This window comes from Mustela erminea, chromosome 5 (genome assembly GCF_009829155.1).
Source record: "Mustela erminea isolate mMusErm1 chromosome 5, mMusErm1.Pri, whole genome shotgun sequence".
Taxonomy (NCBI): domain Eukaryota; kingdom Metazoa; phylum Chordata; class Mammalia; order Carnivora; family Mustelidae; genus Mustela; species Mustela erminea.
This window is the reverse complement of record NC_045618.1, coordinates 1,284,810-1,492,711: the sequence shown is the minus strand read 5'-3', so window position 1 is coordinate 1,492,711 and position 207,902 is coordinate 1,284,810. Positions and strand designations below refer to the sequence as shown.

At 54.5% G+C, this 207,902-nt stretch overlaps 4 protein-coding genes across 22 annotated transcripts; 2 read left to right on the top strand and 2 right to left on the bottom strand.

Annotated features, from left to right (window-relative positions):
- The first annotated feature begins 1,435 nt into the window (after nucleotides 1-1,435).
- Nucleotides 1,436-43,805, top strand: CTXND1 (cortexin domain containing 1). 2 transcript variants are annotated; one of them, XM_032341920.1, is made up of 4 exons: nucleotides 1,436-1,635; nucleotides 37,438-37,585; nucleotides 38,703-38,945; nucleotides 43,676-43,805. In XM_032341920.1, the coding sequence occupies exon 3, from the start codon at nucleotides 38,765-38,767 to the stop codon at nucleotides 38,942-38,944; it is 180 nt and encodes a 59-aa protein (XP_032197811.1). In that variant the 5' UTR covers nucleotides 1,436-1,635; nucleotides 37,438-37,585; nucleotides 38,703-38,764; the 3' UTR covers nucleotide 38,945; nucleotides 43,676-43,805. The 2 variants fall into 2 exon arrangements, with proteins under 2 accessions (XP_032197811.1, XP_032197810.1); XM_032341919.1 differs by lacking the exon at nucleotides 43,676-43,805 and having other exon boundaries at nucleotides 38,703-42,053.
- Nucleotides 43,806-49,903: 6,098 nt separating this feature from the next.
- FAH (fumarylacetoacetate hydrolase) lies at nucleotides 49,904-73,539 on the bottom strand. 2 transcript variants are annotated; one of them, XM_032341917.1, is made up of 14 exons: nucleotides 73,348-73,538; nucleotides 69,093-69,203; nucleotides 68,346-68,467; nucleotides 67,860-67,909; nucleotides 65,501-65,591; nucleotides 63,580-63,677; nucleotides 63,417-63,469; nucleotides 61,321-61,420; nucleotides 60,524-60,654; nucleotides 59,233-59,308; nucleotides 57,868-57,914; nucleotides 55,992-56,093; nucleotides 55,164-55,281; nucleotides 49,904-50,112 (listed from the first exon to the last, which is right to left on the bottom strand). In XM_032341917.1, exons 1-14 carry the CDS (start codon nucleotides 73,426-73,428, stop codon nucleotides 50,033-50,035), a joined length of 1,260 nt encoding a protein of 419 aa, XP_032197808.1. In that variant the 5' UTR covers nucleotides 73,429-73,538; the 3' UTR covers nucleotides 49,904-50,032. The 2 variants fall into 2 exon arrangements, with proteins under 2 accessions (XP_032197808.1, XP_032197809.1); XM_032341918.1 differs by lacking the exon at nucleotides 49,904-50,112 and adding an exon at nucleotides 54,747-55,072 and having other exon boundaries at nucleotides 55,153-55,281; nucleotides 73,348-73,539.
- An 11,567-nt stretch (nucleotides 73,540-85,106) lies between these two features.
- ZFAND6 (zinc finger AN1-type containing 6) lies at nucleotides 85,107-144,039 on the bottom strand. Of its 17 annotated transcripts, none has more exons than XM_032341909.1 (7): nucleotides 143,887-144,039; nucleotides 116,455-116,615; nucleotides 99,548-99,718; nucleotides 98,265-98,373; nucleotides 97,314-97,414; nucleotides 88,082-88,195; nucleotides 85,107-86,023 (listed from the first exon to the last, which is right to left on the bottom strand). In XM_032341909.1, exons 3-7 carry the CDS (start codon nucleotides 99,699-99,701, stop codon nucleotides 85,875-85,877), a joined length of 627 nt encoding a protein of 208 aa, XP_032197800.1. In that variant the 5' UTR covers nucleotides 99,702-99,718; nucleotides 116,455-116,615; nucleotides 143,887-144,039; the 3' UTR covers nucleotides 85,107-85,874. The 17 variants fall into 17 exon arrangements, 6 of the variants coding, with proteins under 6 accessions (XP_032197800.1, XP_032197799.1, XP_032197801.1 ...); XM_032341908.1 differs by lacking the exon at nucleotides 143,887-144,039 and adding an exon at nucleotides 134,274-134,366; XM_032341910.1 differs by lacking the exon at nucleotides 116,455-116,615.
- A 41,660-nt stretch (nucleotides 144,040-185,699) lies between these two features.
- BCL2A1 (BCL2 related protein A1) lies at nucleotides 185,700-193,871 on the top strand. The gene is made up of 2 exons (XM_032341916.1): nucleotides 185,700-186,373; nucleotides 193,647-193,871. Exons 1-2 carry the CDS (start codon nucleotides 185,957-185,959, stop codon nucleotides 193,752-193,754), a joined length of 525 nt encoding a protein of 174 aa, XP_032197807.1. The 5' UTR covers nucleotides 185,700-185,956; the 3' UTR covers nucleotides 193,755-193,871.
- Nucleotides 193,872-207,902: the final 14,031 nt, after the last annotated feature.

The window sequence follows — 207,902 nt, the reverse complement described above, 5'->3', positions numbered from 1 at the left end:
TCTTCCCCCTTCTGCGCTGAACTCTTGTTGGGCCGGGAACAGGCTGTTTTCAATACCGCTGCTTTGTGAGAAGGCCGTGTGGGGGACAGAGGGCTGGCACAGATGCCGACTCTGGAGGCAGGATGCCCGCCTCAGGTCCCTGGCCCTCTACCGCTGGCTGCCTGACGTCCCCTGTGACTTTTACCCTCGGGGCCTGCACTTCCTTACCTGAAAGTGGGAGCAAGACGCGGACGGCCTCACAGGGTTTCCGGGCACCTCTGGCGGGCGTGCCTGTGCTCATGCTGGAGCAGTAAGACCGAGGGGCTCTGTGTTATTTATGTATTTATCTTTCCATGCCTGCGTGTTCTCCCATCATCTTATCCAGCCGGGCCGGTTTCCCTCCTACTCTTAGCCGCGTCCCCCTGACTGTGGTCTACACGTCACCAGAGACCTAGAATCATCACCGCAAGTCGGAAAGAAAACCCCACCTGGCATCTGAAGGAGGTTGGGCCGAATGCATCAGGACCATGTGATAGGATGATGACGTTCACTTCTTCTGGGCCAAGAGTAAGGACTGTGCCCTGGTAGACTCAAGTCTCCTCTAGTCCCCCAGTCAGGAGCAGGTGCTTTGTCTTACAGACTAGACCGTATTCCCTCATCGGCCTGCGTCCCAGAGACAGGGGGATTCTCCAGCTCCTCTCCCCACCGGCTGGCGAGACCCGGAGCGCACTGCTCCTGTGACACGTTCCCCTGACAGCGGGCCAGTTCCTTGGAAAGGCTACTGTTTCCATCTGCATTTTGGATTTTCCAGATGAACCATCCCATGCATTGCAAATACCGATCCCTTTCCCTGCTTTCCAATTTTTAAAAAGGCAAAAAAAAAAGGGGGGGGGGTTGGCTTTGCAAAGGCAGGATCTGAGATTTTCACACCGTTTTTCTTCCCTTGTCTGATCGCATTGACCGGACTTCTCAAACCGGCCCGGTCTCGCTTCCAACTTCGATGAAAACGTTCGTCTTGCTCTTAAGCATAATGCAGGGGGAGGCTGCGAGAGGCCCCCGCGTCCCCGCCCAGCGAACACCCAAGGCAGCGCGTTGGAGGAGCCCTGAGATCGCCCGGCTCCGCGCACCTGCCAGGGACCCGCCGCCCGCTCCCACCTCGGGCCCCCTCCCCGCGCCCTCGCCTGGACGCCCCCCACCCCGGCGGGAGCCCGCCGCCCCCCCCCCGCGCCCCCCGACCTCCCGCCGCCTGCCACCCCCTCGCCTCGACGCCCCCTCCCCGGCGGGAGCCCTCTGCCACCCCCGCGCGCCCCCGTCTGCGCCCCCCGCCCCCGCCGGCCGCCCGCTCCCCCGCCCCCTCCCCGCGCGCCGGCGCCCCGCCCCCACCTCCCCCGGCGCCCCCCGCGGGCCAAGTTTCGCCCTGCGTTTCCGCTTGAACGGCATCCAGCTGCCTCGCCTTTAAAATGCCGGGGCGGCCGCGACTCCGCTCTCAGCCCCTGTCGGCGGCCGGGCCGGGCTCGCCGGCTCCTCCCGGGCGCTGACTCAGCCGCAGCCGCCCGCCGCCCCCGGAGCCTGGCCTGGACTGCGCCCCGCGCCCCCGCCCCGCAGCGGGCGCCCCGCCGGCCCGGGACCCGCGAGCGCACGGGACGGCCTCGCCAGGTAAGGAGCGCGGGGCTCCCCGGAACCCGCCGCAGCGGCGTCCGCGCCGCCGGCCGGGCCGTCCCCGCCGGGCCCCGAAGCCAGCCCGCCGGCCGCGAGCGCGGGTCCGCCCGCCGGGGTCCAGCCGCCGCCGCCGGAGCTGCCCGGGACCCCTCGCGCGGCCTCTGCGCCCGGGGCGCGCCGCGGTCGGCGGGCAGGGCGGCCCCGGGGCGCGGAGGCGGTGGAGCCGCGGCCGGCGAGGAGGCTGCGGGCTCGGGGCTCCTGAGTCGGGAGCTCGCACGGAGCCGGGGCGCGCCCCCCACCCCCGGACCGAGCCGCCCCTTCCTCCGCATCCGGGCCTCGGCCCTCCGTTCCGGGGTGGGGAGCCGGAGGGGGTGTGCGCGGAGCTGGATCGAAGTTACAGACGCCTTCGCGCCAAGTTCTGTGTCCCTGCTCGGGGCTGACAGCCACAGCAAACAGACATTTCTCAGTGCGGCTGCTGAAGGTCACAACTGATGTAACTTCGGGGAAAAGTTCTGTTGGTGGCAGCTTTTCTGAAATGCCAGGTCTCAGTCGGATTTTGTCCCGATCTACAGCGAAAAGCCTGAGGCAATCTCTCAGATCTGTCCCGGGATCCGTGTGCCGAATGCCTCCGGGAGGTGTTTTGGGGAATGTAATATGGAACCGAATTCTGTAAGAGACTCTCTGTTGCCCACTGGGAAAGTTCTGGAAGGGAAAGACTGTCAGGAAGGACCAAAGGGACGCACCTTCTCCCTAGATTCTCAGTCCGGTCATGGTGTGGCTTTGGACCCAGAGATAAGCCCCCCATGCAGGCCTGGCTGGGAACGGCTCTGCTCCCGCCCAGGTCTGCATCAGCGCCTTCCTTGTGTGGGTCTCCCTGAGTCTCCCCGGAGCCCAGGAGAGGACCCGAGTATCCGGCTTGGCCGAGCCATGCCGTCGTACTCGTCATGTCACATCTGCGTCCAGGGTCCGGTACTACACCTAGGGGCTGGGGGGCTCAAGTCCCCTGCGAATCCTTCTGCCTCCTGAAGGCTCCCTCGAGAGGAACAGTACAAACCTGACGGGTGGCCCTTGCCAGCCTGCAGAAAGACATCGTAAAGCCACACATCCGAGCCTGTAAAATGTGACTTACAAACTGGATTCGGGGCCAGGTTCCATGCTGGGGCGACTCCGCAGAAGACCCACTTTGAGGACCCACTAGGAGGGAGGTTGTGCGAGCAAACGCTTATCTCTGGGAACCTGCTCTGAAACCCGTAGCTTCACATTTGTCCCAGAGAGAAATGGAGGGCCAGCTGTTCATTTCTGAAGCGTAATCTTTGCATGAATGTGCTCTTGTCCTGAACAATTAATTCCCAGTCATTTTTTTCTGGCCGTATTTATTATTTATGAACAATACGCAGGCAACGAATGCATGAGGTATAATGGGTCTCTGAAGTCAGATGAATTTGGAAGATTGTAGAGGACTTCTGCCCGTTACATATTTAAAGTATAAATTTACATTGAGCAAGGTCATGGTGAAATAGAAGCCTTTTTTTTCAATAGGAAGAACCTTAATTAGCCTGGAAAAAAAAAAAGTAACTTGTCTGGATGTTCAGTGACTGCTTGTAAGTTGTGATGTAGAGAAAGGCTCATCTTTCCTGTTTGTTTCCTTCTTGGGCTAATGAGCGAGGCAGCCATTCCGAGTACACTGACTTGATAGTTAATCTTTCTCCAACAAATATTTACACAACCAGATTGCACTATCATGGCACAGACTGAAAGGCTGTCGTCCTACAGTGGTTTGTGCACGGTATCTTTGAAATTCAACAGTGCTGCCATGATTGGAGTAGAAAATAAAGTGATAGCAAGGAAAGTGTCCTTAAATTCTCCTGTCTGGCCACGCTAGAAAGAACAGTGTTTATAAAATTGACAAGGTTCCAAGACTCTGAGGCTAATACTTCCAGTAAGTTCCGGATTGAAGGAAGACCGTAATGGCTCTGAATGTTGGTGTCGAAGGCTCTGGAACGGGTCCATGTCAATGAATTGTTTAGATCACTGAGGTCCACGTGGGAACGTTAGAAGTGACGCTTTCAACTATTTTAATGGTTTGGGGAGAAAATATTCCTCAAGTGCATCCCATGTTCCTACAGTCAGAGAGCTGGCTCACGGGCATTCAGACATTTCCTGATGACTCCGGGTGGGCCCTGGCTCTGGGCTTCGTTCTCCAGGGTCTGCAGGGAAGAAGGATTCTTGAGCTCAGCACTTGCTCCCGGCTCTGCCTTGGTCAGATGACCGTGACAAGTTGCTCTAAAGCCCAGGAGGTCCGGTTTTGCAAGCGCTCGCCGTGGGCTGAGGGCTGTCGGGATGCTGCTGAGTTCCCGGGGCCGCAGTTCTTACCCTTGCTTTCCTGGGAGCAGAGAAGCAACTTCTCTGGGTAAGAAGTCGCCCAAGGTTGGCTCAGGGTAGGGGAGCTGGTATTCCTGACGGAGCTCCTGGGATTGTGAAGTCTGGGTCCTTCTCGCCTGTGCTGCCCCTGTCCTGGGGGAGGACATCCGTGACCCAGAGTCCGCACTCAACACCACCGAGTGTGTTCGCCCGGAGCCGTGATTACCAGTTGCGCTTGGGAGGGGGATGTGTGCAGAGGCTGCAGGCAGGGTCCCTCTCTAATCGGCTCTATCATGGCTGGCTGGTGCACGGGAGCTTCTAATTCCTTCTGAGACTCAGACTTCCCGTTTGTAAACTGAGAACCCATTTGCCTTCTTGGCGGCGCTGCGGTGGGAACCATGGCTGAGGACATAGCACATAGCAGGTGTTTGATAAAGGAAGTCCCGTGAGCCGTCCCTTCCGCAGTCGGCTGCGTCTTCGCCGTGCACATCAGAGCTCAGGGCAGGGTTCTCTGCGTGCTCTTGAACACGTGCCCCGATGGCTGGACATTTCTGGACGGATCCTTGCTGTGCCCCCAAGATCAAGGATGTTTCAAGCCCTTCCAGGCAGAGCCCCCTCGGGGAACTTATTTCAAGGGAAACCTGGAAGGACACTGTCCTTGAGGGGAGGAGATGAGGTTGGGATTCCTAATCCCAGCATCCGCAGCCTGCCGCTCACCCCCGGGGCCACACGCTTCCTCGGGGCCCCCGTGGCACAGAGGGGCTAGCACACCAACGAGCTCCCCGGAGGGCACCGGCCGCGCAGCCTCACCCCTGCAGTCCGGTCCTGGCCAGACGCCGCCCAGAACAGCTCTTGCCTCTCACTTACGGTCCAGTCTGAAAACAGTACATGTGCCTCCCTGGCCCTCTCCTCGGGGCCCACACCGTCACCTTGACCTTCAAGTGTTCACCATCCCGAAGGCAAGGAGAGGTGCAGCCGGAGGGAGGAAGCACCCGGTGCGTTCCTACTCAGACTAGAGCTCCTTCTGCTTCCCTGCTGAAAACCACTAAAGACCCCTAAAGGAGTGTGCCCCGGGGCCTCAGTAGAAGGTCTCAAGGCACACATTTCATGTTTGGTTCATAGGGCTACACTCTATTTTTATGTTCAACGTTTAAAAAAATTACTTATTTTTTAATTAAAAATTTGTTTTGTTCTACTCCATAATTTGTCTTGGCTTAATATAAAGCAAGGCAGCCCAGGGACGCCTGGGTGGCTCAGCGGGTTTAACATCCAACTCTTGATTTTGGCCCAGGTCGGGATCTCAGGGTTGTGAGAGGGAGCCCGGCGTCTGGGTCTGTGTTGGGTGTGGAGCTCGCTTAAGATTCTCTCTCCCTCTGCCCCTCCCCAACCAGTGAAGGAAGAGGGGGAGGAAAGAGAGAGGAAGCAGGGAGGGAAGCCCAGTAGCCCTCTGAGAGGCCGTGCCCTTGGCCCCTGGGCCACACTGCTGTCCCCTCAGTGGAGGCGTGCCCCAGGCAGGAAGGCCAAGCCCTTGGCCATCTGTCTTTCTTCTAAAAGATCCGCCTCCTTGTCCCTTGGCCCCATGGAGCTCATGGACCCCAAAATGGCATTTCGTCCGTGTCCTTGGGATGGTGTGATGGCAGAGGTCCCCGAACTCCCCTGGAGACTGCGACAGGCTCAGAAAGACAGGAAGTTGTGCCTCTACCCCACGATCCAGGCCCGGGGCAGTGGGGACTGAACCGTGTTCTTTCCACGGGCATAAATCGTGTCTTGCTCGGGTAGCCACAGTGAGCTGACCAGAGGTCGCGGTCATGGTGACATCTGTTTGCTGTCCAGCGGTTGGCACCGTTGGCCGGGAAGTGGCCTGGGGACTGTTCGGCCTTTAAACCGTGCCCAGCGCGCTCTGGCTCCCCTGACTTCTCGTTGGCGCGGGTAGGGCTCCCTGTGTTCTAGAAGACGGCAGATTGATGGTACCCATCTGTCACGCCTCCTTCCCTTGCCCGGAACAGCCTCTGCTCATCAATCATGAGGTTCTTTCCCACGGAGCCGGGATGGGGCTTCAGGGTCTTTCGCAACAATTGTCTGGAGTCGGCTTGTGACCTGGCTTTGAGCTGGGACTGGGGACCATGGGATGACGAGGGGACAGGTGCCGGCCTCTCACCTTTCCCCTCGGCCCCTCCGATAGCCGTTGACGACGGTGCAGCTCTGACAACCGGGACACCGTATCAGCTTCCGGGTCCGCCCTAGCCCCGCACCCCAGGCTGGGGGGCTGACACACAGGGACGGACCTGGTGACGGCGCTGGCAGCTACACGCCCAGGATGGAGGGGTGGGCAGGGCCGGTTTCTTCTGAGCCCCCTCCTCGGTCTCTCTCTCCCATTCTCACGCGTCCCTCCTCGGTGCCCATCTGTGCCTGCCTCTCTTCTCATAGGGACCCCATATCGGCCGTATGGGGTTGGGGCTCGCCCGTCTGACTTCATGTTACCCTAATCACTTCTTTAAAAGACCCTTCTCCCGGGGGCGCCTCGGGGGCTCTGTCCGTGAAGCGTCTGACTCTTGATCTCGGCTCAGGTCTCCGTCTCAGGGTCGTGAGTTCAAGCCGTGCGTCGGGCTCTAGGCTGGACTTGGAGCCGACTTAAAAAAAAACAATCAAGAACAGCAAACGACCAGGGCCATTTGGAGAGTGTGTTCTCCAGCACAGCCGCGCTCTGAGGTATGGGGTGGGGTCGAGCACCCCAGTACAGGGGGCGGGGGGACACCGTTAAGTCCGTGACAACAGCAGATGGAGAAGAACTTGAGCCTGGCCTGCTGGTTGCTGAGAGGGTGTGGTCCAGGCTGACACAGCAGTGAAGCCCCATGCCTGGGGACAGCCTGGGGACAGCTTGGGGACAGCCATAGTACCAAGTCCCTGGAAGGGACATCTATCAGTGGTTTGGCTCAGTAGTGTGGCCGTGCGGCTTCCAAGACGACCGTCCTCTCCTCCTGGAACAGTCCGTTCCCCATCCTATGAACGGATGCTTGAGAGACGCCCTTCCAGCAGTGGGCTGGACAGACGGACATCTGGACTCAACCCCCAGCGTGTGACCCGGGTCTCAGGGCGGTCACAGCGAGGGTCCCCCTTCCCTGCACCGCGGGTCAAAGGCTGCTGCATTCCTTCTTGGTGTCCACAGAAGAATAGAGAACCGTGGCCACTTTTGGTGGACTGAGCTTTGAAAATCCTGCCTCTTCCCAGAGCCACATCTGCGGCGGAGCAGGGCCATTGCTGTCCGTGAGTGGGCACGCGCAGGGACAGCTGACTCTCCTAAAATTGTCTTTGTGCTCGACAACGTGTCTGATTCGGAGAACGCTCCTCAGATGCTGGGAGTCTGCGTCCGTGTGGGGAGAGTGGATTTGCACAGTCTCGGGGCCAGACCGCCGCCCAGAACGGACTTCCTCCTCCTGCCGCTCGACCCCCCACCCCCAGGACCACCCCCTTCGGAGCAGGTGTCCCCCCTCTGTGACTATGAGGAGAGAGCCTCTCGCTGCTCTGAACACAAAGGCGCCCCTCTTGGAGGAGTCTCAGAAGCAGAGGTGGTGGGAGATGAGGTCTTCCCGCATGTGGCATGGGGCCGGGTGGTCAAGGATGACAGTGACCCAGGAATCAGTACCTCAGCTGGTTGGAGTCACAGGTTACGGAAGCCTGGAGATAGCCTGCCAGGGGGCCACGAGGGCCTCTGCCTCTGGATCTTGACTACGCCGCTCACAGCCATGGGACCCCCGAGAACCACCCCCCGATGCTCCGAGCCCCGTGTTCTCCCAGGCGATGGACGTCCGAGTGCTAACCCCCTAAACCGGGGGGAGAGCTCACGGAGAATAGAGCCCGACCGGACGAGACACCCTGAACTCGAGAGGCCGAGGCTGGGGAATGGCCAGCCCTGCCTGGAGAGAGGAGGCAGCCGGCGCACTTGCCGGGTTTAAAGAACACCTTCCTGGAGGGCCCCGCCAGCAGGACCCTGTCCCTCCGCGGCTCAGAAGGACGCACGTTAACCCCCCGCTCCCTCCCCCACGGGCCTCCTGGGACACGAGTAGCTCATCAGTTTGCCATGAGAGTCACGACGCAGCGGCCAGAGCCTCGCCGGTCTGTCTGCGCCGGCCCTGCGGCATCACAGGAGGACACACTGCGACCCTGGGGACGGAGAGAAACCCGCTTCTGCGTGTGCTGCGATGGCATCTTTTAATGCTTCTTGCTTCCCCACCAGAAGCCCAGGATTGCTCCATTTTCCGCCAGTGCAGCGCAAGGTCCTCTCCATCGGCCTTTGATCTGTCGTGCGGTATTTTTGTCCCCTTTATTGAGAGTGGACTTTGGAATTAGAGACAGGTTGCTCCTTTGGAGGACAAAGATTTTAAGAGCTTAATAGCCAAGGGCTTTGGATTCAGGGCAAGAAGCGCCGGCCATCTATTTTTAAAGTGTCCTCCTCCCAGCAAAATATTTTTCTAATGATTCAAGTTATAGATGGACTTTGTAGAAGTTTCAGGAAATTCTGAAAAATGTTGCAGAAGGAAATGTCTCCTACCTACGACCCCAGGCACGCAACAAACCTTTCCATGCTCCCCGCAGGTTCTCCCCGCGCTGGACCATTTCTGGGGCGGCTGCCCAGCTGCTCGTCCTCCTCAGCGGACTCCGTGGGGATGAGACCTGGTGAATCATGGTCGCAGGAACACAGGAGGCTCGGGGGCGGCCGGAGGCAGGGAGGGTGCCCAGGGCTTGGGACAGCGGGCAGGGCTGACGTGATGGGGCCAGCAGGTGGCATTTCAGGTAGAGCAGGTGGCAGAAGGGAATCAGGAAGAAGTCGAGGAGCCTCGGGGTGGTTTTAAACACGCCTGTGGTTTCCTCACCCTCACCCCGCCACATGTGCCATCCCTGGAGCCCCCGCCTGAGCCCGGCTGGAAGCTGCGGCCACCTCAGTGAGTGAAACGGGGCTGGAAGCGACGCTTCTGCCTTGCACATCCCAGGCTGGTCTCTCTCTGGGGACCCTTTGTGCTGCCCTGGAGTCTCCGTGCCCCGGGACAAAGCCCCACCGAGGCTCCCCACTGAGCCGTCACCCTCCAGATTCAGAAGCAGCGAGAGTGGTTTTCGAATAAATCACGAGAGCCTGCCCAGGAGCAGGGTGTGTTTCCATCTGGAGGGGAACATGAGACCCCACAGGCAGCGGGAGGCAGGCTGGGATCAGAGCCTAGAAGGGCCTTGATGACCAGGGCCCGACCCGCAGGTGCTCGACCAGGCTCCTCCCGAAGAAGCGATAGACTCACTCGCAGTGGCTGAAGATAGACTATCTTGTGGCCGGACGGAGACCTGGCTCCAAACCCAGGTTCCATTCTTTGATGTTGAAAATCAATATCCAAGAGACGAGGGAGAAAGCTTTCTATATTCAGGGAACTGGCCACCTGGGAAGACGGGGGACTGACGTCTCAAAGACCAACCTCCTGCCCAGGCAGAGCCGGCAGGTTTCAAAGGGGAAAGTGTGGGAAGAGGGAGGGGGGCTGCGAGCAGGGGAAGCAGGTGCCGGGGCCGTTAGTCGGGTGCCGACCTGACCCTGCACGGGCCTGACCCTGCACGGACTTGCTGGCATCTGGGCTGCTGTTTGGGAAAGTCTGGGCGCTCCCGTGCAGGCCAGTGTCTACAATCTCCAGGAGAGCAGGTGAACCTGCCGCAGACCAAGGCACTTAGTCGGGGAGCAAGGAGTGTCCGAGCTTGCGGCCGTCTGCCTTCAGCCTGTTGCAGTGCCGTCAGCATCTCCGCGCTCTGCACGAGACTCCGGGCGGCCAGGGCCCTCCTCACCGCCCCTGCTCTACCCCTGGGGAAACAGAGCCACAGGTTAAGCCAACCACCCAGGCTGCCGGCGAGTCAACGGGATTGGGGCTGGGATTCCGAGCCCCGCTCTCGGCCCTGAGCCTCTCTCCCTGTCCACGGAGGCCGCTAGAATTCACCTGGCGTTGTGGGTCTGCAGGTGTAGGGCCTGATCATGTGAGGACCCAGGCCTCAGGGCTCCCAGACCAGCAGCAGCAGAGCAGGGCCGGGCTTGTTCACCCCAGTTCCCAGCCACCAGCCGCAGAGGCCGCTCTCGAGGCTCCCGGGGCCCGGCCTCATTGCCGTGCTGACCTGTAGCCATCCGGGCGGTGAGGCCAGGGAGCAGGGCAGGTGCGGTCGGCCCAGCCTCCTTCCTGAGGAGGGGGCGGTGGTGGAGGCAAATCCAAGGATTGGCAGGTGGGGGCATGGGTCATGTGACCGCAGATCGATGGGGCCAAGGCTCTTGACCTCCCCGTGTAGCCCGGGGACACGGGCTGGGACGGCACAATCAGTTGTGAGCACAGGCAGGCAGGTGACAGGGTGCGTGGGGAGGAACCAGGGGAACGACCTCCACGACCATCGGGGGTGGGGCACTGGCCGCCGACCCCGCGGCACCCGCCAAGCAGAGAGGGCGGCACTGGGCTCCCGGCTCTCACTGCCTCGCGGGAGCCGAAATGCCCAGTTGCACCTAACGGCTGCCAGGGGCCAAGCTTGAAAAATTAAAACAAAATCAAACTGGAAGTCAGTCTGTCAGCCAAAGGGAACATACCTGCCCAAGGCTGCCGGAGGACCCCGCGTCGTGAGCTCCGGAGGAGACGCTGCCGCGGCATCACCATGTGGTGGCCTGGGAGGCCTGCTGGGAACACAGTCTGCCCCAGGGTTCTGGGGAGGACGAGCCAGAGGGGACCCCCTTGCCGGCCCCAGATTGCAGGGACCTGAGACCGTCCTCCGCTCTGACTTCTCCCCCAGGCTCACAGGAGCCCCCCGCGGGCCCCGAGAGTTCCTTCAGGCTTCGCAGGAGCCCCGGGTGCCCCCACATCCAAGCCCGAAGACAAGGAGTGCAGGATGTCTCGGGACCTGGAGCCACTTTGGGGCCCCTGCCTGCCTCCTGCTTCTCCGCAGAGGGGACAGGCCCTCTTCAGAGTGACCACGATGCGGTCAGAGCGCTCTGTCTGCTGGGGGTGGAGGGGCTGGGCTGGTGCCGAGGACGGCATCTGGCCCAGGGGTTGGGGTGCCCGTGGGGTCTCCCCCTGTGCAGGTCTGTTCAGCGCTCCCGCCCGCCCCAGGACGGAAGTCTGTCCTCACTGTGCACGTCCACGAACACCCACGTCCACAAACACCCACGTCCACAGGCAGAGACGCGGAGGCAACGGGGGCGGGTCCCTGCCTTCAAGGGGGGAAGAGGAGGGGGACGTGGGCTCCCAGCGGCTGAAGCCGTTCCGTGTTTGAGCACAGCACACGCTTGGCACCGAGGGTGACAACCCAATAGGGGGTCTTCAGATCCGAGGGGGTGACGTCTGAGCTTGACCCGAAGGGTTTCCTAAGAGGAGTGGGCTCTCCCGGCAGAGGGTCTGCGTGAACAAAGGCCTGGAAGTGGGAAAAACCCCCGTAATGTCTTTGAGAAACAGGGAGAGACGGGAGCATAACGCATAACGCAGGAAGGGGAGGGGAGGAGAGGGGCAGGAGGGCAGGAGAAGGGGGGGGAGAAGGAGGGGAGAGGCGGGAGGGAGGGAGCAGAGGTTGACCCGTCTGCCTGGGGAGCCCAGGGCCTTGGGGAGTCTCCTCTGAAGACAGGAATGTGTTTCCGGCTAACCCCGCCCCCACCACCCCAAATCCACTCCAGGCCCTGGGGAGGGGGTGGGCAGGGGGCTACACGGGGGAGGCTTTCTCCGAAGCCCTCCCTGTGGACTGCTCCTGCCCGGGGCACTGGGGAGTGGGTGGGGAGCCCCCTGGCCCAGGCGCCGGGCTGCCCAGCGAGGACTGGTCCGCGCCCACCTGCCTTCCTCACCTCGGTTGCTGTTTCTGAAGCAGGGGTGTGTGACTTCCGTCCCAAGGCCTCGGCGAGGACGCGGCGAGCGCACGCTGGGGGGCACCATGCCAGGTTAAAGGTCCTGGGCCTGGCAGCTGACGTTTGCCGTGTTTGGGGACTTCTCCCTCCGGGGGTCTCGTCTCCCCAGCAGGACGCCCTCGGGGCCTGGCACCCAGCAGGACAGAAAGGCAAAGGAAGCTGGCTCTCCCGGGACCTCTCATGTCTCATGTCCCGGGAGGTCCCAGTGCCTTGATTTCTGATCCCCACGCCGCCTGCTTCGGAGCAGACGAGTCCCTCCTCAACGGCCGCTTGTGCTTCTGTTCCTCGTGCGCTTTTTGTTCCGCTCAAACGTGACATTTGCCGCTGATTTGTGCATCTTGTACAAAGTGTCTCCAATAAGCAGAAGCATTTTAAAGAGCTCCATTCAACGCATCGGGGAACAAATCGGCGTCTAAAATCCCGTCCCCTTAACAGATGTCTGGGACTTCCAGAAGGGAGTCTTCGCGGGGGAACCTTGACGGCGCACAGCCATCCGGAGTGGATCTCGTCACCGGGGGAGTCTCGCATCAGGACGGGCGGCGGGTGTTGGCGGGGAGTGTGACCCTCAGCGGACGGGCGGCTCTGTCCCACCGCAGAGGCTCGCAGGTCAGCTTATGATGGGGTCCAAGCCGCGTCCCCACCTGGGTCTTCCGACGGAATAGGCACAGAGCGAGGAAGGTCTAGAGATGGAGAAACTAGTCCCCTCGGGGAGTGAAGGACAGGGCCAGACCCAAGCTTTGGGGCCCAGAGTGGGAAGCCTCCTTAACAAAGTGATACAAAATCATGAAAACAAAACGTGTCTTGTGAGGTCCGCCTGGTCCCCGTAACTGTCCGTGTAGCACGTCGGACCGTCAGGACACCAGTCAGACGCGCACCGAGGATGGGGCTGGGCGTCTTCTGGCCGACGGGGCAGGGAGGTGGGGGGAGGGGCTGAAAGAGGAGCCTGCCTTTCACTAGCGAACCGAGGGCCTGATCGTGAGCCTCCAAGCGTATGAGGGCAATAAAGCGTATTCTTTTTTTTTTTTTAGATTTTTTTTTTTTTAAGATTTTACTTATTTGAGAGGGAGCTGGACGTGGGACTCGATCCCAGGACCCCAGGATCGTGACCCAAGCTGAAGGCAGACGCTTCACCGACTGGGCCCCCCAGGCGCCCCTGGTAGAATGAATTCTGAAGATCGGGAACCAACAAGCCCGACAGACTTAGGTCTGAATCTTTCCTACGACCTGGCAGCCGGTGAAGCCCTCACTGCGGTCCGCGCCGAGACTAGTAGACGGTTGTGCGCTAACCACCTGGGATTCGGACAAAACTGGACACTAGAGATCTGTGCGTAGCCTCTCCGTGCAGAAGCCGCTGTGGACCGCGGAACCACCCCCTGAATCCAATCTAGATGTACTCCCGACTGAACTTTGTCTTGGCCTGGTCCTGGCTGGTGCCGGCCTCCAAGGCCTCCCACCCAGACGGGGAGTGAGCCCAGAGGAGAGGAGGTGTCCCAGAGGAGCGGCTGGGCTTCGTGATTGCTGCCCATGCGGCTAACGTCTGCAAAGCGTGCGCTCTCGGAGCGCTCGCCTCTTACGGTCGTGGGAAGAACCCACTCGAATGAGGGGCCCTGAAACTCGAGCCCCTTTCGCTTTGTGGTAAATACACCTCTGAGGTGGGACCCAGAAGGTCTGGGAAGGCTTCCTGGAGGAAGTGGCAGGTGAGCCAGGCCTAAGAGACTTTGGTCGACGAGGGTGGGCCCTTTGAGTACAGTAGACGAAGGCCAGGGTGAGTCAGGAGCAGTGGGGAGTAGCGGCTGGGCTGTAGGGGCTCACAGAGCGGGGGCGGCCGGGAGGCCAGGGTGGGCCAGGTCAAGGCGGTGATGAATGACAGGCTGAAGGGCTGGGGACTAACATGGTCGTTTGGGATGGTTAGTCTGGCCGTGGGCCCCGGACAAAGAGGGGGACAGCCGGAGACATGGGGGCCTGGGTGCAGAGTGCTCAGGCCTGCGGAGAATCCAGAAGGACTGAGCTCCATGGGGGAGGGTGGTCGGAGAGACAGGCTCCAGGGCTGGGATGCAGGAGAGGCACATGGACGGTCAGGGACAGCTCTGAGGCTGTGTGCTCTCCCTGGTTCATGGCTCAGATCCTGAACGGGCGTCACTTGAAGGAGAAGGCCCGATGAGAGCAAATACGTGGAGGGCAGGCTGGGAGGCAGCTGAGCTGCGTCTCGGAGCCCCGTCCCTGGGAGCAGCACACGTGTCCCACGGAGCGCCGGCCGGGACGGACTCGGGGCTCCACGGGCCTGCGCTCCCGCAGCCGACACCCCGCTCTGCCGACACCACGGGCGCGAGGAGACGTGCCCGAGTTCCGGGGCACCGCACGGCACGCACTGCCGGCTCTCGGATGATTGTCACCTCTCATGATTTCCGTTTGTTTCAACTATTTGCAAATGCTGAAACCACGCTTGTCTCGTGGGCCCCACGAGAAAAGGCAGTAGGCGGTGGTCAGCCGGCATTCCCGCACCTGTGGGAGCCCAGTGGGCACATCCCAGAAGGGCCAGGACGGAGGGGGCTTCCCACGCAGCTGGACCCCAACCCTGTTCCGTACGACACTTTCCGGAACCGTCGCGCTGAGAGTGTGAATCTCCAGGACTCGGGACGGTTCCCAGCTGCTCGTCTGAGTGTCCCCCTGCCCCCGATGCGTATGTTGAAATCCTAACCCCCAGGGGAGGGTGTGAGGCGGTGAGGTCCCTGCATGGGGTCAGTGCCCTGATAGCACCCCGCAGAGCTCCCTCGTGGCTTCCGACACATGAGGACGCAAGTGGTCTGCACCCCGGAACAGGGCCCTCGCTGGCACCCTGACCTCGGGTCCTCACCGCCACCCCATGGGGCCCCATTCTGCAGACAAGCAAGCTGAGGTTGGGAAGGTTGAGCCGTTGGCTGCAGGCCATCAGCGTGGAGGGGGCTGGCTGTGTGGGGCAGTGCTGGGGGCTGGGGAGGGTCTGAGCTGCAGAGCTCCGCGGTAGTGACCCTGCGGGGCCAGGAGCGGCCTCCCCGGACATCCCGGTGCAGATCCCAGTGCAAGACTGGTCCTCGGCCGTGAGGTCTGGCTAAACTGGGAAACTGTCTCTTGGCTACTCCCGCAGCCCTCCCAGGGGACGCTGCTGGGACGCCGAGCCCACCGGCACGATTCCGGAGCCCTGCACACAGGCTCTACAGGGCCAGCGGGGCAGAGGTGGGGTGGGGGGAGGGAGGAAGGTTTGCGGCGCTCTAGATGAACCAGCACAGGGCCCCTTCCCCTGCCTCGCTGCCTCGCTGTGGCCCTCTGGAGAAGAGCAGGTGCAGAGCAGGTGCGGGGCAAGGGGAAGACTGTGGTCGCCCAGCACAGAGAGGTCGTTAGACCGTCTCAGCCGCACACAGCGCCGGAGGGGCAGAGCTTTACCCCGGCTCTGGGGCTGCCCCTGGGCCTGCTGCTCTCAGCACCTCCCTGCTCCCGCCTCGTTGGAGAGGACCCCAGTCAAGAAGCAGGTTCGAGTTCAGACCGACCCCGGGTGACCGTACACCGTGGGACTTCCGGGGGCTGGGAGACCATCCGTGCAGGGTTGTGACCAGGGGGACATTTTGACAGGTGGTTCACCGGGACCCCTTCTAAGGAGCACGGCCGAAGGGCGGGGCCGCAGCTTTCTTCCCAGAGGCACAGCAGGAGGCCGTCTCCGCGCCTCCTCTCCTGCCCCAGTTCTCACGCACCCGACCCTCATCCGGCCTCTAACTCAGCACATGGCTTCGTTTACAAAAACGTCCGGTGATTTCTCATCCCTGATCTCAGAGGAGCAGCCTCCCGCCTGTCAAGTCTCCAGAATGTGACCCTCCCCTCCGGAGGTCTGCCGAGGCACTGGGGTGACAAAGCCGGGGGTTCCTTGTCGTCTGTGTTCGGCACGGTGCCCTGCCCACAAGGACCGAGCCCTCCAGGACAGTCTGCTCCTTCCGCGGCCGAGGACACCAGGCTCAAGGTCACTCAGCGTCTCTACGGCAGGCCGGCTCCTGCTCGCAGGGACACCCTTTTCCTCTGTCTCTGGGAATGAAGGAGGTAGCATGAAACCCTGCAGTGGGGACCCCATTCCCGAGCACTTGCAGAACCCACAGCCGGCCCTGTGGGTCCCTGACCAGCGTCTTCGCTTCTGCAGCCCAGTCCCGCAGCTTGGAGCAGCACAGCCTCTGCGGCTGCCTGCCTTGGAGGGACCATTAATTTCAGGGAGACTCATCGGTCTCGAGGACAGCCAAGCCCGTCCCTTGCAGCTCCCCCCTGCTGCTGTGAGTTACTGTGGGGGAAGCAAGCACGTGGGGCTCCCCCGAGCCCCGTGTACCTGCAGATGCAGCTCCCAGCCCTCTGATCTCCCTTTGGGTGGAGGCCAGTGTCCCCAGGGGACTCGTCATTTGTGGGGTGGCCCCCTGTCAGAGGACACCAAGTCCTACTGTGTCATTGGCGGTGTTCTGGGGAAGCCGGCACCGAGAGCCAGGTGGAGGTTTGTGGGCCGAAGACAGGAGCATCTCGTCCTTCTGCGGACAGCTTGGGGGACCGAGCCCTGGGGAGGGAAGCCATCAAAACAGAAAGAAATGCAATAGCCAGTTCTTCCACTGCCCGCTTACTCGGTGCCCGATGCTGGGCGTCTACTACGGGCCTCCGTCTTTGTTCTTTCTCAGATCCGGGAGGTGTGTGGGGACGGGACTACCCCGTGTTAAAGATACGGAGGCTGAAGTTCTGTCGCTCATTTGGTGTCGCATGGCGGAACACGGTGGGAGCCTGGACACTGTGTCTCAGGACGTGAACTCCAACACGTCCAGCTCTCCAGCCCTCCGGACGAGCCGAGCTTTCTGATTTCACCGGGGCGGGCGCTGGGCAGCACGCGTGCCTGTGTCGTGGAAGGAGCTTCCTGCTGAGGCTTCTGGGTTGTATTTGGGGGAGCGAGGGGGCGCAGGAAGCGGGCGCGGGTCCAGGGAATCCTGTGCTGGAGGCAGCTGCGAGGGCTTTCACAGCCTGGGAAGGGCGGCTGGGAAGAGTTGCCCACATGCCCTCCCCAGACTGCATTCCGTTGTTTGAAGAGGGTTGATTCTTTCCATGTAAAAACTCTGCTAGAGGCTCCTTGCCCCTGGTTTAGCAAAATGTGGAAGGTCAGTCATTACATTGGGGCACGAATGGAACTGGCATCAAATTAGAAACATTAGCTCCGTTTCCTAGAAATGTCTCTGGCCACCTGTCTGGAGGACAAGCAAAGGAGAGCGTGGGACCCCTCCTAGATCTAGGGAGGGGGCGGGACCCAGGAGCCAGGCCCCGCCCCTCCTGCTCCCATAGCCCCGCCCACGAGCCCCATCTTTCCCGCCACCATCGCAGCTCCCAGCCGGGGCACCTGGCTGCTGACCGACTGTGCATCTGAGCCTTTGATGTCACGGTCAGATTTCACCATTCCTCCAGCCTGGCCGTTCCCACGCCCACCCCGCCCCCGTCCCTCCAGACAGAGGAACCCGCGCTCCCCAGCACCGCAGCGAGTCCCATGCCCAGGTCCCACTGCGGTCCCAAAACTCCACAGCATCCCATGCCTGACTGACTGGGAAGCCACGTAGCTCGGTAACCATGGCAACCACAGGGTCCCTGCTTCCCCGGTGCCATGAATGGAAACCCTTTTCCAAAATTCAGATTGCACACAGGTATCCGCAGCTGCCGCTCTCCTCGTGCACAGAACTTTCTCTTGTAAGGTGGGGAATACTTTTACAAAGCGAATGGACCTTTCTCGTTCCTGTTCCTGGGTGTGTGACCTTCACCTCATTCATCCTAAGCACCGATCTGCCCGGCAGGAGATTAGAATGCTACAGGAAGCAGGCGGCAAGAAAGGCCATACTACTATTCAGGTCCTGACAATCAAAAATATGATTATGCAGCAGAATAATAGCCTTGCAACTCAGGCTATTTTCTTGAGAAGAGATTTTCCAAATTCTCTTCTTTCCTTTTTTATTCAGCATATCACAAACCGACTTGGAGGTGTTGGCACATGAATCTCTCCCACGGAGCTTTGCCCCTGTCCTTACTGAGATACTAGCTGCATTCAGCAAGGTAGCACTGGCCCAGGGGAAGGAAAAACAAGGCAGGATGAAAACGGCAGAGGGTGGTGAGAAAGAGAAAAGGCAGTGAGATGCGTGTCTTCCCGTTTTTCTTCTAGCTGAGGCCTGAAGGAGCAAAGTGCTTCAGACCCATTGAAGGGACAGTGCGGTCTGGGGTCCTTGCCCCTTAGGGATGAGAGAGCTTTGCTGGAGACTGTGTGGCAGACCTGGGGCAGTAGGGCTCAGACAATCACACAGTGATAACCGGTAACTAAGCAAACACTGAAAACTACCCGCGGGTCACAGACGAAATCACAATGTAACTGAGAGACTGCATTGAACTGCGGGTTGCAGCTAACACAGTGCTAAAGGGAGGGGGTAGCTCTCAGCACATCGGTGAGGAAAGAAGGCGGGTCCAGCATCAGCCATGTGTGCTGCCAACAGAACCAACCAGAAAAAGAAAGGCAAGTTAAACCCAAAGAAAACCAAAGGGAAAGAAGAGTCAAAGTGAGGGTAGAAATCAATTCAATCGAAAGTAAACACACAACCAAGCTGAGAGTTAGATTTTTGCAAGTATCGATGAAACCTGTGAACTAGTGAAGAAAAGGAAAGAACAGGAATGCAGATCGCCAACATCAGCAATTAGAAGACCGCATCACTCCAGATTCTTGGACATTAAAAACGGTCGGGGAGCAGCACCCCCAACTTGATGGGGCCAGTCGGACCGTTTAGATGGAACGCACACATTTCTTTAAAAGCTCCGCTCCCCAGAAGCCATGGCCTCTGAGATCCAGGGAGGGGAGGCTCTGCCCTCTGAGGCTCCTGGCTTTCTCTGTAGCCCATGAGCCAGGCCTGTGGCGGGGACACAAGGGCGCAGGTGCTGCAGCCAGGAGAGCAGGTGAGAAGCCGTGTCAGTCACAGAACCAAAAGCAAACCCCGAGGCACACGGTCCCCAGCCTGTGCCAAGGAGCGCCACGGGGTGCACAGAACAGCAGACCAGTGACCTTGCCCTGGAGACCAGGGCACGGGGGCCTCCGGCGCACCCGCGGGCGTCTTCCCCAGGACCCGGGGCACACCACCCATGTACACAATGTGTTTTCCCTCGGATTGCCTCATGGTGCTGTGATAAATCACTGGGTCAGATAAATTCCAAACCATATGTAACATTCAGAAAAAGATGACTTAAACCACAGGTAAAATAAAGACCCTGCGTTTTCTCTGCACGTCAGCGTCCCCGTGGGAATGATTGTCCAGTTTGTTGTCTGGTTCCCAAGGGGACAACAGAAGTGTCCAAGTATGATTTTCAGAAAGTTGGAATCTCAACTCTCATGAAAACATGTGGAAGAACAGTGAGTTCTTTAATCCATTAACGACGGGACCATCGCCGTGGAAATCCAGCTCTAAGAGAGTTGGAAAAGGGAATCACTTTTCAAGAAAGCCCTTGAGAGAGACGGCTCATTGACATGGGAACTTCTCGGTGTTCTACAGCGCAACGAAACTGTCACCTTGGGGGCGGCCTTTGCTGCCGCACAAAGTTCCCTGCCCTGCCGTCGGGAAGGAATAATCTGCATTATTACCGGTTTCCTGCCAAGGCCTCTCAGAAGGAGAATGGAGAAGGGTTGTATTTTGGAAGCTTATTTGAGCCTCAGCGGAATGGTCTTGCCTTGAGATACAAATGCAAGAGAAACTATAAAGTCTGTATAGGTATCACTCGTGTTTTTGTGCCCCTAACCTTCTCCCCCGATCGGCCGAAAGCACACGACAACGAGACTGCAAACAGAATGGCCTGTTCAGCTTCTGACTTTGTTCGCCAAGTCGATACACAATCCCCGGGGAGCAGAGGACGCCCTCACACCCTCTGATTTCCATTAGACTGTCGAGGTCACACAGTTCTTCCGTCCTATGGACAGGAAGGTCCTGCAGCCCCGTGTGCAGCCAGGGGCCAGGGCTGGAGGCCCCAGGACGGAAAGGGACTGTGAGAGAGAGCAGGGCTTCGCAGAATAGCCGGCTGGTTTCCTGTCTACATTTCTAATCTGTCCCGGACCCAGCCGTGGTCTTGTGCATGATCCGTGCTCAGCACGGACCGCGTGACTCAACCGTCTGCGTGCCGTTCTGAGGAGAGTCTGTTATCACCTTTGGATGTCACTGCAATGTCACGTCGCTATGAACGTTTCCTAGCACGGCCTCTGAACGCCCGTGCTTCTCCCGGCGTGAACCGGAAATTTCAAGGGCAGGCGTGGAGCACGCGTGCAGAGGAAGCAGCAAACCGGATGGTCCCTCTCGCCCAGGAGACTTTGGGAAGGAGAAAGGGGACAAGGAGGCTGAGCGTGTCCGGGGACGGGCTCTCAGGTCCCAGCCTGTCCTCACCTCAGCCTAGGGGCTCTCAGAGTGCACGGCTACACATCAGGGGCTCGGGAACACTGACCCAGGAGCTCACTGCTGGGGGTGACCTGAGGGAAGAGGCAGGACCCCACCGTGAGCCCACCTGTGGCCGGCACATGCAGGACAAGTGGCGTAGAGGGGGCAGGACGACAGGCTCCCGCTTCCCGCCGCCTATGCACCCAGACATCCCACGTGTCCCCGGACATGAACGGGACAGGGACGGAGGTCTAGCATTGGGAGAGAGGGGTTCCGCGGACAGACTCCTGGAAACAGGCAGAGGGCCGGCAGTCATCCTTTGGGGAACAGAAGCCGGGGAGGATCCTGAGGACCGTCGTGGCCGACCGCCAGGGACGTCTGCCAGGGGAGGCGGGAGCAGGCGCGCCTTCACCTCCGGGATCCAGGAACCGGCCACCGGCATCATCCCTGGGGGCTGGGAAGTGGGACACGAACGCTGAACCTCGAAGCAGACGTTTTAAAGTCGAAGGACGCTGTGGATTTACTTCCATCCGTCAGATCGGTGTCCAAAAAAGACATTTTTTTCTTGAAAACTTTTTTCTTTCATTCCTTCATTTATTCAGCTGTAATTAATGTAGTCGAATTAGTGTGAAGCACGTGCTGCAATGATTTAGCAATTCTATACCTAACAGCGTGTTAAATGACATCATTCAGTTTACTTTTCTCGGTAATTACGCCTAGATTTCCCATGAAAGCCTCAAGCGACCTCGAAGTCAGTGCCCCTCCCAGAGCAGTCCCCTTTTTTGGAAAAATACATTCTGTAACGGGAATGACATCAACGTACCAAAGTGTCGGTAAACCCAGGCAGAATAAAAATTTTAATGCTGATCGATTTAGAAGATAAGTGTGAAACAGCGGAAAGTGGGGGCCATGGTACAGGTAACCAGTGCGGGGCCCCTCCTGCTCCCGGGGCGGGAGCCTCTGCGGGACACTGCATCTGCCCCAAGAAGCAGAAGCACGTTTCCTCTACACGTCCAGGTTACCGTGTTTGTTTTGTTTTTGTAACATTAAGGAAGAAGCTGAAATTTAAAAGTCAGGGGAAACGTGTAGGAAAAGATGTACTGCACAAAACAGAGGTAAACTTTTTGAAGATTTTACTTATTTCTTTTTGAGAGAGAGAGAGACAGAGAGAGCGCACACAACAGAGGGAAAGGCCGGCAGAGGGAGAAGCAGGCTCCCTGCTGAGCAGAGAGCCCGACGTGGGGCTCGATCCCAGGACCCTGAGATTGTGACCTGAGCCGAAGGCAGAGGCTTAACCCCCTGAGCCCCCTGAGCACCCAACAACCATATTCTAACCTTCTTTTTGCTTTCACTGGAGGTGTTCACTTGTTTCCCGCTAAAACATTCTTCTATCCTACCCCAAACACACTCATAAGACCTTGAGAGCATTGGTCATTGGAGAACCAACAAAGGGAGTTCAAGGTCTCTACCCTGAGCCCCGCACGGAGCTTCTGCTAATGCAGGACGTCTCCCCGAATCCTGCTGGAGTGGCTACAGTTGGGGACTTGTTTCCCATCTTACCCTGTTGGGGGGGGAGGGGGAGGGTTAATCTGCATCAGTCTCCGCCCCGACCATCCCTGCCCTGTGAGCCCCCTCCCGCCCCGGCACCAAGTGGACTCTGCTCCTACAGCAGCTGGCTCAGGGGCCAAACCAGGGCAGCGGTGGAAGGACCCATCAGCCACCAACCCAGACGCACCAGCTCCTCCATCCTCCGTCCCAATACCACGAGCAGTTAGAAGACATGGTCTTTAAATTAAAAAAAAAGAAAAAGAAAAGAAAAGGCAGTGAGGGAACAGGAGGAAGAATGAAACGTTAGTGGGTGTCCTCAGGAAGCCTGATTTATGAAGCAAAAGTACCACTTCACAATGGAAGAGCAAGCTACTCTGACCTGAGGACAGTATGAGAAGCGGGGAACATCTTTGAAATTCAAAGGACGCTAGACAAACCAGAAGGGTTAACAGGGGCCGTGAGGAACGGGGTCAACCCGGCTGGAAACCAGATCACCAATGGAAAAGACCCCCAGAGCAGCCTTCGGGGTCACTAGTGTGGAGCAAGGGATCACCTGCTGGACTGCCGGAGGCACGGAGGACAGAGCCCCGAAGTCAGTATCCGCATAATAAAACCATGAAGGTAGAGCCAAGAGGATGTGGAAAGGAAAAAAGTAGGAAAAAATTTCTCAGAGCTGAAGAAAGGCTTGAACTTGAACTTGAGAGAGTAAATCTTAAAGGTCCTCATCACGAGAAAAAAAATCTGCAGCTCTGTCTGGTGACAGATGCTCGCTCGACAAGTTGTGGTGACCGTTTTGCTATAGACAGACACCGGATCTCTGTTATACACTCAGTAAAAATGTTTTCTTACTTTAAAAAAAAGTGCCCAACTCATGGAAAAGAATATGGAAAAAAAGACACACTCGTTAATAATCTTTTTGTAGAACCTTTCAAATGTTAGGAACAAAGGTTAAATCCTATAAAACTTCCGGACCAGAAATTAGCATATTTGTTGCCAACAATGGAAAGAAAAATTAGATGTCTCACTTCTTTGTTTTTTTAAATAGGCTCCATGCCCGGTGTGGAGCTCATCATGGGGCTTGAACTCACCACCCTGACCCCAAGACCTGAGCTGAGATCAAGGGTTGGGCACATAACTGAGCCACCAAGGCGCCCCGAGGTGCCTCATTTCTAACATTAAGTGCTACAATGTCAGACTGTAATCAAGCAGTGTCTTTAAAGTTCTGAGAAAGGACCCCCTTAAGCCTAGAAATCTGCATTCAGCCAAACAACAGTCTGGGAAAGGCAAAAGACAGTTATCTGAGACATTCAGGAAACTTCAGTCAGTGCTCAGAGGAAATAAAGCCTCAGAGAACTAGAGCTCTGCTGCGTGCGCGGTCGGGACACGCAATGCTGTGAAGACGCCGATGGTCTCCCGTGGACCCCGATGAGCCCGGTCTGGGGCGAAATCCCGGCGGGTGTATTTCTGTGCAAATCGATGAGCTGATTCCAACATTTACGCACGCAGGAACAGAACCAGGAAAATCCAAGACAATCTTGAGAACACGTTAGGAGAACGGACCCCAGCAGATTTCAAGACTCACGCTACAGTTGGAACGGAGAAAAAGGTGTTGGTAAAAAGAAAAGACGAGGGTTTTTCTTAGACAACAGGCCAGAGGAGCGCCGGTACGGGCTGTCCTGGCCATCGACTGCTGTGTAATGGACCACCCCGATCTTGGCTTAAAATAGTAAACGTTTATTTTGTTCACGCAGATGGGGGTTACATCGGCGCAACCAACAGCTAGTCAGGGGCTCTCAGTGGCCAAAGGCAGGTGGTGGCTCGGGCTGGGGTCCACGGGAAGCCGTCCTCACCCACAGGTGGGGCGCCGGAGCTGGGGAGGACGTGCTGACAAGGCAGGATCTCTGGGGTCTCCTGCGCCCTCCCCAGGGCTCCATCTCCCTGAAACCTGAAAGAGGCTGTGTTTTCTGGCCACAATGCAATGAAACTAAAAATTAATACATTTTTAAAAATAAATAAAAATTTCTAACTATCTAATCATTTTCGAGAAATCACATTTCCAGACAACCTTTAAATCAAAATAAAAACCAGAGACTACGTAAAAATCAATAGCAGTGAGGAAAACGATCTATAAAATCCACGAACCATAACACATTTTTCCATGCATGCAGCAAAAAATCGTATTCAAAAAATCCAGAGCTTTAAAAATTATCGTTATATTTCACAAGAAAGATTGGAAATGAATGTATCAAACTGTCGTCTTGTGAAGCTAAAAAAAGATCAACAAAAACTAAAAAAAGAGAACAAGGTAAGATAAAGGTGAAATCAGACCTAGAAATCCCATCATTTTTATGATGAAAGATTAGATATATTCCCTTTGAAATAAGGAACAAGAGGAGGGCGCCCACTGTCCCCCCCATAGTTGGCCATTTTGCTCAGGATAAATTCAACAGGAAGAGGAAAAGCAGTCGTGTGCAAAGAAAGACACTGTTCCTGGCAGACGCTGATTTTCTTTCTTTCTTTCTTTCTTTTTAAAGACTTTATTTATTATTTTAGAAAGAGAGAGCGCGGGAGGAGGACCAGAGAGAGAGCGACAAGAGGGCTCTGAGCTGAGCACAGAGCCTGAGGCGGGGCTCGATCCCACGACCCTGAGATCAGGACCTGAGCTGTAATCAAGAGTCGGGCGCTTCACCGACTGAGCCTCCCCGGCGCCCTGACTGATTTTCTAAATAGAAGTCAAACGCATTGGGACGCCTGGGTGGCTCAGTTGGTTGGACAACCGCCTTCGGCTCAGGTCATGATCCCGGAGTCCCGGGATCGAGTCCCGCATCGGGCTCCCAGCTCCACGGGGAGTCTGCATCTCTCTCTGACCTTCTCCTCACTCATGCTCTCTCTCACCGCCTCTCTCAAATAAATAAAAATAAAATCTTAAAAAAAAAAAAGAAGTCAAACGCATTATTAACAGAGCTCGGGAAGTCGGTGGGGTTTAAAATTCATATATAAAAAGTCTCTGCCGTTCATTTATGCAGAAGACGGGCAAACAGAAAATGCAAACAGGAACGCTATCGCAAACCACAGAGAACCAGGACTAGACAGACAGACAGACAGACAGACAGCAGCCACAGGAAGGGAAGAGTGATGAGAGCACTGAAATGTAAAACCCTAAACGAGAATAAGTAAGATTCTTTGAGCAAATTAATAGACAAACCTCAAACTGGGCGGAAATTTTCTGAAGCACGAGACCAGGGAAGCGATGATTCTTAGAACAGGATGAAGTCCAAACAACAAACATGGATGAGACCCAAGACCCACAGGAAATAGAGCCCAGTGCCGGGTACGGACACCTGTTCCTACAGTAAGAATACAAGAACGGGGCACGGGCCTTCGTTAAAATTTGTAATTGACTCTGTTTTGTTTATTTTTGAAAAAAGGTAAGGAACATGGCAAAATGTCAATATTGGTTAAAGCTGGGCAGTACAGACATTCACTCTAGTCTCTCTCTCATTCTCGGAGGGGGACCTGTTTCACAGAAAATAGCGACAGGGAGAAATGCCACAGATGGTAATGACTTAAAAAGGTAAAATAGTGCGTGAGGAGGGTAATGCATTGGGAAGCAGGAGGAATCACACAGTTGATCTGCAGCGTCAGTGATTGTTAAATACCAGCAAGGTGGAGACATTGTGGAAGTGCTAACCAAGAGAAAACACAGCTAAGTAATGCATACAATAAGAAGCTAGCATGGGGGCGCCTGGGTGGCTCAGTGGGTTATGCCGCTGCCTTCGGCTCAGGTCATGATCTCAGGGTCCTGGGATTGAGCCCCACATCAGGCTCTCTGCTCAGCGGGGAGCCTGCTTCCTCCTCTCTCTGCCTGTCTCTGCCTACTTGTGATCTTTCTGTCAAATAAATAAATAAATAAAATATTTTTTTAAAAAGAAAGAAATTAGCAAATAATTGCAACTAAGAATGACACACAAAATAATAAGAGAATATCGTATACACTTTTGTGTCACTGGAGTTCAGAATATACATAATAGGAACAATTTCTAAAAAAAATAATAAATTTCCCAAATTGCTGTAAGAAGAGGTAGAAAATCTGAAAACACTCTCATTGAACAGTGTTGCTCATCTCCCGTTTCCCCCCAAAATGACCCCGGTCACGGGCTGAGTTCAAAACCCTTCTAAAAGGAGCGCCTGGTTGTCTCAGTGGGTTAAGCCTCTGCCTTTGGCTCGGGTCATGATCTCAGGGTCCTGGGATCGAGTCCCGCGTCGGGCTCTCTGCTCAGTGGGGAGCCTGCTTCCTCCTCTCTCTCTGCTGCTCCCCTGCCTGTGCTCTTTCTCTCTTGCGAATAAATAAATAATAAAAAACTTAAGGACTAGATAATTCGTCTTCCTTGAGCCACTAAAGAGCACAGAATCACAAAGAAATCCCCCCAATGTGTGCTTAGACGTCAGCACAACCTTGATGCAAAAGAATGTAACAGGACGGCACACGCGAAGGCGTCAGCGGGTCCCATCTCACTCCGTAATGGTTGTAATCGCCCCAGATGAAACGTTCACATTCAGATCCAGCCGTGCGTTAAAAGGGAAGTCGGCGAGTAGGATTTGTCCCAGGAAATGGATCTGGAGCAACAGGAAGGTGTCGGTTGGGAGACGGAGGAGGAGACACAGCTTCGCCGTGGGAAATCCGGAAATCCACGAGCATCCTGGGATTCGTAAAAATGACTCATTTTGTCACGTGTTTACTGTGTGTCGGGCCCCGTGTTAGCAGCCGCGTGTGCTTTCTCCAATCCCGACAACGACGTTTCGAGCCCCGTATCCTCATGCCCCCTTCTCCGTAGGAGGTACTAACGCTGAGAGGCGGTAAGCCCTTTGTCCCGGCGACGGAGAAGACGCCCACAGCTTGGTTACGATTCTTCACCAGAAACCGGCAGCCAACGTCGTCGTCGTCAGACGAGGCTTCCAACCCACTGCCCGCGTGGATCTCCACCAGACCCCATCCTTGGCAGTCTGGTCTCATTTCCTGCGCTTTCCCCAGCTCCCCGAGGAGCTGTGCTACATGCAGCACAGCTTATCACTGGCACAGCCAAAACACAAGATGAGCTTTCTCCCCCGTGTCCTGGCATCGGAGCCCAGCTTCTGCCCCTGGAAGCAGCTCAAGGACACCAGAGAGCCCAGTCAGAGGTAGCATGAGGACATCAAGGCCCTCGCTGCCTCCACAGGTCGAGGGCTCGCATCCCCTATGAGGACCCTGGATCCCACTTGCCTCCCCGAGCTTCAGGCTTCCTAATTCTGAATACAGGCTCCGGACTGAGGGACCTCTGAAACCCTCACTTCTGATTCCTTATGAAGACGGAAGATCCAAGCCCAGGCTCCAGTGAGGGAGGGGTCTGCCGTCAGCCCCCCACCCCGCCGGACGACACGTGCGAGCTGGCCAGAAAGGGAATGTGAGTGTGTCCATCGTGGCTGGGACCAAACGAAGTGCGTTCTTCGGAAAAGACCTCTCCTCCCTGGCTCTCAGAACTGCGGGCTTAGGTCCGTTCACCCTTCAGACACAGGAAATCGATCTGTGTAGCTTGCAAAGGGGACGTGCACTAATTTGGAGGAAATACTATGAAAAGAAAGTGTCCCTTTTTGCCACACGCCTAACATACGCCAAGACAGCAGACATATGCTCCGTGCGGTTGGCTGGAGCCCCAGCCCGGGGGAAGCGGGGTACAGCCTTCGGTTTCCCAATGATACAGACATTTACAAATGTCGTGTGGGTTCTGTCGCAGGGTAGTCGAAAGGGGGGAAGTCAGCGTTTCTTCCTGGGACACGCACTGCTGATGAGCAAACCCGGGGAGATGCCTGGGAGAAGCTGGTGTCCTGGCCAGGAGCCCGGGAGCCTCCGGAAGGGAAACGGATGGGGACTCTACCCCCCCTCCCCGTAAGATGCAATTAAACCTGCTTCAGTAGATCCCGGTTTCCCTAAATGATGCCCAGAGGAAGGAAGGAGGAATGAAGCCCCTGAAATAAAATCCTCATGGGGACAAGGGCATTAGGCTTGGGGGCAAGACCCTGCCCGGAGTTGGGTTCTCTTGAGAGAGGAGTGACTCCAAACCCTGACGTTCAGGGAGCCCAGGTCAGTCCCGGTCCGGTCATCCCGGAGGCCGGCTCCTGCCCCGGGGCATGGCCCACCTGTGGGGGTGTCTAGGAACTCCTGGCAGAGCGCTGGGGAATGCGGGAAAGTCCCCTGAATGACACGGAGGGGAACAGTCACCACGGACACTGGAGTAGACGCGCTGTGTCCACCGGCTGCCCTCTTGGTCATAAATAAGCACCTTGGGGACTTCGGAATCACAAGAAACACACGCCAAGGAGAGGGTCCCGGAGCTGGAGCCGGGAAGTATCCACAGGACACGTGTCGTCTGGTGGCCCCTGCCTACGTGGCGAGGACGGATGCGTGCCAGGGAAGGAGGAGCATGATGGTGCCCGCCAGGCTGCCCCCGGCTCTCCAGCCAGGAGCAGGTCCTCCCATCCAGGGGACCTCCAGGGCTCGCCGTGACGGTCGTGCTGGACCCTGCTCGGCTGCCGGACACCAGACCAGCTCACGCCAAGTCGACGCTCTCCACAAGCCTTCCCGGACGCCGTGTTCGGGCTTCCGGTCACACTCTGGGTCCGATGTGACCGTTCACATTCGAGAAAACATAGCATTGAATTTTGTATGTACTTTCTTAGCTTTGGGTTTTTAAAATGTATCGGCGGAATCTCACAGAGCCCCGCCTGGACTCGTCAATCGATTTCCTTCCTCCCCGTGGCCGCGTCCCTGTCCTTGTTCCTAAAGATGGTGCCCGTCCTTTTCTCTCTCTTCCTGGAATGAACCCACCAGGCGTTTGTCCAAGCTCAGACTATTCCAGAGAACCTTTGTTCATGACTTATTTTTAACTCTGCTGGTTTTCCGTTCTTGGGTATTATCCATTTTTGCCCTTAATTTTACTGATCGCATCTTCTGGATTTTCTCGCTGCTGCGAGTGTCTCCGTGGGTTCCGCGTCGCTGTATTTCGTTGTGTTCAGTTGTGAAAAGTACGCATTTGCCCCGGAGGACGGGGGACAGCTGCCGCGCACCTCACCCCAGAACTCTGGATAGGCGGCATTCTCATTAGAATGATTTTCTAAATGTGCCGTAACTGCAGCTTAATTTTTTAATGAACTCGATTATTTATTTTTCATGCGTTTTTTTTTTTAAATCAAGTGGCTTGTGGTTGGTTTGTTTGCTTAATTTGCTGTGGTCAGAGAATACAGCCTATAAAATTTCCACCTTTAAGGGGCGCCTGGGTGGCTCAGTGGGTTAAGCCGCTGCCTTCGGCTCAGGTCATGATCTCAGGATCCTGGGATTGAGTCCCGCATCGGGCTCTCTGCTCAGCAGGGAGCCTGCTTCCCTCTCTCTCTCTCTGCCTGCCTCTCTGTCTACTTGTGATTTCTCTCTGTCAAATTAATAAATAAAATCTTTAAAAAAAAATTTCCACCTTTAAAAACACGCAGACAGTTTTCCTTGTAAATTTATATTAAGTCAGTTTTCGTCCATGCCCCGTGAACGTGTGAAAATAATGTGTATTCCCTGAAGGCAGGGAAAAGGTCCACTCGGCTTCTCAATCGCACCCTCCAGATATTCCGTGTCGTTCTCCCGGTGCCGGCTTTCAGTGATCAGACACACACCCGTTCCTTCCCGTCAACAGTAAAGTAATGTTTACCGACGTTGCCCAAACAATGTAAAAAATACATCGTGTTCTGATTTCCTTCCACCGCTACCCTACTCCTTTTCATTGAACTACCGTGGAATTCTGGCTACACGTTGTATTTTTAAAGCCTTTGTGTTTTCATAACTTCTATTTCAGATTTCAGCGTTTGCGTTGTTTTGTATTTGTCCTGATTGTGCTGTAGACGATCGCCTTATTGGTCTTCTCCTCCGCCTGTCTCCCTCCCCGCAATTCCTCACTCTGATCATTTCACGGTGGCCGCGATGACTTTCCAAGCAATCGTATTTTGCTTGAAGGGCTTGTGGTTGACCTGCATTCCTCTCGGAGTTTCTGTACTTGAGGGATAAAGAAGTTTCCCTTCAATATTTCCGGGAAGCCTAGAAATGTGGGGGCATCCGAGTGGCACGGGATGTGGACAGGCCCGGACTCCTCCTCCTCCCAGGGGTCTGGGGTGTCGTGGGCTGGTGTGGCGGGGTGGGGGACTCACGGCGGAAGGCACAGACCGGGCCACCGAGGGGCGGCTACCGGAGTCTTTTGTCACCTGTGGGGATAAGCGGTGAGACCCCAGGCCCGGCTGGGGCAGGGAGTAAGGGGCACAGGAAGCCGAGGGGCCTCACCCCGGCCCAGCACACGTCAGGTGGCCCGCGTTTGCACACGGGAGCCACGGGCAGAGCACGTGACGGGGAACACGGTGGTGGATCAGCCGAGGGGACTCCATAAGCAACCTCAGTCCGGGCAGCCTCAGGTCCACACCTGGGGAGATCAGAGAAGAGGCAGGCTCTGAGCCGGCCAGGCATCGGCGAAGGCCTCCGAGTGTGCTGTGTCCAAGGGAAGGATGGGGCCCGGGGAGAATGGCTCTTTCAGGGGCCCCGAGGACACCCCCAAGGACCCACGTTCGTGGCTGCATCTCACAGGCCCGGACGCCGGGCTGCATGGGACAGGGTTGTCAGGCTGCTCCCGCCAGCAAACGGCACACCCAGGGTCGGAACCCACATCCACAATCTCCGGAGTCCGGGCTTCCTCCTGACGCTGCCGTGCCTTCCAGTACGGAGGACGTTGTGGACGCTCCCTCCTCTTGTTGGAGCTCGTTCCTCCAGCACCCCTCCTGGCACCGTCCAGTGGGTGCCCTGCCTTCCGGAAGTGAAGGTGCTTGTTCGAGGTGTTTCCTCCCGGAGAGGGATTTTACGAGGACCAGAAGTTCACCAAGGTCACCTCCAAGAACAGATCTTCTCGCGTAAGGACAGGAAGCAGCCTTGCCCGGTGCCCCTCGCCGTGCCTCCTGGGGTCTCCACCGACGCTGCTGCTCCGACCTCAGGCTGCTGGTGCGCGGCGGTCCGCAGGCTGGGGGGAGCCGGGCTCCGGAGCACCAGGGCCCCGGCCTCAGCCTCACCAGCGGAGCACCTCCCCGTGTCTTTGCACCGTGTCCCCGCCCCCGTCCCCGGCTCTGCCGCCTTGTCCCCCTGTGTCAGCGCCCCATTCTGGCTGTTGGATCCCTTTTAAGGAAACTTCTTTTCCTGCCGGTCTGCCACTGAGTCACTCCCCGTCTGCCGGCCAGACGGCGTGTTCTTGGCTTGCCCTTGGTCGGTTTGTCTCCGTTTCTCCGATCCTGGGGAAAGAAAGCAAACAGCCTGATGCCTTTCAGAGATGGGACGTGAGCGTCCACACTGGCTTCTCCTTGCCCGTGTACCCGGCGGCCGCAGACCGAGGTGGTTTGGAACCCAGAGGCGTGGGCTCCTCCGGTTCTGGAGGTCGGAAGCGGGGAGCAGCACGGTGTTGGCGAGGCCCTTTCTTCTGGCGACTGCAGGAGAGAGCTTGCTCTGGCCTCCGGGCCTCCCACGGTCCCCTTCCTCCCCCACCGAGCCGTGCCCCCCCCCCCCCGCCGCCTGGCGCTCACAACACAGCCGCTGCGGTTCCACGTGGCCCTCAGCCTGAAAACCCAGGCGCGCGGCCCCATCGCAAGATCCGTAACTCCGTCACCTTGAGAAGCTCCTTTTGCTCTGCACGATACCATCCTCAGGTTCCAAAGCTTCCCTGTGGGTTTCTTGTGTGTGTGTGTGTGTGTGTGTGTGTGTGTGTGTGTGTGTTATGCTGGTAAATATATCCTAGATATCTTCATTCTCCCCCAGCCCCCTCTCTGGCCTCCAAAGTTCCTGTCTCTCCTCTACCCCATCAGCCCAGAGGCCCAAGTCCCATCTGAGTTGTCTAAACTAGGCACTGCTGACCTCTACATGTGCTCCATCCTGGGCAAAGTCCCTCTCCGCCTGTGGGGACCTGGAAAAAGATGTTACCTGCTCGAAAAATACAGCGGAGGGACAGGCATAGCGTAACAGTTACGCACTTTCCCCTTCAAAGGAGGAAACCATGAAAGAAAGGGGGCGTGGGTCCCAAGCAATTCCAAAACTCCACCGGGAAACCTCCCTCAGTTTCCAGGCCTGGGGCCGGTCTGTGGCTCAAGGCTCCGCCCGCTGCGTCCACCTCCACCCACTGCCCAGGCTGAGGCTGTTTCCTGAGAGTCGGCCTCTGTGTTCCTGAAGGACGGGGACATGTTCACGGCGACTGTCCCCACCAGCCTGTTTCCTGCGTGCGGAGACTCGGCAGCGGCGAGCCCCTCTCTTGGTGGACGTGTCGCCTCCCTTGTTACCCGGACGGTGCTGCTCCCCGGCCGCTCTGCTCCGGGAGGGTCTCCAGAGCTCAGAGACACGTCCACATCGCAGGACATCGCGTCCTGGCTGCGACAGCCCGTGAATGCCTTCCCCTCCCTGCCTCTCCCCGGCCCTGGAAGGCGTCGCAGTCTCGGTCACCTCTGCTCGCTGGCCAGCTGCTAATTGCGCCAACGAAGAGTGAGGCCACCGAGAGGGGTCCCACAGGACAGTGTGGCGGGCGTGAGGCCGAGACACGGCCCACCGTTTTGGTCCCGAGCAAACGCCCTCTGGGGCAAGCATCGGGCAGGTTCACAACGGCTGTGCTGCTATTTATAGCTGCGGCCGACAAGGGTGCGGGACCCGCTCTGGCCTTTGTCCTGTGAGTGACTTTACCGTGTCCACACAGCCCGTTGTTCAGCCCCATGGTAACAAGCGGCACGCTTTCTCGGTCACCTCGTCTTCTTACTCGCGGTGTCTGGAGGGCCACGACCAAGCTCTGGTCCTCGTCTCGACATTCACTGTGCGCCTATGAGGGACGGGCCAGCCCTAGCCCCAGAGTGGCCCTGCGCCACTCTGAAGGGTCAGACTCGGACCCTTCTCCCGGGGAACTCGCACGTTGCCGCGGACTGACCTGTGTCCCCGCCGACTTCATCGGTTGAAGTACCGAGAGCCGGGGTGATCGTATTCAGAGAGAGGGCTGTTAGGAGGTCAGATGAGGTCATAGGATCAGGGTCTTACTCTGCTGAGACTGGTGACCTTATACGAAGAAGAGGAGGACGTGATGTCTCCCTCCTGGTGTGCTCGCACGCTGAGGCAAGGTCACGGTGAGAAGGGGACCGTGTGCACACCAGGAAGAGACCCTGTGCTGGGTGTTAACCCGGGACTTCTAGCCTCCAGAACTACGGGAGGCGGGCGGACATCCTGATGCCTCAGCCACCCCTCGCAGCCTGGGACACACTTAGGGACAGAAAAAAAGAAACCCGTCAGCTCGGAAAGCGGGGACCTGAGCACTGCCCCCAGCCCTGGGGTAGGACACACACCGACACCCACGTCCTGCATCTGTGCGCCCTTCTGGCCGGTTCTCCCCAAAGTCCCCCCTGAGGTACTGGTTCCCAGGCCCTGTGTGTGGACTGTGGCTTTGGGAGGGACTTCTCTCTGCTGGGATCGGATCCACTACCCCTCAGCCCTACAACTGTGCTCCGGGGAGTGTGCCAGGCTCCCTGAGGGTTGTTCACCACCCAGCATCCCTGACTCGGAGGCAAGGTCGCCTCCAGCCTCCCCAGGAAGTGGCCGGTGGGGCCCCCAGCTTGGCCACTGCGGCAGGAGAGCTCCGAGATGCAAGATGCCCGCCCCCCACCGAGCAGGCCTCCGGGAAGCCCCGCCCCTCCCCAGGGACGGCAGCTAAGGTCTGTGTCGCAGTGTCTCCTGGGTGTCGTGTCCTTGCTCTGCAGCAGAGCTGGACGGCCCCGTGCCTGCCCGCTAATTAAGGTTAATGAGACTCTCCATCTGGAGGGCGGAAAGGCGAATCTGTTTTGAGTCCACATCCTTGGCATCCTTCCCGGCCGGAAGGATCCAGAAAACACGGACGGTCTTCTTCTGGGGCCCGTTCCAAGGTTATAGAGCCCAATCCTGGCCCCAGACCAGACAGGGGGAGTCAGGCGGCAATTTTGCTGAGGTCTGACCTCTACCGGCTCTGCAGGAATCCGTAATAACTTAGGGCAGACCCTGCGCCTGGGATTTCTGAGTCTGTGCCCGTGAGGCCAGACTGAGTCCCGCTGTGACAGTCTGGCACATTCGTCCTTCCCCGACAGCCACCGACAACCAGGACACACCAGCGCCACGAGGCCCGTGTGGCCCAGGCTCCGCTCTGCCGTTGCTCTGAGATCCGCAGCAAACGCCTTCTCCCTCCTCCCAGTCTCTGTCTGCGAGGCGCAGCAGGTGTTTCCAAAGTATGGCTCCCGGGACCCTCGGATCCGCACGGACGCCAGAGCGGAAGCTACGCGCCACGCTCGGAATCACCTGCAGGAGCGGGTCTCGACCTAGCAGGGCGCAGGGCGCTAACCCCTCACCCCAACACGTGCGTGTGTATGTACGGATATTTCAAAGTTCTTTTTATTTTATTTTATTTTAAAATGTGTTTATTTTGGAGAGTACCGTGAGCAGGAGGAGAGCAGGAGACAAGCTCTCAAGCAGACCGTGCTGAGCAGGGAGCCCGACTCACGGCTCCATCCCGGGACCCTGAGAAACCGCTCTGAGCCGAAACCACGGCTCAGATGCTTAACTGACTGAGCCCCCCAGGCGCCCCAGAGCTGGAACTTTTTTAAAGGATCCAGTGGAAATTATACACCTGGGAAGTGTGATTTAAGTGGAAATTGGAATCGACAGATTAGCAGCTAATTGCACAGAGCGGGCGCGGAGATTACTGGGCGGCAGCCGCTTCCGAGGAAAGCACTCAGACCACAGCATGGAAAGGAAAAAAAATACAGAAATAAAGATTCACAGACGAATCAACTCAACCAGAAGGTCTGCGTGCGTTTGGAGAGCCAGAAAGGGCAAAGAGAGAGAATGGGACGGGCACATGCTTGAAGAGGGGAAGAGCCCAACGTCTGCAAAAACTCACGGGACGGGAAGCGAGACTCAAGGAGGAAAACGCAGAGAACCGCACCCCACGGCCAGGCTCGTCTGCGGGAGAAGCAAAGATGAAGAGGAAGTCTGCAGGGCGGTCGGAGAAAAAGGCGCATTTCCTTCAAAGAAGCCAACAGGTGAGGCCTCAGGGAATATGACTCCCACGAGCCCTCCTTCCCAAAAGTCGTGCTGGAGAACCCGTGAGCTCGCAGGAAAACCCCAGCGGCTGGACCAGTGGGGACTGAATGGGTCCAACGGGAAAACCGAGGCTAAATAACAACAGACAGAGGCCATGGGCTCTCACCGCGGGAAAATGACGGAACCGGCGGAAAGGTGAAGACTCGGGGGAAAGGCAGAAATTAGAGTGAGCTCCCTCGATTCTTCGTCTGCGCTGACGATTCGAATTACAGAAACAGAAATGCATCTAAAAGAACGAACAAACCCTCAGAGAGCTCATTCTAGTGACTCAAACTTGGTGGAGGAGGAGAGAGACCTAGGAGAAGGAATCAGGGAAAACGAAACAATGACAAACGGAAGAAAATAAAAATCAGGTGAACAAGTACAATTAACAGACTGATCTCAACCCTCTGCCTCCAAGGCCAGAAAGGAGACCCCAAAGCCAAGAGAAAAATAGATAAAAGATGTAAACTGACTTTTTTCCTTCACAAAAAGGAAACACAAAAGAATCCTGAGATGTTTAACTTCCTTCGTGAACAGAAATAAAACAGGAACGTGCTCCCAAGAGTTACACAGGCACACGCTCTTGCCGGGTCCCAGCAGTGGCCCTTGAGATCCGAGCGTCGCGTCGTCGGTGAGTTTTACTTTTCAGAAAGCTTTAAGCAGGTATCGAATCCTAACTACTGACGTGTACCCCGAGATGTCTTCAGTGACGCGTGCTAACCCCTGCCTCCTTCTCCGACCGGCGTCCGAGACACGAGGACGGAGAGACCAACCCGATGAAGTGAAATAAACACAGCAGAGTGTCAACAGTGGTAGAGCCGGGGGCCGGGGGGCTCTATGTCCGTTCACTCTGTAGTTTTCTCAGATTTAGGAAAAAATATCTCTGGATCACCTTTCCCCCCCAAATTGGCAAAAGCGGAAAAACTTGTGTTTTCAAGGTGGCAGGACCGTAGGAGACGCTGACGTAGGCACAGACTTGGGGAGAGAGGAGTTCCGGTTGGGATTCAAATGGCCGTCCCTCAGGGAGGGCGGTTGTGCCCGACAGAATGCAGGTTGCGGTGTCGTCGGACGTGTGCGGAGCGACACGAATGCCACCGCTGCCTGATAAACAACAGAGGAGAAATCGCCCAGACGTCTACCCAACACAAGAACGGCAAAGTGTGCTCTAACACACCCAAGCAAGAGACGTGACACGGGTGCGAACAAGAAACAGGCAGCCCTCGTCGTGTCGAGGCGCAGTCCTCTCCAAGGTCAGGTATGTGAAAAGTAAGACGGGGACAGTTTCTGTGACAGACTCACAGTTGTGCAAATAACAGACAAAGATCTCCGTGCGCACGGAGCAGACCTTCAGATCGGAAGGCGCTTGGACCCGGGGCCGTCTCCTCCCAGAGGAGCGGGGCTGGAGGAAGCTTCCACTGTTTCTCCTCGTGGTTTTTGAATTTTGAACTGTGCACAAGCATTATTTGTACAAAAATGTTCAATTTAGGCCTTGGGGCACCTGGGTGGCTCAGTCAGTTAAGCCTCTGCCTTCGGCTCAGGTCATGATCTCGGGGTCCTGGGATCGAGTCCCACATCGGGCTCTTTGCTCAGCAGGGAGCCTGCTTCCCCCTCTCTTTCTGCCCTGCCCCCTGCTCCTGTCCTGTCTCTCAAAGAGATAAAATCTTAAAAAAAAATTGTCTTCAGAAAACTAAAAATAGAATAACATGGACCCAGCCATTGGGCGTTAGGATTGAAGCAGCTCTCACAGACGTATCTACACACTCACAGTCTCGGTGGCACCGTCTGCAACAGCCAAGGGGTGGAGACCACCCTCGTGTCCAGCTGAGGACGGACAGAGAGACCAGACGTGGCACACATGTGCCCGAGAACACTACTCAGCCCGAACGGGAAGAGCTCCCGACACCGGCAACAACCTGGACGGACCCGGGGGACACCGCGCCCGGCGAAGTAAGCCGGTCACCGAGACACAGATACTGCAGGAGTCCACTCGCATGAGGTCCCCAGAGGAGTCCGGTTCATAGAAGCGGGAAGGAGGTAGTGGGCCAGGGCCCGGCTGTTGAATGGGGACCGAGTTTCAGTTTTGCAGGACCAAGAGCTCGGGGGCGGACGCTGGGGACGGCTGCCCGGCAGTGTGGGTGTCCTTAGGGCGGCTGACGCGGGCAGCAATGAGGAAGGCGGCCAAGTTCCTGTCACGCGTCTTTACAAACATAAAATAAGACGCTATGGTTTGTAAAGGAAGGAAGGAAAGAATAAAGCGTCCGGGCCCTACCGCCATGCCTGGGGAGGCGCCCGGTCGAGGCTGGGGCGCGCGGTCGAGGCTGGGGCGCGCGGTCGAGGCTGGGGCTGCGCGTCTTGGGAAGTAACCGCCTCGGGCCGTCGTCTTGTTTCAGCGGCCGCCTGCACAGGTGCCTGCGCTCTGACTGGGAGGCTCTTAGCGACGGTGACATCCGGCCTCTCGCCTGCCCTCCGGGAGCAGCCTGACCCAGAGTGGGAGCCGCCCGGTGGCCCTTATGACGTGCTGACCACTCCCAGCGGCAGGTCAGTGCCCCCTGGGGAGGGGCGGGAGAGATCAGAGCGAGGGGACGGCGCGGTCACCGGTGGTCACGGATATGCCAGGACCGGCTCACCCAAGGCTTGCCGCGGTGTCCTCCTGAGGGCCCAGGCGGGGTGGGGGGCACAGAGCCCACCGGCCTCCCACCCGCGGAGGGAGAGGCCTGCGGAGCTGGTGACGCCTCACTCCCGTCTGGGCCTCGGTCGTCCCATTGATAAGATGGGCCCATGGCTAACCGGGGACTGGCCCCGGATGCGAAGGGACAAATACAGCTCCAGTGCTGGGAAGGTCCGGGGGGACGGTGAGGACGGTCACGGGCGCGGGGAGGGCGGCAGCGGCCCTCGTCCTGGTGCAGGCGGCTTCCCGCCCCGCGCAGAGCCCTTCCCCACCTGCCGGCCAGGGGCCACGCGGGCCACACTGCTGCCGCCTCCCCACCCCCGCGGACTGGCACCTGCATGCTGTCACCGCCCTCTGCGGGGAGGCCCAGGGGGTCCGTGGGGTCACCACACGGTCTTACACTCGGGACTGCGGGGCAAGGCCTTGCTGGGTGGAGATGGGGTCCCTGCGGCTGCCCAAACCCATCTTCCCCTCACACCTGTGCTTTCCAAACCCTGTGCCGGGGGCTTAGCAGACGCCCCCGGGGAGGCCCCGAGGTCCCCGTGGTGGGGAGGGGATACAGACCGTCCTCCCCCAACCGCAGTGTCCCCACAGCCCGTCCCTCCCCGCCGCTCCCGTCCGGCTTCTGCCGTCTCCCGGATCTACTCCTGACGGAATCTGGTTAGCGCTCTGCCATCACCCGGGGGGCGGCTTGGCGGAGCTGAAAGCATCCTGAGACCGTCCTTCCTGAGGCTCTGGGGCAGGTGGAGGCCAAGTGCCGGAGCTCCATCCCTAGGAGGCCTCCGCCAGCACCCAGCCCCGCCCCCGCTGGCACCCCTCCCTCACCTTCCCCCCTTCCTGTCCCCCTGAGGCACTGGCTGGGGGTCCCATGCGGCTCAGGGCAGGGTCCCTCAGGAGGGGCTGGGCCCCACGCTGTCCCCCAGGGGCCTGTGTCCACACCGCAGGCGGGGGTGTGGCCCTGCCTCCCCACGGCCTGGCTCTCTGCAGGGGTGGAAAATGGTACCAGTCAACCCGGAGCCGGAGGAGCCTGCCGCCGCCGCCGCCCTGACATGGAGGAGCCCACGCCCGAGCCCGTCCACGTGGATGTGGACAAGGGGCTGACCCTGGCCTGCTTCGTCTTCCTCTGCCTCTTCCTCGTGGTGATGATCATTCGCTGTGCCAAGGTCATCATGGACCCCTACAGCGCCATCCCCACGTCCACCTGGGAGGAGCAACACCTAGACGACTGAGGTGGGGTGGGGCGGGGCGGGGCAGGGCCTCCGTGTCCCCCAGCCACCGGCCAGCCAGCCCGCGGAGCCGAGGATGTTCCCCCCACTCCCGGCATCACAGTCAGGGGCCGCGGGGGCTCCGCCGTGGGCTGGCCTGGAGATGAGAGCCCTGGGCCCGGAGTCAGGAGGCCGGTCTGCGCTGGGCAGTCCCCGTGGGATGATGGGGGGGGTCCCCTTCCCCGGCTCCTGTGTACCTTCGGGGACTGGGCCCAGGGCAGAACCCCTCCGTCACACGACAGTGCTCTCGCGCGGAGGACGCGGTCTGCCCTTAAAATGCAAAGCAGCACAAGCAGGGCCCGCAGCTCCCGGCACCGACGGCACGGACGTCCCCGAGCCCGCAGCAGGGGGTGTCGACGGTGGACGGAAGGGGCCGCACCCAAGCCTCGCACAAGGCCCAGACCTGCTTCCCAGCTGCGTTTTTTAAACTAAGACACAGAGGGGGTCTGTCTTCCCCATCATCAATGAAATGTGCATTTTGGGGATTGGGGAACATACAGAAAAGGAAGGAGAGGGAGAAAAAGGCACAACCCCACCCCCCGGAAGCCCCGTCCGTTTTGATCCATCTCCCCTTATGCGTCTCCTTTTAAAGGTCACCTTTGTCCCATACGCGCGACGTGGCACCACTTGGTCGTAGGGCCCAGACGCTCTCTGGTCCCGTCACGTCCCGTCACCTCAGTGGGCAGGGAGGCTCTATCGGTGCCGCCCTTGGCCGCAGGCTTCGGTGGGGTCGGTGACGTCCCCGCACACGACTTTCTTCCACGTGGTACCGTCTCGGACGCGCGCACGCTGCGGGGGGAGCCCTGGACCAGGGGCCCTGGGTCTTGTCCTCAGTCACCCAAAGTCGGTGTGACCATGAGCGAGTCCCACCCCCTGTGCCGGCCTCTGTCCCCTCACGTCACCAGGGGTGGGGGTGGGGGAGGAGAAGCCTGGCCCTCTTGGTTTTGTGCGAGGCTCCTGCGGCTGAAGGACAGGAGGGCTGGTGGGGGCCAGGGACAGGTTGCTGATAGTGACTGTTCTCAGGGCCTCCCCCTCCCCCATCACCTCTGTCTGTGGTCTCGAGCAAGAACGCAGGCCCCCAGCGCAGGTCCCACGTCCCAGCTCCCCTGCATGCCGCTGTGCCGCCCCAAATAACTCACTCAGCCTCTCTGAGCCCCAGCTCCCTCCTCCATAGCGCGAGGGAACCACGTCTACCTCACAAGGTTGTTAGGTTGTTGTGAGGACGGAAGAAAGGAGACATCGGTGTCCTTCCTTGACTCCACCCCGCTGGGAGAAGTCAGGGGTCTGAGCCCCTCCCCCTCCCAGCAGAGCCTGGAACCCCAGGACGTTCCTCAACCTCCCAGGACCCCTTCCCGGGCCAGCTCTCCCAGCCAGGACCCCTGGTCAGAGGGACGCTCACAGCAACCTCTCCTAGCACCTGACCTCAAGGGATAGGGTGCCTGTCCCTTTACACCACTGTCATCTGTTGAACCACACAGCGTACCCCTCGCTCCGAGGCATGGCCTGCCCTCCCCATCAGGAGAGACCTGCACCTGTGAAGAAGGGCCACGCTCCCTTCCTGCCCTGCGTCCCAGCCCTGGGTCCCACCCCAACCCGGGCACCGGGACAACAGGTTTCCAAAGCACTATCACCACTCAGTGACCCTACACGTGAGCAAGGCCACAGCTGTTTAGGCACATTCCAGGCCCTGTGGGTCCAGCGGTCCCCCCCACCGCACACACAAGCACACACCCACTCTGTGGGGGCACAAAGGGGCGGCTGGTAAGGGCAGCGGACCGCGATGCACTGGACTCTGGAGGAAGGACGGATCTAGAGCAACGACCCTGGGCATCGCCTCAGGCCCAGCAGCAGCCTTGGCTCTGCAGCCTACCTCAGAGACCCCCAGCACTGCTGTGAAAACCCAGCGGTGTGGGTTACCGTGGGAATCAGCAGTAGCTCGAGGTCCGTTAGTGACAGATCCCAAGAACGGGAGGGGAGACCTCTCCCGGAGATACTCTGGGGTCCTCTGGAGGGAAGGACGTGCCCCAGGGTCACATCGGCAGTGGTGAGGAGTTCGCTGCAAATCCAGGATCCTGGGCCCCATCCCGACCTCCAGGGTCCCGGTCTCGGGGGACGGCGCCCGGGGAAGCTGCCGGGGAGAGCCACCAAGCGGCGGGTGAGTGTCCTGGCGTTTGAGAACCACGGCTCTGGGGGTCCCGGGGGTCCCACTTCATTCTTTTCCACACTTAGATTTGCTGATATTTCTCTGGACTTTTTTCTTTTTTTTTTTTTTCTTTTTGGTGGCAAGGGGAAATAACATTTCAGAAAAGATGCAAAATAAAAACAATCACCCCCCACCCGAGCCTCTAGCGGAACAGGGATTTCCACTGTGTACGCACGCGCTCCCTTCTAATCCTTGTCCAAATGCAAGATATATTTTTTATAAACGTCATGGGTCACATCACTGAGAGCCACAGTCCCTCCTGGCATCATGTCGTGCGCGTTTGTGCCACTCCTGGCTGTTGGGCATCTGAGTGGCCACGGGACGTGCCGTCTGGCGTGTGCGTTCTCCACACCCCCGTGACGACGCGAGGCTTTTGTCTTCCCCCTTACACGTGCACCACGAGACCAAAGAAGGGTGGAGACAGATGGGACGGACGCTGGGTGTGGGCTCAGACAGTGGGGAGAGACTCTTGCACCCCAGCCCGTCGGCCTGAGACACACGTAGCCTCTGATCGCATGAAAGGGCGTGGAGAGCTTCTGTGGCAGCTCTCGGGGGCTCGGGATGGAGGGGTGGGCTTCTGTTCAGTTCCTGGCGGGCCAGGTGTGGTGCGGGGCTGTGGATGCAGGGAGAAACTGTCCAGCAAAAGAAATGAACAGAATTTTTGAAGCCTGGAAGCCGGCAGAGAAGAAGTGGAAGGATTCAGCGAGAACAGTCTGCGAGGTTGGCCACAGTCCAAGCCTCCAGGGAAAAGACAACCAGAAAGTCCCCGCTGCAGAGAAAGGACGGAGGACATTCCAGACGGTGGTGTCCGGTGGCTGCTCCGGGCTGCCGTCCGCACTGTGCTTGGCTCAGCCCCCTGGCTCCCTCCAGACCCTCTAGCACCAGGCTGTGGGAGGGAATACGGACTGGAAAGGGACAGGTGGGCAGCCCACGCAGGCCGGCAGTCGAGGGCGGCCCCCGAGAACGCCCCCCAGACAGGCCGATGGGAGAAACAGGACACGCGCCTCACCAGCCTGGAGTATCAATTCCCACCGTCTCTTATTGTTTCCAACTAGTTGTTCAAATGTCGACCAAGGTTTTGTCGAACTGAAAAGGCCCACGTCTCCCTCGCCCACGACACCGTCCCCGAACTCCAGGGGCCAGCTCCCGAGGATGCTTCCAAACACCAGCCGGAGAGAACGCCATGGCCGCTGCGTCCACGGCTGGGGTTCCGCGTCCCACGGTCTCCTGTTGAAGAGCGGGCCGGCCACCCGGGAAGGCAGACGAGATGCACGGACTCTGCATGGGCTTCTCCGGCCCTGTCTGCTGAGAGGCGCCCTCCCCGGGTCCCCACCAGCATTTCCAGCCATTTGTCCAAGCACAGGTTGTCTGCGTCCAATGGGGCCGACGGCCCCCACTACCCCGGGCCTGCCCCCAGATCCTCGTGTCCTCGATGGCCCCCAGCCAAGGCTCTCCCTCCCTCCTGTGGAGCTTCTCTTCAGGACCTGAGTCGGTCAGCCTCCTAGCAGAACAGGGACGGCTCGCCCAAAGCGTTCCATGCTTTGAGGGCGTCCCCAAAGGGTACTAAGGGGCCAGGCAGGCCCAAGGGAAACAACACAACTTGGACAAGTGGCCCACGGTGGGAGACGGCGGCCTCTCAGGACCCAGCAGGACGGCAGCAGTGGAAGAGGACTAACCCACGGGGGCTGCGGCCCCAGGGAGAGGATGGAACTCCTGCCCAGACCTCAGCCCAGCAGGGACCACGTTGGGTCCCCCATCGGCTGAAACAACAGATCCCCGTAGTCGGGGGAACCGGGGCAGAGCGGTTCAGCTGTCAGCATTCTGGAGCAAACCAGACGTAACCAGGACAAGCGGCCCCGTCAGCACTCAGTACGTGTCCGTGAACTTCGGTTGGATGCGAACAAGTGTATACGCGCCCCGCACAGGGCAGACATCAAGGTCTGTCACTCAGCACGTGTCTGGTGGAGGGGGACCCTGCCGGTGCAGTCCCGCTCCCAGCTGGGCTGAGCCACCTCCAGGTCAGTAAATGAACAATTCCTACACGGCACGGCCGCCAGCACCCTCCCTTCCGTGGCCGGCCACCAGCCCAGCTCGATGACCACCACGTCGTTCCTCTGCACCCACGCCACATCCCCACCACCCGCCAGCGTTCCCGTGGCTGCTGGAGTACTCTCCCCCGGCGGAATGTCCTGTTCTTGGTGTTCTGTCTTCACTGGGCTGCCGGTTTCTACCACCCACAAAGAACACGAAGAGTGTTTCAAGGCTTCCCCTGCTCGGAGAGAACAGGAGCCCTGGGACAGTGTCTCAGGAGGGGTAAAATCGGCATCACTGGGGCGTGTGGGATGAGTCACAAGGGGCTCCCCAGGGAACCTCTGGGTTCCAGAACAAGTCCCCCTGCTCCCCGCCCCCACTGCAAAGCATCACCCCACTTCCCACTGGCCCTTGGAACAGATCAGTCTGACCGTGCAGTCATCCGCTCCTCTGCCCCCCAGCTCAGGAAGAGGACGACGCAGGGACCACACGGAGAGCCCCCGCGGCACGCCGGTCACAAACGCGCTCTTCGGCAGAAGGTCATGTTGCTGAGACGCACGAGATGAATGAAACCCTGCACGTGCTGCGGACGCGGGTCGCCCGCCTCCCTCCGTGACAGAAGGGGTCCCGGGGACATCAGCCCACCCCCAAGCAGCTGGCCGGTTCCCACAGCCCGCTCCTGGGGAATGGGGTCCCACCGGGGCCGAACGTGAGCCTCGCTCATCGGCAGGTTGCAGATCTAGAAATGACGGCAACAGAGGAGGCTTAGTGGGGGACAGCCCCGCTGCCGAGCCCCTAAACGGCCCCATCCGTCCACTGTGGCCGCTGTGTTCCCGCCACGGAGCAAGCACCAGGTGGGTGAGGGGAGGGCCGACCTCCGCGGCTGATTGCCGAGAGCCTTGTGCAGCGTGGGTGTCTTCTGATGGGCACTTCATTGGCACATGAGTCTCTGCTCAAGACCCGTCCAAAGACGTGCTTCCACATGCGTCTCCCAGGACGGCCCTGAAGCCTCTCTTCCAGAACCTTCCACAGCTGGGCTCCCGGGTTCTCCTGCCGGGGTGGTTAGAAGGTTGCACCGTACCCCTCGGCCGCAGACCCTCCCTGCAGCACGTGGCCCCTCCCGGCCCGCGGGACCCCATCATCACGTGGCGCTGACCTCTGGGAACCTCATCCCTCACCACTGTCCGCGTCCCGAGCGAGAGCTGTCCCGGCAGCCACCCCCTCACTCACGCTTTCCTAATGTCTTTGCCATGGCGTCGGCCTCAGGTTCCCCCGGAGAGGCTGGTTTTGGGGGTGACTGACCCAGGCAGTCGCGCGGAATGGCCTCACTCCAGCGTCCCACCTCCCTGAGCCGCAGACCCCTCACTCGGCGCCGCTCCCGGGAAAGTGCGGATGTCCTCCCAGACGGTCCTTCGTGCACGCAGAGGATACCCGAGGGGGGCTTCGTTTAGGGACCGTTTCCAGAAGCGTAGGCAGGCTTAAGAGAGCCAGCAAGGGACAGAGAATAACCCAGGTTCGATGCCGACCAGAAGCCACCACCAGCCCTTGCTTGGGGGTGGGGCGGGGGGCCCGCAGGAGCTGTGAGCCACAGCTAGAGGGACCCAGCGGGACGCGCCTCCCCAGACAGCCCGGAAGGGAGGGGTGAGGAGACGAGGAGGCCCAGCTTCTCTCCCTTCCGCATCCCACGCTCCGCCTGAGCCTCCGCTGCGCGGTCTCAGCCAGCAGCCCGAGGCCGTGGGCCTGGGCGCCGTCATCCCCAGAGGTCAGCCCCTCGCCCGGGGGGCACAGCAGGGCAGGGAAGGATTGAGAAGAGATCTGGGGAGGTGAACGGAGCGTCACCGGCGGCGGCGGGCCTTGGAGTTCTTCCCTGACAACAGATGTGAGGCTTGGCCCAGCAGGGCACGGTGTTCTCACTGAACATTCGGGAAGGAGGAGGCAGCAGCCGCCCTCACTGCCCCCTGGGCTTCTCGTGCAGTTTCGTCCTCTCCCTGTCTGTCTCGCTCTCCAGCCGGCTGCCCCAAAGCCAGGGCACCCTGGCTGAGTGCTGCTCTACTGCTTTCTCCGAGAGAAAGGGCTCTCCTTGCGTGACACACGTAGTCCAGAGGGACCACGGGACCAGGAACCCTGCAGCCCAACCACGCAGGGAATTGGCTGGTCACTACCCCCCCCATCATCCCGCCCGATATGAGAAGCCAGCCCCAGCACGCAGCAGTTACCCGAGAAGGGGGCTCCCTCAGCAGGGCTGTGGGGACATCCCGGGACCGGTCGAGCTCTTCTCGGATCTGAGAGACGAGCCTGGCGTGGCGCTCACAGCCACGAAGCAGGGGGCTTGGTGAGACAGAGCCGCCCACACTTAGGAGTGGCTCCCGGGAGACAGGGCTTGGCACACAAACTAGTGGTCAAGGGTAAAGTTCTAACCCCCGTACCATCATCTGCTGGCCAGGGATTAGGGCCGCCTCGAGGCTCCACGTTCCGGAGCCTGTCTCAGCCCCCCACTCAGGTATGCAGAAAGTCAAGTGTCTTCGTTGCACAAAAAATATCAGAAACCACGTGGGGCTCAGAGGGGGAGGCAGGGCAGCCGTGCTGCCCTCGATCCTGGGTAAGGGCACCCTTCCTCGGGGCGCATGCTTCAGGGGACCCAGCATGCGACAGACAGACACACACACATTCACGTAAGGGTCACAGAGTCCCCTCTGTCCCTCGAGGGTCTGCCTGCACACCACGTGCCCCTCCCTTGAGTGACACTGGCCGGGCCCCAGGCACAGCCTCTCCCCATGCCTGCACGCCGTCCAAAGAAACTGGCCTGAGTGCCGCGCAGCTCTGCGGCGGGTCGCGGCCACCGTGGGAGGGGGGCCTGTCCCCAGGTGCAGGGAGGGGGGGCAGTGGTGGAGAGAAATTGAGCAAAGGCGAGACGGTGGTCGGCTGCGTCAACACTCCCAGCACGAACACGGCTGCGTCAGGCCCACACCAGGGCCCTTCCCAGATGCGCCCACCATCGTTTCCTGCTCTCTGTCCAACTCGTGCTTCCAAGACACAGAGTAGCCTTGTAGTCAGGACAGTAGCAGGGGCGATCAGGACACATTTTGCAACACTAACGGGTTCGGACTCATTTGTATACGTCGAGCCTCGTCTCGGCACACGAAGAGTGTTACTAAGTATTCCCTGTGGCCACTAGACAAACACCGAATGCTAGGCTAGCAAATCGTGTTATTTTTACAGAAAGTATGTAAAACATTAAATGAAGTTTTTTAAAAATAAATTTAAACATTTCAGCCTGATTTAGATAACTTTGATATGCGATGTTAATGTTCTTCTATTATAATTTGTACCTTGCCTTTAACTCTAAGGGAGATTTTGAATCTTATCAAAGAAAAATGACTAAAAAGTGCATATAAAATAAATTTAATTTTGCAACTTTGAACACTAGTTTCGTGAGACTGCTCACATTTTGCACATTTTGAGTATAATTCACTTTACTTCCTCGTCATGTCATCTCTCAGTAAAACCCGAGTTATGTCAAAAGCTTGGTTATGACAAAATAATTAGCTGTTCTAATGAAATTAAGGCAAGAACGATACGTTTTAAATTTTAAAATTTTATTCAAAACTATTTTTAGAACTCACGAATTTGTAGGTCTCTCATGCTCTTTCCAAACTGTCCCCCAGCTCTGCTCATGCGCAGTGACAGGACTGCTCCGCTGCCAGGAGGCCGGCCGGACGGTCCGAGGGCCGCAAGGGGGGGTCAGGGTGGCCCAGAGGCGGGGATCAAGAGGACCCCCGCTGTGACGGACACAGGGGAGGTGGGCCAGTGCTGGGTCGCTATGCTCTACACCCGAAACTGACAGAACCCTGTGTGTAGCCTTCAGTTACACAAAGAAAACCAAGCAAACTGCTGTGGTTGATGTCACGCCAGTTTTCAATCCCACAAACACCACAGACGGTTTTGCAACTACTTCTGTGTCGTTATGAAAACATGCCACATCGAGGCAGGAGCACAGGAGGACTTCTATTTCACACCTCTTAAATACGGAGGCAGAAGTGGGTCTCCGGGTGTCACCTGGTTGGGGCAGATGTGGGAATCAGACGTAGCCCGCCTCTGTGATCTCCCAGAGGCTCATCCGTTCATTAAGCAGACAGATGCTGAGCTGGGCAGGCCCTGTGCGAGCTCGTGGGGAAGCTTCCCCGAGTGGCAGCTCACTGCCCTTGGGAGCTCAGCCTCTGCAGAAGGCAGGCATGGCTCGAATGATCAGAATACACCAGTCAGCGACACGAGACGCTCCATCCCGATCCTGCTGCAGGGACGGACCCTCTGCTCCAGCTGCTGGCTCAGTCTCGGAGTAATCCTGGCCCCAGTCTTGGTCTCTGAGAGCACGAGAAACCAAACCCAACAAACGGAACAGCAGACTCTGCCAGGAAGCCCTGCCTGCTGCCACCTCCCTCAGGTCAGCGGCCCCTCTGAGCCCTTCCTGCCTCTCCCCCAGGCCTGGGGGTCCTGCCGAGGGGACAGGAAAAGGCAGATACAGGAGATAGAGTCGTGCTTTGGAAGGCAACCCTGTCTCGGTCATTTTTCCCAACGGTGTTAAAAAGACATGCTTCCAAACTAAAGAAAGAAAAACATAACCACTTTTGAGATCCATTTTGTGTCCAGAATCTTTGAGATAAAACCAATAAGGTACCTGAAATCCTAAAGCTCCCTTGTCCCCCAAAATTCGGTCTTGGCCCGAGGCTAGCCTCATCCTTGGACCAGCCCCTAGATCTGCCAACCCCATCCACCGGTTCAAAAAGCCTTTAGTTCATGCCAGACCTTTGTTAAAGAAAGAATATTTGGCCATCTGAGCGATACAGGATTGCCACTGAAATCAGCCAAGATTGGAGACTCTGGCCCAGGGCTCGGCTCTGTCAGAGTCAGCTGCGCGAGCAGGTCCAAGCCTACGGACTCCCAGCCTGCGGGCTCTAGAGACGCCAGTCCCCACCCCACCCCCACCCCCCAGTATCCATTCTTCTCTTCTTTAGCCACGGAGCTTAGTTTTAACTGAAGAAACAATGCATTCAGCTCAAAGATTGCTTCCCCAGACTTCCTTGCAATGAGGTGTGGTCTCGTGACTAAGTCCTTGCCCAAGAAATAGGATGAGAAGTGTGGTGTGGAACTCATCGCAGAGAGAGGGAGGCTGCTTAAACTGACATAACTCAGCCAGAAGGGGATGTTCTATCCGCCCCCCACCCCCACCCTCCGCCTCTTGATTTCCTTCCTCTGCCAGCCTGGAATGTGGGCACAGTGGGTGGAGCTCCAGCAGCCTCTGGTACCACGAGGCAGCCTTGAGGATGAAAATCACATGCTGAGGACAGGCATTGTGGGCTCTCCAGGACACTGTGTTGCCATAAAATCCAGACTTCCCGGCCCTGAATGCTTTCAAGGGAGAAACACCAGCCCTTCGATGTTCCTAGAAGCGACACACACACTCCATCCTCTGGACTTTGCTTGACGAGCTCCTCGGCCTGGAGCATTCTCTCTGCAGATAGCCATCCAGCTGGCTCCCTCCCTCCCTCTGGCTGCCTGGCAGGAAAGCCCTGAGAACCTGAGACTTAAGCCTCCCCTGACCACCTGCTTATGACAACACCCACACCCCCCAGTGTCCCAGAGACTCACTGCTGCTACCTCACACGGTCTGTCTTCCTTGTCCCTCTGCTTACGGTCTGTCTCTCTCCTACTGGAAAGGCCCCCTACAAGGCTGACGGTGGGTGGTTCTGTGCTCTGCTGCATCTCTTGTGCCTAGAAGAGTGCTTGACACAGAGGGGGCTCCCGACAAAGATTTCAGGAACGAACGGATGGCATGATCTGACGGACAGCCTCTGAACGCTCAGCCCCACTCCCAGGCTCTGCCGTGAGGTCCGTCATCTCAAGAAAAGTCATCTTGGACCAGGAACCCAGCTGGGTCTGGGGCTGCCTTTCTGCCATGGGTAGGGCTCACTCTCCCGATTCTCGTGGGCTTACAAGGGAAGCAAAGTGAACCACCAGCCCCTTTTCTGGTCTGAGTTCGGGCGTGTGTGTCCACAACCTGGGGGCTCTGCCCAAGGCTTATAATGTGCTGAGACAGCCACAGAGCCCGTGGACCAAGTCCTTACCTCACGTACCCTCATGAGTGAGCCCCCAAGGAATACTGGGTTTATGGGGTGCTGTGACGACTTTAGGTGTCGACCTGGCTGGGCCATGTTTGGTCCAACATTGGTCTAGATGTTGCTACGGAGGCGTTTTCCAGGTGAGATTAGCATTTGAGTGAGTGGACTTTTGAGTAAAACTCTCCATAATGTGGGTGGGCCTCATCTAATCAGTTGAAGGCCTCGTGAGAAAAAGGCCCGATCTCCCCAGAGCAGCAGGGAATTCTGCTCCACACCACCTTCAAAGTCTTCACTAGGTCTCCAGCCTCCTGGCCCGCCCTGCAAATTGTGGACTTGTCAGCCTCCACAATCACACGAGCCACATCTCTGTACACCTAGGTATCTTCCTGTTTGTTTCTCCGAGGACCCTAACTAGGGCAGGCGCCACTCTCTTCCGCGCCCCAGGGGACGTGTGATGGGAAGGACAAGGATGCGCATCACTCAAGAATGAGGAAACAGAATAGTGTCTCTCAGGAGCCCCCTGGAGCAGATGAAGGGCACGAGTGATGCTCACACACCACGACGGCACAGGCACAGAGTGGGAAGGCCGAGCACACGGGCTTTATTCACCCCTGCGTGAAGCACCAGGCCCACAGCCCCACGGACGGCCGCAGACGCCCAGACAGGGTGGAGAGCTCCTCACGTCCAGCAACGCAGAGACGGTCACGCGGGCGAGAGGGCGGGCAGCACTTTCCCGGCACACTGGCCAAAGCCGATGCGGTACCCGTTCCCCTGGCAGTGTCCTGGGATGGAGAAAGACAGGGTTAGCCACGAGGCTGCCAGGCTCGGGGGGAGCACAGCCCGAGCCCAGTCCGCTGGGCCCAACGCAGGAATGACAAACACATATATTCAACGTTAGAACAGCCGTCCCCAGAAGCCGAGCAGAGCCACAGGGAGACTGAGAGGCAAGCCAGGCACGCCTGCCATCAGGGCACAGCACAGGCTCCGCAGGTTTCCTGTGGGGCCACCCCTCCCCCAAGGGGGCTTGGGTTCAAAGCCCAGGTCTGCGAATGCACCAGAGGCCACACTGTCTGAGTCCCACAGACGCCTGAGGTTCAACCGACGTGGGCTTCAGCCTCCGATCCCACTTCTACAGGAGGAGGGAAAGGCTGTAGGAGGAGGCATCTGGAGAGCGGGGATGCCTGGCTAGATGGGAGTGAGAGGGCGCGGTGTGTGCGGTTCCGAGAGGCCAGCGTGCAGGAGCCGGGATCATCTGAGCTGGGATTTGAAGGGCCAGTAAGAGCTCACCACCGCGGGGACAGTGCTGCGCGGCACGGAGCCCCAGGCCGAGGGCGCGTGTGTTGCCGCGTGAGCCCCAGAGAGGCTGACTACAGGGAGCCCTGACGAGCCGTGTTAAGGACTCTGAGCCTGATTCTGAGGCCACTGCAGCTCACGGAGGAGTTTCCAGCAAGACATGACAGTACAGCTGTGTTTTAAAGAGACCCCGGGGGCAGCCCCAGAGAGAAGGCGGATGGAAACGCCCAGACTTAGGACGGTCAGGCCTCGGCCCAGGCCACTCAGCCTGCATCGCCTCCCCCCAGGCCCTGGGCCTCCTGGAGGCCAGAGCAGGTGAGGGGGTGGCGCCAGGGGCTCCCGCAGGGGCTGGCCATGACCTTGAGTCACACCAACCCACCGCCAGACACCCCCACCTGCTGGAGAGAGGCTCCGAGTCTGGGGCTGTGCCTTCTGGTGCCTCCTGGATACGAGGAGACAAGGGTCCAGCACCCGTGAGAAAACATAAACATCAAAGCGACCAAGTCAGAACGGCAGCCTCCTCCGAGGGCCTTCCTCCTGGCGAGCCGCAGGGACTGACGCCCCTCCTCCTTCCTGACTCGGTCCGTCACACGGCCCCTGCCCTGGTCCCACGAGGGCACCACCCACCTCCTGGACACAGACCATGACTCCATCATCTCCCTTCCCCACCAGCCGTCCCCGTGGGCAAGGCCGGCCACACCCTCCCACCCCACACTGCACAGCAGGTGGCCGAGATGGGTTCCCCCCGACAGGGCTGCTGACGGCGTGGGCCGGGTGGCCCCACTAGCGAGGCTGGCTGTGCATGCCGGGACGCTCAGCGGCATCTCAGACTCCTGCTCACGACAACCAAAGTTATCTGCGGACCTGCGGGATGTCCTGAGGGCAGAGCTGTCCTGGCTGAGCCCACGGGGCCAGAGGACAAAAGGAGCCACACCCAGCCGGGGAGGTACCCCAGAGCATCCGCAAGCCCCCAGGATGCTGCTCCCGGGTCTAGAGAGGAGAAGCTGGGACAGGTGTGTCCATGCAGGGGTAGAGGGACCCGAGAGGTCAGAGCCAGCTCCCCTGCCTCTCCCCTGCCACCACCAACTCTGAGAGCGAAGGTGAAAGCATTACCCCCCCCTTCTCTGGAAGGGCTAAACCTCCCCAGCCCTCCCTGGACACTGAGCTGCGGCCCACTCCCCTCCGCTCCATCCCACCAATGGGGGTACAAATCCATGGTGCAGCCCAGTCCCCCAGCTTCCCAGAAGGCCGCTCCTGCCGGCACACACTGTCCCCGACAGCAGAGCCCAGGGGGTGTGGGACCAGCCTCAGGGAGCAGCGCCGGGCCTGAAACCAGGGGTTTCTCTGCCACCGGAGCGTCAGGAGGGCCCAACCGCATCACGGCACAGAACCAAACCATAGGAAACAACCTCAGAAAGCAGATGGGGGAGGGTTGCGACCTTTGCGGAGGGCGACAGTGGTGGGCTTTGTGTCCCAAGGCCATTGGCTGCATTCTGGGACGGCCACCTGCACACCGTGTGGCTCTGGTCCAAGTCCTTGACCGCCCGTGACCTCCAAGGGCTTCTCTGTAAACCAGAATAACGGCACCGCGGGAGCCCCGGTGGCGATGCGTGTGGGGAACACGCGGCTCCTGGCCCGCGGCCCCCGCCCCGTAAACCACCGCGCTGCTGTGTTCCTCGTGCAGCTCTGCGTCTGACGTCAAGATTGCCCCCAAGAGCGTCGGGCTCAGGATGGGGCTGATTCCACACGTCACGTTCTCCTTCTCTATGTCCCTGGGGAAACGGTCCAAGGTAATAGATACCAGGGAAGAGTCTGTATCAACACCGGAAGAAAGGAGATCCTGCAGGGGATGGGGCTCTGGGGGCCAGGGGACACGGGGGGGAACAACAGCGGGGCATGGTCCATGGACGGGGGAGGCCTCCTCGCCCAAAAGTGGGCCACGGAGGGAGCACGAGGATGGACACCGTCTGCGGGGCTCACGGGGGTTGGGGGAGCCGCGGAGCAAGAGTGGAGAGCAAACAGACGCACAGCCTGAGCTGCAGGGCTGCAAGGGAGTGGTGTGGCTGCACCGATGGGGGCTGAGACCCTCCCACAGCCACATGGGCCCCTGGCTGGTGCCGCTGCCTGATGGCTGGTGGGGGCCCCGGGGCAGGGACAGGGAGCTGAAGCTGCCATCCCCTCCTCTCCCATTCCAACTCCCTCCCCACCCAGAACTCCAGAAAACACTTCGGGCTTGGTGTCTAGACACTAAGGGAGGGCCAAGGGCCTGCAATGGGTCCAGAAGCATCAAAGAAACCCTGGAGATAAGACTGGCCGCAGACAGGACCGTGGCCACAGAGAGGTCCACGGCCACGGAGAGGACCGGTGCTGCACCCCAGCTTCCCGCCAGCAAGCAACCCGCCGGCTGTCAACCTGAGCTCTTTGCTCTATAACCCGGGGCAAGGAGTCCTGGGCCGGGGGCTCCCGTGAGTGTAAGACGGAGTCCAGGCGGCGTGCACTTACAACAGGGTTGTAGGTGTAGCAGGTTCTCAGCAAACCTCCGCGGAGCTGGAGTCCGGCTGTGACGGGGCCATGGGGAACGGTGAGGCCCGAGCTCTGCCTGCACCTTCTCTACCAGCTCCGCATCGCTTACTCAAGCGAAAGCGCACGACTCCCGCTGTGCGTCCGCACACAGTCAGCCTGCAGAGACCCGCGGGCCCGCCGCCAGCCCTGGCAGCACCGTGGAATCGGCTGACCCACGACCCCAAAGAACTCGGGTGCTCAGCTCTGGAGCCCGGACCGCCCCTCACACCGCACTTTCTGCAGGCGTGAGTAAGTTAGGGTCCTGGATGCGGGGATGACCCCAGCGGGCCCTAAAGGCCATCGCGAGCGCGTCACTGAGACGGGAGCCGCGGAAGAATCCGGGTGAGGACGGATGGAGAGGGTGGAGGGATGTGGCCGCGGGGGGGCACCGGGAGCCACCAGCAGGCGGCTGAGGCCGGAGCGGGTCCTCCCCGAGAGCCACTAGAAGGAGGGTGCCCTGCCAACACTTGGGTTGCAGACTTCTGCCCCCTGGAACTGGGAGAGAGTGAATTTCTGGTGTTTTAAGCCAGCAGGTGTGTGGCCATCTGTGACAGCAGCCGAGGAAGGAATCCAGGCTGCTACTCCAGCCGGGACACACACGCACACAATTAACCAGAATCCGGTGTCCTAAGGGCACGACCGGGGCTGAGCGAGATGGGAGCCCACGGGCACACAGGTGTCCGATGGGGCTCCCCCAAGGGCAGGGCAGCATCAGAGGGGCGGCAGGTGCACACTGGAAGCAAGAGGCCCCAGGGAGCCAGGAGGCGGCCCGGAGCAGACGGGGGACGGGAGCGCAGACCTGAGGCCGGTGTCCAGCGGCAGGACAGACGCAGCGGCCGGACACACGCCGGCAGTCCCAGCACGGAGGGGTGGCTTGGGGCGGGCAGCTGCACAGAGGGGGCGTGAGGCTTTGAAAGGCCGCTCAGCACCCTGTACCCACAGAATGGGGTCAAGAGGCAGCCCACAGAAGAGACAGTGGCCTGAGGACGGGGCCAAGGAAGTAGGGCGACAATGTGGCACTTGGCGTGTGAGCACCGGCACTGGGCGTGCCCACGGACCCGCACGCGAGCGTTCTCAAACACGGGTCTGGAGAGACGCGCGATGCTGAGAAGGAAAACAAGGGCTTCGGAGTGAGTCAGGGTCCCGACGAGAACTGCCCGCATGGGGACCTCCGTCCCAGCACCTACTGGCAGCGAGGCCCCCGGCAAGCGATTTAACCCTGCCAGGGGCTCCCGAAGACCAGACCCTGCATCTGCCTTACTCATGACTGGACCCCAGAACGGGCCTCACAGCAGGTGTGTGAGAACGAAGGAACAGGGGTGCCTGGGGGCTCAGTCATTCAACATCTGCCTTCGGCCCAGGTCATGATCTCCGGGTCCTGGGATCAGTCCCGCACGGGGCCCTCTGCTCAGTGGGGAGCCTGCTTCTCCCTCTGACCTTCTCCCTCTCATGATCTCTGTCTCCAACAGACACATGAAATCTTATAAAATGTCCCTAAATAAAGACGAGGCAGCAGACTCCAGGAGGGTCAAGGACCTGGTGAGGGTCACACTGCCAGTGGGACCTGGGGTGCACTCGGGACAGAGGGCACTGCTGGCCATCGCGGGGCCTTCCCCTCGAGTGCTAACATCTGGCGGGCAGAGCGGCCTGGCTCAGCCGGGTCACAGGACACGGGGTCCCGGCACTGGAAAGCCCAGAACCCCGCGGGGGCCTGCCACTGCTCCCCAGTTCTGCTCAGGAGGAAGGGAGGCAGAGTGGGACTCCCGGGGTCTTTCCGGTCCCGGGATCTGAGGTTTAAAGTCCCCAGTGCCCCGGGGCTGGGGGCAAGGTCACGAGAAGCAGACGTGGCCTGGGAAAGCCAGAGCGGGGATGAGATCAGACGGAGGGTTTCTGGGCCCGCCTGGAGCGCAGTGCGGCCGAAACAGGGCCCGCAGGCCAGGGGGAGACGCACAGAACTGTGAGGCCGGGCCGTCCTCACCTGTTATGATGACTTCGTCGCCGTCCAGTAGAAACTTCCTGGTGTGTCCGTCCCCCAGGTCAATGGCCTTTGTTCCCCTCCACGACAGCTCCAGCAGGGACCCGAAGCTCTCCGGCTCCTTCGTCGCAGCAAGGGGAGGGAAGCTTCACATGTACTTACATCTTGGTGAGCGTGTTGGGGGCAGAGCGGACGCCTGGCAAAGCCGAGGAGCCCCGGGCAGGGACAGGGTGCTGTGCCCCTCAAAGACCCTGCCTCGGTGGGACCTCTGCCCCGTGCCCTGCTGGCATTGTTCGGAACTCGGGCAGCACTAGAACAGGGTGCCCAGGCCTCTGCCCACCCCAGGGGCTGCAGTGAGTGAACCCAGATGCTGCCATGCCCGACGCCCTCCCACTGGGAAGAGATTTCCCATCGCCCCGCGGGCTGCGGTCAGGACCCGGCAGGAAGCGACAGGCATAGGCACCATCCCCTAAGGTTCTATGACTCTTCCACGGGCTCATGGTGGCACGGGGGGCCCGGGGCAATCAAAGAGGGGCCATCTCATCCTGGGAAGGTGCACATGAGCCGGTGACGGCCAGACGCCACGGCCACTCCCTGACTCCCCCCATGTGTCACTCTGTCCCCCAAGCAGAGGAGACAATGTCTCTAGGTCTGCACCTGGCAAGGAAACCCCTCATGCACCGCACCCCAGATGAAGCTGTAGAAGGAGGAGTTGTAAGATGCGGCCCCGGGGTTTGGGGGAAGCTCCTTCCGCAGGACATGCTCAGGGCCTCAGGTCTGTGTGCAGAGTGGGCTGTCTATGCAGGCAGCGCCCAAGGCTCAGAGACTCACCGGCCCGCTGATGGTTCCAGAAGCCAGCAGGTCCCCAGGGCGCAGGTTGCAGCCGTTGACGGTGTGGTGGGTCAGCTGCTGGAGCATTGTCCAATACATGTGCTGTGGGCAGGGACACAGGGACAGGGAAGTGGGCAGGGACACGGGGACAGGGAGGTGGCTCAACCCAGTCTCCTGGTTGGCAGTTGCACAGTCACCCATGACAGACGGCCTCCCCTGGGCTCTCTCCCGGTGCCCCAACCAGCTCACCCCGGTCATTCACCACAACCACGAGCTGTCCTCCCGGGGTCCCCCCTCCCCTCGATCCTGGCTGTGCTCTGGCCTCAGCTCCCCTGCTCCCTCAGGCATCCCCAGCCAGCCTTCTCCAAGAAGGCCGACCTTCTCCCTGCTCAGATACTCAGTCTACAACCTGCCCATCTGCCTGCTGCCCTGTGAATACCCTGGGGTCCCGAGCTGGTGTGCTTTTGAACCTCAACAAGCAGAGGCTTCTCTGCCTACCCCCGCCCCCATACTCCGTGTCTACCCTGTCTCCCTGGCTCTGAAGCTCAGAGCCAGCAGGATGTCAGCCGGGCCTGGGAACGAAGGAACAAGAAGGGGGCTCCGCCTGGGGAAGGGGGCCGAGGACACGGGGCCATCCAGATGCTCAGAGGCAGTGCCCGCCCACGCCTCTCCGCGCCCACAGCCGCTGAGATCTGCCGCTCCTGGAACCACACGTCCAGATGCAGGAGAACTTGGAATGGGCTCTTGCCCCCTGATGTCTGAGCTGCCTAAGGAGCCCAGAACAAGGCCCCGTTAGAAGGGAGACTACAGGAGGCAGGACTCTGTTGCTCGGAGAATGCTCACGTGTTCGGAAAACACATGAAAAGGTGCCCAGCTGTGTGACTCCCTAGCGAGACGCAAACGCCTCGCTCAGGGCTTGGAGCAGCTCGAGGGCCAAGGTGCAGGGCAGCCCCACCGGGCAGGACGAGCAGCGAACGGCCGCCGGGAGAGGACAGGCTACGGGGGGTGTGCAGGCTGCCTCAAGCTCCTGGGGACCACGTCTGAGTATAGACACCTATGGGCTGTGCGAGCCAGCGGCGGCGCTCCTGGACACACCCCACCGGAAAGTGCCCGCGCACCCATTTCTGTACTGGATTGTTCCCAGGGAGTCTGTCCTCGCCCCAGAGGAAAACAACACATGCGTCCACCAAGCATGGAGCGGAGAACCGGTGCTGGGCTGTCTCCGGAGACAGAAAGTCCGGTGGACCTACAATAACGGACCACAGCAGACGGCAGCGCCACGAGGACCAGCCGCCCGGCCCAACCGCACGGCCACAACTCGGGAGCAAGGGAAGCCGGAGGGGAGAGAGCGCACGCTGTACCCTCCGATTCCATAAAACTGAACAGCAGACTGAGTTCACGGTCCCCTTGCGGGGGGAGGGGTGAGATGACATGACTGGAGGTGGCGGGGGGGCCGTGGAGGGCCTGCAAATCTCCCGTTCCCCAGCCCGGCTGCTGGCCATGCAGGGATGCTGACTCTGAATGTCTAGGTTTTCCTGCGTGTGTGTTCCGCTTCGATGAGAAGCTCGGTTAAAGCAGGTGGAAGTCGCTCGGATCAATCCGTTCCCCGCCAGGACAGAAGAAGCCCATGGACCCTTACATGAACATCGATCACTCCCCCAAGGAAATCACCAGTCATGTCCACATGGTCTATATCTGGAGGGGTCTCCATGGCCTCGTGGTCTCTTTGGAAAGGAATAGGGCCACAGAAGCTCCAGCCCCATGCACTGAGCCATCACCGTATCCCAGCATGGAAGCAAGCCTCCGGTTCCTTCCCGGAAGGATGACCCCACCTCCCACCCTTCCAAGAAGCGGTCAGCCCGGCTTCAAAGCTCACCTTAAAATTGGACTTGCACACCGTGGCTGCCCGGCTCATTCCTTCTCCTGTTGGAAACACAAGCAGTGTCAACAAGGGGACGTGACTCCTTGGATCAGGGAGGGGGACCACTTATAAGGTAAGCGGTTCTGTGGCCCGTGAAACAGGCAGCTCACAGCACATCGGAGCGGGGACCTGCCCGGAGGCGAGCGCCGGGACACTGTGTGCAGGTCGGAGCCTGTCTGCCTCTCCCCAAGACGGGCAGCGCCAGGCTCACGATGTACGTCAGCAGGATTTATGAACCAGGCCGGGACCCCAGGCCATTAGCCGTGCTCACACCTAGAAAACCCTTTACTCCCTCAGAAACCTTGGCCCTGGCTTCCCCTTTGACACTGCACAGAACAGGTGTGCTCTTTGGCCGAGGTCAGGTCAGGGTCCCCATGCCTACCCTGGGCCAAACCTGTCACCCAGATCCCAGCTGGGGCCGTGAGAACACCACATTCAGGATTGTGGCAGGGACGGCGTCTTGGAAGCCATCCCTGAGCTCGGTCCTCTCCCTCTAGATCTTTCTCTGTCTCTGGACACCACGCCTCCTTGATAATCATCCCGTCCCCCACTGGGCATTCCCCTGGATGTTTCTAGGCAGACAGATGAGCCTAAGACAGAAATGGGCCCCAGAGAGGGTCGGTGGGTCGGAAGAGACCAGCCTAGATCCAAGGACACCAGGTTTTCCTCTCAGCCTGGCCAGTAGCCCCCGAAGTGACCTGGGGTGAATCCCTTGTCCTCTCTGAGCCTCATCTTGCCGCAGCGTAACATGAAAGGACAGATGGCACCCTGGGGCGGACAGACTCAGCCATGACCCGCAGAGGCAGAGCCCCAGAGCAGGGGCGGGGCGGGGCGGGCCCGAGCCACGGCCTGCAGAGCCCCACACCTGCCACTAATGTTCTACGAAGAGCCTCCAGGGCACGCAGGCCCCACCTGCGAGGCTTTGGGAGCCGACCCAGGGTGGGGTGTGGGGGACCGCTGTGGGGCCCCAGAGAGCAGGGCCAGGCTTTCCAACAGGCCCGGGATGGAGCGTGGGGCGTGCACGGAGGCTGGGCGGGTCCTGGCTGGCGGGCGGCAAGGGGACTCAGGCAGAGGCTGGAGGACCCGGACTCCGTGCCGTCTGGCAGCGACAGGCCGCTGATGCCCTGTGGGCCCCTGTGGTGTCCTCTGAGCACGGGGTATCCCATCCCTCTCCTCCCTTTGCAGGACACCCCGCAGCAGGTGCTGCCCTCTCCCTGCCCCGTCCCCGCCCCCCAGGGGCTCAGGAGCGATTGGGCAATGGCACACGGCCACCTGAGCCCACCTCGGCCTTGGACACACCACCCGACTCCATGGCAGTACCTTTCAGGGCGACGGAGAGGCTGATGTCGAACGTGTAGGGCCGGTCGTGGCGCAGATACGGGAGGGGCTTGGGGTCCTATGAGGGCCAAGCACAGTACAGGGGCTGCTGACAGATGGTGCCGGCCTGGGGGGCCCCCAGAGTGTACAAGCACCTGCTCCCCCAGCACGGGGCCCCCCAGTCCCCCAGGTAGGAGACCCCTACACAGCAGGGACCAGGGTGGTCTCACAGTCCAGGCTCAAGAAAGAAGCCTGGGGAAGACCACCCACAGCTCAAGGGCACAGGGGTCAGACCAGAACTGTCCCCAGAAAGCCAGGGAGCAGGCCCTGTGGAGGCAGCCCCACGGCCAGGCCACGGAGTCCACACGGCCGCCCACCCACCGCAGTGTCCCCGGACTCGCAACGCACGAGTAATGTGGGGTGACTGTAACAGTTACGGGTTTCTTTTTATGATTAACTTGCTGGCTAGTGACACAGGCAGGGATATAAAGCAAAAACAAACAAAAAACCCTTCCTTTTCTAAATACATTGAGTTTGAAACCGGGACCTGCTTTAAAAGAAAACTTCGAATAAGTAACAGGCCCCATGGAGACGGTGTTGGGCAGGGCCGGCTCCCAGGAAGGTGGACAGGAGAGGGGCAGGAGGGATGCAGCGGGGGCCGCGGGGGGGCTGCTTCACGAGGAATCAGCTCGCAGGGGGACTCCAAGCTCTGAACACAACAGATGTGAGTGCGGGAGGGCAGTGCGGGTGCCGGCGCCCCAGGAGGGAGTTGCGGGGGCAGCAGAGGGCTGAGAGCATCCGGGCCTCGGGGAGACATGGGAGGCAGGGGACAGAGCGCGGGGAGGGGCGGGGGGCTGCCAAGTGTCCAGGAGGGAAAGGTCACAAGGCGGGAGGCCTGGAAAGTGGGGTTGAGACCAGGACCCAGGCTGGCTCCAGGCTGCACTCTACAAGTTGGGCTCCAGGGGGCGCCACCGCACAGAGAGGAATTTGGCGAAGTCGTGCAAGGTGGCGGCATGGGCAGGACCCCTTCTCTCCCTGCCCGCTGGCCTCCGAGGACTCCGAAGGGTGCCGAATTCTGTGTTTTCCCTCAAGAGCTGTGCGGGGAGTGGGGAAAGCCCAGGCAGGATGTTTGGTGCCAGGCCTGCCTGGGGTCACAGCAAGGGGTCCCCCAGCACGTGGGTCCACGGGGGGCTCCGAGCTTGGCTGCAGATGCCCACAGTGTGGACGGCTGGTGGGCAAGCAGCCGGCGAGGCAGAGGCCCCGCGGGGCAGCTTCCCGCAGAGCCCACACCTACCTGCTCCGGGTTGGGCACGACGAACGGCATGAGGGCCTCCATGGGCACCACCCACGGGGAGATGGTGGTTCCAAAACTCTTCCCGAGGAACGGCCCAAGAGGGACATACTCCCACTTCTGAATGTCCCGAGCTGCAGAAGAAGGGCCGAGCAGGGCCCCAAGGCTCTGTCCTCCCTCTACCGAGGAGCACCGGACAGAGCCCGACCCCAGCCAGGCTGCCCAGGACCATGGGGACCACGGGCAACAGCGTTCAGGGCCAAGGACAGAGGTCCTTTGAGGTCACTGTGCCGGATTACAGCAAAGAGAAGGAGCAGGCAGGCATCCCCCCAGGAAGGAGCTGGAAGCTCATCCTTCCCCGGGGGTGAGGGGGTGGGAGGGAGGCGGGGACTCAGACACTCGGCACAGGGGTCAGGAGCCGCTGCGACAATGAGCTGCTTTAGTCTGAAATCTCTGCCCAGCGACTAACTATAGTTAGTCTGAGCCCCAACCCATCCCTGTGAACGGGGGCACACAGGGCTGCAGCACCCGGTGGGGCCTGGGCACAGAGGTGCTCAAAAATGTCAGTTTTGTCTCCAGGTAGCTTCCAGGAACACCAGAGATCAGAGCAGGGCGGTAACTGGCCCGGGACCCAGAGCAGAGATGTCTGCGTGACCCCCGAGCCACGCTCCCAACCTCTGGCCAGCACCAGACCCCGAAACCATCCACGGCTGCTGAGACACGGCCAGTACCCAGACTTCAGCCAGAGCAGGGCACGCACAGGGAGCCTGGCCTCAGGACGCGCCCTCCCCAGTAATTACCACTCCAGTCGTTCATAAGGACCATTCCAAAAATGTGCTCATGGGCCCTGGAAATGGGGATCGGCTCTCCAAAGTTGTTCCCAGGGCCTACAAAGAAAGCCTGACGCGGGGGAGAAGTTGATCAGTGGGGGCACTGGCCTGGAGGGCGGAGTCAGGCGTCTCCAAGCCGGGCCAGGGACCAGGACTGCCCCCGGGGACCCAGGTAGGCTATGAATCCGTTGCATTTCTAAGTCACGAATGTGCCTGAGCGGACAGTGGGTCACCCTGGGAGAGTGGGGACCACCCACGGCCTCCTGACCGCCCTGGACCCTGTGACTTCCCCGCTCCCCCACCCCTAGCAAGCCCCAGGCCGCTGTGCCCCTTCCCCTGCAGGTCTGCACCCACCCCCCCACGCTGCAGTTCAGCTATGACGTGAAACGACATGCATTTCTGCATCACAGCTACGCCGGGCTTATGGGGGACAGAAATCCCGGGGTGTATAATCGTGTCACAAAATATCAGAAGCCGGCCTCCATAACGCAGCCAGGAGGGCCAGAGAGGGCATCCCCCACGGCCCCCACCCCGCCACCCTCCCCCTCTGCAGAGGCGTCCCCAACACAGTGCTGGGAAACCAGCAGAAGCCCGAGACATCATCACAGGGAGAAACGGGGAAAACAGTGGTCAGACCCACACAGAACTGGCTGTGACACTGGCAAGACCTGTCAGTTTGATTTGTTCTGTGACAGTGTTTCAACACAGCAAATCTTTCAATCGAGATTTAAAAATTTAAAAAACCAGGGGCACCAATTTCTGCAGAATCTTAGCACCACCGAGAGTGGGTCGTCCGTGCTCCCCACCCTGCACCGTCTCCGCACATCGCTGGGCCTGGTGTCCACCGCCAACAGGACCAACACAGGCGGGGCGGCGGCCTGCAGGCCCCCTCAGACCCACCCTGTTCCCCCCGGCCTCTCTGGCGCCACCAGGCTGGCCCACTCCTCTCGGGGTCCGCAGGGCACCCTTGCCGCAGGAAGCAGGGGGCTGGCTGGGAAGGCCTTGCTATAGGGAAGTGCCCACGCATTCCTGCCTCTGGGTGGAACCCGTGGAGAATCACAGGGCAGGACCGGAGGGACAGGGATCCAGCTTGCCTCCAGCCAGCCCTGGCTTCCCACAGCCCCACCCGGCGGCCCCACAACCCCTCCTCCTCCACCTGCTGTCTCGGACACTCACAGGTCCCCAGGACGCCACCTGAAACCACAGGTGCCGACAGTGGGAAGGTGGGAATTCCTTGCCGCCCACCTGCCCGCGCGTGCCCCCGCGGGGCTGCGCTCCTGCCCTCTCGCTGCCCACAGAGCTGCGCCAGAGTCTTCCCGCCTGGTCCAGCTCCTCCCCTGTCACTGTCTTCTTCCCCGCTCCGTGGGGACTTCCCAGAGTTCAGCGCCCCTGGTAGAGTGCCCAGCCCTGCAGTGTGGGGGGTGCTCGGGGACGCATGCCAGCATCCGGGGGCGGAGACGACGGTAGGTGCCGCCATGCGGGACGCGATCCCCGGGGAGAGCGTGAGGAGGGTGCTCAGAGGCTCTCCGTGTCATTTCTTACAACTGAGTGTCATTCTGCAAGTGTCTCAAACAAAAAGCTTAATTTAGAACCTGCAGGCCTGAAACAGCCACAGTCCTGACATTACGTGGGCCCGAGCTCCGCAGCCGGGTGGGTGGGGCCGGGGGGAGCTGGGTGGGGCAACCCCGTCGCACAGAGTCCGTCCATACAGAACACACACAGGCGGGACGAGCGGGGGCAGACGCCTGGCTCCTGCGGAAATACAGGGCCTGCCTCGGCCAATCACTCTCTAACCCTGCTCCCCGCGTGTCTCTGTCAAAGGGCACCTTGTCCATCGTCCGCTGGTGACTCAGGAACAGAACGCCAGAGCACTGCCCAGCGCTCCGATTCCCTCACTCGGGGCGTATCCGCCCGAGAGCCTTGCGACTCTGTGGGGACTGCGGGGGACGTGGCCGGTCACCCCTTCGCAAGTTCACGAACACGGAGGCAGGGGAAGGAGCCCGAGCGGCCCTCCCGCGGAGCGCGGCTGCGGTGGGACACCCACACGGAGGCGGAGGCCGGCTTACCATCTCCAGCTCCAAGTCCAAGAGCCTGCAGGCGCCGTAGACGGGCGGCTTAGCTGGAAGGGCGGCAGGAGAGAGAGGCTGTGGTGGGGGCCGGGCCCATGGAACCGGCCACGTGGGCACACGGAGCGGACACCAGTGAGGCCCGGGCGCTGGGGCCACTTACAGTCGTCGGGGCTCATCTGGCCCATGGGCCTGCGGATCGGGGTGCCGGACACGACGACGGAGGAGGCGCGGCCGTGGTAGCCAACGGGAATGTGCAGCCTGACGGGGGTGGGGGGGGAGGCCGACCGTTACACGCCACAGAAGAGATTTCGACAGTTTCCAGAGTCAGAAACAAAAAGGAGTGCACACACATACACGTGGTTCCAAAGCCCAAAGGCCGCCCCAAGCATCCATCCACGGGCCAAGGGGTAAGCACAGTGTGGTCTACACACGCCGTGCACAGGGACCACCGTGAGCACAAACGCTGGAGGAGGGGCTGGCCCCCGCCCTGACTCAGGGGAGCCGCAGCAACACCGTGCTGCCGGCTCGGAAAGGCTGGCACGAGTCTGCTTCAGAGCCATTGCGGACAGCGGTGCACCCAGAGCCGGGGAGGGGCCGGCGAGCTAGTGCTTCACGGGGACTCAGCTGTCCCAGATGAGAAAGTTCTGGAGGTCAGCTGCAGCCTCCCAGAGCTGGAGAAGCAAGGGCACAGACTGTCCCCTGAGGGCTCTGAAGGGAGCACAGCCTGGCTAGAACCTCGGCCCCAGGCCGGCCCCCAGAGCCCCAAGGGCTCCACGTCTGTCGTCAGAAGCCACCGGTTTAGCGCAGTCGTACGGCTGTCCAGGAAGCAGAACCAGGACCACAGGACAGAACCATGCGGACAGGGACATTCCAGGTGGGCTGCACGTCTAAACCTGTGCCATATAAGGCTCCAGGAGGTACACAGAGCAAAGCAGACTATCTCTCAAGTCCTTGGACTGGATAAAGCCTCAGGACCCCAGGAAAGCGAATGTCATTTAAAAAGATGACGGACATGTTCAAGTTTACGAGAGTGTAAAGCTTCTGTGCGGGGAAAGACAGCCAAGTAAGAGGACGCCACGCCGGGAGGAAGGATTTACCCTGCTCCACAGCGAAGGGTCCGTGTCTATGACCTGCAGAACGTTCCTCCAGACTAATGAGAGAGCAGGGACCGCACCGAGAAGCGGGCAGGGAGAAGGCCAGAACGTGTGGGAGAGTATGGGAAACCGGCAAGAGTCTGGCCCCTGGGGGAAGGGAGTCAGAGGGTGGGCGCACCCACACCCCGCGTGGTAAAGGACACGTGCAGAGAGTGAGAAGGGCATAGCCGTGGGCCGCCTCACCTCCGACACGGGAGAGAGGCGCGTTCGCTCCCACCTGCGGGAGGACACGGCCCGGCTGCCCCCCTCGGCCGGGAGCCTGTACCCCAGAGCCTGGTCTGGCCCGGACTCGCCTGCCCTGCTCTGCGGCCTTGGCCTCGCCGCTGCACATCTCTGGGTCATTAACCTGCTGTCTCTGTCCCTCGTCCTCCCTCATCTCGATTCCGAGGGACGTCCCCTACCACCCCAGGGGACAACACAGCATCTGGCTCCCTGTTCCCAGTGGGGCGTGGCCTTGACCTGGGAGTCAGGAGCCGCCCCTGGCCCCGTCTGTCCTTGGGCAAGCGCACCCTCCTCAGCCTGCTTTTGCCCCACGAAACGGGGCTAACGGTGGTCCCAGCCTCGGAGACACCAGCAGCCCCCGTGCGGATCCCAGAAATGAACTCGGCTCACGCTGTGGGCTGACCACACTTTGGCAAAGAGCACGGGTGCGCCTGAGGCACGGAGAAAGCTAGGGTGCGAGGCGTGCCCACAGAGCCGTAATCCACGGCTTACGAAGGAAGGAGCCTAGAAGGGCCACACATGCTCGGGGACGGACCTCCGGCCCCTGTTCTCTGGATGAAGGGGCCTGGAGGACAGAGGGGCGGTCCCTCTGAGGAGGGACGTGGTGGGTCCCCCACCCCACCCTGGTTTCTTGACCCTGGGAAAACGGGCTGCTGGAAGGGGAAAGGCCGGCTGTGCGCTGGTGCGCCCCGGGCCCCGACACACCAGTTAGGCATCAGCGCGTTCTCCTTGCCGCGGAACATGATCCCCACGTTGGTGGCATGCTGCCGGGACGAGTAGAAGTCCGTGTAGTCACCTGCAGGGGAGACACGAGAGGTCCCCAGGGTGGCCGGCTGCCCGGCACAGGGAGGGTCGGTCTCAGAGACGGGACCACCAGGCGTCTGGGCCACACCGGGCCCCGGGAGCACACCCCAGCCGCGCAGTCCAAAGCCCGGCTCCAGGTGCCGCACAAATGGGCCTCACTCACGGTTTGTTCTGAACCACGAGGAGCAAGGAGCCAAGACTGAAAGAGACCACGGACACCCTCCCCCTCCCGGGGCTTCCCGCCTCACCGCTGCCGGCCCAGGGCTCTGCTCCCCGCGCCTCTGCTTGAGCTGCACCTGCTCCCTGCTTGTCTGGGCCCAAACCCTAGCAACACTGTGAGGACCTTTCCCCCACTCCTTCTGGCAGGACTGATCCAGGAGGGAGAGGAGGAGGAGGGGGAGGAGGGACGGGTGGAGGAGGGGAGGGAGGAAGGAGGTGGGGGGGGACAAGGAAAGGAGGAAGAGGGGGAGGGGGAGGAGGAGGACACAGGTTCTATGGCCCGGAGGCGGAGAAGGGGGCGCACTGCCTTCACCGTCCGACCCCAGAGGTAACGGCCGAGGGATTCTTGGGAAGAAGAAATCCGTAACCAAAACCAAGAAAGGTCACACCCAGGCCCCACCCTACAGGGCACGAAATGACCAAATAAAGTGCGTTATCATGGTGGGCGTCCGGCTGGCTCGGGGAGGGTACGCGTATGACTCTTGATCTCAGGGCTGTGAGTTGGGGGGTAGAGATTACTTAAAAATAGAATCTTTGGTAAATAAATACATAGATAAGTGCTTATCCCGATCCCGGTCACAGCCCTAAAGGGACGTGCTCCCCTGCCCCTGCGGGGGTCACCGCGGCCCTCGGCAGACATTCCAACAGTAATCCTTCAAAACGCTGTGAGACGGCGTCTTCTGAGCCATGACAAGGGACGGCCGCATGTCCCTGCGCCCACTCGGGAGGAACTCAGGGCTGCGTACTCCGCCGTGAGACCCCACCAGGGCCCTGGCAGGAGCCCAGCACACAGCGGTCCCGAGGGGGTCCTCGCAGAGCTCCCACTGCCTGTCTGTCTTCAGTAGCTGGTGTAAGTCCACATCCTGATCGCAGGCGGGGGGCTGGCAAAGGTGGCGGACAGGAAGACGCCCCACCCTCCCGGGACAGGCACGCGATTCCAGAGGCCCTGCCAGAGTCGTGTGCACGATGCCGATGAACGGTTCACTCCAACGTCACCCAGTTGGTAACTTGTGTGTTACATGTATTCTACCCCAATTCAAACCCATTTCTATAAGACCGCCTTAACGAAAAGCTCGTTTCTCCTTAACAAAAAGTAAAGGCTCCAGGAGACACAGGGAAGGAGTTCGGGTGATGCTGGGATGGACAGAAAGGCTCATGCGCAGCGTGAGGCCGTCTTCGTGAAGCCTCCAGGAGAGGTGGCACTAGAGAGACGGCAGGCGCCTGGCGTGGGCGCAGGGCCGAGGGGCTGGTGTCTCAGGAGCCGGCGGGGGCCGGGCTGCAGCCGTCCTGCAGGCCCCATCCTCACTGGGGGCGGGGACTTGCCCCCACAGGAGCTGCCCAAAGGAGCAACACAGGCGGCAGGAGGAGGAGAGCCCTTGGAAGGTAGTGGCGGCTGCGGAGTCAGGCGAGGCGGGCGGCTTGACCCGTGCACTGTGCTCTGCCCCTTCAGCTGCTTTAACCCACACACCCTAGGAGGGGGTAAGGCCTGACGCACGGACCCGTCCTTCGAAGGACATTCCCCACCAGGAAGGCCCCCTGGACGCTGTGCGAGGACGCAGGCTGCAGAGACAAACGGGGCAGGCACAGCACAAGGCCTGCCGCAGCCTCGCAGTCCTGGGTTCCCGAAGCCCGGAACAGGGGCACCAGCACCCAGAGTGTGCAGGGCCTCTCTCTGCTTCAGCTAAGGGAGTCTGCACAAGGGCAACTCGCCGACTGAAACCTCCACCAGACACCCTGCCGGGGGCTCCGACGGGGGTTCTCCAGGACCCTCTTTCCTCAAACCCCCGACTCAGACTCACAGATGAGCTGAGAGCATGTCCTGTGGCTTCGAGGACAGAGCGATTTGCTGTCAAGGGAGCCAGTGCTAACTGCAAATTCCGGCAGCCGGCAACCCCCCACGAGGGCTCTGGCTTTCAGACTAGCCTGGGTCCATGAAGGGCAAGGGGTAGAGCCCTGGACCCCGCCCCATTCCCACCCCCGCCAGGCAGCCCTCCAGCCATCCTGGTCCCCTGAGCGGCTCCGGTGCAGGGACCCTACGTACCTATGGCAGCCGGCAGGTGCATCACAGCTGAAGCCTGGGCAGTGAACGCCCTGTAACACAGAATCGGGGCCTTCAAGGTCAAGCACAAAAGGGGAGGGGGGGGGTCCCTGCTCTAGCCGTCCACCGCAGGCTCGGACCGAACCAGCCCGGGAATCCTGCTCTTGGTCTCTGGCCAGCACCCCAGGCTGGCCAGGGTCCGAGCAGGCTGCAGCAGGCCTCCTGGGGAGGGCCTGGGCCTGTGAGAGCCACGATGCCTCCTCTCTAGAAAACAAGCCAAATTACTCCTTCTCTGAGAGCCACGCATGGACGCGGAAGGTGCTGATGCAGGAGTGGGTCAGACCCAGCCAGGACCCTCCAGTCCAGGCACGTGAGGCCTCCCAGTGGGCCCAGAGCCCCACGGCCAGCATGCAGCGGTGGCTCACAATGGCCGTGACCGCACGGTCCCCTCCTCCCCACCTGCCCACGTCACATCCGCGTGCCCCTCACCGTCTCCGAAGCTCCGTGTCGTCCCGGAGCCTGGCGTGGCTGGCGGACAGCAGGTTCTGCAAGAACGCTCTCGCCTCCTTCCAGGCAGCCTGACCCAGGCCCATGAAGCTGTTGAGGGTGGGCTGCACGGGGACAGAGAGGGTGGACGGCCCATGGGGGAGGCTGGGAGAGGGCTGGCCACCTTCGGGGCCCTCACACAGCCAGGACTTTCTCTCTGGCCCCGGGGGAAAGTGTCCCCCGCCACCCCTGGTTTGCACACGATTGGCAAAGCCTTGGAGCCACAGTGCTGGGTGCTGCCAGGGACCACCGAAGGGGGCTGTGTTCCTGTCCCAGAAGCATACCCTCCATCTGCGGGGGCTCAGTCCCCACGCACCCCACCCCCTACGCGGGGCAGTTCTCAGCCCTGGCGCCGTGAGAGCAGCGGCACCATGGTCTCGGGGCTCCGATCCTAGTAGCCACGTGACATGGGAGAATCGTGGCTCATTTCCGATGAAAGCCCCACCAGGTACCGAGGATCCAGTCCTGCGCCAGAGGGACGGGAGACATGTGTGGAGCTTTCCGCACATGGGACATGCTCGATAAACACTGTCCTCCTTCCTGACCCATGGAACAGATGGACGTCACAGCACCTGACCATTTCCATGGCCGTAAAGTCACGTCCACCCCACAGGGCCGTGGACTTGAGACTGACTCCTGGCTGGTGCCGTCTGTAACAAATGCAGCCAACGCGCCGCGTCAGTGTCCTACCTGATCGAAGACATCCTGGTGTCTGGAGAGGACAGGCCCCGTGAAGAGGTGCTTAATGACACTGAGGTCCAGGATCTGGTCACCAATGGCCACGCCGATCCTTGGCCTTGGCTGGAAGGGAGACGTTTCGTCAGCGCTGGGGAAGGCCTTGGCAGGCGTGATTCTTTACCCGAAAAATCTGGCTAGTCAGGAGCCCCTGGGGCCCCCCTCTAGATGGCCCTCTAAGGAGAGGGACTGAGGAACTGGGTCCTTAGCGCCTGTCCCCAACTCCCTTTGTCTCCCAGTGGGCTGAACTGCCCCAGGGATCTCTGCCCGGGTAGAACCGGCAACCCTCTCTGCTTCCAGGACAAGGAAAGAATCTATGTTCACTAAATGGGAAATAAATCCAACATCCCTTGGAGAGGAGAAGGTGCAAGAGGCCTAGTCCAAGCCCCTTACAGAGGCAAGTCCCCAGGGAAGTTCCTCGGGTACTGCTTGAATGCCTCTGGTGATGAGGAGCTCACCACCTCACTGAGCATCGGGATTATTTCCCGGGATTAACTGAGGCCCTCCCTCAGGGGAATTTCTTTGCACAGCAGAGCAGAGTGTCCCAGGCACAGGGCTGAGGGCCAGGAGCTTGGATAAAAGAGGCCTGCTCTGGCTCAAATGGGATGGAGTCAGGTCATGAGGGACCACAAAGCCAAGCTGCTGAGAACATGTGGGCCCTGACATAAAATCCCAGCTGCAGCTCTGACTCCTGGCCCTTGCTCCTGAGCTTTGCTGGTCAACAAGGAACCAGAGACCCAAGCACCGCCGAGCTCCCAGCTCTCCTGGGTGGCCAGCTCTGCCATTTCAGCTCCAGAGAGCCTAGAGGTGGGATGACAGGCTGGCCTTCTCCTCACTGGCCGCTCATTTCAGCAGGATTCGAGGAGGTGGCCATCTCCTGGTACCCGTTGGGCCCCGGGACTGGGGCAGACGACAGCCACACCATGACCCAGCCCTGCCCGGGGGCCTGGCTACTCCTTCCAGGCGGCCCTTCTGACTCCTCGGGCCCCAGCCTCCCCCTTTGGCAGATGGCAATGCACATGATGGATGAGCTCCTGGACCCCAGTGGCCGCCCTCTGTGGGGTGTGCACAGCAGACCTTGGAGCCATGTTCTGACCTTGGCCCCAGGCCCATTGAAGGTAGGAAGGAGGCAACGCGAGAGCAACCTCCGACACCGGGTGACAAGTGCGGGGCCAGCTTCCCCGGCTGTAAGCCGAGCCCAGAGCGCCCTTGTGTGCCCAGCTGTGACCTGAGGACAGGGGTCTGTCTACTTTAAATGCCAGGGAAAGGGGCACCTGGCCAGCTTTGTCGGTAGAGCTTGTGACTCTTGATCTCAGGGTTGTGAGTTCGATACCCACGTTGGGTGTGGAGATTGCTTAAAAAGGAAGTCTTCTTAAAAAATAAAAACTAAAAACAAAAAATGCAGAGAGTTGAACTCTTTAGTGCTGGATGAGAAGTGGCTCCTGGCCAGGATCCAGGACCCGAGTCCCCACCGCTCTGTCACTCACCATCCTGTCCTTTGGGACGAGTCCCTAGTCCTCTCAGGGCCCAGGGTCCCCTGCCTCATGTGAGGGAGACAGATTGGGAAGAGAGAGCCCACGGGTCTGACTGCGAGAGAAAGCACATGCATTGCCTCCAGATTCTCTCCCACAGACCACGTTCAGAGGAAAGCTTTACCCCACACCCAGGCTGATGAAGACAGAAAAGCATGGGGTTGGGAAACTCTCCCACGTGGGGTCTAGCCCCAGTTCTGCTTCTTACTGGCTGTGAGACCTGCAGCAGGGCTCTTTCCCGTTCAGAGCCTCAGTGTCCCCCTCCATGAAATGTGGACAGTAACGGAATGGCAGGTTTGCTGTGGGAGTTCAATTCATGTCTGTAAATCTCTTATCTCGAGGCCACAGGGCCGACATCCATTCAGATAAAAACAGTTATGAAGCTTCACCTCCACACCAGGAGGACAAAAAGGTCACTCAAGCACCGAGGACAGGGGAAGAATGGGTGCCAACTGTCCAGAAGCAAAGGCGTGGGCTATAGGTTTGGCTGGGGGGGGCAGCAGGGAGCCGGATCAGAGAGGTGACACTGAGGCTGAGTCCTGAAGAGGGGGAGGGAATTAGACCCGCACAGGGTAGAAGGAAAAGTATTCCAGACAGAAGGGACAATCCCTGCTAAGGTCCCGAGGCAGCAAGATGCTCTTAGAATGTTCCAGAAACTGAATGGCAGCCAGTGTGCCTGGGGCAGAGGCAGGGCCAGACTACAGGGAGTCTAACCACTCGGCCAGGGGCTGCAGACCACCACAGGCGGCGTCCCCATAGCCAAGGCCATCATTCCCACCTTCACAGACAAAGCCTCCTGCGTTCTACCAAAACCCAAGCACCCTGAGATGGCGGGAGGGTGTCTTGTGTCTTTGATACCCGACCCCCTCCCAGAGTCTGGCCCAGAGTTGGGGTTCTCAGGTGTTCCCTGAATGAGAGAATGAATGCAGGAATGACAGGAGCCTTGACGAGCAGACCAATCTGGAGAGGCAGCCGCGACCCTGCCAAGTCCACCAAGGGCAGGACAGCTTCAGGCGGTCTGCCCCAGGGGGACGCCCTGAGCCTTCCAGAATGCCCGAGGGGCAGCGTGCTTTTCAGAGGCCATGGGAAGGGACTCTGTCTCCAGCCTCTTCAGTGGCTGTCCTTGCACATTCTAACTGGCCAACAGCAGGGGTTCAGGTCCAAAGGCCACAAGCCACCCTCCAAGGGGCGGTCATCCCGGTCATCCCGGGGTCATCCCGGAGTCCTCCGGAGTCATCTGCCCTAGAGCTTGGAAGAGTGTGGTTGGCTAACATGGGTCAAGGGTTAACCTGCCTCATTGTATTCCTGTCCCTCCAGGGGACCAAGAGTTAACTTTCTGGGCCTTGCAATGTTTGCTCAGGCCTGGCCATTGTGAAACCACACATGGCCTCTTGTAGGCCATGCATTTGCTGCACACAGGCCCACAGAAGGCCCGTCACTTGGGGTCAAAGGTCTGCACTGGGGGAAGGGGCAGACTGCCAGGAGCTTCACTTAGCAAATATTTCCTGAACACTGCTGGGAGCGGGCAGATTCTGGGCTTCTGTGGTTTACAGAGCAAAATATACCGTGAATAAATTCAAGGGAACCTGCTGTCCCTCCATAGGGACCTTCTTGCAGATTTGCTGATAAACCCCTAGTTTTCAAAGATTTCTTTCTACCAATCCGACCACACTTACTAAGTGAAAGCTCCTTCTTCTGTCCATAAGGCTCCTTTTGATCAGCAAGGGAATGCCCGGGAGTCCACCCTCGAGCTCAAAGAATTCTAGCTGGAGGGAGATTAACTTGACATCTTCTAGCTCAAGGCCAGCAAAGGACTCATCAGTCTAAGCTACTAAAAATGCTGAGGACCTCAACATTTTCCCAATCCTAGTTTAAGGATCTACCCTGCGAGATGAACAGTGGCCATAACACAGTGTCTCAGGGGACAGGTAACAAACCGACATGACTCTGGAGGAAGCAGTAAGACCAGGGGCTTCCACGGCTCAGCAGCACTAATCGGGCATTGGGGCACCTGTAAGGCCCATTCGGTTAAACATCTGCCTTCAGCTCATTGAGCCCCACAGCAGTCTCCCTGATCAGACCGGCCTCTGCTTCTCCCTCTCCCCCTGCTCCTCCCCCAACGCCCCCAACGCCCCCCCCCCTCCCGTGCTCGATCTCGTGCTCGAGCTCGCTGCTCTCTCTCTCCCTCTCTCAAAAAAATTAAAATCTTAAAACAACCCTACAAAACAACAGCTGCACTTGCTCTGCTAGCCTGGGAGAGCCAGCGGCAGGTTCATTCCGCATTTAATCCCCGCACACGCCCCCACAAACTGAGGCCCAGAGGCTCAATGATGTGCCCATCCAGAAAGTTACCAGGACCCACATACGGACGCACATACGCTGGGCCAGAGGCTCCTCCAGAGACCGCCCCAAAGCCTCCACCCGCCCCCTCTCACTCCCTCCTGCCCTCAGTGACCTGGGACAAGGGGCTGCCTCCGCGGGGCGCGTCCATCAGGGGAACCACGGCCCTTCCCCACCCCGTGACTTCGGGGCCCTCCGCGGGGCGCGTCCAGCAGAGAAACCAGAGACCCGTGTCCTGCCTGGTGGGCACTGGCCACAGGTTTCCCGGACCGGGGCGAGGGTCCCAGCGGAGGCGGCACCCTCCCGTCCCCGCCCGGAGGCCGAGTGCGGCAGCTCACGTTGCCTGGGGTGGAAAAGACGCCGTAGGGCAGGTTGTGGATGGGGAAGTCCGAATCCTCGGCCACCGCGACGAAGGACATGCTGGTCAGTAGTGAGCAGGGTCTCCGGCTGCACTCAGCTGGGTCAGGCGGGATCGCGCCCCGGGGTTTCTGCTCTCGACCCCAGGCCCCGCCCCCGAGGCTCCTCCCCCCCAGGGCTCGGCCCCCGCGGCCCCACAGCTCCACTGCGGCCCCGCCCCTTCGACCCCCCCATGGCTCCACCCCCATCCCGCTCCCGTGGCACCAAGGCTCCACCCCTTGCTCTCCTCCCTGGGCTTCACGACTCCACCCCGGCCCCGCCCCGTGCCTCCACCCCTGGCCCCACCCCCACCCCGCTTCCCGTAGCTCCACGCTCCGCCCCCGACCCCGCCCCCCGCCCCGTCCCCGCGGCTCCACCTCCCGGCCCCGACGCTCCGCCCCGTCGCTCCTCCCGAGCCCCCGCCCCCCTCCAGGTCCAGCTTCCGCCCCGAGCCCGGGGGCACCGCAGCTCACCTCTGCGGAACGCTCCCGGGTCCTCGCCGCCCCGCACAGTCTTCCCCGCAGAGCCCCGGCCCCCCGGGGACACGCGTCCAGCTGCGGGCCCTAGGCCCCACGACAGCATCCCCCAACCTGGCACTGGCGGCTCCGCCCCGGGTGACCCCAGCCCGGCACACACCCCACCCCCCCCTCCGTCTGGGCTCCGCGAAGTCCCGTGGGCGGCCCGGACTCGGTGAACGCCCCGCCCCGGGCTGGGACAGTCCAGCCGGCGTCCCGCGGACCCGGCAGCTGCGACACTCCCGCTCCGGGCCGCAGGGACCGGCGTGCCTCTGGAAGGCTGAACCTAGTGCGAGTTAAGGCTCAAGTGTAACTCACCTGCTATTTCACGTTCTGACGTCAAAATGACGCCGACAAGCTGACCTCGGACAAGCCACTTAAGCACCTTCTGCCACGCGGGCTTTGTCCTCCGCAGGACAGTGTGGATGTCCATGGCTCCTGCTCCTTCCAGCGGATCTGAGAAGTGGCGCCCGGCACACAGGACACAGGTGCTTGTGTTGCAGAAAGGACGGGAGAGAGAGACACAGACGACAGCGGAGTCACATCCCCACCCTCTGTCCAGGGCCGGCCGTCACAGCCCACCGGATGCAGGTGGCAGGCGGGCCTCCGATGGAAACGCGGTGCTTAGGCCTGAGCAAGCTCAACTCTGTCCTCATCAGTTTGCTCTTCTGCACAACAGAGGGCGAGAATCGTGCCCACTCTGGGGCTCGGAGGATGGCGCAGTTAGGCTGGCCCGAGTTCATCCCCAGTCAAGAATTTTGCCCGCCAGGGACGTCCAACCAGATTGTTAGCCACTCCTTTGTTCCCGAGTTTTGCTTTTCATTATGAAGAAGACCAGCCGAAGAGGAGAGAACACTACTATAAAAGCATCACTGACTGAAAACACATAATATAAATGCAAATTTCTTAGAAGATAATAGAAGAAATAATAAAATTATTTTTAAAAGAGTTAAAATTTGTTAAAAGTTAGAATTAGAAAAATATCGGTTGCACAATACTTATCAGTGCACACAGTGGTATTTAAAACACTGGCTTTGGGTTGATTTGCCTTGGAATTTTTACATTAGTCAAAAGCTAATGAATTAATAGAAAAAGAGTCACGCACCCCTGCATTCACGGCAGCATTGTTTACACTGGCCAAGACAGGCAACCAAGCCAAGCGCCCATCCACACGTGAATGGATAAAGATGTGCTGCACACATACACACACACACACACGGGAATATGACTCAGTCATAAAAAAGTAAAAAAGGAGACTGCCATTTAAGAGTACGCGGATGGACCTCGAGGGCGTTCTGCTAAGTGAAGTAAGTCAGACAGAGACAGATACCATATGATTTCACGCCTATGGAATCTAAGAAAACAGAATGAGAGCAGACTCAGGAACACAGAGAACAAACAGGTGGTGGTCAGAGGAGGGTGGGGGCAGGGAGGCAAAGGACATAGGTGAAGGAGACGAGGGGTACAGACTTCCAGTTATAAAGGAAAAAAGTCGCAGGGACGAAAAGCGAAGCACAGAGGATGTGGTCACTAATACTGCAATCACCGTGGTGGCCGGCGGCGACCCCACTTACCTCAGTGAGCACGTGAGAATTATATAGGAATTATATAGAGCATAACATATATGAATATACATATAGTAGTATGTATTACAGTACAATATATCTAGTAGATCATATATATGGTGTATAGCTGCGTAATCACCAGGTTTCACACCTGCAACTAATATAACATTGTATGTCAACTACACTGTAATTAAAAATGTTACACTCGAAGGTCTGGTGGTTACAGTTAATAACACTGTATCGCATGCCTGAATGTTGCCAAGAGAGTAGAACTTAAATGTTCTCACCCTAACAAGGACCAGTAGCTATGTGCTGGGGTGGAGATGGCAGCGAACACCGTGCTGGGAATCATTTCACAATTTATAAATGGATCAGCCAGCACTTCCTAGCCCTTCGAGTGACACAGTGTCACATGTCAATTGTATCTCAGGGGCGTTGGGGGGAGATGTGTGTGAATTAAGCGCTCCCTAGGCAAAGCTGCCTGAAAATAAATTTGAAAACAAATTCAAGCCCAAATCCAAGAAATCGTTTTTGAAGAACATTTAAAGGTTGTAGGACCATCCCGAGGTGTGCAAGCAATTAGCCCTTTTCCTTCAAAAGCATTTTTGATGAGTAATAATGACCATCAGGTAGAAAGACCTACAAGGAAAGAAGTTTGCCCATAAAGAAGTCCGCTCGACCCTGTCGCCGTCCCGGGATCTGTGTCGGTGATCTTCCCTGCCCACAGCCAGGCCTGCCTCATGCCTCCCCCCACGGCTGCCTGGCTCTTTCAGCATCTCTGCGGCAATTCTGCCTTTTCAGCAAGGTCAGCCGTGTAACCGGTTAGAAAAGGGTAAAACCCCCAGTGACTGATGTAAGTGAAGGACAGGGGGAGGCGGCAGAGGTAATGGAAGGGAGAGGAGGGGGAAGAGAGGAAGTGTGTCAGGGCAGAGTCAAGGTGCCATCTGGAATCACTCAAGGGACACATACGGGAGGAGGTCGTGAGTGCCACAGGGGCTCCTGGCAGGATGACGTCCCATCACATCCTAGCACGGTGAGAAGTGACCCCAGGGACTGGTCCTCGGGGCTCCCAGGGGAACAGCACAGTGTGCGTGCAGAGCAAGGGAGGCTGCCCCGCCTGGGCCTGGGGGAGGAGAGGCTGGAAGCTGGCAGGATTCCCCCAAGAGAAGGGCCCGAAGCCAGAAGGCCCTGGTGTGACCAGAGCTGACCAGCCATCACTCCATCAGGGGCTCCCTCTGGTCCCTCCCAGCCCTCACCCCGGACCAGCGTCCGGTCTCCATTTTGGTTGAGTCTGCCCTGGGGAGGGATAAAGGGCAGATCTGGCAGAGGAAGGGGTCTGACTTGCTCCGGGAGATTCCAGAAGGGGGAAAAGAAGGGCGCTCCAGCTGGGCTTGGAGGCCTGACCGAAGGTGTCCCCTTCCCTGCCTCCCGCGCTGGGCAGCACTTGGTGTCTGCCTGACTCCAGGTACGCTGGGGCAGCGGGACCGGGGGCCGTTTGCATGCTCTGTGCTGGCGCTGGCCCTCCGCATACGGGCAGGAACGGTCTTTCTCGATCTGTGCGCGGCGGTGTGGCCAACATCCAGACGGACACCCGGCCCAGAAGGGGAGCTCTGTGAGTGTCCAAGAAAGCACGAACTATGAAAGGGACAACAAAAGGCTGTGAATCCAGGACCCCAGCCGCACGGTGCCGGCGGGGGAAGGGGGCGCTGCCGGCCGGTGGTGGGCAAGGTGCGGCCGGCGCACGCGTGCGCTAAGGAAGGCCTGCAGGATAGAGAAAACCAAAAACCTTTTTGGGGGAAGGGTGTGGGGCAGACGTGTGTGGGCGGGGGCGTGGGCGGGAGAGAGCTGAAGTGGGGGGAAGATTTCAGAGCTTTAAAATAGATTCGCCAACCCACTAATTATGGATGGGGCCTGAACGCGCCAAAGCTATTCCCTATTTGGAAAAAAACATGCGAAGTCACTTTGCAAACATATATATTTCTTCTCTTTCTCCCTTTTGGGGAGGGGGATGTGCTGAGCACCTACACGACAATTACAAAAGGACTTTTCAGGGAAAACGAGAGCCTGCACCCCCGCCCTGCTACGGTCCTCACCGGCTCTCCTCACTCCTCCCAACGGCACGTAGTGATCTGTCTTCGCGAACTCTAAATAGAAGCGATTTCTCAGCCTTTCCCTATGTTTCTCCCGAATGTTCTTCCATGTGGCCAAATCCATTTTGCTATTACCGGTTTCACCGGCTGAGGAAGGTGCATGTCTGGGACCAGCTTGGCAATGGAGCGGTGACGATCCGGCGCGCACGGTGTTTCCCAACACGGCTGTCGCAGGGGGAGTCCCGGGGAGGACGCGGTGGACACTCCCAGGCCCGGAAGCGGGCTGGGGGGCTCTGCACACAGGTGTGCTGCTCCCTCCTTTGCTGGTGAAGTGGGAAGGGGCTTTCGGGAGAGGCCCCTGGAGGAGCAGCAGGTGGCAGTGATGGGCCCGGTGGCGTCTTTGCTGTCACTTATACCCGAGATACTAGAGTCCAGGGCCTGAGGTCCCCTAAACGGGGACCTCCTCTGGGAGAACATAACGTCCTTCGGGTCTGCCTAGGACATATACCCGTCTGACGACGAAGTGCAGGACCTCCACGGCAAACACAAGATGTCCACTCTAAGATGCGGACAAGCAGCTCTCTGCCCCAGCAGGAAGGACAGAAGGCGTGCGCTCCGCCCGCGCCGGGCCCTTCTGCAGCCCGGCTCTTCCTGACCGCCGGCACGGAGCCCAGTCACCCGCCCTCCCTGCACTGGCGGGTGAGCCGCAGAGCTTCACCCTCCTGACTGTCAGTCCGTCTTCAGACCGCTCTGTCCCACGCACCAGCATGTCCCTGTGTTGATGGAACACCACCCGACAGCCATGTCGGTGCCACAGCTGGATCTGGAAGGGCCGCAGGCGACCCGCGGCGCCGTGCTCGGAGGGCCCGTGGCTGGCAAGCAGCCTGGTGAGGAGACCGTGGGTCGGGCCGGGAGTCTGCCTCTCCTCTCACTGTCGCCACAAGGAAGTGGAATTGCCCTCTGTGACTTCAGCAAGGTCCTCCGCACCGCTTTGTTTCGCTCCCTCGCATGAACGTTCGCATAGTGAAGAGGAGCTTTCCCCTTCCAGACGTCTCTTTCCCCTCTGAGTTTTTTCTGCTGCGGTGACAGCTGCAGGTCCCCCTCTGCGCCCAGAACGCAGAGGGATTTCGACACCTACTGGGCACTCCGCAGCAACCTGCTTGGTGCGGAGCAGAGAATGCCTGGTGCCTCAAATGTGGTTTTCCTTGGGTAACAAGAAGTGCTCACCGGAACACATGGCCCGTCAACACCTCCGCTCCTTCTAAGATTCCCCAGGAATGAAGCATCAAGGGGAGGCCTGTTCCTCTCTCACCTAAGGTTTCTAGACCAAAAGCTCTGCTCCCCGTCAGCCATCTGCCTCCCCTGCCTCTAATCCCAAGCCCCTCAACCCCACGCATCCCTTTGTGCTTGGCAGTCCGCGGGCTTCCTGAAATTTCCTACTATGTCTAGGGTCCCTTTTGAGGGGCGCGGCCACTTCCATGCTCTCCTGCATCTGTTCCTGGGGCTCCCACTTGTGTGTCCGCAGAAACCACGGCAGGCACCCTGGACGCCATCACGGGGCTAGACCGTCACTGTCTGGTGGAATGTCCTGCAAAGATGGTGTTCCAGATCTGTGTGATCTCTGTCGGATCACAGGAGAGCATCTGAAGGGTGATCAGGGACTGAGGAATCCAAGCCCTCATTTCACTGAATCGCCTTTCCGTATGAACTTCTGAACCACTTTTATCAGTATCCACAAAACAACGTGCTGAGATTGTGATCGGGATTGTGCTGAATTTATAGACCGGGTTGGGCAGAACCTAGGAAACGGAGTCATCCTTCAATGAACATGGGATAGCTCTCCATTGATATAGATTTTGATTTCATTAATCTTATTTTATTAAATTTTTACCTAAGCATTTTGTGTTTTTGCCAGTGTTAATGTAAAATGGTGTGTCCATTTCAAATTAAATTTTTTTGTTGCTGGTCTTTATCAAGTCAACTGATTTTGTGTATTAACTTTGTGCCCTACAATCTGGCTCTAATAGCTTATTCGTTCCAGGGGGTTTTATGTTGGTCCTCTGGAATTCTCCTCAGTCGACAGCCATGTCATCTGTGAACAAAGATGGTTTCATTTTTTCCTTCCCAATCTGTACAATACCTTTTCTTTCTTTCTTCGTTTCTCTCTCTCTTTTTGGGTTTACTACCTTAGCCAGGAATTCCAGCACAATGTGGAAAAGGAGTGGTAGTAACACAGGACATCCTTTTCTTGGGGGAAAATCTCTTTTTTCTAAGCACTAAATATGTTGTTAACTAGGCTTTTCATAGATGTTCCTCATGTAGTTGAAGAGGTTTCTCCAAATTCCTAGTTTCCTGAGGGGTTTGCTTTTCTAATCATGAGTGGGTGCTGAATGTGGCTAATGTTTCTCCTGCAGCTGCCGAAATGAGCCTCATCTCGTCATTAGTCTGTGGATGCGATCACATTCGTTGATGTTCAGATGTCGTCGGCCCCTCACGTGAAATAAATCCCACTTGGTGGGGGGGCAGCATTCTTTTTATACATTGTTGGATTCAATTTGCCAATATTTTGTGGATTTTTGCAAATGTGTTCACAGGAGATGTTAGTCTATGGTTTTCTTGTAATGTCTTTGAGTGGTTTTGGTCATTAGGGGAATGCTGGCCTCATAGAATGAGTTAGGCAACATTCCTTCTTTTCATTTCCTGGAGGAGATCGCAGAGAATTGATAATAATTCGTTCCTTAAGTGTTTGGTAGAACTGACCAGTCTGGGCCTGGTGCTTTCCTTTCTGTGAAGTCATTGTGGATTATGTTTCTTTTGATTCAGGCACGTTAGATTATCTTCTCCTTGTGAGCATTTTGGTAGATTGTGTCTTTCAAGGAATTGGTCTTTTTCATCTAAGTTACCATATTTGTGAGGAAAGGGAGTTCAAAATATTCCGTTACTCTTCCAATACCAATGGGATAAGGAGTGGCTTCCTTTTTCTCCAAGAGCCACTGCTTGATGCTACAGACATCTGTGGCCTTCTGGGAGCCTTCTGGGATGGCTTCAGTTTAAGCCATCTTCACAGCAGTAGAGCCAGGTCTCCTGAGACTTGAGCGTAAAGCAGAGGACTAATGCCAAGATCGCACTGCACAGCACGGAAGTCAGCACTCCCGGAAAACTAGGGGGAAGGACACTGTGCAAGGTCTGAGTACAGAAATCCCGAACAAATTAGACATGAAGACCGAACTATAAGACAATCTGTGATTTTATGGCTCTACTATTTGGGTGTGCAGTGAAGCTGGAATACCCGGGGAGGATGGATTTTTTGTGAAAATTTTGTAAGAAAAAAAAAAAAAAAGAATACAAATTGAACGCTGATTCAACAGCCCATTTCATACACAACCCTCAGTTTCAAAATGCGAACTAATACTTTGGAGCCTGGGTACAGAAAATGGGACTAGTCGTGATGTTTGGTTCATCACACTCTGCACCGGTTCACATGTGGTCTGCCTTCAGTGGTGTCCCGCGGAAGCTTCCCGAGCAGACTTACTCTCAGGGCACCCCTGGAAGGCTCTATGGGCTAAGCGTCTGACTCTTGATTTCGTCTCAGGTCTTGATCTTAGGGTCATGAGTTCAAGCCCCCACTGGGCTCCACACTGGGCTCCACACTGGGCTCGGAGCCTACTTAAAACAAAGAAAAGGGGACTGATGTACTTTCAAGAGTTGGGGGGCTTGGCCACAAGGCACACCCCCCGCCTCCACCCTTGTAAGTGTGTCATCCTTAATTTTCATCACTTCATCTAAACCACAGGTATAGGACTTGCAAGTCGGTCTGTCTTACTAGAATTTGTACAGGGTGAGCATGTTGCAGGTTTTGACTTTTTTGCTCACTACACCGTGCCTTCTGTTTTGTTGTGTAGCTCAGGATCACAAGCTCTGATTACTGTATGATATTCTACTGTAAGAATATATTGTATTTTATTTATCCGTCCCTCAGTGGGACTTGGGTGGTTCTGAGTTTTTGCGTTCTGTGAACAGTGCCAGAAAATTCTTGTTCGTGTCTCCTTGTTATCTTTGTGCAAGTTTTTCTAGGGTTACATTCGGGACTGGGATTTCTAGATTACAGGATGTGTGAAAGTCCAACTTTAAAGGACTATCAGGGGCACCTGGTTGGTTCAGTGAGAAGGGCAAGTGACTCTTGGGCACAGAGATTACTTAACAAAAACGTCAAAAAAAAAAAAAAAAGCAAGGTAACACCAAATCTTCTAAAGAATTAAATCCCCTTTGATTAATACCAGCAGCCTGTCAGAAGTTCTGCGGCATACTGCCAGATTTTTAATTTTGTCAGTTGAGTGGGTATAAAATGGTATTTCATTGTGGTATTGACTGGCATTGTAATTTCTCCCAATTTGTAACACAACTTTTCTTTCTCTGAATATGCTTTAAATAATATATTAGTGCATAAAATACCTCATTTTCCTTTCTTTTAAAAATTGAAATAGCTGACGCACGATGCTGTGTTAGTTCCAGGCGTGCACCGTGGTGACCGGACACTTCCACGCATTCAGAATGCTCCCCACCACGACGAAGTGCAGTGGCCATCTGCCATCAGAGCGATCATGGTATTACTGTGTTTCCTGTGCTCTACTTTTCATTGTACTTACTTTTAAGTGGAAGCTTGTACCTCCTTGTCCCTATCACCAGCTTCACCCATCTCCCCTCTGGAAGCCACCAGCTTGCTGTCTGTAGTTAATGTCTGTTTCTGTTGGGTTTTTTTTTTTTTTTTTTCCTCCAATGAGTAAAATCATATGGTATTTATCTTTCACTTATTTCACTGAGCAAAATAACCTCTAGGTCCACCCGTGTTGTTGCAAATGGCAGGATTTCCTCCTTTTTTCTTATGACTACTATCCCACTGTGCGCACATATGCACCACATCTTCATCCGTTCATCGACCGATGGCCACTTAGGTTGCTTCCGTGTTGCACTGCTACACTGTAGGTAATGCTACAATAAACAATGATGCTGCTTTTCTCTTTCTGAATTAGCTTTCATTTTCCTTAAGTGAATACTCCGAAGCATAACTGTTGAACCATATGGTATTCTCATTTTTAACTGAGGACCCTCCATACTGTTTCCCACAGTGGCTGCACGGGTCTGTGTTCCCACCAGCTGGGCATGAGGGGACCACATCCTTGCCAACACCTGTGATTTCTTGTGTTTATTTCAGCCATTCTGGCAGGTGTGAGGGGGTATCTCGTGGTTTTGACGGGCATTTCCCTGATGAGTGATGTGTAGCATCTTTTTGTGTGTCTGGGAACATCTATAGGTCTTCTTCAGAAAAGCGTCTACTCGGGTCTTCTGCCCACTTTTTAAATCGAATTTTTTCTGGTGTTGAATTCCCACTAAGAAGATTACCTTTTCATTTTGTTTCCCTCACTGTGTGAAAGCTTTTTAGTCTGATGAAGTCCCAATTGTTTGTGTTTTTCTTGCCCTTGCTTTGTCAGAGTATAGTTTAAGATATTTTGGGGCTCTTTTGGGATTCCAGAGTTTAGGATCACTTACTCTGATTCTGTGAAAAATGCTATTGACATATCAACAGAGATTGCATTAAATCTGCATATTGCTTTGGATAGGATGGACATTTTAGCAATATTATTTCTTCAAGTCCATGAGCTTGGAGTATCTTTCCACTCATTTGCATCACCTTCCATTTCTTCCACCAATGTCTTCTGAGTACAGGGCTTTCACCTGCTTGGTTTAATATTTTCCTAGGTATAAAATACTTCATTTTAATATCTAATTTATCAGTAACACTTCCAGTTAATGCTTTGTGTCTTAAGTAGGACCCTATCTCAAGGTCAAAGTAGATCTTTACCTCCCCCCCCCCCACCCCCGAGTTTGAAAATTTTGTGTCCCATTTAAGCCACTAACTTCCTCTGGCATGAGAAAAGAGTTAATTTTCACCCTTTCCCACACAGATAACCAATTGTTCCAGCTCTAATTATCAAATTAACTTTCCCCAATGTGATAAGCCACCTCTCACACCGAAATCCAGTCCATGTGAGCCTTTCCCGGGCCATCTGCTCTACCCCATTGGGAAATGTGAACACCCCTTAGCTACTACCAAGCTCTTTTAATTAACATGGCTTCATGTGATCGAGTCCCAGCATCTGCCAGGACAAGTGCCCAACTCCCTGCCCTTTCTTTTCCAAAACACACTAAGCCTTTGCTACCTTTTACCTTATACTTTATAATTGCTTAAACGAGTTCCAGGAGAAAACCTGGTGGGATTTTGACTGGAATGCTTTTCATCTGTAGGTCTATCTGGGCACAGATGACATCTTTCTATTGTCTTCCCGGCCATTAACATGCCTCTCTCCTCATTTACTGAGGTTTTAGTTATTGTCTCTTGATAACACTCTAGAATTTTTTCTTAAAGAGCCCTTCAACATGTATTGAAGGTGCCTGGGGTCAGTAGCACCGTGAAAGGTGCCTTTTGGTTTTCTAGTTATTACCACTGTAAGGAATGCACCTGATTTCTCCGAGTTAATGGCATATCTAGTTGCTTGACCACACCCATTATTTTTAGTACTCTGTCTAGATTTGTTTGGATTTTCTCTAAGAACCAACACCTAACATGCAAATATTGAGTGTTCCCTCCTTTCTCCTCTTAGGACTTTCTGTTTTGACTTACTCTATTGAACATAGGATCTTCAACTCAATTTTGAATGCAAGTAGCGGACAGCAGGCAGCATTTTTTTCTGACTTTAAAATGGAATGAATTTCCTCTTTTTGGAAGATGCTTGGTTTTCATTTGTTTGTTTGGTTTTGCATAGAAGCTATTAGCTTCCAGAAATTCCTCTGTAGTTCTCATTCCTCTGAGTTCTCATCATGAATCGGTGTTAAATTCTATTAAATACTTAACCTGGAGATGTTGGGCTAGTGCGAACAGCTTTCTTTTTTTAATCAGTTCATGTAATAAATTAACAGATTACATTTAAATAGATTACATTTGTAGATTATCATGCTAAGCCATCATTGCATACTAAGATAAAACTTAAAAGTAAAGTCGCGGTGTAGAAATTTGTATTGTAGAATACTGCTTTTCACTTGTTTTATGTTTCATGCTAAAAAAAAAAAAAAAAAAAAGAAAGAAAAAGACTGGCCGCCCGGTAAGTCTGAAAACCACAGGACAAACGGTCTTTCTCATCCGCAATCCTCCAGCTGCCATGTTTGAATTGTGCCCTTTCAGTTTCTCGAATTCTACCAGAAAAAGGAGCTCCTAGGCAGATACTAACTCAGCGTGACAGGGTGTAGAACAGAGCGAGAGGATTCGGTATCTGTGTAACAAAAAGTAGTTCTTGGTGTTAAATGCTGACACCTTCAACTCGATGGGATCTGAGCGTACAATTCACTACCGGAAGACAAGTCACAGATGGATATGGGAACAGCAGCAAGACCTGCACAAAATTAATAAAGTAGAAAACAAAAGGACCAAAAGTCAAAATGAACTACCGGAAAGAACAGAGAAAAAGTAACACAAGGGAACGTTACAGTTTTCCATTTTATTTAATCAAAGACTGGTGGGTAAACATAAATACAGCACAATTACTTCAAATCATTCTTCACACCGTGTACACACAGACCGGTGAGCGTAATCCGAAAGAAACCCGCAGTTGGCAATGAAATGCACACAGCTTTTCCTTCCCTCGCTCAAAAAAAATTAAAAACACACAAACTTAGAATCTCATCAGCACACACTCTCTTGTGACAAATGATTCAGACATAAATAGTGGATGCAAAGAAACTATACGCTAACTTATGTAGAACTTCTGTTAATGAACACCCAGCAGCAGCCGTAAGCATGAGGACACATTCCGTGACTGGTAACTAGTCGGGCCCCGAGGGGCGCCATCGGCAGGGATCGTGCTGCAGAGAAAAGCTATGGACACACACAATGGAAAATAAACTGCAAGATCAACGCATGCGTGTTTAATACTGGAAAAATCACGGCCCTCCAAAATTTCTCCACGTTTGTTATAAAAGCCCTCTGCACTCAACTAAAATTAAAATGATCTTAAAAGGATAATACTTGTAAAGTTTACTTAAGTCTTTTCAGCCACAGAAACTGCAATGGAAATAAATGTTCAGAGTCATTTTCAAAACAAAAACAAAAATCTATTCTTCTGGCGACATGCATGATTAAAAGGTCTATGCAAGTACGTTGCTCTACATTCCCAAGGACTAGGAAAAAAAACCTCAAGTCAATTTTTAGTTTGCAGATGGTCAAAGGATTTTGTATTCCAGCAGGAGTTCAAATCTTCTGGATCTTTTCACCAACAACTACTGGATTTTCTTTTCTGATTTTCTCAGCAGCATCAGCTTTGTAATTGTAAGAGCAATTGTGTACATCGGAGTAACGGTGTACACCACAGTAAACATTTCCACACCGGCATTCAAACCCTGAAAATGGATCAGTACACACACGTGAGTTGCATGAAGGGTCTAAGTGGTAAGCTCCTTAGCATATTAATGATAAAATCTATCATGTATTTAGGGCAGCCATCTAAAGAACCACTCCAGACAGCTTCAGAACTCACTAGCTGAGAGCTTCCTTTTTTACTCCTTATCTACAAACAGAGTCTGTCCCACCTGACTGCGCCGTGGCCACAGTTACACGTCCCGCCAGAATCAGGAGAGCTACGTGGGACAGAAGATCTCTCTCAAATCACATTCTAAATGTGAAAATAAGCACACTGTCAGAAGGCAACCTTAAGAAAGGTGTAACAAGACTTCTGGCAGAACTGTTAAGGGAGAGTACAGCATCGACCCCGGCTTCCCCGGCAGACTCCAGCGCAGAGGCCACCGGGCTGCTGCGGGCTGGGTAAGGGCAGGCTCTGGAGTCTGGCATCTCCGCGCGAAGCCGCCTCCTAACGCAGGCAAGTTGCTTAGCTTCTCTGAGCCTCAGTTTCTGCAGCTATAGTTCTGGAATAATACTTTACTGTATGGATTAAATGACGGATGTGTTAAGTGCTTAACATTTAGCAAACATGCAATATATGCTATTTATTTTAGGGAAATGCCCAGAGAGTTGAAGCTAAAAGGGGAAAAGGGGAGGGGGAGGAGAGAGAGAGAGTAGATAGTCCTTATCAAACCAGTCCTGCTTCCCAGAACTCAGACTGTAGGACAGGACAGAACCGCTGGAAACGCAGTGGAAGAATCAGCATGTCGCATGCTGCCATCTGATGGGGGCGTCTCTACCACAACCCATTCTTGCTTCAGGGACATCTGCTGTCACTTCACGCTAAGGAGTGGAAAATGAAGCCGACCGCGACAGCAGGTGGACAGGCCGGACAAGACGAGACTTACTGAGTCTCAGCCTCCCGTCAGGAAGTCAGAGTTCCCGAGATGTCCTCGGACTACACTGGATACTAAATATGGGTATTCTACGACACCTGACTCCTTCCCGCGTGTATTCTTTAAATACACCCAACCCATCTGCTAAAGCATGGGCCAGTCTTCAACGCCTTGGACACCAGACCGCACTCTGCTTTCCACCTTCTCTACAACCCGTTCCTTGGCCGGAGGACCTTCCTGAGATCCTGAAAATCTCGTCTACTCTTCTCAGCTCCAAAGTCCAGTTCTTGGGGAGCACCCAGCACGACGCCAGGCACGCAGCAAGTAATAAACGGGAACCCTCTCCAGCTGCATCGCTCCCCGCCGTGGGGCACAGCCCACGGCAGCAGCCTCCCCTCTTCCCAGGCCGTGCGCCACAGCCGCCCTCCCCGGCTCGGGCCCCTCAACGTGCCCCATCCCTTCCTTTCTCCAGCCCTTGGTTCAGGCTAGTCTTTCTGCCTAGAGTGGCCCTGCTTCCGTCTGCTGAAGTCCTGCTCATCTCTCGAGACCCGGCTGAACCACGCTGCCTCCACGCCACTCTCCGTGACGGGCCTCTCCTCCCCTTCCGCCATGTGACTCGGGATAGCTGTCCCTGAACTGCCGAAGTGATCCACCAACCGCACTCAACCTGCTCTGGCTGCCAAAGACCCAAGTAACACTTCAAATATGTTTTCTTTCTCTCCCTGTGGCAATACCGTCTCACGGCTATGTTGCAGCCGCACCACGGTGCGGGGCTGACACCTCACAAGGGAGGATGCGCGGGGCCCTCACGAGCGCCACCAGCGCCACCTGGAGCCGCTATGCACCGAAAAAGTGCCCCTGCCACTGCCCTCGCTCCCCAACTCCGGCTCTGCCACGCAGGAGCCGTGCATTTCAGCGCCCGGCACCGTGACCCGCCCTAAGGCTCGCAAATCTGGGGCTATGAGTTTTTAAAAGAAAATCTATTCATTTTACTTTCAGGTATATAACTAAAAGCTACTTTATTTAAGAAAATTCAGAAGCTGAAGTGTATCCAGTATTAACTCTCATGGAACAAAAATGATCTCCACTGAAGCCAGGAACAGTAAGCCATGGGTTACTTTAAAATACAATCTTAAGTTTAAACCAATGGATTTAGGCCCTTACCAGTAAGTCCCACCTTCTTCCTGCACATGAAACAGCGATTCTTTTTTTGTTTTGGTTTTTCAAGAGACTTGCTTTGCTCTTCAGACGGCTGCTGTGCCGTATCTGATACTGAAGCTGACAAAAACAGGAAAGTGGTAAAATTTAATTATTCAGGAAGATTTTAATACGGGTGGTGGCTGCCCCCCCCCACCCTCAGTGGTCTGTTACTGTGAGGACAGCTGAGGAATCTGTTAGCGGGGAAAGATGCTTATACAGTTACAAGGTAGAATACACAATACTACACTCTTTTCATTCAATGTATGTACCTACGTTAGGCATCTAGGCACGCGCGCGTGCGCACACACACACACACACAGGAAATCTAGAATACATACTGGTATGTTAACAGTGTCTCTAGAGATCTAGCGCTGTATTCCCTCTTTTTTCTAATAAACATGTATCTGACCCCCCACGCAAATACTAGCTGGGTATTCTAAGGGAGTGCGTAAGAAAATGGCCACACGTCAACTTTGAAATATTGCTGGGGTCAGAACTATGTCGATTTCTCAGAGAACAAGGACAAAAAGAGCTGAAACCAAGACTAGGTGGAATACTATGTTTAAAATTCTCAGAATGTTTCACATAAAACCTTTAATATGTTAGAAGATAATTTTATTACAATGTTTTAATTAGGATAATAAATCGACGCAGGTTAGTAGCAAAGTCAAGGCCAACTGCACCGAGATTAGTCAAATCGCCATGCCTGCCTCCGAACCAACATGAACCCTCCTGTCCCTGGACGCTGTCCCCGGAGTCAGAGTCTGTCACATGACCCAGCACACACACACACACACACACACACACACGACACCTCCCTCTAAAGCAGCGACTACCACAGCCAAGCTGTCCCCTTCTCGGGGTTTCTCAGCGTCTGGTCCTGGAGGACTCTTGCTCAACCACTGCAGAGCCGGCCTCTACAGCCCATCCGAAGCACACCGAGGCTTCGGAAGCACACATCCGAAGCTCTCCTCGCCGAGCTCCTGCCAACAGCCTTTCTCTGCGGAATGCTCTCCCACGCCCCTCCTTGTCCCACTCTCTCCCTGGCTTACTCGCACTGGTCTTTCCTGTTCAAGCTCATACCATCCACTCTTACTCCAACCTCCACCCACCAACTTAGAACAGGAACCTTGCCATGCACCCCACTAGTAGTGCCCTCAAGACGGTAACGGCCTCCTGGTCTTCACCCGGCTGAGCGGCGAGCTCTTCCAGGGCAGGCCGTGTCCTCCACTCCTGCTCTGGCGCCTGTCCCAGCACCCCTGACCACAGAGCCCGCTCAGCTACCCTCCTTCAGCACTCACCCACTGTGGCTGGGTGTGGTCACGGGCCCTGCGGAAGCTGGGTGGGATCTGACATCCCGTGCGAATCTCCAGCACCCACCACCGTGAACTATACATAGCACATGCTCAAGTGTTTGGTGGAATGGATTCCAACCTGCTTCTGTTAACTATATTACCTCCCATCAAAGCAGAATATGACAGAGAAAACACCACAAACTACCAAGTAAATATGCACGAATGAACAACTCCGTATGACTCATCACTCCACCTAGAAATTCTGCCAAGTTCTTTTTTTAAAGATTTTATTTATTTATTTGACAGACAGAGATCACAAGTAGGCAGAGAGGCAGGCAGAGAGAGGGGGAAGCAGGCTCCCTGCTGAGCAGAGAGCCCGATGCGGGGCTCCATCCCAGGACCCCGGGATCATGACCTGAGCCGAAGGCAGAGGCTATAACCCACTGAGCCACCCAGGCGCCCCGGCACCTAGAAATTCTGAAACCAGATGGGAGCCCGCTGTGCTAATACAAACATTTTATAAACACTTTAAACAGATTATGGACACATAAAACCTTTTATTATTAATAAATACATATCAGAATGTGAACTCCATGATGGTAGGGGCTGAATGTCTAGCTTACTTGGGTTATCCGCAGCCCCTAGAACAGTGAACAGTGTCAAATAACATTCTGCTATGTGTAAGGGGCTCAAACATAGTGTAACTTGCTATCAGAAAAGAATCTCTTAATTGTCTTCAAAATCTGTAAGACGTAAAATCTAAACTGTTCTCCCAAGAAACTGTGATATTCATATAAGCTTATACAAACAATATTTAAACAGCAACAACAGCACTACTCCAAGAAAACTTTGTCTTAACAAAACCAGGTGAATTACTGAGGCACAAACTTTGGAATCCGGAAAGGGACGAGAGTGAAAATAAGTTTCCCTGCCACACACACACACACGCACACGCACACGCATGCACGCACACTCCCGTGTACACAAGTCTCAGCCCTAATGGTCCATCCACAGCAGATGCGCAGCTGTGAAGTTAAGGACCCACAGGCAGCCCGAGACCTTGCGAGTGAGGGCTATGAGCGAGGGCTAGCGTCTGAGGCTGACCATCATCCTCTAACGCTCCCATGAGACTAAGGTGACCTTCACTTGCCTCATACTACTGACTGCTGGCCTGAATTTAAACATTCACCAAATCAGTTCATGGGCAAGATGATATAGAATTGTGTCAAGGCCTAAGATTCCCAGAAATTACCCATTTCCTTATATATGAGATTTAAGACCAAAGCATGCCTTCCCAACTCTTAATTATGCAAAAGGAAACAATTCCATCTTTTAAAGGGGCCATAAACATACTGAACTTGAAGCCAAAATAAGAAGTGTCCTCAGAACTAGGCAGTTTCTCACAGTGTGACAGGAGAACTGGACACAAGGTCAGCTCCTTGTTAATGACTAAGAACAGGCAGCAGCCTACTTTCTATCTGCTGGTCCTCAAGGTCTGTTTGTTTGGGAGGCCTAGGCACGAAGGCTGGGAAGTAAGCTTGATTTTTCATGGGAATCCCAACTAGACAAAGTCAACTGGCCTGTCATTTTAAGATACTTCACAAACCCTCTGCTCTAGGGCCTGCTAAAAAAATACACAAATATAACAGGAAGCACATAAACTACTTAGCATTAACTGTTTGGAAGCATATTAATACACACGATCAATACTGACAGGCAACCCAGGAGTCATCGGCAACAGACACAGCCCCCATGTAACGTCGGGCGCATGTCTTTCTCACACAGCAGGATCAGTCCCCCCACAAGCCCCTCGGGGGTCAGACGAAGCTCAGTGCTCCAGGCTTCTGCTCACCACTTAGACCCACTGCGGACGCGGCCCAGCCCTCCAGCAGACTGGAGGGACACGCCCTCTTCCGACGACACCGGGAGGACACTATCCTCCTTCTCTGCATGCCATTTTATGCAACATGAGGGGTTGAACCCAAAGATTGTTAAGTGACTCCTAGCTCAAAAATTCTTTACCAAATGAGAACACTTTAAATATTTAAGGGAAAGTAAGGCTTATAGTACAGCAGGGTCTAAAAACATAGACTGAGCCATAGATTTAATGTTATATTTTCCAGCCACTGTGTTAAAAAGTATAAAAGGGCAAAGTTAACATATATTACCATTTAAAATGCAATCAGTATTTAAAGCATTAATGAGATATTTTTGACACTCTTGGAAACCTACGTATACGTTGCACGACTAGCGAACAGACACGCACTGCACTAATTCCAGCCCAGCCACATGTGAAGTGCTCGAGGCTACCCAAGACCAGCGGCCACCTTTCTGGACAAAGCAGCTCTGTGTAGGAGACCACTGTCTATCAGCAGCCACCTGGGGCGAAGAAGTGTCACATTAAACTTCTTAAAACGCAACTCTGTGTTATCTTAAAAACAAAACAAAAGCAGCCAGCCTTCACAAGACTATTTCCCCTGTCGATTAGAACCCAGTACCTCAGGAATCTTCCATGACTTCCTTAAAACAACCTTCTCGGCTTCTGCTCCAACACAGCCTTGCTGAACCGGCCCCTCCAGCAAGTGCGGCTGCCGCTGCCCCTGAGGCCCCCGTATGCCGCTGAGTTGCCTGCACACGGCCCTCTTCACTGCACCTGCCTGCCCACCTCCTGTGGCCTCTGTGCCTGGCTTCTTGTCCTCTGCGTGTTTTCCAAGTTCAGCCCTGCTGTGGCGGGTATCAGAGCTTCGACTCCTCTCTGACGGAGTGCTTCAGGGTACGGACAGCCCACATCTATCCAGGCACCTGCCGGTGGCCGGCCAGGTCGTTTCCATGCCTTGCTAACTGAACAATGCTGCTGTGAACACTCCTACACACGTTTCTGCATGGACATGTTTTCAATCCCGCAGGAATTAGGAATGGAACTTCTGGGTCATAAGGGTACCTCTCGGACTTTCTAAATTCCACGTGTAACTATCACCCTATTTACCAAAGTGGCCGTACCACTGCACGTCCCCAACACCCATGTGTTAGGGTTCTCATTTCTCCATACCCTTCACACTTGACCATGGCATAACTGCATCTATTCAAATCCAGTGCCCTTTAAAAAACTGGCCTCTTATTGGATTATAACATTCTTTATATATTCCTATCAGATATATGATCCGCAAATATTTTTTCTCATTCTGTGGACTATTTCATGGTCTTGATGGTGTCCCTTGAAGCGAACAGGTTTCACCATGTCTGTTTCCCTCTGCTTGCTCGCGCTCTAGGTGCCGCACCTAAGGTCATGAAGACTTATGCCTGTTTCATGTAAATGTTTTACAGTTTGGGCTCCTGTAATCTAGTATTCTGGGGCAAACTTCTGTGTAAGGTGAGGCAGAGGTCCAGTGTTACTCTTCACTCTCTAGCATTATCTACTGGAACCTGCTCCTCCCCTACCGGAGGCTGTCTGTGCATGTGCTGAAAACCAACTGCCCCCGTTGCCGGATATTTCTGGACGCTGGGCCTGCCCCCCAGTCGGCAGGCGTGTCCTCAGGCCCACACCTGCAGTCTCAGGTATTGGAGCCTGTGGGCAGCTCTGCAGCTAGGAGCTATTAGTCTTCCTGTGGCTCTGGCCTGCTTTTCCCAGGACTGTTTGGTTCTTCTCACCCAGCCTTTAGAACCAGAAGAAATCTTCAAGTTTTAATCCAGACAGCTTTCTCAAACTAGTCTAAGAGGACTGTTTCTCTTGGACTGTTCTGAGCCATCAAGCTGCCCGCTCAGCTCTGCGTGAAGTCAGCATCCCTGAGAGCTGAAGCGAGGAATGGCAAGCCCCGCCCACCGCTCCAACCGGAGCTCAGCGCTCTCGGGTGAGCGCACGGACCACGGGATCCGCGTCTCACCCCACCCTACTGCTGGATGCTGCAAAGCCCCAGTTCCCCGAAGCCTCCTGTAACCGCCACATCCCTGTGGCACTGTAGGGACTAGCAGTATCCTTTGTGTGCCTAAAACTCACTTCACCTCCATTGCTTCACTGACTTCCAGCACCACCTTCCAGCATCCACCTTCCAGCTGGATGTGGCTGTTACTTCTCCTTTAAATTGATAAAAATACGGCTCAGAGAAGTAGAGGTGTCAACATATGAAAACAGAACCTCTGGGGCGCCTGGGTGGCTCGGTCAGTGAAGCGCCTGCCTTCCGCTCAGGTCATAATCCCAGGGTCCTGGGATCGAGTCCTGTGTCGGGCTCCCTGCTCAGCGGGGGGCTGCTTCTCCCTCTGCTCCTTGCACACGCCATCGCTCTCCCTCAAATAAATAAATAAAATCTTTAAAAAAACAAAAGAAAGAAAGAGAGAGGGAGGGAGGAAGGGAAAGAGGAAGAAAGAAAATAAAACCTCTGATCTAAACTCCACTTCTTTTTACTAAGGTTCAGGATCTCAGGCACTGAGAGGTTAACCAAAGCGAAGTACAAGGTGCAGTAAGGCAGTCAAGTATGATGGTGTGAAGTGCACCAAGCACTTTAAAAAATGTTGTTTTTTTTTTTAAGATTTTATTTATTTATTTGACAGACAGAGATCACAAGAGGCAGAGAGGCGGCAGAGAGAGAGAGAGAGAGAGAGAGAGAGAGGGGAGGAAGCAGGCTCCCTGCTAAGCAGAAAACCTGATGCGGGGCTCAATCCCAGGACCCTGGGAACATGACCTGAGCCGAAGGCAGAAACTTTAAACCACTGAGCCATCCAGGCGCCCCTAAAAAATGTTTTTAAAACTAGCTTTTGTGAACTGAAAATCTGATATTCCTAAGTGAGACTATGTGAGGTGTTGCTACTTGTTAAATTAAAAAGAATAACTACAAGAGAAACACGCTGTAATATGCTACAGTCTCATTTAAAGAGGAGAAAAATTCTTCAGAGTCTCGAGGACAAATGGAAGCAGCACCAGCCTCCTGGTGGCAACAGGTTACTCAGAAGCAGACACCGACAGAGAGAAGCTGTTTCCAGGACACTCATCTGCAAGCTCCAAGAAAGACTGTTGGGAAATGCTGGCGGAGACGCACGTCTGCTCCTCACGAGCCCTCTCCATTGGGATGATCTTCCCATCTAAATCAGTTTCCCTGAGGGACATGAATGGAGTAACACAGAAGAAAGTAGGTACCTGGCCGGTCACCAAACAGACGGCCCTACCCTGGCAACAGCGGGATTGCACGTCCCAGTCTAGCGAGCACGACTGTCTGGGGAAAGACGGGCCCACAGTCAGGTGCCTGGGTTCCAATTCCAATGCAAAGGACCACAGCACTGGAGTCCAAGACTGCTTCTGTCAGTGTCTGTCCATTCATAAATAGATGGAAAAAATACCCTCGGCATTCGTTTCTACCCAATAGGGAAATCACAAGTACATTTACATTATGAGTGTACACACACACACACACACACACTCACTCCCCCCCACCTCCCAGCTACTGAGAACTGGCCTTATGTCCCTTCACTTTTATGAAAAACCTACATTAGTACCTGTTTTTGCTAACAGAAAGATCATCAGTCAAAGAGAATTCTCGCTTTTTTAATTGCTTCGTTACACCATTTTAGTTTACAAGACGTTTCACCAAAATGCTCTACTTTTGGATAGAAGGGAAACCTGTATTTGTGTGTATGTTTATAATAAAAGAAAACATTCTTAATTCAACAGCATAAGCAAGGCCTTTTTAAAAACAAGGCCATTAAGACATTTTATGCACTGAAAATGAATCCTCTCAAACTCAGATGAAACTTCTACTGGATTTTTTAAAGATTCTGCAATGCTAAAATAATGAATGCTAAGTTTTTAAGAGGGTTTTTAGTTTTTAAGAGGTACCTGTAAGCTAATACTGGTTTAACTTTAAAAGTCATTGAAATTAGGGCGCCTGGGTGGCTCAGTGGGTGAAAGCCTCTGACTTCCGCTCAGGTCTTGATCTCAGGGTCCTGGGATTGAGCCCTGCATTAATTAGGCTCTCTGCTCAGCAGGGAGCCTGCTTCTCCTCCCCACCCCCCACTTGTGATCTCTGTCAAATAAATAAATCTTTTTTTTAAAAAAAGTCATTGAGGGCGCCTGGGTGGCTCAGTGGGTTGAGCCGCTGCCTTTGGCTCAGGTCATGATCTCAGGGTCCTGGGATCAAGTCCCGCATTGGGCTCTCTGCTCAGCAGGGAGCCTGCTTCCCTCTCTCTCTCTCTGCCTGCCTCTCTGCCTACTTGTGATCTCTGTCTGTCAAATAAACAAATAAAATCTTAAAAAAAAAAGTCATTGAAATCGTACGTGAAAAAAGGAGTCTGTAACTTTGAAAACCCCTTAACAATTTCTCATAATACACCTTCAAGCCCACCTTCTGCACTCCTGTCCTCAGGGCTGGGCGCAGAACACTACCCTGCTCCCCATACACCACAAATGGTGTAAAAGCACTTCACAGTCATGGGTGAGCAACCTCTCTTCATCTGTCAGACGTGTGCAGTAACTGCTACCGTACACTTAAGTGGCACGCATTTTGTTTATGACCAACATTCAAAGCTTTGTTCTACTGTGGGACATACCTTCATGATTAGCAGCCTGTTTTCCTTACTTAGCTCTCTTCCCAAACTGCTAAGCAACTCTTGCTTCTAGAAACTCTCCGACACGGGCACCCGTGGGCTGAAATTAACCAGGGCCCAGAAGCCGTCCTCCTTGGTTGACTCGTCCTCCGCCCTGCCCCTCCTCACTTGAGCACCTCATTTCTCAACGAATCAAGGGCTTCCGAATTGCAGACACAGTACTCATGACGCATCTGAATACCCATAATCTTCCAACAGCCTCCAGCGGAGCTAATTCTGCAATGTGATCCATCCAGCTCGCCGTGTGCACATCCTGTCTGGCGACGCCACCTGGAGCCCCTGCCTAAAGCAGCTGGCCACCGCCGCCATCACAGAACCGAAAGCTTTACCGCCCCTCTCCTACTTCCCACACCCCAGGGAGAACTAAATCTTAGGGAGTTTTCCGTTTCTTCCCTTCCTAAAATTTTTGTTTAATGAAAAAATAAAAAATTCTCACTTATAATATTTATTAATTTACAATAATATGCTGTAAGGAAGGGAATATGATGTTGGCCAGACAGTGTATTTTCTTGCTATAGCAAAATCTACAAACAGGCAAATTATGCTAATCATCTCTTGGGCGTGAACACCGAGCGCGGGGAACTAGCCAGCTCAGTCACCATCCAACTTCAGCAACCTTAGCTAAGATTACCAGATACATCTGTCATTACCATGTGAACACTATGTTCGAGGGAAGCTCTCCCTAGCCTGGGTAAGCCACCGCCTCCACACAAGCACGGGTTATCCACTCGCCTCCTCAATCTGTCCACCGCCTCTGCCCGCAAGAAAGCCCTCCTAGATCGTTCTGACCCACAAGATGGGGATGCAGAGCAGGGGCCATAATAAGAGGTCCCATGCTGTGAGGACGAGAAGCTGAGCCTGATGGCTGCCCTCGCAGCCCACCTGGGGGGAGAGGGACGCCGGCCAGCCAGGTCCGTCTCTGACCACCTGAGTCCAAAGACAAGAGATGCCCCCGATGCTGCAGCCGCAGCTGCTCGCACAGAAGTAAGATTTAGGTTCAACTGGTAAAAGTAACAGTAGAAGAGAACAGTGTAATACCACTACTCACTCACTCAGTTCTCCAACTAAACACATTTACAATGCGCTACATTTACTTTGATGACACAATTACATATCAGCAGGAAGTGGCTCCCAACATTTCCATCCATTAAATACTTGAAGATATGAAATATTCTGCTCATAGAGAAAATAAATTTAAAAATATTTTTGAGGCAGGCAACTTAAAAGAATCTATGCTCCAAGGATAGCGCCTGGCCTGGAATCCTCAACTGTCACGTGAATGACGGAAGTGAGTTAGCTCGTATGCAAACCTTGCAGGTCTTCTGTGTCAGGTACTGCTTTGTCCACAGATGTACTGTCCACTTGGGAAGATGCTACAGATTCTGATAAAAGTGACTGATTTGATACAGGGCTAGAAAAGCAAAAACACGTAGATTTACAAAGTGATCATCATGCGGGAACAGTAACTAGAGGGCCGGAACAAGCACAGGGTCAGCATGTGTAAGCACACTGTTACACGCCTGAGCGCGGAGCCGCTGGCGACTTCCACATTAACCAGAGCGCCAGGAAACCAGAGACCAGTGTGCACCGAAGTCCCCGGCATTAGCAAGAGGAGCGACAGCGAGTGGTCTCTGTGCGCGGCTTCACCCCGGGAACATCAGCGTGGCCTCGCCTGGCTTCCCAGCCCGGCAAGGACGCTGGAAGGGACACACTGGCGCAGGGGGCCGGGCCTGGGCGTCTCCCGTCACTGACTGGGGGAAGGGCTGGAGCAGAAACGTCATCCTTGTTTCCCAACAGCAGAGGATGTAGTGAGGCAGGTATTTCTATGTTTTCAGGCTTCTACACGGCAGGATCTCACAGTCAGAGTGGAATGCGGGGGTGCAGCCCTCGCAATGCGGGGGTGCAGCCCTCGCGGGGGAGCACAGAGCCGGGATGGGTCTGCGCCACGGCACGGCCCCCGGGGACACTGGCCCCAGACAGAGCCACCGACTGAAGTCTGGACTTCGGGGTGGGACGGGTCACGAGGAGAAGGAAAGGAAAGGCTGTCTCAAAAGGAAGGGGAACTTAAAAGACACCTTCCCGGCTCCTTCCCTAAGTGAACACAGGAAGCCTCTCTGGACTCGTCGGTGGTGAGACAGACGCAGAGCTCGGCCGGCTGACCCTCCGGAGACTTGAGCCCCTCCTCCACGGCACCCGCGAGACCGAGCACGAGCCTCCTCCGCCACCCGCCTCCCGCCCGCCGCTCGAAGCCCGCACCTTACCTTGGCTGCGTGGACGCACATGCAGAGTCCAGCGGGCACTGAACGTCGGGGCCACCGCCGTCCACACACTGGACGGGGAGAGACTCCGAGAGGCTACTGACGGAGGCTGCTGCAACAGAACCACAGCGCGGGTTAGGGACTCCGTGCTCCCGACTTTCCCACGCCCTGTCTAAAACAGAGAATACCTACACGGGAGACAGAGCAGACGAATCTTGTTTACGATACCTGTGATATGCTGCTTCCCTACTTTTATTTACAAATTCTCAGTAATTTTCCAGTGGAAGAAAACGTACTTGAAACCAAGAAAGCAAGCACATACGTACTGTAGGTACTAACAAAGTAAGCTCGTGCTTCCCAGGACGACGGGCCGCCCACGCCCCGGAAGTCGCAGGCATCTGTGCACACTCGTGCACAGAATATTTAAGACAAAATCCGGAGCAGGTAAGGCCAACCCAAGTTCAGAACTGAAATCTGTGCTCAGTACATTAAGTTATTCTTTTCCCTATTCTAAATAAGGCAGAATGTAGATGGTGATTTAATTAAAAAACAATTTATATTCATTTGATTTTGGCCTTGAGAAAATTTGGAAAAATTGTGGTTAAACGGTTCTAGCTTCCGGCTTGAACGCGAAGCGACAAGGTGAAGGACCGCGGGCGGGATTTTACAGTGACTAAGCAACGGCCTTCACGGCTACACCTCTCTGAAGCACACACTCAGAAACCTCCCGATCCTTCCAGTACAACCACACACACAAAAACCCATTTCCACAATCCCCGAAGAATCCGCAGACACACAGAGCGCACCCAGAACTCAAGCGAGCCGGTGCTGAACACCGCTTACTCTCAGTCGCACCGCGGCACCGCTCCTTCCTCCCGGTGTACGGTCCTCTCTCAAGTCCGCTGTGGCCACCTGTAACCCACGCTTTCCTTCTACAACTACCTTGGCTTCAAAAGTCACCCAAGATGAAATAACCAAGGTCCTCATGAACCCTCCTTCCCTTACACCTGACTCACCGGATCCCTACATACACTCGGAGCAGGCCTGTGTTTTCCTAAGAGAACAGAATTCTTTCGACAGCAAGTAAGGCTGTGGAATGGATTTGTTCTGGTTATTTCCAATGGGCAAGGATACCACTGATAGTGAAGACACGTAAGGAGGGAGTTTGCTGACACGAATGTGGTGAGAGAACCACAATGTGAGAGTAGGAAAAAGTTTCCGGTGCATCGAGCCACCCCAGTCTAGGTCAGTGATGAATACTGCTGGGTTTTGACAGAATTACTTACCAGGTGGGCTTATTCTACCATTACTACTATTCTGTCTTTGAAGATGTTCTTTATAGCACACTGAACACATGCCATTTGTACGAGGGTTTCCATAAAATCCGCAGCCAGTGGAACAAAGCATAGGCACTTGGCTGTGATTAGTTTCTTGAGCCATGTTCCTCTGTTGCACACCTGAAATTTACACAGAATTAGTAAACAACTCAGACACACTGCAACCACACATTATCCACATTTGCTTTATATGATTAAAAAGAAAACCTACATATACTCCTGCCCTAAATCATTCTATACACCTGTCTCAAGACCTAGAGCTAAAGTAGAGAGAAAAAATAATGACCAGAAGATAAACACAAGAAGGTGTGTACTGGCTTAGACAATGTAAAAGACTCTAGGGATAGGTCTGTTCAGAAGACTCCACCCCACCAGAATGTTAAGGAAGACCCTTTAAGGCTAGCTCAGTTTGGACTCTAATAATAAGAAATACATTATATGTTTTGCTATGTGTTTTACTATTAATTACTAGGCATTAACACTTTTGCTTCAAGTTCACTGAGCATACTTGTATAATTTATTGTTGAAAAGGCATTTTACAGAACACCAATGCTGGTGAAGACAGGAAGAAACGGGCAGAATGTGGGGGAAATGAGGAACTGGCCTAAACTTTCTGGCAAACAATTCAGCAATTCACTGTAAGAGCCTTATAGAACTGCCTTCAGCACCAGTCACTCCCCACCAGGTTTTCAACAGAACAGCCAGGGTAGAAGCAGAAAAAAGATCCACACACAAGGGACGTGCGTCACAGCACTATTGATAATGTCAGTACATTTCCAATACTTGCTCAACATCAGGAGAGTGCATTTTTTCATTTTAGTAGACCTTTAGGCAGAGGAGAATGCTGGCAACAAATGAAAAGACACAACATGAACTGAAGGTATGATATGCTGTCAATTAGGACAAAAATGAGAATCTACAACCCTCAAGAAGGACAGGAAAGAATGTATCCAAGGACGGCAAAGCTAATGGCACTTTCTGACTTGTACATTTTTCTAACTTTTTAAAAATCCTCTTACATGAAGGTACAACTTGCTTAATTGGGAACGAAATATTTATTTAAGATGAAAGAGCAGCCGTGACACAGAGCGGCTGTCGGGAAACCGCACATGGCGGGCCTCAATCCCAGCAGACGGAAGGGCCCCGTGTGCCGTTTCTCCCACCGAGTGAGGCATCCTTTGGCGCAACACGACAGAAGGTAACACCAGACTATTACAAAAAAAACCCTACCCTCCCAGATGAAATGAAGGTTACTCCAAAGTGGGTGTATGCATATTTAAAGACGAGTCCATGCAAAGACCGTAAGGGATAAGAACCACCAGAGGAGGACAAGGTTTTGCCCTGAGTTGCCCTGAGTCAATCAACAACGAGGGAAAGCGCTCACGGTTATCGGACAGTTTGTCTTCACCTGAACTGACTGTTGGGGTGGAGGGTGTTGGCGGTGTACTTAACCCAAATTCCTGAACCAAGAACAAAAATGCATTTGACAGGATTACAAAACAAGGCAGCAGATTTTGCATTTGCCTTTAAAAAGAACTGTCCTAAAACTATGGGGAATATTTAAACCTTTAGCCTGGGAATACAATCTGGGATTTGGACAAACCTCTTTCTTACTCCATGCTGGTAAATCGCTCCGGAACCCAATCTTCGCTGCTCTGCTCTCTGCACGGGCTGCCTCCCTAGTTCTATAAATGTACATGCCAAATGAAACAAAGTAACAAAGATGGGATAGAAAACTAATGGGAAACATCCCGTGGGGATCTGTGGCCTCTGCTCCCGGGGGACAGTGTGTTTGGCCCTGGCTGTCAGGGTAAGCGCTCTGGGTCATGCCTGTAGCCGGTAAGTGATGGAGTTCGACTCAATCAGCCAGTCTGGCTCTAAGCTCCTGTTCTGAATCAGGGTTTCCCAAAGTGTGCTTCCATGGACCCCCAGGGAGGTCAGAACGGTTTCCACACTAACGCTAATAGCGACTGGCTCCTTCTCACCGTGCTGCCATGTGCCGCAGTGGTCATGTGTTAGGAGCCCTATCAAGGCATCTGATCAGGAGAACAGCCCCAGTATTAGCTGTCTCCCCCCACACGACATTCTCACCGCAACACAACCAGCTTTATTAAATCTGGAGCCTGAACACACATCTTGGTAGTATTTTAGGTGACTCTGGAAGTCTGCAGAGAGCTCCTGCTACATACACAAGTGTGAAGACAGCAGGAGCAGACACAGTTGCCCAGCTGCTCAAGCTGCAGGCTGCCCCAGTCACTTTTTTCATGGCAGAGGTTTTTTATTCCAAGGAACTGGCGAAGTCTGGTTATTTAGACTTCTGTACAGAGCAGACATTTTCTCAAAAACGAACAAAGTGAGCCTGTCACTTTAAGAAAAATAACAGTATTTATTGCCAAGGACCACATTCAAGCAAAATAAATACATAAATTAAGCTAGACAAGTATCTCCCATTTTTAGAGTTTCTGGTAAGATCAGTAATGATATTAATGACATGTGAGTGGCTGGTACTGTTAGAAAACAAGTATTTGCCAGTGACCAGTGTATGATGGCACAAAACGATTCATCAACAAAGGATCCATTCAAAGAGAAAGACCAGTGAATTTTAAAGTAATGGGACAAAAGTTTTATATACAGTTTGAGATTCTAGACTGCAACTAACTCTTTAAGAAGCTATAAACTGCCAAGTTTTAGTATAATATCTCTATTATCTGAAAAAGTTGTTACAACATTCCCTCTTTTTCTGCTGACCCATCTGCATGACGCCAGCTTTTCTTCTGTAACAGGTTAAATGTAGAGCCAACTACGAGAATCTCGCTGTTTGCAAAATGTCTAACGATGCCACTTTTCTCACTAAACCTTTTCGATGGTAATGGCAGGGGTGAGGGAAGGGATGGTTATTTTTAATAAAATATTTTTAAAAATTAATATTTTGCAATTTTTCCTAGCTTTAATTTGTAATGGGATAAATATTGCTAGATATAACACACAAATGAAAGTTCTTCAGGATCCCCAATAATTTCAGAGAATATGAAAGTCCAAAAATTTTGAAAATCCACTGCTGTAAATCATACATTCCCAGTGTAGATGGTACCACTTCAAGGGGACAAACACCCATTCTTTGGGGGAAGGAGGCACACAAAATACCTCGCTCTTCATGTAGAAACACAGATATACTGAATACATAAATAGAAATACTGTATATCTGTGGAATTAAAATTTCATGGAGGTGGAGGCCAATTAGGAAAAAACTATTTTAAAAAGGCTTTTGTCAGGGAAGAAATTAAAAAAAGAGAGAGATTAAGAAAGACTTGTTGTAAACCACCATTACCCTATGCTGCCTGTTACAGACGCGACAGCGATACTGAGGTAGGACTTGAAGGGACCTTCTTCAGTGGCACAGGTAAACCTTTCAGCATCTGGCTGGCAATCACAAGCACCCAGAAAAGGGAAATATTCTAGTTCTTTAAAAAAATAATCACAGATTAGAATACGACCACCAAGCTTTTATCCACAATACCTGCTTCTGAGCAATAAAATTAAAAAACATACAGCACTAGCAATTTCCCCAAGCCACACAGCAGCAAATTAACAATGATTGTCATACGCTGAGCTTTCTTATAAAAAAAAAACCAACCATTATCTTAGCAGGTAAAAAGCACAAAGAATTTCATAGGCTATTTAAAAAGAAGAAAAAAAGACAACCTTATTTATTCATCTTTAGGCCATAAAATGTACCTTCTCATGAAGACACAAAAAAGAACCACCACCATAAACGGGTACCTTAGTTTATCCCAATCTGCGGTGGCAAAGATGGAGGAGCTGTGGGAAAACCAAGTCCTGCCTGCCCACTGCTGCGCCTTCATGGCAGGGAAGGACTCTGCGGGCCATCGGTCTGGCCCTCAGGAGGGAAGGGAATGAGAAGGCAGAACAACTCCTCCACTGCCATACTGTGGCATTATAAAGCTGCGAAGTCAAGGCAGTAAAGAATGAGATTATCAGACATAAACAGAAAAGTTCACTAGCATGGTGTAATTTAAAAACAAATGTCTATGAATTGCAGAAAATTCAGAAAATGTGGTTTCACTCTATTTGTAATCAGGACAAGAGCCAATTATGTTCTCTGCCCTAAGATGGTACTGAGCAGTTACTCAGAGCTGACTGTGGGCCAAGAACCATTTCTCCTGGTTTATTTCTCTCTGGAGACCTGTGCTGTTGGTCTTGGGGCTACTGGTGTCCCTGTTTCAAAAATGAGGAACTGATATTCAACGAGATTTAATAACTTGCCCAAGGTCACTTATCTGAGAAGCAGCTGGGTGTCTTTTCTTTTATCTCCTACAACACAAAGAGAATGACTTTCAGAGTCCATCCTGTCCCTACTGAAGCTATAGCACTGTGAGCATTCATGAATTCTTATTCTTTTCATTTAAAGATAATTTAAATTTTCACTCATTTATTCGACCTCAAGATATTATGCAGCTTTAATTAGCTTAACCAAGCTCTTGAGAAAATTTGTTTTTCAAGTCTTTTTACCTAAGACATTCTCACTGGCATAAGAAATTCAAGATCAAATATTTTAAGACTGCAAAGAAAGTTCATGACCAATTATTAAAATTCTGACAAAGGAACAGCAGTGAGTGGATATAACACAGACTCCATTATTAACTGCAAATATGCCCCAGTTAAACTTCCTTTCCTCTGTTTGGTGCCCTAGAGTTCGAGTCGCCGGGTTCCCAGCATTTCACTTTGAAACGTCCCGTACTCTCTCCTCCATTCCGAGTTCTGACACTCGACACTCCACAGCCATGTTACCAGTCTTTTCTTTCTGTTCTGCTGCCTCTCCCCGCAACACATTTCCTTACATTCTCCTAAGTGCCCCGTTCTCATACTACTTCTGTTTTCGTTACTCTAGAATTGCTCCAGAAAGGAGCGCTAGACCTAGCCGGTGTGTCTTGGATATAATCTACCGCAAGCAACGCAATTTCCCTAGAAAGCAAGCTGCGTGGGGTCAGGCTGGCATCCGTCTGACCCGCAGCTCTGCCGTGTTTCTCACCTGTCACCGCCTGGACACGCTCCTAAACTTGTCCAAGTCTCCACTCCCCAGGAGGGTGCGCGGAGCCCGTGTAACCAGATGACGTCAGACAGCGTCTCCGGGAAGTCAGGAAGCACAGAGCCTGGCACACGGCAGAGCTCAGCAGCGCTCTTCCTCTGCTGCTCCTGAAGGCACGGTGCCCTCCGCCCCCGTCGGCTGGAAGCCGGCTCCAGCCCCACCACACTGCTCCTTTCTTGGTGAAGGCCCTCTGCTTCTGCAACACCTACAACCATCTTGACCTCAGGCCTACTTCTTCTGGGTCTGCTTCTGCCTGCCTCTATCCCCCTCCACTCTCTCCCTAAAGCAGCACAGGTCCTTCTGCGGCACTTCAGCAGGACATCACTCAAGTGCTCTCTAGCAGACGCTTCCTTTCCCCCTGAACCCTAAGTTTCCTTTTCAATCCCTTTCCCTGTTACAAGATTTTACTTATTTAAGAGACAGAGCATGAGCAGGGTGAGAGGCAGAGGCAGAAGGAGACTCCCTGCTGAGCAGGGAGCCCGACGCAGGGCTTGATCCCAGAACCCTAAGATCATGACCCAAGCTGAAGGCAGATGCTCAACCGACTGAGTCACTCAGGTGCCCCCCAACCTCCTTTATGCCTGATATGCCCTAGGTCAGCTTGTCTTCCCTGCTGTGGCTTGGGCCGGTGCCATCTAGCTCACGAGAGGGTTGTGTCATGGGGGGAACTATATATTCATTCTTTCCAAGCCAATAAGTAACTCCTCATTTCTAATAGATGAGGTTGCCTGGCTCTCATCGGTTGCTTTCTGTCCAAGAATGTTTAAATCAAGGGTTGTCAAATTTACCTGTGAATGACCAGATAGTAAATGTTTTGGGCTAGAGGCCATACGGTCACTGTTAAATCCATTCAGCTCTGCTGTCCCGCAAAAGCCGCCAAGCAGCACTTACACCAATGAGCAGGGCTGAATTTCAAAAACACTATCTATGGTTATGGCCACAAAAATTTGCATTTCTTAGAATTTTCACATCATAAAATGTTACTCTTCTGATTTTTCCCCCAACCACTTAGAAATATGAAAACTATTCTTAGCTCTTGGGCTGACAAAAAAACTAGGTGACAAGCCCAAAGTCCACTTGTCCATTAAATGAGCAGGTGACTTCAGGGCATCACCACGGACGAGGCAGGGGGGCCAGGCCGACACAGGATTCCAGCAGAGGCACTCCACCGTGCGGTTCTCTCATCCAAACTGAATGTAAACATTAAGTATTATTTGCTCTTAGTAAAGTTTCATCTCTTAACTAAGCATGTGTTTACCCGCCAGAAAGGGAAAGGACTGGGAAAGGCGTGTCTCATCCACACCGGCACCTCGCGCGGGGTTTACACAGAGAGACGCAGCGATGATGTGGACAGCAGCAGAACCGCTCCTGGCACGAACCTGCCTCTGCCCAGCATGCGGTCTGCCACTCACCGCGCTGCCTGAACCGTGACGCCACCCAGCAGTTGCCCCGGGAAGACACCCGTACTCTTGAAGCGGGTAGTTGTGGTCTGCCTAGCACGTTCTTCCCTCCCTTCAGGTAACAGAACCTCCCCTGTGGGGCAAGAACATGCCATCTGTGTGGGGCACGCCTAGCCGCCCCTCTCCAGGGCCAGTCGGTCCTCTCTGGACTTAACTGGCGCTGCTGGGAAAGAGGCCGACAACGTATACTTCAGGGGTTGGGGCTATGCTCGTCACAAGGAAGAGTCTCCACACAATTAAAATAGGGTAAGCAAAGTCAAAATGGGAAGGGAGGGAGGAGCCCAGATCAAACGGGGACTGAACTCTGGCATCCACCTTGCTGAGGGCAGCTCCGCCTCTTGAGACTTCCGGTGAGACTTCCGGTTTCGTAAGACAAATCCTGCTCTTGCCTTAGTTCCATCTGGGCTGCTGTCACTTGCAATTCAAAGTCCTTAGGAACGTTAGAATCTGGTAACCCTTTAAAGCCCCTCCAACTTCAGGGAATATCAGAATCAGTGCATATCAAAATGAAGATAATGCATTAGTCCAAGTGAGATGTCCTCAAAAGGGAAAAAAACAAACCCAAGAGTTCCCAGTACTTATCATTCTTTTCACAGAGAAAAACGTGTAAGTGGCGGGGGGGGGGGGGGGGCTAGGGGCGGAAGGGACAAGTGAGGAATGATACTAAGGAAGGCCCTTGAAGTAATGAGCACTGGGCCTTATACACGACTGATGCATCACTGACCTCTGCCTCTGAAACTGACAATGCACCGTATGTTAGTTAATTGAATTAAAAAACAAACCCTATATGAGTCCTGGATGTAAAGCTTAAACTTTCACAAACTGAACACCAGATCACCACCAGGACTCTCCAAATGCGTCCTCACACCCTGTCCCAGGTACCCCCCTTTCTCCCAAGTCACTGTGCCGGCTCTGAAACCCCTCTTCCCGCTCCCCAACTTCTATAAAGGGAACCGCACAGTGTACACACATCGTTTCTGAGCTCCCGCCGGGCGACCGTGTCTAACCGCAGTCCCTTCGTTCTTCCTGCTCGCTAGAGCACTTGTGTGCACGAACTGCTCTCCGCTCTAACGCCGAGAGGGATCAGGGGCCTTCCGGTTCACGAGCACGACAAATACTGGTGAACACGACCGCGCATCTTTTGACTGACATACATATGCATTCCTGCTGACTCTATACACACACACCAGGAGTGTCGGGTCGCAGGGCACACACATATCCCCAGTTTTTGAAGGTTTGTGTCCTGTCATTCCAACTTCTCGGAAGACCTATATCAGCACCTGTTTTCATTGAAAAATTTGAAGATGACTTGCTTTTCTGAGAAAAGGCACAAAGTGGAAACAGCGCTCAGAGTTTACTGTGCAGCAAGCCGTCTCAGGGGTAGTGTGCACCCCTGTCGCGGGAGGGGTCCCCTGAGCCCCTTCCCACACCACCGCACGCAGCACCTCAGCATCCAGCCGCCACGGCCTGGAACCGCGTCTGTGAGCACCCGTGCTTCGTCTTGGTTTATGGCGCGCATGCGTCAGCAGTGTGTCCTGCCGTACCAGAAGAGCCTAAGTGAGATGATTTTCTGGGTCTAGAAACGCCCCAAGAATCCTCCGCATGAATTCATGGAAACGGCGTCTTCAGAGCAGCCCATTTGGCTTCCAGAAGGTTTCGTAGGCTCGCTCTGCGTGTGGACGGTGGGGAGCCCGCATGTGTTCGCCCTCAGCCGGCACTGCACCGGTTTCCCAAGTGGTCACACCCGTCCACAGGCTGCTGACAATGGAGACGCAGTCCAGCTACTCCACACCTCACCAGAACGGGGCACAGTCTGCTGCGCTGGGCTGAACGGTGTCCCCAGACACATCTGCGTCCTCACCCCGGAACCTGGGAACATGACCTTCTAAAAGGGGGTGCTTCCCCTGGATTTCCTTGGTGGCCTCAACTGCAAGAGGCGGAAGGAGTTCTGCGACAGACGTCTGGAGAGGGGAGCGCAGAGCTGGAGGGGGGAGGCCACGAGCCAGGGAAGGCTGCAGCCGGCAGGGTGTGGAGACGGGGACGGCCTCTCCGGGGGCGTGGCACTGCCAACACCCAGGCTTGGACCCTGCGCCTCCAAAGCCGTGAGAGATTGAACATGCGCAGATGCTAAGCCTCCCGTCTGAGGTAGCTTGTCTTGGCAGACCTGAGAACCAGAGTGTGTCCTTCCACTTGGGGTGCCCTCTCGGCCGTGCAGCAATGCCGCAGCCGTCTCGTGCTTCCCACCGTCAGGAAGGCGAAGGCCACCGAGCACGTCTGCCCCACGTACTGACGAGTGGGGGGTCCGTCCTCCCGCGGAAGCGCCTCCTGTGGACTGTTAACAGTCCTGAGAAGCTGTCCCCTGCACTCGGTGACTGGGTAAGGCTGCGCCTGGCTCTCTTGTGCTCTGATCCCCCATGCACAAGGAGAGGCCCAGCCGAGTCACCGAGGCCTCTGGCCAGGAGCTGTGTGAGTGGACGCGGGAGCCGGTCCTCCAGCCCCACCGCATTGCCAGAGGACTGCAACCTCACGGGGGACCCAGTGCCTGAATGACACAGCTCCACCTCCCCATTATTCCCGACACGAACTGTGTGAGATCATCTGCTGGTTGTTACATCATTAAAGTTTTGAGGCACTTTGTTCCGTGGCAACTAACAGCGTGACTTGAACATCGTCCCCCCACTTCTGTTCTTGTCCTCTGCAGCCTATTTCCAACACGGCAGCCTGTGTTCCCGTCGGGATCTGGAGCCCATCCCGTTGCCGGCTGGCTCAAAATCTGCCAGCTGCTTTCCAACGACCCAGAGAAAACGCCGAACTCTCGCCATCGCCTGCTCCCCCATGGCTGACCTCACACACCGCCGGCGGTACTGGGGCTGCTTCCATCTCGAGGACTTCGCGCTTCTGACATCCACCCCCCAGACATTCTTCCGAGCGGGCTCCCTCACCTCCCTTGGGTCTTTGTTCAAATGCCACCCTTTCCGGGAGGACTTCCCATTACCTATTACTTCCCATTACTCTATTTAAAATCACCCCAGCGTCTTTCATTAGCCCTGTGGTTTTACTTTTCTTCAACGCCCTCAATTTCAGTCTTAGCTTACTATTAAATTACACTTACTTCTCCCTACTAAGATGAAAATCTCAGTAACGACAGGGATTTTGTCCACTTTGCTCACTGCCGCTTGAGTCACGTTTGGCACGCAGTGGGCAGGCCATGTCTGTGCAACGCACACACAGGCGAAGCGGCCTGCCGCCGTGCTAGCACAAAACCCAGAGTGCTCAAATATTTACCCCAAAGCAAGAAACAAAAATAAATCCTGTCTGAAAAAAACTGAATTTGCTGTCCGGGAAGAGATCTAAGTCTGCCAGCGGGGGACACAACATACGCGTGCTCCGTGTGTGTACCGAACCACCATCACCAGCATCGAGCGCCACGCCTGTGGACGTCTTCTCCAATTCAGTCGGCTCAGAGAGGGCTTCACTTAGCGATCTGTATACAAAATGTTGTAATTCTGTAACGAAACTTAAGCTGCCCTCAATTCTATGTTCTCAAACTGACTTAGGTTCCACACCGCATACCTTAAACAATCAAGACACAGGTATTATCTGCACAAAACCCAATCCCTTTCTTTGCAAAAGGCAGGGAGGGGACCCACTCCTAGTTTCCCACTGGGCTCCACATTCATGGGCTTTCATTAGTTTTTCTTCTCACAAAAACTAATACAAAATATGCTCTTTGTATATGCAAGAGCCACATGCAAAACCACTTTTCAAAATTCTCTCCTCTTTGACTTTGACGCTTGTAACTCGGTCAGCAGACTGCACCTCTTGCTCTGCCCCAAAGCCTTCTCAGGATGCTCCTCTCCTAATGCAAATCTCCCACTCGGCTTCCAGTATCTGTAAATGAATCCCTCCCCCAGATTTCTTCTGATGATAAGGCCAACCTCGACATTTCAACCTCCCCTGTTACCACTGAAGCTCTACAACCTTTTATGTGAGTAACTGGCTTTACTATTTCCTTTTATGAACATGACTCGTACACTACTTTCTGTACCAAACACTGCAGAATTTCACACATATCCACTCCCTGAGTCCTCAGAACTACTCTGTGAAGTGGGGGCTGTCGCCATCCTCCTTCCGCAGGTGAGAGAAGCGAGGCCTGGAGAGGTCGGGCCCACAGCTGCAGGCCACATAGTGGGTTAAGGGATGGAGCTGAGCCGCCCCGGGCTGTTGGGCTGGAGCCCGTGCTCTCTGTCAGAGGTTCCCAGGGCTTCTCTTCAGACCTGTGGGGGACCCTGGAGGTCCTGTGGCGGAGGTCAGACATGGACTTGCTATTTGTTTGTGCTACGATGCCGACAAGCCGTGCAAGAGCAGCAGGGGCCACACAGCCGGAGCCTCCGTATGACAGCACGCGTCCCCGTGTCCTGCTCACCTCCACGGTCTTCATCTGCAGAGTCTCACAATAAGAAAACGCCACGTTCACTTACGAGTCTTCTGGATGAGGCCATAAAACTATGGACGTTATTCAGTCTTATTACCGATGACGCTTCCTCGTGTTCTCTGTCGCTGACACTCCGCACCACAGAGCAAGGTCTTCCGCATGCCCGTTTCCCTGCCACACGCCACCGTCCCAGTCGGCACATGCCCCAGCACTCCGGGTCTCATCTCAGGGCAAAGCCTTGTAAGGAAACACATCCACACCGACTCCAGGAAAAGAACGGACAGTGTCGTACAGGAATCAACGCCATTCTTTAATATGAACTGAAATACCAACAATGAGTGGACAACGTGGTCGGTAAGGACTGAGAGTGACGTAGAAAAGAAAAAACATATTAAATACACATGCCAATTACTTAGAGTGTTCAGGGTTGTATCCCCAGCAGTGCCGATAAGGGGTTGCTACACATTCTTTCTAAAGACAATGACTTGGGCTGTACCCTACGACAGTCTGTCACGACCACTCAGTTCCACGTTTGTAGTGAGAAAGCAGCTGCCGACGTTATAAAAACGGATGGGCCTAGCTGTGTTTTAACAGAACTTTTGTTTTCAAAAAGAGGTTGCCAATAGGGTGTGTCTGGCTTGCGGGCCACAGTGTGCCAGTCCCAGTTCTAGATCAAGCTCCAGGCACAAGGGGAATTCTCAGACAGACGCTGGATGAACAAGTGAATGATTTCCAAAATGCTTTAGGTAGAACATTATCAGGAAAGAGAGCAAAATTATCCAACACTGAGTCCTTTTTACCTCCTTTTGCCACAGCTCTTTGGACAAGGCTGTCCTGCTTGATACGGTTATTGTGGTGCCTCCTGATCCGTCAGGACCTGGTCAGCCAGAAGTTAGGAGCCAGCTCTGCTCTCACTGATCAACAGATGCGTAAGGACAGGAATCCTCCTGAGTGGTACCTGCACAGATGTCACAACGACATACCAAACGACAGTGACGATGAGCCCCATCAGCCGCAAAAACTCAACGCTAAGCAGCAGACCAAAACCACATTTGGTGCTCTCCCTCACGGGGCTTTAAACAAGACACAGATGCTCCAATGACTGCCAGCAACTCCCGACGCGGATTCTCCATCTTCTGCTAGAATGCACTACACAGGGGAGTGGGAGGTGGGGTGGTGTTAACAAATACACGGGGAGACAGGCCGAACGATGAGTCATCGCCAGACAGCGGCACCCGTGCAGGGCGGCCTGCCCTGGACCGCGGCACTGTGGAAGCGACAGAACGGTCGATCTTGGAGCTGGCTCTGACCCTGCCGCCTTCAGGTCAGATCAGGGCTCCGGTTCCTCGTATTAACATTTAGTGATGACCTGTCGTTTTTAACTTGCAGGACTCGGGGACAGCACGAGAGACCATGACTGCAGAACCCTTTGTGCCCCGTGAAGTGTGACACAAACCTCTGACTCAGCGGCTCCGGCGAGGCCCCTGCGCGGTGCCATGTGCTGGGGGCAGTGGCCGTCATCGCGCCGAGACCCCACACTGGCCGCAGATAGCGGCGGGCTGACACACAAGGGGCGCCCTCCCCACACACCGTGACTGCCTGCCAGCAGAGCCCCGAACACCCCTCGCCGCCGCCCGCTCTGAGCCCGGGGGCCGCCCGACTTCCAGACCACAAGGGAGAGCACGCAGTTTCTGAGACTCTTCTCAGAGGCTCCTGAAAGGACACACGCTATTCCAGACAACTGCCAGCGAAGAAGTCACCGAGGGCTCATCCTTAGTGTCACGAGTGTGCGGGAAGGGTAACGGCAGGCCGTGTCTCACCGGGGTGGCGACTCCCCCGGGCCCAGGACAGAGCTCTGGAGGTGAGAGCGGCTCTGCGTGCGGACTTGCAGACCACAGGGAATCCCGAAGCCTGGGATGGGAAGGAGGGCACCGCCAGCAGGTCACGAATGTCACCACCATTGCTTGTGGACCTCCCGTTGCTCTGAAAAGGATTTCGGGCAACTTTAAACATTCGTGCTGTATGACATGGGAAGCAAAATGGTCCATTTCAGGGAAAAATGGCAGGAGAAACAAGGAGCAGTCAAATATGCTGTCAAGAAGCAAAACCCGTGCCTGTCAAGGCACACGTGTCAATGAGAAGCCGTCCGCCGGACTCCTCTGCCGAGCAGCTAGTACAGAGAAAGCAGTGGCTTGCGAACAGGTAAGATTCCTGAAAGGAACAAATCCGGGTGATCCGCTCCAAGTCCCCGGGTCGAGCGCGCGATGCCAGACGGCGAGCCAGTGGGGCGCGGGGTTGAGAGGCCGTCACCCACACTCTAGAGGTGACCAGGCCACCAGACCACCAGCCCAGCTCGGAGGCCACACCCCCTCTGGCTTAAGATATGTGGCCTAGGTTTCCAGAGGTGGTCATTCCATCTTAAATTCTCCAAAGTTGTTCCCTAAATTAAAAAATCAGATCAGAAGGCTACTCACTTCAGATGTGTACTCGTAAGCCCTCACTGAAGATGCCAGCTCTTGTTGCCACACACGAGGCCCTGTGCTATGGCCTCACAGGAGGTATCTCCTTCAGTTCCCGCCGTATCCATACGAGGGAGGTTACAGGATCACACCCCCAAGCTCTGCTTTTCAATCAGTTAAGGAAACTGAAGTTAGATAGGCCAGTCACTGCCTCCCTGTGGACGCCCCCCTTTCATACACTCTGCACTGCCCACAGCTCCGAGCTCCTGTCCTGCTTGTGCGACGGGAACACCTCCGGACGAGCCAACTAGACCTGGCTGATCCCGACTCCATGAACCAACCCTACGTCAGCTGTGGGGATGGGGAAGAGGCAGAACACCGCAGCATAAAAAAGACACCAAGGCCATAAACTTCTTGCAATTCCATACGGTTTTTTCATTCTTTTAGACTGTCTTTAGTTAGAACAGGTATCTGTCCAACTGCGTTCTGCTCCTTGAAGAGAAGCTAGTGAACAGTGTGTTCCTCTACCACCCAGAACCGTGTTTCTACTTCCTGGTACACCCCCGAGCTCCTGCACTATTTCTAAACATAAAGAGGGAGCATCAGGCTGAAATCCAGACCACTCTGAGCCGTCAGGAGGATCGTCCCACAGAGAGAAACGTCCCCAACAAAACTGCCAGCCAGTCCTTCCTGAGACACTTGAGACTCACGTACCACCACGCCACCGCCCTTCAAGGTGCCCTGAGATCGCAAAGCGCTCCACGGCCCCTGAACATCAGAGATGGCCCACTTCACCACGCAGTGGTCACTACGGACAGAACTCAACACTCGGAACACTGCTTGGCCCCCTCACTGCTCCTCTGTGTTTGTAAAAATGTTGTAAGGACTTTTATAAATTGCCTAAAAATCACTTCACCTAACACCGGAGGAAATATACCTAACCTTCACCAAGATTTTTCAAAAAACATTTTCGCCTCCTTTCCTCTTCCTTCGTGGACTTAAGTCTGATGCAAGAGCCCATTTTTGTGCTCCAGACAAGCAAGAGTGTTGTGTCACCGAGAAATGTCATGTTTAATGTAGCTTCACTACATACCTTCAATGCAATGCCCTAGAAAATCCAGCGGCACCTGCGGCCGCCGAGACTCGGAAGCGGGGCGGGTGCGCACAGCCAGCAGGAGCGGCACGCAGGCCAGCTGAGGATTTTTCTTCTGCCACCAGGGCAATGGCTCCTGCCAGACCAGCCCGAAGATACCTTACTTCATGGTCTCCAAACTTAGTCCTGAAGCCTTTAAAATGTACTCCTCTGAGGATGAATATACTACTCAGTGTTCCTCTTCTTGAAGAAGAAACAGAAGTTCAGTAGTAACAATATTTTCCTGGTATTAATGACTCGCTCACTCAAGATCCCACACCAAATGATAATGTCTGCCTTCCAGATTACAGGCACTAAAGCACAGAAAGGTTTTAAATCACTTGCTCAAAAAAAAACACGCCATGACAAGGGACGGAGTTGGGACCCGACCCCGCAAGGCCTCAGTCCTCGCCACGTCACATGGCCTTCCACAGCCCAGCAGCTCAAGGTTAAGGTGCACTGCAAAGGACAGCAGCACAAGTCAGGATGCAGTGACCTGGACGACACTCAGTCACAGACGTGCAAGCAGATCAGTGACAGGGTGACAGCACGGGGGCAGGGTGAGCAGGACAGAGGCGAGGCTCTACAGGGCCGCATGCATGTGCCGCCAGCAGGCACTTCCTGACCAGCACGGTTCACTCATTTCTTAGCACCATCCTCTACCTGTGCGGCACCAGACGAACACAGAACGCGGAAAGGGGGGCTCAGAGACGTGCAAGGAGCACCAGAGCCCGGGACCAATCGACCACCGCACAACTTCCCTTCTCAACCCTCCACGGCTGCAGAAGCTTCTCTTCCCTGCTGTGTGTCCTTTCTGCCCAATCTCATCTTCCAAATCAACGCTTCGTCAATAGGTTCTGCAGGCTCCCTGCACCTCGAGTTTCACTTTTGGCACTATCTGGAGAGAGGGGAGGGAAGCGTGCCGGGGGTGCCGTGAACAGAGCAGCAGCACCCGGTTCTGCCCATGAGGTGCCACGTGGCTCCAACTGCAGAGTTCCCGCTCACACTGCAGGCCTTGGTCACCACGACAGGAGTAGATTCTAAGAGTTTTTCTTTAGAGCTGCTGAAGGACCAGGAACGAGACAACCCCTGGATAGTCGCACACTGGAACCTTGACTTTTCCGCTGCTCTGAGAGGCGGCCACATACCCTTTATCTCGCACTGTGCCCCCTGATCACCTTCACGAGAACAGCCACGCTCAGGGCGCAGTCCTCACGGGCTTCCTGAATGCCTTCTCATTCGCCGATCCTAAAGACTGTCAACCCTGACTTTCCTTCCACTAAGACATTTGCGATGTGAAAGAGAAAGTAAATTCATCTTCATGAAAATACCATTCATTCCATTCCATGTGTCCCTGAACAATTAGTAAGATTTTGTCAAGTTTCATCTATATGCCCATCACTTTGCTCACATCAATGTCTTGTATTTTAATCACCTCATCTATACGTACCATGTGTTCTTCTAAGGGGGGAAGCCATTCAAAAGTCTTATTCCTAAATCCATGTAGGAAAAAAACACCCCAATACAAAACAAAAACAAACAAAAAAATAAACAAAACAAAAATAAAAACACAACCAGGGGAGATGAGGGGGGAAAAAAATCAACTCCCACCCTTGCTGGCCTCAAGTTGATTACTAAGGCAGTAACTTTTACTAAAAGAAAAGGAGAAGAATTTTTTTCTTCAACAGGGACTTAAGATTACCAAAGCACTTTTAAAACATAAAAAGCTGGCAAGTTTAAAAGACTTCCAAACTGCATCTAGGGAACAGGAGTTTATTTATTTGGAAGTATATGCTCTCTGTGGTTCAAAAGAACTATTTAAAAATTACGAAATTTAACTGTAATTTAAATTATGAAATTATTCCCAAGAGCAATTTCCTACATTAATATGTAACATCATATTCCCAAAATACATTTTTGTGGTTATCTGGTAAATATAGTAATATAAAATGTCTGAAACCAACTACAAAACAAACTGCAATCTTAAGAATTATAACCTTTTGCTTCACTGTAAGATTAGTAAATGCTAATTCCAATGCTTAAAATAATTCTGGAAAAAAAAAAGATGCATGGTCACTAATGATACTTAGCTACGGTTTTTCTCAAAAATATTTTATAAAAATCTACCACCCACTCCACCCTCCGTTTCCTACCCACCAGAAAAAAACACCCTATGAAATGTGTCATCATGCTGACTTAAGTGTTTCTTCACTTAGATTTAACTACCCCCAGCGACCTAGGTCTATGCATTAAGTCTACTCACACAGTTGAGGTTGATGGGCAAACAGCTGTCCTGTATCTCGAGACACACATTAGCCTCCTGCCTTCCCTAGCCTCATAAGCAGCTACTTAAAGTCTGAGTTTTATGCAAGAAAACATTGTAAAGCCTTCAGTGTTTTACCGCAGCAGACTTCAGATTCATTCCTGTAACACATTTAACATGAAACAGAGTTGAGACAGTTAAAATTGACTGTGTACATTTTAATTGTCTAAAATTTTAAGGAGTGCTTTCACTATTATAACTACATAAAGAGGGCTATTAAGATAAAATTAAGAAATAAAAACATTTCACTTGCTATTTGACACCAACGTAAAATACAGCAATATGTAACTTTACCAGAGATTCTTCTTCACCTGGCCCCAGGCGAGGTGAGCAAGAATTATTTTTTATATAGCCATTCATAACCCAAATAAGCAAAACTAGGTCTTTTTCCACTTCTCTAAAGTTTAATTCATTTAGCATGAACAGCCAGAACTAAAGAACAACCGTTACAACCAGACAGTCAATGGGAATGACTCCAATGGCCCCAACAACATCCCCTGGGACCCTCTTGGGTAGGGAGAATGAGATCCTTGCTCCTGTTCCGACCGAAGTAAGAGCCAGGTTTTCCGACATTTACTATGAACGTTTACAGCACATTTACCCACAGATTCACATTTCTCTAGTACCATTACTGCTACAGATTGATCAAGTGTCAGAAGGCTTGTCTGGAAAACAGAACTGCATCCGATCAAAATGTCCTGGGATACACACGTAACTACTTCCCCTACATGTGTCGCATGGGCATCAAATTTCTACAAAAAGTTTTAGGAAATGCTTTGGCATCAAATTTCTACAAAAAGTTTTAGGAAATGCTTTAGCACGTCACAGAGTAAACTTACTATTTATAATATCCACATGATTTAGAAACACCACGAGAAGTACATCCCAATTCTTAAATCTCACTAACGTTTAAAGTATTAACACTGAAATAAGGTACTATACATTTGTTTTGCTGTAAAAGAGGCATGCTTATACTCTCCTTATACTGTGCAAAGAAATGACTTAGGAAGTAATTCAAGCCTCATGAAAGCTGTAACTTTACAGAGTACCTTTCACACGAGCTGAACCATGTGTTCCAGAGTGTCCCCCTGCTGCGGCAGAACTTAAGCTTCCTGAGGGAGTCTACCATCAAACACAGCCACTAACGAGGATGGAACAAATCTCGGGCTGTACCACCCGAGTCTGCTTTCTGGCTGAGCCCGGTGCAGGAGGCCCGTCCTGGCGGGTTTACACGCACGCTTACTCCTCATCCCACCCTACGAGGTGGGCGCAGTGATGACCAACTCGGTATAGATTATGCAACATGAGGAGTCTCAAGACGCTAGGAACTTGTTGAAGATCACAGAGCTAAGAGGCAGAGACAGGCCTTGCATCCAGACGTACTGGCCTCCAAAGCCTGGGGCTTCAGGTATCAGCTAAGATCACAGCAACAGCAGTCCCGTGTCCTGATGAGCCACACCGAGAACGGGAACCCGGACGTGGCTCCCCACGGGAAGGGTGGTGCTAATGAATGAATGCCACCGTGCAACCAACGGGATGGCTACAAGTTCAGGAAGATCTTTTGTCACAAGACGTGACTGTGAGAAACCTAGAGAAAAGTCACAAAGGAACGCGTTCTGAAGGACCGTTCAAGAGGGAAACAGAGCGGGCTTATCTCACATGGTACAAAGCACAGAATCTGCAGCCGCACGTGCAAGTCTTGGAAGACGGGTTCCAGCTCAACACGAGACCCTCTCGGAAGCGAAGGAACCCAACGGCTGGAGCAGACGCCCTCCAGACCACGGAGTCTGCGCCGTTCCGTACTTGAACCTCAACCGCCGCCGCAGTGACCAGGTCAAACACAATGACCGTGGCAAGGTCAAACTCACTGTGGGTGCAGGTCTCACAGGGAATCGTGTGCGCCGAGTCTCAAAGTTACTTCCCCACACACTGCTTATTGTGAAAGGAAAAATAATAATGCTTTAAGTGGAAGAACCTGGCGGATACCACCTGAACCGCAAGATCAAAAGTGAGCATCACCGCTAACGGGACAGGTGGACATGCTGCCGCCGACACGACGCACGGAGGAGCACACATCGCCAGTGACACAGCCCTGCCAACGCCACAGCCCCTAAACTGAGTCACAAGGATACGCCAGACAAGCCCAGCTTGAGGGGACTCTGTCAGTAAATGGTCACTCTTCACACAATGCCAAAGTCCTAAGAGACAAGGAAAGGGGAAAGAAATGCTCCTGACTCAGGGAGAACAGAGAAGCATGCTAAGTAAACGCAGTAAGGGATTCTGGGCTGGATGCTGGACTGGAGAAACATCAATGAAGGAAGGACATGTCGGGAGAAAGGGAGAAATCCAAAAGTGGACTGGAGTAGAGAATTCTATCGGATCAGTATTAAATTTCCTTTACTTGGTAACTGAACTACCGCTGAAAATCCAAGACTGGCCTTGTCAGAATATGTAAATATGACGTGGTAAAGGGACAGGATGCACACTACCTATGGTCCCACAGTCCGGAAAAAAATAATATAATAAAGCGTAAGAGTGAATGTGGCAAAGGGTTAGCAGTGGTCAAATCTTGCCAAGGAGTATATGGGAATTATCTGTATTATCAATGTAACTTTCTATAAATGTGAAAATAAAACGTAAGAAAAATAAATATTTGAAGCTGATGTTCTAAAGATTCTGAATACCTATCAAGTGGGTCATTGTCCCAATCTGATCTCTACATACTCGAAGCCCAATCCGACAGCAATCCAAAGTCATCTGACCACCTAGGTAGTGACTTGTCATAGTGCTCGGGTTTATGACATCCAATGGTGGGTGCTGCGTGACACGTGCCATCCACACTGATGACAGGTTTGACTCCATGGATCTAAGCCCTGTGCATGTCCGCCTCCTCCCGACCATATCAGCCTGCCACAGCCTTCCCCAGACCACAGCACGGTGAGGGAAACAGACCTCTCCCACCGAGCGACTGCTCTTCAATGGGGAACACAGCAGAGGGGATGCCCCCTCGCTGAAAACTCCACGATCAGTTAACTTCTGCTTACAAAGCAGAACCAATGGAGGAGATGAGCGACCAACAACATGCAAGAAAACAGTAGAATAAATGTCCTTCCCCAAACAAATAAAACTCGATAATGCCAATAAAACGCTGACAAAGCACACATTCACTACAGAGCACCTGGAAAGACAAGCTAACAGACGTCAATCACGGAGAAGCTAGCCAGCCCCCAAATGGGTAATACGCACACACTGTAGTGGCGTGAAGTCATAAAATAAAGAGGAAGGAGCAAAGAAAACAGCGAGAGGGAACATGAAAAGTGAGAACGGCCCCACGCGCGCCCACTGCTAACACCCCGCTCGCCTTCCTCCCGGGTGCCTGGCCTATTTCTCCCTCCACGTTCCCCTTCGGTTTAGGCCTCCTCCGTCCTCTAGCTCGCCTACTGCAGGGTCTTCGTGAGACTCACAGCTGTGGGCACGGATGACTACAGCAGGACAATCCGCATCTTGTACCCATACTCCCTTCCCCCTGCTTGTCAAGAGGCACAGAAGAGCAGTCTCTCTGTTGGGAGAGGTCGTACAACAGTTGGCTTGGGAAAGGAGTGGAATGATAGCAGCATCACTAGCTCACAGTCTAACAAAGAAGGCAGGGAGTGGAGGGGTAGAAACCAGCAAATTTAGAAAGTCAAGGCGGAGCAAAGATGACCAGGGAAGAAGGGATGAATTTTAGTCTCTCACAGTCAGTATACTTCCCATCAGGCCGAAGCGCCCCGTGCACAGTATTTACTGTTCTTTAGCTAATTCCAGATCAGCTCTGTTACAGAGCGTGGCCTGCTCTGGGGCAGGCTCCCTATCAGATTAATCCCTGTAACCCAAAAGGAAACACCACCTTGTTTAAAGAAGGCACTTAACAGGCCCTTACAGATGCCTAATGTCAAAACAGGCAAAGGTACTTTATCCCAACCTCCTCCCTGTGTTTGACACCATTTTCTCACGCAGCACGTTTGGAAATCCTCTGTCCACCAATGTATGCACTAGCTTTCGAAACCTTCCTCTGATCTCAATTCAAACTCTAGCCTCTGAATGCTGCAGGTTGATGCCCTTTTAATAAAAGAATCAGAATAATCCACCTTGTGAAAGATGATAACTCAAATCTAAAATTTAAATCAATTTTGAAGCCCAAATCCCCAATTTAAGAAATACGGGATGTGAGGGGAAGGTGGGTGGCTCAGTCCATTGAGCATCTGACTCCTGGTTTTGGCCTGGGTCATGATGTTGGGGTCACGAGTGCTCAGTGTCAAGTCTGCTTGAGATTCTCCTTCTCTGCCCACTCCCAAATAAATAAATCTTTAAAGAAAAAAAAATAGGTAGCATAGAATGTGTCTGTGGACATTTGTATATATACATACACATCTGGGAGGGCATGAAGCGAGTTTTCAGGCATCCCTTGATTCTAAACTGACTCTGAGCCACAGCGACAAGGAGATTATAGCATACATTTGTTAGTAAATATTACGCTTCATTAGTCATTAAGTCAGACCAACAGAGCCTGCAGCTGAATTTCCAGCAAACTCCTATCATATATATATATATATATATATATATGCATATATATAAAATGTCATAAGCCTTTACCTGTAGCTTCTTATGTAGACCCTTCTCAGACCACACTATGTAACTCCCAACTCTCAGAGAGGAGGTGCTGTAGAAAGAAATAAAAAAGGCTCCAAAAAATAAAACTTAGTATGAGGTAGAGATACAAAGGGGTAGGGGACAGAAGTACTGTAAAATAGCCACAGTTCAACAAGCCCATCTAAAATTCAGCTTATTCTTCCAAGAGAGTTTTAAATAAGGAATACCATTTTAAGAAGAGGTTTTATAGAGATCAAAGGTAGTAGCTTTTCTCGGGGAAAGGGAAAAGACAAGGACTATAACAAAGGTATAAAGAATAAGAGAATAACAGCTGACAATTCAGCTTTTTCTCCAGGACAAATTTTATCTTTTGGTCTGTATAAGGTTTTTCTGTCTTCCCTCCCAAAACTATGAGACGGAGACTGACATCTAAGCGAAGCCCCAACCACTAGGTTTCTGCACGCATGTGCACACACAGGCTTGCGTTCAAACATTCACGACGGCCTTATTTATGCCAGTAGGCGGTGGCACGATCCGGACGGTGTCCACTGGTGAGCGGAAAAACTGTGACACATGCGCGCCACGGAACGCTACTGAGCGAGGAAAGAAGTGAAGCCCCGACGAGCGGGCCACGCGGCTACGTCTCCAGGGCACTATGGCGTGTGATGGCCTGGCGTGTGATCCACATCAGAGGAAATGCTAGAAATAGCCACCAGACAGAATGGAGGCCCAGGGGCCAGGCGCCCCCCCGGCAGGCGGAGCAGTAACTGCAGTATATACATGTACACGATGAACGCAGACTGGCAACAAAAAGGGACAAGTCAAGACCATTTAATGGGGGGCAGGGCAGTCTTTTCAAGTGCCAGTGGTAGGAAAACCGGATCTCCACATGCCAGGGAATGAAGTTCGACTCTTACTTTATACCACGTACAGAAATTAACTTAAGATGGATCAAAGACCTCAGCATATAAAGTAAAAAACTCCTATAAGAAAACATAGGGCTAAAGATCGGACACTGGATTTGGCAATGATTTCTTAGATATGACACCAAAAATACACGTAACAATAGATAATTTGGGTATTATCAAAATAAAAATATTTATCCATCAAAGGACACAATCAACAGAGTAGAATGCCAACCCACAGAGAGGGACGAAAAACTATGTGCAAGTGCTACTATTGGGTAAGGAATTAATATGCAGAAAACATAAAGCACTCCTACAACGCAACAACAAAAAATCCAGCCCAGTAACCGGCAAAGAACTTGCACAGGCGTATCCCCAATGAAGACATACCAGTGCACAACCAATAAATACACAAAAAGATACTCCACATCACTAATCATTAGAAAATATAAATCACAACCACAGTGAGATACCACTCCACGCCATCCGGACAGCTATCTTCAAAAAGACAAAGGAGGGGCACCTGGGAGGCTCAGTGGGTTAAGCCTCTGCCTTTGGCTCAGGTCATGATCTCAGGGTCCTGGGATCGAGCCCCAAATTGGGCTCTCTGCTTATTTTAAAAAGCTTATTTAAAAAAAAGAACCACCAAAAAGAGAGAACTTCAAATAGTGAAATTCACACAGACACAAAGCAGAATAGTAATTCCTGAGCAGCAGGGGTGGGGAGTTATGGTTTAACGGGCACAGAGTTTCAAGATGATGAGAAAAGTTCTAGAGATGGACAGCAGTGATGGCTGCCAATCAGTGTACATGCATTTAATACCAACCAACTCTACACTTGAAAATAATTTTAATGTCGTATATATATATATATATATATACACACACACGTGTATGATATATATATATATATATATATATATACATACACACACACACACATACATTTTAAAGATTTTATTTATCTATTCATTCGTCAGAGAGAGAGAGAGTGCAAGCACAAGCAGGGGGCGTGGCAGGTAGGAGAGGCAGATTCCCCACCAAGCAGAGAGCCTGCCGTGGGACTCGATCCCAGGACCCTGGAATCATGACCGGAGCCAAAGGCAGCGGCTTGACCAAATGAGCCACCCATGCGTCCGTAAATGGTATATTTTTATGTGTATTTTACCACAATAAAAAATAAGAGATAAAAGAAAAAAAGAAAAACGGACCAAGCTAATGACAGATGTTGCAACAGGGATGCTGGTGACAGTAGGCAAACTGGAAAGACCACATCAGAATCCGTGATTCCATTCACATGTGGAGAAAGAACAAATCTACGGGAAAGACAACAGGTCTACTGGTTGCTGAGGACTGGCACCGGGAATGGGATGTGTTTACAAAGAGACTTGAGGGATCTTTCCCGGCTAAAGGAAATGTTCTAAGTGGAGTCTGGTAGTAATTACACAACTTTGTGAATTTATTTAAAATTACTGAATTGAACACTTATTCAATGGGTGAATTTTATGGTATATAAATTAGAATCATTAAAAAAAAAACTACCATACTTTCTTGTGTGGATCCAGATAAACTAGTGTTTACACAAACTAGCTCACCCTTCTGGTGAGAATATAGAGTGGTTCAACTGTTCTCTAGAACAAGTTTAAAAGACTAAAATATAGTCTTCGACCCAGAATTCCTCTTCTTTGAATCTACCCTAAGAACATCATCACGGCACACTGTTCTGACAATAAAAAGATCAGTTCCAAAGTAAAAACGCAGGCTGGTGGTACAGACTCCGGAGCTTCCTGGGGCAGCACCGCGTGGCCATCAGCCCCGACGCCCTCGCCTGCCAGCCTCTCTCAAGCAGCGCTTCCGCTGCAGGGCCCGTTTCCAACGCACACACAGCAGGCATTCGTATTTTAAGTGAATAAATAACTGCACGGAAAGATTTCACAAAATGAAACTGTGATTCCTCCAAAAATTAAAAATACATTTGCATGTGCATAGGAAAAAAAGCCGAGAAAGATATAAACAGAAAAGACCCACTTTCACCTCTAGGTAGCTAGATTCTGAGTGAAAAAAAATTTTTTTTGGTCTATCCATTTTCTAAATTTCTAATAATCAACATGTATTATACGTCCACAGCTGAAAAACAGTTTCAGCATTGGAGCTGCCTCAAGCAGTAAGGTGTAAGGCTTGGTCTTTGGAATGGGCTGCTCAAGTTCTACGGTTACATAAGTCAAGGGAGTTTTAAAAATGTACTTTTTCAGTAAGAATTCAGCCCTTCCTGTGAGCCAGCCACTGTACTAGGCTCTGAGGAACAGATAAAACAAACCGAAATCCCCACATTCACAGAAGTGGAAAGTCCGCTGCCAGATCCTCAATAAACCTGAGAATGATGTGGAGAAGATGACGAAAAGGAAAGGAACTATGGCAGAAAGATCACAGGTTTCTCAGGAAGAGTAACGGTCTGCAAACAACAAAGGGAGCCAGAAAAGAAGGAAAGGAAGAAAAGGAAGTCCTTCTTCCTCTATGGTCTTCTCTCATTCTCTGCACCTGTCAGAACTTCATGTCTTCTTCCCTTGTATCACTAAATATTTTAATCCTGAGTCTGTTTCCCCAGGGTATCATAAATTACTGCCATAGCACCTAGCAGGTGCTAAGGAAATCTGTGGACTATTTGTCAGTGTGGCTACCACCACCAACCGCTCGCAGGGCTAGAAGGTTAAAAATAACAAACATAAAAAGAAAGCACAGTGTTCGGTACACCACGATTTTTATCTGTACCATATCCACATCAGAAATTTCTGTATAAGAAAATTAAGAAAGGTAAAGATAGAGTGACTGATTAATAAATCTCTACCCCCCCCCAAAAATTCTGATTTTGAGCTCACAGGAAATCAAAGAACCAGAGGACATGAACTCAGCGGAAGATGGGGAAAAGGCATGGTCTCATCCTCACAAGGACCCTAGAGCGCTGGAACTCCACCAGTTCCATCATCTGAAACTCACTGGGGTAAGGAGTACTCCGTCTTACCTCTCCCAGGAAGTTATCTGAAAGTGGCCTTGAGATCACAACCCTAAAGTTCAGGAAGATCAGGAAAATAACTCAGATTTACCACGGAGCTTCCCAAACAATCCTGGCAGTTTCCCCACCTTGAATATCTTCTCTTCTCCAAGCAAATCTGAACGGCAAGATCACGTACTGGTGTCAGACTTGAGAAATTAAACAGAGGCTCTGTCACCTCACCAGCTGTGTGACTTTTTAAGTTGCCTCTCTATGCGTCAGTATCATTATCTGTGAAACACAGACAGTAACACTCGGCTCATAATAACTGCTGTGAGGACTCGAAAAGTTAGTATGGGAACAAAGGGAAACTTCCTCAAGTTGATAGAGTATCTACAAACTTCCTATGGGTGGCATCATACTTGATGGTGAGAAACTTGAAGTTTCCCCACAAAGATCAGGAACCGGCAAATACGTACCCTCTTTTCAACATGGTGCTGAAAGTACTAGCTAATGCAGTAAGACAAGAAAAAGAAATAGAAAGTATACAGATTACACAGGCGGAAATTAAATGGTCTTTGTTCACAGATGACATGCCTGTGCGGAAAATTTGAATCAACTACAAAAAACCCTCATGAAACTAAGTGGTTATAGCAAAGTTGCAGGATATAAGGCTAATATATAAAAGTCAATTGCTATCTCATTCATCAGCAGTAAATTTAAAATTAAAAACACAATACCATTTATATTAGGATCCAAAAATGAAATACACAGGCAGTGTAAATCTAACAAAACACGCATACAACCCATATGAAGAAAACTACAAAACTCTGATGAGCAAAATCAAAGAAGAACTAAATAAATGGAGAGATATTTCATGTTTATGGGTAGGAAGACTCAATATTGTCCAGATCAGTTCTTCCACAATTAATCTACATATGCAATGAAATCCCAATCAAAATTCCAGCAAGTTATATTGTGGATATCAACAAACTGATTCTCAAGTTTATATGGAGAGGCAAAAGATTCAGAATTGCCAATAAATGCTTGGAGGAGAACAAAGTTGGAGGGCTGACACTGCCCAACTTCGATTTAGTATGAAGTTACAATAGTCAAGCCATATGGTATTGGGTAAAGACAAACAAACAGATCATCAGAATAAAAGAGAACCCAGCAAAAGACCCATCTCAATATATAGCCAACATAGCCAAATGATTTGCTCAAATGACTGAGCAAAAGCAAAGACAGTCTTTTCAACAAATGGTACTGGAGCAATCAGACACCCATATGCCAAAAAAATGAATCTAGACACACACCTTACACCCTTCACAAAAATGAACCCAAAATGTATCATGGACCTAAATGTAAAACACAAAACTACAGCCCTCCTAGAGGATAACGAAGGAGAAAATCTCACTGACCTTGGGAATGGCAATTACTTTTTAGATGCAACACCAAGTGCATGATCCACGGAAGAACAGCTGATAAGCTGAACTTCCACTGTGTGAGAGGCAATCTCAGGAGAAGGAGTAGACAAGCCATAGACTGTAAGAAAATACTTACAAAAGACACATCTGATAAAGGACTGATCCAAAATATACAAAGAACTCTAAAACACTGGGCCAAAGGCCTTACAGATACCATAGTAAAGATACAGAGATAGCTTCCACATCATACATCAGGGAAATACAAATGAAAACAGTGAGACAACACTACACACCTATGAGAATGGCAGAAATCTGGACCACTGATGGCATGAAATGCTGGCAAAGATGTGGAGCAACAGGAATGCTCAAGCTTTACTTATGGGAATGCAAAATGATACACCCACTTTGGAAGAAGACTTATATGGTGGATTCTTCAGTACCAACTACTTTACAATCCAGCATAACAGTCTTTGTACGTAAGCAAAGGTAAACCTGGAGGTTTGCAGCAGCTTTATTCCGACTGATAATAACTCTGAAGCAACCAAGATATCTTTCAGGGTGGATGGATCAATGAACTATGACCCATCCAACAATGGAATATTAGTCCGTCCTAAATAGAAAGGCGCTATCAAGCCATGAAAAGACACGGAGGAAACTTAAACGCTTATTATTACTAAGTGAAAAAAAGGCAATCAGAAAACACTACATGCGGTGTGACTCCAACTGTATGACATCGTAAAAAAGGTGAAACTATGGAGACCACAAAAAGATCAGTGTTGTCGGGGGCTGAGGATGAGAGAATGGATGAACAGAAGGACTACAGGGGATTTTCACTGCAGTGGATACTCTGTGCAATACTATAATGATGATACATCTCATGTTGGCCCAAACCTACAGAATCTACACTACTAAGAGTGAACGCCAGTGGACTCTGAGTGACTATGACACGTCAACGGAGGCTCATCGCTGTAACAAGTGTACCACTCTGGTGGCGGATGTTGGTAAGGGGGGAGGATATGCATGTGTGAAGACCCCGGGGGTACGCAGGAAATTTCTGTAACTTTCTAGTAATGTTGCTGTGAACTGAAAGCTCCTCCAAAAATATTAAACCTTTTTTAAAAAGTTAACGTGTCTGATACAGTGTCCATGTGAGTTGTGATCACTGCGTTAGTCCTCCTAATACTGCTGTCACCGTTTCTCTGCATAGAAGCCTCTGACACCTCACACAGCTCAGAGTCACACCATTCCCACAACCAGAATCCTCTTTAGCACCTCACGAATCCCAGGAAGCCGGAACTTACTAGGTAAGTGGGAAATCATGTGGCACTCCCCAAACCAGGAAAACGTCTGAGGAAGCCAGCTAAGAGTCTCTGCTTTCATTACTCTCTACTTCACCATTTCAGTTACCCCTTTCCAGGAGAAAAGAATAAAACTTTTGCTATCTAAAATTTAAAAAAAAGAAAAAGAAAAAATAGAAGAAACAAGAAAAGAAGGCTGTCACTGCTATAGTCTCAGACATATCTAACTTTCAAGACGTGCTTCAGATTTTACTTTCTTAGAGTTTCCTGATTATCCTCGCTCACAGTGACCGGTCTCCCTGCTGAGTTTCTACCGCAATCATTTAAAACAAACCACAGTCTGGCACTCAGTAATCCGTAATACTGACCTACAGGACACAGAATATTCATGTCCCCCGATTTCTTCCAATAGTACAGGAACTGAAAAGGATGGGTCTTTCAGCACTTTAGCAAAGTCACCTGACTAGGTGACTGGGTCAGTCCAAGAAGAATTTGCTTATTGAAACTATTATTTTAAGCAATTAATGAGACCTTTCCAGTGTAGGTTTTCATTTTAAGTAATCTGTCAAGAATAATTTTTCCCACTAAAACTGATTTTATTTTATAAAGTTCTATAGCTACTGGGATTTGAAAAGAGATACACTATATACTTTTCAGCAATTACCTAAAAAATTAAGGAAAATTATTATGTATTCTATTCATCAACACTAAGTTATACATTCTTTTCAAATCATACATTGTTTGATTACTGTAATATATAACACAAAATTCATTAAATCAACTATTAGTTTGCATTTTTATTATTTAAGAAAATAGCAAAAGATTATTTTGGATAATATGGCAAATTAAAACTTTTGAGAGCAGGATGGAATGTCCTACCTCTAAAATACATGAATGGTAAAAACAACACAAAACAAAACAACCCACAAAAACTCCTGCTTTTTTAACAGACAACTATGAATTTTAATTAAAAGTGTATAATTACATTAGCTTCCAAGTCCAGTTATAGATTCAACCATTTCCAAAACCAAATATTTACCTATATTTTTGAAAGTTCTATCCATCTGATCTTTTTCTTTTAATACCACATCCTTTCCAAACTATGGAGGAAAGGCTTTTTTATTTTTAATTGAATAAAGGTCATTTTGCCTTAAAACATGTTGGAAGGGGTGATGGAGAGAGATGAAATGAAGTGACATATTTGAAATGAAAGTGATTCCAAATCAACTATGACTCCATTTACCTCAGTATTCTTTCTACAAACAATCTGCTGCGGTGTTTAGCCTGTTGTGATACTATAACGTCGGGTGCAAGAGAACACACACAGCCCATCCTCCGTGGCTTACGTCCCCTGTGTTCACAGGCTCGAGCCTCCTACCCCGGCTGAGAAAATGCACACGGGGGCCTCCAGGAACAGCCACGTGAAGGCCATTAGGATTTCAAAAGGCTCTGATAAAGCGCGTTTGCACTTTGTCTAATCTTCCTCTCACACAGGCAGGTATTGAGCTTTTATTAAATGTGAAGAATGCAACAGCTTTGAAATTCAAAACCAACTATGTATGGAAAACTTTCCCTACGTCTCATTCTCTGATCTTCTTCTATTCTGGACATGCTAAAGTGTCTCACACATTTGTAGTGTTCCAAAAAACTGTCAAAATGGTTTTTTGAGAACCCTTAAAGCAGTTTTAGACTCGGGCAACAAGTTTTGAGCACGCCCTGGAAGAAGGAACTGCACATGGCTGGTAAGAGGATGAAATGAAGTGGTGTGGGGGGAAGAGGGAGGAGAAGCAAGGGCCGGCTGAGGAAGGCTCCCGGCTCAGCGGTCAGGATTGGAAGGACTTTGGCCCAGCGCACCTGAGTTCAAAAGTGCGCTGCCGCTCACCGGTGAAGTCTGCCCTGCACAAATCACACTAGTTAGCCTTTCCAAAGTGTCCCACTTGTGAAGTAGAGGGAACAGTGCTTACCTACTCCGGCCGTAAGAGAACACTTAGCACAGAATTAGCCAGTAGTGTTACTCATCCTAGGAAGCTGAGAAAGTTCAAGTGGCAACAAGGCACTGAAGAACTGTAAGCAGAGAAAAACAGACACAACCTCGCAGTGAAGAGTGGATTGCAGAAAGCCAAAACTGGAAGGGAAGAGGAGCCGAGGCTGTTTTAGTAACCGAAATGAGAAGCCATGGACTCTAGAGCCTATGGATTTAAAACGGACAGGAGGGAGAGACGGCAGGCTCAGGCCGTGGGGTGTGCGACTCTTGATCTCAGGGTTCTGAGTCTGAGCCCCAGGTTGGGTGCAGGGACTTAAAGGTAAAAACTTGGGCATCTGGGGGGCCTAGTTGGTTAAGCAACTGCCCTCAGCTCAGGTCATGATCCCAGAGTTCCAGGACCGAGTCCCACGTCGGGCCCCCGCTCAGCTGGTCCTGCATTTCTCCCTCTCCTCCCTGCCCCTGCCTCTCTCACTGTCTCTGTCTCTCTCCAATAAATAAATAAACAAATGTGTTTTTTAAAAGGTAAAATCTTTTAAAATAATTGAATAGAATCATTAGAAGGTGGAGGCTCACCGGGCACGAAGAAGGAGTTAGAACCAGAGGCGGACCCGGCTTCTGCGCACCTCCCCTTCTCTGGGCCAGGAGGGAAGAAAGGATGGTAGGATGCTGCGGGGAGGGTGAAAGCGGCAGTTAAAATTTAGCCTTGCTGAGTTTCACGTACGTATGGAAGAGAGACCTTTGTGAGCTGGATGGACACGCGTTTCAAGATTACAAAGCAATCTGGATTTAAGATACAGATCTTAGAACCATTACTATGCACAGGCAGTTAACTGAAGGTGTGGTGCTGGAGGTCACCCAAGGACAGCCTGAGAAGAATGTTAGGTCAGAATCCTACGAAATTTCAATACTTAATGGTTATAAAGAGGAAACACTTGCAAAGGACAGACATCACAAAAAGAAGCCAGAGCAGTATCACTAACTCATGGGAAGAGCTTCAAGAAGAAAAAAGTAGTTAACAGTGCTAAATTTCACTAAGACACCAAGTACACACTCAACAAAAATCCGCTGGTGGGGGAACACGGTGCTTATTCTGGGGAGAAAATGTAAAAGCATAAAGAAAGATCGATGGATCTGCTCCTTTCTGTCAAGAAGAAGAAGAAGAAGAGGAAAAAGAAAAAAAAGTTTCAAGTTCATTTTTTTCTAATGACATCCAAACACAAAGTCAAACAGGTTCCCAGACAGGAGTTAATAAATGAGCCAATTCCTAGAAGTTGTCAATAAAAAATACTTTCTAAAACATTTACCTCCTTTTTATAAAGAAGCCACACACGAAGAACACCGCAAAGCCGTACAGCCCCTCTACTGCACAGAACAGAGAGACCTGGTCAATATGAAGCTGCTAGTTCTAGGTTCTCTCCAGCTTCACCAACTGAACGCCCATTATAATTTTACCTCATGTTATTAGACCAAAGAATCCCTGTATTCCCCTTGAATGGAGACTAACAACAGACACTCTGAATGCATTTAATATTCCCTCTTAGATCACTTTTCCCCTAATCCTTAATGAATAAAATAGAGCTATCACTATTCTTAGGCCTCCATATTAGCTCATTTAAAGCGTTTTCTTCTCCCACTAGAAAACTGGCTTCTACGCTGAATGAAACCTACACACTGAAATGTTGCTACTCCCTAATGCTGTCAATCAGAGAGCATCCAGCCTTCACAGGGAAGATGTGCTCTCCCTGAGAGCCCCAGGAGAGCAGGGGGCCCTCAAATGTGACCCACAGCTAAACCTGCGAAGACTTTAGCTACAATCTTTATATTTACAATTATCTTCTTTTCTATTGTAGCAACAAGATCCATCTGTTAAGATTGAAAAAAAACTAAATACATTTTCTCAAATTCAGAACAAAGGAAAGATTTGTGATATAAATACTTAAGCACCAACATAAATTGTAAATATTCAAGTGAAACCCAAACAGTTGTTCTACTCATGAATGAAGAATTTACCTATGTAAGTTCTGATACAGCCACAAAATTTAAATGCATGTAAAATGTGTTTCAAGGTAACTATTTCACTAATTACAACAGATGAGTTTCAAGCCCTTCTCTGCCACTCCAAATATGAAGAAAAACCCAAGGGTCTAGAAAACTCAAACTGTTCACCTGTTGGCAAACAAAACAGCATTCCCCTGAAACAACACAATGACCAACAACATTAGCTCTGCAAGTTGGAGACACGATGTTATCAGTAACTGAAGAAACACTTCACAGAAAATAAACAGAACTGCAGCTGTGCTCAGCCCCTCTGCATCAGTGAGAGCTTCCCCACCATTTATCACTGCCTCCCTTTCACCAGTTAAACTAGCATTTGTCTTGAATTTTGCTTTAAAGCAACTTTTCAAGTTTATTATGGAACATCAGTTAACAAGTTCATAAGCTGAGCAGGTACCGCCGAGCCCACGGAACACACTAGCTGTCAAAAGTACACATGACCAGCTGTCACCGCCAAACAGAGCGCTCTCAAAGACAAGAACAACACGGTCTACACTGCTGTGTGAGCGCTCGGTCACAGAAAACCCATGAAATACTGAAAAGGTGTTGATGTACCATTTTAAAATGTAGATCTACAAATACTAATTCTCTTTCTCTACCATATAAAAAGCCCCTGAGATGCACAGTGACAAAGGCTGTCCACACCTGTTCAAAGGCAGGTAACCTTAAGTGGTCCTACTGCAGCCCTTCTCTAAAAATGTTTCTGATAGAAACCGTAAGAAAATACTTCTCCCAATACGTGCTTACTAGAAGCAGCGCATACCAGAAAACCTGGGCTAAACAGCAAGGCGGATGTGAAACAGGAAGCCCCGTCCTTACTGACAGCATAATAATAAATAAAATATCCAACCAAGATATAATCCCTCACTTAAGCAGGTAAAAATTTTTCCAATTTCCTTCAGCTGGTTTTAATGACCAGAAAATGACTTTATATTCATCTACATCTTGGAAAATGGGGCTTAAAATAGGTTATTAGTTTAGGCAAAAAGGAATCACCCAATCGGAGAGCTTCAGAGGCACACTTTAATAGCACACTGAAGGGGCTACCCCTTGGACAAATCTTGAAGCACATCCTGTTGGTGAAAATATGAACTGGTCTAACCTTCCTAAAAAGCAATTTGGCTACTGAAGGCTTCATATCCTTTCATCTAGGTCAGCCCACTCCAAGAATTTTTCCAGAAGAAGAAAAATCTGGGAAAAAGGAGGAAATATTTTTAAAGTACACACAGAAGTCTGTTTCACACAATGCTATTTACAAGAGTGAAAAAAGAGGAACAATGTCAATGTAATACAGGCAGAAGACTAGACCGATTAAGGTCCTGCTGACTTGGGAGAACTGTACAATCACAAGAAAACCAGTTTTAACAGACGACATAGTTTAGTGAAAGAACAATCTAATATAAAACCGCACTTATTTACAATTACGGGAAAAATACAAGAGTCTGGCGAGGTAAGAAGAGGGAAAAACACAAGAGCTGCGCGCGGTGACTTTTCCTAAGTTCACATCACTGCTGTCACCGCGGCGGCGTCTAAGCCGGAGCGGAGAAGCGCGCACGGAAACCCGCGCAGCAGCCGGCAGCCGCGGCCCAGCACCCGCAGCTGCGGGCTCGACGGCTGCGCCGGCTCGAGGCTGGCGACCCCGTGAGCTCCGAGCACCTTCCTCTGCGGACGAAAGCGCAGCAGCGCGCGGACAGCGGTCTCCGGGGACCGGGCGGGCCGCGGGACCCGCCGCGACGGTCTGGCGCGTCGGGAGAGTCGGAGGACTCAGAGCCGGTCCTGGCGAAGTTTCCGGCCCACCCGCAGCCCCGCACCCGGACTCCCGGGCCCACGTCTGCAACGGACGGGTCTGAAGGCAGCAGCCGGCGCGTCCCCGCGTGCGGCTCGGAAGAAGTCAGCGAGCCCCTGGCCCCGGGATCCCCGCTGGCCCGCCCCGAGCACGCCGCGGGTGAGGGGCGCAGGGGGAGCCCGGGGCGCTCCGCAGGGGAGCGGCTGGGAGAGCCCGGGGCGCACCGTCATGGGAGGGGCTGGGGTGAGCCCGGGACACACTGTAGTGGAGGGCACCGGGCTGAGTCCCCAGCACAGCAGTGGGGAGGCGGGGTCCTCGGGGGGGGGGGTCGTCGGAGTCGCGGGGAGAGCCCGGCGGCCCTGACCGCCCTCGCGCCCCAGCCGCCCGCCCTCGCGTGGGCTCAGCGACCCCCGAGCTCAGGGGCACGCCCCGTCCAGGGCCGGCGGCGAGGAGGCCGGGCCGGAGAAGCACAGCGGGGCCGGCGCCGGAGACCCCGGGCCACAAAGTCAAGTTGATGCTCCCGACACCTATTTCCTGTCCAAACAGCCCTTTTGTTCTGCTTCCCTGCTCGCCGTTAGTGGCGCCTTGCGCAGAAAGAGCACGGTGACAGAACCTGGCGACACAGAAGCACAGAGGAGCAGAAGTGCAAGAAAAAGGAGAATTAGGAGATCGGAACAAAAATCCTACCACCGAAACCTCCACAATTTTCTGTTCGCTTCCCCTCAGATTAACTTCACTTGAAGCTGTGCTCCGCGGCAACCGAGCTTGGCCGGCCAGCCCCGCCCCCTGCGCGCCTACTGGCCGCCGAGGACACGCCCCGCCCCGCGCCGGCGGCCGGCCGCTGCGGTTGGACGCGGCTGACGTCCGTCATTTTAAAGAACTTTTCCTGGCTAGCAGGTTAGGCGGCGGCGGCCGAGAGCCCGGGGAAGCTGTTCTCTTAAAGCGACAGCCGGCGCGGTTTCGCTTTCCCAGGGCGGCGCGCCGGCTCGCTCTTTTGTCTGCGGGAGCGCGCGCACGGCGAGGCGCCGGACCCCGGCCGGCCGGCCCCGGGGTCCCCCACGGCGCTCCTCCGCGGGCCCTGCAGGCGCTGCCCAGCCGGGAGGGCGCCGGGGAGTCGGGGAGGACACACTGCTTCAGCAGAGTTCGCGCCTTCTCCGCGGGCGCCCCGCGAAGTCCCGCCGACGGAACGGAAGCGCGGCCTCCTCCGAGACGGAAAACCGGCGCCGCCTCCGCCACGGCGAACAGCCCCGGCTCGCTCCTGCTCGCGCCATCGCCCCGCGGCCGCTCCGTCCCCAGCGTCGCCGCGGGGCGAACACCCGGTCCTCCGACTCCGACCCTCCCCCTCCGAGGGCACCCACGCCCCGGTCTGACGCGTCCGCCCCGGGGGCGCACAGCCACCGCCGACCGACCGCCCGCCACCGAGGAAAGGCCGCCGGCCGGCCGCGCGCCGTCGGTGAGGCTCCGGGGGCCCTGCTCGTTCGTTCTCTCCTTTAATTCCGGCGGCGCTTCCTTAAGGGTAGGCACGGTTTGGCAGCCTCCTCGGGCGTCCACGGACTTAGGGGGCGCGCGCACACGGGCGGGGAGACCCTCGGACAACACTGGGCGACAGGAGGTGCCGCCCGCAGAGATCCGAGAGGCCGCCGCACGGGCGCTCCGGCTGCAGGCCGGCCGGGTGCGCTGCAGTCCACCGCGCTCCTCGCGCGAGCCCTGCTCGTGCCCCCGCGGCTGGCCGTCTAGTCCTCCGACGCTGACCACCAGCCCGCCTGGCGCGGAGCTCGCTCCGCACAGTCCAGCTGTCACCTCTACCAACATTTCAGCCGGCTTATGAACACAAATCCAAAACGCAGTGCTTCTCAAAATACTTTCAATACGTTTACATAAAAATTTCTAAAATTGAATGTATAGTTTTCAAAGTTCAAAACCTTGCAAGCATTTTCCCGGAAAGAAAATCTGTATATTAGAACAACACAAAGCCAACAAACTTGCCTTGAACACAAAGCGAAGTCTGTAGGAGACTGAAATGCACGTAACTGCAAGTGGACACGAATACGGAGGAACACCCAAGTGGCCGCGCATCTGCTCGGCGCTTCCAGAGGACACACAGAAACGGCCAGTTCAGAGAGGCCCGGCCCCAAGACGCTTTTTCGCGGCTCTGAAAGCCCAGCACTCCACGAGTCAAGTTCGGGTTTTCTTCCCACTGTGAGGACACTCTCCCAAAACAACACTGGAGGCAGAAGAGGGACGGAGCGAATAACAGAACACATAATATGAGTTACAGCACAAAACTCGGAGGGAAAGGGTTTAAGATGGCCAAAATTTGACAGGGCCACAGCAAAAGAGATGGCAAGCATTTATATATTAAACTTTGGCAAACACAAGATTACGAGACAGTTACAGGAACCAAAAAACCTTTGCTCCGATATCAATGTTTCACTTCAGAGTTAATTATTGGTATACATTACATACACGAAAATAACACCAGGCCCACTCTCAATCTGTAACAAATACAGATGTGGTTATACCAGATTGTTCACAGATCTCTAGGACCTGTATGAAAGAACTTCACTGTGATAAATATCATTTTAGGCGGCTCACAGGATAAAAATAAGGGGATTTTATTCTACTTCTAAATCAGTAGCAGAAGAAAACAGCAACAACAAATGAAAGCAACGCCACGACTGAGATTATTTGAACACAATATTGCTTCATAGGAACAGGAAGCCTGCAAAAGTTCCAAGGCTCGCTGATGGCACGTGACAACACCGCCTTTTGAACATCAAGTATCCAAAGGACGCAGTGTGTATTCTTGGAGGGGGATGAGCTCAGAAGCCTTCCCAAACCCATCAACTAACCATGAGGAAGATAACAAGCCAGAACAACTAACTAGGTCTCATCTCACTTTAAAAAGACCCTCTACAAGGAATAAGTACCTAGACTATTAGGATTAACTTTTGTAGGTACAGAACAGGGTGAAGGCGTCCTCAGAACTGTAAAGGACTGAGAACAGCTCACACTACTCTCCACACAACAGAAATTAATCTTTGGCATCATCCCTGGGTGCTAACAGGTGGGTTTATGCAGTAATTGATAAAAGGCCCAGCCTGACATTCAACAAAGCATGACCAGGTCACTAAAGATTTGGTCCCCAAACCAATATCTAATGGAGAAAAAAAAATTTAGAGAAATATTTCCCTGACAAATACACATTGCTTACAAAAGTGAGGCATGTATTTGAGTTTGCAACTCCTGCCCTGTGCCTGCCAATTCATTAAGGGAGAACACCACAAGGGGAGTAGGGGAGCACTGGGGGCAAGAGCAAAGGGTAAGGGCCCATTCAGCAAAATTCTGAGCACAAAGGAAACAAACAGATAAAGCATAAACCAAGGGGAGGTACCTTTCTATAAGACAATTGCTTTAAGTCCACAGGGATAAACAAGGTCACCGACAAATGTAGACTGAAAAGGAACATGAATCACAATATCGAGACCAAAGTATAAGGAAAAAGCATTCCCAATACTCAATTATTAAGACTTAGTAGCCATAAATTTTCCTGTGCCAAGTAACATACCCCGCCAATCTAAGTCAACTTCGAGACAGAGAGAGGTGATGGAAGAAAACAGACTGGCAGACTCTAAGTTCCCTCCTCTCTCTTAGCAGCCAAAGCTAGAAAGAAATAAAAGATGAAAAAATAAATGATCCACTCTATTTAATAAAATTTATTTTTATATACCTATCAAAAGAAAAGCTGCTTTTTTCAACAGTCATGGAAAATCTGTAAAAATCATAGTCACAGAAAATGAGCAATTTTGAAAAGAACAAGCTGAACAGGTAACACCCTCTAACGACCACACAGTAATGTTCAAACTTAACAGAAGAGTTTATGAACCCACCAAACGATCAGAACGCCTACTGCATGCTGGTACTGCTACCTGCTGTGGACATCATGGTGCACTGTCCTGCCCACTGTGGAGACTTAGGGTCAGACCACTGTTGTCCCACAGCAATGTCATGGGAACCATGAGTGATTTGCATGTTCTCATGGCCACATCACAACGTTAGTTAAATTAATTGTCATAACATATTTTACTTAACACAAAACATATAAAATAGCATTACTTCAATACGTAATCATTTTTAAATTGAGATTTTACTCTGTTTTTTGTAGTAGAAATCCAGTCAGTTCATATTATGCTTACAGGATCATTCAGACTTGGGATATTTCAACAGCCAGTGGATGCTTAAATTTACATCTCCTCTGTCCGGTACAACAACCACCAGCCACATGTGGCTACTGGGCAACTGGTATGTACGAGCATGACTGAGGAACCGAATTTTTTATATTACTTAATTTTGATGGATTTAAATAGCGACAAATGGCTATCTGCCAGCTTGGATGTAACAGCTCTAGCGGAAGAAACCCAGAAACAAATCACTTACATTTAATGAACTGCAGTTATTACAAGTGTTTACACAAGAATTGTCCAATATAAAATGAGTAAATATAGCCAACAGAGGGTTTAACCTCTTTTCCAGCATTAGGGAAGGATTCTTCAAGGAAATCACAATTAAGCAAAAGGGCACAGCATATGCAAAGGTCTTGAGTGGAGAAAAACTGGAAAATACAGTAGAAATAATGAAGGGAAGTACTAAGGGGTTAAATCATCTTAAATTATTTGTAGGAGACTGATTTGGGTCACAGAATCCAAATAGGGTAGGAAGGCAGAGAAGTCGAAGCAGCCGGTTCTCCGGGAAATAATGTAAGTCCCCCCAAGGAATCTTGCTGGACCCGCACTACTCAATGGATGAACCCTGGTCATTCTACGCCGCTGGCAAATCCTAAATCAAGCCAAGCTCTTCTGTCCCGTTTGTGCTAGCAGTACCCTTCGCTTGAAAAACTTCCCCTGGCTCTTTCTTGATCTCAGAACTCAAAATCACAGTGCCGAATTTTCCATAGGAGAAGCTTCAGGCTTGAAACTGTTTACAAGGCAATTTTCACAAAAAAAAATTTGCAAAAGAAATTCAGTGTGCCATTGTTTTTTTTGTTTTGAATGTTCTGACAGGTCCAGGATTTGCTTAAAGAAACTCCCCAAACAAACTTGGTTCCACCATTAAGCTTAAATATTACATCCTCACAGAAACCTTCTCAGAACATCCAATTAGCACGTTCCAATCTCTACTGGCACATCATATTTCTTTCCTTTTTAGCACTTGTCAACATTTGAAAACTCTTTGTTCTTCAGTTAGCTTTCCCAGAGACTCTGAACTCAGTGAAAGCAAAGGCCCTGTGTGTTCACCGAGGAGGCCTCAGCACTGGGCACAAAGTCCAGGCAGCAAAGAGCAACAGCAGCTATGAGGGACAAGTAAATAAATACAGATATTTATACATGTCAACATTTAAGGAACATAGCTGAAACTACATGCAAAAAAAGAATTTAATGACACTAAATATTTTTATTATACATAAAACATTAGCTGTAGATATAAGAATTTTTAGGGGCACCTGGGTGGCTCAGTCATTAAGCATCTGCCTTGGGCTCAGGTCATGATCTCAGGGTCCCGGGATCGAGCCCCACATCAGGCTCCCTGCTCAGTGGGAAGCCTGCTTCTCCCTATCCCACTCCTGCTGCTTGTGTTCCCTCTCTCTCTATCAAATAAATAAATAAAATCTTTAAAAAAAAGTTTCTAAATTTAAAAATTCAAAAACACCGGACCCTAAGGAATCAACTAAAAAACTTGAGAACAAAGCAACAGCCAAAAATCTGGGGAGGAAAAGGGAGGGAGACATAGAGTAACAAAATGAAAACACATTATTACTCCCAATTACTAAAACAATGTGCACTAGTATCAAATCATGAATACTGACTGAATAAAAGCTAGGAATCAAGTATAAAAATATGTTTTTAGTATATAAGAAAGGTAGCTTTATTTCAAGGCACCAAGAATAAGATTTTGGTTAATGGGGCTAAAATAACTGATTAATTATTAAGGAAAAGTAAAGGAAGCTATTTCACTTCATGTATCATGTCAAAACAAGTCCCAGAAGAACAGAAAGAGATAGATGTGAAAAACGAAAGCATAAAAGAACTAGAAAAAACAGTTATCTGGGCAAGGAGAACCCATTAAATATGAAAGCAAAGGAGGAGGCATAGAAAGGTGGTATTAACTTAAATTTCTTAAAAGGTAAAAAACTCAAGTTAAAAAAAATAATAATAATACCCTAAGCAAGTAAAAGGCAAAGAGCCAAGGGAGATATCTGCGGGATGTGACAAAGGGCTGCTATCCTAAATATTTAAAAGAATAAAAAGGGTACTGCAAATATAGAACACCGACCCAAGTGAGCAAAAGACAAATTAGAAGATACAACACCCATCTCCCCATTCATCATCATATTAAGCTAAGAAATGTATAATCAGTCTTATGAAAGGAAAGACAGTATTCAAGTGTTGGCAAAGATAGGGAGAAATGTGTATTCTCTCCTCACATTTTTTGTCAAACTTCATACAGATTTGGTCAACTTTATGTTAGTTAAATTTTTTAAAAAAGATCTGACAATATTTATAAAAAGACAAAAAAATGTTCATGTGCTTTGACTCAGTTACTGTAAGACAGTCTGAATCCCAAAGAAATGAGAAATATGTAGAAAGACTTAGTTAGCTCTTCCCCACACTTGAACAGTGACAGGAGGATGAAGCAACAAGTGACACATGACAGGAAGGCAAAATGCTGTGCATCCTTACAGAATCTTATGTATGTGGATGTAACTTCTGCCCTGAAGTGAGAGATAATAAACCAATAAACCACTTTGGATGACAGGTTCCATAAGGAAATGAAGCAGAGTCCCAGGGTCAGGGAACTTGGTCAAGGCCTCTCTGAAGCCGTGACATCTGAGCAGACATACAATTGAATGTGACAGGCAGAAAAGCACAATTTTAAGGAAATAAGCGTGGCATGCTCAAGAATTCCAAAAAGACCAGTAGAGCTGGAGGTGCTGAGTCAGGGGAAAGCCGGCAAGGCTGGACAGGCGAGAGCGGCTGCATGCACCCGACAGCCACGAGTCCTGTGTGGCTGCCTATTCGGCACCTCAAACAGGGCCAGTCCCGGCGCACTGTCAGTGGACAATACATATTGGATTTTGAAGACAGTTTGAAAAAAGTTAAGTGTAATAGCCCATTAATAATTTCCTATGCTAATTACTTATTGAAATAATAATATCCTGGGATAAAACATTATTTTTTTTAATTTTTATTGTTATTTATTATCAGGATAAAATATTATCCCCTGTTTCTCTCTTTTCTTTTTAATGTGGCTATAAGAAGGTTTTAAAGATTTATGTACGTGGGAGCTGGCGGGGAGGCGGTGGGGAGAGAGAATTGCAAGCAGACTTCCTGCTGAGTGTCCAGCGCTCCGCGGGGCTCAATCTGACAACTGTGACATCATGACCTGAGCCAGAGTCGAGAGTGAGATGCCGGACTGAGCCACCCAGGTGCCCCTGACTATCAGAAGATCTTGTTACTTATGTGGCTCCCATTACATTTCCACTGGCCACTGCAGGTCTAGGGTAAAGCTGGCCGAGTAAGAAGCTCTCATTTCATTTCATGTGTTGTGAAGTCACCGTTGGGTACTGAGCCTCGAATTCACCCACTGAAGGGTCGCTCCACCACAGGAACAGCGCAGACTGCAGGAAAACGACAGCCGAGGCAGGGAGGCAGGGAGACGGGTTAGATGACAGCTCTTACCATCCAGGATACCGCAAGGTGTTGAGACGGATCATATTCCGGATAAGCTTTGAAGGCAGAGGCAACCCAGAATCGTTCAGAATCCCACCCCCAATTTCTTAGAATGTACACAAACTGAAAGACTCGGGGTGTACCTGCCAAAACTTTAACAACAGTTATTTATTCTCTGTAACCTTCTATTCCTTGTAAAAGTGGGGGGGTGGGGAGGATGCCACACCATAAACACATTCCCCTTAAAACAAAACTGAGGCTTTTTTTAAAGCTTCTAAGCAGGATAATAAAACAGCCGGACCAAAACCAAGCAGCCTGCTAAATGTGCGTGCGAGCTACCCATGCCAGTTACAGCAACAAAGCTTCTGTACTCCTGCACCTTCAAAACAAGGTGTTTGAAGCCGTCTATAAACTCCCATGACTTACGCACCACCGCTTCCCGAAATTAACGCTGCCCCGGCGTGGTCAGCGCCTGCTGCAGGCCCGGTCAGTAACGCGGCTCTAGGAGCACACCGGTACCGCACTCCCAAGTCTAGGCTGGGGAACTACAAAGCTCTCAGAAGCGTGCAGAGCGTATCCTAAAGCCCACCACACGTCCTCCTCCAGAAGTGTGCAGGTCACCCTCCAAGTCACTGCACAAAGAGCACCTCCGTCCTACTGCTCTTCCCTGAAGGCTCTGCCCATCGATGGGGGCGTCCCCTAACCAAAGTGTGCAAAGCTGTAAGGACAGACGGAGGGCGCGTTCTCTGACCGGTGCTAAGGAAGAAGAGAAGTTGGAGGGAACCCGCCAACACGACAGAGGGGCCGCGCACGACGACGACTTAGCCTACACAACCCAGTGCTTTCTGCACTCACACTTAGGCTGGCACTGAAGTAGATGGCAAGGAGCGCCCGACTGCTCCCGCTGTGACCTCCAAGGAAAGAGTCATGCTACGGGAATCCGCGTTGGTGCCAGCGCTCGCACACTGTGAACCAGCCGCGGTGGCCCGCACCCCCTGGACGCCCCACACCTGGCCTGGCGCGCTCGGCTCCGCGCCGGCGGGAGCCCTGGCAGGCGTGCGCCTGGGGCGGGAGCCCAGCAGCGCGCACCGGGCCCGGTCGCCGAGAGCTGTGAGCGCCCAGAGCATTAGTCACGTGGGGCGGAGGGTGGGGAACAGAGCGCGGGGCCGCAACGAAGCCCCCAGCCGGGCCCGAGCGGACAGCACTCCTAGGCCGCAGTCCCGGCGCACGCACGTACGGGCGAACCCGTGTCTCCCCTCCCACGCGAGGCCGTGATAAACACCCGGCACCGGACGCACCGAGGTGCCGGGCGAGGAGGCCGGGGCACGGAGGCGGGGAGGCCCCGGCGAGCGGATGCCGGCGGCGGGCTGGTGCCGTCCTCGCGGCGGGGGCCGCCGTCGCGGCTCTTCTTGCCACCCGGTCTCCGACCAGCGTCCGCTCCCCTGCGCGTTCGGAGAGGACCCGCCCCCCGGGACGCCCCCTGCCCCTCGGGCTCCCCCTCCGCCGCCGCCCGCGGGCACTGGAAGACGCTCAGGGAGCAGAGTGTAGAGGCGACCTGTTGCAGAAACGCAAAGGGCACCCTTTGCAGGAAAAGAGCGTTTTTCCCCTGGAGCGCTGGCCCGTGCGTCGCAGGCAGGCAATGGACCCCGGGCTAACCTCGCAAGCCGCCGCAGCTCTGTCGGGAAAGCGAACCCCGCCGAACCCTCGCTCCCGGCCCCAGCGCCCGACGCAGGGCGGGCGCCCACGGCCCCCAACTTCCAGCGCGCACCGGGTCCCAGGGAGACCCCGCCCGGCAGCCCAACCGCCCACACCCCGGGAAGGGTGGCTGTCGGGGACCGGGGTGGGGGCGCTCGGGACCCCCGACCCCCACACCCCGGGAGGGGCGGCTTCCCGGGGAGCGGTGGGGCGCTCGGGACCCCTCCACACCCCGGGAGGGGCGGCTGCCGCGGAAGGGGGTGGGGGCGCTCGGGACCCCCGTCCCCCCACACCCCGAGAGGGGCGGCTGTCCGGGAGAGGGGTGGGGCGCTCGGGACCCCCCCACCCCGGGAGGGGCGGCTGCCGCGGAAGGGGGTGGGGGCGCTCGGGACCCCCTCCACACCCCGGGAGGGGCGGCTGCCGCGGAAGGGGGTGGGGGCGCTCGGGACCCCCGCCCCCCCACACCCCGAGAGGGGCGGCTGTCCGGGAGAGGGGTGGGGCGCTAAGGACCCCCGCCCGCCCACACCCCGGGAGGGGCGGCTGCCCGCGGGGTTGGGGGCCTGTGGGACCCCCGCCCGCCCACACCCGCGCCGCCCGAACGCGCCGTGACAGGAGGGACCGCCCCACCGGGGCCGCGGGCGCAGCAGGTGGAGGCCGGCTCCCGCCACCCCACCCCCCGCCTGTCAACTGCTCGGAGCAGGGGCGGGGGGCCGCGAGCGCAGCCCCCGGCCCGCCCTGCCCCCCGCCCGCCGCCCTGGCTTCCGTCCGCCCGCGGGGGAGCGCCGCGGCCGCGCCTCAGCCGCGCCTCAGCCGGTGGGGGAAGGGAGCGGCTCCGGCCCCCGCGCCCCCCGGGCCCCGGCCCCCGCCGCGCTGCTCACCTGGCGGCGGCCCTCCCCGCCCGCCGCGCTGCCCGCCGCCGCCGGTCGCCGCCGGAGAGTGGGGACAGGTGAGGCCGCCGAACCCCTGCTCGCTCCGGCCCCGCCGCCGCCGCCGCCGGCCTCCGTCCGCTGTTTATTAAACTTTTCTGTTTGGTGGTTCGGCCTGTGACGCGGCAGCGGGCCGAGCTCTGCGATTGGCCGGCGCCCGGCGCTGACGCGGCGCCCCGCCCGCCGCCTAATTATTACCGGCCGGGCGGGGCCGCGGGGCGGTGCGCGGGCTGGGGGCGGGGTCGCAGGGCGTGGCCCTGGCTGGGGGCGGGGCCTGGATCCGCGGCGCGCGGCGATTGGCCGGCGCCCCGTGCGGGGGGCGGGGAGGGGCGGATCGCTGGGAGCCGCTTCCCAACCCTCGCCGCCGGGGTCGACCGGGCACAGGCGCGCGGGCCGGAGGCACTTGAGGGCGTCGCGTTGTGTGGCCGTGGGTGAGGGTCCCTGTGCTTCCTCGCGGGGCCCGGCGAGCTCCGGCCCCGGACTGCCGCGTCGGAAAGCGTGCGTTCCGCCCGCCGGCCTTGCCCCAGGGAGCTGCGAGCCGGCCGCACGTGCGACCCCGGTCCCCGGCCGGCGAGCGCAGGGTCCGAGCTCCAGGGGCGCCGCGCCGCCCGGTCCGGAGCCCCGGCGTGCGGAGGGGAGCGCGCGCGCACGGTGCCACGCGCACGGACGCACGGTGCCCCGCGCCCTCCGGAGACCCGGGCCGGCCGAGCCGTGCGGGCGGCGCCCCAGCGGGAGGCCGAGGTCGCACCCGGAGAGACGGCGGGCGGGCAGGTAGGAGCCGGCCGGGTCTGGCCCGATTTAGATCTGACGTTTCATTCGCGGTGAATTGTTTGCGTTCAGCGTGATGTTCGGAAAATACCGAATCGGGACCATCGTACCTCCGCTGCCGAGTCGAGCCCTTCGGTGCTTGGAGGGAGCATCTCCCCGCCCTCCCCGCGCTGGGCCTGCTTTGGGGAGGGATTTCGGTGGGGCCGGCAGCGCGAAGAGCGGGTCTCTGCAGACCGACCTCGGGGTAAGAAGCGGCGAACCGCGGCGAACGTACCGGCCGCGGGGGTGGGGGGTCTTCAAGGAGGAGCGGCCTTGGGGTTTGGCAGCAGAGAGCGTAAGGCCTGGCCGTGCTGGGAACCGAGAGCAGCAGTGTCCCGCTGTCCTGCAGAGGCAGGCAGGTGGGATCCGGGGTTTGAAGAAGTCCGATGTGTGGCGGGGTGACACGTGTCTAGTGTGGAGCTGAGCCTGGCATCGGCAGGAGGACGGGGACAGTCCTAAGCGGAGCTTGAAGGAGGCAAAGGTGCTGGAAGGGTGTCGTTAACAGTCATTCAGATTTGATTTTAAACACAGACCCGCGAGTGGTGGGTTAACCCAAGAGAAGGGGCTTGTTGCCCAAGGGTCTCATCTCTGATCGTGGAGACCAGGTAATACTGGAGACTAGAGAACGTATCAGGACCAAGTATTCCGAGTCTTGAAAGCCAAATTGAGTACTTGGGGGGAAATGGGAAGCCATTGGGAAGGGAAGGAAACCGTGGATTATAAGGTCGTGGTGGGCTCCGCTGGTACCAGGAATAATTTCGCAGCCTGAGGTCCTCTCAACTGTGCACTGCCCTCTTCTCACTGGGTAGTAGTATGGAAGGATTTTAGGATTTGGTCCCCGGCCAGCCTCCCTACTGAGACGCGGTTCTGGCTCAGGGGCAGTGAGCCATACCCATGTTCTCCCTAGGTCTCAGTTTTCTATTAATGCAGGAAACATCGGTGAGTAAAACAAAGAGGCCTGCCCTCATCCATGTCTCATTCTAATGGGCAAAACATGGAATAAGCGTTTGTGTTGTGGGTTAGGAGACGGTGAGAGGTGTAGACAAGAAAACGTAGGCCGGGTCGAGGACGGGGTCAGGTTGCCGTGTTAAACACAGAGATGGGTATCGGCATGGCCGGGAAGGTAAGGTCTGAACAGTTGTGAGAAGCGAGGGTCTAGTCAGTCTGAGGATCTGGGACAAGAGCTTTCCAGCCTGAGATCCGTTAGGCGGGGGCTGGAGGCAGGCCCGCTGTGTCCACAAGAGTTTGTGGGTGCGTACATGTCAGTTCTCTTAGGTGGGTGCTAGGCATGGAGCCGCTGGGCCATGTGGGGCTTCTAGCTGTCCTGGGAACTGCTAGACTGTTCTCCCAAAGGGGATGCGCTGTTTTACAGTCCCCCTGGCAGGGAGGGAGGGAGGAAGGATTCCTGTCCCTCCAGCCCCTGGCGACCCCTGTGAAGGGCGGTCCTCCTGATGAGAGTTGCCCTGGCAAGAAGGAAGTGGAAGCTCCTGGCTGGGATTTGCATTTCCCTGAAGCATGTCTTTTCTTGTGCTTATTGGCCCTTTGTGAATCTTCTTTGGAAAAATGTCTGTGGAGAGCCTCTGCTCATTTTTAAATTGGGTTATTTGTCTTTTTAATTTGGGGCTGTAAGAACTCTTTCCGTATTCTGAGTCTCCTATCGGATACATAATTGGCAAATGCTTTCTCTCACTTCTGGTTGTCTCTTCCCTTGGTTACTGATACCATTTGAAGCCTAGAAGTTTTTAAGTTTGCCTTATCCTTTTCTTAAGTCCCGCCCTCCCCAGCATCCAATTAGTCACAAATTTAACCGATTCTGCCTTAGAAATATCTCTGAAATGTTTGCCCCCAAAGGGGCAAAGTTAGGATGCCTCTTTTATATGTCAGCACACGCCTTACCCTCCTTCTGCAGTAGAACTTACCGTGTGAGACTGGAACTTAACCAATCTGTGTTTGCCTCCTCTCTGATCAGACCGGAAACTTGTTGTTCTGAACTTTGTTTTTGTTGTTGTTTTCCATATTGGAATGAGATGAGGGTTGTAAATCGATCCTTTCCCAAACCACCAACCAAGAACCCTGACGAATGTTTCAACCTCCCCTTCCGCCTGGTTTCGCTTGAGGCCTCCTTTATCAAACAGTGACGTTCTGTACACAGCAGATTTTATATCTGGGCTTTTCCACTTTCCCTCTTACTCTGCCTCAGTCATACGTCTGGTTTTAAGGAAGACCCATGGTGTGTGACCCCCATGACCTCAGGGGAAGTTTTGGTGTCCAGTGGAATCTGTCCCTCCATCTACCATTGCTCTTTCTTTTTTTTCTGGACTTGACTGGGAATTCTGATCTGTTCATGTTCCAGGTTAACTTTGGAATCATTTTGTCAGTTTCCTAGAGATACCCTGCCAGGATTTTAAGTGGGATTCCACATACGTAAAACAATTTGGGGGAGCAGGGAGAGAAATGTGTGTCTTCACAGAATTTGGGTGTCCCATCAAGAGGTCTCAGGGGTTTTCCTTTTTCATTTATTTAGCTTAAAAAAGGCACTCAACATATTTTGTCCTTAGTTTTATGTAACCGAGTGAAATATTAAAGAGGAATACACATAATCCCATAGTATTTCTCACTAATAATTCATTTAGGTATATTATGTTTTGTTGATACTGTAGATAAAATTTCATTTTTCTTATATTTTCAAACTGGTCATTTATAATATATTATAATCACTACTTAATTCTGTGTATCTGTTTTATACCTAACCATTTAACTGATCTTCTAAGTCTTTAAAAATTTTTCAGTTGATTGCTTTGTTTTTATCAAAATAGTGTTTTCCCTGTTACTTTAAAATCTATATACTTTTTGGGGTGCCTGGGTGGCTCAGGGGTTTAAAGCCTCTGCCTTTGGCTCAGGTCATGATTTCAGGGTCCTGGGATCAAGTCCCACATCGGGCTCTCTGCTCGGCAGGGAGCCTGCTCCCCCCCCCCACCCCCCCCACCCCCGCCTGCCTGCCTCTCTGCCTACTTGTGATCTCTGTCTGTCAAATAAATAAAATCTTTTTAAAAAAATCTATGTACTTTTTGTTTTATGTCTTACTGCTTGCAACCAGAATTGTCCACACCAAACTAATTAATATTGACAATAGATGATACTACGAACTAATTTCCGACAAATGCTGATTTTTTTGGAACAAACACCTTTTTTTTTTTTTTTAAGATTTTATTTATTTATTTGACAGAGATCACAAGTAGGCAGAGAGAGAGGAAGGGAAGCAGGCTCCCTGCTGAGCAGAGAGCCCGATGCTGGACTCGATCCCAGGACCCTGAGATCATGACCTGAGCCGAAGCCAGCGTCTTAACACACTGAGCCACCCAGGCGCCCCGGAACAAACACCATTTTTAAAAAATGATGCTAAGGAAGTAGTTTTGTGTCTTAGAAATGGCTGTTGAACTGTATGGATTTTCCCCATCTGTGAAGACCATTGCGCAGATCATTTTCGTATTTGGTCTGTAGTCACAGAGTAGCAGATTGATACTTAAGCTGATTTTTTCCTTACACTTTCTATTTTCATCTTTATCTGGGTGATTTAGCCCAATCCATCCATGGTATCAAGTTTGTTTCCATTCAATGGTTCTGAACTCCTGTCCTACCCAGGGTAAATGTTCTTCTATATGCTCCCTTCTGCACTAGCTCCAGGATACTTTCTCCCCCCAAAGGATACTTACCCTAGAGTGAGGGATACTTACCCTAGAGAGAGAAAATGGGGAAAAGCAGAACGTGCAGCGGACTAGCAGAGGACCTGCCAGGCGTCTGGCTGTTGGCGTCCCGGCATCCACGGCGGTCCGGTCTTCCCCAACCGTGCTCTCTTCTCTCCCCCTATGCAGACAGGAAGGGATGCCGTTCAGATACCCTCCATCAGCAGCAGCCCTGGGGTCGGGGACGGAAGCAGCCATCCCTCCTCCTCCCCGGGGCCAGGGTCCACCTGCTGTGGGATGATCAGGTACAGGAACGCCCTGCGCCCCTGGGCAGTCCTGAAGGCCAGCCTGCTTGAGGCTGCCAGTCCTCTCCATGACGCTCACGATCTCCTAAATCCTAAACACACGTTTCCCAGTGGGAGCTGGGCTGTCCAGCAGGATTCTTGGTAGCTTTCTCAGTCTCTGCATGACTCATGGGTCCGCTCAGGTGTTTTGCTCCCTGTTTCATTGATTTTGATCAGTTTTGCTTATTGAAAATGGTCTATTGCATCGGGATCTGCGAGCGTGTGGGTGTCCACCTGCCCCTCAAGTCCCACTGCCTCCCCACACTAGGATGCGACATTGCCTGCCGAGACTCAGATCGCAAACCGCAGTCCTGAGGGCCCTGGCGGGGCTGTGGACAGCCTGCAGTCGCTGATGCTGCTTTGTGGGCCTGATGGGGGCCGCAGACTCTCTCCTCAGAAAACTGCGCTGACCGTATGTCAGGTGTCAGGTTTTCGGTCCAGGGGAGAAAATTCCCGTACCTTCTCCACACTGTCTGTGGCCCATGGACGTGTGTCCAGGAACTCCACAGTCAGAAGGACACAGATGGCTAGTGGCCTTCTGTGATCAGTGTGTAGAGCCTTCTCTAGCACGCTGACATCTTGAGACAAGCATGTATCACTCTCAAGTCGGGGAGGGTTGGGCCCCACGGGAGCAGAGACAAGGAAGTGTCAGTCAGAACCACTGGCCGTGCCCACACTCACACCGCCCAGGGCCAGCCGCTGCATGTCCTCCCTGCTGCCCTGGCTGGCAAGGCCCTGCTTATCAGAGGATGCAGTGTTTATCCACTTTACTACGATTCTTTATGAGGCCATCCTGATTATTCAGCGCTCAACTTACCTGACTTTCTTTGTTATGACTTAATACAACTGGGCTGTTTTCCCGGCCTCGGTTATAGTGCTCAGTTTTAATTCATAAATTGGTTCCTGGATTTATACATCCGTCTTGGTTCCTTGGCTAATGTGAGTCTGCCTGTGAGAAATGAACCTGATGACAAAGGTAGCCTTTGGAGCTGCAAGGTGGTTACCGCTTCAGGATGGGAAGTGCTGCTCCCGTGAAGCCTCGGGGGACACCCCACTGGCCTCATCCAGGCAGGAGGTCCTAACAACACCCGTGATGGCAAAGATGGCCACTCTGGGCACCTAGCACTCTCCTAAACCCAACCCTGTATCGCTTTTCTTCATTCTACTGGTCATTGCTAGGCTAGGCTCCTAACTCGAGTTCAAAGGGTCATCTGTTTTTATTATCATTTTTAAAACATACGTTCTTGTATTTATCATTTCTACTCTTTTTTTGTAGCTTCCAATTGATTTAAATACTTTTCCTTAATTACTGTTTTCCTAATAGTCTCATGAGGACATTTCTCCTCTTCTCCTGAAACCATCCAGTGGATATCTGTCTTCTTGTCATCTGTCTGATACTGAAGCTTTGAGGACAGTGAACTCACCTCCGAGCTTTTCCCGTGCAGGTCCCACACTGATTTCCATATTGGCTTTGTCTCTCTTCCACGAGGCTCCTTTCATTTGTATTTTCGGAATTTTTTTTTTTTAAGATTTTATGTATTTATTTAAGAGAGAGTGAGAGAGAGAGCACTAGCAAGGCGGAGAGGGAGAAGCAGGCTCCCTGCTGAACGGGGAGCCCGACACAGGATGCGATCCCAGGCCCTGGGATCGTGACCTGAGCTGAAGGCAGAGGCTTCACTGACGGAGCCTCCCAGGCGCCCCTCAGAATTTACTTTAAGCCCGTCTCGGGCTGAGGAGCTGTGCGGAAGAGGACACGTGATAGCCAAACGCGACGTGGTACGTGGGATGGGCTTGGGGAACAAATGGAGGGCATGAGCTGAGGAAGACTGAACCAGGCACGAGCCACAGATAGGGGTAACGTGTGTGTCTGTGTTTGGTTCACTGATTGGGACACGTGGACCGTAAGATGTCACCGGGGTGGGGGTGGGGGAGTGGGTGTGTGGCATGTAGGACCTCTCCGTACTGTCTTCGTGCCTTCTCTATAAATCTAAAATGAAATTTTTATTGAAAAACCAAACCTCCCTAGCCCCTGAGACACCCATCAGAACCTGTCTGCGAAGGGCTCCTGTGCGGCAGGGGCAGGCTTTGGCTGGGCCCGGGGCCAAGAGACCTCACTCTCAGCCACTTAGTGAGCAGGACGCTGGATGCCCACCCATTGCCAGGGGGTGGACCCTGTTTTCCCAGCTTTGTGCCCCGAGAGGCTGCCCCACACGGACAGCTGCCGCGAGCATCCTCGTCCTTTGGCCTCCGGTTGTGGTTGTTCATGGGAAATGGGAAGGAGGTCGAGGGAGAAGAAACCCGGGGCAGGGGTCTTTCTGGGTCCCAGAGGGGAGCGATCTCTTCTGTCAAAGGCCCGGCAACGTCACTGTGGCCTCTCGCTTTCAGCTCCTCGCCCCAGGTCTGGAAACAGCATCCCCTCTTGCTCTTATCAGCCTGAAGCACAACCCTCACTTAGCACCACGGGTGTCGGCGTATCGGGAACACCTGGCAAGCCCCCAGGCCCCGGGTACCGCACGGATACGTGCTCGCCCTCGATAAGTGTTCGTCAGATCAGTGAACCAGCCAGTGAATCACAGACTGGCACAGTACCAGAGACCCTTGGCACATGGGACCCAACAGCCCCGTGGTTAGAACACAGGGAGGTGGGCGCTCCGGGCTCGACTGATGGCTCTTTGACTTAACCGGACGCGCAACCTGGGATGAGCTGTGCAAGTTGTCCAAGCTTCCATTCCTTCTCTTGAAAGTGGAGATCGGGGGTGCCGGGGGGCTCTGTCGGTGAAGCATCATGATCTCAGGGTCCTGGGATCGAGTCCCTCATCAGGCTCCCTGCTCAGTGGGGAGCTTGCTTCTCCCTCGCCCTCTGCTACTCCCCCTGCCTGTGCTCTTCCTCTCTGTCTGGCAAATAGATACATAAAATCCTAAAAAACAAGTAAAGTGGAGATCATCCTATTTTCTTCATTAAGTTGATTACATGAAAAACAATTTAAGCAGAGTGCTTTAGCACAGTGTGTGGCACAAAGATAAGCGCTCGGTAAACAGTAGTTCTGCGTGCTGTCTCACCCGGCCGTGGCTGAGATCCCATGGCCTTGTGCAACAGGCCAACCAGGAAGGACAACGAACCAGCTCGGCGTACTTGGCAAGCGGAGCAGTGAACACGTCCTGCCCTGCGAGTGCCCCGAGGAACCCTAAGTAAAACAATAAGGAGACACCATGTCTTGCCTCCAAAATGAGAAAATTGCTTTAGTAATGATTAAGTTATCTCAATACCGGAAAGGACACAGTGAATCAGGGACTCGCAGTCACTCAGTTTGGGGCTCAAAAGTACCAGGTTGCAGTTGCTTTTTGTTTTTGTTTTGTAAGATTTTATTTCAGAGAGAGCCCTAGGCTCTGAAGGAGAGAGAATCTTAAGCAGACTCCCTGCTGAGCCCCACACGGGGCTCCATTCTGTGACCTTGAGATCACGCCTTGAGCCGAAACCAAAAGTTGGACGCTCACCCCAGCGGAGGCATCCACATGCCCCTGCAATAGTTTCAGATTTAGAATGGACCTACTTCTGGCCCAGTAACTGTATTTAGTAGTTGAGATCATAGAAATACAGAAAAATGTCTGACTAAAGAAGTTTCCGAGACCGTTGCTTGTAATCATGACAGACGGGCAGCCACCCGGTTAGGCAGATAGGCAGATGATAGACAGACACAGAGAAATAGGTAGAAAGCCACCTAAATAGCCATCAATAGGAAAAACCTAACTAAATTAGGATCTAGCCATTCTGTGGATTGCTACATGGCTGCTGAGTCCAATCAGGTCCGTCTCCAGGGTTGTGGCATACTGGGGTTCAGGTTGTGCACTGCACAAGGGAGCCACAGCTAAAGGTGCTTCATTGACATCTTAGACACAACCTGAGAAATGAGAGCTTGTGGGTTGTCCTAAGTGAGCAGTGGCACGGGCACCCGGGTGGCTCAGTGGACTGGGCCTCTGTGTCTTGGTTTCAGCTCAAGTCATGATCTCTGATTAAGTCATGAGATTGAGCCCCACATCAAGCTCTGTGCTCTGCATGGAGTCTTGTCCCTCTCCCTCTGCTCTTCTCCCTGCTTGCACTGGTGTTCTCTCTCTCTTTCTAAAAGAAAATCCTTAAAAAAAAAAAAAAAAAAAAGTGAGGGGCGTGTGGGTGGGTGAGTGGGTTAAGCATCTACATTCGGTTTGGGTCATGATCTCAGAGTCCTGGGATCAAGCCCTGCATCGGGTCCCTGCTTAGTGGGAATCTGCTTCTCTTTCTGCCTCTGCTGCTCCCCCTGCCAGTGCCCTCTATCAAATAAGTGAGCCAAGTCTTTACAGAAGATGCACTGAACGAGTGCTGTCACACATGGCCATGCACACACTCCGTGGTACACACGTGTGTGTGTGTGTACTTAAAGCTGGGCTCACGTATACCCTGGGAGCCTCCTCTTTTTGCTCACCTACTGCCCCAGTTCCTGCCCAACCGTGAATCTAAACCAAACTGCCGTTCTGGGGATGGAGCAGGCCCTCTGGGGCAAGCCCCGGTCCTCTGGGGAGTTTGGGGTGTATGGGGGAACAGTGTGGCTGCTTCCTTCCATGCACCGGAATGCGCCCTGGCGGAGTGGATGGAACCGGACAGAACGCACTAGCACCAATACCGTATTTGAGGCGGGACCGCCTTCCTAAAAACCTGCAGGAGGGTAAAGGCACTGGCCAGGCCGGCAGAGGCCCCGCTGACGTGTGCGCGTGCGGTGAAAGCAGGTGGCGGGAGGCGAGGCCCAGCGCGGCTGCAGTTCGGTACCCATGTGTGCGTGCAGGGGTGCCACCGCCGGCTGGGGGAGCTGGGAAAGCCGATTCTGAGACGGTGCTTTTCTCTTCATTGTATTTTCAACACTTTGCAGCGTGAATGTACTCACCTAACTGCCTGCGTAGTTAGAAAGGTAAGTTAAAATCAGGAATGACAGGGCGGCTGGGTGGCTCAGTCGGTTAGGCCACCGACTCTTGGTGTCGGCTCAGGTCATAGCTCAGGGTCCTGAGGTCCAGCTCCGCACACGGGGTTGTCTGCGTCTTCCTCTCCCTCTGCCCGTCCCCATGCTGGCTCGTGCTCTCTCTCTTGAATAAATAAATCTTCTTCAAAAAGTTCAGGAATGATGACAAAGAAATGCCAGCTTGAGTTTCCACAGCTGGGGCCACTCCCCAGGTTACGGCAGTTTACAGAGTCTGCAAGCCCACCTACAAAGCTCCGTGAAGAAGACGAGAAAGTTCTGGGACTCTGAACACGTGTCAGGAATACATTCAATGAAAAAGGCGCGTCTCAGAACAGCAGTCTCTTAATGTCACATCTGTGTTAAAAATACAGACACATATCCGTTTGCATATAATAAATGCCTGAAAAGATAGATACCAAACGATAACATAGTGTTTATCGTCTCTGAGGGGTATGAGAAAGCTTACTTTGCAATGTTCAAGTTTTTCCTAATGAATAGTTATTAATTTTGTATTAAAAACTGAATTGTATATAAACAGATAAGTTATGTGTGTTCATAGTACATATGTATCTACATGCCTAGGAAAATCGATGGAAATGTCGTGGACCACATATTTAGTAGTTGTCTCTGAGTCGAGGGATTAGGGATAATTATTACTAGTGCCTTTTTTTTTAAATGTATTTTTCCTATTTTCAGCAATGACTTTATATTTTAAAATCTGAAAAGAACTTTTTAAAAAACCAGAACGTTAAACAAAGAAAAGCCTAATAAAACTGTAGTATGATCACTGGTTGGTGAAAGTAAGGGAAAACTTTATAGACAAAAAATCTGGGGAAAACTGGAATTTCGTGGAACCTGGATGTGAAATATTTTTCTTCCTCTTCTGAATTTTCCATGTTTAGGGGCGCCTGGGTGGCTCGGTTGGTTGGGCGACTGCTTTCGGCTCAGGTCATGATCCTGGAGTCCTGGGATCAAGTCCCGCATCGGGCTCCCAGCTCCACGGGGAGTCTGTTTCTCCCTCTGACCTTCTCCCCTTTCATGCTCTCTCTCTGAAATAAATAAATAAAATCTTTTAAAAAATGAATTTTCCATGTTTACTATTATGAATGAGTGTTATTCTGGTGCTAGAAGAAAGTATAATCATTTCAAAGTTCTTTAAAGATGTATTCATTTATTTTAAAGAGACAGCTCCTGCGAGCAAGGGGGTGGTGCTGAGGGAGGGAAGCTGATTCCCCGCTGAGTGTGGGGCCCAACGCGGGCTCGATAGTGTGACTCAGACATCATGACCTGAGCTGAAACCCAGAGTCGATGCCCATCGGACTGAGCCACCCGGACGCCCCTCCGTGTTCTTCGTAGCACAGCGAGGTGTGCCGTGCTCAAAGTCAGTCCTTTTGCAGTCCCGCAAGGATTCTCGCCTCAGGAAGGATTTGGCACTCAGGAAGCACCAGCAGGGGCCAGCCGCCCCCGCCCCAGCTGGGACCCAGGACTCCTCCCCACCTCCTCTGAGCCACATGGACGGAGCACAGGTCCCTCCCCTTGGGAAGGCCCCCCTGCGGCCTCAGGAGCCGGCTGTCCTATTCTGTTTGGTGCTAGGGTGACCCAGGTCCGACTCCCTGAGGTGATGAAGCAGGAGGACAGTTGTCCTGTTGTCCCCGTCGGCCAGGGACTTCCCCAGCTTTGACACCTAAAGTCCTGCCTCCCGGGAAAACCTGCAGCCCCAGAAGGACTGGGCAGCTGGTTACTGTACAGTGCGCTGTGACTCCAAGGACACCAAGCTGGGAAGTGCGAGACGCCACCCCCTGCCTCCGACTCGCGGGCCAGTGAGTCAGCTCAGCTGTCTGGGCCCCAGTGTGCCTGCTCTGACACTGCCTGAAAAGGTCATTTTTGGGGACAAAGGACAACAGCATCTGTGGAATTATGTTCTACACCGAGGCTGTGTCCGCGCAGGGCTCAGAATGGTCAGGGCAGACTCTCCCCCGCGAAGGTCCGCGGGGCTCCCGGAGGGATGTCCCAGCTTTCCCATCACAGTGGCTCTCTGTTCTCTGCCTTGCCCCCCCATGAGTGCCCACCTTGAGAGAGGCATGGAGATGACTTCTGCAAAATTACTTACGGGCCAAGCCCACACACCTGCTCTGGAGAGCGTGGGACTCTGGGCTGCTCTAGTGCAGGGTGCTACAGACTTTCTAGAAAAACCCAGGATGGTTGATATGACCTGTCCACTTGGCTGGCTGTGGAGCTCAGATACTTGGTCAAACATTACTCTGCGGAGGTGTTTCTGCATGAGAGTAGCATTTATATTGCTTTGAATATTTGGATTGAGACCTTTAAATGCTTTGAGTAAAGTAAATTGCCCTCAGCAATGTGGGTGGGCCCCCATCTAATCAGTTGAAGGCCTGAATAGAGCAAAGACCAATCCCCCCTCCCCCCACAAGCAGGAAGGAGCTCTGCAGCAGAGGGCCTTGGGACCTGACCTGCGACACCGGCTCTCCCCAGTCCCCAGCTTGCCAGCCTGCTCTGCAGATTGAGCTTTACTGGCCTCCATAATCACACAGGCCCATTCCTTCAACAAGTACTTTTGTCTCTTGCACACACCCACACCCACACCTTACTGGCCCTGTTTCTCTGGAGAACCCAGATAGAAAACATTTTAGACTCTGTGGGTCATACAGTCTCTGTCACATGTCCCGTCCATCTCCCGGTGGCTCAGAAGCATCCACAGACAGTTGGTAAAGACATCTCACCCTGGGCACTATGGACACTTTACTGGATACTTCTCGGTTGTGGGGACCGTCCTGGGCACCATAGGAGGCTTAGCAGCCTCCCTGGCCTCCCCCTTCTAGAGGCCACTAATAGCCCTTGGTTGTGACAACCCAGCCCGTGCCAGGGCATCAGGGAGGGGAACATACCGCCGCCCCCACTGAGCTCCACTGTGTACGTGAACGGGCCTGGCTGCATTCCAGAGAAACTAGTTACGAAATACGAGGTGAGCTGGACTTGGCCCGCGGGCTGTAGTCTGCCAACCCTTCTCAAGGGCATGGGGACAGCCTTCGCTGGTGGAGACCCGGAGCTTTGCAGAAGAGGCTGCGTGGCTAGAGAGCGAGGGGTTGCAGCTGGAGACCCGTCCCGTCCAGGGCTCTGCACACAGCCAAGTCCAGGCTGCGGAGCCTGGCCGCGCCTCAGGTCGGGGTCGTCGGACAGGTGGGACGCTCTGGTCTGGACGTTGCCCTTGCTATGCTGAGGGGCAGGCTGGACAGCAGCTACTCTTCGTGCATCGCCGCTGGGCTGCAGGGGTGCAGAAGACGGGGCATGAGGAGGCTGCTCCCCCACCCCCCGGTCCCCGGGCCGCCCTCAGGGCTGCCTCCTCTCCCGCCATTCCCACGGCCATCCATCAGCACGGAGCAGCTTCTGAACCTCTGCGGACCACCTCCAGTTGGCTGCCCAAATAGATGAGCCTGGTCCACGGGGAAAGTAACTATTTCTCGGGCTCGTTGGCCTGCTGTCTCCTCCCTGATGGCGTGGAAGTGGACAGGCCAGGCACGGGAGGCAAGGGGAGGCGGCAGCAGGCCCCTGTGGGGGGACCACCCTAGGGGACCACCAAGGCTGCCACAGAAGGGTTCACAGCTAAGCACTGGGCACATTACACTCCCTCGAAGCTCTGGTTGGCAGGAACTCTATGGTCATTTAAGTCTCCAGAGGAAGATGTTCCAGTCATGCTCCAGGTTAAAGGGAGGGGACACTGCGTTCCACTCCAGCTGGGTCTGTGGGGTGGGCGGCTTACAGCCACTCTGATGGGAGCCAACCTTCCCGGGGCCCCGGCAGGGGGACTCCAGTGCAGGGGCAGGTAACCGTGCCCCGTGCATGGGGCGGGTCACCTGTAGCACAGGGCTCCCTCCAGCATCCTGCCCCCGCCGCCGAGTACCACCCCAGCACTGGGAGTCTGGGTGTGGAGCGTGTCTTCCCTGGGCAGTCCTGATAGACACACCTCTACCTGCCGCCTCTTTCGGGGCTCCCCACCCTGCCCTGCAAGCTCTTCCCTGCTCCTTAAGGCAGATCACTGCACCATCCCCGAGGTCCCCTGTGCCCCGCCCACAGCATGGCAAACAGTCCCTTCCTAAACAAATCTTCCTGTCAGCCTGGTTTGAGCGAGCCCGCTGTTGGGGCCCTGCTGCGTATAGTTGGGAATGACTGTCACCCCAACCCTAGTGAGGCCAGCTAAGCTCACCGGCATCCCGGCATCCAACATGGGAGTGCGGCATGACAAGGGGTTTGCTTCCTTCTAGGAGATGAACATGGGGGCAAACATCCTAGGTAGGCAGGCCTGACCCAGCCGGACCCTGGAAAGAGAGTGAACATCCCATCAGGGCCGATTTCAGCAAAGGCTAACGGCCCAGGTGTATGCAGAAGGCGTGCAGCCCGGGTGGGAGGCCAGACTCAGTGACCCAGAGGGTTCCTTACAGCTCTGAGGCTGGGAGTCTGCAAATAGCCCTCGCTGGGGCTCCAGGGCATGGGGCACGCAGGTGGCTCATGTGCTGATTGGGAAGGAGAAGGGGAGAGAGCACTTGTCTGGGTGCTTGTGACCCTGGAGGGACAGCTGGGTGCAGATGGTGACAGCACCCCCGGGAGATGCTACTCAGAGGTCAGGAGAGTCAACGTGCAGGTGTTCCAGAGAAGACGCAGGTGAAACAGGGTCCTCGGCCACCCGAATTCGGACAGCAGGCCGCTGGATGTCTGCCTGGAGGTAGATGCCCAGTCCCAGACCATGGGCATCTGGCAGGGACAAGGCAAGGTCCCCTCAGCGTGAGGGCAGCCTGCTGCTGTCAGATACGGGCCGAGGGGCCTGGGCAGCTCGAAGAGCCCCATGGGGTGGGACGGTCCCCAGAGGGCTAGGTTCCAGGCACATGGGTTCCAGTGCCCAGCAGGTCCCAGGGAGGGACCGGGGGTCCTGTGTCCAAATGACAGCAGACGAGACTAGAGAAGGGAGGCGTGTGGCCTGTGTCGGGGCTCACTCCACACCCCGCCAAGTGGGGAGACCAGATGGCTGCTCGCTCTCTGCTCCCGGCTCTGCTTCCCCATGAAGCCTGGCACTGGCTGCTCAGGGCGGGGTGGCGCCTGGGAGCAGCGGGGTCCACCTCCGGCGGGAGCTCAGGCTGCACTTCCTGCCTCCGTGAGGCCTGACTCAGCAGGCCAGGGGTGGCTGAGTAGGCAAGGAGCAGGTGTGGTGGCCTAGATGCAGGGAGCTGGGGCTGGCAGTCTGCCAATCCTAGAGAGGCAGGTGCTGACCCCAGGATCTTCCCGAGCCTCGGTAAACCCCTCTCCCTCGGTCAGCCCCGACCGAGCCCCGCTGCTGTCCACGATTGCCTGTGGACCCGACCAGTACAGCAGAAGGCTCGGACCGTAGGTGACTGACCAGCCATCCCGGGTTACCCACAGCAGAACTGGTTCTGGGCTCACTGGAGCCAGTGGTCACTCTGGGAAGAGTGAGGAGGTCCAGGATTGAGGACCTGGGGCAGCTGGGCGTGAGGAGTGGCCGGGTACCGAGAGAGGCCATGTGCCCCGTGAGTCACTGCTGGTAGGCCGGATCCCTGGAGTCTGAACGCCGCGGGCTCTGTCTTTGCTCCCAGCTGCTCCGAAGGACCACACAGCTGGCTGTTCGGGAAACAAGTAGTAATTAACAGCATCTCTGACCCAAATTCCTCCAAGTCTGGTTCCTTAGTCACTCTTGCACATGAGGAAGTGGAGTCAGAAAAACACTGGGCTGGAGTAATCTGGGATTCTGCTCGGGGTGTCTGATCCCAAGTCCCCTGGGGGCTGGAATAATCTGGGATTCTGCTCGGGGTGTCTGATCCCGAGTCCCCTGGGGGCTGGAGTAATCTGGGATTCTGCTCGGGGTGTCTGATCCCGAGTCCCCTGGGGGCTGGAGTAATCTGGGATTCTGCTCGGGGTGTCTGATCCCGAGTCCCCTGGGGGCTGGAGTAATCTGGGATTCTGCTCTGGGTGTTGATCCCGAGTCCCCTGGGGGCTTTGCTCTCCTCTCCGGGGTCATGCCGGTCCTGCCACCAGAGTCTCCTGCGGAACCCGGTGTCCGGCGACTGCATCCAGCCCCGCCAGGCACTCCGTGAGTGTTTATGGGGTCACCGCCCAGAGACACAGCATACCCGTTGCAGAAACTAGGAGCCGGAGGGCAGAAGGCAACGGAGAAGCTGATCATTCTGAGGATGCGGAGTCAGAACCAGAGGAGAACACACCCGGTACGGAGTCTGGTTTCAGGCGAGCAAACAGGAAGCACTCAGGCGGCAGCTCGCCGGCTTCCATGGGGCTTCCCGGTAATGTCCTGTTTGCCGAGGGGCCTCCCCACCAGCTGGTCTGACCGCCAGGTCCTGTGCTCGTACACTTGCTGGCCGTTCACACCCCCCACACACACACTGGGTGCACCCCAGTCAGGTAGCCCCGGGCTCCCGCAGGCAGTGGTGGGGCCCCGGCAGGGCGCAGAGGGAAGTAGAAGGGAGCTCCCCACGCCAGGGGGGCTGGTGTCCCTGGGGGACTCACTGCACATGGGCACACACACACATGCACACGCTCACACAGAGCCATGATGCAGGAAAGAGGCAGTGAAGGGTCAGGCTGTGGTGTGACCTGACAGGTGTAAGCCCGAAGCTTTGACAGCCAGGGTGTTGTCCATGTGCCCCGGGCCTGCCCTGTGGCTCCTCCTTGAGGCCCCCACGCCCGTGTCCTTGCTCACCTCCACCAGCTCTGGCCTGGCTTCCGACATGACTCAAATGCCAGGGGCATGTATGTGCCCAGCTGGGTCTCCACCCTTCCGTGCCAACGCCGGCCCCTGACTCAATGTTTTCCTCACCCCCCAGCTCCACCCTCTCCTGCCCCGCTGGCTCTCATGCTTGGTGTTTGCCTGCTGTGCCTACCACCCACTCAGTGTTTATATGCTGTGCTCCGTGTGCGGGCGGCGGGCGGGGTGCTGGGCTGCACTGGTAAACGGCACAAGGAGCAAGACAAGAATGAGCCGATTGCACACAGTGCGCCGCGCGCCAGGCTGGGCGAAAGCCCCTGTGGCCATGGTGGGGAGCGGGGGCGCGGTGGAGCGGCGAACCCAGAGGCTACAGCCGCATCTTGGTCATAGACTGTGCCGTGCATTCTAGCTTCATGTCCATCTGGCCCCATCACCCGGCTTTCCTCTTCCTCATTTATTCTTTGACTCATGCACAAACCATGAAACACCTGTTAGGGGCCAGATGCTCTGCCAGGTCCCAGGAATGCAATGATGATGAAGACAGGTTCCCGTGCGACCCTGGACTTCTAGGATCCCAAATGGGGCCTGCTCCTCCCGGCTCCACTGCTCCCCCTGCCTGGAAGACCCTAGTGCCTCCCTCCAACCCCTTACTGGTTTACCATCTCCATCCTTTAGACCCTAGCTCTAAACCCTCCTCAGGAAAGGTTCCCTGGCCCCTTGACCAGTTTAAGGCCCCATTATGATGCGCTCATCAAAACCCGTCATTTTCTTTCAGAGCACCTGTAATTATGTGTTTATTAGTGGACTACTTCATTAATGTTGGTCCTCCCAGTCACAGTGTCCCAGATCATTTATTACAGTGTTTACGCTGTGTAGCGCATGGTAATGCGTTTAATAAATACAAATGGGATGAATGGGTGGATGGATGGATGGATGGATGGATGGTTGGATGGATGGATGGTTCAATGGTTGGATAGATGGATGGTTCAATGGATGGATGGATGGTTGGATGGATGGATGGATGGATGGATGGACGGATGGTTGGATGGATGGATGGATGGATGGTTGGATGGATGGATGGTTCAATGGTTGGATAGATGGATGGTTCAATGGATGGATGGATGGTTGGATGGATGGATGGATGGATGGATGGACGGATGGTTGGATGGATGGACGGATGGATGGTTGGATGGATGGTTCAATGGTTGGATAGATGGATGGTTCAGTGGATGGATGGTTGGATGGATGGATGGATGGATGGATGGATGGATGGATGGACGGATGGATGGTTGGATGGATGGATGGTTCAATGGTTGGATAGATGGATGGTTCAATGGATGGATGGATGGTTGGATGGATGGATGGTTGGATGGATAGATGGATGGATGGATGGATGGATGGTTGGATGGATAGATGGATAGTTGGATGGATGGACGTTGGACAGACGGATGGATGGATGGATAGATGGATAGTTGGATGGATGGACGTTGGACGGATGGATGGTTGGATCGATGGATGGTTCAATGGATGGATCAATGGATGGATCAATGGATGGTTGGAAGGATGGATGAACTGGAGCTGGAGTTAAAGTGAAGGCCATCTCCAATTAGGAGACTGAGGCAGGGAAGGAAAGGTGAGAACCAGTGTATAAGCCAAAGCAGCAGAAGTGGGAAAGCTGGGTAGAAGATCGGCAGGAAAGAATCTTCAGGAGTTGGCCTCTGGCGGAATGTCAGGATTGAGGCAGAGGGAGGAATGCAAGGTGACAACCAGAATTCTGACTCAGAGCTGGGAGATGGATAATTAAAGTGAGAGCAGGTGTGGAGGTGTGGGATAAGAGGATGACCTGCCAAATTTGAGATACACGCTGAGGAAACGAAGTGGAAATTTTAGATTCCTTTGACTGTGAACTGTGAAAGTTAGGATAATATTAGCCATTCTAAGAAACAAGTTCTACAATGCCAGTGGCCTCACACAGTAAGTTTTTTTTTTTAAGATTTTATTTATTTATTTGACAGAGAGATCACAAGGAGGCAGAGAGTCAGGCGGAGAAGAGAGGGGGAAACAGGCCCCCCGCTCAGCAGGGATGCTGAGGCAGATGTGGGGCTCCATCCCAGGACCCTGAGATCATGACCTGAGCTGAAGGCAGTGGCTTAATCCACTGAACCACTGAGCCGCCCCTCACACAATAAGTTTTTATTAAAAAAATTTTTTTTGGTCCCCATGATGGTCCAATACAGGTGTTTCTCGTCAGCAGGACGGCACGCCAGCACAGTGTTTAGGGGCCCAGGGTCCTCCCATCTTGGGGCTCCACCATCTCCTGGGCCTTGGGCTGACCAGGAGGGAAACTGCTTCTTAACGACCATGACCCCAGAGTACTGCCAAGCATCCGAGCCCTCTTCCAAACTTGACGAGGCAGGGCCCACCTGCCACCATACAGCTCACCGTCCAGACTTGCTTTCTCAGACTCGAGTCCAATGCACAGACACACGACCGTGTCTCTGACATCCAGACACGTCTCCCTCACACTTTGGTTTGAAAGATAACGACTCTGACCTGTAGCCAAGTGGACCCACTCAGTGCGTGAGGCCAGTGCCGGAGGCTGCCAGGTGCGCTCTCTAGTCGCTGTCCGCGACTGTGCCTGGGTCCTCTGCTGGCAGTCTGCGGCATGATCTTTGAAGTTCTTCTTTGCTGTTGTCTGCTTGTCCTTTCAGAGCTTCTGTGAGCTACTTAATATCTTTTTTTTTTAAATAAGATATTTATTTATTTATTTGACAGAGAGAGATCACACGTAGGCAGAAAGGCAGGCGGAGAGAGGAGGAAGCAGGCTCCCCGCTGAGCAGAGAATCCAACAGGGCTCCATCCCAGGACCCTGAGATCATGACCTGAGCCGAAGGCAGAGGCTGAACCCACTGAGCCACCCAGGCACCCCTACTTAATATCTTTTTAAATGAAATCGTCTTCTGCTCACATTTGCCAAAGGTGTTTTCTGTGGCTTGCAAGGAGACCAAGGATAAATGTGCAAAAGTGGTTGAATTAGCAGCGGGAGAGCCTGGGAGCCTGGGGCCAGAGCCTCCCATGGAGGTGTCTGCGGCCACGGCAAGGGACAGGATGGCTCTGGGAGTCTGTGTCCCAGCAGTGGAAGAGGGCCTGGCCTGCAGACTTGACCCAGGAGTGGGGAAAAGGAGCTCACAATGCAGACAGAGAAGGAGTGTCGTGGTCAGCCCCGTTCCTGCCTGGGGTTTGCTATGTGGGAAATCAACTCCTAGTTCAAGAAAATAAATCCCCCTTTTCTTCAAGCCGTGGTGGCTTTCAAAGGATTTCCTCTTCCCTCCTTAATGGCGGAGTCCCGTCATCCCAAGGCTGCCCTGGGAGACTTCTGTTATTGTGATGACGGTTACTGCACCGGCTCATGTCGAGTGATAGTGTCAAGTGTGTGATGTCTGTGACGCCCCCTGCCCAGGGCCAGCCACCCGCCTCATAGCAGCACTCAGAGCCCTTCTCAACACAGTTCCCCACCTGGCCCCGATCCATTATGGACATTGGCTCATGAACCGTGGGCTGCTTGTTGCTCCGGCTGCTACCCCTCCAGTTTGCCCGGTGTCCTGTCCGCCCCGTGTCTCGGTGCACATGGTCTCATCTGCCTTTCTCAGCGGCCTGTGAAGTGCTTGGTACCAGGCCTGTTTTTTAGTTGACAAAATGGCCATCTTGAGGTTCTCATGACTTGCCCCGAATCGTACACATACGTCACGGGAGACTCAGGATTTGAACACGAGGATCTCCGTGTGAATCGCAAGGATACGACGGAGTATTCCTCCTCTGTGTGTCTTACAGGTTCCAAGGGCCTTTCAGTGCATCTCAAAGGACGGGCAAAGTCAAGACCAGCTGCTGAGAACCTTGACGTGGCCCCGCAGGTCATATTGGCTTGTTGGCAAAGGGGAAACGGGAGCAGGAACCCGGCGAGCGGCCGCGGCTTCCCCACGTCTACTTGGCATTTGGGCAAATGCTTGGTTCTGTGTTCTAAAAATCCAAGGGGTCGAGACCTGTGACATTAAATGTCCGGAGAGATGCTCCTTGAGCATCTGGACAGATGCATCCCAGGGAGTAAAGCCACAGCCACTGCAATTTAAGGACAGAATTTTGTCCAACAACTGACGTTTTTTAGAAAAAAGCAAACTCATCTGGTCCTTTAGGGACTCCTGTCAGGAAAAGGCCCCGAGCCGTGCGTGGTGGACACCTGATGAATGTGCGCGCCCTTCCTGAGAGGCTGAGGCTGAAGACGGCGTTTTGCAGACGCCCGTAGGGCACGGGTGTTGCGTTACTTTCTACCGCCCGGACAGACTGCATGTGACGTCCAGAACGTGGCGGGTATTGGGGCAGAGGCCGCGTAAGCTGGTGGCTGTTGGTGGCTCCCTGGTTTCAGGGGTGGCTTCTCGGGGGGTGGGAGTGGAGCTCCCTGCCCCGAGGCTGCTTGATCACGTCCACGCAGACCCGTGACCACGCACTCCTGTGTCGTGGTTTGGGGACTCCTTCCTGGAGGCGCGTTCCTGTGTCTGTTTCTTCAGACCCTGCAGTGGGTCCGTGATCCATCTTTTTAACCCTTCAGAAATCCCGTTCTGTTCAGACTCGCCGGGAAGATTCTGTGCTCGGCAGCCCGGAACCCGAGCAGCACCCGGCGCCTGGGAGGCAAGCAGCGGGGTTCTCCCCGGCAGCTCGGGCCATCGGGGAGCCCCGCTGAGCCTGGGGCTCGGCAGCCGCCCTCCCTGGGGCCGGGGATCACGCCACCACTCCAGCTCCGGCTGAGCCCCTGTCCTTCTCTAAAATAGAAGCCGGTGGCCTCTGGGAGTCTGGAAGCGCCCTGCTGGGAGGCAGGTCCTGCTCCGACAATCCTGGCACGAAGCAAGCGAGAAGGACGAAGGGTCCACTCTGCTTCTGGAAAGAGGCGGCGAGCCCTGCTTCGAGCAGCCGGGGCTGCTGCTGTCTCTGATCCTACTACGCCATGGTCGGTGGGGGTGTGTGTGTGCACACACGTGTGTCGATGCACACTTGTGAGTGTGATCATAACGGAAGGGCCAGTCCTCTGGGAAACTGATTCAAAGTAGAGACTGGGCTTGTCCCTGTGCCCATCGAGACATCTGTGTGCTATGTGGTCTTGAGGCCCTGGGACCCCACAGGGACTGTCCTTCCCGGGGCTGGTCAGGCCCCTCCTGGAGAGAGTAAACAGGCATCATTCAAGACCAAACCCGCCTGTTCAGAATCCAGAGCCTCCACAGCCCTCTCTGTTGCGGCCACTACCCACCCGTCCTGACTACCCAGGACCCGGCACTGACCGGCTGAGGACAGACCCTGTTATGCCCAGAGACGGCTGAGATTTTTCAGACAAGCCCCTCCTAAGCCTTCTTACACTGCCTCATCTGCTCCTTCCCATGCAAGCCACAGTAAAGATTCCTTCCCCAGTTTCTCCCCAACTCCCCTTGCCTGCTGACCCACCCTGGTACTTCCCTGGGTGTCCCCCCGTGCGTACCCTTCTCTCGAGATCTGTGAGTATAACACACTATTTTTTTAATGGCACCTGACTCCTGATCTGTTGGCCCTGCCATGCCCCCCAACACCATAAAATCTGCATTTTAAAACACCGCTCTGTTCATTCGTCTGCCCAATTAAGGACTATCTACTTGGTCCTCTTAAGCATCCAACATGATTCTAGGCATCAAGAACCAAGGGACGAGCACATCCCTGTTGCTGTCGTTAGGAAGTACAGTCAGGGCAACAAGCATGAGACAAGTCATCACACGGCTCCACGTATAATCAAAGAACAGGACACGTTCTATGAAGAGAAAAATTATAGGGTGCTGTGTGAGCACAAGGGGGCAGGATGTGGCTTCTAAACTGAAGCCCAGCTGAAGAGTGCAGAGAAAAACATCCAAGGAGAGAGCGCAGCACGTGCCAAGGCCCTGGGGGCAGAAGAGCGCGTGTGTTAGAGGTGAGAGAAGGTGTGGCCAGGGCACCCCAGGTAAGAAGGAGCAGGGTTCAGAGCTCCTGTGAGCCTGGCAGGAAGCCTCAGCACAGGAAGGACTCTGGAATTCTTCCTAAAAGTAACATGCCTTTGAAGGGTTTTAATCAGAGAGTTGTCTAGTCTAGTTTACTTTTTTAAAAGACACTTGGCAGCTGTGGATGGATTCCAGGGAGGACAGAAGGGGGAGCACCCCAGTAGAGTGTGGAGAGGGCTGGGGGGCAGAGAGGTCCAGGAGAGGGGGGAAGCTGCAGTTAGAACCGACAGCACTGGCTCTGGGCTGGATGTGGGGGTGGCGGAAAGGGACGAGGGATGTCAGCCACCGTGCAGGTCCTTCTGTGCCCCTGCGTGGCTCTGGGTGCAGACAGCCTGACTTTCTCCCCGTGTAACCGGTTCTGCCCCCTTGGGGAGCGAGACCTGCACCAGTTTCTCTCTCCCAGGGTCTGAGCGCTGGGTCGGCAGAGGCTGTGAAATCATCTCTCCACCTGCTTCCCTCTCTGCCCCCAGACCTTAGCCACTGCAGAAGGGTGGAGACCGGGGACCCTGCTTCCTTCTGCTCCCCTGACCCCCCCAGACAGAAGGTTCCCGAGGGAGGAAGGAGCTGCAGGGTGAGAGGGTATGAATTGTCTCCCTCCCATCTGTAATGCTCCTTGAAAGACTTACGGACCTTTTTGGGGGGATGGGGAGGGTAGGCAGGATACAACAGCCTTCCCCGAAATACTGAGACGCTCCCCTCCAGGGAGTGCAAATCCGGTAATGGTGTTTTTAAAAACCGACCCCCCACTCACCGCCCTGCTGCCCTACCCCTGCCAACCCATGCACAACCCCTGCCAACCCGGTCTTAAAAAAGCAAATCTACGGAGGCAAAATTTACATATAATAAAAAGCATCCATTTTAAGTGCACAATTTGAAGTGGGGTTTTTTTCAGGCCAGTGGGATTTTACAAGTGTCGACGCCCACGTAACCACCAGCCGGCACGCTCAAGGTAGAATTTCCACCACCTCTAACCTGAGAAGGTTGCCTCGAGCCCTTTGCTGTCCATTCCGGCCCCGGGAAACCCCTGATTTGCATGCTGTACCGTAGCAAGATTGGCTTTGCCTGTGCGAGAATATCTGTGCATCAAGTCGGACGGCGTGTCGTTTCTCAGCATCGAGTCTTACAAGAACACCCCCCTCCCCGGGGTAGGGGTATTAGTGATGTGCTCCGTGTTATGTCCACCAGCTTCCAGGGCACGGATATACTGTTTTGTTCATCCGTTTCCGTGATGGGGGGTGTTCGGGCTGTCTCCAGTTCCGGGCAGGTGCGAGGAAAGCATAGCAGGTGCTGCTGGGAGCACCTGAGCACATTTCGGGGGCGGGGGCGGGGGCAGGGGCAGGCATGTTTGTATTTGAGCGAAATACTAACGGTGGAATTTTGAGTTTGCGTAGGATATTCACATTTAGCTTTTTTTTTTTTTTTAAAGATTTCATTTATTTATTTATTTGACAGACAGAGATCACAAGTAGGCAGAGGCAGGCAGAGAGAGAGAGAGGAGGAAGCAGGCTCCCCGCTGAGCAGAGAGCCCGATGCGGGGCTCGATCCCAGGACCCTGAGATCATGACCTGAGCCGAAGGCAGAGGCTTAACCCACTGAGCCCCCCAGGCGCCCCAACACGTTTAACTTTGTAAGGAACCCCTGGACGTCGTTTTTGACCACTCTGTCCCCCCACTCCCTGGTCTGGCTGTGAGCGTCTTGATCCTCCTGCATCCTCGCCGTGTCTTTTTTTCTTTGCTGTGTTTTTCCTCAGCCGGTCTACAGGGTACTAGGCAGTGGGGTGTCTGTCTCGTATTTGAGTTGTAAGAGTTCTCTGTATGTTCTGGATGCAAGTCCTTCATCAGATAAACCATGCCTTGTGATTTTCCCCTCCTAGTCTGTGGCTTCTTGTTTTCTTAATGGCCTCCTTTGCACATTTTAATTTTGATGAACCCCAGTTTATCAGGGTTTTGGTTTTTTTTTTTTTTTATGGTGTAGGAGAACTTCTAGGTTTTTTGGTGAAGTGATCAGGTTTTCCTGCTAGAAACTCTAGGGATAAAATGTAAGAGGATGAGGCTTCTGGTCACCAGGGGTAAAGAAATGTGGGTAAGGGTGCGCCTGTCTGGCTCGGGTCCTTGGATCAAGTCCCGTGTCGGGCTCCCTGCTCAGCAGGGAGTCTGCTCCTCCTTCTCCCTGTACTGCACTCTCTCTCTCTCTCTCAATTAAATGAATAAAATATTTATTAAAAAAGAGGAGAGAGAGAGAGAGAATGTGGGTAGGAACCAGGGGAACCTGGAGAGGGAGATAAAATGAGGAGGGAGGTTCTAGATGCCTGGACCCTGAGACCGAGTCCGTGGAAACCACAGTGGTCGCCCGTGTTTATTGATACTTACCACGCTTGGCTCTCCACACACTCATCCTGAGGTCTGCACAGCAGCCCCAAGGAATGGGGGTTATTACTGTTACTATCCCTGTTTTACACATGGGGAAACCGAGTCACGGGGTGATGAAGTCACTCTCCCCAGGTCACAAAGCCATGAAGTGGCTGAGCTGGGATTTGAACCCGTGCATGCCGGCTCCTGGCTCTGAACCAGCGCGTGTGGCTGTGTCCGGTCCAGTGGACCGCTGGCCGCCGAAGGTCAGGCTGGGAAGGGCTTGCTGCGGGCACTGTGTGTCCGTTGCTGCCCTCCCCGGAGTACTACCGAGGCTTTGTCCCAGTGAGCTGTCGCGGCCTCACCCAGGAAGGGGCTGCTCTAACCTCTGGTTCTGCCAGAGTCAAAACAAAGTTTTGCGTCTTCCCAAGAGTCAGACCGCGTGCCACAGATGGGGTAGGGAGGCCCCAGAAGCCTCTGATCTTGCCTCTGGACCTGCCCCTAGAACATTTCCATGGGGTTTGACCTCCTGCCTGCCATATTCCCAGGCCCATCTCCATCCCTGCTGGGGGCTCCCCCACCCCCAGGCAGCCCCCCCACCCGCTGCCTCCTGCCTGCCTCCCCCTCCAGCCTTCTCACAGCCTTTCTGTCCACTGGCTGCACTCGTCCCCAGCTCTGAGGGACGTCCTCCAGATGCCCCCAGCTGCCTGCTCACGCCCCCAGGCTGAGGCCGGGGAGGAAGGAGAGATGGGGGGCTCGCGGTCTGAGCTTCCATTCCTGTAGACGGTGCGGCCTGACGCTCTGTGGAAAGATGCAGAAACCCGGTACCAGGCAAACGCATTTCGGAAAGATCGCTTGAAGAGGCAAAACTTTTCTCCCCCTGAACTTCATTCAGTCACGAGGAAAACCTGTACATTTGGACAGTGTGATGGCGTCGGAGCGGAGAAAGACACTGTCATCCTAGAAAGGACACCTGAGTCTGGGCATCACCGTAGCTGATGTAACAGAGAAGACGCTAGAAAATGGGAACCAGAAAATTATTAAGTCTGAATAAAATACGGTTCCCTCCAAAGATCTAAGGTTTAAAAAAAAAAAGCCTTCAGGAGGTTCAAAGCCACCACACACTGCGATGTCATGGAGCCCAATGTCTCAGAGGGAGAGGAGTGAGCGTTCGCAAATATTGATGAATTCCACGGTTTGCTGAAGTTGGAAGCGACGGTGAACGCTTCATTCGACTCGCCGTCCGTCGGTGAGGTTCGCACGAGACCCCCCGGCCGTAATAACCCACACGTGTCACGGAGCTCTGTCCTCATTGAGCATCTCACTCTCTCCGTGTGGACTTTTTTTTTTTTTAACTTAATAGTTTCAGATTATATTCTGTCCATTACGTGGTGACGATACACGGCCAGGGTGCACTTTGAGCCATTTATGCCTCTTTTTCTTCAATGTCATTCGTCAGGTGAGGCAGGGCCGGCTTTGAAAGGGCACTTCCGGTCCCACGTGGGTTTTCCGGTGACACCAGTGAGTCTGGAGCAATGATCTCCGCGTGGAAGGAGCGGGTGGAAAGCGGCAAGAACCCGCAGCGGGAGGCCCCCACCGGGCACCTGCTCCAGGAGCAGACAGGATGATGCCAGGTTGCTCCAGGCGACTGGTCGACCCCTGGGACAGAGGTCTAGCGCTGATGGGGTGGGAACACATAGTTCCCTGACGTTTCAACTGAATTCACTCATACCACACCAGTACCCAGACTTCCCGGGGGCTGGGACAGAAGGTCTGTCCAGAAATGTAACTGGACGTCCCACGAGACCGGGTATACTGGACGTGCTGCTGGGCACCAGGGTCGCTCTACTACGGTGGGAACGTGCCACGTTTCTTTGATTCAATCGAGATGAAGACTAAAGCCAAGGCAAGCTCAGGGTATTCTCTCCCCAGGAGACCTGGGGGACCTTGGTGAGAGGACTTGCCCAGGCTTCATTCAGTCCAGGAAGGGAAGGTGGGAGCCAGCACGATCCTGAGACCCGGGCAAGAAGCGGGTTCTGGGGAGCTGGGGCCCAGGCCGAGATTCCAGCCCCTGTGACATGACTCTGGGATGGAGATCAGCAGCTTCACTGCCTTGTTCTGAAGCCCCTCCATGCCCCTGGGCTCCCCAAGTCTTCCGGTCTGGGGAGGGAGGTAGCAGGGAGCCCGGCGGGCGCTAATGTGTTCCCCGCGGTGCGCAGCCCCACACAGCCTCCTGCGCCCAGCTGCGCGCTCACCTTCCAGCTGATCGGACGGGAGAGGAGGTTTTCCAAGATGTTCCGAGGGCCCGGAAGGCTGTGTGAGGGACCGAGGTGCAGGGCACTTGGGGAGGGGACCTGGAGGAAGCCCCCGGCATCGCCCCCGGCCTCCGGCCCCTCACATGGGTCTCTGCTGCGCCTCTTGACCTCGCCGCCCCGGGCCCCTCCGTAGAATCTTTGGATCAGTCTGACCTTTTCCTGTTTCAGAGAAGATGGAACCTGCACCCATGAGATGGCCTCGTCCTGTTATAAATCACCACTGCGGCCTCTTTCTGTTGCAATTCTCGGTAGGGCCAGGCCGCTGCCAGCGTTGGAGGAACCCTCCCTGTGCGGGCATAGTGTGCTCTCTGGCCCTCTGGGCACAGGGTGGCATGGGGAGTGGGGGCGCTGGGATGCAGGGGAGGAGAGAGGGGGTGGCTGGGGGCATGGCGAGAAGCCCAGGGCGGGCCGGGTCAGCGAGGGAGGTCTTGCACGGACTTGAGTCTGCTGTTCAGAGAGCGCATGGCCTGCGTCCGTGGGCAGCACGGCCTCCAGAATCAAGTCCGGGGTCCTTGTGATAATTTAGAAAAAAAAAAATTATTTTGAAAGCTTCAAAGTTACAGGAGAAAGTAATTTGGGAGCTGCCGCCCCCTCCAGGGGCCCTAGCTTTGTGCAGAGCAGACAGGATGCCCCGTCCTGCAGCAGAGACAGCGCGTGCCAGGTGCCCGCGTGCCCGCGTGCAGACACACCTTCCGGTCTGAGCTGGCGGCTTTGTTCGCTTTGTACAATGTTTCTGACGTCCATCACGCTGTGGCCGGGCGCAGCCGTTCCTTCTTCTTTACCCCGACTAGTATTCCCATCGTGGATGTGCCCCAGGCTGCTGACTCAGCCAGTCCTTGCCGGGTTCCCAGCCCGGGGCCATTACGAACCAAAGCCGCCGAGAATTACGAACCAACGCCGCCGAGAGCGTTCTTCAGGGAGCTTTGTGCAGACCTTGTTGTTGTTTCTCTTGGGGACACACCTGGGAGCGGGAATGGGAGTCGTTCGTGCGTTTCCTTTACCAGAAAACGCCCAGTGTTTCCCGAAGCCGCTGTAGCGTCTCCCATTCGTCCCAGCAAGGTCCAGGAATCCCAGGTCTCGCCCCTTCCTGCCAGCGTGTGGTAGCGCTCCCTTTTTGTGCGATCAGACACACCGAACACCAGACTTGCCCATAGCGCCTTGTGTGCCCCCCACGGTGTTGTGCAAACCAGGGTCTAACCCCAGAGACCCCCGCATGGGACAGTCGCGTGCAGTCCCCCGCCTCCAACCCCCAGTGGGCACCGAAATGGGGTCACGGTGACCGTGGGGTCACGGAGACCCCCCCCCCGCCGCCCGATCCCCCCTCCACCTCACTAGACTAGTCGTGTGGTTGTGCCGCTGGATAACGCTCCGTGGTTTGGACAGACCACGTCTCCTCTGTTCGTGCACCAACTGCGGACATCTGCATGGAGGGCACCGTCCCGCTGTCCAGCCTCGGGCTGCAGAGGATGCAATCATGTCTGAACGTCCGTCTCTGGTTCTCTCGAGCACCAGCCTGGCGCGGGACTGCTGGGTCCTGTGATCACGCTGCCTCTGCCATAGGGGTTTTGTCTGTACTCGGTGAGATCAAGGGGGTTCTCGTCAATCATCAATGTACTTTTTTTTTTTTAAGCATTTTTTTATTGGGGGAGGTGCACAGGGAGAGGGAGAGTCTCCAGGAGAAACCCCCACCCAGCACAGAGGCCTGACATGGGGCTCGGACTCACAACCCTGAGGTCGTGACCTGAGCCGAGATCAAGAATCAGACGCTGAACCAATCAACTGAGCCGCCCAGACCCCCCCCCCCTTAATTAACTTTTTAGAAAACCCAGGAAGGATTTTGTATTTTATCAAAACGTTTTTCTGCTTTTGTCGACGTGATGCCATGATTGCGGTCTTTCCGGAGACATATCCTGAAGAAGTTCACCAACACGGAACCGACGTTAACTCCCGCAGGAAGGTTCCCGAGATGCGTGTGCGTCACCGTCGCTCCGAACCTGTCCGCTGTCCTGTGCAGAACCCGTGAGCGCTGCTGGAGAAACAGCCCCGAGGGCTTGGACTCCCCGCCTTCCTCCCCGTCCTCTCTCCAGCCCCGTCGTGCTCACCCCTCCTTGCCTCTCTGCTGCCTCCGCGGAGCAGGGCTGCTGTTCCTTCGGACGGAAGAGCCAGTCTAAGGCACTTCCTGTATCATCACCAGATGTGGGGCTCCAACTCCTATACGGTCTGCAAAGCCCAGCTCAAATGCCCCTTCCTCTCGCGGATCCTTCCCTGCTTCATGGCCTGCACAACCGTCCCTTCTCATGCTGCCTGCCTTGCCAGGTTCTAAGCCCGTCGAGGAGAGGGGCACGTTGTGGCGATCTCTATGTTTGCAGAGACTGTAACTACGTGGCTCGTGTGCAGCAAATGTTTAGTGAACTCAGTTAACAAATCCTTCAAGAGGAACTTAAAGCCGCAGAACAGGAGAAGCCTGAGAGATCACCCTGTTCCACAGTGGGCTTTGTCTTCCCCTCAAGCCAACAAAACATGTTTTTCCAGTGAAGTCTTTCGTGGAACCCACCCCATCAGGCCCGTACGAGCAGAGGTGCTCTGAAGGAGGCGGAGTGTTGGGGGAAACGTAGGGCCCCATCCCTAGCTCCTCCTGTCCCTGTGGGAGCGCCCAGGGCACCTCTGTTGGGGCTCTCATGCCTGCTCCGGGCCTGGCTTCTGCCTGAGACCCTCCAGCTGCGAAGTCGGCAGGAAAAGTCCTGAAATGCTCAACTTTCGAAACCTGGAGGTTTGCATCCCCTGGGGGAAATGCACCACCTGAGGGGGGCAGGGGTGCCACCTGGAGGGGAAGGAGACCTCCCCAAAGAGTTCACGAAGCCAAGATTCTGCTGGAGCTCTGTGTCTGAGTGCCCTTTGGAAAGCCCTCGGGGGCCCTTGGGGACGAGTATGTCACGCATACGTGTTTGGCCCGCCTCCTCGGTCTCGTACCTGGGCCCCACTCCGACCAGCTCACAGCCTGCTCGGGCTTCCCCAAGTACTGCCCTGTCCTCTTGTCTAATCCCACACACCCCCTTCTCCCCGGGTGACTGCGGCGGGTTCCGGGAACTGTTAAGTACGTTAGTGGCCCCAAATCCTCGCATCCAGACGTCCAGCTGCAACACCTCTCCCGAGTGCAGACCCGCTAGACCGCACCCCACGGACCGTCCAGTCCACACACACCCCCCCCCCACTGTGTCCCAGGCAGATCTTGTCTCCACCACACGTGCCGCAGCGTGCGTGTCCCTGACCCACACGACCCTCCAGTGTCCTCGGGCTCTGGCCACGGGCCAGCAGAAGTCATTCTGCTTCCCGACTGCCTCTCGTCCACCTTCTGCCCTCCATGCCCGTGATCTCTGCCTGGGCGTGGGTCCTGGGCATGTCCTCCTGGCTACGAAACATCCCCACTGGCTTCCATCACTCCCGGTGTTCTCCCGCCCAGACCCCTCTGTTCTGGAACGTTCTTTCAGAAAGCAGATCTGACGGCACTGGCGCCTTGCTTCAAGCCTCCCTCCCATGGGATAAGGTCTCCTCTTGATGCATGGTGTGAGACCCTTCAGGATCTGGCCTCTGCCCGCCTCCTGCCTCGGTTTCTCTGGCTGCTCCGCTCTGTACTGCAGCCCCCAGCTCCCGTTCTGCTCCCCCAAGCCCTGCTCTCTGTTCTGGCAAACTCCTGCACCGGCTGGAGGGTCAGAGGCTCTGTAGCAAACGGCGCGTTCCCCCGTCAGTGCAGCACCCAGCATCACGGCTGTCCCCCCTCTCTGCCTCCTCACTGCCCCCCTCACTGCCATGTGAGACTCGAGGGCCGTGTCTCCCCTGCCGGACGCCAGTGCTTCGGGAGAGGCTGCCCCAGATCAGGAATTTCCTCGGGTGCGAAGGTCGTGGGCCACACACATGGCAGACGCCGGTGCTCCGGCTTGCAGAGTGAGCCCCCCGCGGCCACGCGATGGTCCCCGCCGCACCCTCACTGTCGGGGGCTGCTGCCCACTGCCCCACCCGCTGTCTGACCGTGGTCCTGGGGAAGAAGGTCGCGCTCTTGGGAGTGGCTTCCTGCCTCGGCTGCCATCCCACATGGGAGCACTAGGTGGCGCCCCGTGGAGGCTCCTGGAGTTTTCTGGGGTGGGAGGCGGGCCAGAGGCCCTGCTAGACGAGGTGACCCCGGATCAGTGACACGGATCCCCCGTTGTGCGTCACCGGGAACGGACCTAACACGTTTGCACGTGGGAATTTTAAAGGTGTCCAAGCAGCATCTGAGCATGTGTTTGGGAGGGAGGCTATCCTGAGTTTAATGCCGACTCCGCAGGGTCTGGCCCTGTGGGCTGTCGCGTCCCAGGCAACCAGTTCCTCCTCCGGGACACGATGTCTTGGGTGGGGGAAGGGGAGCAGGAATCCCTGTCACAGAGCAGACGTTCCGTCAGAACCTGGTTTCACCCTCCCGTCGCCCTGGGCTCCTCCTGATGCGTCCTGCTGTCTGTCCCGTGGCTACTTACTCCAGCGGGGGCCGCCTGGGGGCAGGATGGCCTGATTTTCCTCTGCTCCCCAGCGCCCAGCTCTGTATTCTGTGCGTGGCTGGTGGCTCGCGTGGCAGGCGTGTGGTCCCACTCTGGGGACAGGGGCCCCTTCCCCGGCATGTTCATGGCCTGCACCGCGCAGGTCGGACTCGGGTCTTGGCTCTTCTTGCTTCAGACGCACAGGTAGGGGATGCGACAAAACCTGAGCTCAGCTCTGCTGCCTGGCCCCCAGGGTCTCTGTGCTAGCACACGCCATCTGCAGCACCTGGGGGCCAGACAGCCTGCCCGGAATCGGGCCCTCCAGAGGCCCCCCGGGTCAGCAGGGAAGGCCGGGGAGGCCCCTCAGGGCAGACACATGGTCATCGGCGTGGGCAGGTGCCTGAGGGCTGGGACTTGCCATCCGGCTGGGCTGACGGTGGGTGGGGGAAGGGACAGGGCCAGAGGGGCTAGGGAGTGGGATGGCCCCCACTCTGTTTGGGGGTCAGTGAGTCCCTGGAAGCCTGCCAGACCCTCTACTCCTGGGAGAAGAGGTCACACATCCCCTCCAAGGAGCTGTTCCTATGTCCATCTGGGTGGCCCCAAGTTCTGTCCGGCTGAGGGAGCCCCCGGGCAGGTGACCCTCTGTTGCGAGCAGCTCCTGAGTGAGGCCTCCAAACCCCTGCATTTCCTCAGACGTCCACAGTGCCGCAGGACCCCGAGGCCATCATGAAACAGGGGTGCACCGCTGACCACTCACCCTTTCATGCCTGGGCCACAGTCCTGAACCGGGGGCTCAGCTCCGGGAACAGGGCTTTTCCTCCTCCAAGCCCCAAGGGTTTCCCCTGTCAGTGACATTTTTCTTCACATATGTGATAGTTCAAATGACCTGAGAAATGGGAAGTGGGAATAGAAGATTCTGGAAACCCCCATCCTTCCGAGCTTTTCTAATGTCGGAGTGGTGTGGCCAGTAAAGCCGTCTGCGGCCCTGGGTGGAGCCGGGGGCTTTAGGGGTGACAAGAGGAGGGGACTTTCCTTCAGAAGTCACCCTTATCAGAATGGCTGCTCCTTCACACTAGAAGTGAGGTCGTGAGCGCAGTCAGGGGACCTTCTAGTCTTTTTGTTTCTAATTTTTATTTCTTTTTTTGAAGATTTTATTTATTTATTTGAGACAAAGAGAGGGAACACAAGCAGGGGTAGTGGCAGGCAGAGAGAGAGGAGGAAGCAGGCTCCCTGCCGAGCAGAGAGTCGGATGCGGGGCTCGATCCCAGGACCCTGAGACCATGACCCAAGCCGAAGGCAGAGGCTTTAACCTGCTGAGCCACCCAGGCGCTTCTGGAGATTCTATTCTTAAAACAAACAAACAAACAAACATTTTTACCACAGAAGAATTTTAATACCCGCAAGAAGAGGTGGTGTGACATCCCCCAGGGTCCCTCGCCCCCTCACAGATCTCAGGACTTTGCTGATCCGTGCGGTCCTGCCCCCACCACGTGCTTGTCTTGCTAGACTGGAAGCAGCTTTGCTTTACCTCAGGAGCCTGATGAGCCCTTATAAAGATCTAGATATGAAGCAAAAAATGTGGGGAACTGGGAGAAAATTTAGAAACATTCTGGTCCATTTTTTTTTTAAGATTTTTTTTTTTTTAAAGATTTTATTTATTTATTTGACAGACAGAGATCACAAGTAGGCAGAGAGGCAGGCAGAGAGAGAGAAGCAGGCTTCCTGCGGAGCAGAGAGCCCGATGCGGGGCTGGATCCCAGGACCCTGAGATCATGACCCGAGCCGAAGGCAGCATTCCAAACCACTGAGCCACCCAGGCGCCCCTTTTTTAAGATTTTTAAAAATTCATTTACTTAACAGAGAAAGCGACACAGAGAGAGAGACATCATAAGCAGGGAGGGGAGGGAGAAGCAGGCTCCCTGCTGAGCAGAGAGCCCGATGCCGGACTCGATCCCAGGACTCTGGGATCATGACCTGAGCCGAAGGCAGAGGCTTAACCCACTGAACCACCCAGGTGCCCCTGGTCCATTTTCTGTTTAGGTTATAGGTGGAGAGATGGAGGCCCAGATGGGAAAGTGGGTCCAGGATGCCCGAGTTTGAGCCTGGCATGGAAGCTGGGCTGTGCAGCTCCCGGGGTCTGGAGCCTACCGTCGCGGGCAGTGAGGCACCACTGAGCGCAGGTGCAGGGTCTGCTGAGAAGGGGGAGCGACCCCGAAGCCCTCAGGGGGTGGGGGAGCAGCGCGCACTGACACGGAGCTTTCCGGTTTGTGAGCCCCCCGCGCGCTGAGCCCCCCGCGCGCTGAGCCGCCGTCAAGAACGACAGGTACTATGATGACCCCTACGGGAAGTGCCCAGAGGCAGAGAGCTCTAAGTCCGGGGGGTGGGGGGGTCAGGACCAGCAACCCAGTCTCAGCACGTCTTCTCCAGCCCGGGGCCTCTCCCCCTGCTGTGCTGCGTCCCTGCTGGAAGGTGGGGTCGCTCCAGCCTCGTCCCCGAGTATCACTTGCCGTCTATGCTGAAAAGGAAGAAGCACAAAGACATTGGCTTTGGGAAAGGCTGAAATCTGGTATCCTTTAAGGATCCGGTCACTTGCGACCCAGAGGAGACATCTGACTCAGGTCGGGGCACAGTGACATCCCCTCCACACGGGGACCTCTTCCTGGTGGGGCTGCAGGTGATACGGACTGGAAGCCTCGGGGCAGGAAGGGCCTCCAGACTGGTTGGGAGCTCGCTGTGGCCGTCCCCACCATCTCGAGGGGCTGGGGAGGTGCTGGCTAAAGTGAGAGCCCTTTCTGGGGACTGAGACAGCCAGGCCAGCCCTGCCCACGTCGTCCTGTGAACCACTAACCCATGTGTGGCATTCCCGGGGTCCTAGGACATGAGCAGAGCCAGCATGGGGGGCGCCAGGGGGCTCCGACCCCAGCATGAAGGAGGCCAGCAGAGCCCGGCCTGGCTCTGTGGGCATCTTCCAAGTCAGCACAGCTCCGTGGGCCCCATGGTCATCGGGAATCTCCTCGGGGTGAGGACCCGTCAGACACGCCGCAGGTTGCCCTTTTACAGCCAAGGTCGTGGACACAGCGGTTACAGAGGAGTCCAAAAGCCAGCGAGCTACGAAAGCCCAACATGGCCAACACCTCCGTTCCCGGAGCCTCCAGACAGTGCGGCGTCCGCCTCCCAGCCCACGCGGCCCAGGCACTCGGGGCCACTGAAGAGGTGCCCGTCCCGGGCGTTTTCCTGTCTCTGTTGACACGTGGTCTGGTGCCCAGGATGCTGACGGTAGCTGTGTGTGTGGGGGGTGTGTGCACGAGTGTCTAGTGTGTGCGTATGTACGCGTATGTGACTGCACACGTGACAGCTCATGAGTGTGCGTGTGAGTGTGCATGGGACCACGCGTGTGTGTGAGCAGAAGGGGAGGGGTCAGCAAAGCACCAGCGCGGCTCCGGTTCTGTGAGGGGATAAAGAACTCACCTGCCAGCCTGGGCACCGCTCCCCTGCGCTCCTCCCCCTCTCTCTCCGGAATGTCCTCCCTTTTGCCAGCGTGTTCTTCATGAAGCCCAACGGCTGTGACCCCGCAGCTTCGCTTACGGGCACGTGGCCGGGGACTCGGACAGCTATTTGCACACCCAGGTTCACCGCAGCGCCGTTTGCCGCAGCCGGCCGGCGGAGACAAGGTCGATGTCCATTGCCCAGCGCGTAGAGAAGGGGAATGGGGTGGGAGCACACGGCGAGTTCCCGTTTACTTTAAAAAGGAAGGAAATTCTGAGACGGACCACGGGACGCACCTGGAGGACGGTGCTCTCGGTGAGACCCGCCGTGGTCCCACGTGCAGGATGGGTGTGGGGGCAGTCACGGTCATGGGGACAGGAAGTATCTTGGCCTCTTTCCAGGATCTTTCTCGGTGAAGCCAATGCCTGAGTTCTCCGGATGGCACCATGCCGGGGAGGCTTGAAGCCCGTTAGGAGCAACAAGTTCTAACTTTGACGAAGAGGTGTATGGAGAAGCTTCCAGGACGTCTCAGGAGATCCGTGGCTGCCTGGGCCCAGGAGGGCGATGGGACAGAGTGCAGAGGGGCACGGAGAGACGCTCTGGGGTGCTCAGAACAGTTCATACACTAACATCGGTGTCCAGACTCTTGCCCAAGTGCCCTGAAGTGGGCACATTACGTAGGTGGGTTTTTATATTTGGAAACGGCGTCTCAATAGCACTGATACGTCTCTGCTGTCCCTGTTGTCCCTGTGTCCTCCGCAGCCGGTCCTGTCCAGCCGGTCCTGTCCAGCTCACCTTCCCGCAGTGCGGCTCTGACCGAGCCCCTCTCCCATTTAAGCCCTCCCAGCCTCCCCTTCCTTCTCAGCGCACTCGAGCTCCCTGGAGACCCCAGGTCTGTGTCTTCTCTCCGTGTGACCGAGTCGGCGACTCGGCTGCATCAGAAAGCGTCTCCGTGCTGCGCCTGGGGTGTGTTCGCTGGTGGTGGGTGTGCTGGGCCGGCAGGAGCCGGTGGGAGTCTCTCGCAGCCCGGCCTCCCCTCTGAGCCCCGCTCCCCGTGCCCGCCAGGCCTGAGGGCACGTCCTGTCGTGAGGTGGCTCTGAGCGTCCAACAGTGGAAGCTCCTGGTGGTCTGTGAGGCTCCGTGACACGGCGAGCTCTGTGCTCCTGACACGGGCCCCTGGACGCGGTGCGGTGCGCGGCCGTGGCAGGTGCGTGGCCGTGGCAGGTGCGCGGTGAGGTCCACGGGGCAGCGGGCTGAGTGAGCTGCAGCGGCCAGCCGGGCTGTGCACTGCGGGTGTTCCGAATCCTCGCTCGCCACGCGGAGCCGCCCTACGGGGGAGGGGCCCGGTTTCGCTCTCGATCCCCAAACACACCTGTGCTTCCTTCACCGTGTGTTGTGGGTCCCGCTGTTCCGCGGAGGGCGGGGAAGTCCGAGCTCTTTCGTCCCCATCACTCAAGTGGGCTTTTCTCTTGCTCTCCCCACAGACCAACACGGGACAGAGACAAGCCCTGTGCTTCCTCGTGTCGCCAGCGAAGCTCCGCAGAAGGGATATGGCTCCTGCCCGGCTCAGACCCGCGGCCGTTCAGGCCGTTTGCAAACACTCGGTGGGTGCAAAGACAGACGAGAACCCAGCCGGCATTCGTGGTGCGCCCCGACGTGCCGGGCACCGCGAGGGCCCTCTGGAAGGATCCTGGGTGAGCGGGACAACCCTTCTCCCCGGGGAGCTGCCTGCCCGGCACCCAGTACAGGTGCGCACGGCCGGGAAGCCGTTGGGGGCACAGACGCGGAGACGCATCCTGGCTCGGGGTGGGGGCGCTTTGCTGGGCTGGGCCCTGCGGACGGGGACGCAGAGCCACAGGCATGGAGCCAGGACAGGGGCTGGAGTGTGGCAAAGTCAGTGGACCAAGGAGGTCAAGCCAGAGCAGAAGTTCCTTCGAGGAGCTTGAGCCCCTCTTCTCGGGCCACGGGAAGCCCTTGGCGGGCCCCGAGTGGGTGAGTGGGATGGGCAGCGGGTATCAGGAGAGATTCAGAGAGGGTGAGGAGAGGCCGGTGGGAGCGCACCCCCGTACGCGCAGGCGTGGACAGACTTGCACGGCATTCCAGGCTACGCTGGCTATTCTGTCCTCGGTGGCACCGATCATCATTTTAACCCTCCCCGGCTTAGCCCCTCTCTTTCCTCCTCCATCCCTCGCCCCGTGGTCTCTGTGACCTCACTGAAAAATGCTACCCCACTAGCCGCCTCTGTCTACACCCCCTTCTCCTCCCCTCCCTGCCCCCCCAACTCTCTTGCTGCAGACCTACGGGTCCCCTCCTGCACCCACTAGGCCTTGCTCCCAAGTACAACAGGAGACTTGGGGGAAATCCCACGGGCTGATCTTGCTCCTAGGATTTCCTAGATATCAGTCTCCTGGGCGGGAAACCAAGCTTCCGCTGGGAGCCGTGTCATACTGGGCCACTGGCTTTTCCTGAGGGGAGCGGGCTTGCCTCCCCCGCGTCCTGACAGCTGAGGCGTGGCCCCAGCGGACAGTGGGAGAGGACGGGGGCCATGCAGGTGTCCTCTCGCGCACATCCCCCTCCCCTCTGTGTCCCGGTGGTGTCCCTGTTGTAGACCGCCGCCCTCTGTGGACAGTCTGCCCTGGCCTTTGCCCTGGAAAGGGGAAGCAGCCAGAGCAAAAGAGCAAGTGGGGACCGGGGGTTCCCTGGAACCACCTCCTGCGAGGCAGCGAAAAGCCCAGCAGTTTCCCACTCAAGTTCCACCTTTTGGGAAAAGAGAAGTTGACCTCCGCAGCCTCTCCCTGAGGTCACACACCTGGGACCCGGGTCCTGGTGCTGGGATTCTCCCGGCCACTCAGCAGCCAGGGGAGCCTTCTGTTCCCCACTGAGCTCTGCTGGCACAGGAGGGGACAAGGACAGACTGAGCTCCCCACCGTTGGGACGGAGGGAAGAGCAGAGGCTCATCTCCAGAGGGCTCTGACCCAGGGCTCTCTCAGACCTGCGGCAGCCGCCCGGGAGCACAGGTGGGCGGCGTGGCCCCAGCACCTGCCGGGTCCCTCCAGCGTCAGAGCTGCCTGTCTGCATCACCTGATGGTATGAGTGTGCACATAAGTGACCTGGCGTGTGCGTTGACCGCTGCAGCAGTCTGAAAGCCCTGCGGCAGCTTCTCTGACACGCTTCCTCCCAATAACAGTGGTGTTTGCCTCCGTGGACAGCTGCAGGCTTGTGGCTTCACCTGCCGGTACTGGAGGATAGAAATGGAGCCCCCTGAGCTCCCAGCTGGCTTAGGAAAGGCCATTGGTAGCCGGCATCTGTCGCTGGAACCCCCACTCCTGGGACCTGGAACCGCCAGGTGGGACGTCTGGGCTGGGGACACCGTACAGACGAGCCCCAGCCTGCCACGTGGGCGTCGTGGAACAGAGAGTCGTCCCCGTGCCCCGGCCCTGCCCACATTCCACAGCCAGGAGCCAGTATGTTGCTCCCGCCGTCAAGATCTGGGGTCTGCTCTGGGGGAAGCGGTAGAGAAGCGGAATGTCTGCGGACAGATGTGCAGACCACGTGAACGTGGCGAGCGAGTGTGGGGTCGTCCCCGTGCAGGCCTGTGATCGTGCTGGCAATGACGCAGCTTAGTGCGCCATACAGATGGGAAAGGCGGTTGGTCATCGACATGACTCACACGGTTCCCATCATTTTTCTCGAATGCTGATCCCTCCCTCAGCCCTGGCCAAGCCTCTTGCTTCTTTGGTAGAAGCTTCTAGACAAGAAGGGACAGTCAGGCCACGGGTGCTGGTGCGGTGAGGACATAGGAAGTCACCTGTCATCTGCCGCCACCCATCAGTCCCAGGCCCAGAGGAGAGGAGTGTGAGCCAGGTGTACCTGCAGCTGCCCAGCATCGTGGTGGGCCCACAAACCTGGCCCGTGGCCTCCAGAGGGGCTCCAGGAGGGGCCCCCATATTGGAAGTTAAGCCCCAGGAGCCGCCTCTCATCGTTCTACCCGCAGGTCTTTGCCTCTAAGAAGGCACGGTGTCTCCTAGACAGAGAGTTCTCCAGGGGCAGACATTTGTATCTTGAGCACCTGACACAGGCCAAGTACAGGTTCCAGACCCCACACACTCCGGGCGACGCCCTCAGCCTGCATCAGCACGGAGCCCGCACTTCATCCAGAATTCCCCGTGTGCACAGAGCAGCTCAGGGGGAGCTGGCCGGGCCCAGGTGAGTGCAGACACAGGTGGTCGTGATGCTGAGAAAGGACACCTTCCTTTGTGTTCACGCCTGGGCTGTGGCCGGCCACGTGCCCCCGCCCTGTGCACACACCCAGTCTGTGGCCGGCCGCGTGCCCCTGGCCCCCTATTTCCCCCCACCACACACCCCTTAAGTCATTACACTTTGCATAAAAAGAAATCATTCTTTTTAGCAAAGACTTTGTCTTTCTCTCTGCCATCTGTTCAGAGAAGTGACTAGAAACTCTGGAATAAAGTAAAGCGGGCTGCAGTGGGAGACGCACTCCACTTGTCCAACAGATTAAGGACAGGTGCGGGCTCGGGCACGGGCGAGAGAGAGACCGTGCACTCGACCATGGAGGGCCTTACTGCAGCTCTGACCCCGTGGGCTCACACTGCTTCTCCACGGGGAGAGGAGTAAGCTTTGGCTGGCTCTTAGGGTGCCCAGCGGTTGTTTGGAGGAAGGAAGGTGCCTCCTGTGGGCGAGCAGGCATTTTGGAGGGGGCTTGGGAGGACTCTCCCCGGGGACACAGAGGAGCCGAGGCCCAGCACACGTGTGCAGTGCACCCCTGTGTTCCGTGCGGGTCCCCTGCCCGTTCAGGACCCCAGCCTCTGGGGTCGGGTGTCCCAGAGACTCGCCAAGAGCAGGGGGAGGCAGGGGTAGAGGCTGGGAGCACGGAGGCCGCAGTGGTGGTGAAGGGAGGGCTGGAGGAAGAGCCCAGTCTCAGAAAATGTCCTCAGCACTGCTGGTGAGTCACGAAAACCAAGCTGCCCTCCAGAGGAGGCTGACTAGCGGGCTGGTCTCAGTGCAATCCCTGCCTTGCTCCGTTGTTGACGGGCAGCGGCCTATGGGACACTGCGGAGGATGGTGGCACTTGGGGCACAGCCGTGGGGCCCTCTGCCATTGCGTCCCTGAAGTGGGAGCCCCGGCAGGGCCGCCTCCACCGCCACCGCAGCCCTAGGGCGCTCCCTTCCCCTCTAGGCCTCGTGTGCGTGTTCAGAAATGCACTTTGTACGTGAACTATGTCTCCTGTCTATAGTCATTCCGGACACGGAGTCTCGAGGTTGCTCCAGACGTGGCTGGGAGCATGGCTTCAGTCCTGCAGGGCTCCCAGCCCATCCCACCTCCGAACAGCGCTGGTGGCCCTGCGGCCGTGGCCATGCCCCGGATGTGGGCCTCCCCTCCCCGCCGCCAGCACTCTGCTGGGAGACCTGCCATCTGCCCTGGCTCCCTCTCACCGGCCCTTTGCAGAGCCCAGTCTGCCCGTGCCCCATGCCCCAGACCCTCGCCCTCACCTCATGTGCTCACCAGGGGATGCCCTGATGGCAGGCGGTAGCTCAGCGGCCACCCGAGGGGAGGACGGTGAGGAGCCAGGGCTCCGGGCTCACCAGCCTGAGCCCGTGAGGCCGTCCACGTGGTCCCCTCACAGATGCCGGGCACGTGGCAAGCGAGGGACAAGGGGACTTGTGCGTGTGAGTCTGAGCCACTTGGGTGCTGGCGTTTCTATTTTCAACAAGACTCAAGAGCGAGAAGCAAGGGCTTGTTTTCTGTGGGTCAGAAGTTCCAGGGCCCACGAGAGGTGAAGGCCAGAGGAGGAGATGGGCCCCCGTCCCCGTCCACCCCTCACAGGCTCAAGTCCGCAGTGTCCAGGGTCCCTGAGCCAGGCTCCGGGCTTTCCAGCTGCTCCGCCGCGGCTGACTCAGCCCTGTCCCCAACTGTCACTAGCCTGGCTCAGTTGGTGGCTGTCTTGACACTTTTCTGCAGGTGACATTCGCAGAACATAAACCCCCCATCTCGACATGAGTGATTTAGCGGAGTCTGGTGTGGAGACAGGGTGTGTGACACCACCTCTGGGCGCCTCCAACATGTTTTCATCCCCGGTGGATGCCGGTTCCCAGTGAGAGTGAGCCTGCCCTAGCGGTCTGCGCTGGGTGTCCCCGCTCGGCTGGCTCAGGGCGACGCGCACAGCTCCTACTGCGTGTCCCCAGCATGGGGGACCACCCCCCACTGGCTTCGGCAGCCCCCCTCCCCCTGCAGCGGTGCTTCCTTCCAGTAACTGGCCCTGACTGGGGTCGCTGGGTCTCTGCTGACCAACCTTCAGGCCGTTCCTACCTTCTGATGACCATGAATAACACTGCCGTGACCGTTCGGGTGCGCGTGTGTGACACCTGCTTTCAGTTCTTAAAAGTGGCATTACGGGGTGAGATGACAGCCGGCGGGCAGGGGGTAGGGGGTAGTTTTGGTTTCTCTACGTCCTGCCTTCAGCCCTTAAGTCTCCGAGTTAATCACTGACAGTTTGAGGAAGTGGCCTCTCACCGAACCATTTCCCTCTTCCACGGTTTCAACTTTCTCTTTCACACGCAGCCCACGCCCGAGAGTGACGAGGAGGAAGGAGCCGTCCGGTGATGCACACAGAAATTCCACCGGCTTCCACGCATCGCCGTGAGTCACATCCCCAGCCCGGCCGGGACCCGCCTCATTTGGCCTTGGCCGCTCCCGGGAGAGCGCACAGCAGACGGGCCTGCGGGGCGGGCGGAAGATGACAGACAGTGAGTTCGGGTACACGCTGTCGCTGGCCCAGGACTACGTGAGGCATGTCCTGCAGATCCCGCAGCCCAGCCCGGCCGCCAGCAGAGTGTCCCGGGTCCTGCGGGACGTGGCCTCCTCCGTGCAGGGGGAGGTGGAACAGAACTTGAGACCATGCTTGGACAGCTTTGACGTGGGGTCCATCGACACTGCCAGAACCATCTTCAATCAAGTCATGGAAAAGGAATTTGAAGACGGCATCATTAACTGGGGGAGGATTGTGACTGTGTTTGCCTTTGAAGGCATTCTCTCCAAGAAGCTCCTCCGGGAGCGAATTTCCCCGGACGTGGATGCTTCCAGGGTTTCTTACTTTGTGGCAGAGTTCATCACGACAAACATGAGGGAGTGGATAAGACAGAACGGAGGCTGGGTACGTACAGTGGGAACCTTGTTCACTGCTTTTACCCATGACCGAGGGATGCATGATTTCTTGCTACTTGTTAAAAATCCACTATTTTCTCTGGGTGACTTGTTTTTAAAAGTTTCTCGTTTTTAAAACAAGAAGACATTTCTGGCTCCTTTCCAGGCAGTTAGAGCTCTGTGGTTGGAAGATACGTGTGCTTGCCATGTTCCTTCCTAACAGCGTGAAGGGTTGTGGCTGAGTCGGGGAGCCACGCGGCATCTCCCCTGTCCGCGTCAGCAGCGGAGCCCAGTCAGGGTCCAGCCAGGCTGTCGTGACAGCGTAGCTTTAGTCCGTAGGAGATGCTGTTACATTTGGGTAGTTATTAATGTTGCAAAACACAGGTACATCTTTGCAAATTCATTGTTTACAAATTGCTTTTCTTGGTCAGTTTTCTAATAGAACAAACTCTAGATGTTAAAGCCTGTTAATAAAAAACTAATGTGCTGTGCCACCAGCTATAGAAACTTTATTGGGGAATTTCCAAACAAAAATTCGCTTTATTATCAAAACCTCAAAAAGCCCAGAGTGGGAGGTGGAGAGGGCTTTGTCAGAAGCTTTGATTAATGGCTTTTCACAGCTGGATGCTTGTTGTTAGACCCGATCCACTTCACCCTTTCCCGAAGCACTCCTGTCTCCGAGGACCCTAGCCCGCCAACCCCCAAGGCTAGCCTTCTTCTCCCCCTAGTGATGACGGATCTGCTGTTAACAATCACGTTACATGCAAATCTTGCCTAATGAATGTATTTACAGAGAATAGAAAATATACACGGTGTTTTTAGGGGGAGGCTCAGGGCTGAGTCAGTTAAGTGTCTGACTCTTGATTTCAGCTGAGGTCATGATCTCAGGCTTGTGGGATCGAGCCCCACACTGGGCTCCAGGATGAGCACAGAGCCTGCTTAGGGTTCCCCCTCCTCGGCCCCTTTCCCCATCTGTTTCTCTCTCTCTCTTTCCAGCTCTTAAAAAAAAAAGAAAAAGAAAATATAATATTATAAAGAGTTCTACACACGCTGCTGTCCGTATATACCGTGGAGGGTCTGGCCGGGTCGGGCTGGAGGAGTTCTCGGTTATTTCCACTTTGTACCACAAATAGTGCGTTCCCGGGCACGTCCACTCATGCTCCCCCCGGGGGGGGTTGGATAGCCACATCCACTTCTCAACGCACCAGGTCCTTGCCGTCCAGAGAGGCTCGGCGACGTTGCCCCCACCCCAGCTGACCTGTCCTAATCTCCCCTCTCCGTTGGGTTAGGAGACGCTATCCAACTTCCCGTTTTAGTTCCTGCTTCCTTGCCTGCCCGTGAGGCCGTGCACCGTCCACACCTTTACTGACCACACCCAATTCTTAGGGAATAGCCTATTTATACTCTTCACCCATTTTCCTACTTTTTGTCTTTTTCTCATTGATTTGTAGCAAATCTTTCTTGTATGCTTTCATTTTCAAATATTTTGATATATGAAAGATGTTTTATATACTATTTTTATGTAAAATATACTTTTATATATTATTCTTATATATGTGGCAGATATCTTCTGGTATGTTAACTGTCTTTTGAAAGTATAGCTGCTTTCCTTTATTATAAATGTTCTGTGAATTATTTATTTATTTTTAAAAGATTTTAATTCTAAGTAAACTCCATACCCAACTTGGGGCTCAAATTCACGACCCCGAGGTCTAGAGTTGCACGCTCCTCCATCCGGGCCAGCCAGGCAACCCATTATTATAAATGTTCTGACCCTTGGTGAGGTCACATTTTATGTGACATCCCCCACATCGTCCCTTCCTGTGTGGTGATGAGGCGTTTCTTGTCCCTGACTCTCATGGACTTGGAGCTGAATGGATCCTGGGTGTGGAGGGTCCCGCTGCCCCCCAGTCAGCTGTGGGAAGCTCTGCTGGCCACAGATGTACGTTTCTGCGAAGGCAACGCTTATCTAGCACAGGGCCCCGTGTGCATGTGTCCCATGACTCACACCGGTACTCGTCACCCACACAGTGATGACTGTTTATTAAAAATGCAGCTTCTCAACGACACAGACTGTGTGCTCGTGGAACTCATCTTCGGTGGGGGCAGGGACTGTCTCTGAGAATTTCCAGAAATGGACTCGTCTTCCAGGGGTGGCCCAGGTGGGAGTGACGCACAGACTCACACGTGTGCCCGAGTGCACCCTCAGTGTTCACGGGGCTCCTCGGTTTCGGAGGGCTTAGAGCCCCGAAGAGCTTAGGTCTTGGGCGTGGCACTTCTGTGGTCGCACGAAGGAGTGGCCGAGCCACCTGAGTCAGGACGAGCTCGGCCACGTGAGACCTTCCTCCCCGAGACGCTGACACACGGTCCGAGCAAGTGAACTGAACGCAGGAAGGGCTTGTCTTGGGGCAGATGGCTTCGTCACATGCCTGCTCTGGTAGAGTCTGAATTTTCAGATGGGCGAGATCACTCTGCAGTGACGGCCGGAAGCCCAGGGTCCACTGTCCCGCCTGCTGTCACCCAGACTTCTTGCCCGTGGCTCGACTAGAACGCATGTCAACAAGGCACAGCGAGAAGAGCCCTCAGCACACGGCCACAGAACACATGCAACTCCATGGCGTTCCAAGCCTGAGAACGCGTGGGGTGACACAGCACAGATTCTCCGAGCACCTGGGCTGGAGGCCAGGTGCCGGCACTCAGCGCCCCGGGAGGCCAGCGAGTTAGCGAACCCTAGGGCCGCGTGTCCTTGTCTGTAATACGGGGGAACGGGGCCGTCGTGGTCGTCCGCAGAGCTCGGACTGCGATGTCCCTGCTCAGCCACACTCAATCTTCCTAAGTTCCAGGCCCTGCGGTTAGACCGGAGTCCCCGCGGGAACGGGGAAACGGGGACCCGTGTGTCGGTTGTGTGGTTGTGTGAGTGGTGAACTCCCACGTTCTTTCTCGGGCTCATCAGTGTGAGTGACTGCCCTCCCTCCTCCCTCCCTGCCCCCCTGCTTCTCTCCCTTCTCCCCTCCCTCCGTCCCGTGCTGTCACCTGTCTTTCTCTTCCCCTCCCACGCGTGTGGTTCCCTCCTCCTGCCCCCCTGCCAGTGCGGATGGCCAAGAGTGCAGGGGCTCCCACCGGTCCGGTGGGAAAGCTGCCGCCATCTGCCGTGCAGAAAGGCTGGGCCTTCACATCCATGAGGACCTGCTGGGAAGAAAGGCTGGGCGCACCCCTCCCCGCCCTCTCCTGGGGACGGGGGAGGGCATCGAAACTGGGATCTGAATCCTGGCTTTGCTCCTGGCGTGACCCCGAGTGAGTGAGGCCCCCTGCAGAATGCGTATCCCGTGACAGAACGGAGATGCGTCGCGTCCACACCGTAGGAGGCGAACAGTAACGGCTACCTGAGTAGGGGAGTTCGAAGACGGCGGACGCTTCTGGAAGAGCGCCTTGTGGAATGCCAAATCTCATGCGACTAAGTGTACATGGGCCGTTTCGAGAGGGTTGAACACACGACCCTGAGAAGCGGACGCACAGAAAGCCCCGTCCAAGACTGGGACGTGCAGGCGCTGCTGGGACTTTCCAGAGCGGGGTGGAGACGAGCGGCCCCGGTGCGGCCGCCGCTGGTGTTCCTTGATCCTCTTGCTGGGAAGAGCCGTCTGGACCAAAGGACATGCAGAGACGTGCACGCAAGCAAGTCGGTGTTCCACGGGCACAAGGAGCTCGTGGTGAGGGGACGGACTCTCCAGGAACCCCTCACACCCATGAATTCCATCTGGGGGTCGGATCGGTCCTCTGAGGTTTTAGCTGGAGATTTAAGATCGTTTCACGAAACGGGACATGAGCCAGAACTTGAGCCTCCTTGAGGGTCCTTCCAGAACACTCTCTGACCCTGGGCATGACCCTCCACTCCCCATACCCTACATCACGTTCATCAGGGAGTCCTGTCCCTGATGAACTCCCACTCCTGTCCTCGTCCTGCCATGGCCTGCTCCCCACGTGGCAGCCAGACTGGGAGCCGCCGTGTGCTGGCCTTGTCTGAACCCTCCCCAGCACCCCGATCACCCAGGGAGCAAGCACCACATACCCAGTACTGACCGCTGCACTCAAATCCCATCCACGCTCGCCTTCTAGGAGCCCCTCCTGCACATTCTCGGCTCCAGCCTCCCTGGGTAACTAAACAACGCTCCCCGCCCTCCCCCCCAGGGCCTTTGCACTGGCTCTGGCCACTGCCCGGAACAACTTCCCCTCAGAGGTGTGCGTGGCCCCCCGCGGCCCTCCTGGGGGTGTCTCCCTCAGCCGCCCACAGCTGACGGCACCCCCACTGTTCGGCCCTGGGCCCTGCACCAGGACGCAGGTCCCCGTCCCAAGCTTAGTGAGCCCAGGACTCTGCATGTTCATTCACCAGGCTGTTCCCAGCACCTGAAACAGTGCCTGGTGTGTGGCCGAGGGTCAGCAAGTATCTGTTGAGCGAATAGTGAGGAGTCACTAGAGAAGCGTGCAGACACCACGTGGTACTTTGCTGGCTCTGAGCAATTCTGAGGGTCTGGTTTTCTTTGAATTACGGACGCAGGATATTATTTTACGCTTGAGGCTTTCTTGAAGCCAAGGTAGCTGAATTTAACAGCAAGTATTCCCCGGAAGAACCAGATCTGGGCACCCTTGCTTATTACAGCAATGCTGACAGGATATTGAACCCCTAGTTCTGGATCTATCTTCATGTAATTTTTTTTTAAGAGAGAGACGGAGAGAACGGGACCAGGGTGGGGCAGGGCAGCAGAACCGCAGGAGAGAGAATCATAAGCAGGCTCCCAGCTCAGCGTGGAAGCAGACGCGGGGCTCGATCCCAGGACCCCGAGATCATGACCTGCGCGGGAACCAAGAGTCGGGCACTCAACTGACTGAGCCACCCAGGAGCCCCACAGAATGGTTCTAAGATACAAATAGCATCATTGAAAATATACGTGTGACGGAAGAAAGATCACTCCCACCACTGAACGTGTCCACACGCGTCGTCCACCGTCTGTCATCCCAACGAAGGTGCATGGGACAGTCTCGCACGTGCCTTCCCGAGTACGTCCAGCCCTGCCTCCCCGGCCCCGGGCTGACATCTGCAGCGTCTGCAGAACAACCCCCGCACTTCACGCATCCTGATTCCTTAACCGGCTCCCAGCTGGTAGACACTTGGGTTGCCTTCCTTCGTAGAAACACTTCCCGACTGGCCCCAGGACCCACCTCTGACGACGGGCGGACTGAGTCTGTGTGCGGACGGTCGCGCTGCCTGCTCGGAAGGAGGACATCACCGGCCTCGGCCCGCAGGCCTCTGCGCCCGAACACTCACTCCCCATTCCTGTGCCCCAGATCGCGGCAGCCACTGTCCTGCTTTGACTTTGCAATTCTGACTGTTCCGAGCTCTTCGTGTACACGGGGTGTGCGGTATTTGTCTTCTCGTGATGGGCTCGGCTCACTGAGCATCACATGCTAGAGGCCTGTCCCCAGGGCGGCCGGGGTCAGAGCGTGTCTGCTTCTTCAGGCTGACCGGCGTTCCACCCAGGGGACGTGCGCGTCTGGGTGACCCGCGCGTCGGCTGCTGACGGTTGCTTGCAGGCTTAGCTACTGTAAATTCCCTCCTTTTAATTGTAGCTTTTCATAGCTTTTCTAATCTTCCTAGAGCCGAATTCATCGGTTTCCCCGCATTGGCTCTCTTTGGTGGAGAAGCAGAATGTTACATGAGACGCTGACTGCCTAGTCGTCGCACACAGTGATCCTGGTCATGGTGGCAGCAGCTGTGCGGCGGTGCCCCGTTCCCATGGGCTTCGTGAATCCTGGGAAGGGAAGCAGTGAGGGGCGCACGTACCTCCAGCGAGAAGCGTGTGCGTGTGTGAGTCTGGAGAGAGGGAGCAGCCTGTCTCCCTGGTTAGGCTGGGACATCGTGTCTCAGAGCAGGACCACACCTGACACACGCGTGAGCAGAAGCTGCCTTTCTTGGGCAGCCCTTTGCCTGGGAAGTGCTCCAGGCCATGCCAGTCTATGCTCTGGCCACGCTTAGGCAGGCGGTGGCGGGCACGGACCAGCGGGCCTCTTCCAGCTGCCCGAGATACGCTGCGTGTCCTTTCCCGTGTGGTCACCTACGCCAGCAGTGGCGTGAGGGCCCGTCACCCCAGAATCTGGGCGTAGCTGAAGGCTGACCAGCACACTGGGGGGACACTTAAAGAATGATTGCAACAGTTTTCTGATTCTTTGGGTGGTTGTTCGGAAGCTCACGGAATGAAAAGAACAGGTTAGCCTTCCCTTCCGGGCCCAGGAGCTCAGAAGGTCGGTGACCTCAGGCCACTCACGTTCTCTGGGGCCTCGGTTTCCTCGTTTGTCAAAATAAGAGCAGGTATTAGGCTGGGTGATCTCAGAAGTCCTGTGCAGTCAGGACGCTCTACAATCACCGTCCAGAATTACAGGGCGCAGTTCACACTGTTTTAAAACTGTGATCAGAGATGGAATCAGGATAGAGACAAGCAGCTCTTCTCGGGCTCAGAGGCCCTGCTGCACCCGGCTTTATCGCTAGCCCCGTCCTGTTTACAAACATCAGTGCACAGTTCTACGTCAGACAACCGAAAAAGAGGAGTGAGGCTTCCTGTCCTTCAGAGCTGTGCTGTCCGGCATGCGGCCATTGGACACTTGAGATGTGGCTAGGCTGATTTCAGATGGGCTCTAAGTGCAAAACACACAGCGTATCGCAAAGCGTTTGGGCAAAGAATGTAAAACAGCTCAATAATTTGCGTATCGATTACATATTGATATCATAATATTTTATTTATTTATTCGAAATCATAATATTTTAGATAAATATATTCTTTAAATCAACTTTACGTGTTTCCTCTTACTTTAGAAATGTGGCTGCTACGAACTTGAACTTCCCTCTGTAGCCCGCGCTGTGTTTCCGTTGCAGGGCACTGCTCCCAGGGATGGTGCAGATGGATGCGGGGAGACCCGTGCGGGTGCCGACGACACCACTGTCTGCTTTAGTGAAGTGGCAGTTTCTTTGCTTTTCATCTCACTAATCTGTCTCATGATTTTTTTTTCTTTTTTTAAAAGATTTTTACCTGTTCATTTGACAGAGATCACAAGTAGGCAGAGAAGCAGGCAGAGAGGAGGAGGGAGGCTCCCTGCTGAGCAGAGAGCCCGATGCGGGGCTCGATCCCAGGACCCTGGAATCATGAACTGAGCCGAAAGCAGAGGCTTTAACCCACTGAGCCACCCAGGTGCCCCTGTATCGTGATTTTTAAACTGTGAAATTTATTCCCCAACAGGAGGATGGCTTTGTAAAGAAGTTCGAGCCCAAGTCCGGCTGGCTGACGTTTCTGGAAGTTATAGGAAAGATCTGTGAAATGTTCTCTCTCCTGAAGCAATACTACTGACCGGCCCACAGGGACACTCCCCATTGTGAAACGCGCCCAGTTTTCTTGACTTCTACAAAAAGTGTTGCCAACACTTACTTCTATTTCTAAATAAACAAATTTGGTTATGTAACTTGATGTTTCCATGTGATGGAAATTTTGTTCTCGTTTTAGTGAATAAATTGTGTATTTGCTTCAGTGCGTCATCTGTGTCCTGCCCTTGTCCGAGTGGAAGGGCGAAGCTCAAGACAGAGGCAGGTACTGATTCGAGAGGACAAGGGCAGGAAGGGGGCGTCTTTCCTGTCCCGTGGCTGACTTTCTGGAGGCTGCGCCCGTTACCCAGAAGTCATTTTCCGTGTCACTCGTGGAGACCACGTGGGGGCGAGTCCGCGCCCTGCTCCCCTGTGGCCCCTGTGGCCCTGGGTGCGGAGGGGTTTCCTCTGCTGCCCGCCCCCACCAACCCTGCTCCGTGGCCCACCGTTCAGAGAGGACAGATAGACGGCAGGGACAGACGCAGGGCACTTGGGTAGTCAGGACAATTTGGTCAATGACTCATTTTTGAGCCATTATTCAACTTTCCCTTAAAAAAGTTCACAAATTAGGGGGCACCTGGATGGCCCAGTTGGTGAAGCGTCCGACTCCTGGTTTCAGCTCAGGTCATGATCCTGCGGTCATGAGCTCAAGCCCCATGTTGGGCTCCGCCTTCGGTGGGGAGGCTGAGGATTTCCCCTCCCTCTCCCTAGACACCGCCCCCCCCACCAAATAAAGACATTTTTTAAAAAGTTCATAAATGAGAAAATTGTGTCTTTTGTTACATCCTGAGTTCCAACGGCAGGTCAGCAACTTTGACGGCAGGACAGGAGCGTCACACTTTGTTCCAGACCTTTCCATGCTTCCTCGTCCTCCCCGACGGTCTCTGTCCCACCCCTGCCCCTCCCCCGGGCTTCCATCACCTTGCTTAGGGAGTAGCCCATCTAATACAGAATCGAGACCCCTTGCTCTCAGGCTCTGGGCCTTTTCCCAGGGGACGTCAGCTGATTCAGGCTTCACTTCCCCTGTGATTTTTTTTTTTTTTTTAAAGCTGATTTGAAGAGAGCCCTTCCGAAACCACTCATGCTGTAGTGGAGGTCCACTGCACAAGCCCTTACGGAGACTTCACACGGAGGCTCTCAGCCCTAGTCTCGTGCTCCCCACGGCTGCTGCGGAGTAGAGACCCAGAGAACCAGAGAGGTTTTTGTTTTATTGTACTTTATTTCATCATGACAAGTGCACTCCCTCATCCCCACCCCGTTACCCCCAGCATGCTCCACCTCTCCTCTGGTGGCCATCAGTGTGTTCTCTGTCGTTCCTAGTCCCCCTGGGATCCTTAACAATGTGGGTTAGGACACTGGGGCAAGTCAGGAGGGAAAGATTTTTGGCAGAAGTCACTCTAGCTGATGTATCAAATCGCACCGGAGAGCCGAGCACCTGGACCCCTGGGGCGTGCGTCTGTCTGGAACAGGGAGCATCTCTACCTGCTGTTTCCCTTGGTGCACCCGGCCCCCTGCTCCATGGGGGAAGTTACCGTCATGTTCCTGTGAATCAGAACTAAGTGTCAAGTCATGAATGGACAGAACGGGAAGTGTGTGTGTGGGTATGGCTAACTGAAATACATTTGCACAAGAAACCGCAAAGCCTGTTTTTGTTTGTTTGCCTTTAAGAGAGAGCTTGAGAGCATGAGTAGGGGGTAGGGGCAAGGAGGAGGGAGAGAGAGAGTCCCGAACACGCCATGATCCCAGGACCTGAGCGGAAATCAAGAGCTGACGTTTCACCAACTGAGCCCGTCATGTGCCCCTAAGCCCAGGCTTTTATGCCACGATGATCTCATTAACAGAGTAAAAACTGCTGGGAAGGCAGGAAACTTCTGGTTGGTTGTGACCTGGTCTTTCAAACTGCAGCTCCCTGTGTGTGTGTTTTTAAGATTTTATTTATTTATTTGACAGACAGAGATCACAAGTAGGCAGAGAGGCAGAGAGAGAGAGGAGGAAGCAGGCTCCCCGCTGAGCAGAGAGCCCGATGCGGGGCTTGATCCCAGGACCCTGAGATCATGACCCAAGCCAGAGGCAGAGGCTTTAACCCACTGAGCCACCCAGGCGCGCCCCCCCCCCGTGTGTTTTATTACTGAAAAAATATGGGGGTGGGGTGGAGGCAGGGGCGGGGCAGGTGCTTTGCTCCTCCTCTCTCCTCCAATGCCACACAGAAAGATGAAAGTGAAACAAATACAGACCTAAATATAAGGGAAAACTATAAAAACCCCAGAGGAAACACAGGAGAAAATCTTCACAACCTTGGATCAGGTAAAGGTTTTGAGGCACAACACAAAAAAATGCAACAGAAAAGGAAAAAAACCCCAAAACCTAAAAACTATTCTCTTATAAAGACCATCTAGAATGATATCCCAATAAAGGTGTTCAACTCAAAATCGCAAGGCACAGATTGGGAGGCGACACGCCGCACCAGCGTCTGCGGAGGCCCTGCACCGAGCATATGTAACTCTTAGAGTTCAGTGGCGACACAGCCGCCAACCCAGTTTAGAAACGGACGCCAGCCCGGAGCACACAGCTCGGGAAAGCAGGAGGCCGGGTGCGCACAGGAAAGACGCCAGAGGCCACGGGTCGTGGTGGAACTCGCGCTGGACGCACCATGAGACGTGTATGGTCCCAAACGGCTCCCGCAAGAAGGACCGACAGGACCAGGCTCCCGGGAGACACGGAGCCGAGGGTCTCTTGTGCGCGACGGGCACGGGAAAAACTGTACGTCTTTGGAAAACAGCATGAGAGACTCTTCTCACCGGAAACACACAGTGACCCCAGGGTCACTCGACAGAAGTAAAACACGTCCACGCTATCCCCCGCCGCGTCACTCACACCGGCAGGAAGACCGGAGAAAACCCAAGCGCTCTACACACTGCACACGTGTGTGTGTCTCTGTTAGGGGCTGTGACTCGGCAAGCACTGGCTGTGGGGCGCCGGCCTGTGCCAGGGGCGGACCAAGTCAACTGCGTGTGAGAGAAAGGCACTGGTCACGGAGGAGCCCCCCGTGGCTGCGTCGTCCGCAGAAAACCAGAGCAGGTCGGACGGGCGGTGGCAGAGAGTGGATGAGTGGCTGTCGGGGCTGAGGCTGGGGCCAGGCGGGAAGGTCTTCCTGGGCTGGTGAGACTGTCCTACACCTTCAGGGAGGTGTGTGCCCTTGTCAGAACTCACAGAGCGGGGGCGCCTGGGGGGCTCAGTGGGTTAAGCCTCTGCCTTCGGCTCAGGTCATGATCTCAGGGTCCTGGGATCGAGCCCCGCATCGGGCTCTCTGCTCAGCAGGAAGCCTGCTTCCCTCTCTCTCTCTCTGCCTGCCTCTCTAACTACTTGTGATCTCTCTCTGTCAAATAAATAAATAAAATCTTAAAAAAAAAAAAGAAAAGAAAACACAGAGGCGCTCTCTTAGGACAGGGACATTTTAGTATAAATCATATGTCAGCGTAGTTGAATTTTAAAAAGCCCTTTTTTTACAAAAAAAAAAAAAAGAAGAAGAAGAAGAAGAAAATAGACCCTCACTAGAAATAACGCACACTAAGGGAAAGTATAAAAGGAAAGAAAAAAGATCACCTCAAATACAACTAACGTGGAATGCCACCGGGATGCCTGGGGGGCTCAGGTGGTGAGGCTCGGGTCACGGTCACCATCGGGCTCTGCGCTCAGCACGCGTCTGTCTGTTTGTCCCTCTCCCTCTGCTTCTCCCACTGGAGCTCACTCTCACTCTCTTTCTAAAATAAATAAAACGTGGGGTGCCTGGGTGGCTCAGTGGGTTAAGCTGCTGCCTTTGGCTCAGGTCATGATCTCAGGGTCCTGGGATCGAGTCCTGCATCGGGCTCTCTGCTCAGCAGGGAGCCTGCTTCCCTCTCTCTCTCTCTGCCTGCCTCTCCATCTACTTGTGATTTCTCTCTGTCAAATAAATAAAGTAAAATAAAATAAAATCTTAAAATAAATAAATAAAATAAATAAAACGTAAAGAAAAAACAAAGCAGATGCTACGAATGCTCACATAAAATCATGAAGCACTATTGCTCGTGCCCTGGTCATGTAACAAGGACATTGTGATTTCGTCCTAACGCCCGTGGCCACTCTGCCAGTTCCTCTGCGTGGGCGGCCCTCCCTGCATTATGGCCACGGACCCCATGATAGCCTCGGTGGCCTGTTTCCAGCAGCTTCTCCCGCAGACCTTCCCACATGTGGTCCCCTCTGCTTCCCTAGCTGGTCCCCTTGTTCAGGCTTACTTGCCCTTCCGAGTCCAGCTCAGAGGTCGCTGTCTCAGGGATGGCCCTGCCCGACGAGGCTCCGCTCTCCTGCCACCTCCCCAAAGAGCGCCATCTCAATTAGAGTTTTCTGATTGTGTGATTTTTACGTCAGCGTGTCTGTTTCCCGACAGACAGCAAGCCCGCCAGGCAGGAACCGCGGCTGTCTGTGCTCATCCTCCCACCCCGCGCCGAGTCTCGTTCAGAGCCAGGGAAAAGCTCAATGAGCTCTTGTCAAAGATACACCTGAACAGACTTGAGTTGGTTTGGGAATGTGCATCCGCAAGGCCGGGGCAGGGCTGAGTGTGGGGTTCACCGACCGCCCCTCCTCCTGCTCCACTCCCTCCTGGCCCCGTGGGGCCGCCCAGACGCCGACTCCCCATCCAGCTCACACGCCGGGCCTGAGCGTGAGCTGTTCCCCCACAGAGGCCAGTGTCGTCCCCACCGCCTGGCGGGGTGAGCTCCTCTCCCGCATCTGTGCCCCCCACCCCGTTATGTGTCTCCTCCGGGGAGAACTGCCCTAGCCCTGACTGGGCGTCACGATCTCGGCTCTGGAACTTTCTGCCAAGGATACAAAGCTGTTGACGGGGAAATGTCGCTTCGGGTGACTCCACGGAGCAAGCATAAGGTCTTTGTTTACCAGCAGTGACTTGGTGGCAGGACCGGCATGGCTGCATCATTTCTGCTGGTGCTGGTGGGTCTTCTGGGATTCACCGGCCTCAGGCCTGAAGGCAGGATTCTCCATGGCCAACAGCCCAGCGCGGCGATTTCCCGCCTTAACGGAGCAAATCTAACCGGCCCCCAGGAGAACCAACCCCGTGGCCAGTGTTTTCTAGAAGCTGTTCTGCAGCTCGAGGCTGACGACTCTGCTGTTAGGGCAACAGAAGGACGCACACGCAGGAAGTGTGGGCGCAACACAAGTGCTCTGACATGACCTCAGTCCCAGACTTCGCTGGTCTCGCCCGGGGCTCGCGCGAGCCCCTCCCTCCGGCCGCCCACCCTGCACCTGCCTCGAGCGCTTTTCTCCCGTCCTCTTGTGGCCGTGGAGGGGCCCCCGTGCTGGGGGCCGAGCCCTACACGTGTGGGTCAGCCCCCCCAGCCCCGCCTCTGCAGAAACATCCCTTCAACCTCCCTTAAGTAAAACCCAACACACAAGCTCTCAGGGACTGCCCTGATTTTCTGTTCTCAGTCAGAGAAAAACCCCTCAAAGTAGAGTCCACACTTGCCTCTAAACTCTTCTCTCACTGTCTCTGGGACCCTAGTATCCGTCGGACTCTCACCCCCACCAGCAAGGTCAAGGATGGCCTCCCCGTCCTCAGACTTCCCGGCAGGATGACTTCGGACACAGTGGATTGTTAGGGACGTGGGGGACACAGGTCTCCGGTCCTCCTGGCTCACTGGCCGCTCCTCCCATCTCCTTCGACGGACTTTCGTGATCTCCCTGAGCCAAGTGCCCGCCCCCAAATACTGAGGCGTCCCCGGCCGGTCCTCGGCTTCCCTGCTTCCCACACCTACCCTCCAGCTTCCCGGAGCATCCAGGGAGCCGGCCTGACGGGGCCCCGAGCTCATGCCGCAGCCAGGACCGCGTCCCTGAGCTCCGGACGCAGACGCTCCAGTGCTGACCTGACATCTTCCTACAGGGTATTCCACAAGCCTGTCGGACCCCGTCCTGGGAAATCCCAAGGCCTGTCCCGCTCCCCGAGCCCGGCGCCCCGCATCCTTCGCCCTCTCCGTCCGCTCGGGCAAATCCTTCACTCTTCGACCCTCTCCGCTCACACCCCGAGGGCAGCCCAGTGGGAGGTGCATCTGGTTCCGTCATCACGAGCCGCCCAGGGGTCGGCAGTCACCACCCTCAGCACCGCTACCCTGGCCGCACCGCCGACCATCTCCTGCCCGGGTTTTGCAGGAAGCCCCTCGCTGGCCTCGCTTCTGCCCCTCACAGTGTGCGCCCGACGAGCCGCGAGTGGGAGCCTTGAACAGGCGAGAAAACGTGCCTGAGGACATCTGGGGGATGAGAGGAGCAGCGAGAGAACATAGTCCGTGACACCGCGACAGCGTGACAGCGACAGAGGTGACAGATGGGAGCCACGCCCACGAGGAGCGCAGGGCAACGTAGAGAGCAGGTGAGTCACTACACTGTGTCCCCAAGACTGACACTGTGCGTCAGCCAGGCTCCGACGAAAGGAAAAAGAAACAAACGTGAGACGCTGTATGGTATCTCCCTCCTCAGAACGGCTGGGGCTGTTCACCTCACTCTGCAGAACAGCCAGACATCGCGCATTCGCATGGGATTCTTGCTCTGCTGTTCTTACAAGGTGTTCCCCGGCCCAGTTCCCCTGCGAGCCTGAGCTCCTCCCCGCCGGGCCCGGTGCACTCTGTGTCCCCCCCCCCCCCCCCCCCCCCCCGTGTCCCGACTTCTGCCGGGGATGACGCACGGCTTCCGAGGATAACACACTTGGGGGACACGGATGGCAGTGACGTGATCATGAGGCCCCATCCCACGCCCACAGTTCTCTGGGGATTCAGAGATCTAAGCTGCAGCCCCTCACTGCTGCAGGTGTGCGCGATGGTGCTCGGGCTTCCAGAAGCACAGTCCTTGAGCAAGAGGCAGCGAAGGCCTGCCCCACTGTTACTGGTTCTCAAAGACGGGGACCAAACCAGGAAGGCTCTCTTCCCCGAGACAGGCAACGCACGACTGAAGGAGACGAGGTTCTTCTCTTGTTACAGCGTCTACGCAGCACACAGAGCCATCCGGAGTAGCCACGGACGCCCAGGAGAACCACGCCTCCAGAGTGCGGTAGACGCGTCCCACTGGCATTGAAATCATGGAGAAGGGGCGCCTGTAAGCCTCTGCCTTCAGCTCAGGTCATGATCTCAGGGTCCTGGGATGGAGCCCCGCATTGGGCTCCCTGCTCAGCGGGGAGCCTGCCTCCCCGCCCCCGTCTGCCTCTCTTGCCTACTTGTGATCTCTCTATCAAATAAATAAATAAAATCTTTAAAACAAAACAAAACAAAAACTTAAAGAGATAAATGAAAACCACCCCCCCCCCCGTCCTCCAGACCCCGCACCTCGGCCTCATCTCCTGCCTCTCTCTGCCCATGAAGCTCTCCAGCCAGCTCTCGGTTCCTCTGGAACACCCCATGGTTGTTTCCTCTAGGGCCTTTGCACGGAATTGTTTCTTCTTAGAAAACTCTCTCACCTCCCTGCTGCGGGGTTAGTGCTTACTCAACCTCAGGGCGTCAGTGGGGAGGCCACTTCCTCGTGCAGGGGCGGAGCTTGTGGTGGGGGAGGAGCCGTGGTCATCAGACCCCCAAGCTGTCTAGACGGAGGGAATGACGTGTGCAGGCTGATGGTACTAACAGTCTGCACGTCGTTCTAGTTCTTCCTGCAAACTGCCGCTTGGTTTAGACACTAGGCTGTGGCAGTGTGTCCTGAACTTTAGTGTGTCCTGAACTTTAATAGGAGTACAAATCCCTTGGGGATCTGTTAAGATTAAAATACAGATTCAGGCCCAAGACCCTGCGTGCCACACGAGGTTCCGGTGGTGCTGATGTTGCTGGCTCACGGACCGTGCTCGAGGTAGCAGGCATGGGTAGATGCACGGCGTTTTGGTGTGCTGATGGAAATGAAGTCTTGGGTCTACGCACGGAAGAACGGGCCATGTGTGCAAGTGGACTCAGTGTGTTTCCTTCCTGACAGTGGAGACTACTCATTTCCGCTCCTCCTTCTTCGCACCTGCCCTCCTCACCCACTTGCAAGTCTCCACAAAACCTGTCGGATGGAACGTGTGTGACCAGCTCGGTGTCACGGACGCGAATCGGTGGGTTTTCTTGTGACATTTCTGGAATGGCTACCTGCCACCCTTTTCTGAATATTCTCTAGTGTGTCCGGTCGCTCGGCACTCAGCTGTGGTCTGACCGGTGCAGAGTGCGCGGGCTCTTTCCTCCGGACCCCGACTTCCGGCAGAGCTTGAGGTTTTCCCAGATTCAGCCAGCTGCTCCCCCACTAGGTTTGCTCTGACCCAGCATCCCCCCAGCACCCACGCTGTCCCAGCCCCAGGGCTGAGCACCAAGGATACAAGCCACTGCTACCCACGGCCTCAGGCTGACAGTCCCCCGGCGTCGGGACACAGCTGGGACAGAGGAGGCGGGTTAGCATGGGTTTTGGAGGTCCCGATTTCTTTCACGTAGCAGCCCCCCACTTAGTGAGCCTGGGCAAGCCACGTGGCACGTCCAAACCTATTTCCTGTTCCATGATAACATCACAGTAACACCGATGTCACAGTTTCTAGGTCCAGGACTCCACCCGGGAGGAAGCAGAGCAGCCTCTGGACCCGCCGGCCGTCGCCGATGTGCTCCTGTCGCTCCAACAGCGGCTCTCCTCTGCCCTGGACCATGCAGGCCGTCGCGCACCCCAACAGTCTCCCCACGCAGCCCTGCCACAAGGACAGTGGGCGATGCTGCCAGGGAGTCGGTGGGAGGTTTCACGTCAAGCACCCGAGAGCACACAAGCGAGGAAGTCCCTCCTGGACGTTTCCAGAGCTCCTCTCCCTGGCAGGTGCTTCCAGGGACTTTTCTCCCTTTCTCTCCCCTCCAGTGCACGGGAACCCACTGTGTTAGCTCCGCCACGGGCTCTGTTTGACTCCCCCCATCCCTCTGGGAACCGACGGATGCGCCTCTGCCTGTCTTACACATCACAGTTTAGGGACCATCTTTCTGTGATTGTGGCTTTCGGTCCATGACCCAAGTGCTTTATCAAAGTATTTCTTCTTAAAGAAAGGTCATGGGGCGCCTGGTGGCTCAGTGGGTTAAGCCTCTGCCTTCGGCTCGGGTCATGATCTCAGGGTCCGGGGATCGAGCCCTGCATCGGGCTCCCTGCTCAGCAGACAGCCCACTTCCCCCCACCCCTCTGCCTGCCTCTCTGCCTACTTGTGATCTCTGTCTGTCAAATAAATAAATAAATAAATCTTCCAAAAAAAAAAAAAAAAAAAAAAGAAAAAAGAAAAAGTAAGAAAGGTCATATAGATGGTGCTTTCCCAGGAGGACTTCTGGTGAATAAACATTCTCCCTCAGTGCACTGGGACAGCTCTGTGGTCAGCCAGGCCTGGGGGTCTCGGGCAGCACAGCGCACTGCGCCAGGGAGCAGACGGCGACAGGACCACACGGGTCACTGCGGGGAGCAGGGTCCGATGATAACAGGCTTTCACCAGAGGAAGGTTCTAGAGACAGTGATAGGACGAGAGTGTTTTCTTCCTAAGAAGGGAAGTGTGGGGGCCGGGTTGTAGGAGACTGGTCGCCGGGAGAGGAGTTAGGAGCTGCTGTAACGGGTGGTTAGGAAACGTGTGTTGATGTACCCTCGGGTCAACGAAAACTAGTTTTTCACAGGATCATCTCTCCTATCCCATGCGTCCACCAAGTTTATTTACCTAGCAGGTTTTTTGAACTAATTTTAATCTTACAGAAAAATCTGCAAAAACAGACTTCCTGTATATCCTTCACCTAACTTCCAACAGCATCCCTCGTAGTCACGGTACAGCTTTCTTTCCAAAGAAACTAATGTCGATACCACACCGTTACGTAAATGTACAAACCACATGCAAACCTTACCTGAATCCCACCGGTTTCCCACCAATGCCCTTTCTCTGGTCCAGAAGCCCAAGGACGGCTCAATGTCCTTAACTGTCCCATCTCCATCTCCGGTCCCTAAGTTTCTTGGTCTTTCATGACCTTGAGATTTCTAAAGAGTGCTGGTCAGGTGTTTAGAGAATGTCTCTCAATTTGGGTTTGATTTTTTTCGTGATTGAGGTTTTCCTGATTTTTCTGGCAGAAGGAATACCACATAAATGAATTTGTGTCCTTTTCAGTGGGCCGTATTAGGGGGCACACGTGTCTTATCCCATGTTAACATCCAGTAAGTATCTTATGGGGATACTTTGAGACCACAAAAATGATCTTTTTGTTTCTTTTTCTTTTGCCTGCTGATTTTAGCCCCTATCAACGGTTCTTGCCTGCACTGATTGATTGTAAGTGCAAATTTTGCTTAATGGTGATTCTCGATTTCCACCATTCCTTCGACACTTATTAACTAGAATTATAGGACAAGGAGCTATGTCTACTTGTTATTTTTATTTATCATTATCTATTTATCAATCACTATGGACCATAGATATTTATTTTATTTCATGGGTTATAGAGTAAAATTATTATTTTGTTGCTCAAATTGTCCCAGCTTAGGCTGCTGGGAACTCCAGTTTGGGTCCTGGCTCCCTTCTGACGCGCCCCCTTCTGCTGGGATCACTTCCTTACCTTGTGGCGCCATGAGCTGTTCCAGGCCCATCTTGCTCCTGCCTCAACACTGGAAGCCCTACTCCTTGTTGGAGAACGACACTCGGAAACCAAGATCTGGACGCTAGATTTCATTGCTCTGGAGGGTCGCTGCTTCTGCATGCTCTCACGGACAGAACTAGAAAACGTAAGTCCGTGCATCAAATGTACATCTCTATTTCTCTGTCCATTTGTGTATCTATCGAAAATCACAAATTGATACCAACACTTCCCATTCTAAGGCAACATAACAGGGCTCATTCCAACCTTTACTCCTTCCTTATTTGTATTTGTTTTTCCTGACGGGGAGACACTGGCACTCCCATGATCTATGACGCATTTCCTTATTTGCTCAGTTCTGGAACACAGATAAAGTAGTTTCACAATTACTGATTTATTACCTGATGAGAAATGAATGTCTCAACTGGAGCGCGCGGTCAGGGTACAGCTGCCTCGGCCCCCACTCTTACAGGGGACGGTCAGAACGCTGCTTCCGGCAGTTACTTAAGTCAGTTCTTTCCTCCTCCTCCGTTCGTGGTATGTCAACCGTCACAGTGCACGTCTGTCTCATCCCACTTGCCCTGCTCCTGGCTGTGCGGACGTGTGCACGTGTTCATGCAGACGCTGGCGTGGTTCTGAGGATCAGAGCTACCCAGACCAGTGTCATTGAAGAAATGTCGTTGTCCCCGTCACTCGGCTACTCCCTTACTGCTGCCCCACCCATGCCCTCACCCATGCCCTATGGGGACCCATCGTTTGTTTACAGTTTATGTTTACTGCATTTTTTTCTTTCAGAAATGAGCGGATACGTGTAGATTTTCTTTTCTGCTGTTCTTTATTTCATGGCGATGTAATGGACATTAAAATCACCCTTTTAAAATGCACAAGTCAGCAGTTTTTAGTTTACACACAGTGCTTTGCAACTAGCCTCTCTGTGTAACTTTAGAACATTCTCATCACCCCGAACAGAAGCCCCGTACTCCCGCCTCAGCCCCGGGCGACCTCTCCCTCACCTGCTGTCTACGTGGATTTGCCTGTCCTGGGTATTTCATACAAACGGGACCGTGCAGTATGTGGCCTGTCACTGGGCCCGTGCCCGCTGTAGCGTCCCAGGTTCCCAGGAGCAGGAGGGCTCTCACCTTTACACCCTCGCTGACGCTGTGTTTCTGATTATAGCCGTGTGTGTGTGTGTGTGTGTGTGTGTTTGCGCGCACGCGCGCGTGCACAGCATCCCTTTGTGGTTTGGGTTTGCAGTTCTCTAAGGACGAAGGATGCTGCTATCTTACTCCGTCCTTTGTAGCCATCTTAGGCGGAGACTTGTCTGCACTGAAGTCTCTGGCCTGTTTAGATTACCTTCTTTTACTGCTCGGTTGTAAGGGTTCTTTACATACTCCAGATTTAATTCCCTCGTATATGCAATGAGGTCTTTTAACGTACTAACATGCTTAATTTTGATGAAGTCCGGATTATTTTTCATTTGTTGCTTGGGTCTGGTGCTACAACTAAGGAACCACTACCTAATCCATGGTAATAAACATGCACGCCTACGTTTTCTTCTTAGAGTTTTGTTTCGGCACTTACCTTTAGGCCTTTGATCTACTTTGAGTTAAATTGTGAATATGGTGTTAGGTAAGGATCCCAGTTCCTTGTTTTCCACATCCCATCACTGTTTGTTGGAGAAAACCATTCTTCCCAATAGAATCATCTTGGCTCTCTTTCTCAGGAAAATCAAGTGACCGTGAGTGTGAATGTTTATTTCTGGGCTCTCGATTCTACGCCATTTACCTATCCTGTTCTTCCTTACCCCAGGACTACGCTGCCTTGATTACTGTAGCTTCGTATTAACTTCTCGAGTTCAGTTCTGTGAGTTTTCCAACTTCGTTCTCTTTTCTCAAGGCTGTTTTGGTTATTCTGGGTATCTTGTTTTACCATGACAATAAGTTTGTTGATTTTTGCAAAAAAGCCAAATTTGACAGGTATTGCGTTGACTCTACAGATCAGATTAGGGAGCAGTGCTATCGTAATAGTAAGTCTTCCAACCCATGAATATGGGATGTCCTTCAGTTTATAGAGGCCTCCTTTCTCTCAACAATGCCATGTAGTTTCCAGAACTCTAACACTTGTTAAACTTATTTCTAAGTATTTTTTTTATGCTATTGCAAAAGGAATTATTTTTCAAATTTGAGACCCTCTGGATTATTACAAAAATCTGTATTGGGCTTTTCTAGAGAAAGGGAATGAATCAGTACATATAGTCTTTTTATGTATAACTTACATGTTGTTATATACACCTATTATTATAGCCATTTGAGAACATATGAGATATACATATAAATCTCCTACTTACATTATCTCCTGTTTTATATATAAGTATATAGTTGATCAATATCCAACAAAGGCAGGAACTGCATGGGCTTACTTACACTTAAGATTTTTCTCTGATACAGTCCAGTACTATAAATGTATTTTCTCTCATGACTTACAACAGTCCCTTCCCTGACTCCCTATATCGTCAGCACAGTCTGCAACACATACACAAACTAGGTGTTCATCAACTGTGCATGTGGTCTGCAAGGCTTCCCTCACTGGTGGGGTATTAGTAGTTAAGTTTTTGGAGAGGTGACTATGCAGGGGTCAGTGCTCCGAATGCCCATGTTGTCTGAGGGTCAGCTGTGTGTGTAGCTCGAAGGAACCAGTAGGGCTGGTTCCACACTTACAAAGGATGGGCACATGTGATGTTGGAGCCAGCAACATCTCCAGAGCCGTGGTCCTAATTTGAATCCAAAGGCCAGGAGCTGCTGCAGGACCAGAAGAACCAGCAACGCATCCGGTGCGAACCGCGCCAGGCTAGGAGGCCGGTCTCCTATCCTGTGACCTCGCCGAGCCCCACTGTACAGCTTTCTGATGGGTTCCTCCGGATTCCCTGTACACGTGGTCATGCCGTCTGCAGAGAAGTTTTACTTCTTTCTTTGCAGGCTGGTTGCCTGTTATTATTTTTCTGGCCTAACTGCCTTGGAACCCAACGTTTAAAGAGTTCTTTATTAAAAGAAATTCACCCTTTGTCTGAGGTTTATGCTGCGTGTATCTCCTCCCGTTTGTCAGTGGTCTTTTGTGTATGTGCCGTGCAAAGTTACAAGACACTCGTCTGCAGTCGAACTTACCAGTCTTCTCTCTCACCGCCCTTCCCACACTGCCGTTGTGGGGGAAGCGCCCTCTCTCCCACGGTCTTAGGTTGTACACGACATCCTTAATCCGTTTGGAGTTTTTTCTTATATATGGTGAGAGATATGGACATAATTTTACATTTTAAGAAATGGCTGTCCAGCTCTCCTAGGACCACTTATTACACAGATGGTGCTGGCCCTGTGATCTAAGATGCCATCTTTGTCATATACTACGCTGCCGTATGGCTTCAGGTCTATTTCTGAGCTTCTGCTCTATTCCATTGTTCGAGTGGGTGGCAATCCCCAACTGTTGCAGTTACGTGGGTTTTACCGTATGTTTCAGGTCTGGAAGGGCCAGTT

Coding starts and splice junctions, on each gene's coding strand:
- CTXND1 (XM_032341920.1), top strand. CDS start 38,765: ATGGAGGAGCCCACGCCCGAGCCCGTCCACGTGGATGTGGACAAGGGG.
- BCL2A1 (XM_032341916.1), top strand. CDS start 185,957: ATGACAGACAGTGAGTTCGGGTACACGCTGTCGCTGGCCCAGGACTAC. Junction 186,374..193,646: donor TAAGACAGAACGGAGGCTGG/GTACGTACAGTG, acceptor ATTCCCCAACAG/GAGGATGGCTTTGTAAAGAA.
- FAH (XM_032341917.1), bottom strand. CDS start 73,428: ATGTCCTTCGTCGCGGTGGCCGAGGATTCGGACTTCCCCATCCACAAC. Junction 69,204..73,347: donor TCTTTTCCACCCCAGGCAAC/GTGAGCTGCCGC, acceptor TCTCCCTTCCAG/CCAAGGCCAAGGATCGGCGT. Junction 61,421..63,416: donor TGGACTTGGAGCTGGAGATG/GTAAGCCGGCCT, acceptor CCCCCGCGTCAG/GCTTTCTTTGTAGGCCCTGG.
- ZFAND6 (XM_032341909.1), bottom strand. CDS start 99,701: ATGGCTCAAGAAACTAATCACAGCCAAGTGCCTATGCTTTGTTCCACT. Junction 98,374..99,547: donor TGGTAGAATAAGCCCACCTG/GTAAGTAATTCT, acceptor GTTCTGTTGCAG/CAGCCTCCGTCAGTAGCCTC. Junction 88,196..97,313: donor TGACACAGAAGACCTGCAAG/GTTTGCATACGA, acceptor TGTTTTTGTCAG/CTTCAGTATCAGATACGGCA.